This window comes from Oryctolagus cuniculus, chromosome 3 (assembly GCF_964237555.1).
Source record: "Oryctolagus cuniculus chromosome 3, mOryCun1.1, whole genome shotgun sequence".
In the NCBI taxonomy this organism is placed as follows: Eukaryota; Metazoa; Chordata; class Mammalia; order Lagomorpha; family Leporidae; genus Oryctolagus; species Oryctolagus cuniculus.
The window spans coordinates 17,019,556-17,307,913 of record NC_091434.1 but is presented as its reverse complement, the minus strand read 5'-3'; the positions used below and the strand labels follow the sequence as shown (position 1 = coordinate 17,307,913).

General features: G+C 41.7%; 3 protein-coding genes and 2 pseudogenes across 5 annotated transcripts; 3 read left to right on the top strand and 2 right to left on the bottom strand.

Moving 5' to 3' along the window:
• Positions 1 to 61,043: 61,043 nt before the first annotated feature.
• On the top strand, positions 61,044 to 62,049 carry LOC100342648 (prothymosin alpha-like). The gene has a single exon (XM_017347381.3). It carries the CDS (start codon positions 61,167 to 61,169, stop codon positions 61,497 to 61,499), a length of 333 nt encoding a protein of 110 aa, XP_017202870.2. The 5' UTR covers positions 61,044 to 61,166; the 3' UTR covers positions 61,500 to 62,049.
• Positions 62,050 to 88,633: 26,584 nt separating this feature from the next.
• LOC127491835 (activated RNA polymerase II transcriptional coactivator p15 pseudogene) lies at positions 88,634 to 89,355 on the top strand (annotated as a pseudogene).
• Positions 89,356 to 120,871: 31,516 nt separating this feature from the next.
• LOC100353168 (SIN3-HDAC complex-associated factor pseudogene) lies at positions 120,872 to 121,600 on the top strand (annotated as a pseudogene).
• Positions 121,601 to 143,988: 22,388 nt separating this feature from the next.
• On the bottom strand, positions 143,989 to 248,785 carry PAX3 (paired box 3). Of its 3 annotated transcripts, XM_002712497.5 has the most exons (10): positions 248,236 to 248,785; positions 246,836 to 247,071; positions 245,428 to 245,557; positions 244,225 to 244,359; positions 177,338 to 177,543; positions 166,018 to 166,183; positions 164,962 to 165,176; positions 145,990 to 146,236; positions 145,466 to 145,496; positions 145,224 to 145,310 (listed from the first exon to the last, which is right to left on the bottom strand). In XM_002712497.5, the coding sequence occupies exons 1-10, from the start codon at positions 248,318 to 248,320 to the stop codon at positions 145,244 to 145,246; spliced, it is 1,518 nt and encodes a 505-aa protein (XP_002712543.1). In that variant the 5' UTR covers positions 248,321 to 248,785; the 3' UTR covers positions 145,224 to 145,243. The 3 variants fall into 3 exon arrangements, with proteins under 3 accessions (XP_017198643.1, XP_017198644.1, XP_002712543.1); XM_017343154.3 differs by having other exon boundaries at positions 143,989 to 145,496; XM_017343155.3 differs by having other exon boundaries at positions 143,989 to 145,496; positions 245,428 to 245,554; positions 248,236 to 248,778.
• Positions 248,786 to 266,959: 18,174 nt separating this feature from the next.
• On the bottom strand, positions 266,960 to 270,568 carry RNF228 (ring finger protein 228). The gene is made up of 2 exons (XM_051849124.2): positions 270,228 to 270,568; positions 266,960 to 269,769 (listed from the first exon to the last, which is right to left on the bottom strand). Exon 2 carries the CDS (start codon positions 269,652 to 269,654, stop codon positions 268,647 to 268,649), a length of 1,008 nt encoding a protein of 335 aa, XP_051705084.2. The 5' UTR covers positions 269,655 to 269,769; positions 270,228 to 270,568; the 3' UTR covers positions 266,960 to 268,646.
• Between the last annotated feature and the right edge of the window lie 17,790 nt (positions 270,569 to 288,358).

The following is a 288,358-nucleotide window of genomic DNA, read 5'->3' as shown; positions in this document are numbered from 1 at the left end:
ACAATTATAAAGAAGGTTAAGACACTTGAACAAAATCAGATACTTGAAAATATTGCACTTCTAATCCCCAAATCGTTCCAAATGAACAGAAATCAGGCTTCCTTAGATTGGTTTAAACTTTTATAGATAAGGTTGCTTCTATAGGTCCTCATCAGCTGACGTTTTTCCTTAGGGATCAAGAACAATAAACATAACATTACTAAAGTAAAATAGGATCTTCGGAAGTTTTTTTTTTTTTTACCTATAAAAGTCAAACAAAAATTACTACATGTTACAAGTCATTCTGGAAGAATATGACAGAATGCATGGCTCAACCAGCTGGCCATTCAAGGGGGCCCTTGATTGCCGGCACCCCACCACTGCCCACAGGAACAACACCAATCTCTTCCCACTAAATTTTGACATCCAAAGTTCTTCCCATACCCCCAATCATTGTGTTCTCTCTTTCTTTCCCCAGAACCACTCTGTGCAACATCTCTTTTCATGTTTGTTTTGAAAGCTAAAATTTTGTTTCTTACATTCTGCATTTCCCACACAGAGTGCGTGTGGTATAATGTGTAATTGGAAATTTTCAACTAATCCCTGCTGTTGCACAGGTGTGTAAAAAATCAGAAACTGATTACTGGAAATATGCAGCCCAAAAGGACATGTGTTTATGTACTTCAACATTTTTTGAAAATTGAGGTTGGGTCATTATTCCCATTGCCATTTTCAGTGGAGAGGATTGAATCATTCCATCCTGATGATTTTTGTATTGCTAAGTAAACTTCCACAGTGTCATTGCTATTTGTCTAAATTAGTTCTGAAAGGTTAATCTAGTTTCTATCTGCAAAGAATTTCTGGAAGTTTCTAGCAGTTCATGAAATGTTCTTAAAAGTGGAACAGAAAACACCATAGGTCTCCAAACTGAAAGACATTCCCAAGAGGTGAGGCCAATGGAAGGATCCCTTCAGAGTTTAACAAAAATTGAGAGAATGACACAGAAACCAGACACTAGGAGATCAACATATCTGTTCTACTACTTATAAAGAAGTAAAAGGGAGCAAAGGTAAATGGGGGAGTATAGCTTTAACATTATGACTAAATGTGTTACTATTTCACTTTTGAATTTAAAAGGTTCACTCATTTGTCTGGTCGCTGTAGTTGGGCAAGTGGAAATCTCCTGGCCAACAGTAGGCGGAACTGCGCTGTCTCTACACTTCAGGGGACATGCAAATAGAGAGAGACACACACAAACAGACAGAGGGAATTATGTTCTTTTCCCCACACTAATTCTCTTCATTCCCTGGAGAAGAGTGAAAGTGGAGCCATGAGCGACAAGGGTCTTCCTCTAACCCATGTCCTCCACTGTCCAGAAATCAGAGGCAGTAGAAAAAGGAGTCTGCGTCCTGACACCTACAAACAAGCTCAAGATCACTGCAAGAGACTTTCCTTGTTCTCTTTTTTTTTTTTTTTTTTTTTTTTTCAGGCAGAGTGGACAGTGAGAGAGACAGAGAGAAAGGTCTTCCTTTGCCGTTGGTTCACCCTCTAATGGCACCGCGCTGATCCGATGGCAGGAGCCAGGTGCTTTTCCTGGTCTCCCATGGGGTGCAGGGCCCAAGCACTTGGGCCATCCTCCACTGCACTCCCTGGCCACAGCAGAGGGCTGGCCTGGAAGAGGGGCAACCGGGACAGAATCCGGCGCCCCGACTGGGACTAGAACCCGGTGTGCCGGCGCCGCTAGGCAGAGGATTAGCCTAGTGAGCCGTGGCGCCGGCCGAGACTTTCCTTGTTCTAAGATCTGAATACATCCAAAATGTCACCAAAGCTGGTAGCAGATTGACCTTCAGAAATTGCCATAAAACAGAAAAACTCCAGGAACAGTAAAACAAAATTGCAAACAAAATAAAAACAAAAGAACTGGAATAATTCCTTGGTGTCCTCTATAAAACAATGTATTCCACAATCTACCTTCCCACCTGTGTACTCAACCTCCGTGTCTCAGACAGGAAGGTATGATATTCATTCAGAGGAAGCCCAGAGGATGCTGATGCTGGGGGATACTGATTCATTCTCTCTCTCTCTCTCTCTCTCTCTCTCTCTCACACACACACACACACACACACCCTGAGGATGTAAAAACACAAATGCAGTTGCTGAGAAAGTGCGAGACATGGAAGTAATCAAGAGGATGAGGGAGACTCATAGATCAAGGCAGGAGCACTGGCATCTCAAACACAGGAGTCCTTCCCTTTACATGGCTAATTAGACTTGGAGAGGCCAAGTCAGGAAAGCAGACTCCGGATTCCGTAGAACAGACCAACCTTGATGGCAATTAACTCTCATAGATTAAAATCCCATTTTCCTTCAACAGGAACTCACTAAGAAGGCCATGTGGCCCCAATTTGAAAGAAATAGGAAAAGTAAACCAACCCCTTTCCCATTGAGAGCTGGAGGAACAGGCTATCCAAAGAGCACAAGAGATGGCTATGCATTCTACTCTTAAATTTCTGTAAGCCTTAGTGTGGGAGTGAAAATAGTGAAATAATAATTTGAAATTTTTTGCTTTCTGATTTTAAAAAATGTGATACTGAATTACAAAAATACAAGGCATTTGTCGATAATTAATGGCTTAATTTTTTTCATTTTCTTAGCCTTCTAGTCATTTAAGGGTAAAATCACTTGAAACTAATTTTGGTATAAAAAAATGCAGGATCGTAGAGCATTCAGAGCTCAAAAGCTGCAGTCAGAGGAGGAAGTTGAGGTCCCAATAGAAGATATTACTTGTATAATTTCACGTAGCTCCTGGGTACAGCGTCTGGCTGCTACTCAAGCCCACCCCCTCCCACAGCAGTGCTATCTCTGCTGTACAGCCTCAGAAGAGCACCCACACAGTCACTTTTATGGGCACACACCCTCTGTGAGTCCCTGTGCATAAAAGTACAATTGCTTTTAAGCACTATTGAAAAGTATGGCATCCAGATTATCCAAGTCAGAGACCACACACTGACCCTTTCCATGTGCCTATGAAGAAATCCTTGTGAGGGAAAGCAGAGAACTGACTTAATTATCTGGCTCTTTATTCATTTCCTTTTTTCCTAACGAATTTGTTTTGAGCTATTGAGTTTTCTCCAGTGTAGGGCACAAGATACTGAGATCAGTTTCTAAAAGTCACATAGGAAAGGCAACATCAGGATCTCGCCTGCCTGACATTTACAGAAAGTCTAATGGAAGTCAGAACAGGTGGACTTTTCTTGACAGCTTCAGAAGCAGCCTTTCAGAGGCAGTGTGCCAAGTTCCACTTCTACATTCCATAAATATGCATACATCAGTGTTCAAGGGTTCCCTGCATGAATCAGGGATTATTCTATTCTGAAGCACATAAAATTTCATGTGAATTCCATCTTTTTGTGTGTCTTGAAATATATCATTCATTGACATTACATTTTTCATCTGATATCCACAGTGGAATTTATTTAGCATTTAACAATGTCATTATGATGGACTCTTTAGAACTATTATATTTCAGATGGTTGTAAATCAGAAGACTAGACTTTAGAAGAGCTATCCAAAAACTGAGCCAGAATCCGCTAAGACTATACATTTCTCTTCTTATTAATTTTGACTCTTGTAGCTGGTATGTTAAAAATTTGAGGAGCACTTCAAAGCAAGACGTGTCAGTTTTCTAGTTTTGAATAACGATAAACATTTCAAGCCTCAACATATCCTTTTAGCTCCATGCATTTAGTACATATCAAATGTTCAACATTCAGTACTTTCTGTGTACAAAACTGGAATATATCTGCAGAACATTGGAGAAATTAGTCCCTGAGATTTCTGAACATCTGAACAGACAGCCGTCGGTTTGTGAAGTAGATTACATGTCACTGTTATTTCTCAGGGTGTTGTTATGTTTCCTTTAAGAAACGGAAAAATAAAAGCCTTGTGGCACACCAGGTTAGGCATCACTTTGAGACACCCACATCGCATATCTGAGTGTCTGTTATTGAGTCCTATCTCCACTTCCAATCCAGCTTTCCACTCATGTGCATGCTGGGAGGCAGCAAATGAAAGCTCAATTCATTGAGTTCCTGCTACCCATGTGGGAGATCTGGAATGAGTTCCTGGTTCCTGGCATCAGATTGACCCAGTTCTGGTTGTTGCTGGTATTTGGGGAAGGAAATAGTGAATGGGGAATGCTCGCTCTCTCTCTCTTTCTCATTCTCTCTCTCTCATCTTCAGCTAAATAAAAATAAATAAATAAACTGATCAATTCAACAGGAGGATGTAACTATTATAAATGTATATGCACATAATTACAGGGCACCGGTTTATTTAAAAGATATGTTAAGGGACTTAAAGGGAGACTTAGACTCCAATACAGTAGTATTGGGGGACTTCAATACTCCACTTTCAGAAATAGACAGATCAACCACACAAAAGATTAACAAGGAAACAGCAGATTTAATCGACACTACAGCCCAAATGGATCTAACAGATATCTACACATACTAGGCCATAAAGCAAGTCCCAGCAAATTCAAAAGAATTGGAATTGGAATCATACCATGCAGCTTCTCAGACCACAGTGGAATGAAGCTGGAAATTAGCAACTCAGGAATCCCTAGAGCATATGCAAACACACAGAGACTGAACAACATGCTCCTGAATGAACACTGAGTCATAGCAGAAATCAAAAGAGAAATCAAAAGCTTTCTGGAAGTAAATGAGGATAACAACACAATATATCAAAACTTATGGGATACAGCAAAAGCAATGTTAAGAGGAAAGTTTATAGCATAGGTGCTTACATCAAGAAATTGGAAATGTACCAAATAAATGATCTTTCAATGCATCTCAAGGATCTAGGAAAACTGCAGCAAACCAGACCCAAATCTAGTAGAAGAGAAATAATTAAAATTAAAGAAGGAATCAACAGAATGGAATCAAAAAAAAAAAAACCATTAAAAAGATCAGCCAAACGAAGAGCTGGTTTTTTGAAAAAATAAACAAAATTGACACCCCATTAGCCCAACTAACTAAAAAAAGAAGAGAAAAGACCCAAATCAATAAAATCAGTGATGAAAAAGGAAATGTAACAACAGACACCACAGAAATAAAAAGAAACATCAGAAATTACTACAAGGACTTGTATGCCAGCAAACAGGGAAATCTATCAGAAATGGATAGATTCCTGGACACATGCAACCTACCTAAATTGAACCATGAAGACATAGAAAACCTAAACAGACCCATAACTAAGAAAGAAATTGAATCAGTAATAAAGTCCCTCCCAACAAAGAAAAGCCCAGGACTGGATGGATTCACTGCTGAATTCTACCAGACAATTAAAGAAAAACTAACTCCAATTCTTCTCAAACTATTCAGAACAATCAAAAAAGAGGAAATTCTCCCAAACTCTTTCTCTGAAGCCAGCTTCACCTTAATCCCTAAGCCGGAAAAAGATGCAGCATTGAAAGAAAATTACAAACCAATATCCTTGATGAACACAGACGCAAATTTCCTCAGTAAAATTCTGGCCAATAGAATGCAACAACACATAAGAAAGATCACCCACCCAGACCAAGTGGGATTTATCCCTGGTATGCAGGGATGGTTCAATATGTGCAAAACAATCAATGTGATACACCACATTAAAAAACTGCAGAAGAAAAACCATATGATTATCTCAATAGATGCAGAGAAAGCATTCGATAAAATACAACACCCTTTCATGATCAAAACTCTAAGCAAATTGGGTATAGAAAGAACATTCCTCAATACAATCAAAGCAATTTATGAAAAGCCCACAGCAAGCATCCTATTGAATGGGGAAAAGTTGGAAGCATTTCCACTGAGATCTGGCACCAGACAGTGGATGCCCACTCTCACCACTGCTACTAAATATAGTTCTGGAAGTTTTAGCCAAAGCCATTAGGCAAGAAAAAGAAATTAAAGGGATACAAATTGGGAAGGAAGAGGTCAAACTATTCCTCTTTGCAGATGATATGATTCTTTATTTAGGGGATCCAAAGAACTCTACTAAGAGACTATTGGAACTCATAGAAGATTTTGGCAAAGTAGCAGGGTATAAAATCAATGCACAAAAATCAATTGCCTTTCTATACACAGGCAATGCCATGGCAGAGAAAGAACTTCTAAGATCAATCCCATTCACAATAGCCACAAAAACAATCAAATACCTTGGAATAAACTTAACCAAGGACATTAAAGATTTCTACGATGAGAACTACAAAACCTTAAAGAAAGAAATAGAAGAGGATACAAAAATATGGAAAAATCTTCCATGTTCATGGATTGGAAAAATCAATATCATCAAATGTCCATTCTCCCAAAAGCAATTTATAGCTTCAATGCGATACCAATCAAAATACCAAAGACAGTCTCCTCAGATCTAGAAAAAATGATGCTGAAATTCATATGGAGACACAGGAGACCTCAAATAGCTAAAGCAATCTTGTACAACAAAAACAAAGCCGGAGGCATCACAATACCAGATTTCAGGACATACTACAGGGTAGTTGTAATCAAACCAGCATGGTACTGGTACAGAAACAGATGGATAGACCAATGGAACAGAATAGAAACACCAGAAATCAATCCAAACATCTACAGCCAACTCATATTTGATCAAGGATCCAAAACCAATCCCTGGAGTAAGGATAGTCTATTCAATAAATGGTGCTGGAAAAATTGGATTTCCACGTGCAGAATCATGAAGCAAGACTTACACCTTACACAAAAATCCACTCAACATGGATTAAAGATCTAAATCTATTACCCAACAACATCAAATTATTAGAGAACATTGGAGAAACCCTGCAAGAGATAGGCACAGGCAAAGACTTCTTGGAAAATACCCCAGAAACACAGGCAGTCAAAGCCAAAATTAATATTTGGGATTACATCAAATTGAGAAGTTTCTGTACTGCAAAAGAAACAGTCAGGAGAGTGGAGAGACAACCGACAGAATGGGAAAAAATATTTGCAAACTATGCAACAGATAAAGGGTTAATAACCAGAATCTACAAAGAGATCAAGAAACTCCACAAAAACAAAACAAACAACCCACTTAAGAGATGGGCCAAGGACCTCAATAGACATTTTTCAAAAGAGGAAATCCAAATGGCCAACAGGCACATGAAAAAATGTTCAAGGTCACTAGCAATCAGGGAAATGCAAATCAAAACCACAATGAGGTTTCACCTCACCCCAGTTAGAATGGCTCACATTCAGAAATCTACCAACAACAGATGCTGACGAGGATGTGGGGAAAATGGGACACTAACCCACTGTTGGTGGGAATGCAAACTGGTAAAGCCACTACGGAAGTGAGTTTGGAGATTCCTCAGAAACCTGAATGTAACCCTACCATTCAACCCAGCCATCCCACTCCTTGGAATTTACCCAAAGGAAATTAAATTGGTCAACAAAAAAAGCTGTCTGCACCTTAATGTTTATTGCAGCTCAATTCACAGTAGCTAAGACCTGGAATCAACCTAAGTGCCCATCAACAGTAGACTGGATAAAAAATTATGGGACATGTACTCTATAGAATACTATACAGCAGTAAAAAATAATGAAATCCGGTCATTTGCAACAAGATGGAGGAATCTGGAAAACATTATGCTGAGTGAATTAAGCCAGTCCCAAAGGGACAAATTTCGTATGTTCTCCCTGATCAGTGACAACTAACCGAGCACCAAAAAGGAAACCTGTTGAAGTGAAATGGACACTATGAGAAAGAGTGACTTGATCAGCCCTTGTCCTGACTGTCAAGGAACAACATAATACTTTATCCCTTTTAGCATTTTTTTTTGTTCCACTTAATACTATTGGTTGAACTCTTTAATTAACACACAATTATTCTTAGGTGTTTATATTTAACTGAAAAGTGATCCCTGTTAAATATAAGAGTGGGAATAAGAGAGGGAGGAGATGTACAGTTCAGCACCTGCTCAATCGGACTTGCCCCAAACGGTAGAGTTACAAACGTGCCGGGGGACCCCAATTCAATCCCATCAAGGTGGCATGTACCAATGCCATCACGATAGTCAAAGTGATCAGTTTCAGTTCATAATTGATCATAATGATAGGATTAAGAGTCAAAGGGATCACATAAACAAGACTAGTGTCTGCTAATATTAACTGATAGAATTAAAAAAGAAAGAACAATCCAACATGAGAAGCGGGATACACAGCAGACTCATAGAATGGCAGATGTCCTAAACAGCACTCTGGCTTCAGAATCAGCCCTTAAGGCATTCGGGTCCAGCTAAAGAGCTCATAAGAGTTTTTCAGGCATGGAAAGCCAAGACACTGTGACAAAAAAAAAAAAAAAATCTGAATGAAAGATCTCTGTGAGTGAGATCCCAGTGGAAAGAACGGGCCATCAAAGAAGGAAGTACCTTTCTCTGAAGGGAGGAGAGAACTTTCACTTTGACTATGACCTTGTCTAAATAAGATCAGAGTTGGTGAACTCAAAAGGCTTCCATAGCCTTGGCAGCTCATGACAAGAGCCTCGGGTGATTACTGATCCCATAAACAAGATTGTCAATTGTTAAATCAACAACAGGAGTCACTGTGCACTTACTCCCCATGTAGGATTTCTGTCCTTAATGTGTTGTACTATGTGAATTAATGGTATAACTAATACTAAAACAGTACTTCATATTTTGTGTGTTTGTGTGGGTGCAAACTGTTGAAATCTTTACTTAGTATATACTAAGTTGATCTTCTGTATAGAAAGATAATTGAAAAGGAATCTTGATGTGAATGGGATGGGAGAGGCAGCAGGAGATGGGAGGGTTGTGGGTGGGAAGGAGGTTATGGGTGGGGAAGCCACTGTAATCCAAAAGCTGTACTTTGGAAATTTATATTTATTAAATAAAATTTAAAAAAAGAAACAAAAGACCTATATTATAATATATTTTGGTAAACACTGTGTTAAACAATGTTAAGGAGTAAACATTTCTTTATTACAGAACTTCTTAGAAATACTTATGCATGTATGTGTGTTGGGTATTGCCAAAGGAATATTTGGAATGCAATTCTCAAAAGTATCGAAAATTTTTCCTCTTATCGTACTCTTTTTGTAAATCTATTATCACTCATTTCCATGAAAACTCCACATAGAAAACTGACATTTTGAAATCAATCTTCGAGTTAGCTCTGGTGTTATTTACTATGCCTCACTGATCAATGATAAACTCCAAGAAGTTCTTTTTCTATTCTTTATTTTTTACAGGCAGAATTAGACAGTGAGAGAGAGAGAGAAAGGTCTTCTTTCCGTTGGTTCATCCCCAAAATGGCCACTACAGCCGGCATGCTGCGCCGATCTGAAGCCAGGAGCCAGGTGCTTCCTCCTGGTCTCCCATTGGGGTGCAGGGCCCAAGCACTTGGGTCATCCTCCACTGCCTTCCCGGGCCACAGCAGAGAGCTGGACTGGAAGAGGAGCAACCAGAACAGAATCCAGGGCCCCAACTGGGACTAGAACCCGGGGTGATGGCTCTGCAGGCGGAGGATTAGCCAAATGAGCCGCGGCGCTGGCCCTCTAAGAAGTTCTAACCACACTGTGGCTCTGAATGCCTCTCCAACCTTATGTGTCCCCTCCTCCCTCCACTTCACTGGCTGTACACTGCACTCAGCCCTATTCAAGCTCACTGAGCCTACTCCTGCCTTGGGTTTTTGCACTTCTCATTCACACACTTTATACTCTCTTCCCAGAGGTGCATCCATGACTACGGTCCTTCTTTCATCTTTTTCTTTTCCCATTGACGTGTTTTTTTTTTTTTTAATTTGACAGGTACAGTTATAGACGGTGAGAGAGAGAGAGACAGAGAGAAAGGTCTTCCTTCGTTGGTTCACTCCCCAAATGGCCACTACGGCCAGCGCTGCGCCGATCCAAAGCCAAGAGCCAGGTGCTTCTTCCTGGTTTCCTATGCGGGTGCAGGGCTCAAGCACTTGGGCCATCCTCCACTGCCCTCTTGGGCCACAGCAGAGAGCTGGACTGGAAGAGGAGCAACCAGGACTAGAACCCAGCACTCATATGGGATGCTGGAGCCACAAGGTGGAGGATTAACCATGTGAGGCACGGCACCGGCCCCCAGTGTGTTTTATTCTTTGTGGTGTTTAACATGATTTAGCATTGTATTCTCCATCTATTTATCTGTGCATTGTCTCTATTTTCACATTCACTGCATGGAACTAGAAGCTCCGCAGACTATGCTTTATTCACTGCTGTACTCCTAGCTTCTGGAATATTGCCTAATACATATCTATAAATAAATAATTATTTATGAAAGGAATACATTAAAGAAATCCTGCAAAGAAAAGAAGTCTGAGAATGTTGTTCAAGGCTCAGTTTTTGACTATCGCAATCAGTTCCATTAAAGGAAAGCCTGTAGTCTACCACTTGGATGTGAAGGAGAGGAGATCTTTTGGAAGACCTTGTGAGCCACCAGACGTCTAGAATTGACCACATATTTATAATCCTCACCTCTTTTCTTTTGATTGTAGATAGATGCTGGTGGCAAACAAAAACGAACACTGAATAAAGAGAACCAAGACAGATACAAGAAAACTATGTTCTTTGCCCTAACATTGTCTCTAACTCAAATGAATAATTGAGCTTATTTGGCCTCCTTTTCCATTGTTCATCTGGTAACTGGATTCATAGAAAAAACAGTTGGGGAAAAATTTTGCTTTGGAAATGTATTACTAGTACCTTTATTAATTAATTGCTGATGTGATTTATGCTAAGTAAGTTTAAGAGATGTTGAGTTTAGGAGATAACAAGTTCTTACTGCAGAACAAGGAAGGATAGAGTATGCTCAGTTTTCCAAGATTCTTTAAACAGGGAACCCTATTTAACATTTTCTAAAACATTCTCCATGAAACACCAGCTTAGGAAATGCTGGAGATGACCTCAGAACCACTTAATGTGTTGCCATTATCTAACTGTGACACTATCACCAAAGGGACAGTTCTGATATTACAGAAAAGAAAAACCACAAACAAAAGATATTTTAAAATATCATGGCCCTTAAAACTTAACAAGGATACAATCCAATAACAACGTGTGTTTGAACAGATATAAAAGACATTTTACCAAAAATGATACACAAATGGCCAATTAGCACATGAAAAGATGCTCAACTTCATTAGTCATAAATTAAATGCAAATTAAAACCACAATGAGATATTGCTATATAGCTATTGTAATAACTATAAATGTTTTGGTTTTTAAAAATTTTTTAAATATTTATTTATTTATTTGAAAGGTGGCATTACAGAGATGGAGAGGTGCAGGCAGAGAGAGAGAGAAAGTCTTCCATCCACTGGTTCACTCCCCAAATAGCCCCAACAGCCAGGCCGAAGCCAGGAGCCAGGAGTTTCATCTGGGTATCCCACGTGGCTGCAGGGACCCAAGCACTTGAGCCATCTTCTCCATCTTCTGCTGCTTTCCCAGATGCATTAGCAGGGAACTGGATCAGAAGTGGAGCATCCAGGACTCAAATCGGCATTCATATGAGATGCTGGCACCCCAGGTGGCAGTTTAACCTGTTATGCCACAGTGCTGGTCCCCGTTGGAATAAGAATAATCAAATAAAAAGATAACAGTTCCAAGTGTTGCTGAAGATATGGAGAAATTCAAGCACCCATATGTTGCTGGTGCAAATGTAAAATGATACAGCCATTTTGGAAAACAGCTATCTATTAAGAAAAATGAGGGGCCAGTGCTGTGGTGTAGTAGGTTAAACCTCTGCCTGCAACACCAGCATCCCATATGAGCACCAGTTCATGTCCTGGCTGCTCCACTTCCAATTCAGCTCTCTGACACTGGCCTGGGAAAGCAGCAGAAGACAGCCCACGTGCTTGGGTCCTTGCACCCGTGTGGGAGACCTGGAAGAAATTCCTGATTCCCAGCTTCAGATCGGCCCAGCTCTGGCTATTGCAACAATATGGGGAATGAATCAGTGGATGGAAGACCTCTCTCTTTGTCTCTTCCTCTCTCTATCACTCTGTGACTCTGCCTCTTGAATAAATAAATATGTTTTAAAAAACTTTTGAAAAGAGAATTGAAAATATACACCTACAGAAAAATTATTTAAATTGTTATGACAACATTATTCATAATAACTAAAACCTGGAAACATTCCAATTACCTATCAACTGGTCATTGGATAAAAATGCGGTCTGTCCATACAATAAAATGTAACAAGCCATGGACACATGTGACGACGTGGGTGAACCTTAAAGCATTATGCTAAGTGAAATAAATCAGACATAAAGCACTATCATAACATTCAAGGTATAATACATTTATAGAAAAGTCAAAATTACAGAGATACAAAGTAGATCAATGATTACCTGGGGCTGGAGGTGTAGATGGGAATAGACTGAAAATAGGAATGAGGACATTTACAGGGTGGTAGAAATGTGCAAAACGTGTGTTTGAGGATGAGTACACTGTATTAAAATGTGTGAATTGCACAGAACATAAATTGTACCTCAATAAAGCTGTTTGAAAGGGAAAGTTCACAGATGTCTTGTATGTGAGAAAAAAAAAAAAAAAAAAAAAAAAAACAAGAAATGCGGTAGAGGATGCCAGTGAAAGGCTTGTACATTATTCTCAAGTTAGATCATTCCTCCTATAGACACAAAACCCATGCACAAGACTCTGATGTGGTCCCCCTGGTCGAAACAACAAGCTTTTATTAGTGCTGATGACACCAGGAGAGAGATGTTACTCAAGAACAAATTTACAATAAATCCAATAAATTCACTTCCTGTGAACAATAAATAGTTAAATAGCTTCTACACATATAAAAGTGTGTATGTTTGACCTCTCTGTATGTATCCTTCCTCAAGACAAAGCAACAAAACTAGAGGGACCCATCAAAGACCCACAGCCCAGCTTTAGTAGCAATCTGATTTGTTGTATTCCTATTTTCTGCCAGAAACCTACTCTAAGCAGGTAACATTTAAGCTGAGATTTAAGGAGTCAGTGATGGAAAGATCCAGAAGAAAAGTATTCTGAGCTGAGGGGAGAGCAAGCACCAAGGGTCTCCGATAGGAAGAAGCTTAGAGGTTGGAGGAATTGAAAGGAGGCCATGATGGTATAGCTAAAGCATAAAGGGCCATGAAACCGTGAGCAATTGAAATTGAAGAGGTCTTGAGGGCCAGATAAGCTGGGACTTGTAGACTTTGGCATGGGTTTCATATTTTATTCCAACTGCAATGATAAAAGACAATGGAGAGACACAAACCACTCTAGGGGGCTGGTATTGTGGCCCAGTGGGTTAAGCCGCCACCTGTACCACCAGCACCCCAAATGGGTGCCGGTTCGAGTACCACCTCTGATTCAGCTCCCTGCTAATATGCGTGGGAGAGCAGCAGAGAATGGCCCACGTGTTTAGGCCCCCGCACCCATATGAGAGACACGGAAAAAGCTCCAGATTCATGGCTTCAGCTTGTCTCAGACCTAGCCATTGTGGCCATTTGGAGAGTGAATCAGAAGATGGAAGATCTCTCTATATCTCTCTGTCTCTTCCTCTCTCTGTAACTCTGCCTTTCAAATAAATAATTATATATTTAAAAAGCAAAACACTCTGTTCCATGGGACACCAGAGTGACATTGGGGAAACCACTGCAGGAATCTGGATAAGATATCATAGTGACAGGATAACTGTTTGGGCACAGAAGAATAGTAAATCAAAAGACTTACAGAATCAAAAGGATGCAGTAGCTTCACATCCCAGCTCTGCTACTTCCTGTCTGAATGGCTTTCTAACCCTCTGTGAGATCCGCTTCCCTCAATGATCACATTGATCACGTGATTGTTATGATGGTTCACATTAAGACTACATACAAAGGGCCAGCGCTGTGGCATAGCTGGTAAAGCCTTCACCTGCAGCGCCAGCATCACGTATGGGTGCCGGTTCTAATCCTGGCTGCTCCATTTCCAATCCAGGTTTCTGCTATGGCCTGCAAAGCAGTAGAGGATGGCCCAGGTCCTTGGGCCCCTACAACTATGTAGGAGAACTGGAAGAAGCTCCTGACTCCAGGCTTCTTGCTTCAGATTGGCATAGCTCTGGTCGTTACAGCCATATGGGGAGTGAACCAGCGGATCAAAGGCCTCTCTCTCCGTCTCTGCCTCTACCTCTATGTAACTCTGCCTTTAAAATAAATAAACAAATCTTTAAAAAAAACTACATACAAAGCACTTGTAATATAGTAAGAGCCCAATAAATAATAGTAGTTGTGACAATTCAAAATTTCCTTCTACTATTTTTGCTATCAACAATGTAGCAGAGGCCATCAGTGCCTCAGACTACATTGAACTGCCTGAGCCAACCAGCCAGTTTAGTGGACAGTTTCTAGCACACTCAACTTTCCACCTTATGCTTTAACATCTCTTTTTTGGGTGGGGGCAGTAGGAGGAGAGCATTTCTCTGGCATCTAAAGGCTTGTTCACCATGATCAGAAGTTAGCTGCCAAGTCAAAGGCAGCTATCAACCAAGTTAGTGGACATATTGACCACTCTCTTTTTCATCACTGGAAGCCTGGTGTATGTTCTATGTAGTTTTTGGGAGAGTCTTCAGTGTGGTTGAGCCTCATTTGCTTAAAAGGTAACTCACTCACCCTTAATGTGTTTCATCCTCTCCCTGCCACTTTGCCCAAGTGCTTCCTGATATCACCTCCCTAACGAGCTATTCATTATCTGTTCTGACACAATCTTAAACCAAGGCACATTAGCCCTGTGTGCTTAGACAACTTCAGCAGACCCTCTACTTATAGAATAAGGTGAAAAAAAAATGCACAGATGACTTCCATGGCTCTACTCAGCCTACTTACTTTTATCTGTATTTCCATCTAACCATGATAAGTGCAATCTATATTTTTAGAGCTCAGTAATTAAAGTGAATGCTTAAATCTGCTAAAACATCTTTTCTTTGTACAAATAATGAAGGATGTTTTCTTATTTTACAACAGGACATGACATGCTGTCTGTTATCCTGTGATAACAGGACATGGTGTCATAACCTGGACATAGTTTGTAAGGGCTGTTGAAATCAGGAGGTGCTAAGCTCCCTTAGGTATCAAGAATGTGCAGATTATATTTTTCTATAGATCATTACAATGCCTCTCATCTCCCACATGTCTTTTTGCAACAGGACATCACAATTCCTCCATCAGTAGGGAGAACCTTGTTGCCTCACCTAGGATTTGTGTGAGTCATGTGACTGTTTTGTCCAATAGATACAATGGAAGTGATGCTCTGCCAGTTTTAGGGGAAGTATTAAACAACCTAGCAAGGTCCACTTCCTGTCTTTTGGAAGACAAGTGGCCAGGAAGAGTGACTTCCCTGAGATTCCCATGCTGTGTGGAGCCCAAGCCACATAGAGAGGTCATTTATGAAGAGAATGGCATCAAAGGGATAGAAGATGACATCTTGGAAGCAGGTCCTAAGTTCCCGCTGCCCAGCTGTTGCCAGATGGAGCAGAGACACACAGCCTACTGAGCCCTCCGCAGATTCCTGCCTCACAGAACTGTGAACAAAGTCAATGGCTGTTTTGATTTGCTGAGTGCTGGGATAATTCAGTAATAATTCATTACAAAACAAAATAGAGAATGGAAAGAAATTGTTTTAAAGAATAGTTGAAAATTAAGAACTTGAAAATTCATAAAACATTGTTTCCTAGGTTTACATTGTCTGCAGAAAAAGATTACAGATATGGTTTCAGAAAAAGTGATGGAGGTCCTTTTGGGAAAATAGAAACAATAAAAGCAGAATCCTATTTGAAGTCTCACTTTTTTCATTAGCTGCAGAGTAATGAAAAACAGCCACTCTGAATATCCAATTTCCTGCAATACTTTAATTCTTTTCTTAGGCTGGAAGTTTTAACAATTCATCCTTTACTACAAGTTGAAAAAATACATAATGATTTTTTAAACTTTTTCATATCTGGGCAGCAGATTTTGAAGGTGAAGCTTTAATCACGCGCTAGTCTTATAATCACTGCTAGTTTTCAACTAACGTATTACAAATTGGGCTTTGGTTCAATTTAAACTGCATGGGCCAAATCCTCCTCTTGGTTATTATGGGCAACTCCCACTGAAATCATTAGTAGTTGTACATGTGTAACTGAGGAGATAATTCATCCACATGTGCTTTTGTCTCCATGTGTCTACACAAACACAGGCACAGAGGCCGAGCTGCACAGGGAAACATCTTGTGCTATTTGGAATAAGTTATCTTTTTGCCATACTATGTTCATGTCAGCATGATGAAAAGAAAATGCAAATGCTAGAACAAGCAGTACTTTCCCCCATAGCTTTCTGTTTTCATTATTTATTTGAAAGGCAGAGTTACATAGTGAGAGAGAGAGAGAGAAATATTCCATCATCTGGATCACTCCCCAAATGGCTGCACAGCCCAAGCTGAACTGATCCGAAGCTTGGAGTTTCTTCCAGGTCTCCCATGTGGGTGCAGGGTCCCAAATACTTGGGCCATCCTCCACTCCTTTCCCAGGTGCATTAGCCTGGAGCTGGATTGGAAGTGGAGTAGCTGGGACTCAAACCAGCATTCACATGGAATGCTGGTACTGCAGGCCCAGGCTTTAACACACTGCACCACAGTGCCGGCCTTTCCCACAGCTTTCAACATCCTGATGGCTCCTGGCAGCAGATGTCAGGCTTTTAGTCCCACTGGCAACCATAAGCAGGGTCTTCTTTCCCCTGTCACCAGCATCCCTCCTGTGAGACCCTGCTCTATTTACAGCAGGTTGGAGGGGCAGTGTCTCAACATCAATTCTTAGTTCCATTCTTTTATGGACAACTATCTTTCCTGGCAGAGTTCACTCTGGACCAAGGGTCCAATGCACATGCAGTGCACACCGTATTTTTTACAGAAATGATAATTTTACAGAAATTCCTGAGGAAATATAACAAACATTTAGAGGCTTCTAGGGCAGTAACTTTCAATATTTAGGTTCAAAGTCATCATCAAGGCCTGTTGAAATTCAGAGTGCTGAGCCCCACTCTGAGTTTCAGATTCAATAGGACTGGAAAAGAGGCAAAGAATGTTTATCTCTAACAAGTTCCCAGATAATGATAATACTGCTGATTCAAGGATCACACCTTGAGAACCACGGATCTAGAATTAAGATAACACTGCAGGCATCGCAGGTCAAGAATGTACAAAGTTTAACACACAGTGAGGAAGATATGAGGACAAATCAACAACTAGGAGATGGTGAGGGAATAGCATATAACATGTAATGATTTAAGAAAACAACTGTAGTGAACATCAGTTGTTTCTGTTTCTTGGTATCCTTTTTTCCTTGTATTGTCAAAAAAAAAAAAACAAAACACCTCTTTTCCTTTTTGGAACTGATCTTCCCTGGCTTACAGAGGTCTTGCCAGCATCAGTTGCCAATCTTATGACCCTGAATTGCTGCAATTGAGTGAGCATGTGGCCCAGGCTGGCCACGCACAGTCTTTTTCTTGAGATTAACAACACTGGAAGAGAGAGTCTTTATTTTCTGAGATCCCAGGCAACAAGGACCACGTCTACCTGGAGCTTCTGCCAATCATCTTTGCCACCAAATGCACAGAGACAGGTTGAGGATAAACTGTGGCTAACTCTATTTTGCAAAGACCACCAAATATCTATCTCACATATTCTTGACAGACTTCCTATGAAGAAAGGGGAAGGGACAGGCCTACCCAGACAACTTTATTGGAAACTCCTAGATCAAGCCTTGCCTAAAGTAAGATTCACCTGACCACAGGCATCCCAGTTTTATAAACTAATAAATTCCAAATTTTGCCCAAGTTATTTTGGAGATTCTGTCACTTCCAACTTAAACAATCTGAGCACAACTATCTTTAAATATCAGGCAGCCAAGGAAAAGAAAGAAAGGAGAAATGAGGAAACATTAAACAATGAGACAACCTTGGTCTCTGACACCCCTCAAGATGAATTCAAGAGGCTTCCATAGCCTTGGCAGCTCATGACAAGAGCCTCAGGTGATTACTGATGTCGTAAATAAGAGTGCCAATTGTTAAATCAACAACAGGAGTCACTGAGCACCTGCTCCCCATGTAGGATTTCTGTCCTTAATGTGTTGTACTAGGTGAATTAACAGTAAAATTACTACTCAAACAGTACTTTATACTTTGTTTATCTATGTGGGTACAAACTGTTGAAATCTTTTTTTAAAAGTTGAAAGGCAGGGTTACAGAAACACAGAGGCAGAGAGAGAGAGAAGTCTTCCTTCAGCTGATTACTCCTCAAATGGCTTCAATGGCCAGAGCTGGGCCATCCAAAGCCAGGAGCCAGGAACTTCCAGGTCTCCCATGTGGGTGTAGGGGCCCAAGCACTTGGGCCATTTTCCACTGTTTTCCCAGGCCATAGCAGAGAGCTGGGTCAGAAGTGGAGCAGCTGGGACTTGAACTAGTGCCTATATGAGATGTGGGCACTGCAAGTGGTAGATTTACCAGCTATGCCACAGTGTAGGCCCCTATTTATATATGCTAAAGGCAGAGTGACAGGGAGACAGGGAGAGGCAGAGAAATCTTTTTTTTAACTTTTATTTAATGAATATAAATTTCCAAAGTACAGCTTATGGATTACAATGGCTTTTTCCCCCACCATAACTTCCCTCCAACCCACAACCCTCCCCTCTCCCGCTCTCTCTCCTATTCCATTCACATCCAGATTCATTTCATTTATCTTTATATACAGAAGATCAATTCAGCATATATTAAGTAAAGCTTTCAACAGTTTGCACCCACACAGAAACACAAAGTGAAAAATACTGTTTGAGTACTAGTTACAGCATTAAATCACAATGTACAGCACATTAAGGACAGAGATCCTACATGAGGAGTAAGTGCACAGTGACTCCAGTTGTTGACTTAACAAATTGACAGTCTTGTTGAAATCTTTACTTAGTATATACTAAGTTGATCTTCTGTATAGAAAGATAATTGAAAATAAATCTTGATGAAGAATGGGATGGGAGAGAGAGTGGGAGATGGAATGGTTTGCGGGTAGGAGGGTGGTTATGGGGTGGAAGAACTGCTATAATACAAAAGTTGTACTTTGGAAATTTATATTTATTATAAAAGTTGAAAAAAAAAACAAAAAAAATTTATGCTGAGTTAAGTAAAAAAACTTTGAAAAATGAAGGCAAGATAAAGAAATGAATATGGATATGAATAAAATCAATGAATGAATAATAAATGAGAATGGCTATGAAAAAAAAGATACTATCAAAGATGTTGTAAACGTAATTAAAGTCCTCTTGGAAAGGAAAACCACTCCAACAAAGGAAAATAAATATTGGAATCAAGAAAATGGCAGGTACATCTGCACACCTGACTGGCTCCCCTCAGTAGGAGCCTGGACACGATTCCAGGATGCTCAGCTCCTTGTCTCAGAACCACTTCACATGGCCAAGTCACATCACTTGGGGAGTGTTTTGTACCTCAAACTGTTGAACGGTCAATCTACAAAGGATTGAGATTGGGATTTCTTCTGAGAAAGAGATTTTGAAGATCTAGAAAGAAATTTTGTGATGAAAAAAGAGATACAGTAATGAAATTATTAACTGAATGGATTTCAAAGCAGGAATTTGACACAATTGTGAGCATTCTCTAACTTCTGAGAGGGGATTACAAACCGTGGACACATCTTTACATGATTTGCTTCCTACAGGTGCTAAGAATCCCCAAAAATTAGTAACTTTTTTTCTTTTGAGTGTGATTATTTATTCTTGACTACATCAACTATGAAAAAGTATGCTCAAATGAGAAAAATGAAAGATTTTTTATGTATTTCAGACTTAGGGTATCATTATAACATTCTTCTACAGGTGCCTTAAGAAGTAAGCAAGGAAATGATTTTGAAAGTTTACAAATGTACACAGAAGACCCACCATGGTTATTTTTCCTGTATTTTGGAAAACATAAAGTTGAGTCAGTCTTCTTAAACATACTGTGTTAATTATAATGATTAGTCAAAGGAAAATGCTCTGTAACACAGTAAATCAGGCAAAGGACTGGCTGCATTGGTCTCTGCAAGTATGGGGTTACAGAAAGAACACTAAACTTAAACCGTGGTTTCTCCTTTCAGTAGATATTTTACTTTGTACAAATCACTTGACTTCTGAGGCAAATTTTTTCATCTACAGAATTCCTCATCCCGCCCATAAGGATGCTATGATTTTCAAAACAAGTAATGTGAAAGTTTCTTACCAAGTGGAGTTCTAAACTCTATGAAGGGTTACTTAGGTTCAAGTTACACAAGGAAAGCTTATGCTAGGTGAATTTTTTAAATGTATTTAAGGTATACAAATTTCATGTATTTCATATATATGGATTTAGGAACACAATGATACTTCCCATCCAAAGCTCCCTCCTGCCAACACTCCCATCCTTCTTCCTCCTTTCTTCCCTATTCCCACTCTTAATTTTTACAAAGATCTATTTTCAGTTTACTTTATACTCATAAGATTAATCCTACACTAGATAAAGAGTTCAACAAACAATATGAAGAAACAAAACTGTTCCTCAACAGTTGAGAGAAGGGCTGTAAACAATCATGGAATCTCAAAATGCCAATTTCACCCCTATGCATAGTTCAAGAAAAACATATCATATTTGTGTTTTGGGGACTAGCTTATTTCACTGATGACTGGATACAGAAACTATGGTATATATACACTATGGAATACTACTCAACAGTAAAAAAAAAAAAAAAAAAAAAAAAAAAAAAAAAAAAAAAAAAACCACAAAGAAAACCTGTCCTTTGCAATAAAATTGATGCAGCTGGAAATCATTTACTTGGTGAAACTATATGATCTTAATATTTCCCTTGTCTGTATAATTGCTAAACTTCATGAAAGAGAGAAGTATTTTGAGATTAAGTATTACAGAGGTTCATATACCCAAAAGTCATTCTTAACATAAGTTCTAAAATAAGCATCTAGAATCTTTGCTTCATGGTATCCTAACAACATGGGAAGCACCTGGTCCAAGGTTGGAGCGCTCATCAAATGTTACAAGTCAAGACAGCTACTGGGAAAAGTATTACATGCTAGAAGAACCCTCTAATGGGCAATTTAAACCAATCTCATCTGCAAACTATAGACGTCATTGAAAATCTTTCTTTAAGGCTACATGCCCACAAATGAATAGTAAAATAACTTAATGGCATAATGGGAGTTAGTTTATTGACAAGCAGTTTCAATGTGGACCTTTCTCCTAAAACACACTTGCCTTAGCTAAGAAAGGAGTGCTCTAAATGGAAAGACCCACAGGTTAGTGGTATAGCAACTGGATATACAGGAAAACAGAGGGTGGGCTGAGAGCACGGCTGCTTCCTTTTCCACCCTGGGGATGACACATCACATTTACTCCATAGGTGGCACAGGAGTCTGTGACAGCTCCCTTGTGCTGTGTTGCTTTTTCTGGGCCCACCCAAGGACAGAGCTGTATCTTAGTCAAAAACCTAGGGGACAAGGTTCAAAATCACCATTTCCTGCAAAAGAGATGTTTAGAAGTTAAATACCTTTCTTAACTCTCCATCTATCTTGCAAAATAAAGTGTTAATATTCAAGAAGCTGACATTTCATAAAACTATAAGCTTCAGTAAAACATCCATATGTCACATAACCTATCTACTACAGGTTGAACAGTGCCCTCAAACATTCATATCTTGAAGTGCTAGTACCCAAGTACCTCTCAATGTGACTATAATTGGAGACAGGGTTCTTAAAGAGATAATTAAGTGAAAAGAAAGTCACCAGAGTGGGCCCTGATCCAGTATTACTGGTGTCCATAGAAGAGGGGAAACTGGGACAGAAACCACAGGAAAGACTCAGGGAGAAGATGCCCATCCACAGGCGAGTGGCCTCAGAAGAAACCGATCCTGCTAACACCTTGATCTCAGACTCTGAGCCTCCAGAATTGGAGAAAATGGATGCATTTTGTTTAAGCTGCCTAGTATGAGGCACTCCAACACAGGAGCCCTAGCAAACAATCTGCTTTTAGCCAAACCATGATCTAACATCTCAGCTGCTTTATAGACATCTACAGTTAAAAACCCTACTTTGTTCTATAATCAACACTTCTTCGAGCCCTAGTCTAGTTTCTGGGTTCACATAGACAAAATCAGGTGGGTTCTTCTATTGTCACCAAGTTATCTGGCTCAAGGTAGAAACTCAATATATTCTCAAACCTACATCCAAGTACTCTTTCACTTTTCTCCTTATTTCAGCTCAGGAAGTATTGCTTGGTGTCATTTTCAAACAGTTAAACTGTTTCCCCCATCTATGTGTGTTTCCTTGTGAGTGAAAACTTAAACTCTAAGTGTGTTAGTATCCAATACATGTTCTCTGCCTGAAAGGAATTCTAAGATCAAGTTTAGTTTTATCTCTCAATTTGGCTTTTCAATCTAACTCCATAACCCCAGTAGATTCAGTATTGTACATAAACATCTTATTCAAGACAAGAAAATCATTTCCATCCTGATCTTCACCATCCTGTTCCATTTGTCTTCCACAGGCTACTGAGAAAAAGGTCCTTCCTCCATTCATTCTGAGGAGATAAATGAATTTTCCATCATGTAGATGGGCATAGGTTTATGGTTTTCTGACTTAGGAGTCACAGACAAAAAACAGACTGAGGATATTGTAAACAGTTGTGAGTATGGGCTATTTAGAGGTTTAGGAAATGGCCTTTAATTTTGTTGTTCATCTGCATCAAGCAGGGAAAATCAGAAATTATATTTGTAATAATATCATATTTACCTCAGAAGGATTTATTAGATTGCCATTCAATGAATTTTGTTCTTTAATTGCAATTAAATTACCTCCAATTGCAATCAAGGACAAGTAAGATTTTCTGTTTTCAGTATCCTGGTGGCAGGTGTCTTCACTGTTGACTATTCCATGGATTTTAATGATGAATTGGATTAAATCATCAGTCACTGCTCTAAATTTATTTTATCTTTCATTGTGGAAGTAAAGTCATCAACATCTTTTTGCATCCTAATACCAAGTCCTTTGTTTCCCTGCTTACTTTGTGGAATGTGGTGTTTGTTATTAGCAACTTGTATTTTAAATACTTGGTTCAGCCTTTAGAATGTTACAAAGAAAAAGCAATGCCTATAATCCGTTGAAGAATCCATTTCTAACAAACACCACCATTGCATCAAAGAAATTTGCTACATTTGTTTGCATAAGTTCTAACTTCGATGCAGTGATCTTTTTTGACAAGAAGTCAGAAAACATTGATAGTTATAAACATTGATACTTATTAAGCAAAAGCAGACAGTGAGAGGTCTATGGGGTACTCAGGGAACAATTTCCTCTTTGTGTGTTTTTGTTTATTACTGACCATGGAGTAAATGATTCAATGCTTCTCCACACTGTTGCAGAGTTAATACATACTTATTCCCAGAAAGATAAATCTGCACCATGTTTAGTTCTAGGTATAATGTATCTGTTGAGAATTAAAAATATGTTGGCACTCTTTCGGGAGAAACAAAGAAGGAGTGTTTACTGTGACTTTTAGCCTCATATTTCCTTTTGCCAATTGCCAACTGGGTCATTCTTTCATTGCATCTCCTGGCTAAGATTGAAAGCTTTATAGAGATACCCTTTCCTAAGTTAACAGCCTTACTCTTCTCTTTCTTCCAGCATTTTTCCTTAGTATGCATCAATCAGGGCTCTTCTCATCACTGGCTGCTTTCTGGTGAAAGCTACTGCCATATGACCCCTCTTAAATTTGTAAAGGGTGGTTTAGAAGTTCATAAAGTACTGAAATCTTCAGAAAAAAGAGAGATTAATGTTAGAATTTTTACTACTGCCTTGCCCAGCAGCTGCTGCCCTTGAGGAAATTTATGACTGCAATAGCTTCTACTGTGTTGAAAGCAATCCATAAATGGGTCTTAACTTTACATGATGCCAGACACTAGCATTAATCAAAATTGTGATAGTCTGTTATCAACAAAACATGTGTATCATCAAAAGTATAGCCAAGTGAAAGGTTAGCCATCATTTCTCCATGACTTAAGGTAAATTACTATTCCTCCATAGAGCTCTATATCTTAATTTCTTCAAAGTTCATTTCCAGCACAGAATGATAACATGTTATGCCCTATAGAAGAACTTCAAATTTCTGTATATAAACATCAATGTTAGAATTTTAATTCTGAACTTGATCGTCTCTTTACTTGCAAGGTGGTACAAGTAGATCTGATCAAAATTAGTCACTGCCTCAGAACAAAGAAACAACCAGATGTTTAGCAGGGTCTGCCCTGCCAGAGTTCTTAAACAGAGACTTTATAACCAAAGGCAATCCTTAGAATTGCTCAATGCACATACCATACGCATAAGCATATAACCAAAATTTACCAAGCATTCAAATTAAGCATATACAACTCATTACAAATCTCTTATACAACCATATCTACAAATAAACTATGCATATGTGAGTTTCATTTAGATTACCCATACTTCCCCCAACTCAGAATTAGAAACAGAGTTGATATGGGTCTTTGTTCCACTCTGTTGTGCTCACAGGAGTTGCGCTCAACTGAATGTCAAGTTCAGTCACTGAACACTTTGAGCTTAAAACACAAGCAAAATGAGTCTTTCAAACCAATGAACAGATACACGAATTAAGAGAACCACAAACAACAATTAAGTGGACATGAGCTATCATTTATAAAAACGTTTGATACTTGAGACATCCACAACACTTATATTTGGAAAATACAGGTAGTTCTCATAGGCACAAATTAGAGAATAGCCTGAACTTTCGTTAGTATGTGTTTTGCAATACCCTCCGTCGACTGCTTTCATTTCAGCGCTTTCTGTAATCCTCAGCTTTCAAACACCGTGAAAGAGAAAGAAGCTTTTCAATCTTCCTTGGAGCTTCAGGTGTTCCTTCTAGTAGGAAAAGTCTGTCCAATAAAATGATTTCCCTGGAACTAAGTCTGCCGTCATCAGCATTTTCCGGTTCCTAGCAACAGTCCCTTCTAATTAGCTCTTTTAAGCCTAAATATTGAGTACACTGCTAGAGCTTGACCCATAACTGACACAGCCCACCCTGGAGGTCACCAGCAGTTTGACAGACACTTCCTGCACCTGCTGACAGCTTTTTACCTCAAGCACCTGTGAGCTTCTGTCAGTGGACTTTATGTGACCAAAGGGGAGTGGCACAGGGCAGACCAGAAATGTCCAGAATCTGGGCCGGCACTGTGGCGTAGTGGGTAAAGCTGCCACCTGCAGTGTCAGCATCTTATATGGGAGCCGGTTTGAGTCCTGGCTGCTCCACTTCCGCTCCAGCTCTCTGTTATGGCATGGGAAAGCAGCAGCAGATGGTCCAAGTACTTGGGCCCCAGTACTACATGGGAGACACTAAGAAGATTCTGGCTCTTGGCTTCAGCCTGGCTCAGCCCCAGCCATCACAGCCATTTGGGGGAGTGAACCAGCGGATGGAAGATATATATATTTATTCTCTCTCTCTCTCTCTCCCTCCCTCCCTCCCTCCCTCTGTAACTCTGCCTTTCAAATATTCAAATAAATAAATAAATCTTTAGAAAAATGTCTGAATTAATATCTAGCTCAGAATATGAAGGATTATTGACAGATATATACCCCAACCTTTACATTTTATTCCTGAATAATACTAAGGTAATTTCTCCATAGTCTCACATAGACCATCCCTCAACATACACACACACACACACACACACACACACTCAGGTGCAGGTTGGGTCTGTTTCCCATAGTAGCAACACAAGCATTAACACACTCTTTTTTTATTTCCTTCTCTTCCCTATCTGCCTTCTCTACTCTCTCCCTGCGGCTCCTGAGATCTCTCTTAACTTTTGCAGACAAATTTTTTTCTCAGACATGCATTGGGGTAACTCAAGATAAGCAAAGGGCAATGGTAAAACTTCGATTGGTGGGGCTGGCGCTGTGGCACAGCAGATTAAAGCCCCAGTCTGAAGCATCGGCATTCCATATGGAAGCTGGTTCGAGTCCCGGCTGCTACACTTCCAATCCCGCTCTCTGCTGTGGCCTAGGAAAGCAGTGGAAGATGGCTCTAGTCCTTGGGCCCCTGTATCCATGTAGGAGACTCAGAGGAGGCTCCTGGCTCCTGACTTTGGATCAGCTCAGCTCTGGCCATTGTGGCCATTTGGGGAGTGAACCAGTGGATAGAAGACCTCTTTCTCTCTCTCTCTCTCTCTCCCTCTCCCCTCTCTTTCTGCCTCTTTCTGTAACTCTGTCTTTCAAATAAAACTTTGATTGGTTATGGACTTAACAAAATCCAAGCCAGAAGGAAGGAGGAAAAAGAAGACGGGATCTGCTTCAGGTATCTAACTCCTCAGGTAAGACAGGTGAAACTAGTGTCTGGCACGGAATTGGTCCAGGATAGAGATGTGAGCACCAATCAATGAAAGAGATGGACCTTTCTACCAGTTAGATGGTCAAAGTTCAAGACTGAAAGATTAGAAGCAATCACAGAAGTTTAGTCAACAGAATAAGTGAGCTGGCGGGTCAGACAGGAAAATAATGGAGGCAGGGGCTATTTGAGGCAGATGGATTTTAGACAGACTAGTTTACATGCCATCAATTGATGATACTTCCAGGAAACTACAATAAAATCTCAGTGATGGTGGCATCAGGAAAATGAAGCTGTACCAGAGAAACTTGGTGGTTCATTCTGTTTTGTCAATAAGACAAATAGGACATGGTTACTTCTGGGCTTAACTTAAAATACCTAAAATCTAAATGTTGATCTCCTGAGTAAGACATTTTGTTAACCTACCAGCAAATACCTGGTACTTTAAAATAAAAACACACATACATGTCATATCCTAGGTAACTAGGTAACTAGGCAATCCAGTGATTGGATGAAATTAAATTAAAAACAAAGAGCACTAGTGTTATTTTTCAAGTATCTTTGTTCACATAAAAAAATTTAATTTTTGCTGCTAAAAGACTACTCTTTTTTTAAGACTACTCTTATGTTTCTGTTATTGTTGAGTTTAGAAGATAATAAAATAAAGATCCTAATTCCACAAGGGTGGAATCAACACATCAACTCTGCCGATTACATCATGAGTTTATTCCATCTTCCCAAGGCTTGCATTCTTTCTATTGAGTTTGATGTGCCAGGTCCCAAAATTGGGAATTGCATCAAGACAAATATTTTTTAAATAAAGTAAGTATTGTTGGTTTCAAGTATGATTGTCTCAAATATAAACAACTACACAAATTTGAAACATGTTGGGTGAAATGGTAGAAGGAAAACAGAGGAAGAAACAAAGTAAAAATAGAAGTCATATATATATAAGGGCATAGTGTGTGAGGCAAAAGATTTATTCTGGAATTATATGAAGCCACTGGAAAAGATACCATTTGGAACATAGTATTGTGCAATTCTAGTCAATGTAAGAGGCAATCAAAATGTTTCAAGGGGGGATGAAATGTTTGAAACATGAGGACAAGTATTGGCCCATTCAATACCTTAGAGAAAAGAAAACTATGGGAAAATTTTTTACCAAGAGTATATGCATGAGCCAAATTCTTCACTCACATACTTGTACATGGGACCTAATTCTGTACTTGGATATTTGTGGCAGCTCTGCATTCTGCAGACTTAGTGCTTGTGTGAAACAGGAGTTAAGCATATGGCAAACTTTAGCTTGCATGGAAATGAAGCTTCTGTTAGCATTAAACTGCTCATTAGTATGCAATGGAACTTTTTAAAAGGAAAACAACATTAATGACTATAAGCCATTTGTAAGCTATTTTAAAAGTTGGAATTTAAAATAAGAGAGAAGAGCATAAAGCAAATATGGGCATGATTCCCCAACCCATCCATCAAGTCCCTCAACTCGAGCAGATGATGCAGCCAACCCAGTTTAATCTAAGAAAGCATAAACCCAATTTAGCATCCTGGGTTATGTTTCTGAGAGGCACACCGGAGACACATGGGGAGACCTGATGACTCATGACTCTATATCATCAGCTGCCCTGCAGGTGGAGAGAGAAAGAGTGGCTGCCCGGGTGGGTGGTGCAGTGAGCTCCCTGCACCTCCCAGGGAGTAAGTGACTCCCAACCATTAGGAAAACAAATTCTAGTGCTGCAAATCATGCTGCCTTCCTCATGTCAACATGGCCACTGTCTTCAAACTACAGAACACAAAAACAAGTTCTGGCTTTTCAAAAGGTTTTGGGTTTTTTTGTTTGTTTGTTTTAAGGATTTATTTTTTATTTATTTGAAAGATGGAGTTACAGAGAGAGGTAGAGACAGAGAGAGAAGTCTTCCATCCATTGGTTCACTCCCCAATGGCTGCAACCACCAGATCTGTGCCAATCTGAAGCCAGGAGCCAGGAGCCAGGAGCTTCTGCCAGGTCTCCCACGTGGATGCAGGGGCCCAAAGACTTGGGCCATCTTCTACTGTGTTCCCAGGCCATAGCAGAGAGCTGGATCGGAAGTGGAGCAGCTGGGACTAGAACCGGCACCCATATGGATGCCGGCACCTCAGGCCAGGGCTTCAACCTGCTACGCCACAGCACCGGCCCCAAAAGGTTTTGAAAAGGAAGCAAATCACCTCTATGAAGAGAAGGGCAGGCAGTCACTATGGTTGCCGTATCACTGCTTCTCAAGTAGTGAATGTGCTGTTTTAAGCTATTACACAACCAGATCTTCTTCATATGTTTGTTTATTTGACATTAACTTATAAAGATACATGTGTCTGCTTGTGGGAGTTTCTTGGATCTTTCAGTTCTGTTCTTCCTTGGGTAGGAATTTAATTTGACAGCTATGGAGTGCTCAGCAAGTGCTTCACAGAACAACTTAAAAGGAAAGCAATTACTTTTATCTCAAGCTCATTCAGGGTGGTATGGGACACATGAGTTAAAACGAATGCTAAGAGGTCTTTGGGCCCTGCACCCACATGGGAGACCAAGAGGAAGCACCTGGCTCCTGGCTTCGGATCGGCGCAGCACGCCGGCCACAACGCACCTGCCGCAACGCGCCAGCCATAGTGGCCACCTGTGGGATGAACCAACAGAAAAAGGAAGACCTTTCTCTCTGTCTCTCTGTCTCTCACTAACTCTGCCTGTCAAAAATAAATAAATAAAAGCTAAAAAAAATAATGCTAAGAGGGAAAGGAAGAGGGGAAAGAAGTAGTTAGATTTGAAATTCAAACTAAAGACATAACTGAACTATATTAAGGATGAAGATCTTCAGTTTTCTTCAGTTTTGCTTGTTTATCAGCAAATATAAGAGCAGAGATCATGATGCCATGCACCGGGGCATAGCCCACCCAGAGTGTACCAAGGGAATCACTTTAATTGGCTGATACATTGTCTGACTGTAGGAGTACAGAGTATGAAATCGGAACAGAAGCCCAGATTAAGCTGCTCCAGAGGAGTAGACAGAGGAGAGAGGTTTGTTCACTGGAGCACAATAAAACAAATACCCTTAAATTCAGAAACTAAAAGAGGAAAGCATACATGCTAGGAACATGGTCAACAGAACCCCATAGTCACAAGAAAAAAAAATTTCCAAAGGAGTGCTAAGCTGCTACGCAAGCCACAGAAAAGCTAGATTATTTACTCAAGAGAAAGAGCTGAAGAGGGTCCGTGAAAAAGGCAGTGGGAACAAAGACACTCAGTCATTTAACATGCCAAGAGAAATAAGTAGTAGCAACAACATTTTAAAACCCTAATTTATGGGGGAAAGAAGAAAATTATCAATCTCAGCCAAGAAAAATAATAGCTCCACATATCTTCAGCTCTTGGATTTTTGCATTCCTAAGAACATGTCTGTGGTCTGTGATTCCCAAGTTGTTTTGTGAGCATGAAAACTGACCTCCTTAAGCTTCTCACTGAGCCACTTTTCTACTACCAAAATATGGATGAAGTATTTATTGTTATGCTCCAGCTGGTGCACTCAATCATGCAATAGTATCATTGTTGATTATGAGGATCTTAAAGCCCTCTGATAGCTCAGTGGGCATTTGCCTTATTGCAAATAAACCAGTCCTTTGGATTCTTGGGCAGAGGTAAGAGGATGATGGTAAGGAATGAAGTGAAATATTTGTCCACTCTTTGATCAGAATAACAGAAGAAAACCTGTAAATAAAATGAGAGCTCCAAAGGATATGTTTCAACTTTGTCTGAAGCACGTTGTTTTCCTTCTCTTTTTGTGAATAAAAATTAGTTAAAAATAAAATAAGATTGGGAGACCAGGAAAAGCACCTGGCTCCTGGCTCCTGCCATCGGATCAGCGCAGTGCGCCGGCCACAGCGCGCCAACCGCGGCGGCCATTGGAGGGTGAACCAACGGCAAAGGAAGACCTTTCTCTCTGTCTCTCTCTCTCACTGTCCACTCTGCCTGTCAAAAAAAAAAAAAATAATAAGATTAATGCGAGACTGTATGGTACAAAGTTTTACAAAGAATGTTTCTGGGCTCTTCCACTAAGGCTTACCAAGTTTAGAAAATCTTCTGTATATTAAGATAATCGAAAATGAATCTTGATGTGAATGGAAGGGGAGAGGGAGTGGGAAAGGGGAGGGCTGTGGGTGGGAGGGACGGTATGGGGTGAAGCCATTGTAACCCATAAATCGTACTTTGGAAATTTATATTCATTAAATAAAAGTTAAAAAATAAATAAATAAATAAATAAAAAAGAAAATAAGTTTAGGGGCCAGCACTGTGGTATAGTGGGTAAAGCCACTGCCTGCAGTGCTGGCATCCTATATGGGCGCTGGTTCGAGTCCTGGCTGCTCCACTTCTGATCCAACTCTCTACTATAGCCTGGGAAGGCAGTGTGAGATGGCCCAAGTTCTTGGGGGCCCCTGTGCCCGCGTGGGAGACCGGAGGAGGCTCCTGACTCCTGGCTTCAAATCGAAGCAGCTCTGGCCATTGTGGCCATCTTCAGAGTGAACCAGTGGATGGAAGATCTCTCTCTTGCTGCCTCTCCTTCTCTCTGTGTGTAGCTCTGACTTTCAGGTAAATAAATAAATCTTTAAAAAAAAAAAAGAAAATAAGTTTATATCCTTAGAATTGTATCTACAAATCACATTGCATCTGTTAAAAACTAATTAATTTTTTTAAAAAAAGTAAACTAAATGCAAGAGTTTCAGAATTGCCTGTCCTATGATATGAAGGGTTTGATACCCAGCTACAAATTACCATCATGTGAGAACAGTTTTTATAAAATACTGATCTTGTTCAAGTCTTACCCCAGGCCAATTAAAGATAGGAATCAGCAAATATAGGGCACAAATATCTCAATTTTAACAGCTTCTCTGATGATTCTAATGTGTAACCAAAGTTGAGAATAACTCATAATCTTAGAATATTGTGCTCTTCCAACCTATAATGAAATAAGAGATCATGTAAGAGAAAGAGTACAGTGTCAAAAACTAGGAGATCTGGACACTGGATATAATTTTATTACAAGCCAAGTAATCATAAACTGTTCTCTTTTGCACCATTATAATGAAATACCTCAGGCTGGCTTCTTAAGAAGAAAAGAGCTCATTTGGCTTACAGGAAGTTCACGGGCGTGTAATCTGTGTCAGCTCAGCTTTGGTAAGGCCTCTTTCATCTGCATCACATCTTGACAATTGTCAATATCGTAAGTGTGTGCAGCAGTGAGTAATCATGTCTCCAAACAGGAGGCCAGCAAGAGCCTAGGTGGACCCATGCTCCAGATATGTAACAATCCCTTGGCAAGAACTAATCAGACTCCCAGGAGAAATACCTTAATCCCTTTCAAGAGCACACCCACAAATGACCTAAGTACCTCCCAATACCGCTATCCCAGAGACCAGACTCACAACACATAACACATGAATCTTTGGGGAGGACAAGCAACATCCAAACCATAGAAAATCCATTTAATCTCTTTGGAATCAATTTCTCTTTCCTGGAAAATGAAAGTACTATACTAGATAAATAAAAAAAGCTTGTTCCTTATTCCAGGATTCTATTAGTTAAGGATAAAAAGAAAGCAATTCAGCACTGATGTGTTAATTGAAAGTGTCTTCTACAGTATTTTCAATAAAACAATAGAGCTGCATTTCCTCATTTCAGCTAACTTATATTCAGCATGCTTATGAAATATTCTTGCATACAACTAATGCTGGAGGATTCCTTTAGGCCACGTTGGAAGAGGAGATTCCATCTTTTCATTATCAGAAACCAATGGTATGCATCAGCCATGGGAAAAGGTTCCTAACTGCCTAGTGGAATTGCTTCCACTCTGTTAGGTAAAGATAGATCTTGTATTTACAAATGACACAAATGACAACAGTGAAGAGGGACCATATAAAAGAGGTATTATATAATATAAAAAAGATTATATATTATGTAGATGGACTATAAAGTAGCTACTATCTCAGCAAATGACTTTAGAAAAATATTAAGGTCTTTGGATTTAGTCTTCAACAAACAACCCTCTCCACTCCCTCACAACCCAAATTTCTTTCCCAACCCCAAACCTCGCATCTCCATGAAAATAACAAGCTTACCTATATGTGCCCTTTGTGTATCTTAAAGTCACAGAAGTAAAGCAGTCTATGGCAAACTGATCAATAGCATTAGAGAAAAGGGAAAATGCTTCAATGCTTCCATCTTTCAAATACCTAATTGTGGTAAGAGGCTTGGCAGGGGCGGGGGGGGGGGGTCAGGTTACTAACTCAAAGGAAAAAAATAATACCTGAAGAGCACACATAGTCAACACTATGGTATCCTGTGATATGACCTAGAACAAATGATTTAGCACCAGGGGTCGAGAAAGATAAACTGAAACCCTGAGAGCTAGAACCAAACAATGGAGGTAAGAGAAAGCATGCAACCAGGCCAAGGCATGTTTTCTACAGTTGAAGACAAGAGGTAAGCAGTCTACTTACAAGCTTGTACCAAAACCAACCAATCCTTAAATTCTCCAAGAACAAAGTGAAACTCTTGTCATACAAGGCCTGGAGAACTGGGTAGAGTTTGGGAATACAGCAATGACAACTGAGATGCATGACCCAGAACTTCCTGGGAGGACTCAAGAATAAGGCAAAGAGAAGTCCAGCTACACGCCCAGCATCACAAAGCTGGAGCAGGTCTAGCAGCAAGATGACCTGCTCCCCATCCGCCTGGATGTAGATTCAGGACCACAAATTTGTCCTCTGAGATGATCACTGGATTTCAGGACCAAGATGAGAGTTTTGGTTAAGATGTCTCTCCTATGGAAAGGATAATAGAGAGGGGCTGCAAACTAACCTAGGTATTACTAAAAGCAACCAAGAATTAACTTTAATAACTTCTCCGATGCCGAGAAAAAGGATAAAAAAATTGAGCCAATAATTCCATGCCACAACAGTACTATTTAATAAATATTGATTTAAAAATAAGATATATTTAGGGACTATGAAACATCCAAAAGATTAGAAAGAATTAAAGATACAGAAAAACACAGGGAGAGTGGGAAACTCTGGAGGAAAACAAGAAAGAACAAGACATAGAGGGGCCAAAAAGCCCTACCCAGACAACTTTGAGTCTCTGAAACATTGCCCTCCCTGTGTTCTCCTGGCTTCAGTTATAGTGCTCTTTGTTTCTTCCTAAAGATTCACTTATTTATTTAAAAGTCAGAGTTACAGAGAGAGGAGGACACACTCATACACACAAACACATACAGAGAGAGAGAGAGAGAGAGAGAGAGAGAGAGGATCTTCCAATCACTGGTTCATTCCCTAAATGGCTGTCATGGCCAGGGCTGATCCAGGTAGAAGCCAGGTACCAGGATTTCTTCCACGTCTCCCACATGGGTTGCAGGGGCCCAAACCCTTGGGCCACCTTCTGCTGCTTTTTCCAGGCCATTAGCAGGGAACTGGATCTGAAGTGGAGCAACCAGAAATTGAACCAGCTCCCATATGAAATGACAGCATTGCAGGCAGCGACTTTACCAGCTACACCACAACGTTGTTCCTTAGAATGCTGTTCTTTCAACCTTCCCTGCTGACTGGACAGAAAAAGATATTTTTCAGATGGATCTACTGGAATTTCTCTCATTGTCACCCTTCCCCTCCACATTTACAGTCACTCATTCCATAAATATTTCCCAAATTAGTTTCTTCTCCTTCGGATCACTTCAAGTTCTTATCTTTCCATCCTCCTCCTGTTGGTCCCTTGTGCAAGAACCCTTGTGCATATGGCTGCTCCGCACCTCGTGCATCCCGAGACTTTGCCCACCTCCACTGCTCATCATGGCAGCTCGGGCAGTGGCGGCCTCTGCATTGCCACCACCTTGGAAGATATGTCGGCTCCAGACAATGAATGGACCTAGCTCCCAGGCTACATATAGGAGGAACACTTTCTATGTTCTGCCACTGAAGGACAACCTTAGGGGCAAACGTTGTGATGTAGCATGTTAAACTGCTGCTTGCAACATCAGCATCACATATTGGAGTGCCAGTTTGAGTCCCAAGTACTCCACTTCCAATCCAGGTTTCTGCTCATACACCTGGGAAGTAACAGATTATTACCCAAGTATTTGGGCCCCTGCTACTTACATGGGGGATCTGGATGGAGCTCCTGGTTCCTGGTTTTGGCTGGGCCTAACCTTGGCTATTGGGGCCATTTGGGAAGTTAACCAGCAGATGGAAGATCTCTGTCCTCCTGTCTTTGTCTGTACTGCTCACTCTCTATTACTCTGCCTTTCAAATAAATAAATCTTTAAAAATAAAAAGAACAACATGTTATCGGTTGTTTTACATTTACATCTTTCAGTTACATAGAGCAGATTTTGCAGTAAATTACTGCCTTCTGCTTTGGTAAAGACTGTAACAGTTCTGGCTTTGAGAGAGCAAAGCCATGTGGTTTACAGCAGTAGGATTTATTGTGGGAGCCCTGGTTAAGATCTCAAAGAAGGGTGAAGAAGAGGCATAACAAGCACTCGTAGACTACGACCAGCTGCAACCTTTCCTCAGCTATCTGAATATAGATGCAGAATTGATGATCTGAGGTTACATGGTCTTTTCATGACCTTTGGTCATTATGAACACTTATATAACCCTTGTCTTTGGTTCAGCACTTTAGCGTACCCCACTCTTATCAAGACCCAAGACAATTACGTGAAAGTCAGAAAGACTATGAATTCTCCATATTTTAACTTATTTACAGAGATTCTAATTTTCTATAAGTTTGGGTAGTATCAGTTGATAAAAGTATTACTTGACCATAGTCAGAACATTTGGGGAGAAAGAATTCAACTCTAAAATCTCATCACTATAAGCTGTATTTTCCTGGAATGCAAACTTGAAATATGACAGAGACTCCCTTAACTCTGAATCATGGTTTTGCTTTCCCTCCCCCCTTCTCTGTGAATAAGTCATCCTTCCTTGAGCAACACTGAAAATGTACTCAAGTTTACACGGTATCTTTGCTGCCCTTCCTTAGTAGAGATTAAGTGTGTTAACCTTTATTCCCTTGTTCTTTCTCCCCAGAATAGGGGAATACTCTCTTGTGGAAGAGAGGATGCAGCTTTTCCTTACTAAACTTAATCAGAATTCCCTAAGAGATGCATGTTTTCATTGTACATCTCCATGGTTACTTATCTCCAGAATTTTATCTTATGAAAATAAAATAAAATAAAATAAAATAAAATTGGTGTAAATCTGTGGACACTACATTTTAGAAAAAAATTAAAGACATCAAATAGAATAGAGTTGCATTTACACCCAATTTAAAAAAATTCTCTAATCCTGGGACTAGCGAGATGGCATTGGTACATGCCACCTTGATGGGATTGAATTGGAATCCCCTGGTATGTTTCTAACTCTACCGTTTGAGGTAAGTCAGCTTGAGCATGTCCCGAATTGCACATCTCCTAAAAACTTTCTAGTATTTCAATAAAATCTAAAAAACAAAACATCAATAGAAAAAAATGTATTTGAATACACATACACTAGATAAATGGTACAAAAGACAAACGATAAACAGAAAACGACAAGACTTCTCAACCTGTTCACAGGATTTTAAAAACTCAATATAAATGAAGCTTGTATTCTTTAAATAAAAGGTTTCTTTGGGGGGGGGGAACCTCAGTATAAAAAGAATGACTAGCCCAATAGAAAAATGAACAAACACTATTAATGGATAGTTCATAAAAAATTAAGCACAAATAGCCAATAAGTATATGAAAAGATACTTAATTTGACACATAATTAAATATATGCCAATCAAATAATGAGTCTTTTGTTTTCATTATAAAATGAAAATATTTGAAAGTTTAATCAAAATCTGATTCTTGATGACACTGTAGTAACAGACTTTCTCATTGATATTTGGTGCTCAAACAAAACCGTGCAACATATTTTGAGGGCTGTTTGGAAATATTTGTCAAATTTTTAAGTATATAATCATTTGCTCCAACAAATCCAACAGATACTGTTGGCTCAATAAATAGATATGTACATAACAAAAAGCTACAAAAAAGATTATATCTCCATAGTTGAATACTGAGCAGTTTGTTGAAGAGATTAATTAGGCTTATATGTGATATTTTAGAATAATCTCCTAAAATCAAAGAGGAAAAAAGCAATGCACAAGAGATAGATATTCCATGATCCCATCTGTGGAAACAAAGGATAGAACAGATATACAGAGATATATAGTTGGAAGCATAGATATAATTATGAATATTCATATGCGTGTCATAAACCTTTCCCAGAAGATCAAGCAAAGAACAGTTGAGGGTTACAGGACTCAGTCCACTTAAGCCACTGAATTTTCCTTTTTTTTAACTTTTATTTAATGAATATAAATTTCCGAAGTACAGCTTATGGATTACACCCTCCCCTTTCCCACTCCCTCTCCCCTTCCATTCACATCAAGATTCATTTTCTTTTTTTTTTAACTTTTATTTAATGGATATAAATTTCCAAAGTACAGCTTATGGATTACAACGGCTACCCCCCCCCATAACGTCCCTCCCACCCGCAACTCTCCCCTTTCCCACTACCTCTCCCCTTCCATTCACATCAAGAGTCATTTTCGATTCTCTTTATATACAGAAGATCAGTTTAGCATATATTAAGTAAAGATTTCAACAGTTTGCTCCCACACAGAAACATAAAGTGAAAAATACTGTTTGAGTACTAGTTATAGCATTAAATCACAATGTATAGCACACTAAGGACAGAGATCCTACATGAGGAGTAAGTGCACAGTGACTCCTGTTGTTGACTTTACCAATTGACACTCTTGTTTATGGCATCAGTAATCACCCTAGGCTCTTGTCATGAGCTGCCAAGGCTATGGAAGCCCCCCGAGTTCACTGACTCTGATCATATTTATACAGGCCATGGTCAAAGTGGAGGTTCTCTCCTCCCTTCAGAGAAAGGTACCTCCTTCTTTGATAACCCGTTCTTTCCACTGGGATCTCACTCGCGGAGATCTTTTATTTAGTTTTTTTTTTTTTTTTCCCCAGAGTGTCTTGGCTTTTCATGCCTGAAATACTCTCATGGGCATTTCAGCCGGATCCACATGCCTTAAGGGCTGATTCTGAGGCCAGAGTGCTGTTTAGGACATCTGCCATTCTATGGGTCTGCTATATATCTCACTTCCCATGTTGGATCATTCTCTCCCTTTTTTATTCTATCAGCTAGTATTTGCAGACACTATTCTTGTTTATATGATCCCTTTGGTTCTTAGTCCTATCATTACGATCAATTGTGAACAGAAATTGATCACCGGGACTAGTGAGATGGCATTGGTACATGCCACCTTGATGGGATTGAATTGGAATCCCCTGGTATGTTTCTAACTCTACCATTTGAGGTAAGTCAGCTTGAGCATGTCCCGAATTGCACATCTCTTCCCTCTCTTCTTCCCACTCTTATATTTAACAGCGATCACTTTTCAGTTAAGTTTCAGCATTTAAGAAGAATTGTGTATTGATTACAGTATTCAACCAAAAGTATTAAGTAGAACAAACAAAAAAAAATACTAAGAGGGATAAGATATTAAGTTGCTCATCAACAGTCAGGGTGAGGGCTGATCAAGTCACCGCTTCTCATAGTATTCATTTCACTTTAACAGGTTTCCTTTTTGGTGCTCAGTTAGTTGTCACCGATCAGGGAGAACATATGGTCAGCACTCTGGACTCTGAATTTTCCTTTTGTATCTGGCCAGCTCTGGATAAAGGAAGGCTTCCTCTGGCTTTTCTGACAGAGATGGAGGAAGGTAGACAGAGCCCTAACACTTTCATCATTTTTGTGCATTGCCAAGAAAGAAACCCTGTAGTTTACAGAAGTCATCTTTCTGGTGTCCCTGTATAGGGTTGTTTCCATTATAATCAACTGTTTCATAGGCTATGAAGTACTCATATATCAGTGTCGCCCACTAATCCCAAAAGATCTAGTAACTTCTGTTGTGAGGGCAGGAAGAGATGCTCCTCCAGTAACCTAGAATTCAAAAGCAGAGGCAGGGGTATTACCAGACGTCCTAGACATGACCTTGTCAGGCCTGTATGGAGTCACAGAACCACAAGGAAACCCTGTCACTGGTATAAATCATTTTGAAATCTTAGCCTCTGAGAGAGCTACTAAACACAGACAGGCTACAGAAGCCCCATTTCATGAACATTTAGAAGTCCTGCTGTGAATGTGGATTGCTTTCTTTCTCCTGACTGGTAACACACTTATCATTCATCACTTTCTATCCCATATCATTTCCTTTAGCCCATAACCTCCTCCTTTTTATTTTAAGAAAAATGTTCTGGGCCCAGTATTGTGGCATACTAGGCTAAGGTGCCTGCAGCACTGGCTTCCCAAATGGGCTCCGTTTCATGTTCTGGCTGCTCCTCTTCTGATCCAGCTCTCTGCTAATGGCTTGGGAAAGCAGTGGAAGATGGCCCAAGTGCTTGGGCCCCTGCACCCATGGGGGAGATCTGAAAGAAGCTCCTGGCTCCTGGCTTTAGACAGGCCCAGCTCTGGCTATTGCGGAAATCTGGGGAATGAACCAGCAGATGGAAGAACTTTTTCTGTGTCTCTGTCTCTCTCTGTCTGTAACTCTATGTAAAAAAAAAAATTTAACATTCACAAAAAAGAAATGTTCTTTCTTTGTCTTTATGCATTGATGAAAAGTCATTGGTCTTTGGTGAATTTAATGAATGTCCAGATACAGTACTTTATGCAGTTGCTTTATCCATTTTTTTGAAAAAATAGGTTTACATAGTGTTACAGCATTATTTTCACTCCTAGTCTCTGTTAATTTCCCTTTCAATGGTGTGGGAAAATAATAAGAGTTGTTACATGCATTTTAATTTATGCCTTGTAAAAACACAAATAGATAAAGAATTTTCCGAATTGGAATGGTGATGACTGAGTTGGATTTTTTTAAGAGGATTGTTTTCCAAAGAGTTTACTGAGAAACATTCCTTAAAGGACTGAGGATTTTACACAGCATTAATTTCATTGCACAAGGCTATTTTGAGTACACATTGTCAACAGATCCTAGTGGCTAGTTTATTTCAAATGCACAGTTAGCATACTTCACATACTAGGAAATAATGCCAAGAGAAATCATAGGCAAGTATCTAGGACTTGAAGAAGCAAAGTTAGAATGCAGATGCAGCAAGCTGGGATTGAATACACATGATCATAGGAGTCTAGAATTCCAGCCTCTAGTCACAACCTTTCCCCTAAGCTCTTATGAGACCAGGGATGACGAATTAAACACTTCAAGCCTCATCTGCACCATAAAATAGTGGGCTTAATGATTTTGGAGATCTCTTCCAGACTTTCAGATTTGTAAATATGAGCAGAGATGTCCTTACTAAAACTCCATTTTCCACTGGGACCTTTTTTTCAGAAAGTTGCCCTTCCCTTGCCTAGCAGGTGAAAAACACTTTCTTTGGAAGAGTTGAGTCTGTGTATAGAAATGATACATCCAACAGTTTCAGACAAATTCTGCTTCAGCCAGATCTGGCTGCTCTCCACCTTCGATGTGCGGAGATTATGTCATTCTCCTTCTCTAATCGATTTTCTTCATGAACTCTCGGCAATCTGGCTAGTGAAGGAATTCTATTTTAGTTCTGATTCAAAAGTTAGATCTGATTCAGTAATTTAAACCTTCTCTTCAAGTAACTCTCCAGCTCCCTCAGTTATTGCATTCATCCTTGTGTGGTTTTGTTCCCTCTCCTGAATCTCTCCAAAAGAATTGCCACAGCTCAGAGCTGTTTCCGGGGGCTAGTTGCAGCTGGTACTATGGGATTTTGAGTCAATAGATGGGCACACACTGTGGGGAGCAACTCGGACTAGACTGAGTTACTGGAATTAAGACTTATTCTATGCATCTGCTGTCCCACAATATGGCGCTGAGAAGGGAGTAACAGCTTCTACTCAGCTGCCTCCAGTTCAACCAATAAACTGTAGGACCTGCTCCTGATTGGAGGAGAGCAGCGTACTCGGCGTGTGGGTAGCAGAGTTGGGATTGGTGGAAGAGGACTATAAAGGAGGAGAGAGACAACATGCACCAGGAACATCTAAGGGGAACATCTGAAGGAACACCTGTGCAGCCCCCGAGAGAGCCGGTCTGCGGTGTGCCGCTCCCCCGCGGAAGTGGGGAATGTGGCAGGAGGAACCGCCCTTCCACGGAGGTGGAAGGGACGGTAGCCAACCCGGGAAGAACCAGCAGCAAACCCGGGGAGGGCCGAGCAGACAAAAGAACAGCGCAGGGTCCTGTGTCATTCCTCCATGAAGACGGGGAGCGACACACACCACACTATCCATGGTAGAGATCACTTCTCACAGTCCTGATATAGCACTGCTTAGCTGGTACCAGGGCTTTGGTCATCCTCTGATCACTCAGCAACTTTGCACACCTTGTCACACAAGCCGGGCCCCCTCCCATGGATACTGCTGGCCAATATCCAGGGTCCCCTTGGAAGTGGGTCTTTTAGGAAAGAGTACCACTAGGCCCATTAGCCTTAAGCTTTTTTCCATATGCCACTGGGAGCTTATTTTCTTTTTTCTAAATTATTTTATGCTTTAAATATTTTCATTTTTCTAATGTTAATTTTAATTAGTTTTTAACAGATTCAATGTGATTTGTAGATACAATCCTAAGAGCATAATGATATTCCTTGCCTCCTTCCCTCCCTCTCACCCTCTCCCTCCTACCCTTTTTCCTTCTGTTCTCTGTGATGTCTTGCTCTTTATGAGGGTTTTCTGTTTTATTTTTAATAACTAAGTAGGACTATAAATGTAGATGTGTGTCAGTAAAGAGTTCTTTTCTCAAATCCCCAAATTTCTAGTTTCCATTCAAGCCTTTTACTCTATTTGCTGAGTATCAAAGGACTCTTATTTTCCATTTTTCCTGTATACATACAAAGTAAGAACACTGCCATCCAATTGACTGTATTGCATACCTTTTTGCTGAAAACCTTTTCTGTAAACAACAATTGTCTTGTTCAGTTTCGTTGTAAACTGACTTATAATAAGATGCACTGTTGATATACTTTCTGATGTGTTTGATAAGAGTGATTAAAAAAGCTTAAAAATAGAAAATATTTGGTTTAGCTGATATGCAAGATATCATTTGGTGGCTTGTTGCTTTGGCTTTGATTCTAGGTGAGCCTAAGAGTATAATCTCAGAGTGATTTCTTTTGCCTTAATCAGTGTCAGCTGTATCTATAAGTGACACAGTAGACTAGTCTACTGCAATTCATAGAAGTATTAATTTGAGGTGAAAAATTATTTCATTGAGTGTGTATCTTTGGTGCAAAGAGTTCAGTGTCAATCTCCTTGGTGAATGTGATATCCAGGCCTTGTTCCTGGAGCTGAGGGAGACAAGCGTGGCTGCCCCCGTGTCCTTCTGGCAAGCCTGAGTGATGCTGGGGCTCACGGCACCAATTGCTTGTGGCTCTAGCACTATATGATATGGGTGGACCCTTTCCTCAGATCCTGCCAGGAAACTCTAACCGGTGCTGTAGCTCATAACACCAGCAGGCCTAGTCCTAGGACTAGGGGGTGTGAACTGAACCCCATTCCAATCCTACAGGGTGACTACAAGGTATACACGGGATTTTACTGTGGAAGGTATGAGTCAAGAGAGGTGGAATGCAGGTAGATTCTGCCCCATGTCCACCAGGTAGATTCTAGTGGCACTGAGAAAGTCAGAATGAGTGGTTCCAGTCCTGCTGTTGCAGGATATAATGGTGTCCTTACCCAGATCTCCCAGGGTGGGAGTGAATTTTTTTAATGGTCTGCTTTTGGTGTAGCACCCAGAAGCTAAGGTGAGTTCCCCTTACTTACATAAAGAGTACAGCTCTGGTGCTAATGTCCCAAAACTCCGATACTTGCAGGATGTAGAGGATCTGTCCTTTGCCCCACACATTGCCCTGACTCTGACTATGATGCTGATGAGAGGAGAACACTGGCATGCTGCATGACTTTCCACTGCCGATGATGGTGCCCTGCAGGTGTAGAGGTAGGGAAGGACGCAAGGCAGCTTCCTGCTCCAAGTCCAGCAGTTGCTCAGAGGCCAGCCAGCTCTCCAGCCTGAAGCAAAAGTCAGTGGGTGACTGCAGAATTCCCTCTCAGCTAAAACTGCGAGCAGCAGGGTACATGGTGATTTCTCCCTACCTTGGCATGGTAAGATCGTGGCTCTCAGCAGGCAGCTGGCTGCACTGGGAAAGGCTGGTGGCAATGATGTCTCTGTCTTCTCTCCACTTGCCCCACAGAGTCTTTATTGGTTTTCTTTCACTTCTTTGCGGAAAATTTCCATCATTCAGACCCATGAAAACATAGTCCTTCCTTTGTTCTTTTTATAACCCAGAGCAGATGAAGTTAATGTGGCTATTCAATTATCTTGGACCCTGTTTAAAATTTTTGATTAACATGTGATGTTTGTACATTTTTATGGGGTACAGTGCAATAGTTCAACATATATGCACAGTATAAACTGATCTTTTCCATTTCTTTATTTTTGTCTATGTTTGGAGCCTACCTGATCCTCTCTTCCAGTTCTTTACGCAGTATATAATACATTACTGACGACCATAGTCATCCCACTGTGCTACGGAACACTAGAATCTGTTATTTCTATTTGTGCTTTGGTATCCATTATCAAACCTCTCTCAATCACTTCCTCTATCCCCCTGCCTCTGTCAATACCTATTTGAAGCTCAGATCTATTTTTTTTTTTCTGTAACCAGGAACCTCTGAAGCCCATTCCCCTTGAACTTAAGCCTCAAGTGAGGGTCATGAAGGAAGAGAATGTGATCAACTGATTATTTTGGAATCTAAACTATTTGCTCTACCACTGTCTTTCTTCTCAATTTTCATAGGCCAGCATGGTTGGTCTTATGCTTTCCTCTTCCTCTAAGCCTTCCTTTCCTTCTCCCCCAGAGCAGCAAAGCTAAAGCCAAGACATCACAGAAAGAGCAGAAAAAGAGTGTCTGTGCTGAACCAGGGAAGACACTGAATCCTGGATCTACAATCTGAGGCTTCCAGGGTTGGTCCTGCTATGTTCACAGGAGTTAAAAGAATTTAGAAAATTGTTTCTCCACAGACCAAGGTTAGATTTCAAGATTATTGGCTTGCTAAAAAAGCCAATTTGTATCTTTGTCTTTGCATTCCTCCTTAGTAATCCTAAATATCCCAAGGCAAATAAATTGGCATGTCTGAAGAATAAGGGAAGAGCACAGAAAAGAATGCAAAAGGGAGAAGCACATTAGTTTACTGCACAATTTTTTTTCTTTCTCTCCTTGTCTGTCATTCTGCACTTCAATTACATAAATAAATCATTTTTAAAAGAAAGGGTGTATGGCACAGTGGGTTAAGACACCACTTACAACATTGGAGTGCCATGTTGGAGTGCCAGTTTTCTTTTCCCACAAGCAGAGTGGACAGTGGGAGAGAGACAGAGAAAAAGGTCTTCCTTTTCTGTTGGTTCATCCCACAATGGCCGCTGTGGCCGGCGTGCTGCAGCCGGCACACCGCGCTGATCCAAAGCCAGGAGCCAGGAGCATCTCCTGGTCTCCCATGCAGGTACAGGGCCCAAGCACTTGGGCCATCCTCCACTGCACTCCAGGGCCACAGCAGAGAGCTGGACTGGAAGAGGAGCAACTGGGACAGAATCCAGTGCCCCGACTGGGACTAGAACCCAGTGTGCTGGAGCTGCAGGTGGAGGATTAGCCTATTGAGCTGCGGCACCGGCCGGAGTGCCAATTTAATCCTAGCTACTCTGCTTCCAATCTAGCTCCCTGCTAATACATCTGGGAAGAGAGCAGAAGATAACTCAAATAATTAGACCTCTGTCACCCATGTGGGAGATCCAAATGAAGTTCCTGACTTGGCTCCAACCTAGTCCAGCCCTGGCCATTGTGGCCATCTGGGGAGTGAATAATGGATAGTGGGGGCCAGCATTGTGTCATAGCTGTTTAAGCTGCCACCTGCCACCCCAGCTTCCCATAGAGACACTGGTTCTAGTCCCAGTTGCTCCACTTCTGATTCAGCTTCCTGCTGATGGCCTGAGAATAGCATGGAGGATGATCCAGGCACTTGGGCCCCTGTCACCCAAGTGGGACACCCAGAAGCTCCTGGCTTCAACCTAGCACAGCTCTGGCCATTGCGACCATCTGGGAGTAAACCAGCAAATAGAAAATCAATATATGTCTCTCTCCCTCTTCTCTCTCTCTCTCTCTCTCCTGCCTTCTCTCTGTGTAGCTCTGACTTTCAAATAAATACATAAAACTTTTTTAAAAATAGTGGATAGTAGATTATCTCTCTCTCTCTCTACCCTTCAAATAAATAAATTTCAGGGAGTACCAATAATTTTAATGTAATTTATTGAAATATAACAAACCTACTAAAAATAAAAGATATCCTAAATATATGACTCTAGGTAGATAGAGTCCTCTACCCTATGTACTCATGTATGTCTGTCTTCCTTCATTCAACATTGTGAGATTCATTCATGCTATGGAATATAATTACAGCTCATTATTTCTCATTGCTATAAATTATCTCATTGTGTTCATTTATTTATTTACTTATTCCACTGTAGATAGATCATTGCTTTTTTTCTAATTTGTTTCTATGAAAATTTTGGCACATGTCTTTTGGTAAACCTATGTACATATTGCTGTTGTATTTATATCTAGAATTGAAAGGACACAGAAGCAAATATTTAGCTTGAGTAGACTCTGCAAATAGTTTTCCAAGGTGGTAAAAGAAATTCACACACTCATCTGCAGTAGAGTTCCAGGTGATTAATGTTCTCACCCACACTTGACCTTGACTTTCTCATTTTAGCCATTCTGGTGGGTATCTAGTGGTATTGAACTATGATTCTAAGTTGCAATTGGTGAAATACAATTGGTGTGTGTGTGTGTGTGTGTGTGTGTTTGCATTCAATGCTTTGGCACAAGGCTGAAGGAGTGTTTAGATCCCAACTCTACCTCCTGTGTAAAGTTCATTTTTTTATCTGTTAAGTGAGATAGTACTTGAAAAGAACAATGCACAGCAATACTCAGCACTAGTTAACAACTAATATAACATATATGAAACTATACATAATATATATATGTGAAACCACTTTAATATATATATGTACTCATAGACACAGACACATATATAGAAATACAAAGTAGATAAATACATGATAAATAGATAGATAGATAGATAGATACTTAGTATATTTCAGCCTATAATACAAAATACCATAAATTGGGAACTTATATGCAACAGAAATTTATTTCTCACAGTTCTAGAGACTAAGAGCCATTTCCTGGTTTATAGATGGAAAAAAGTGGAAGGAGCCAGCCAACTCTCTGGGATCTCTGCTTTAAGGATACTAATACCATTCATGAGAATTCTGCCTTTGCAACCTAATTTCATATAGCTTAGGACCTCCCTCAGAGAACATAATCCTCTGAAATAGTGCTCATTTTAGACTAGCGTGCAAGAGGATGTCCACACCCTTTGGAGAAATGAAATAATGGTAGAGGATTAGATACAGTATGTTATGTTATATTATAATGGTCCCTAAAAATATGATCTTGGGGGAAGGGGGAAAGAGGTATCACATGTACCCAAATACATGGAAATCACAAGATCCAAAGTTGTCCATAATTCTGATCCAACCACATGGAAATCTTTGAATTTACAGAATACATGACAAATTTCAAGGAAATTTTTAAATCTATTGCTTATTTTTCCAATCCATGAATCACAATGTTAAAGAATTTACTGGGCCTCAATCATTCTGAACTTGAGAATGCTACATCCTGCTTTAGGATCTGGACTTTTAGAAGAGGCCAGACCCAGGTCACACCTGCAAAAGGAGATGTCTTGGCTCACTGGCCTTCATGTGGGAGAGTATCAGTTCTGATCACTAAGCCTTTCAAATATTACCTGTTCACTCTAGTCCCAAAGTCCTTGCCAACTCGCCATAAAAAAGTTGAAAATTTGAGTTTCCTTTTCCTTCTAAAGCAGAGATGGTCTCATGGGAGCCCATCCATGTCTAGAGGCAATGAGAGGTTCCACTATGTCTCCTGTATGCATTTTCTGGGTGTACTCTGTTTACCTGTTCTATTTCTCAAACATCATTACATTGTCTCAGGAGGGAGTGCTCACAACTCAGATGCAAACATTCATGCCCAATGTGTTTCTGCATCACAGACAGCTTGCCACACCTGAAAATCCCGAGTATCACAAGGCAGAAAATCCATCTCCTGGAAAATGCCTAAGTCTTTGCCTATTTGTTGGCTCATCTCATTTCTCCACTATATTATGGCTGACTTCATATCAGAACTAAAGTTGGGGGAAGGGACATGTCTCCAACACTTGAATATATCCACATCTTTCTGTGTATAAGAGCAGATGCTTTGCAGCCAAGAAGAACTAGATTAGGACTCTGCCTCTGGCACTTGTTTGTTGTAGAACCTGAGGCTGGTTACCCTGGCCTCAGTTTTATCATCTGTAAACATGGAGAAAGTAGGTTTGCTATGAAGTTTAAATAAGATAATTAAGATAAACGGCTTATCATAGTCCTCAATAAATGTTATTCATTATTGCTGCCAATTGTATCCATTTCCCCACAACAGACTAGCATATTTTCTGTTAGACCCTTTCCATATCTGGGTCCTTTCTGCTTCATTGCACATTGGCCTGACTTCCAACTGCCCAGGGCTGCTTTCTCTTGCTACCATAGCCTGCTTTGACTGTTCAGCAGCAAATATGCAGTGACTGGAATTTGTGACTCCTTCCTGAGAACAATCCTGAAAAAAAGGACAAATGGGGGTAGGCATAGAAATACATCCACTTCCTATTCCTTGTAGGGTAACTCCAAAGTACATACTCTATCTATCCAGGGCTCACAGAAATGCTGTTTGCTTAAGGTTTGAAGGCTCAACACAGAAGAGAGCATAAAAGTCCATCCTTTGTTGGCTGAGTCCCCCGCCCTTCTCCCACTTCCTTCCCAGTATTTCATGCATCTCCCAGATCAACCACTTACATTGAATCCTATATCAAGGACCAATTTGTCTCCACTGTATGTTCTTTAAAAGTAAAGAGACTGGCGGGCACCACGGCTCAATAGGCTAACCTGCAGGGCACTGGGTTCCGTCCCAGTTGCCCCTCTTCCAGTCCAGCTCTCTGCTGTGGCCCCGGAGTGCAGTGGAGGATGGCCTAGGTCCTTGGGCCCTGCACCCGCATGGGAGACCAGGAGAAGCACCTGGCTCCTGGCTTCGGATCAGCGCGGTGTGCCGGCTGCAGTGGCCATTGTGGGATGAACCAATGGAAAAGGAAGACCTCTCTCTCTGTCTCTCTCTCTCCCTGTCCACTCTGCCTGTCAAAAAAAAAAAAAAAGTAAAGAGACCATCATATTTTCTCAGCAAGGGCTAGCGCCAGACACCAGCTCTGGCACATCACATCAAACATCCTAACAAAAATTTGAAATCTGCGCACTTTGCATTCCAAAAATATGCAAATGTTTGATACTAGATGCTTGACTATTTCTGAAGTTATTGGTTTTTTCATGAATATTACATAACATGGAATAGGTAACAAGTATCAAATTGTGTAAGACATCACAACATTTCATGGTCCATGAGAGAGTGGAGACTCTTTTTTTTTCAACTTTTATTTAATAAATATAAATTTCCAAAGTACAACTTTTGAATTATAGTGACTTTTCCCCTCATAACCTCCCTCCTACCCGCAACCTTAAGAACTGCAACCCACTCTGGGCCAAATTCAGCTGCAATGAAATTTTTTTTCTGGGATTTCTTAGATTAAAATAGTTGGTGTTCTTGGAACCCATGAAACCTTATCAAAAGTGCTGCTACTTACCAGAGCACTGTGTTAAATGAAGATGCAGGTGTCCACCATTAAGAAACCCACCTACCTCTTTTTCCTTGAGATTCTTCATCCCTTCCTTTGAACATTCCAAATGCAAAAATCTCCACACTTTCTTGGGGCAAAAAATAATTTTTACATATGATAAATCCCTTATTATTTTCTTAACACTGCTAAAAGGGAAAGATACCTCTCTTGTGTTAAAGATGAATTAATAGCAAAAATTAGAGCTGTTCATTTTTCCAAGATTATTATTCTCCATGTATATAGCTTTGCTCATTACATCACAATTCTTTTTTTTTTTTTTTTTTTTTTTTTTTTTTTGACAGGCAGAGTGGACAGTGAGAGAGAGAGACAGAGAGAAAGGTCTTCCTTTTGCCGTTGGTTCACCCTCCAATGGCCATCGCGGCCGGCACGCTGCGGCCGGCGCACCGCGCTGATCCGATGGCAGGAGCCAGGAGCCAGGTGCTTATCCTGGTCTCCCATGGGGTGCAGGGCCCAAGCACCTGGGCCATCCTCCACTGCACTCGCTGGCCACAGCAGAGAGCTGGCCTGGAAGAGGGGCAACCGGGACAGAATCCGGCGCCCCGACCGGGACTAGAACCCGGTGTGCCGGCGCCGCTAGGCGGAGGATTAGCCTAGTGAGCCGCGGCGCCGGCTTACATCACAATTCTATTTCCTCTCTAATGGCAATGTGTGGATTGATGGAGACAGATACTGATGTTGGCTGTGAAGAATTAACTCATAAACAGTTACTCAACTTATTTACCCAGTTTACTTAGACATGATATATCAAACATGACTTGGTTGCAACAGGATCTTGTTATTGCAAGCAAAAAATATCACTATAAAGATATTAATTATACCAAGTTATCAAAAGATCCGAAGGCCCAAGTTAGCAAATAAAGAAGGAAATATAAATACTTGAAAATTAGAATCATAAAGAAAATTTGGCAACAAGAACTGTCTGGCTCATACAGTGTTCTATTGATATGACTAACCCTCCTAAGTTTCTCCACATCTTTATATCTCTCCCTCAGAGCCCAAGTTCCCAGAGACAGAAACTAACTGGCCAACCAAGGGTAGTTTGTCTTTCTTTGGCTACATAGAGAGGGAATGAAACTCTTCCCCAAAAGCATTATCCACAAGGAAGGATTTCCTCAAAATGGCAATGAGGAAGTCGATGTGAAAGGGGAGGTTCAGTGATGGACAAAATTCTACTATTGACACTCAACAATTACTGATCTTTAACACTAGGTCTCTTCTTTTCTTGGTAGAAGTTTCATCCTTTATTTTTTTCCACTTAAAAATACTTTTTAATCTTAAAATTTTGGTTAGCATGTGATAACTAAAAATTAGAAAGTCTTCCCCATTCTTCTCCCATCATTGTAAGTAAACTGTGTTAAGCATTTTTGTATCTCTTTCCAGAAATTTCATATACCTAAACATGTAAGCATATAATTTGTTTGTTTTTGTTTGTTTTGTTTTATGAGAATATCACATTGTACATATTGTTTTTCAGCTTGCTTTTACTAACCGACTATATGCCATCAAGTTCGCTCCATGTTAGTGCATAAAAATTGACCTCTTTATTTCTAACCAAAGAACAGAATTCTCCAATAGAGCTAAACCATACATTAACTCATTCCTTAATGATAGGCTTTTAGGTTATTACTAAAATTGCTATTAGAAGTTGCTGCAAATCTGATATTTTGTGAATTTATCTTTGAACTTTATACAAGTATTTCTGCATATACTTTTCCTACAAGTCAAGTGAAGCATGCGTGTTTAAATTGTCATAAGTACTATTCCATAGTTCTTCCCCAGTGCTTCACAACTGACTGAGGGAGAGCTGCTGTTGCTCTCTGCATTGCCTGGGAAACTTGTGGAAATGATCTGTGCTCACAACCCCTGGGCCACTCTGACATGCCCACCTGCACCAGGACCTGGGGCACAGGGAGAGCAGGAGAAGTGATTTGTGGAATTCCCTGAGTAGTTATGTTCCATATCTTCCTCTAAGGAATGATTGCTTTTGCTCTTCTAATTAAGAATTTGATGAGTTAATTCACTTCTCACTGGAAAGAGTTAGGTTGGCTGTGATCCCTGGTGGATGTGGAGAAAGGGTTGGTCTTTCACGACACCCATCCCTCCTGGATGATTGGCTCTACAGTGATTCTCAACCCTGCACAGCTGCATCCAGGCTGGTATCTGATGGCACTATACAACATTGCCTTATTTTCTTGATTACATAATCTCATCATCTTTTGTAAAGAAGATTATTGTTTGAGAGGCAGAGTAATAGAGAGAGGGAGAGACAGAGAGAAAGATCTTCCATCCTCTGGTTCCCACCCCAAATGGCTGCAACAACTGGGGCTGGGCTGATCCAAAGCCAGGAGCTAAGAACTTCTTCATCATCTTGGAAGTGGGTGCAGGGATCCAAGCACTTGAACCACCCTCCACTGCTTTCCCAGGCTGTTTGCAGAAAGCTGGATCAGAAGAGGAGTGCCGGGACATGAACTGGCACTCGTACGGGATGCCAGCGCTGCAGGCAGAGGCTTAACCTACTATGCCACAGTACTGGCCCCTAATCTCATCATCTTTAAATGAGAAAGTTAGACTCATTAACACTTAAGATCATTTTGAGCCTTAAAGAGTTTATCACCTGCTGACTCACTTCTTCCTGTGATAGTTGGTTGCATACCTGAGGGCCAACATTAAAGAAAGCTTACACATTAGTATCATCTAACCAGAGCCAACACAAAAAACATGTCAAGTGGGATATGCTCATCAGGAGGAAATGGTCTGACATTCCACTCATGCGTCTCTCTGGTTATCTATATATTCTCAAGAACCACCATTGATTGAGTTCAATCACAAGGGACAATGGTCCATTTCTAGCCTCCTTTCAAATGAGTTTCTTGAAGCTGCTTCTGCTCTTGGGTTCCTTTTAGACCCAAAATATTTGCTTTGCTGTACCTAAGTCTAAGCTTATCTCCAATTGTCTTCTCAACATTATGCACTTAAATTATCAATATAACCGAATCTAAAAAATCCATAATTTATTTACTAAACTACAATGCAGTTTTCTGTGTAATTTCTGCATTAAGGAGCTACATTGATTGCTCAAAATCAATTGTTTCAGCGATTTTTTTTTCTTTTTCTTTTTGACAGGCAGAGTGGACAGTGAGAGAGAGAAACAGAGTAAGGTCTTCCTTTGTCATTGGTTCACCCTCCAATGGCCGCCGCGGCCGGCGCACTGCGGCTGGCGCACCACGCTGACCCGAAGTCAGGAGCCAGGTGCTTCTCCTGGTCTCCCATGTGGGTGCAGGGCCCAAGGACTTGGGCCATCCTCCACTGCACTCCTGGGCAATAGCAGAGAGCTGGCCTGGAAGAGGGGCAACCAGGACAGAATACGGCGCCCCAACCGGGACTAGAACCCGGTGCGCCGGCGCCACAAGGCGGAGGATTAGCCTAGTGAGCCACGGCGCCTGATCTGTTTCAGCTATTTTAGGTTTTGTTCTCTTGAGCATGTCTTTTTGCTTTGTTTTTAATTTCTCTTTTATTCTGCACAGATTTGCTTTACCAATCCTTCCCCCAACCACTACCAATGGCTGAAAATTACCAATTTCGGTAGTTTCTGTCCATTTCCTTAAGAAGGGCTTTTGATAATTCTCACACTCACATCTCTGCTGCCCAGCCCTCTCCAGCTCCCCTATCATTTTGATTTAGAAAACAGGACAATTGCTCTTTAATAACCTTCTGTCTCTCAGACGCCTCACAGCTCTCCTTGCATTCCCGTGTGTTATGCACATTCTATTTTTGTTAAGTCCTTCATTCTTCTTTTTCAGAAGGCCTGAGGTTCTTTGAGCTTTAATTATGGTGTTTTAAAAGATTCTTCAGCTGCTTTCATGCTTGTGAATTTTATACTTCCTCTTATTGCACGTTATTCACCAGATTTCTCAATTCCCCAAAATTTGCTTTCTTGAAATTGAACACCTTTGTATAGCTTCATTGTTTGAACCTACATCTTATTGTTCTCAATGTGAGCCATTTGTGAAATGGAGACCCTTTCGCCTGCCAGTCAGCTATCTTCAAATATGAGTATTTATTTCCCTCTACTTCGCTGCAAAAAAGTATCTATTATTATCTCTTCTTAGCAATTTAAAATCTCTAAGGGTAATCAAAATTTTGACCTATCAACAAACTAAGATTTTTTCAATTTATAATCAATATGCTGTAATTCTCACCTTTCAGTTAATCCCTCAATATAATGAACACCTTTCTTTAGTAGGATCAGGCCAGAATTACCTAGCACAGTGCCAGTCTTGGTTTTCAGTGATCAATAATCAATTTCTTAATAAGACACATTGCATTCTAGTAGAAGTATTGTCTATGATCCTATCACCTTAATTAATTAAAAGGAATTATGAAGAAGGCTAGGATTCCAGACAAGTTGGAAATATAGATTTTAAATGTACAAGTATCTACCTTTTGAAAACAGCAAGTTACAGATAAATACAGAAATTGGACATAGAAGAATGAAGGCTAAAACCACTTCCTGGAACAAACTTAGTTCTTGGAATTCTTTTGGCTCACATGCAGGGTTATTATCGTAAAAGTCGTCATGTACTGCAACCCTTTACCAACTTCAAAGTGAAGCATCAACAAAGACGATGGCTCTTAGACATGAGAAAGGGTATCTGCAAGGAGGCAAAGCCAATAGCATGAATTCTGCTTGCTTTGAGAAGAAAGAGAACTAGTAATTGAGAAAAAGAGTTTAACCAAAAGGATTTGAGTTCGTTTGATTAAAAGTATTTTTTAAAGTCTCACATAAGCATCCCTGAATATTAGAGTTTCTGAGGTTTATCCATCACTAGTCATTTTCCAATTAACTGTACATCCTAATACCCCCTGATCCTAGTTCAATGGCTTCAGTGACTGATAATTTTGCTTCTTTACAGAACAGACATTTAATGCTGAAACCTTAGGACTTTGATTACTATCATTTTGTGGATTTGAGTTTGCAATCCTGATAATTCTGAGATCTTTTATTTCTCCCAGGTCATCATTTTGGCATCAGATAACTTCTACCAGGTAAACTGGAGTACAGCTCTGTAGATCTACTGATTGTTTTTTGCTTGTTTGTTTTAAAAACATATAATTCAATCTGATATAGTTCAGTTAATTCCTTCCTGTAATAATAGGTATAAGCATGCATGTGAAACAATTACCAGCTCCTGAATTTGCATCTCTATGTACACACAATATTTAACAACAAAAATTTAAAACTGCAGAAAATATATTATGGATGAGCCTTGTGGAATAATGTTCAGAGAAACAAAATAATGAGGAATATTCCATCTAAGAGGCAGGAGGATGTGTTTATTACAAACCAATGTAGAGAGAGGATGAAAGAATACTCCAGATGAAAGGAAGCTTAAAAGACATGACAACTAAATGCAATAATTAACCCTTGATTGGGTTCCCTACTACAGTGGAACCCTTCACTGCAATGAGAATATACTATAAAGGCTAATTGGGTCAACTAAAAATAATGAGTTGTGGACAGTAGGTTGCAGTGATTCAACATAAGTTTATGAAGTTGATAACTCTACTGTGATTATATGAGAACATCCCTATTAGGAAATACACATTAAATTATTTGTGGATCAAGTGTGATGTTGTATGATACTTATTCTCAAATAGTTGAAAATTATCATGTATACAAGAGGAGACAGAGTGAACAAAAGGTAAGCAAGTGAGAAAAATGTTAACAATTGATAAATCTGGGTAAAAGATAAATGACTGTTCCTTGTATTATTTTACTTGTGATTTTTTTTTAGATTTCAAACTATTCTAAAATAAAAATTTTTGAAATAATGTAAAGTTGATCAAAGTAAATCAAACTGAACAGAATACATTCTATGGTATTTCATTTAGATAAGGTTCAAAACTAGGCAACATTAAACTATGTTCTTTAAGCCTTCATAAGCAGGTTAGAAAACTGTGAAGGATAGCGAAGAAATGAACTCTGTATTAGGTACGTGAGCAACATTATCTCATCATAGTATATAATAATAGGATGCTGATATCTCTGATACAGAGGGAAGAAATTGATAAGAGGATGCTAGGGATGTGGAGTGCTAGCCATGTTCCATTTTGCATCCTAAGTTTTGTAGTTATTAAATTGAACTTTTATATTTTATGAACTTCTCAGTGTGTATTATTTTAAAGGAAGAATAAAGGGAAAGGCAGACGGGAAGAGTATGGAAGGGAGTGATAAAGAAAGAGAGGAAGGGAAAGAGAAGAGGAAAGGAAAATAGGAAGGAGGGAGGGAAAACAGCAACTTACAACCAACAGTAACCAAAGTCAGTACTCCTACCTCTTAACTCTTTAGATCACTCTTTTCATGTGCCGTGACTTGCATGCACTTGTGGGCATGTTGGTGGCTCTAAGATGCTTTCAACATGTCCAGGAGGTTGTGTGGGTATCTTCCCAGCTGCAGGTCCATTCCCCTACCCCGCTGCAGGCTCCAACTACACAATGTCCCTTGGTACCTGGATTCGGTTCTATGCTCTTTTCTGGTCTCCTCCCGACTGTGCATATTACAGGTCTCACTAAGTTTACCTCTCCAAGAAGCCTCCATTAACTCCCCTGTCTAAACCAAGAAACTTTGTACTGGTCTTTCATGGCCTTCTATTCTTAGTCCTCATAGCAAATATCACAGTTTATAACTCTACTTGTGTATTTTTCTGTGGGGCTATTTACTTTATTGAGTGCTGACCATCACATGTTTGCTGAGAGTCATTTTCCCACTTTCTAGCACGTATCTGAAATGTAGCAGTCGCATGTGCTATGAATGCTGAATACACAAATGAAAGACCATGTGTCAATCAGTTTCTCTTTCAGTTCCCATCATCTATCCCAACACAGAGCAAAACGACCAAATAATTGTTTATATAACATCATTACATGTATGTCTTCAGTAACCTTGATAGATTTTCAATAACATTAGCAGATTCAAATATGAATATGTTTGTAAAAGTGTTTTGTATATAAAAGGAAGTTGTTCATTTCTTCTCAAAAATTTTCCCAAATAATTTTATTTGATTGCAGTTACAGGGTACAAAGTATTGTGTTATACTTCTTTCATATAATATTGTTCAAAAATTTTCCCCACATTTAAAAAAAATTTAAGATGTATTTATCTGCATGAAAGGTAGAGTGACAAAGAGAGGGGGAGAGACAGAGAGCGAACCATCCTCTGGTTCACTCCCTAAATGGCCACAATGGCCCGAGGCTGGGCCAGGACCAAGCCAGGAGGCAGGAGCTTCCTCTAGGTCCCCACATGGGGCAGAGGCTCAAGCACTTGGCCTGTCTTCCACTGCTTTCCCAGGCACATCAGTAGAGAGTGGATCAGAAGTAGAGCAGCTGGAACACAAACTGACCCCCATATGGGATGCCGGCATCTACTACGCCACAACGCTGACCCTTAATTTTTTAACAGATTCAATGTAGTTCATGGATAAAATTCTAAAAACATGATATTCCCTCCTTCCTTCTTCTATCACTTCCACCTCCCTTTCCTTTCTCTCTTCATTTCTTTCTTTCATTTTTGAGATAATACAGTTTTAACTCTTATCTGATGCTTTGAAGTTCCATAGAAGAGAGAGGCAGGCTCATTTTTCCTTCACTTGATAACGCATTCAACCAAATCACATACATGCTGGGTGAAAAATTCATCTCTATTATTAACAATTTAATTTTTGAACTGATTGCATTTTTAAAACAATATTTTAACACATGTGAATATAAAAGAAATTATATAGAAAAACTGAGGTAGAGAAAATGACTAAACCAAATCATCAAAGAACAATCTCCAGGTCTCAAGCACTCTGACAAGGGGAAATAATAGACAGCCAGGAGATAACTGGTGCAAAACTGGGAGACCAGACCTCCTTTTTACTACAAATTAAGCCAATTGGAGATGCTTGCCTGGATCCATTATTTAGCTGTTGTAAAAGTTTTATTGTGAAATCAATAACTTCTTTAAAAGCTGTTAAAATATGAGATTTAGATATTTGAACTAAGAGTTACCTTTTCTATTCAAAAGATTCGAGGTAAGAATCATTTCTTCAGTGTTGTGATGGGACACCTACCTTTATCCAAGAAAATTTGGCTCACTGCTCTTCAGTATTAAAGAATCCAGTGGAAATATTTCTTATGATTTTGCAAATTCGGACATACAGTACTGTCACTGGAGCAAAATAATAGAGGCATTAGTCCTATCACATGGACACACACAAAATAAAGGAATTCAACTATAAGATTACAGTGGAGAGAAGAAACTGGATTATTTGTGAAAGCTGCTGTCTGACCAACTCTGCAAATAGAACTAATTGAAGAAAGGGTTCAAACAAATCAAATCAGAATTTATTTTTTAATTTGTGCAAATGTGTATAGAAACCATGCAATTAATCTGTTCTGCATTGGGTCGTACCCAAGTCCCTAAAATGTTAAGTAATATATGGTCACTACTTCTTCAAAGTACATGAACACAACAAACAGTTGGAAGACAGGTGTTTTGCTTACTGGCTAGTATGGAAATATTTCCTGCCCTCAGTTTAAAACAACAATTACAGACTTTTCAAAGATGCATTCTTCCTACAAAAAGGGCGACATGTGTTTTCTGACCCTAAAATACACCCATGTGCCGTCAAACCAACAGCAGAGTGATGTTTAATAATATTCTATTCTCATTTGAACGCCATCCCCAGTTTCCTTGAAGCTCTCTGATTAGGGCATTCAGAAACCAACACATTTTTTACACTGGAATGGTTCATTTGGCCACCACTTAACAAAATCTCTTTTTCTTTAATATTTATTTTATTTATTTGAAATACAGAATGACAGAGAAGGAAAGACAGACAAAAAGGGATCTTCCATCCACTGGTTCATTCCTCAAATGATTTCAACAGCCAACGCTGCACCAGGCTGAAGCCAGGAGTCTGGAACTCCACCCAGGTCTCTCACATGGGTGGTAGGGGCCCAATTATTTGGGCCACCTTCTGCTACTTTTCCAGGTGTATTAGCAAGGGCCTAAATAAGGAGTGAAGCAGCTGGAATGTGAGCAGGTACTCTGATAAGGGATGCTGGTGTTGCAGGCGGCGGCTTGACCTGTCGTCCCACAGTGCTTGTCCTTATTTAACAAATCTTAAAAAGCAGTTTAGAAAAACATCCCATTAAGATTTATGTCTTAGGTGTGTATGTTCCTAATGTGCAACATTCTAGAATGTTTGAAGAAAACTCTAGCTAGTGAGCTGTGATTGAGAATCCAAAATGAGAAAACAAAGAGGAGGCTTTGCAAAGAAATGATGTATCTGCAATTGTTTGTCCATCCTAAACAGATCCACAGGGTTTGAACTGTTCTTCCTCCTTACATGGTAACCCCAAAACTCAGAACACAGAAGTCCAAATCCCACCAATACCTTAATGAAATTGAGCCCCAGAACATTTGCAGGTAAAAGCCTTACTCCAAGTGTGGCCCATCTGTTTGTCTAATTCTTTTAATGGACAGTCCTTTAACACCTACAATTTGTAAAGCAGTGGACTGGATATGAGGTTTGAAGAACAGGGTAATTGTGCACATCTGGGGAGGCACACACACGTGTGTGTGTGTGTGGAGGTAGTTTCCTTATAAGTTTGTTTGCAAATATAATTTTTATATTTTTTTGACTTTTATTTGGTAAATATAAATTTCCAAAGTATAGCTTATGGATTACAACAGCTTTTCTCCCTATAACTTCCCTCCCACCTGCAACCCTCCCAACTCCTGCTCCCTCTCCCATTCCATTCACATCAAGATTCATTTTCAATTATCTTTATATACAGAAGATCAATTTATTATATATTAAGTAAAGATTTCAACAGTTTGCATCCACACAGAACATAAAGTGTAAAATACTGTTTGAGTACTAGTTATAGCATTAATTCACATTGAACAATACATCAAGGACAGAGATCCCACATGAGGAGTAAGTGTACAGTGACTCCTGTTGTTGACTTAACAAATTGACATTCTTGTTTATGGCATCAGTAATCTCCCTAGGCTCTTGTCACCTATTTTAGATCAGAAAGACACCTTATCTAATTCGAATCATCTGATGTAGCAAGATTCAGGATGAAAGATCAAAAGCGTGGATTACAAAGATCACACCTGAAAAATAAAATTGCATGCCTCCTTAAAAGATTTCTGAAATTCTGTGGCTCCTAATTAAAATGTGTCCAGGAATTTCAAAGATCCAGGTGCACAGTTAGGTCATATTTACCTGAGAACACTGTCTCTATAAGGGATTGCCTCCAGCTAACACAGGGCCATCGGTCTTGTACCCCAACACCAGTATTTCAAAGGGAGCTTCAGAGGGGCACAGGCCTTTAAAGACTCATTGCCTTGAGTGGCAAAGTATTGAGGTCAGTTCCCTGGAGGGACAGTTTCAGTTTCACCCCTAACGTTCTGAGTTGCCATAGGAGCTTGCTTACTCTCTCAGGGTATCGGTTTTCCAATGGCTAGAGAGGCTATAATTACAGTCACCTGATTCTATCATAGATACTCTAAAGTCGGCTGTAAACTTGTCACAAAACTTATTACATCAATTGAGGTATCTTCTGATTTCATTTTTAATGTAAATATATGGTACATTTATCAACTACTACAAATAGCAGTTTAATAATATCAAACTTCTAATATTTCGATCAGAAAGCTAGGTGCTTTTATACTCATTTATATATTTTTACTTAATTCAAAATCACAGAGAAAGAGAGAGCAAGAGAGAGAAATCTTACATTCACTAGTTTACTCCTTCAAGTGGCCACAATAGCCAGTAGTGGGCCAGACTGATGCACTGAGCCAGGAGCTCCATCCAGGTCTCCCACATGGGTGGCAGAGACTTGAGCCATCACCTGCTGCCTCCCAGAGTAGGCATTAGCAAGAATTGTAAGCAGAGGTGACACACAAACACAGGCACTCTGATGTGGGATGCAGGTGTCCAAAGTGGTGCTTCAACCCACTGTGCCACAATGTCCACCCCAGGTGCTTTTAAAACACCTACTAGCTGGTTGAATCTTCTCAACTGTTTCGTTAACATATCATTACTATCTACTTTTTACTTATGAGAACCAAAGATTCAAAATTATCTAGCAACTTACACAAGACCATACCACTGCTCATGGCATAAACTCAATTCAAACTCAGATCTACAAGACAAAAATTATAGTTATTTCCACTATGTAACTATTACTAAGAGATTCCAATGCAATTACAATGTCAAAGGCACTTTCATAAAAGTTCAGGAATGAGTGTTTAGCCTAGGTGTTAAAGTGCTGGTTAACATGCCCATGTCCCATATCACAATGCTTGGGTAATTAGCCAGCTTCTGGCTAATGCAGACTCTGTGATGGGCTCCTGCCACCTACATGGGAGGCGTGGATTTATTTTATAGCTTCTGGCTTCAGCTGTGGCCCAGCCCTGTCTACCATGAGCACTTGAAGTCAACCAGTGGATGGCAGCTCTGTCTCTTTCTCTTTGTGTGTCTCTCCACCCTTCAAATAATAAAAAAGGTCAGAAAGATAAAATTACTGGGTTATCCACCACATGAAATCAATAATTAAAAGTAATGAAATCAGTGCTGTAGTTGGTATTGCAGCCAAGTTCACATGGAGAGTATTTATAAAGTGTAAAAAGATTTTAAAGCTGACTATGCTTATCGAAGAATTGATTTCATACAGGCAAATTGGACAATACCATTTAAAAAGCCAATTTTTTTATTTTGATTTTAAAGTTTTTAAATCAAAGACACAAATTTAATTTTTTACTGCATCTATATATGGATAAAGACTTAAAAGGCATTTGAAGTCAGGGGTCAGATCTTTCTTGTTCTCAAAGGTAGCAATGTCATGGGATGATGTGGGGGAGTGGAAAAGTCTTAAGATCATTTTAGATTTCAAAGACTCTAACATATCAAGTATGTCTTGCAGATAAGGTAGAACAGACTAACTAACCACATCCCTAAGCTTTGGACCAGAATGACTTTAACTCAATGCAATAGTACTGATGATCTCATCCTGATCAGAAAGACTGATTGGGAGTTGCATGTGTCTTTGGTTAGCAAAAACGCTTTTCAAAACATAATGATTACTTAATGTCATAAAGGTAGACAAGTCAGGATGTTTATGCTTGTTGCACTACTGCTGCTATGCTACATAAACAATGAGGAAAAAGTTAAAGGCCCAGGAATAAAGATTCAATTAAATAAATTATATCTTATTCATGCAAAAGAATACTATGCAACTATAAAAAAGAAAGGACAGGACAGCTGCACTGCAAAATACAGAATTTAAAGGCAGGCCACTTAACAACATGTATTGTCTCTGGCCTCAGAATCAGCCCTTAAGGCACTCGTAAAAGGCAGGCCACTTAACAACATGTATTGTCTCTGGCCTCAGAATCAGCCCTTAAGGCACTCAGATCTGGCTGAAAAGCCCATAAGAGTATTTCAGGCATGGAAAGCCAAGACACTCTGGCAAAAAAAAAACCCCACTGGCTGCTCTGAAAAGCCATCTTTGCATTGTTCCCGGGCCCGACTCCCCGCTCGCCGCAGCCGCCTCCCCCGCCGCGGCCGCGGACTCCGGCAGCTTTGTCGCCAGAGCCCCCGAACGCCCGCTTTCTCTCGAGTCCGCTGCCTCGGATCCCCGGCGTGCCCCACCATGTCCGACGCGGCCGTGAACACCAGCTCCGAGATCACCACCAAGGACTTGAAGGAGAAGAAGGAAGTGGTGGAGGAGGCGGAGAATGGGAGAGACGCCCCCGCCAACGGCAACGCCAATGAGGAGAACGGGGAGCAGGAGGCAGACAACGAGGTAGACGAGGAAGAGGAGGAAGGTGGCGAGGAGGAAGAGGAGGAGGAAGAGGGCGATGGTGAGGAAGAGGACGGAGACGAAGACGAGGAGGCCGAGGCGGCTACAGGCAAGCAGGCAGCTGAGGATGACGAGGAGGACGACGTGGACACCAAGAAGCAGAAGACCGACGAAGATGACTAGACCGCAAGGCAGAAGGCACCCGTGAACCCCAGGCCACCGTGACCTTCCACTCTCACTCCCGACTCCCCCAACGTGGTCACCTCCGAGTAGAGGCTGCCCGAGCCTCTGCGGACGCAGCGCTCACGCCCACAAACCCAGTGAATTCGCAACAGGGGAGGGACAGCACCAAACTCCAGGCCCTGCTTTCTTTCTTAAAAGTACTTTAAAAAGGAAAAATTGTTTGTATTTTTTATTTACATTTTATATTTTTGTACATATTGTTAGGGGTCAGCCATTTTTAATGATCTCAGATGACCAGACCAGCCTTCGAGCGTCCTCTGTCCTACTTCTGACTTTACTTGTGGTGTGACCATGTTCAGTCTAATCTCAAAGGAGAAAAAAAACCTTGTAAAAAAGGCAAAAACGACAACAAAAAAACAATCTTATTCCGAGCATTCCAGTAACTTTTTTTGTGTATGTACTTAGCTGTACTATAAGTAGTTGGTTTGTATGAGATGGTTAAAAAGGCCAAAGATAAAAGGTTTCTTTTTTTCCTTTTTTTGTCTATGAAGTTGCTGTTTATTTTTTTTGGCCTGTTTGATGTATGTGTGAAACAATGTTGTTCAACAATAAACCGGAATTTTATTTTGCTGAGTTGTTCTAAAAAAAAAAAACACACCACCTAAATGAAAGATCTCCACGAGTGAGATCCCAGTGGAAAGAACAGGTCATCAAAGAAGGAGGTACCTTTCTCTTAAGGGAGGAGAGAACTTCCACTTTGACTATGGCCTTGTCTAAATATGATCAGAGTCGGTGAACTCAAAAGGCTTCCATAGCCTTGGAAACTCATGACTAGAGCCTAGGGAGATTACTGCTGCCATAAACAAGAGTGTCAAACTGTTAACAACAGGAGTCACTGTGCACTTACTCCTCATGTAGGATCTCTGTCCTTAATGTGCTGTACATTGTGATTTAATGCTATAACTAGTACTCAAACAGTGTTTTTCACTTTGTGTTTCTATGTGGGTGCAAACTGTTGAAATCTTTACTTAATATATACTAAACTGATCTTCTGTGTATAAAGAGAATTGAAAATGAATCTTGATGTGAATGGAAGAGGAGAGGGAGCGGGAAAGGGGAGGGTTGCGGGTGGGAGGGAAGTTATGGCACCAGCTTGAGTCCAGGATGCTCCATTTCCAATCCAGCTCCCTGCTAATGGCCTTGAAAAAAAAGTGGAAGATGGCCCAGGTGTTTGGGCCCTGCCATCCATGTGGGAAACCTGAATGAAGCCCCAGGCTCCTGGCACCTGGCTCCTGGCTTCAGTGTGTCGCAGCACTGACCACTGCAGCCATCTGTTGAGTCAATCAGCCTATGGCAGGTCTCTCTCTCTCTCTCTCTCTCTCTCTCTCTCTCTCTTATTCTGTAACTCTGACTTTTAAATAAATAAATACATATTTTTAAAAATATGCATTTTCTCTATATACCTTCTAGATAAACCAATAGAAAAGAAAGTGGAAAGAAAGAAAGAACCTGAACTGAACATAGCTGCTACTGCTGTGAAGATAAGAAGATGAGGACAACAGGATCTGCTATTTTTTACTCTAAACTTTTATATGTCTCAAATATGAAAACAATCATAAACTATTTAATAATTTTCTAAATTCCTTAATAAATGCAAAAACTTTTTTATTTGCCAAACTTGCCCAAAAGTGGACTCAAATGGAAACAAAAAGAAAAATAAAGGGGTTCCTTGGTGGTGACCTGGGAGAACTGCTGGTTAGACATAACTTTCCAGTATACAATTACAATACACATATCTTCCCTGAGACATCAGTTTGTGAAGCATTTATAAAAAGAGCTCTGTGTATCATTGCCAGAAATCTGCACCAGGCAATGTCTCTTTTCTGCAACCTTGAAAATATTGCAAGCTGGTAGCTGAGCAGTATAAACTACTTGGAAGACCAGCATGAAGATTGTTCAGAACCCTGGCACCTTCCTGAGACTTGGAAGTAGTATTGCTCCTAATTGAAAACAGACATAACTAAAAGGAGAGCTGCTGTGTAAGTCTACCCTGTGAGGAACCAAATCATCTATGCCATGCCCACTAAAGGGAACATGGATAGGGCCCTGCTCCATCAGCTGTGGCATCAACAGCTTGCTGTCTGCCCAGATCCACTCTCTGGAACAACAGCTCAGCCCATCATGTGAACCAGGAAGCCCATAATTCATGATTCTGTGTGTGCTGAGAGTACCCAGAAAGCTTTGCTAAGCATTGACAGTCTCCCCCTTGAAGATGACACCTGGTCTTCATAAAGCCTTGTAAATAAGTATTTCTCTGGATATTCCAGTGTGACTATGTTCAAAGTAGGTCTTGGACAGCATAGTCAGTATCAAGAGAGAAGAGGCAGGCATATCAGAGCCCATATCTCCCTTGTCTCACATTCAACCCAAGTCTTATTCCAAGTATCTCTGTCTCGCTATCCATCCATGTATTTTTGTAAATTCAGACTAAGGTTTTCTGGGAACTAGACAAGTATGATCTATCCCCATGTTGAAGAATCAGTTGGAGAGTGAAGACACCATCAAATAAAGGGGCATGAAGAATGGAGAGAGGACAAACTGGGTGAGGAGGTAAGAAGTATAGCATTAACTGGAAGCAAAACTTCTTGACAGTTTTGTTGAGACACGCCTCCCTGTTTATGGTGAGGGGACTGAGGAATAAGATATACCTGGTCCTCTCAGATGAGGTAGGGATGATGAGCCCAAAAAGGTAGGTATTGAAGGAGCAGGTAAATGTGAAATCAGCCAAACACATGGAATCCACAAAAGAAGAGAAGCAGTCAGTTGAAACTCTTCTAAGGGAAAGAAAGAAAGCTGAGAAGCAAAGCAGTGCAAGAAAAAGGTAATACAGTGGAGCTGAGTATTTTTAAAAGCATAAACAGGGGCCAGTGCTGTGGTGCAGTAGGTTAGATCACTGCTTGTGACACTGGTATCCCATATCAAAGTGCCAGTTCAAGTCCTGGCTGCCCATTTCCAATTCAGCCCCTGCTCATGCACCTGGAAAGGCAGCAGAAGATAGCTCAAATACTTGGACCCTGTCACTCACGTGGGAGATATGGATGGAGCTCCTGGATCCGGCTTTAGCCTGGCCCAACCCAAGCTGTAGGCAGCCATCTGGGGAGTGAAATAGAAGATGAAAGATCTCTCTCTCTCTCTCTCCCTCTCTCAGGGCCAGCACTGGGGCATGGTAGGCTAAGCCTTCACCTGTGGGTGTCAGTATCCCATATGGACACTGGTTCATATCCTGGCTACCCCTCTTCTGATCCAGCTCTCTGCTGTTGGCCTGGGAAGGCAGTGAAGGATGGCCCAAGTGCTTTGGCCCCTGTACTCACGCTGGGGACTTGGAGGAAGCTCCTGGCTCCTGGCTTTGGATGGGCCCAGCTCTGGCCATTGGGGCCATTTGGGTAGTGAACTGGCAGATGGAAAATGTCTTTCTCTGTCTCTTCCTCTCTCTGTAACCCTACCTCTCAAATAAATAAAATAAAATCTAAAATAAAGTTATCTCTGTGTCTCTGTCTCTCCTACTCTCTACCACTCTGCCTTTCAAATAAATAAATAAATAGAATATTTAAAATAATAAATTAATGCATAAACCAAATGACATATGATAATGGGCCTTTTCAGCATCCTAAATTCTAGATACAATGAAACAGCCTTTTTAAAAGCTTTGCACACAAAAGGAAGGCACACTTCCAGCAGCCTTTGCATATTCTTTGGAAATCATCCAGCTGAGATAACAACAGGTTGTCTCTTCTCTAAGAGCAGGTGTTTTGGCAGGCGGATGATGGAGATTGGTGGGGACCACAACAGACTGTTGTGGGCTTAATAAAAGTGTCTGTCCATAGTGGCTCTTTTTTTTTTTTTTTTTTTTTTTTTTTTTTTTTTTTTGACAGGCAGAGTGGACAGTGGGGGAGAGAGAGAGACAGAGAGAAAGGTCTTCCTTTGCCGTTGGTTCACCCTCCAATGGCCGCCACGGCCGGCGCACCACGCTGATCCGATGGCAGGAGCCGGGAGCCAGGTGCTTTTCCTGATCTCCCATGGGGTGCAGGGCCCAAGCACTTGGGCCATCCTCCACTGCACTCCCGGGCCACAGCAGAGAGCTGGCCTGGAAGAGGGGCAACCGGGACAGAATCCGGCGCCCTGACCGGGACTAGAACCCGGTGTGCCGGCGCCGCTAAGCGGAGGATTAGCCTAGTGAGCCGCGGCGCCGGCCAACAGTGGCTCTTTCTTTCCTCATTCCAACACCCTTGGCTCCAGATCAGTCTTAGATCATACCCACCTGATTCAACCTCCAATAGCATTAGTTTCCCATGAATATCCATCACTGTTTCCTGTTTCTTGTCATTTCCCTGAAGTTTGGACTATCATATCTTCCCCCACTGAAACTGAAACTGTTCCCTGGAATATACTCATTCCCTTTAGCCTGCTATAGCTCACCTATGTTTTCACTACCACTTCTCAGCTGCTGACTTCAAGGGCCCAGCTTCAACACTGAATTACCATGGTTCAAAAGCTCATGCAACACATCCATTATCCTGAAATAATTATTTGTATGACTCTTACCCATGTGGACATGAGTTTAGTTTTATCATTCACAGATTATTATTATCTGACCCTTGCATTGGGAGGCAAGGTTGGTGTCAATAGTTTGTCCTGGAGATTTCCATATTGTTAATGCACAGAGATGTGCTACACAAAGCTGTAACAAATACACAGCTATACTAGGTATTTGTAAGTAGCTCCTCTGAATTAGATGATGTAATATTTGAAAATGAATGTCAAAGACTTCATAAAAATAAAAGAATGTGTCTCATTAAAATATTTTTAAGAGCCAATGCTGTGTTATAGTGGGTAAAGCCACTGGCTGCAACACCAGCATCCAATGAGCACTGGGATTCATGTCCCAACTGCTCCACTTCTAATCCAGCTCCCTGTGGATATCCTGGGAAAGCAGTATAAGATGGCCCAAGTGCTTGGGCCCCTACTACCTACATGGAAGACTCAAATGCAGCTCCTGGCTCTTGGCTTCCACCTGGCCCAACCATGGCCATTGTGGCCATCTGAGAAATAAATCAGAAGATGCAAGCTCTCTCTCTCTCTCTCTCTCTCAATCTTTCTCTCTTTCTCTCTTTTTCAGTTTGTATGTGTGTGTGTAACTCTGACTTTCAAATAAATTTTAAAAATATATATTTGTCAATTATTTGCAGAAATCATATAATCAATAAATCACTGTCATGGTCAAATAGGATATGACTCCTGAAATCATGCAGATATGTAAAGTTTAGAATCCAAAGTCTTATGTACTGAGAAGGATGAAAATTTAATTAAATTATGGTGTTTGGGAGGTAGGCCTAGTGGGGAGTCCTTGGATTGCTGCAAGTCTGCTCTTAGGAGGAGTTTTCCCAAGAGGTTTGGTTGTACAAGCTAGGCTGAATTAGCCACCCTTCCTGCTTCCTGGCTTTCCATGTTGTTGCTGCTCTACATGCACTCTGCCATTGCCATCCACTGCTCTCTTACCAAAGACTGCACCAATTATCAGATCTTAGACTATCAATCGCAAAAGCTCTGAGATAAAGTAAACCTCCTTCCTTCACAAGTTGCTTGGCATAAGTCCTTCATTGTCATAATGAAAAGCTAACTGACAGAGTCAGGTTAAATGTTGCTCAAATCAATCTTACCTCTTTTTATTTATTTTTTTAATAAGGCTGACAGAAAACTTAAAATTATATATGTATCACGCATTCTGCTTCTGTTGGGCAGCATTATCCTAGATATTTTTCTTGACATATTATCAGTGTCAAATGTTTATGGTATTGAGTTCTCCAGAGAAACAAAACCAACAAAATAAGTGACAGGAGATTGATTAAAGAATCAACTCACACAATTACCAGAAATGAGAGGCCCAATACTAGGTTGTTTACAAACTGAAGAACCAGAGAAGTCTGGTAGCATGGCTCAGTTCAAATCCCAGAGCCTTAGAACCAGAGAAGTCAATGACATAACCCCTAGGCTGAAGCCAAAAGCCTGAGAAACCTCAGGTGGATACTCAAAGTCCTGTGTCTGAATAACCCAGAGTTCTGATGTTCAAAGTCAGGAGGAGAAGGATATCCTACTCTGTGAGGAAGAATGTTAAGAGCACACAAGTCCTCTTGCTCTTACTAAATAAATGAACACATACACACCGATAAAAGTAGTATGGCTCCTTGGTCTCAGTGTTCAAGATGGCTAACTCGCTTTTTATTTTCATTCTTCAGCATGAAGAAAAATATTACATGACACATGTTGTGAAGATGAAATTAGATAGTCATATCCAATGGTTACAATACAAGTATTACTCAAAAATATGCTATTTTTCTATAAAGTTTATTGAATGCTTGAAGAGTGAGAAATGTAGTGTAATTGAATGATCTTCTAATTATTAAGACAGTCCTGTTATCATAACATGCAAACATTGAAAATAACTACTGTGAGATGAGATTAAGTCTCTGAAATCACACATATCATTAATCTTACATACTTAGAAAGCCATCTTCAGCAAATAACAAAGTATTTACCAAAATCATAATGGAGAAATAGATTTCTTTGACAGATTAGTGAAAATGTAGATACTTAATTGTTTTCTGTTATAGATGTAGGCTTTGGTAGGGTATTTTTTCCCTTGCGGGTAATTAACCATTAAGTTTAAAGAAGTACATTTTACATGTCAAGCAGAAAATGGCTTAAAATGGAAAAATAAGTGAAAGAAATTAACTTAGGGAGAAACAAACCAGCTGAGGAAAATTACAGCATTTTGACCTATGTGTCTCTAAGTGTCTGTCAACAACAACTGTATTCTCAAGTCTGTTAACTAACGCAGTTGGAATATACGATTTGGTAGGGAACACAGAACCATTTGTCACAGATCAGCTTATTCAAATGTAAGTCATTAAAATGGATAAAATTTTCCTTAATTTTCAATCTAGTGAAGAACATAAAAAGTTCAGGAACAAGTAGCTATTGAGCTTGTTTCATGCTCCAAATTTAATCAAATGTGACCCTTCTTAACCACTGACACATTTGGTCTTCTTTAAAATGTGCCTTCTAATAAGAAGTCTGGGTTTTGTTGTAGAGATAGAAATCTTTGTTCTTTTTTCTCTTTTGGTCATTAGATGTTTATAATATACTAGATTTGCCCCCCCAGGGGACTTTTGGCAATGTGTGGAAACATTTCAGTTGTCCTGTGGAGGGAGAGTGCAACTAGTATGTATAGAATATAGAGAGCAGAGGCTAGAGATGCTGCAAGAATGCACAAGGCAGCCCCTAGTAACAAAGAAATTATCCAAAAGGTCAATTGTGCCACTGTTGAGAAATCCTGTACTAAAAGAACAAGCACTTATAAGATGTTTCAGGAAATTTATATAGCACTTCAATTATCAAGGCTGAAGAAGCTGGGCATACCCTTGATGGCCTAAGGTTTAGGTCAAGTACATGACTATATGATCAAGGAAGCATAACTCTTCCCTTAAAGCAAGTAACTCATTATAGAAAACAGAGGAAAACCAGTAACTTTTTAACAAGAATTGATCATGGAAAAGAGTAATGTTCAGTTTAGTAAACCAAGGCAAAGTGTATAAGGTTGTAACACCTTCTTTGGTATGCTTTATTCAATATCTGTCAACTTATTGGGTCTCTGGAATCTAAAAGAGCTATATTAGAGATTTGGGGAGATATGAAAGCAGGAAATTCCATTGTTACCACCAACAAACTTAACATAGACGAAAGTCAAGAAAGACCTTCAAACAATATCTCTAGAATTAAAATCTGAGAGTTATTGCACCACAGAAAATAAGAAACCCAACCATGGAATCATCAAAAGACAAACCAAGATTTGACTGAAGACTTGGGCCTCGTAGTTCTTGGAGCCTCAGATTTCTTGTTTATAAAGTGGGGATGATAACAATCATGGATGGAAGACCTCTGTCTCTCCTTCTCTCTCTCTCTCTCTCTCTCTCTCTCTCTCTCTCTGCCTCACATTCTCTCTCTGTTTAACACTGACTTCTGAAATAAGAGAGGGAAGAGATGTACAATTTGGGACATGCTCAAGCTGACTTGCCCCAAACAGTAGAGTTAGAAACATACCAGGGGGTTCCAATTCAATCCCATCAAGGTGGCATGTACCAATGCCATCTCACTAGTCCAAGTGATCAATTTCTGTTCACAATTGATCATAATGATAGGACTAAGAGTCAAAGGGATCACATAAACAAGACTAGTGTCTGCAAATACTAACCGATAGAATAAAAAAAGGGAGAGAACGATCCAACATGGGAAGTGGGATACTCAGCAGACTCATAGAATGGCAAATGTCCTAAACAGCACTCTGGCCTCAGAATCAGCCCTTAAGGCATTCAGATCAGGCTGAAAAGCCCATGAAAGTATTTCAGGCATGGAAAGCCAAGACACTCTGGCAAAAAAAAAATGACCTAAATGAAAGATCTCTGTGAGTGAGATCCCAGTGGAAAGAACGGGTCATCAAAGAAGGAGGTACCTTTCTCTGAAGGGAGGAGAGAACTTCCACTTTGACTATGGCCTTGTCTAAATATGATCAGAGTCGGTGAACTCAAAAGGTTTCTATAGCCTTGGCAACTCATGACTAGAGCCTAGGGTGATTACTGATGCCATGAACAAGAGTGTCAATTTGTTAAGTCAACAACAGGAGTCACTGTGCACTTACTCCTCATGTAGGATCTCTGTCCTTAATGTGCTGTACATTGTGATTTAATGCTATGACTAGTACTCAAACAGTATTTTTCACTTTGTGTTTCTATGTGGGTGCAAACTGTTGAAATCTTTACTTAATATATACTAAACTGATCCTCTATATATAAAGAGAATCGAAAATGAATCTTGATGTGAATGGAAGGGGAGAGGGAGAGAGAAAGGGGAGGGTTGCAGGTGGGAGGGAAATTATGGAGGGGGTAGCCATTGTAATCCATAAGCTGTACTTTGGAAATTTATATTCATTAAATAAAAGTTAAAAAAAAACACTGACTTTCAAATAAATAAATAAATATTAAAAATTTAGATTTACAAAATTAGTTTTGAATTGGACATATTTAAAAACTTTCTACAGAAACATTTATTAACTTCATTTGTTCTGTCATCAACTACAGATCTGTGGTCGTCAACATTTTTCAGGTATTTTCATAATCATGTTTTAAATTTTTGTCACCATCCTATAAGGTAAATAGAACAAGTATTAATATTCTCATCTTGTTGGTGATCTTGTAAGGATTATGAGTTTAACTAATTTGGGAGTCTTCACTACAAATTGATGGCAAAAAATGGATCTAATGTCCTGACTCTCTTCAGCCTTTTTCTCACATAGCTTGTCACAAGCCTAGTGCAATCTAATAAGTATTCTTGAGTATATGGTCAACAAAGACAAATAATTCACAGTTTGTCTCAAATCTGTATAGCCTAGTAAGTACATAATTATAAGATGGGAGTGGCATAAGACACATGTGAAGTGAAAGGAGAGGAAGATCATTTCAGGTAGGCAGAAAAGAAGCAGGGAGTACTCCAAGTGAGTGTAGATATGTGCGTGGAACTATGGGAAAGAAAGAGAACAGCCAAGAGATCATACAGGGAAAATTCAATTGGCACATAGGGTAGCACACATACAGAAGTGGGAGGTTAACTTGGGAAGTTTGATCCCTTATTATAATAGAAGCATTTGATGCACGGGTGGGTTTGTATTTCATTGTGTAAATGCTGACATAACTATAAAACAGTGAAATTAGCTTGAATGTCTATAGTACTCAGTAGCAGAACAGCCCTGCCTCCATCTCTTGTTGAATTATGAGTATTGTTTTTTTTATATTCTTCACTCATTCTAGTACCTAAACTCTTCAAAAATAAAAATAGAGTATCTATCTTCTTTAAATTTTAGTGGTAAGATTACTCTGCAAATCACCCAGTGAGCGCACCATAAAAGTTTGTAGAATATGCAAGTAAATATCAGTGTCCTAATTAAAGAATACTTGACCTAAGGAGGAGATCATAAAAAAGGAAGGTATACAGGGCCGACATTGTGGGGTAGCAGGTGAAGCCACTGCCTGCAGTGCTGGCATCCCATACGGGCACTAGTTCAAGTCCCAGCTTCTCCGCTTTTGATCTAGTTCCCTACCAATGGTGTGGGAAAAGTTGAAAATGACCCAAGTGTTTGGACTTCTGCCACCCACCCCCATGGGAGATCCAGATGGAGCTATGGGCTCCTGGCTTTGGCCTTGCTCAGCCTTGGCTGTTGCAGCCATCTAGGGAGTAAATTAGTGGATGGAATATCTCTTTCTGACTCTGTGTGTGTGTGTGTGATTCTGACTTTCAAATCAATTTTTAAAAAGAAAGGAATGGTATACATATAGGAAACAATGGGAAAGAAAACCAACAGTGTTTGGTCCAGATTGACTGGATAGGAAACCATGGAGGAGGAATAACAAGCATGACTTTGAGGCTTTGTGGCAGGATAACTGGGAGGATGGTAGAAAACGAAAGAAGAGGAGGTAGGCGATAGAGCTGATTTGGGGTAGGTGGTGACAAGGGTAGCGAGAACATTCACAGACTTCCATAAAGCCAGTTGAGAAATCCCAGCTGCATTTCCACATTATGGTGAAGATGCAATCCTGATTGAAGGCTTTGGCAAAACAGTCTGGGGTATATTGTCTATTCTCTCAATGGAGGAAAAATGTGGCTATCTAAAAATTTTATTTTGATAAAAGTGGAGGTTTTAAATATCATGATAATTAATTATCTGTAACAATAGTGGAATGTTGAGAAGAACAGTAGATATCACTTTACTGACTCAGGAAGTCAGTAACATTCATTTGTGTATAATCCCAACACTTGATGAGTGCTGAGGCTAGCAGAGGGAGCCAGTGCACAAAAGGCACTCCTCTATGTGAGAAGTACTGTAAAAGAGGCAGAATCACCTACCATGAGCACAGCACCTCAAACCCACTCAAGAGGTGATTTTCAGTACTTGAATGAATTAATATATGAATGAATGAAAAAATGTGGGCTCAGGTATTGTAGCATACCAGGTAAGGCTGCCTATGATGTAAGCATCCCATACGGGTTCAGCTTCTCCACTTCCTATCCAGCTCACTGCTAGTGTGCCTGGAAAAGCAGTGGTGGAGAGCCCATGTCCTTGGGCTCTTGCACCCACATGGGAGACCCGGAAAAGACTCCTGGCTCCTAGTTTCGGTCCAGCACAGCCCTGGCCATTATGGCTATTTGGGGAGTGAACCAGAAAATGGAAGATCTCTCTCAATATCTCTCCCTCTGCTTCTGTAATTGTGCCTTTCAAATAAGTAAAATAGATCTTAAAAAAAAAAAAAGAAAAATATGGGCTCAGCAAAGCCTACAGAATGCAAAAATATTTTTTCTGTGCATTTGCTATATTTCTTATTAGACATATTTCTTAAAAATATTTTCAGATAATTGGGATGGATATATAATATAAGTGTTCATTCATTTCCAGGCATGCTGAGTTATTTCACTTTATGATGATAGATGTGGGCAACCTGCTTCCCCCAACAAAGGAAATTAATCCAATGAAACATCCCTGGGCTTCTGATCTTATTTTGTACTGTAAGGAATAGAAAAGTTGGTCTCCAGGTTCCATTCCATGATCCCAGGGTGCTGCCCTGTGTCATCCTTAGTGGGAAATATCTAGTCCTAAATGGTCATGTGACTTAAGGAAGGGTCCTTTGGTCCATAAAAGAGGCTGCCCACCCTCACCATTTTATTTGCTAACATTTGGAATTTTCATGAAATGTCTAATCAAGGAGACACCAGCTGTCATAGCCTCTTAATTGCTGTAGATAATCATCAAGAACTCACAGGCATTCTGTGTGCTTGTGAAACACTTGCTGGGGGCCTGGTTCCCAGATAAGAACATGGAAACAGCTGTCCCCTTGAGTTTAAATTCTTATGGCTAGTCCAGTGTGCTATAGCCAAATCCTATCAGATGAATTAACTTTCAAAATAAAAAATATTTTCCTGCAGTTATACAAAGTAAATACTTAATTTTATTCAATCCAAAGGCTGGGGACAGAAAATTTCACTCAAAGTGTGTATCTGTGTGTGTGAGAGAGAGACAGCGGAAAGAAGTGTGGTGGGGGTGGGGGGCGGTAGCCCGAGAGAGAGAGAGAGAGAGAGAGAGAGAGAGAGAAATGTGTCTATGCCTGTATTTTATGAGCTGGGGGAAATACAGAAAAGTCCCAAGGCCAATCATTATTTTTCTATTTTTCTCTTTATTGTTGGTATTAAGCAATGTGATTCTGATGATTAATGCAATTTTCCTTGTGTTCTTTATGCTTGGAATTTGTCAATCTTTTTATGTCTGTGAATTTATAGTTTTTATCATATATGGAAATTTTTCAGTCATTATTTCTTCAAATGTATTTTCCTGTCTCCCTCATCTCATATCCTTTCCCATGGGCACAGCGATCACAACTGTGTTCTTCCAGTTGAAATGGTCCCACAGCTCATGGTATTCCCATCCTTATTTTTTTTTTTTTTGTCTTTTTTATTGTGCATCATTCTGTATACTTTTTACTGCTATGTCTTCAAACTCCACCTTTTCTTCTGCAGTGTCAAACATGGTTAATCTCATCCAGTGTATTTTTCATCTCAGATGCCATATTTTTAATTCTGGACATTTTATTTGTGGCACTCATATATTTCCTGTGTGTCTACTTGATTTTTTTTCAGTCTTATAGTTTCTTAAATATGTGGACTATGGCAATAATAACTATTTTAATGATTTTGGCTACTCATTATAACATTCGTGTCCTTTCTGAATCTGTTCAATTTATTGATTTTTCTCATCATTATATTTAGTTTTTGCCTGTGTCTTTGCATGCCTGGGAATAGTTTACTAGACACAGATATTTAAAATTTGGCCTTGTTATTTTCTTATGAATATTCTTTAGTTTTATTCTATCACATACTTGAATTACTTTTAGACTTAGGTAGATAGAACTACAGCAATATTTACTCTCGATTTTATTGTCCCTGCTACTGCAGCAGGACCTTTATTAGTACTCAGCAGATACCCTTATAAATTAAGAGGTTTTTTATTTTAATTTTATATCTTAAAGATTTATTTTATTTATTTGAAAGGCAAAATGTCAGAGACAGAGGCAGAAACAGAGAAAGCCTATCTTCTTTTTTTTCTTTAATTTATTTTATTTATTTGAAAGATAGTGTTACAGAGAGAGGTAGAGACAGAAAGAGAAGTCTTCAATCTGTTGGTTCACTCCCCAGATGGCCACAACAGCTGGAGCTGCACTGATCTGAAGCCAGGAGCAAGGAGCTTCTTCCAGGTCTCCCACGTGGGTGCAGGGGCCTAAGGACTTGGGACATCTTCTACTGCTATTCCTGGTCATAGCAGAGAGCTGGATCAGACGTGGAGCAGCTGGGACTAGAACTAGTGCCCATGTGGGATGCCGGTGCTTCAGGCCAGGGCTTTAATCCACTACACCACAGCGCCAGCCCCAAAGCCTATCTTCTTGTTCACTTTCAAATTTGCCACGATGGTCAGGGTTACCCCAGCCCAAAGCCAGGAGCCAAGGACCCCAACCAGGTCTCCAACATGGGCCATCCACCACTACCTTCCAGTGCACATTAGCAAGTAGCTCAATTGGCAGCCATAACTAGAACCAGCACTCCCAATATGAGATGCTGGGGTTGTGGGTGGTGGCTTAACCTACTACACTACCATGTCATACCTGAATTAGGAGGTTTCCACTCTGATTTTTGGGAATAGGCACTATTCTAGCTCCAGTGTAACCTTCTGGCACTAGTCCCTTCAGTCTTTGTGAGTGATTCATTTCCCAACTTACAGTAGTTTCCTCACACACATATGCTGGTCACTGCTTGACTGACTCTTCCAAGGAGACTTTCTGTGTATCTCTGGAGTTCTCACTTTTGTACAGCTCTCTTCCATTGGTGAATTTCTGCCCTGTCAACTCCTATAACTATTCTTCTCATATTGTCTCCTCAACTCAGAAACTGGGTGCATCTTTCTGTATTTCCCTCTTTGTGCTATAGTCTAAAGGAAGTAATCTGGAGCGGTCTAAGGATCACCTCATTTGTTTTTCTATCAGGACTCTCTGGCCTTGGTTGCCACGCATATAATACATATCTTGAATATTATTGTTTCATTGTCTAGTGCTTGGTTTATTTCAGGTGAGAAGATAAATCCAGTCCTTTGGACTTCATCTTGACTGGAAATAGAAGTCCTCATTCCAATCATTACAAACCCTTAAGTAGCATATAATATTTATTACATATATTATACTATATTAAATAAATATACTATTTAATAATAATATATTCAATAGTATATTCAAAGCAACAAATATCCAGGCAGAATGTCACTTTGCAGGTGATATTCATAAGAAAAAAAGAAATAAAAATAGAAAAAGTGAAGTGAGAAATCTAAATCTTCTAAACTTTTTTTGTCATTCACAAATATTTGTGTGAATAAAAATATAGGGGGCTGGCACTGTGGTATAGCTGGTAACGCCACTGCCTGAAGTGCCAGCATCCCATATGGGTGCCGGTTTGAGTCCCCGGTGCTCCAATTCCAATCCAGCTCTCCACTATGGCCTGGGAAAGCCATGGAGGATTGCTCAAGTTCTTGGGACCCTGCACCTGCGTGGGCGACCGGGAAGAAGCTTCTGGCTCCTGGCTTCAGATTGACACAGCACAGGCTGTTGCGGCCATCTGGAGAGTGAACCATCGGATGGAAGATTCTCTCTCTACCTCTGCCTCTCTGTTATTCTGCCTTTCAAACAAATAAATGAATCTTTAAAAAAAAAAAATACAAATGGGGATGGTGTTTTGGTGCACATCGGCATCCCATATGGGAGCTAGCTTGTGTCCTTATTATTCCATTTTTAATCTTGCTCCCTACTAATGGCCTAGGAAAGCATGAAAGATGGCCCACATGGTTTCACCCCTATCACCCATGTGGGAGAACTGGAAGGAACTCCTGGCTCCTGGCTTATCCCTGGTCCAGCCCTGACTATTGTGGACATTTGGGGAGTGAACAAGTGGGTGGAAGTTCTCTCTATGTTTTTCTCTTTCTGTAATTCTGTTTCTCAAATAAATATTTGAGAAATTTTTTAATAATATAAGCAAACAAACTTAGAGGTGGATCCTCTGACAATTATGTGAGAGATTTGCTTCAGGTCATAATAATCTTAAATTCTAAGCATTGAAATAAAAAAGAAAACATGTTCATGAAAATTTGCTCTTCTAATTATGGGTACATTCTTACACTTAAGAGTAATGAACAGCCGGCGCCGCGGCTCAATAGGCTAATCCTCCACCTGTGGCGCCGGCACACCGGGTTCTAGTCCTGGTCGGGGCACCGGATTCTGTCCCGGTTGCTCCTCTTCCAGGCCAGCTCTCTGCTGTGTCCAGGGAGTGCAGTGGAGGATGGCCCAAGTGCTTGGGCCCTGCACCCGCATGGGAGACCAGGAGAAGCACCTGGCTCCTGCCTTCGGATCAGCACGGTGCGCTGGCCGCAGTGTGCCAGCCGTGGCGGCCATTGGAGGGTGAACCAACGGTAAAGGAAGACCTTTCTCTCTGTCTCTCTCTCTTTCACTGTCCACTCTGCCTGTAAAAAAAATAATAAAATAAAATGAAATAGAGTAATGAAAAGATAGAATCATGTCTGCTACAATGCCTAATATATACACAGTGAATGTTCATGGAGTGGATAATGATTACTATAAAAGAATATAAAAAAGAATGATTAATATAACAACATAAAATAGTGTGAGGTTATTATGACACATTACCAAATTATTGGAATACAAAGGGGCTTCAAAAAGTTCATGGAAAATTTATATTGGCTTTTAACTTCATTTTCCCAAAAGCTTTCTGAAATTCATTATTCATTATGACTGATATAATATGCATACTTAATGTATATGCCCTATCTGTGTGTCTTTATGCATGAGTATATATATTTAAAGATTATATGATAACATTTTGCTTATAGGGCCCTTACATGGTTGGTTTTTTGGCCTGAACAGGGATTATGCAAGTATTCATTTTACCTCAAACTGTTCAATTGTACCTTTATATTTTATGCACTTTTCTGTATTGTATTATAGTGCACAATTATAAAAGGCTTTTTTAAGATTGTATAAGAAACCACATGACAGTTGGTTCAGTTGTCCTTCAGTTGTTCAGTTGTTGGTTCAGCTTGGAAATGAAAACCTGGATGATTATATTCTTCATAAGAATTTATCACAATACATCAGGTTTATGTACAAGTATAAATAAAAATTGAAAAGTTTTTTGAGAAATGACTTTCATGTACACTATTTTAGTATCACCCCAAGGAACAGATATAATGATTTATCTCTATTTTGCAAATACAGAGACTGACGCATGGGAGACTAAATTATGTGTCCCAGATCACATAGTAAGGAACTGTTGAAACCACACTGTAGCCACTGTACTACAATCCTGTATTTTTGTCAATTTGTTACAGTAAGTGAGGGGAGTACAGCTGACACTGTTGGTTGTCTCTGAGCAGCCGTTCTCCACTTTTTCCTTATTAACTGAAGGCGCTCCTCAAAAGGTTAGTGGAGCATCAAATTAAATCGTAAGCTTATTTTTCAAAAACATCTTTGAAATCCATGTACAGGTTTTTTATAAAACAAATTTTCCATGAACTTTTGGAAGGCTCCTTGTAGAATCTAAATTTTGATCAATAATCTGGCAGCCATTTCCTGGAAAGCAATGGGGAACTTTCCCTAGCCCCAGAAGGTAAGAGCAAGCTAATTTAACCCAATAGTAGCAGTCCCATTCCCTTTCCATTGAATGGTTTATGAAATGAGCCTATGGTATACCTTGACCAGTGAAACATAGGGGAAAATCTGTGCAGTTGACTGCGTAAGGACATAATGTTCAAAGCTGCCCAGACACCTTAACTGTGGGTGATCCTGCACCTAGCTGCAAGACTGCCTGCCTAGCCCATGCAGGAGCTTAAGAGGGCATGACATACCATGCCTCCTGGGAAAGACCCTAGCTGGGGGCTCAAAACACTGAGACCCACATATGACCTAAGTGCTGGCAGGCAGCAGTGGCCCCAGACACATTTTTGCAACCCCATTTCCTATTGAGGGGCCTTGTATAGTTCCCAGGTGTGGTCCAGACCCGTAAGACCACCTGAAAGGTTATGTAGGCTATATGACCTTCAAGCTGATTAGAGAAACATAGAGGCATCAGTATCAGCTTCATCCTATAGAGATGTTACCCTGAACTAGGTACTCCCCTTTGCATGCCCTATAAAAGCTTGTGCCCAACTGCTAATAAACAGACATGTTCACCAAAACTGTCTCTGTTGCTTCTTGTCAAAGAACGCTGTCACCCCACCATCCAGACAGTGTGGGCCTCACAGGACAAGCCCACACTTAACTAGCCTGAGGATCAAGGAAGCCTGGTGAGAAAGGCTAAGCAGAAAGATGAAAGAAAAAATAAAACAACCCAAATCTCAGATGATTCTTCCTATTAGTCAAACCCTAAAATATCCCAACCTCCAAACCTCTTATTATGTGGCGTAACAAACCTCTCTGTTGTTTAAGCTTTGTTGCCTTAATTCATTCTATTACCTGCAACCGAGAGCATTCCCACTAATATACTCAGTCCTGAACTGATTTTTCTTTTTGTGTTATTTTATTTAATTCTCATCAAAACTTCTGCGGAACAATATTACTGCCATTTTTCAGAAGAGTGTATACAACTTACATAGAAGTCAATAGGGACCAGGGTTGTGGCCTAGAGGGTAAAGCTACCACTTGAAGCATTAACATCCCAAATGAACACGGGTTTGTGTCCTGGATGCTCTACTTCTGATACAACTCTCTCCTAATGGCCAGGGAAAACAATGGAAGATAGCACAAGTGTTTGGGCCCTTGCCACCCATGTGGGAGACACAGATGAAGCTCCTGGCTCCTGGCTTCCACTTGGCTCAGCCCTGGCCATTGCAGCCATTTGGGGGATAAACCGGTGGATGGAAGATTTTTTTCTCTCTCTCTCTTTCTCTTTGTCTCTCCCTTTCTTTCTCTGTAATTCTTTCAAGTAAATATATCTTGAAAAAAGAAGTCAGTAACTTACGTAAGTTTATAAAATTAGAAGTAGTTGAACTAGAATTCAAATCCATTATACCTAACTCCAGTGCCCAGTATGTCACATGCTAAACACTTAAACAGAATATTCTTCAAAAGATGATGACTCTGTCACATGGGATCATTAAAAGCTGTTCTGTTGCCACTGTTTTAGCTGGAGCTACAATGAGAATCAATGGCTTTTTCTTTTCTCCAGTCCTCAGACAGAGCCCTTCAGGGCAAAATTCTTGCCTCTGGTACTCAGCAATTCATCTACCATAAAGACTTTCTAAAAGCTAAGGGAGACAAATATTTCTCACTCTATGGAAGTGCTTTATAACAGTAAGATGGTTACCAAAAAAAAAAAAAGATAAACAGATTGTTCCAGGATTTGTCAGTTCCCTCTTATAGGGACTTTAAACTGAATTAAGATGGGGCATTAATCTAACAGGTAGCTGGGCAAAAGAGTCAAATTTTAATCCACAAGGTTAAGATTTCATGGAACTCACAAGTTTTCTATTATGGAATAATTTAATTTATTTCTACTCATTCTGTTTGCCATCTTTCTCTTTTACTATGTCATCTCTCAAAAGATTTTAAGGATTCATGAGGCAAAAATCCCTTTCTCTAGGAAAAAAGTTTCGAAAGTTTTAGTATAAATGTGGATATTTTATAGCCTATCATTTCTTCCAATCTATGCATATTAAGTTCCTGTTGTGTGCATATCCCTTCTTATATTTTCTAAATACAATAAAGTATAATACATATTCTTTCCCTTGAAGAATTTTAAACAGCTTACTTAATCAGAAACATATGCATAAAAAGTTAAGCCATAATATAAGACAACTCAAGTGATGCTATATGATAGAAAAAAATTATAGTTAAAAGAAGTAAATTTTAGTGGACTAGGTCTTTAAAAAAGTAATCTAGGCCAGCACCCCAGCTCACTAGGCAATATCCACCTGCGGCACCAGCACTCCGGGTTCTAGTCCTGGTTGCTCCTCTTCCAGTCCAGCTCTCTGTTGTGGCTGGGGAAGGCAGTGGAGGTTGCCCAAGTCCTTGGGCCCTGCACCCACATGGAAGACCAGGAGGAAGCACCTGGCTCCTGGCTTTGGATCAGCGCAGCACACCAGCCATGGAGGCCATTTTGGGGGTGAACCAATGGAAGGAAAACCTTTCTTTCTCTGTCTCTCTCTCTCACTGTCATAACTCTGCCAGTCAAAAGAAAAGAAAAGAAATCTTTCTTGCACTTTTAAGAAAGAACCTCAAGCCAAACAAATAAATTATTTTCCAGTTATTTTGTTTTTTAGATTCATTTATTTATTTGAAAGAGTTAGAGAGAAAGAGAGATATGAGAAAGATCTTTCATCTCCTGGTTTGCTCTCCAAGCCAGGGCTGGGCCAAGCTGAAGCCAGGAGCCAAGAATTTCATCTGAGTCTCCCACCTAAATGCAGGAGCCCGAACACTGGGGCCATCTTCCAATATTTTTCCCAGGCCATTTGCTGGGAGCTGGCTAGGAAGTAGAGCAGCTGAGACTTGAACTGGTACCCACATGGGACGATGGCATCACAGGCAGCAGTTTTACTCACTATACCACAACACCAATACCTATTTGGTTTGTTTTGATCTCCTTGAAGTTAATACCTACATGGTAAGTACTGCTCACTCACTAAGATGACTGAAATATTGGGAAAAATCTCGACCAAAGACAAGCATGTGGAACATTACACCTGTGGCCATGATCTTATGTTTTGCATTTAGATAAGGGCGCTCTCATCTGGGGTCTACAAATTCCTAAAGGGTCCTTGAATAGATCTTGGAAAAATCAGTGAAGTTTAATGGAGATAAATTATATCTTCACTAACTTTATTTGAAATCTGTCACTTCAATAAATCACAATAATTTTAGCAGTTTATGTGGCATTGCCACCAATAGAAATCATATACTTTCAAACCACATTAATAGCTTCACAGATATTTCTATACATTGGTATTCATCCCACTTCAAAATGAGTCATTCTCAAGCCTCTTTCTAGTTCTTGTTTCTTAATGCATTAATAAAAACACAACCACTGCTATACCCCAAACTTGATTCTTTTTGACCAGCCTTGTATTTCAGAGTAACTGGCTTTCTTTGTAATCCTTCGTATTTTGTTTTACTTATTTAGAATACTAACCAGCCTGCCCTTGCAGGGCTTCATGGCAGGAGAAAACTGAAGCATCCCTGATCAGCTATCTTCACTTCTACTTGGATTTACTGAACGTTTGCTTTTGGCTGCACAGTTCTTCACCAGTGAACGATTTCTCCGTTTGTCTCCCATTTGAGTTTCAGGTTCTCAGTGTTTGAAAGGTTGGATATGTAAGTGGAGATCATTAGTATTAAACACAAGAGATGCTTAAATTATGTTTCAGATTTGTCTTTCACAAATACTTTGACCACGTTAATTCCTCTTTAATAAATGAAAGATTATTAGTCCCAAGTCTTTCCCTACTACAGAAGTGTCCAAATATGATGCATGAACTCATCAAGTCTTGGGTCTGGAACGGATTTTATGGGTTTCAGGAGTCTCTACCCTGGAAATGAGTTTCTTCCTGCCATAAGGAGAGGTATAATCTCCTTTTTCTTTTTACCTTAAACTCCCTGAGCACAATTTAACCTCAATGAACCCAGGTTTTAAAGATCAGATGCTTGCTCTTTGAAGATTCTATATTTCTTATATATACAAAGCAAAGTAATTCATTTCATATAAACACCCTTTAAAACATACATGTAAAACTTTGTCAAAGCATACAAATTTGCATTACATCTTTTGACTATGTTTGTTTTAAAACTAAAAGTGAGGTGCATTTTGTTTCAAAGAAGTAAACATCAAAAGATCATTGCTAGCCATTTAAACTCAGATGGCCATTTTATTTTGTCCTATTCATGTTACCAAGTACTCATGTAGAGATCAATAAAAATTTAAATGTAAGAAGGAATATTAAGGAGATGGCATTCATATTGCCTTATTTTGTGTGATTTTTGGAAAAAGTATTTTAAGATGACACATTCAGAAAGAATTTTTGTATATGTGGGTGTTTTTTAAGTGTATGAATTTCTTAGAATTCTCCCATCACAAATAGCCTCTGGGTGTATGTATGCATTGAAGAAAGAAAAACAAGAAACTGACCATGAACAGCAGCCTCATAGGAAGTCATGGTCCAACCATGACATTTCAGGCCAAAAACTTGGTCTACAGACTGCTAATTCCCATGGAATTCAGAATTGAACTATTTCTATGTATGTTGATTTGCCCCTCTAGCCATGTGAAAACTTGGCTTTTAAGAAATAATTAAGGAATGGAAGTTCCCCAACAAAAGTCATCTCTATCCCTTTTGCTTCTCATGTGATAAGTCACATGAACCATAACACAGAGACCCAGTACTATGTCAAGTACTTAATTTTTACAATAAATAGGGTTTGTTTAAGCCTCAAGCAAATTTCTCAGCAGATATGTCTTGAAATAGTTGCCCCAGTCAGATCCATTTTTATGGTTCACACAGTTTCCCACTTATAAGTAGATAACATTCTGTTTTTTCAAAAACTTACACCTCCCCCAAGTATTAGGCTTTTAAATCAAAAAGACCCTTGCAGTTGATCTGGCATGGGAATTAGGATGAATCAAATGACTCAAGTTTTCAAGATACATTCATGATACTGACTTTGGTCTCTCCTTCATGCTTTCAAACACAAACACAAATACATACGTGTTAGTTTCCATTTTTAAACCCTACTGAGCTTTCTAAGAAGATTCTGATGATGAGATTGTTTTTAATGGCGTGGTGCTCCATCTAAAAGCAAAAACACAGGGTTTACCCTGAAGTCCCCTGGGCCTGGGTGGAGGTGTGCCTCATCCAGGATTAAGGAAGATTGTGACATCTGATATGCTAATGACACAGCCATAATGGAAGGTGCACAATGAGTGGAGCTTCGTGGCTGCAGTAATTCATGCACACTTAATTTATCTGGAATGTGGCTGTGGTTATTACCATGAAATTCTCCGAGGATGAGTAATTTCCACAACAACACTCTCAGAGCTTTCAAATGATTTCTTATTTCGAGGAGGTAGGAAAAGATAGAGAAATAGGAATATTTTCTTTCAAATAAGAACTGAATTACTTATACTGAGAAAAAAGTGGAATAAGTGGCAGACTTTTGGGGAGAAAAAAACGGCAAATCTTTTTCATAAGACTCTTGCAGCATGAAAAATGATTCTATCAAGAAACACAGACTCAGAGACAGAAAGAAATTGTTCGCACTTGCCTTTGGAAGAGCCAATTGAACATGTTCTGGTGTGGAGGTCCTCAGAAATAAAACTGCCCAGTGGGCCTCTGCAAACCACTGTCCAGCCACACTGCATCCACACATTAAAATAGAGATACACTTTTTAAGGATTTATTTTATTTATTTGAAAGATAGGTAAAGAGGTATACAAAGAGAGGTAGAGACAGAGAGAGGACTTCCAACTGCTGGTTCACTCCCCAGATGGCTGCAATGGCCAGAGCTACGATGATCTGAAGCCAGGAGCTGAAGCCAGGAGCTACTTTCAGGTCTCCTACGTGGGTGCAGGGGCCCAAGAGCGTGGGCCATCTTCTACTGCTTTCCCAGGCCATAGCAGAGAGCTGGATCAGAAAAGGAGAAGCCGGTACTCGAACCAGCGCCCATATGGGATGCTGGCACTTCAGGCCAGGGCTTTAACCCACTGCACCACAGGGCCAGCCCCAAATAAGGATAAATTTTAATTTTCCCACGTGAGAAAACTATTCACTATATAACCAAGACTAAATTTAAATACGTCCTTTAAAAATTATGTGACTGATTTTCATAAATACATAAAAATATTAAGTTAAAGTAGGCCAAATATAATCCAGGTAGCCTATATAGGACATGATATGTGAAACTTGGCCTGAATACAGGGAAAAACCTTAAAGAACTTTTCAAAACAATGACTTCAAGAAGACTTACATTTTTAGAAAACAGATTTTCAAAACAATTTTAAAAAGTCTTACTATTACATTCCTCACAAATTAAGTAATCTCATTAGTTATAAACACACTAAAATACAAGCTCTGGAAAGTAGATCAGAATTAAAATTTCAGTGTAACTCTGAGAAAGTTACTTAACCATTTTACCTGCCTCCTGGGGTTGAGAATTAAATAAGGCAGTGCCTATGAAGAGCTTGGCAAAAGAATGATCACCTAAGCACTCAGTAAAAGCATCTATAATTCTAATAAGGCCATCTGATTGCTATTTGATTCAAGGTCTCTTAAAAATGTACATGAAACATGGCATGCAATAAATATACAACTAGACCAGTACAGAAGAAACATAAGGGGAGGTAAATTAACATTAGACCACCAAAAAGGCAAATACAAAAGAGGTGCAGGGCTTATTCTCTCACGCATTCATTCAGCACATTTACTGAATGCTGGCTGTGTGCTGAGAATTGTACATGTGATCCAAAATCTGTGGACTGTGCCATCCTACACAACTGCAAAATGAGAGCATGAAAATATTCATCAGCATTAAAGGCATTTTCGCCACATTTTGGATATATTATTTTGAATCTGCAGATCTATCAAAATGTTGAAATCCTTACTTAATGTATACTAAGCTGATCTTCTGTATATTAAGATAATTGAAAATGAATCTTGATGTGAATGGAAGGGGAGAGGGAGTGGGAAAGGGGAGGGTTGTGGGTGGGAGGGACGGTATGGGGGGGGAAGCCATTGTAATCCATAAGTCATACTTTGGAAATTTATATTCATTAAATAAAAGTTAAAAAAATAAATTATCTGGGCAAATTTTCTTAACTGAGGAATTTATAACAAATTTACAATGCTATAAGAAATATAGAACACAGGGCTTCCTCTGCCAGCATGATTAAGATGATGAATGTTTGCATACACACACACACACACACACACACAGCTGATGTGAAGATGGCACAGAATGCTTTGTATTTTCAGCATTCTGTCCAGTTATGGACCTGCAACTGTCTGTCTCACCACAGGAGTGCTGTCTCCAGTTATCTTCTAAAAGGTGTCTCTAGATGCCCAAAGTGATTGCTGGGGTGGAGGAAAACAATTTTGGACATTCCACATTTAATTTGTAATAATTTAGAGGATCAGTTATGCTTCACTAAAACAAAGGTTGATGCTAGCACCCTCACTCAGCCAATGTGCCCTGTGAAGTGTGACAAGGTCCTGGGGCAACCTGGGACAAGAGCAGAAGCTCCCACCGCAGTGGGCACAACAGCAGCCTCTGCCTTCCTCCATTTCTTGCATTCACATACAGCATATTGGGAAATCCTGCCTTTTACAGGTGCCAGACAGCATGTTAGAGGATGCATTGTATGGTTCTAACTGAACCAGGTAACAAAATGGACAGATGAATTTAAAAGACTGTGGGAGGGGCCAGCGCCATGGCTAGTGGGCTAAGCCTCCACCTGCAGTGCCAGCACCCGATATGGGTGCCAGTTCTAGTCCTGGCTGCTCCTCTTCCAATCCAGCTCTCTGCTAATACCTTGGGAAAGCAGTAGAAGATGGCCCAAGTGCTTGGGCCCTTGCACCCACCTGGAAGATTCTGAAGAAGCTCCTGACTCCTGGCATTGGATTGGCCCAGCTCTGGCCATTGCAGCTATTTGGGGAGTGAACCAGCAGTTGGAAGATCTCTCTCTCTCTCTCTCTCTGCCTCTCCCTCTCCTTCCCCTCTCCCTCTCCCTTTCTCTCTCCACCTCTCTGTAACTCTACCTTTCAAATAAATAAATAACCCTTTAAAAAAAAAGAAGAAGATGGCCTGAGTGCTTGGGTCCCTGCACTCTCATGGGAGACCAGAAGAAGCTCCTGGCTCCTGGCTTCGGATCAGCTCAGCTCCTACCATTGCGACCATTTGGGGAATGAACCAGCAGATGAAAGAACTTTCTCTCTGAATCTCCCTCTCTCTATCTGCAACTCTACCTGTCAAATAATTAAATTAAATATTTAAAAAAATTTTAAAAAGAAAACAGGCATTAAAAATAATAGAAATAATGGAATCACAACCTTTTTTTTAAGATTTATGTACTTATTTGAAAGAGAATGATGGAAGTCAAGAGAGAGAAAGAGAGACAGAGACACAGAGAGAGAGAGAGAGAGATCTTCCATCTGCTGGTTCACACCCCAGGTGGCCACAACAGCCAGCACTGGGACAAGCTGAAGCCAGAAGCCTCCTCCAATTCTCCTATGTGGGTGGCAGAGGCCCAGGCACTTCCACTTCTTTTCCCAGGCCATTAGCAAGGAGCTGAATTGGAAATGGAGTAGTCGAGACACAAACTAGTGCCCACATGAGATGCTGGCATCGCAGGTGGTAGCTTTACCCACTAAGCCACAACACCAATCCCTAAATAATTTTTTAAAGGCAGAGCTAATATTTTTGTCCCCAGTAGAAGAAGCCTTTTGGAGTCACATCAGTGAAAACAAAGATAATATAATAATATCTGACCACAGGACAGACCTCCAAATTAGACTGTATGAAAACTCTTCAAAGTATTTGACTTTATCCATTATTCCAAACCATCTGAAGGGTATGATGTGCACCGAGATATTTAATGATAGATTTCAATCATCATGATTAGCAAGATATTTAAAACCTAAGCATCAAGTATATGAAATTCAAACTAAGGAGGTTTTGTTTTTTTTTTTTTTAGCAGTTTTAAAGTCATATAATAGGCAGGACTTTACAGAATTTCTCTGAACCTTAATGGAAAATATTCTGAAATCACTTTGCAGATTTCTTGCATAATAATGAAAGACAAAAAAATCTTTGTCTGGGACAAACAATTGTAAGCTAAGATTACAGGATATCATTGCCTTTGAAACTCATATCCTGCTTCACTTTGAGCTATTGCAATGAAGAAGCAAGAGCCAGAAGAGCACAGTGTTCCTCGGGATGCCACTGAAGGCTTACTTTTCCAAAAATAGCACTTTGGGGATAGCAGAATGCACGGATGCTCTGCACTGAGCTGGGAGTAATCACGAAAAACTTCGGTACCGCAGAAATTCCCTGATCATCCTGTAATCAAGTAATTTCAAGTTTCCCAACTTGAAAGAAAGTTACATGTTTTTGTTTTACAACACAAGTGTTCCAGGTTTGCCTGTGATAACTAGTAGCTCCCTCTGTTATTAGCAGATCTATAAATATCTGTATATATCCATATCTCTAGCTACCTTTCTATTTAAATTTCATCAGACCCTTCAAAGGAAAGATGATGATTTAACAATCACAGAAAAATTATACTACTAATGGAGAGTAATTCAAGATAATGCATTTGAAAATGAAAATTAAAAATATTGTCATCATTCCATGGCTTGTGGAAGGAAAAAATGTATTTTGCTAGAAAATTTCAGATTTGTGCACTCAAACCTGGAAAAGAACTTTCCAATCTGTTTAAATTTTAAAGATATTTATTTATTTGAAAGGTAAAGTTATAGAGAAAGGGGGATAGACAGAGAAAGAGATCTTCCATCCACCAGTTCACTTTCCCAATGGCCGCTGCCAAGCTGGGGTAGGCCAAAAGCCTGGAGTCTGGAACCCCATTCCAGTTTCCCACATGGGCGACTGGGGTCCAGGCACTTGGGACAGCTTGCCCTGCCTTCCCAGCTACATCAGCAGGGAGCTGGATCAGAAATGGACCAGCCAGAACTCTGAACCTGAGTTCATATGGAACGCCGGCATCACAGGGTGTAGCTTAACCTGCTGCACCACAACATGAACCCCTCTAACCCATTTTGAAATCTCCCAGATGCAGAGCTCAGGTTAAACTAAATAAATAAATAAATAAACTTAAAAACACAAAATTCCAGGTCTGAGTAAGCAGGAAGGAACAGCTTCAGGAACAGTTCAATGCTTAAGTCAAGGGAACTTGTTTCTTCAAGTTCATCTGGCAGGGACTCTGACAGCGATAATGATAAGAAGTTAAAGAGGGGCCGGCGCCGCGGCTCAATAGACTAATCCTCCACCTGTGGCACCAGCACCCCGGGGTTCTAGTCCCGGCTGGGGCACTGGATTCTGTCCTGGTTGCTCCTCTTCCAGGCCAGCTCTCTGCTGTGACCCAGGAGTGCAGTGGAGGATGGCCCAAGTGCTTGGGCCCTGCACCCGCATGGGAGACCAGGAGAAGCACCTGGCTCCTGACTTTGGATCAACGTGGTGCGCCGGCCGTAGCGGCCATTGGAGGGTGAACCAACGGAAAAAAGACCTTTCTCTCTGTCTCTCTCTTTCTCTCACTGTCCACTCTGCCTGTCAAAAAAAAAAAAAAAGAATAAGAAGAAGTTAAAGAGGAAAATGCAAGTTGTCCAGAAAAACCTGTAAAGAAACAAAAGACTGATGAGATTCGGAGAGCTCTATCATCTCCCAGAGCAGTAGCAAAAGGGATGCTGTCATAGTTCAGATTGGGAAGGTACATCAGAGCTCTGGACTCCGAAGAGAAAGTTCTAACTGACATTCAAGAATTCTGGGTGGATCCAGAACCTGAAATGGAAACCAGGGAGATAAAACATTTAATTTCTTCAGTGGAGCCCACTGAGGAAACAGATTTCTGAATTGATGATGCAGTAAGAAAACCATAAAATCAAAGCCTCAAATACCTGTAATGTGCTGGTTGTATTACGCTGTCTTTTTACTTGACTTTTATTTTCTAAATGTTGTTTTCCAAGCTATAGTGTATTTGGATTGCAGAACAATTTGTAAGATGAATAATCTTTTAGCGTGTATTATTAAAAGTATTTTGAGTGAAGCTTAATGTCACCTTTATTAAGTGAAAAATAGTCAAGTAATTATGATCTTAAAAAAATCCAGTATATTAATAATTTAATTTGGGGGGAAAAGCCAAATGACATCAGAGAATAAACCAGCCAAATTTCAATAAAAATGTTACATGATTGGTGGTTGGAATTTAAAAATGAGTATCAGAGACAGCAGGTGTTTGGCACAGCTGTTAAGATAACACTTGAAACACCCACGTGACATATCACAGTGCCTGGATTCAAGTAGCAGCTCCACTCTCCAGTCTAAATTCCTGTTAATGGACACCCTTCGAGGTTGCAGCAATGGCTGAAGAAATTGGGTCCCTTCTATACCAAGTGAAACACGTGGCTTCAGTTCCTGACTCCCCTCATTGGCCCACACCTAGCTATTGCAGGCATGAAGAGAATGAACCAGCAGATGTAGATCTCTCTATCATCCTCTCTTTCTCTATGATACATATGACATATATATATATATATCATAGTTTAGAAAACACAGCCACACATGAGCATCTTTCATTTGAATTAATGCACCTTTGAAAAGTATATTTTTTCAGTAATGAAACTCTTACAACCATGTATCAAAATAAACAAATTTTGAGTCAGATCTTCAAATCTCATTTTGCAATATGTATTTAACTGATATCTTAAAAATAATGGAGCAGGTTTTAGTACATTCTCCTATTAAAATATAATTAGGGGCCAGCACTGTGGCGTAGTGTGTAAAGCCACCGCCTGCAGTACCGCCATCCCATATGGGTGCCGGTTCAAGTCCCAGCTGCTCCACTTCCAATACAGCTCTCTGTTATGGCCTGGGAAAGCAGTAGAAGATGGCCCAAATCCTTGGGCCCCTGTACTCATGTGGGAGACCCAGAAGAAGCTCCTAGCTCCTGGCTTCAGATCAGTGCAGCTCCGGCTGTTGCAGCCCTCTGGGGTGTGAACTAGTGGATGGAAGACCTCTCTCTCTCTCTCTCCCTCTCCTTAGCTCTCTATGTAACTCTGACTTTCAAGTAAATAAAGAAATCTTTAAAATATATATATATATAATGAATAAAGCTAAAAGAGTAGATTACATTAATATTTTAATGAAAGCAAAAAAGTATAATAATGAATAAAACAGTTATAATATTTCTAAAATATTACTTGTTTCTTGTTAAGAGCATCTTAAAATGTTAATTTCTATTTTATGTATGTTCAGCAATGTACAAAATATGTGCATGTATAAAAAGTAAATTAAGTATAGAATTTTAAATAAGTGATGGGAGTGAGTGTATGAACAATTACTAAGGGGTCTTTAGGTAAATTAAGGGAGTGATGTGGATAACACTGCTTTTAGTGGGTATTTCTTAAAATGCAGTTTATAGAAGCATCTGCCCTTGGATTCTTGGTGAAAAATTGAAAATTCTTGAGTTGCACCAAAAAATTACTGATCCCAAATCTCTGGACTTTTGCAATTTTAGCAAGCTGTTCAGGTGATTCTTACACATGATACAGTTTGAAAATCAAGAGCCTTTAGTCAAGAAAACTATGGCCTAGTCCAAGTTCCATGTGTACTCCCTATTCAAAAGACCAAGGAATTGATTCCTTGGTTTGTCACAGTAGCCCATACTCAGACCCAAATGAGCAATTGTTGGAAAAGGTAGCAGCTCTGTTGCCAAGAGAAAGAAAATGCATTGCACTTCCCCACCTGATAGAGGAAAGAATTGGATTTATTGAGAATGCTTTTAATATTGATTGTTTGTTTGATTTCCTTCTTCTTGAAAAGCAGAGTGGGGTGTGGGAAGCTGGGGAAGGGAGACTATCTACTGGTTACTCCCCAAATTCCCCACAACCAAGGGTGGGCCAAGCTGAAGCCAGGAGCCTGGAACTCCAACTGGGTATCCTACATGGGTAGCAGGAGCCCAAGTACTTGAGCCATTACCTACTGCCTCTCCCAGGGTACATCAGCAGAAAGTTGGGTTAGAAATGGAGTAGTCAGGACTCAAGGCAGGCACTCTGATATGGGATGCTGGTGTCCCAAAGCAGCGGCTAAACCCACTGTGACACATATTAAGAAACCTTTTAGGCCAGCGCCGCGGCTCACTAGGCTAATCCTCCACCTACCACGCCAGCACACCAGGTTCTAGTCCCTGTCAGGGCGCCAGATTCTGTCCTTGTTGCTCCTCTTCCAGTCCAGCTCTCTGCTGTGGCCTGGGAGTGCAGTGGAGGATGGCCCAAGTGCTTGGGCCCTGCACCTGCATGGGAGACCAGGAGAAGCACCTGGCTCCTGGCTTCAGATCAATGCTGTGCGCCGGCCGCAGCGGCTATTGGGGGGTGAACCAACAGCAAAGGAAGACCTTTCTCTCTGTCTCTCTTTCTCACTGTCCACTTTCCTTGTAAAAAAAAAAAAAAAAAAAAAAAAAAAGAAAGAAAGAAAGAAACCTTTTAAAATGTTTAGAAATCTATATTCTATAGCTCATGGTAGTTTATGGATATTAACTTCTGTAACCACACAAACTCATGAAATAGGGGGCTGAGATTATGACATTCTGAATATAAAACAAAATAGACCAGTAAAGAACAACACATATTTAAATATGCATTTTAAATCAAGTACGAGTCCACCTTCAAGTAAAACTAATCAGAAAAGAGAACTTGTAAATATTTGTTTTTCCCATTTTAAAGATAAATAGGACTGTGCATCAGTAACACCAAAGCAAGCACAGCAATTCTGCTGCTTCCTGAGTCCTTCCCTGGCCTTATAACCACAAAGTCACATGCTCTTTGGATCTTACCTTACAATTTGAGGGACCATCTCAGCTTTCCTCCTCAAACAAAAGCGTTCTGCCTTTCTTAGTCCTGTTCTGTGTCATCTGCCTGTCAAGAGAGCAGTTGCTTGTTTGATTGTTAATTGCCCTTGTTTTTTATTATAAAATGCATTCAAATTTTAGTAACATGTTCTTCTTTGTAATTAGATATAGTAGTTAAAATATCTTTCAATTCACCATGCCATTTTCCTTTAATCAGTACATCAGCCCAGGCTTTACGACGAGGGTAGAACCATATCTGTATTTTTACCACAGCAGCACTGCTCAAAGAAAACTGCTACAAATACATTCTGCAAGTGAAATGAAATTCAAAGGTAGGGGTGCTTTTATTCTGCAGGCCTGAGTTGTGCTAACTAAATCAAAGTAAAATACGGATGTTTCAATCATTTGTGTCACCAAGACTCAAAGCTCTGCTGCAGGTCTTAGGACATCTACAGCTATAATTGCACAGTGACCACCTTTGGAGTGCCCATCAGAGGACACATCAGAGTTCTCCAGATTCTGCCCTGCAGGCGAGACGGACAGGCTGGAACTCAGGCAAGAGATGATGCAGCAAAATTTCTTCTTCTCTGGAAACTTTCCTTTTTGCTCTTAAGACATTCAAGAGACTGGATGAAACCCACCCACATTATCAGGGGACTCTCCTTTACTCAAAGTCAACTCCACCTCTTCACCAGATCTAGACAATTTCTTCACCTAGGTTACCATTTGATTGAGTCATCAGGTACTGTAGCCTAGCCAGTTGCTACCCACCAAGCATCAGAGAAAGCAAGAATGTTTTCAGTGCTTCCTCGTTAAATCTCCCTCAAGGGAGTTTTTTTTTTTTAATAAAACATCTCTTTTTTATTTATTTATTTTTTATTTGACAGGTAGAGTTACAGACAGTGAGAGGGAAAGACAGAGAGAAAGGTCTTCCTTCTGTTGGTTCACTCCCCAAATGGCCGCTACAGCCAGCGCGTTGTGCCGATCTGAAGACAGGTGTTTCTTCCTGGTCTCCCATGCGGGTGCAGGAGATCAAGCACCTGGGGCATCCTCCACTGCCCTCCCGGGCCACAGCAGAGAGCTGGACTGGAGGAGGGGCAGCCGGGACTAGAACCCAGCGCCCTTATGGAATCCCAGCGCCGCAGGCGGAGGATTAACCAAGTGAGCCACGGCACCAGTCCCCTTCAAGGGAGTTTTATTAGCTCCATTTTACAGAAAAAGACAATGAGGATTGGAGAAGGTAAGTGGTTTAACTTAGATCAGATTTTCCAAGATCAGGAAATAAGATCAGCCAAACTCTCTAAAGTGCAGGCTCTTTCCGCAGAGAACATCCTGTGTGAGCTTCCCTCTCCAGTGGGGATCAGGAAGCTGTGTAAGAACAAGGCCCGTCATCCCCACCTGCTGTGTTCACCTCTGGGTGAGCTAGCCCTCTTCATCTTCCCTTACCTTAGAGCCAACTCAATCACGACTGCTGGGCCAATGCCAGAGAAGGCAGAGGATGGGAGACCATCAGGTACAGGCAGTGTCTGAAAGAGGTCTGGGCCTGCACCGCAACTCACTAGACTAATCCTCTGCCTGCAGCGCCGGCAACCCGGGTCCTAGTCTCAGTCCGGGCGCCGGATTCTGTCCCGGGAGCTCCTCTTCCAGTCTAGCTCTCTGCTGTGGCCCAGGAGGGCAGTGGAGGATGCCCCAAGTCCTTGGGCCCTGCATCAGGCGTAGCAGCCATTTGGGGGTGAACCAACGGAAGGAAGACCTTTTTCTCTGTCTCTCTCTCACTGCCTAACTCTTCCTGTCAAAAATAAATACATAAATAAAAGAGATCTGGATTCAGACTTCTGAGTTCAAAGCTAGGTTTTGCCATTTAGTACCTGTATGCTTTTGGAGAAGTTATGTCTAAGACTTAAAAACAAAAATAATGTGAGGTAACTGGGCCCTGGGTTTGAACTCTAGCCCTCTCTCTTACTCACTGAACAACTCTTGACAAGTTGCGTTTGTCTTTGTGCCTCGGTTTTTATTTATATAAAATAAGGACAATGGTACCAATCATGTTAGAGTGGGGGGTTAGAAGAGAAAAATTAAACAAATCACTCAGAGCCAAGTTTTTTTTTTTTTTTTTTTTTTTTTTTTTTTTGACAGGCAGAGTGGATAGTGAGAGAGAGAGAGACAGAGAGAAAGGTCTTCCTTTGCCGTTGGTTCACCCTCCAATGGCCGCTGCGGCCAGTGCGCTGCGGCTGGCACACCATGGTGATCCGAAGGCAGGAACCAGGTGCTTCTCCTGGTCTCCCATGCAGGTGCAGGGCCCAAGCACTTGGGCCATCCTCCACTGCACTCCCGGGCCACAGCAGAGAGCTGGCCTGGAAGAGGGGCAACCAGGACAGAATCTGGCACCCCAACCTGGACTAGAACCCGGTGTGCTGGCGCCGCAGGCGGAGGATTAGTCTATTGAGCCACGGTGCCGGCCAGAGCCAAGTCTTACACATCATATGTATCCAATTATCCGTGACTATTACTCTATTTCCCATGGGTAAAGGGGGACAAAAATAGGACATCAAGTGGTTATTGCAGGAACTAAATATGATGATGAGAATGGAGTTCCTCATGCTCCCCATTCAAAGTCAAGTTCATAGAGTGGAACGTGTCACCCTTCCTAGCATTGTACCTTAGTGCCTGGCATGCTGCCATTAGTTTGAAGGTTGACAAAAGCTCTTACTCATACATATAGGCCATCCCTGGAAAAATAGTGTCTTGGGAATGACAGTCTCACTGGAAAAGAAAAGGAACTAAAATCTATTGCTGTGAGCATCCACAGAGAGATCTATACTACATAAATTTAAATCAAAAATTGGAGGTCAGCTACTACTTTACTTCATACACATACGTGTCCAAGTATATACATGTCTCTACAATTATTACATGTCCTCAGGCAGCAGAAATAATCCACGGTACAGAACCCAGAGTGGTGGCAGGAAGAGATCTCTCAGTGGAGAGCCCATGGACCCAAGGCAGTCAGCCTCCTGGCTGTGTATGTGAAGTCCCCAGCTAAGGATGTCTTCAACAGATGAACACTGACAATTCACTTCATGATGGGGAACACTGACTTGAAGCCCCAGTGAAGTGAAACATCATCTGCCTCTCCCCACCATTCTTCTCATAAGCAAACGGGTGCTATAAATGTTGTACATAATGACTATTATCATTATGTGTGAGTTGCTATTATCATTATGTGTGAGTTCTTATGTAATAGCCTGCCTCTTATATTAAATGGCTTAAAATATTTATTCTCTAGCCCATTACAGAATAAAGTCTACCATTCCTTGTCTTCTAGTATCTACTTGTTATTTTTCAGCCCCAACAGCTGGTTGCAAGAAACTAACTACCAACTCTTCACTGATGAGGACATCTGCCTTGCAAAGCAAGAGAATATTGTATCTCAGAGGACTTCTTTTTTTTTTTTTTTTTTTTTTTTTTTGACAGGCAGAGTGGACAGTGAGAGAGAGAGACAGAGAGAAAGGTCTTCCTTTGCCGTTGGTTCACCCTCCAATGGCCGCCGCAGCTGGCGCGCTGGACTAGAACCCGGTGTGCCGGCGCCGCTAGGCGGAGGATTAGCAGAGGACTTCTTAAACCACAGGAGAGCCAGCGCCGCGGCTTACTAGGCTAATCCTCTGCCTTGCAGCACCGGCACACCGGCTTCTAGTCCCGGTCGGGGCACCGGATTCTGTCCCGGTTGCCCCTCTTCCAGGCCAGCTCTCTGCTGTGGCCGGGGAGTGCAGTGGAGGATGGCCCAAGTGCTTGGGCCCTGCACCCGCATGGGAGACCAGGAGAAGCACCTGGCTCCTGGCTTCGGATCAGCGCAATGCGCCTGCCGCAGCGCGCCAGCCACAGCGGCCATTGGAGGGTGAACCAACGGCAAAGGAAGACCTTTCTCTCTGTCTCTCTCTCTCACTGTCCACTCTGCCTGTCAAAAAAAAAAAAAAAAAAAAAAAAAGCCACAGGAGAAAACAAGTTCTACGCCTTGGCAGTTTTAAACTATGAAAATTCTATCTACTGCATTCTAGTCCCACACAGTTAGCTGTGAAATATATTCATAAAACCATGTGATCAGAAAGATTGCATAATGTTTTCTGTTCATGGGAAACAGGACCATTTTGTTGCCTAAACAGACCCATTATTTGGGAAGTCGTTATTTCACATCACATGATTGAAAGTTAATTCTAGGAACCACTGTTGGGTTCTGCAAGCTACCATTTTCTAATTTATTTCACTTATTTACTTGTTTAAGTGACTTATTTTTTTTCCAAGAGCCCTTAGAAGTACTGTAGCTCAGCTTCACACTGGATTAAGATATTTTGTGTTCTTGACATGTCTTAAATGATGACAGCTCATAATTTCAACTAGGTGCAAGCATTAAACATCTATTAAAGAAAACATGAGCTTTTCCCTTAAAGGGAAGGCAGCTCTTGCTCAACTGCAGAGGAGTCAATACTCTAGATTTACAAAGCAACATAAAAATAAAACAACAGAGACAATGTCCTTTATAAAGGACCTTTGGATTCCAACAAGAATCTTCTCTGGAAATTCAAAAGTCAGGATTTGGATCAAGTGGAAAAGGAACAGAATTGTGAGAAGTGAGTTAGAAATCTTAAGCAGTCTCCAGTCAATAGTGTGTGTGTGAGAGAGTGTGTATTTGTTGATAGAGAAATAAATGTGTCAGAACATGAAAGAAATAGGGATGCAGAAAGAGAAAGACAACAACTAATAGGAAAATGCGGTTGCACAGCCATCATGACATCCCTTGGTGTCGGATCCACAGATAACTAGAGAACATGGCAAAAGCTGCTGTCCCAAAATAGATTCTCTGCATTTATAGAAGCCATAGGTTGTGACCTCCTGGGTTTAGGTCTCTTTATGTACTAGTCATTGCTAAAATTATCCTCCACTGTCTGCCTGCAGGGGCCATGCAAGGGAAGGAAACAAAGGGGTTTTGACAACTCTTTAAAAGTAGAAAAAGGAAAGAAGCAATGTCTCTCCTGTTCTTTCCTTTTCACCCATTTGCACAGGGAACATTAGATCTCATACTCAGAAAGCCATAGCTAAAATATTAGAACACCCAAATATTAAAACAGTGGGGGGATTAGAATGGCCCAAGCATTCATACAACATCTCCTTTAGAAACTAAATATGGATAATTTCTGACCATAAAAATTCAAAATAAATACTTGGATTAATAACATAAACTGTCAAAAGACCAATAGTGCTGTACTTGAGGTGTCATTAACTTGCAGCTCTGGTTAAATGGTCTATTCAATGCCATCGTGTCAGGGGCAGTCATTTGGCCTAGAGATGAAATCACTGGTTGCAAAACTCACATCCTATATAGGAAGAGTGTTTGGGTTCAGTGCCTGCCTCCAACACCTAACTCCAGCTTCCTGAAAATATAATGTATATTTTGAAAAGCAACAGTTGATGGCTTAAGTATTTGGGTCTCTACCTCTCAAGTAAGACACCTGTATTGAGCTCCCAGCTCCCCTCTTTGGCCTGACACAGCCCCAGCCATCACAGACATTTGAGAAGTGAATCAGTGGATGGAAATGCCGTCTCTCAAATAATTATAAAAGTTTAACTGTCATATCTGTAGCAGGTTTTACTAAAGAAAGAAAAATATCTAAACAAAATCACAGAACCACAAATCTTAAAGTTGAAATTGACTTTGAAGGGCCATTGTTATGGCATAACAGGTTAAGCCACTGCCTACCATGCCCATATAGGCAGCAATTCGTTTCCTGGTTGCTCCACTTTTGACCCAGTTCTCCGCTAATGTGCCTGGAAAAGCAAAAGAGGATGTTTCAAGTGCTTGGGTTCCTGCACCCACAATGGGGATGGATGAAGCTCCTGAACCAGCCCTAGCCATTGCAGCCATTTGTGGAATGAACCAGAGAATGACAGAATGGAAGATTCTCTCTCTCTCTCTCTCTCTCTCTTTCTCTCTCCCCCTCCTCTTTTTCTCTGTAACTCTGACTTTCAAATAAATAAATAAATCTTAAAAACAACCAGAAATTGACTTTGATCAGTTAATTAGCCCAATGCTTAGCTGCTCCTGCTGCCTCCACCCTATCCCACAGCACAACCCAAAGAATGTCTTTAATTTTAAGCTATAAAATACAAGACACAGCACATTTCCAAAGTAAGTAATTGACCCGTAATGATCTAATGACCTCTGCATGTAAATGACCACTTCTTGCCCCTTTTGATTTCATACTCACTAGTACCAGGGCTAGCTGTGCTATAGCTTCTTAAGGAAGTCCTCTGTCCCCACTACTCTCCTACCCCTCTCCTTCCTGAGATGATACAGATCCTACACATCATCCCAGCCATAAATATACCAAATATCCTAGAAGTGTCTTCCAGTAGGAAGGGTTCCTCAGATCCAATTCCCAATTCCAATTCTGCCTTGCCTTGTCCTCAAGCATACCTAACAACAAACCATATTCCAAGTTTGTCTAAACAGACAAAAAATATGATAGGAAAAGCACTAAAATTAAAAGGCATGTATTGGGGCCAGCACTGTGGCACAACTGGTTAATGCCCTGGCGTGCCATCCCATATGGGCACCAGTTCAAAATCTGGCTACTCCACTTCCGATCCAGCTCTCTGCTATGGCCTGGGATAGCAGTAGAAGATGGCCCAAGCCCTTGGGCCCCTGCACCCACGTGGGAGACCTGGAAGAAGCTCCTGGCTCCTGGCTTCAGGTCGGCACAGCTTTGGCTATTGTGGCCATCTGGGGAGTGAACCATCGGATGGAAGACCTCTCTCTCTCTGCCTCTCCTCTCTCTGTATGACTCTGACTTTCAAATAAATAAATCTTTTTTTAAAAAGGCATGTATTTAAAAGTGCATAAATATATAATATGCACACATTGCAAATATACCTGTAAGAGCAGATATGAATGCATAGCTGTACCTGCATACCTGTATGTGTGCTGGAGGTACACAAAATTTATACATAAAAATATACATGTGCATAAGGAAGGACAATACTAAAGATGCAAAGCCAGAAGGGAGCATGGCTAGGTGTCTCAACCAGATTTGTGTCACTGAACTGGTTGTCACCCTAGTTGAAAAGTGCTTGCCAGTAGCTCAAAGCTGATCTCTGCTCCTGAGAATCCCCCTTTGCCAAAGGAGACGCACTGTCTAAAATGCTCTGTCATTAGCATCTTGTACAAAGGGCCTGCCCCCTTTCATTAAAGCAAGATAACTCCTGGGGTCATCCATGTCCCAGAGTTCCATGTGGGAGAAGATGTAGACTAGACTTCAACAAAAACAACATTCTGCCTGGCTTCTGTCTTACTCTGCTACTTTCCCTCCTTTATGGTCTTTTTCTGAACGTGTTGTCTCAATAAATCACTTGCTCAAGAATTGCTGTCACAGACTCAGTGTATAAGGAGCAATCTAAGCCAGGTAGCAGCAGAAGAAATGACCAAATCCAAAAACAAGAGAAAAGATGTAAGATGTCATACATATACCAAGTCATCTATTGTGTTAAGAGTTTGTTAAATGATATTTTGACTAAAGAATGACACACTGAAATGTACTCCTGATGTTATTCCTGAAAACAAACTGGTCCTAGTGTAGACCCATAGAGGAAAGTATCAGAATGGGAAGAGGGGTGGCCCTGGCATGCTTAGCAGCAAAGAACAGGAGTCCATCCAAGCCAGTTCAAGTTAATAGAAAGGGTGGGAGTAAGAACATAGATCTTGTGGCATTCAAGGAAAAGCTTAGCAACCAGCTTCCAGAAGAGGAGAGCATCAGGACCTCAGCAGGAAGTATAGATATTTCCGTCCTTGTGCCATCAGATGCTCTTGGATGTGAAGTGCCACATTAACTTCTCAAGTAGGATTCTGCCAGGATGGCTGATGTGGTGACAGTAGGTGTTGGGTCTTCTTGAATCACAAAAACTAACCAAGCAATGAGGGAGGAAAACCCAAAGACCACAGACAACATTGACAGAAAAACTAAGTAACAAGAATGAATGAATGAATAAGCCATAATTCATATTCTCTCTCTCTCTCTCTCTTTCTCTCTCTTTCTCCCCCCCCACACACAAACACTGGTATATTATCATTCAGCCCCAGAAAATAAGTACAAATACATGTTTTCCAAAGTGGGTAAACCTTGACAACACTCTGCTACATGAAAGAAACCAGACACAAAAGGTCACACATTGTATGATTTCATTTCATTTGAAGTGCCCAAAATAGGTAAATCTGTAGATACAGAAGATCAACAGGAGGTTGGCAGAGGCTGGAGTCAAAGGAGAGCAAGGAGTGACTCCTTAATGACTGCAGGGTTTTTCTTCGAGAGTGGTGAGATATCCTGTATCTAGACACAACAGTTGCACAACATTGTGAGATTGTGAGTGTATACTAAACAACACTGAATTGTGCACTTTACAGAAGTTAATCTTAGGCTATGGAAAATACCTTCATTTCAAAACATAAACCTGTAGGTAGTATTATGAAGCCTCAAACATAACCAGGGCCAAGTCATCAACTGCCTCCAGACCTGTATGTTGCTGGCATCCTTATGGACGAAAGAAAAGGGAAGCAATAGATCATCTGACACACTTGAAAGAAGAAAACCCCAAGAGAGTAGTTAAACGTTTCCTGGATCATATGCAGGGTCCATTTGAAACCAAGTTACCTATACTAGCAGACAGTAAAGTGAGAGGTTGGTAAAGAAGCTATGAAGACTCTGGGCAGAGGGCCCCACTGAGCATTCAGAGCTGTCCCCTAGGCTTCCTTGGAGGGCAGAGTCCCACACAAAAGAGAAACTGCAGAGGCAAAATGGGACAGAACAGGGATAACAAGAATAAAAGAAAGAGAATGTTCAGATAGAAGGGTTGGAAATCTTGAGAAAATGGCTGCTAATATAGTTAATGTGTGAAAACTAAAAGACAGGAACTTCCATGAAGCTGAAATACTCTCTGAACCCAGCTTTTGCCTAAAATGTCAGGAAAACAAAATCCACACAGAAATGAATAGCTGGAAAGCATGAAAGTCAAACCCCACACAACAGTGCCGCAAGAAGAAAGAGGAAAAGAGCCCAGTCACATCCAGAGAAAGGAAAGTTCTGCTCAAAAACAGATCAAAACAGGACATGAGAGACCATCATGAATCAGCATTAGCAAAACTCAAAAATTCTATCTTATAATTCAAGAAAGAATCTAACCAAGGAGGTGAAATATCTCTACAATAAAAATTACAAAGCATTAAAGAAATAAATAGAAGACACCAAAAAAATTGAAAAATCTTCCATGTTTGTAGATTGGAAGAATTAATATCATCAAAGTGTCCATCCTAGTCAATTTACAGATTCAATAACATTCCAATCAAAATACCAATGACGTTCTTCTCAGATCTAGAAAAAATAATGCTAAAATTCATATGGAAGCACAAGAGACCACGAATAGCTAAAGCAATCTTAAACAACAAAAACAAAGTGGGAGACATTACAATACCAGATTTCAAGACATTCTACAGGGCAGTTATAATCAAAACAGCCTGATATTGGCACAAAAAATAGACATGTAGACCAATGGAACAGAATAGAAACCTCAGAAATCAATCCATGCATCTACAACCAACTAATCTTTGACAAATGAGCTAAAATCAATCCCTGGAGGAAGGACAGTTCTTCAATAAATGGTGCTGGGAAAATTGGATCTCCTCATGCAGAAATATGAAACAAGAGCCCCACCTTACAACTTACACAAAAATTAACTCAAAATGGATCAAAGATCTAAATCTACAACTTGATACCATCAAATTACTAGAGGAGAACATTGGGGAAACTCTGAAAGACATTGGCATAAGCAAAGACTTCTTGGAAAAGAACCCAGAAGCACAGGCAATCAAAGCCAAAATACACAAATGGGATTACATCAAGCTGAGAAGCTTCTGTACTGCAAAGGAAATGCTCAGTAAAGTGAAGAGGCAATTGACAGATGGGAGAAAATATTTGAAAACTACGAAGCTGATAAAGGATTAAAATACAGAATCTATAAAGATTTCAAGAAACTCAACAACAACAAAACAATCCAGTAAAGAAACAAAGGACTTGAACAAATACTCTTCAAGAGAAGAAATTCAAATGGCCAACAGACACTTGAAAAAATGATGAGGATCACTAGCCATCAAGGAAATGCAAATCAAAACCACAATGAGGTTTCACCTCACCCCAGTTAGAATGGCTTTCATTTAGAAATCAACAAACAATAAATGGTGGTGAGGACTGAGAGGGAAAAAGTATCCTAACCCACTGTTAATGGGAATGTAATGCAGCCATTGTGGAAGACAATATGGAGATATCTCAGAAAGCTGAAAGTAGATGTACCACATGACCTAGCAATCCCACTCCTGGGAATTTACCCAAGGGAAATGAAATCAGCATATAAGAGAGTTATCTGTACCCCTATGTTCATTGTAGCTCAATTTAAAATAGCTAAGATTTGGAGTCAACCCAGACATCCATCAGTTGATGACTAGATAAAGAAATATATGTATATATATGTGTGTGTGTGTGTGTAGAGAGAGAGGGAGAAAGAGAGAGAGAGATGGTATGGAATACTATTCAGCCATAAAAAGCAACAAAATCCTGTCTTTTGCAACAAAATGGATATAAGTGGAAATCATCATACTTAGTGAAATAAGCCAGTCCCACAAAGACAAATACCATATGTTTTCCCTGATCTGTAGTAACTAGTAGAGTATCAAAAATGTGATGAATAGGAGTGAAAGTCACATTTTGAGATTCAATGATTGTTTATAGCCCTTGTCTCTACTGTTGAGGAAAATTGTTTTTTTTTTTTTTTCTTACTATTTGCTGAACTTTTTACTTAGTGTAGGGTTAACCTTATGAGTATAAAGTAAACTGAAACTAGAACATTGTAAAAATTTAGAGGGAATAAGAGAGGAAGGAGAAGGAAAGGTTGAAGCATGGGCAGGAGGTAAGGTATGCTAGGAAATATCACTATGTTCCTAAATCTGTATGTATGAAATACTGGAAATTTATTTACTTTAATTAAATAAAAAAAAAAAAAGGATTTGAGTTTAGGGGGAAAAAAGTTGGTGGAAAAAAAATCTATGCATGAATTTCAAAAAATTGTTGGACCAAAGTAAACTTATCTTTCAATTGCATCTTCCAAAAAGTTTTTTGAAGTACTCTTTTATATCCCTGCCTCAACCCCTGAGTCAGGAAGAATTCAAGGACTATAACACAATAGCCCAAGTTTTGTCAACATTATCATTCATTAGACATTCTCTTAACCCATACTAAGCTTGCTATCTCTGTAAGAAAGTCCTCACAAGCAAGGCAGAAAGACTTAACTAAATTTTTTTTTAAAAAATCAAGCTTTGGAGTCAAACAGATGTGAGTTCTAAATCCAGTCAGCTTCTTCTCACTATCTGTCTAACATTGAGCCAGTTTATTAACCTCTCCTTGACTTGCTGAAATTAGTGATAATATCTGCCTCCTAGAGTTTTATCACAAATAAAACAATGCAAGAAACATTTGACAGCAGTTTGCTTTGAATATTACTTTTTCATGAATTTTATCTATACTACAAAACTGTGTCATCATGCTGCAGTTTTGGAGGGTGACCACCCCTCTACACATCGCTAGCTGAAGATTGTGGCATGCTGGTCTGCAGTGACAATGACACAATTCCTTGATTGGGAACTTTTCTCCTGAATAGGCACTTGACAATTTATCCATCCTTCCTTATCTTTGTTTTATTCACCTGTCTTCTGTCTTCTCTGAATGCATTCTCCCCATCTGAAAAAAAAATTTAATTGTAATATGCCGAAGATCCAACCCATTATATTCCATTGCACTGAATGATTAATAGTAATTTCATAATCTGAAAGATATTTCTCATTAATTTAGATAATTTGACATCTTAACTATGTAGAGCTCATGTTCCACTAAAGTTGAACAAAACTGAATTCTGGATTATGAACAGAACTGAGACAGAAAGTAATGACTAAGCAGAATTGTATTGGGTCATTCGGAGCCTGTGCACAACCTGCCACAGTTTAACGCACAGACGTGGGTCTAAAACACCATCATTTCTCACCTACACCATTTCAGTAATTTCCTAACTCATTTCCCTGATCCCACAATTGTCTCTCTAGAAGTCTATCTTCACACAACAGCCAGTGAAATCTTGGGAAAATAAAACTCAAAACACTTCAGCACCTTCCTTTCATGCTGAGAATAAAGTCCATATTCTGACTGTCCAAGCAGAACTTGCATGACCTGGATCCTCTGGATTTTCCAAACTCATATCCCACCATTGTCTCCTTTTCTCTCCTCCTGGCTGCCTTTATCAACCAGTATGCCACACTTTACCACTTTGCATTGACTTCACAGTCCATGGTGTCTTCCCAGAATTTTCATCCCCTAGATCATAACATAGCTAAGTCCTTTTTCTGGAATAGTCTTCAAAAATCACCCACCTGGATACACAGGTCTAATCACCCCATTGAGAATAGCATTCCTAAAACTTACCACTTGTCCTGCTTTATTTTTCCTCTTCTGTTACACTTGACCTGGTATTTATTTCCTGTATACCCCTTCCATGATAAGGTGAGCTCCAAGAGCATTAGCATTTTGTCTATTTTGCAAATCCCAAATTCAGAAGAGTGTCAGTCATTCTGTAAACACTCAATTAGCGAATGTTTAGGACAAAGGTGAAAGTTGGCCATGCAACAATAAGTGGGGTGTTTTCACAGACGATAAGAACCATCTTTATTTATTAATAATGTTTGTAATGTAATATTTGCTAAATATAGATACTGTTGTTATCATTCTTATAACCTCTTCAAGAGTACCCCAAAATTCTGATGTTCAAGGCAAGCACAGAAGTTCTTCAAAATTCATCTATAATCATTGTCTTAGTCCATTCTGGTTTCTATAACAAAGTACCATAAATCGGGTGGTTTATAAACAGCAAACACTTCTTACAGTTCTGGAGGATGCAAAGTCCAATATCAAGGTACAAACGGATTGAATGTCTGATGAGGACCCACTTCCTGGGTGATAGACAGCCGTGTTCTTGCTGTGGAGACAGGGAGCTCTTTGGGATCTCTTTTGTAAGGGCACTAATCCCATTCATGAAGACCCTGCCCTAATGGCCTAAAAACCTCTCCACAGTCCCACTTCCTAATCCTATCACCTTGGGGGTCAGGATTTCAATGTGTGAATTTTGAGGGTTACAAAATATTTAGTTATTGCCATCATTGACAAAAAGAGACTAGATCACTGAAAATAAACATTAAATATACTACACCTTTGTCTTAACTGAATCCCTATTTTTTGAACTTAATCCCTATTAAAATACACTTTTTTTTTACATTCACAAGAGTAATGTGTGGAATTAAATGACCATTAATGATCACTAGTGAAAATCAGGAGAACACTTGTATTATGAGATTTTTGAGTGTTGCTAAATTATTTCTAAAAGAAAAATGTCAGCCTTCAACGCATAGCTTTTCAGTCAAAGGATATAAAGCAGCACTGTAATTATGTTCTGCAGATGCTGTGCTAATGCAATTGGCAAGGCTGGGGGCATGCAAGGAGGGAATTGATATATTTCTATATTCAGCTGTATTAGTTTGTAAGGAAGGTTAAAGCGTATTTTGCTATATCACAGATACAGTTAATTTCCAATGAAAGCAAAAACTCATGGTCTTTATAAGTCATACAATACCTTAAATGACAAATTCCTTCAAAACCCTTCAAAGTATTCACACTCTTGATTTAAACTGTTTTTCTTCTTTTTTCTGCCTATAATTTAAAGAACACAATCCAAAAAAATATATTACTGATGGTTCACATTAAATAAGTAGGCATGTTATTACTAAGTCAGTCTTCTGTGACTTAGAAAAAGAGCAGAAATGGTCCATCAGTCGTGCTGCTTCTTGAAAGGTCTTTGCAAAGAGATTGATGTTTTAGAAAGCTGGTCTTTCTTTTGCTTCGAACATCACCTGTGTTTAGGCTATGATTTTGCCTTATCAAGCTGGACCCAGCCGAATCAGATGACTGCATCCACCTCTGAGATAGGAACTCTGTACAAGTATTTAGCAGCCTCCTTGTTTCAGCTTTCAAAGAACACTTTCGTCTTCAAAGTAATACTTCTCCTCCATGCACGGGTCACATTCTTGTTCAATGCTTACTCTCATTGAACTCCTGGTAAAGATCTTTCTTTGAAATGGTTTTCTTGGAGCAACTATAACCCAAAAAGACAGTCAATGCCAGGAAAGAGTAAAACAACATGACAAAGAAAACGAATAAATAGACATTGTCATATGGTTTGGATTTTGAATTTTTTGTTCTGTAGCATTTTTTACTTCTCTTTCCAGTTTTCCTTCCAGTAGTTTAAAAACACTGAGAGATGCAAACATCTAGTTTTCTTGAGTCGTGCCATAGTTTTTCTCAAGAATCAAAAAGGATAACTTCATAACATAAGTGACAAATTCCTTTAAGCTATTCACACTCTTGATTTGAACTAATTTCTAAGGACCCAGAGTCTTTTTTTGTAAGTCAATCTTCCCTACTCACTGAACCCAACTGTTCAATAATGGACCACCTTGTCCTAAAACCTGAAGCAAACTCGATTCCAAAACTGAAAGTAAACTGCACTTGCAGACTGAACACAAACATGAATGATCACTGCAGCTTTGATTAAAGCAAATTTAATATTGGAGTGATGTTCAGCTTGATTTCACACATTATTCCAGAAAAAAAAATAGAATGAAATTATAAAAGACTGTTTGGTTTTGTACATGTTATTTTCAAGTAAAAATCTGAATTATACTTCAATTCATGTATTTCCCTTTAGAAAAAAAGGGAGGTAGAACAAGCATATTCTAAAATCTTCAGTATGAACTTAAATTTAATATTTTTATTTCAGTTCTTAAACAAAAACACATAGGAGATGGATAAAAACATATATACTAACTTCACTCTCAAGAAAAGGAACCCTTTTCATTAGTTTCTTGAAAACAAACTTCTTAACAATCCCTGTTAGACGACAACATGGAGAAAAATCCTTTTTATGGTGTGTGTGTGTGTAATTAGTCCTGAATCAGTCCCCTTCCTTGACACTAGGCACCTGGGCACCTACGGATTCTAGCCTCCCATTGTGTTTTACCAGCAAAGTTATTCTAAAAGTAAATTGTTGTTTTACAAAGTAGTGAAACCCTACCTCCGCTACAAACGGGCTCAAACACACACAAACCCTCCTTCCACAGAGCAAACGACAATTCCAGCTGTTTCTGCCTGTGATCGGAATCCTCGTGGCCAGGCATGCCCCCTTTGAAGTGGAGAGCACCTCTGGCGACCTGCATTTTGCTAAGTTTGCACTGTTTCTCTAAGCCTGACCCCTGAACTGATTGTCTGATGACTAATTCACATGCGCAAAGCAAGGTATATCAGTGTCACCTGCCTGCCTGCCTTTGTCATTAAGGGTTTGTAGTAAAAAGAAAGATGAAAGAGAAAGGTGTAATATTAGACCAGCAGCCAAACATCTTATGAGTGTGATTTGAAAATGTTACTCAGAAGTAGGAAATTCATTTTAAAGTCTTTCAAATTATGTAAAAGGAATATATGTGCATGTGTGTGCATGAAATGTAGAACTTCCCTCACTTTCATTTCTTTCTTTCTTTCTTTCTTTCCAAACTATGAGCTACTGTTAAAAGCCTACCTTGTACATGAACAAGGTCACTGCTATGTGATTTTTCAAAATGGTGTAAAAGGGATGTAAAGATTAGTTCTTGAACAGTGCCTGCTTCTGAAACTAACCTGTCCTTTCCTTACCATTCCCACCACTGAAGTCTTCTAACATAAATAAAGAGAAGTGTGTATGTGGATGTTTCTGATTGAAAAGGTTAAATGATTTGTTAAATCAATGCCAGGTTTTTTTTTTTCAGTTAATATAAGCTTTTATTTTACACATATAAGTAGAGGGTTAAAAATCAATACCTTTATTTCTCATTGCAAAGAATAATTTCATTAAGTATTATTTTGCTGATAAGATTCATGTTCTGTTAATGTTGTGAAAGATAGCCTATAGGAACATCTTGAAAAAATGCTGCAATGACATTCTTAAAAGAAATAGTGAGGCCTCCAAATGTGGATAATGGTCCTTTGAACAGACTCTAAACACCCATTTCCATAGACTGGACCAATTCTTTTAAAGAAATACATAATGAGAAGTCAAATAAAAGGGGTGGGGCAAAATGAGAAGATTAAAAAGAGAGTAAAAGATTAAAAGAGAAAAAGAATATAAGGAAAACTCAAAAGGAAAAAAAGATCAAAAAGGGGATTAGCCATGTTACTTGTTGTTTTTCAGAAATTAAAAAAGTATGGTGGATAAGGAATTTGTTTCCTTTTGGCCCAAGAAAAATGCCAATTATGGTAGCTAAACTGCCCGGATCACATATCAGCATGCTTTGGAAATGTGAGAAATGGATGGGAAATATAAACACAGAGCAATAGCTTACAGTTATGTTATGAATTAAGCCAGAAAAATATCAAGATTTAGTCACTGAATAACCTGCCAAGGTTAATTTTCCCTGATGAACTTGAGCAAGATCAGAATAGAAGCGATAGTACTGGAGTTGCATGTTTTGTGCAACACTCCCACTGCTTTCTAGAATCAAATTCTTCATTTTCTCATGGAAAAAAACTCAGACTAAGAGAACATAGTCAACAGTAATGAACTCATGAAATTCCCTTTCATTTCTTGACTTTTTTTGATCAATGCCCGAGGTTCTGAGTTTATATCTCTGATGTAGCAAAACCAACCCTGCCATCAAGAGTGATGTAGTGATGGTCTTTTATATCACTGCCTTTTGCCTTTTGTAATTGTACCATTTTGATGTCAGAAATCAGTTATTTAAATTCACTTTGTGATCAAGAAAAGTGTTTCAGGGGTCTTTCAATCAATGAAACAAGATTAATTTTGTACATCTTAAAATGAATATACATTTTTATTATTGAACATGTGTATGTGTCAGTCTGTTTTGTTTATTTTATCCCTGGTGAAGTTATAACAGTTTCTTCTTCATGTTTTTTCTGTCCACGTATTTTCTTTGGGGTAAACATTGTTACCTTTGCTAATCTAAAACTGAAATTTTTTAATTATGAATCTTTTCATTGTCAAATATTTGTTGTTTGAAAAAATAATAAAGTCAAGTAAATTAAAAGTGCTAAAAGATTAAGCAAACAAACACTAAACCATGGAAGAGAAGCTTGAATAAAAGGGGAAAAAATGAAAAAGTTGTACTATGAATGCCAAAACAAATTCAAATAAAAACTCACATTTAAATTCTAATTTACCTGGTGGAATTCTATAAAAAAAAAAAGTTGTCTGTGCCAATTATGTACTCTGATAATATATTTAATTCATTCTGTCGAACACTCAGGGATATGCAAGCATGCACCAGCAGTGCAATTGCATAGGACTTGGAATAGCATTTAGCAGCATGTCATTTTTGCATTCTACGATCTATTGAAAACTTTTCCTAACTCCTAGATTAGTTTAATTTTCTTCAAATTTCTCTTAAAGAAAGAGAGCACAGATTATAACAAAAACATGAATTTTATATTAATCACCCCTTTGTCAGCAGTCAAAAGGAGCAGGCTGTCTGCTTCTGAGGCTGGGTCACTATAAACAAACAACTTGGGTCAAGAGCCACAGTAGCCACTTCACCTCCTGCTGTCCCTATCTTGCCTGCACTTTGGCGGTATGGTAGGGGGTAGGAGCCAATGTGGTCCAATGGTGAGGGAAGAAAGATGATAGGTTACTGAAGCGGGTGGGAAGTCCACTGAAAATAGCATTGCTTACCATAGCCATCTCACTGCTGGGAATCTCTCCAAGGAGAATAAAAGCACTAACATGTAAAAAGAGAGATACAAAAAGTGAACTGCAGTATATTTATGTCCATCCATCAGGAAAGGTGCAATGAATTACATCAGATCCACCTGCTGCAATATTTTCCTATAAGAATGTCCATGATCTACTGACAAGTGAAAAAACAAAGCACAGAGTAATGTGCTTTGAAAAAAAATTCTCCATATATGCAAACATATGCTTCTATCTGTTTATATGAGCAAAAGGACTAGGTGGAAGGCTATAATTAATTTTGAGAGTTCATAGAGAGAGGTACAGATTCTTAGCTTTTTCATGTGCCTCTCTTGGATTTAGTAAAAGCAATATAAGTCAACTTGATAAATATAAGTCTTCTATCCTTTTTTTTTGGGGGGGGGGTGCTCATGTTTTGAGCCAAACTTCAGGACATCTGAAGATGACAAAGAGAACTGGGAGGAAGGTCTCCAAGTAGGCTAAAGAAACTTAAGTTGCAGAAAATCTGGAGGGTGAATGTTCCAAAAAGAACAATTATAGAGAGCAAAGGCTTTGGAGCAAAGGGTGCTTGGAGTATAAACAAATAACAAGGACGGGGTGACTATGGTGGCACCATGGGTTAAGCCACTATTGTGATACTGGCATCTCATATCAGAGTGCCAGTTAGGGTCCCAAGTGCCAATCCAGCATCCTGCTAACGACCATATGGCTTGTTTTGATCAATAAAGCATGAATAGAAGTGAAATGTGCCGCTCTGGAAGATGTAAATTTCGGTGATGTCACTGCCTACATGGCCAGCTAGTGAAGTCACTGAACAAAATGACACTTTTAGGGAAGATTTTTCAAACTGTGAATCTTAATTCATTTAATGGGTTGTGAAATTAATGTAGGGGTTTCGACCAGAATTTATTTAATGAAATGAAATGGATAGGATAGGCTAGGATAGAAAACATCAAAGGAAACCATATTGGTGAACCATTTGGTGAAACACTGTAGCCTGTTATGATGAAGTAGGTGAAATAAAGTAAGGAAGGTGTGGTAGATGAATGTGTGTACTGACAAATGTATTTGAGCTTTTGCTTGTCTATTCTCATTTGACTTTACATTAGGTAATGTTTTACCAATACAGGATGATATTGTACATATTTTCAGCTAGTACATAGGAAGTGAAAGTAAATGGATAGAGGAAAACCCTATCATAAGGTCACATCATAGGGCTAGACCTTCTCCTCTGACCCTTTTATGCCCCTTTCTCCTTCTTTAGAATGGGATACATAACAAATGGGATACATAAGGTTGATTTTGCATGTACTCAAGGATCTTCTTAATGGTATTATTTTGTATGTTTATTTCCAAGCCTATGGCCATATTCGTATGACTCAGTAAGTTAAGGTCATAAAATTCATGAATCCAAATTTTTTTCTTCTTCATAATTCAGATTTTATTTGTGAGAATAGAAGAAAGAAACTTCATGGCTTCTGTACATTTGGCTATGTACTCTTATCACCTGTTGTTAAAAGTAAGATGTGCCGTGGCTCAATAGGCTAATCCTGAGCCTTGTGGTGCCGGCACACAGGGTTCAAGTCCCAGTCGGGGCGCCAGATTCTGTCCCAGTTGCCCCTCTTCCAGGCCAGCTCTCTGCTGTGGCCCGGGAAGACAGTGGAGGATGGCCCAAGTGCTTGGGCCCTGCACCCCATGGGAGACCAGGAGAAGCACCTGGCTCCTGCCTTCGGATCAGCGCGGTGCGCAGGCCACAGCGCACCGGCTGCGGCAGCCATTGGAGGGTGAACCAACAGCAAAGGAAGACCTTTCTCTCTGTCTCTCTCTCTCTCTCACTGTCTACTCTGCCTGTCAAAAATAAATAAATCAATAAATAAAAATAAAAAAGTAAGATGCATATGAACAAGTCCTTATACTTAAGTTCAATGACTTGAAGCATTCACTCAACAAATATTTATTGAACTGTCATTACTTTTCATGAAAATTATCTCATTTAATTTTGATGACAATCTGGGAGGAATGAATTAATATACCCTTTCTACGGTAGAGAAAATCTAGACTCATGAAGTTTAATGAATTGCATATTCCTTCAATCTGTGGGATTTGACTTTGCAAATTAGACCTTGGTGCTGTTGGCAGTGTTCATCCAAGGAAGAGGTTGGAAGCACCAGCCTTCTCTTCAAAAATGCAGTACTTAAGCAAATTATGGTATCCTTGATAACCAAACACTTATACAGGAGAACCATATGACATAATGTAGAAATGTCTCCAACATATAGAAATAAAGCAATGAAACAATCCAATAGCCAGAGAATGAGATAGATATGTGTTTGTGGAATATTTTTATTTGAGAAGCAAAAAAACATACATATGTCCACATATGTTTACATATAAAGGAACATTTGGAGCACAGTATACCACAGCCTGTTAACAGAGGCCATCCATTGACAAGACTGGAGGTCTAGGGTAAAAAAATTACTTTTTTTGTTTACCAAGCGTTCCCTTAATCTATGATAGTCATGAGTGCTTTATTTTAAATAATTCTAGATCTCTCCCCAGGCACAAAGTGGGAATTTTCTCCATCCTTTTTAGGGTTAGTCTATGTAGCTTGCTTTGGTTAATAAAATATGAACAGATGTGAAATATATCATGCCTGGATCAAAGTTTTAAAAGTCATTGTCCAACTCACCACATTTTCTTCTCCTGTCCCAGGCATCCTGAGAGCATGCGTAGAAATAAAACCTTTATAAGTCTGGGTTCCTGAGTGACTACAATAAGCAAAGCTCTCTTGCCAACTCACATTGGACATGTAGAGAAGGGGAGAAATAACCCTTTGCTGCTTGAACCTCTATGATTTGAGATTGTCTGCTATGGGAACATCACCTGGCTTCTCCTGGTTGACAGAATATAGAACAGAAATACTGAGTGCAGAGAGAAACATAAACCTAGCAATTTCAGTACAACTGTTTCATGGTCCATAATGTCAGGAGATAGGAGGAACACAAATAATAAATTAGTTTATTCAGTCATTAAGCAAATACCCATTGAGCACCAAATATGTCCCAGGCAACTGTAGGCATAAGAGAAGAAATCCATTAAGTGAGACAGACAAGATCTTCACTCTCACAATTAACATAAACAAATAAATGAACAAGGAGATATTGGGTAATGATGCATGCTCTGACGTAAATAAAGTCTCTTGACATTATTAAGAGGGATCACATGACTAGTTTGGGTGATCAGAGAGGCTCTCTGGAAAAAAAAACCACTTCACTTGATGGCACAATTTCGATAGTAGTTCTAAAACCATAAAGAAATTTCTCTGAGATTTTAGTCTCCAGATTTTCACAAGTAGGTCTATACTTCATTTCAAATCAGAATAAAACCATTGAATAAATAAATATGAATGGGTACAATGGTGAGGTAATAGAGTCCTCAGAAAATTGAGGAGGCACAGCCTTCAACCAGAAAGTGAAGGACCATATTCAGTTACACCTGCAGATGGAACCGATAGAGTCCTAAGTGGATACAGAAGCAAATGCTGGCACCTCTCTAAGTAGGGGAGGCCACCAACTGAAAATTTATCCCATAAAACATCCATCAAGATAGCAGTAAAAGGGGTGAAATGTGTACACACGTAAAAACAATTGAAAACATATTTGCCTAATTATACAGACAAAGATATCACAATGAGTGCTGAAAGGGGATGAAAAACTAGGAGATGCGGGATCTCTGCTCTAATGGAACCCAACTCCAGGGCTAGTAATATGGCCCCAGGGACAAATGCCATCAATTATAAAAACACCAAAGAGTTAATAAAGCCTGTGAAGTGTTTCCAAAGAGATGAGGATCTGAAAGAAGGAAGCCACAATTCTGCTTTTATCAGCAACTACTCTTTCATATTTTTGTATCAAGCTAACTTTATTAAATCATTCTGCAAAGGTCAAGTGGGATGTGCCTTTCCTGGACTACTTTCATATTTCATGACACAGACTGGATAACTGGATAACATACACTGTACTTCCAAAGACTGAAAGACATTCACGCCCAGTGTGAATTTCCTGTGGTGTGATATTAGTCACTTAGACAATGGGGTTTTATATGAAGCTGTGCATGTATGGTCTCTCAACCAATTCCTTCAGTGAATTGAAGGCTTCAATTACCAGCTGTCAGAAACACACTTTAGCTGCTTATCATTAAAATAAGAAACCAGTTTCAGTTTATCTAAATAGCAATAGAGCAGGGTACCTTCAGAATTCCATAGTTAACACTTTTCTTCAATTAAATCATTTTTTCAAAAGATATAAAATCTAAGAGCTTCTACAATAATTTTTGAGCTACCAAAATTCTCATAGTCAAGAAATCTTCCTTTACCTCGTATTAGGGCAATATTTGAGATTCTAAATGGTTAATCAATCCCAAAAGAAGATCCCAGTATTTCAATGTTAATTGCATCACTGTTGTGATCATTTTGAAAGTTGCAATGGAAGCAAGACACAATACCTCTGCAGGATCTTTTACCAAAAAATTAGGAAACTTTGCAAACTACCTCATTTGGGGGCAGCATTGTAGTGTTGAGGATAAAATTGCCACCTGCAATACGGGTGTCCCATATGGGCACTGTTTCACGTCCTGGCTATGTCACTTCCAATCCAGCTCCTTGCTAATAGCCTGGGTAAAGAAGCAAAAGATGATTCAAGTACTTGGGCCCCTGCTACCTGCGAGAAGCTCCTGGCTCCTGGCTTCAGCCTGGCCAAGGCTCAGTTGTGTGGCCATCTGGGGAGTGAATGAGTGAATGGAAGAGCTCTCTCTTTCTGTGTCTCTCCCTCTTTCTCTCTGTATCTCTGACTTTCAAATAAATAAATAAATCTTTTTTAAAAATGCTTCATTTGTCTCTTAACAAGGAAAAAAAAAATGCTGCCAGTGGTTGTATTTGGATTGTGGCTCTGCAGATGAGTTCTTTTACATCTTTCAACTTGTCTGTTTTCCAATGCTTTCCTCAATGAGCTTTTTATCATTTTTACACTGAAAACAGAATTTTGACGTTTTGAAGTAAATTCCAACAGATATCGCTACCGCCATTACACATACTCTGGTGCAAAGATTAATGTGTTTTCTGTCTTAATTGTCACCAAAGCATTGACCTCTATGCCACATATTCTTCCTCACAGAGAGGCAGAGTATCTAGCCCTTTGTCTATACCCAGAGGAGAAAGAAAAGAAATCAATGTTTTTGGAAGCTTACTATATGTTCCTGAACTACTTTAAAGCACATAAAATTAACCAAGAAAATCTCACCATCCTGTGAGCTAAGTATTACTCAATTTTCTGTCTTTTTTTAAAGATTTATTTATTCATCTGAAAGTCACACAGAGAGACAAATGAAAGGCAAGAGAGAGAGAGAGAGAGAGAGAGAGAGAGAGAGAGAGAAGTCTTCCATCCTCTGGTTCACTCTCCAATTGGCCGCAATGGCCGAAGCTGTGCCAATCTGAAGCCGGGAACCAGAAGCTTCTGGGTCCTCCCACATGGGTACAGGGGCCCAAGGACTTGAGCCATCTTCCACTGTTTTCCCAGACCATAGCAGAGAGTTGGATCGGAAGTGGAGCAGCTGGGACTTGAACCGGCACCCACATGGGATACCATCATTGCAGGCGACTGCTTTACCAGCTTCTCCACAGTGCTAGCCCTCAATTTTCTCTTGATAGATTTGAAGACAGCAAGTCAGAGAAGCTGAGCGCATAGGCCAACTAATAATAAGAGATTAAATCAGGATACAAATGTGTGTCTGATTTTAAAGAAATACTCCTTTGAGTACTATAAGTGCAGGCCAAGTGTCATGATACCAACTTCCCAGCAGGTTCGAGGGAGGATGGACATCCAATGGGCTATTACACATGCTGTTTCTTCCATCTGGAAAATCTCTCTATGTCTTTCTCAGGGATCTTCTGAGTCCTTGTAAGACCTTCGCTGACCATGCCCATCATTCTTTTTGCATCTTATTCTTTTTCTTCCTAACATTTATCATAATATCTAACTACAAGCTTACTTCTTTATTTATGTCTACATATATCTATCTTCCCCACTTGAGCTTCAGAAGCTGGGAACCAAGTATTTTTTTGACAAAGACATTAATTTCAAAATTAGATCTCAGGTCTCAGACTCCCAGCTCACATTCTAATTGTTAATACAACTTTGTAGTGCTCATTCAGAAGGTAATTTGGGGGCAGGTGCTGTGTCACAGAGGGTTAAATCATGGCTCGGAAAGACCACATGCCTTAACAAGGTGCTTGATTCAGGTCCTGGCTCTTCCACCTCTATTCCAGCTTCCTGCTACTGCATACCCTGTAAGGCACCAAATGACAGCTCAAATGCTTGGATTCCTGCCACCCACATAGTAGTATGGGTGAAATTTTAGGCTCCTGGCTTTAGCCTGACACAGCCCTGGGGAATGAGCCAGCAGACGGAAGATCTCTCTCTCTCCATTAAATAAAAGAGCTTTTAAACCTCCCTCAATTGTGCCATAATTTAGTAGTTGACTCACTCATCTGCAAGAGTTTGTCAATGGTCTCTTTGGAACACAACTCCTCCACCTTTCTCTGCTCTTTCCAGATATTCCCCTGAGCCTATCCGACATATGGCTGCCACATATCTGAACAAAATTAAGATTCTCTTAGCAAATATGAAAATAAAAATGACCTGACCTGAGTAGTCAAACAGTAAACTATTTCTCATCCCATACCCTGAAGTTAAATGGACACAGACTTTAGCCTGTGAAAATCTACTCAGAATTTTCACCTCTCACAGTTCTAGAATCTGGGAGTCTGAAATCAAGGTGGCTGCAGGGTGAGTTCCGTTGAGTCCTCTGAGAGAGAGTCTGTTCCATGCCTCTTAATCCCTGACAGCTCTATTTTTTTAAGATTTATTTTATTTATTTGAAAGAGAAAGGGAGGTAGAGAGTCTTCAGTCCTCTGCTTCACTCCCCAAATGGCTGTAATATCCAGAGCTGAGCTAATATGAAGCCAGGAGCCAGGAGCTTCTTCTAGGTCTCCTATGTGGGTGCAGGGGCCATCTCCCTCTGCTTTCCCAAGCCATTAACAGAGAGCTGGATCAGAAGTAGATCAGGGACTCGAACCAGCACCCATATGGGATGCCAGCACTGCAGGTCAGGGCTTTAACCCATTGTGCCACAGCGCTGGCCCCTCCTTGACACCTCTTGTCACTGCAGCAGTTCAGTATCTGCCCCCATCATCACATACATTCTCCCCTCCTGTGCTGTGTGTGTGTGTGTGTGTCTTCTCTTTTAGGAAAGACTCTGCTCATATTGGATTTAAGAGTCCACCTTTCTCTAGTATGGCCTCATCTTGACTTACACATTAATTATATCCACAAAAGCCTTACTCCCAAATAAGGACACATTCACAGGGATCAGGGATTAGGACTTGAACATATCTTTTTGGAAGGCACAATTCAAACCACAACAACCTCCCTTGTTTTAACCTATTCCTTTACATCTATAATCAAGAATCAATTGCTCCCATTTCACTAAAAAGCAAATACCTAGTTTTCCCAGTCATCTATGACTCCCAAATACCTTTATCCAGACATCACTGCCCAACTTCCGATTTATATATCCAGGCAATAACTACCCAGCTTCCTTTAGGGATTCCAGAGTTGCTTGCTGATCTTGGCCATGCTTAAAAGAAACACATTAACTTCCCCACATGGCTCTTCCTATTTCCCTGTCTTGGTAAGTAGAACCACTAGCAAGCCCATCCCTCAAGTGAGAATACTAGAAAAAATCCTAGATTCCTCTCTGTTCTTCACCCATGCAACAAGTCTATCCACAGACCTATCAGAAATTTGCATACCTCCCAAGTCCATTTCCTTGCTCCATGGCACTGGTCTGAGTCCTCTTCATCTTTCTTTAAACTTTGGCAGCAGCTTCTTAACTGGACTTCCTGCCTCTGTCAAGCTTATTCAGTCTCTGCTCCACGATACTCTCAGATAACACATTAAAGACGATTACATCCCATAGACCAGCAAGCACAACACTAACTTGGGGGCTTTGAAACTTACTCTGTGTTTGTTATTTTTGTTAAGAACCATAATGATGAGGAGGAAGAAAAACAAATTCAAAGAGAGCATGAATGTGTATCTTTGATGCCGCACGGAAAGTGGGAGAGCCGGTAAGATTTCATCTCCCTGGGCAGCAAAGCTTGCTAGCTGACTTTTGGACAGTTACTTAAACTGTGAATATTGGATAATTTTACCACCTTGCTGGGTTGTCAAGAGGATTTTCATTTAGGTAATACACAAAGTCCCTTTCACAACTCTGAGAAAGCCATTTTTTTTCAAACCTGGTCAAATATAACTATTAGAATTGTACAGTAGTTTTCTAGAGTGCTAATCTAAGTTGTCAGTCTTCTGGCATCCCTTTACCTTGAAAATAAAATAGAAATGTGTCAATAAGATACACTGCAAGGAAGTCTGTGACTGGGCCCTGGCTATCTTTCCAGGTTCATCTTTCCCTGCTTCTTGACAATCTCACTTCAACGCAGATCCCAAAGCATGTCCAGCTCTTTCCATGACACACTCACTCCCTCACATCCTAACCAACCAAAGCTTCTACACCTGGTTGTTTTCTTTATATCAATGTCCCCTCTCCTAGACCTTCTTGAATCATGCTGCCCTGGTGGTTTAGGAGCCTCCCCTCTGTGTCCAGCCATTACCAGTTGAGATATAAATATTAATTCACTCACGGTTTCCTAATTCTGGAATGCACTTCTGCAGGTGAAGGAAGTGATGGCTGATGCCCATCAAGGGACTCTTAAGGTTTGCACAATGGAATAAGAAACCAAGTGATATTGGAATTCCAAGAAAGAGTCATTTATGTTACAGACTGGGAAATGGTATGTGACTGAGACAGTGACAGTGCTGAGGAATGCTTTGCTATAAGGGGTAGGTGATTAAGTTTGCCAAGTATCTCTATTGGACCTCCTTTTCTGTTATCTTGTCACATGGTCAGTTGATTTTATATTTACCAATAAGATTGAAATGCAGCTTAGACCCCTTTTATCCCATCACTGTTGCTTCTCTTTACTCCCCATCTGTTCTAGAACTGTCAATATACTAAGGATTGAGCCATCAGGCAATGTCTGTCTTATATTAGAGGAACAAACAATGATTCATGTGCCTTATAAAACTCAAAAGAGGATTAAAGCTGACTTGCCCCAAATGGTAGAGTTAGAAACATACCAGGGGGTTCCAATTCAATCCCATCAAGGTGGCATGTACCAATGCCATCTCACTATTCCAAGTGATCAATTTCAGTTCACAATTGATCATAATGAAAGGACTAAGAGTCAAAGGGAGCACATAAACAAGTCTAGTACCTGCTAACACTAACCGATAGAATAAATAAAAGGGAGAGTGATCCAACATGGGAAGTGAGATACTCAGCAGACTCATAGAATGGCAGATGTCCTAAATAGCACTCTGGCCTCAGAATCAGCCCTAAAGCCATTCAGATCTGGCTGAAAAGCCCATGAGAGTATTTCAGGCATGGAAAGCCAAGGCACTCTGGCAAAAGATCTCTGTGAGTGAGATCCCAGTGGAAAGAACAGGTCTTCAAAGAAGGAGGTACCTTTCTCTGAAGGGAGGAGAGAACCTCCACTTTGACTATGACCTTGTCTAAACAAGATAAGAGTCGGAGAACTCAGAGGGCTTCCATAGCCTTGGAAACTCATGACTGGAGCATAGGGAGATTACTGATGCCATAGACAGGAGTGTCAATTGGTAAAGTCAACAACAGGAGTCACTGTGCACTTACTCCTCATGTAGGATCTCTGTCCTTAATGTGCTGTGCATTGAGATTTAATGCTATAACAAGTACTCAAACAATATATTTCACTTTGTGTTTCTATGGGGGTGCAAACTGTTGAAATCTTTACTTAATGCATACTAAACTGATCCTCTGTAAAAAAAAAAAAAAAAAAAGAAAGAAAGAAAAGAAAGAAAAAAAAAAAAAAAGAAATTATCAACTCCCAACTTGACTCTCACTGGGATTATACATGACAATAGGTCTGATCTGATTTCATCATCATTTAAAAAAAAATCATCTATTATTTTTCACTTTATGTTTCTGTGTGGGAGCAAACTGTTGAAATCCTTACTTAATGTATACTAAGCTGATCTTCTGTATATTAAGATAATCGAAAATGAATCTTGATGTGAATGGAAGGGGAGAGGGAGTGGGAAAGGGGAGGGTTGTGGGTGGGAGGGACGGTATGTGGGGGAAGCCATTGTAATCCATAAATCGTACTTTGGAAATTTATATTCATTAAATAAAAGTTAAAAAAAATAAAAAAAATAAAAAAAAAATTAAAAAAAAACTCAAAAGACCAGTTTCTCTTATAAGTCAAAATAATGTGCACAGAAGTCAAACAGAGAATAACAGTAAGCATGTATTCAAGAACCCACTGAGAAAACTGCAGGAGACAACCTTTCTAGACAAGGTGCAGGAGGAGGAGGGAGCACCTGGAGGGAGCTGGCCTGCATGTACAAGGCACCTCAGGGAGCCTGAAAACAGTGTGGATCAGCTGCCCTGGGAAGACCTGACCAGAAGAGAAAATGTTTGGTTCTCACAAGCCAAAGATGTACAAAGGATAGAGGGCTGCTGCATTTGCAGAGCCAAGTCCTGCAGTTCTTGATTCACAGACAGTAAAAGCTATAAGAAGGAATTCCAGAGCTGTTTTGGGTTGTAATCCCTGCATCCTGCTTGTGAAAAGATGGAAAAAGTAGTTGCAAGGGCAGGACCCAGTCTAAAGACTACATTGAAACCAAAGAAAGTGAAGAGTCTGTCTGAAAACTGGAAGAAAAGCAACCAGATCAGCAAACTGCAGAAGGAATTTACACGTCACAACTCTGATGCCACCTCCAGTGGCACCCCAGCTCAGTCTCCTTGTTGTCAGTAACCAGTCCCATGATGGCTCACATATGGAGATGGATTCTGGCTCTAATGAAACACCAGTTTGGTTTTTTTCTGTTTGTTTGTTTTTTCCTTTTTAGACCTCACATGCTGGAAAGGGTAGAAGATATGTTGTGGGATCCTATACAGAGGGTGTTTGAGGGAAGTCCGTGTCTACACACACCACTTCAAGCAACAGCAAATAGGCCGCCATTGAGCCACCGGTGCCCCAAGAGCCCGATCCGCTGCCCATGGCCACTCAGGAGTGGGGATCGCTGCTCACGGGGAAGGGCAGCAAAGCAATGGAAATTCTGAAAAGACCACAAAACGGCAAACTGACCCTCTTAGGTTTCATGTGGATACCTGCTATTTTGCCAAAAGACAATTTCTAGAATAGTTTTGAATGGGTTATTTCCTCCCCCGTTCGACACATTCTGAAGCCAGTGTCTGGCTTACTGAAACAGTAAAGGGATATAATATTTAAGATGGGAAACCTGAACGCTGCTGTCAAGTGCTCTTTACGTCTTTTTTTTTTTTTTTTTTTTTTTTTTTTTACTTCCCTTCCAATGAATGGAATTGGGAGAATTTCAGGGGCCAGAGATGGGATCTGTTTTGTGTGATAACTCTATGTAGTTTTAGTCTTTCTGGAGCAGTTTTTATTTTTCTTATTTTTTGACAGGCAGAGTGGACAGTGAGAGAGAGAGACAGAGAGAAAGGTCTTCCTTTGCCATTGGTTCACTCTCCAATGGCCGCCGCGGCCAGCGCGCTGCAGCCGGCACACCGCGCTGATCCGATGGCAGGAGCCAGGTGCTTTTCCTGGTCTCCCATGGGGTGCAGGGCCCAAGCACCTGGGCCATCCTCCACTGCACTCCCTGGCCACAGCAGAGAGCTGGCCTGGAAGAGGGGCAACCGGGACAGAATCCGGCGCCCCAACTGGGACTAGAACCCAGTGTGCCGGCGCCGCAAGGCGGAGGATTAGCCTAGTGAGCCGCGGCGCCGGCCCTCTGGAGCAGTTTTTAAGATGGCTAGTGATTCTTGGTTTCCCTCCCAGTAATAAACTGGTCGTAACTCAGTTACAAGACTGGCCCCTAGCATTGGAATCCTGAGGTCTGGCCCAGGTTCTGAGGGCTCAACCTGTGCTACTGATGATGAAGTAGGACAGACAGCCTGAGGGAGCACATCCCAGGAAGGAGATGGGACTTTTTTTTTTTTTTTTAAGATTTATTATTTACACACAGAGAGAAGGAGAGGCAGAGAGAGAGAGAGAGAGAGAGAGAGAGAGAGAGAGAGGTCTTCCCTCTGCTGGTTCACTCTCCAATTAGCTTCAACGGCCAGAGCTGTGCCAATCCAAAGCAAGGAGCCGGAAGCTTCTTCCGGGTCTCCCATGTGGGTGCAGGGGCCCAAGGACTTGGGCCATCCTCCACTGCTTTTCCGGGCCATAGCAGAGAGTTGGATCTGAAGTGGAGTAGCAGGAACTTAAAGCAGCGCCCATATGGGATGCCGGCACTGCAGGTGGCAGATTTACCCACTATGCCACAGTGCCGGCCCCAGGAGGCAGGACTTTTTCTGCAGAGAGGTCACTTAGCTGTATATGTTGCATCCTGCATCACCTCTCTCATATTGATATTTGATAAAGTTTTAATGTATGTGCGATTTCATAGCAGACTCAGAGCCCTTCCTGGGGGGATGTGGATCCCATGCAAACACACATGAGGGGCACCCTGCGTTAAAAATGCTAAACCAGCTGGAACACAGAACATTCAAGTCTGCAGGAAGGCACAAAACAAGGGGTCCTGCTTTGCGGGCACACTCTCAGAGGGCTTGCGGGGTGTGTACATCACCGGCTTGTGATCGGCACTGTTGGGTGGCATCACTGATAATCTGCACCATTCCGTTTTAGCCCTGGCTTATCTTCTTGGACCTTTGTGAAGGTTTTATCTGTGTTGAGCTGTCATTTGACTTGTTTTATTGGACTATGGCTTTTCAAGGTTTTTAAGCTACCTTTAAAGTAAATTGGCTAAAAGAAAAGAGGTGTGTTCATGCTAAGAGGATTGGTTTTGCTTTGACTTGGCAGTCTGGCTTTCCAAGGATATCCTAGCCATAGGGCTCTTCACTTAGAAAATCCTCATTTTAAAAGCTGCTTACTTGAATCCAAACCAGAGCACTTTCATTGCCTCTTTTTCTAGAAGTTTAGGAAAAACTAACAAAGAAAATCTGTTCAGACGTCTCAGCCGGGAGGAGGAGCACCCGCTTGCCTTTCAGTACTGGGACCCAGTGCTTATTTTTTAAACTGGAGTTTAGGAGGGCAGCACGATGTCGTAGTAGGCTAAGCCTCCACCTGCATCACTGGCATCCCGTATGGGCACAAGTTTGTGTCCTGGCTGCTTCTCTTCCTATCCAGCTCTCTGCTAATGGCCTGAGAAAGCATGGGAGATGGCCCAAGTGCTTGGGCTCCTCCATGTTCTTGGGACACCCAGAAGAAGCCCCTGGCTCCTGGCTTCAGATTGGCCCAGCTACGGCTATTTTAGCCATTTGGGGAGTGAAACAGCAGGTGGAAGACCTCTCAGTCTCTCCCTCTGTTTCTCTTCCTCTCAAATAAATAAAAAATCTTAAAAAAAGGAGCTTAAAATTTTGGGGTGTAACTTGGGAGTGAGCCACTTTTTATGGGTGCCCTGTAGTTGTGTAGTTCTTATCTGAACTTAACATGTTGCATTTCTTCCTTGAGAGCAAAAAAGTCTGCCTGCTCCCGGCTCCCCTACACACCAACGCCCCGGCCTTTGAGGGGACCACAGGAATGGTCACTGGTGGTTATCGTCCTCCATCCTGAGTTACCGCAGAACGGCTTTGTTGTTTTTCTTTTTGTATATTTTGGCTGCAGTACTGGTGGTAGCATATACTATAATGTGGGTCATCTCTATTTCTGTATTTATTTATTTGTTGCTATACCTCAGCCACCATCCTCTCCCCCCAACCTTTGCCTGTAGGACATACAGTATGTAGTCATGCACTTGGGATCAATATATTAGACAGCTACAGATCTGTTTTGTACTTTTTATACTGTTGGATACTTATAATCAAAACTTTTACTAGGGTATTGGATAACTCTACTCATATTAGAAAATTTTAAAAAAATTGAGAACAGACTGTAATAGAAACATGGTGTTGTGGAAAGACTATTAACTGAGAAGTAGAAAACTTGAATTGCAGTCTTGACTCTTACTAGTAATTTCCATTAGTGTGAAATTTTGGACAATCATTTGATTTTTCTACTGCATAGCATTCTTGTAAAGTGAGGATCTTGAGCTGCCTTGCTCATAAAGATGTTGAGAACATAATGCATTTGAGTATTTCTTAAAATTGCAAGGTGTGGTGTATACTCTCACAGTCACATAATGCTACTGCTCAAGTTTTCTTTCATGTTTACAATTAAATTTAAAATCTCCAAATATAGAGATACATATGTAGGTATTTCCTTTAGTCAATTATTAAGATAACTTTTATTTTGAATAAGGAAAAAAGAGGAGAATTAAACAAAATGAAATGGGGAGAGAAAACAAATAAAAATATGTGCTTAGATTTTGAAAACAAAGCAAATCAGATTTAAGATATCTATTATTAATTCTTCCCTTATTGTACAATGTAGGTAGAGTGTTAAGTCTAAGCAGAGGATATAGAATACATAAAAAACCTAATTTAGATAAAATTATGAGAGTAACCAAAATTTTCCCAAATTATAGTGGATATTTGGAGAAATTAAATGATTATGTATGGGTAGGCACAAGTCATAATTTTTTCTCAAAATATTGAAAGTAATTGAATTATTATAAAAGTTCACAGTATATTTGGCTAAAGATTACAAGAGAATATGCAAAACTAAAAATATTTTTCATGTTGGTGGAATAATATATTTGTTATAAAATTGGAATATTGTCCTTTTTAATATTTTAAAAATTATATTTGACAGGTGGAAAGACAGAGAGGGAGAGAGAGAAAGAGAGCTCTCATCTACTCGGTCACTCCACATATACCCAAAATAGCTGCTGAAGGGGAGCCAAAACTGAGCGCAGGGACTCAGTCCAGGTCTCCCATGTGGGAGACAGGAACCCAAGTATTCAAGCCATCACTGCTGCCTCCCATGATCTGTACTTGCAGGAAGATGGCATCAGGGGCCAGAGCTGGAAATTGAACCCCAGTACTCTGGTGTGGGATGCAAGCATCCTAAATGGCCTCTGAACTGTTAGGCCCAACTCCTGCCCTTGTCTTTATTTTTAAGATTGAAATGTCATTGAGTTAATAGAACTTTTTTACTAAAATAAGTTTTATCATTATCAAATATATAGAGTAACCTTAAGCTATCAACTAATGGAGCGTTGCCAAGTATAAATTTCTTTAAATTCTATAAAATGCATTCTCCCTTGAATTATAAAATTCACATACCTTTACTAACACATAAGTGATTCTTTTTGTGACCTTAAAGGCCTGATGTTATTAACTAGGCCTATTACTACCAGTATAATCATGCTAATAACACATTTTTCTCAGCTAATCCTTTCTTCACATCTAATAGAAAAGTAGACAAAAACTTAGATTTCATCAAATGGTCTTTTAAGCTATGTTATAAACTCATCCATAAATCAGAACTTCTTGAATGTAGGAATCATTGTTTGCTTTGACTTTTTACCCTTCCAACACCTGGGGCCTAGAGCAGATACAATAGATTCACTGAAGTCCTAGTCTATAATTTTTTTCTAATTGTAAAGGATCATCTATGCACAATATCAAAAAACCATAAAGACTAAAATACTATTACATAATTTAATATCAAAATCAACCATAGGGGCTGGTGCTATAGAGCAGCAGCCTAAGTCTCTCCTGTGGCCTCAGCATCCCATGTGGCTACCCACTTGAATCCTGGCTTCTCTACTTCTGATCCAGCTCTCTGCTAATGACCTGGAAAAGCATCAGAGGATGGTCCAAGTACTTGGGCCCCTGCACCCACATGTGAGACCCAGAAGAAGCTCCTGGCTCCTGGTTTCAAATCGGCCTGGCTCCAGCCTTTGTGGCCATTTGAGGAGTGAAACCAGCAGATAGAAGATCTCTCAGTCTCTGTCTCTCCCTCTCTCTGCTTTTCAAATAAAGTAAACAAACCCTTTTTTAAGATTTATTTGTTTATTTCAAAGAGTTACACAGAGAGAGAAGGAGAGGCAGAGAGAGAGGTCTTCCATCTGGTGGTTTGTGGGGAGCAACCCGGACTAGACTGTTACTGGAATTAAGACTTATTCTAAGAGAGGGAAGAGATATATAATTTGGGACATGCTCAAGCTGACTTGCCCCAAATGGTAGAGTTAGAAACATACCAGGGGACTCCAATTTAATCCCATCAAGGTGGCATGTACCAATGCCATCTCACTAGTCCAAGTGATCAATTTCAGTTCGCAATTGATCATAATGAAAGGACTAAGAGTCAAAGGGAGCACATAAGCAAGTCCAGTACCTGCTAACACTAACCGATAGAATAAATAAAGGGGAGAGTGATCCAACATGGGAAGTGAGATACTCAGCAGACTCATAGAATGGCAGATGCCCTAAATAGCACTCTGGCCTCAGAATCAGCCCTAAAGGCATTCAGATCTGGCTGAAAAGCCCATGAGAGTATTTCAGGCATGGAAAGCCAAGACACTCTGGCAAAAGATCTCTGTGAGTGAGATCTCAGTGAAAAGAACAGGTCTTCAAAGAAGGAGGTACCTTTCTCTGAAGGGAGGAGAGAACCTCCACTTTGACTATGACCTTGTCTAAACAAGATAAGAGTCGGAGAACTCAAGGGGCTTCCATAGCCTTGGAAACTCATGACTGGAGCATAGGGAGATTACTGATGCCATAGACAGGAGTGTCAATTGGTAAAGTCAACAACAGGAGTCACTGTGCACTTACTCCTCATGTAGGATCTCTGTCCTTAATGTGCTGTGCATTGAGATTTAATGCTATAACGAGTACTCAAACAATATATTTCACTTTGTGTTTCTATGGGGGTGCAAACTGTTGAAATCTTTACTTAATGCATACTAAACTGATCCTCTGTAAAAAAAAAAAAAAAAAAAAAAAGAAAAGAATAGAAACTATCAACTCCCAACTTGACTCTCACTGGGATTAAACATGACAATAGGTCTGATCTGATTTCATCATCATTAAAAAAAATCATCTATTATTTTTCACTTTATGTTTCTGTGTGGGAGCAAACTGTTGAAATCCTTACTTAATGTATACTAAGCTGATCTTCTGTATATTAAGATAATCGAAAATGAATCTTGATGTGAATGGAAGGGGAGAGGGAGTGGGAAAGGGGAGGGTTGTGGGTGGGAGGGACGGTATGGGGGGGAAGCCATAGTAATCCATTATTCGTACTTTGGAAACGTATATTCATTAAATAAAAGTTAAAAAAAAAAAAAAGACTTATTCTATGCATCTGCTCTCCCACAATATGGCGCTGGGAGAGGAGAAAACAGTTTCTACACAGCTGCCTGCAGTTCAGCCAATAAACAGCAGGACCTGCTCCTGATTGGAGGAGAGCAGCGTACTTGGCGTGTGGGCAGCCGAGTTAGGATTGGCAGAGGAGGACTATAAAGGAGGAGAGAGACGGCATGCACCAGGAACATCTAAGAGGAACATCTAAGAGGAACACCTGTGCAGCCCCCGAGAGAGCCGGCCGGCGGTGTGCCGCTCCCCTGCGGAAGTGGGGAATGTGGCCAGGGGGAACCGCCCTTCCACGGAGGTGGAAGGGACAGTAGCCAACCCGGGAAGAACCAGCAGCAAACCCGGGGAGGGCCGAGCAGACGAAAGAACAGCGCAGGGTCCTGTGTCGTTCCTCCATGAAGAGGGGGAGTGACAGTGGTTCACTCCCCATTCGGCCACAACGGCCAATCCAAAGCCAGGAGCCAAGAGCCAGGAACCTCCTTCGGGTCTCCCATGCAGGTACAGGGGCCTAAGGACTTGGGCCATCTTCCACCACTTTCCCAGGCCATACCAGAGAGCTGGATCGGAAGTGGAGCAGCCAGGACTCGAATCAGTGCGCATATGGGATGCTGGCACTGCAGGCAGCAGCTTTACCTGCTACGCCACAGTGCCAGCCCCAGTAAACCTTTAAAAAATCAAATTGCAGTTGAAAACAAGTTAATCTGCATAAAGTGTAAAGAACTATTTGTGTGCTGCCTAATTACCCAGCATATATGGTAAGCAACAATTAACTTCATCAATAAACAGGAAAAGCAGGTTGACAGTACACAAAATAAAATGGAAATGCAAAGATGACCTTACCCTGTAGAAATTCAAACTATTTTCCCCAAAAATTATTTATTTAATGAGTATAAATTTCATAAGTACAACTTTAGGAATAGAGTGATTCTTCCTATCATACCTGCCCTCCCACCCATACTCCCACCCCACCTCCTCCTCCATCTGCAATCCCCAGTCCCATTCTCCATTAAGAAAAAAAAAATACTCCTCCTCGACAGTCAAGAAAAGGGCTGTTCAAGTCATTGCTACTCAAAGTGTCAATTTCACTTCCACGGATTTCCTTTTAGGTGCTCTGTTAGTTATCACAGATCAGGGAGAACATATGCTATTTATCCCTTTGGGATTGGCATATTCCACTAAGTATGATGTTTTCCAGATTCATCCACTTTGCTGCAAATGACTGGATTTCATTTTTGTAACCGCTGTGTAGTGTTCCATAGAGTCATATCCCGTAATTTCTTTATCCAGTCTTCAGCTGATGAACCTTTAGGTTTATTCCATGTCTTAGCTATTGTGAATTGAGTTGCTATAAACATGGGGGTGCAGATAACTCTTTTATTTGCTGATTTCATTTCCCTTGGGTAAATTCCCAAGAGTGGGATGGCTGGGTCTATATGGTAGATCTATATTCAGATTTCTGAGGTATTTCCAAACTGGTTTCCATAGTGGTTTTACCAGTTTACATTCCCACTGACAGTGGGTTAGGGTACCTTTTTCCCCATATCCTCACCAGAATTTCTTGTTTGTTGATTTCTGCGTGAAAGCCATTCTAACTGGGGTGAGGTGAAACCTCATTGTGGTTTTGATTTGTGTTTCCCTAATGGCTAGTGATCCTGAGCATTTTTTCACATGTCTGTTGACCATTTGGATTTCCTCTTTTTTTTTTTTTTTTAATGAATATAAATTTCCAAAGTACGACTTATGGATTACAATGGCTTCCCCCCCATACCGTCCTTCCCACCCACAACCCTCCCCTTTCCCACTCCCTCTCCCCTTCCATTCACATCAAGATTCATTTTCGATTATCTTAATATACAGAAGATCAGCTTAGTATACATTAAGTATGGATTTCAACAGTTTGCTCCCACACAGAAACATAAAGTGAAAAATAATAGATGATTTTTTTTTAAATGATGATGAAATCAGAGCAGACCTATTGTCATGTTTAATCCCAGTGAGAGTCAAGTTGGGAATTGATAATTTCTTTCTTTTTTTTTTTTTTACAGAGGATCAGTTTAGTATGCATTAAGTAAAGATTTCAACAGTTTGCACCCCCATAGAAACACAAAGTGAAATATATTGTTTGAGTACTCGTTATAGCATTAAATCTCAATGTACAGCACATTAAGGATAGAGATCCTACATGAGGAGTAAGTGCACAGTGACTCCTGTTGTTGACTTAACAAATTGACACTCTTGTTTATGGCCTGGATTTCCTCTTTTGAAAAATATCTGTTTAAGTCCTTGGCCCATTTCTTGACTGGGTTTTTGTTTTGTTGTGGAGTTTCTTGATCTCTTTATATATTCTTGTTATTAATCATTTATCAGCTGCATTGTTTGAAAATAATTTCTCTCATCTGTCAGTTGCCTCTTCACTTTCCTGAGTGTTTCTTTTGCCCTACAGAAGCTTCTCAATTTGATGTAATCCCATGTGTTGATCTTGGCTTTGATTGCCTGTGCCTCTGGGGACTTTTCCAAGAACTCTTTGCCTATGCCAATGTCTTGAAGAGTTTCCCCAATGTTCTCTAGTAATTTGATGGCATCAGGTCATAGATTTAGGTCTTTAATCCATTTTAAGTGGATTTTCATCTAAGGTGTGAGGTAGGGGTCCTGCTTCATACTCTCCCACAAGTGGAAATACAATTTTCCCAGCACCATTTGTTGAAGAGACTGTCCTTGCTCCAGGGATTGGTTTTAACTCCTTAGTCAAATATAAGTTGGCTGTAGATGCTTGGATTGATTTATGGCATTTATATTCTGTTTCATTCATTTATCTGTCTTTTTTGTACAAGTACCAGGCCTTTTTTGATTATAACTGCCTTGTAGTATGTTTTTAAACCTGGTATTGTGATGCCTCCAGCTTTGTTTTTGTTCTATGAGATTGCTTTAGCTATTCGAGGTCTCCTGTGCTTTCATATGAATTTCAGCATCATTTTTTCTAGATCTGAGAAAAATGTCTTTGGTATTTCGATTGGTATTGCGTTGAGTCTGTAAATTGCTTTTGGAAGAATGGACATTTTGATATTAATTCTTCCAATCCATGAACATGGAGATTTTTTCCACCTTTTTGTGTTTTCTTCTATTTTTTTCTTTAATGTTTGTAATTCTCATCATAGAGATCTTTGACATCTTTGGTTAAATTTATTAAAAGGTATTTGATTTTTTTATAGCTATTGTGAATGGGATCAATCTCAGAAGTTCTTTTTCAGCTAAGATATTGTCTGTGAATACAAAGGCTATTGATTTTTGTGTATTGATTTTATATCCTGCTACTTTACAAAACTCTTTTATGAGTTCCAATAGTCTCTTAGTGGATTCTTTTGAATCCCCTAAATATAAAATCATTTCATCTGCAAATAGGGATAGTTTGATTTCCTCATTCCCAATTTGAATCTCTTTGATTTCTTTTTTTGTTTAATTGCTCTGGCTAAAACTTTAAGGACTATATTGAAAAGCAATGGTGAATCAAGGTGGCATGTACCAATGCCATCTCACTAGTCCCAGTGATCAATTTCCATTCACAATTGACCATAATGATAGGACTAAGAATCAAAGAGATCACATAATCAAAACTAGTGTATGAAAATACTAACTGATAGAACAAAAAAGGGAGAGAATGATCCAACATGGGAAGTAGGTTACACAGCAGACTCATAGAATGGCAAATGTCCTAAACAGCACTCTGGCCTCAGAATCAGCCCTAAAGGCATGTGGATCTGGCTGAAAAGCCCATGAGAGTATTTCAGGCATGGAAAGCCAAGACACTCTGGCAAAAAAAATGACATAAATGAAAGATCTCTGTGAGATCCCAGTGGAACAAGCCATCAAAGAAGGAGGTACCTTTCTCTGAAGGGAGGAGAGAACTTCCACTTTGACTATGACCTTGTCTAAATATGATCAGAGTCAGTGAACTCAAAAGGCTTCCATAGCCTTGGAAACTCATGACTGGAGCATAGGGAGATTACTGATGCCATAAACAAGAGTGTCAATTTGTTAAGTCAACAACAGGAGTCACTGTGCACTTACTCCTCATGTAGGATCTCTGTCTTTAATGTGCTGTACATTGTGATTTAATGCTATAACTAGTACTCAAACAGTATTTTTCACTTTATGTTTCTATGTGGGTGCAAACTGTTGAAATCTTTACTTAATATATACTAAATTGATCTTCTGTATATAAAGATAATTGAAAATGAATCTTGATGTGAATGGAAGGGGAGAGGGAGAGGGAAAGGGGAGGGTTGTGGGTGGGAGGGAAGTTATTGGGGGAAGCCACTGTAATCCATAAGATGTACTTTGAAAATTTATATTCATTAAATAAAAGTTAAAAAAAAAAAAAAAGAGCCAGCGGGGGTGGGGAGGGGGAAGCAATGGTGAAAATGGGCATCCTTTCCTGGTTCCAGATCTCAGTGGAAGTGCTTCCAACTTGTCCCCATTCAATAGGATGCTGGCCATGGGTTTGTTATAAATTGCCTTGATTGTGTTGTGGAATGTTCCAGTTTCTTAGAGTTTTCATCATGAAAGGGTGTTGTATTTTATCAAATGCTTTCTCTGCATTTACAGAGATAATCATATGGTTTTTGTTTTTCAGTTGGTTAATGTGAGGTATCACATTGATTTGTGAATGTTGAACCATCCTTGCAAACCAGGGATAAAGCCCACTTCGCCCAGTAAAGGACCTTTTGGATATGTTGTTGGATTCGATTGGCTAGAATTTTCTTGAGGATTTTTGCAACTATGTTCATCAAGGAAATTAGTCTGTAATTCTCTTTCTCTGTTGTATTTTTTCAGGTTTAGGAATTAAAGTGTTGCTGGCTTCATAAAAGGAGTATAAGAGGCTTCTCTCCCTTTCAATTGTTTTTAATAACTTGAGAAAAAGTAGAGTTACTTCTTTAAATATCTGGTAGAATTCAGCAGTGAAGCCATCTGGTCCTGGGCTTTTCTTTGTTGGGAAGGCTTTATTACTGATTCAATTTCTGTCTTGGTAATGGGTCTGTTTAGGTTTTTTATGTCTTCACAGCTCAATTTAGATAGATTGTATGTGTCCAAGAATCTATCCATTTCTTCTAGGCTTCCCAGTTTGTTGGCATAGAGTTCTCTGTAGTAATTTCTGATGATTCTTTTTATTTTTGTAGTGCCTGTTGTTACATTTACTTTTTCATCTCTAATTTTATTGATTTGGGTCTTCTCTCTTTCCTTTTTTTGGTTAATTGGGCCCATGGTGTGTCAATTTTGTTTATTTTTTCAAAACACTAGCTTTTCATTCTGCTGATCTCTTGTATTTTTTATTCAATTTTATTGATTTCTTCTCTAAGTTTAATTATTTCTTTTCTCCTACTAGTTCTGGGTTTGGATTGCCATTGTTTTTCTAGATCCTTGAGATGCATTGATAGCTCATTTATTTGATGCCTTTCCAAATAATTGATGTTGGCACCAATTGCTACAAATATTCCTCTTTACACTGCTTTTGCTGTATCCCATAAGTTTTGATATGTGGTGTTGTCATCTTCATTTGTTTCCAGAAATTTTTTGATTGCTCTTTTGATTTCTTCTATGACCCACTGTTCATTCAGGAGCATGTCCTTCAGTCTCCAAGAGTTTGCATATATTCTAGGGATTCCTGGGTTGCTGATTTCCAGCTTCATTGCATTGTGGTAAAAGAAGATGCATGGTATGGTTTTGATTTTTTTGAATTTGCTGAGACTTGTTTTATGGTCTAAAACCTTCTAAAGAAGGTTCCAGGCACAGTTCAGAAGAATGTATATTCTGCAACTGTAGGATGAAATGTTCCGTAGATATCTGTTAGGCCTATTTGGTGTATAGTGTTGATTAACGATGTTCTTCCCTTGCTGATTTTCTTTCTGGTTGATCTGTTCATTGCTAAAAGTGGGGTATTGAAATCCCCCCTTACTATTGTATGTGAGTCTATGTCTCCTTTTGGATCCCTTAACATTTCTTTTAAATAGTCAGATGCCCTGTAACTGGGTTCATTTACATTTATAATAGTCACAGCTTCCTGTTGCATTGATCCTTTAATCATTACATAGTGTCCTTCTTTGTCTCTTTTAATAGTTTTTGTGATAAAGTCTATTTTGTCTTATATTAGGATGGCTATATCAGCTCTTTTTTTGGTTTCTGTTAGCATGGAATATCTTTTTCCATCCTTTCACTTTCAGTCTGCATGCATCTTTATTAGTGAGATGTGTTTCTTGTAGGCAGCAAATAGATGGGTTTTGTTTTTTAATCCATTCAGCCAGTCTGTGTCTTTTAACTGGAAAGTTAAGGCCATTTACATTCAAGTTGACTATTGATAAGTAATGACTTTGACCTGCCATCTTTCCATAAATATTCCTGGTTTTTTTATTTTGGGTTTCCTTTGTACTTTTACTGAGAGATTTCCTCCCTTTACTTTCTTCTGTAGTAATGACCATGTTTCTGTGTTTCTGTGTGCAGCATACCCTTTAGTGTCTTCTGCAGGGTTGGAGCAGTGGTGACATATTCTTTCAGTTTCTGTTTGTCCTGGAAGGTCTTTGTTTCACCTTCATTCTTAAATGGGAGCTTTACAGGGTATATTATTCTGGGTTGACAGTTTTTATCTCTTAACTCTTGGAATATATCTCACCATTCTCTCCTAGTTTGTAGGATTTCTGATGAGAAGTCTGCTGTGAGTCTAGTTGGAGATCCTCTGAAAATAATCTGGCATTTCTCTCATGCACATTTTAGAATCTTTTCTTTATGTTTTACTGAGGAGAGTTTTATTACCATATGTCATGGTGAAGATCTTTTCTGATCATGTCTATTAGGATTTTTATGTGCTTCCTGTACTTAGATCTCCCTTTCTTTCTCCAAATTGGGGAAATTTCTATTATTATTTTACTAAAAAGGCCTTCTAATCCTTTCTCTCTTTCTATACCTTCAGGAACTCCTAGAACCTGTATGTTGAATTGTTTGATAGTAGCCTGTAGATTATCAACAGTGTTTTTTAGTTTTCTAACATCTTCTCTTTTTTAAAAAATCTTTTATTTAATAAATATAAACTTCATAGGTACAACTTTTGAAATAGAGTGGTTCTTCCCTCATACCCACCCTCCCACCCCCACTCCCGTCCCACCTCCTACTACCTTTCCCATCCCATTCTTCATTAAGATTCATTTTTAATTATCTTTATATACAGAAGATCAACTCTGTATTAAGTAAAAATTCCAACAGTTTGCACCCACACAGACATACAAGTATAAGGTACTGTTTGGAGATAAGTTTTATCATTAATTCTCATATTACAACTCATTAAGGACAAAGGTCCTACATTGGGAGCAAGTGCACAGTGACTCCTGTTGTTAATTTAACAACTGACACTCTCATTAATGATATCAGTGATTACCCAAGGCTCTTGTCATAAGCTGCAAAGGCTATGGAAGCCTTTTGAGTTCACAAAACTCTGTCATTATTTAGACAGGGCCATAAGCAAAGTGGGAGTTCTCTCCTCGCTTCAGAGAAAGGTACCTCCTTCTTTGATGGCACCTTCTTTCCACTGGGATCTCACTCATAGAGATCTTTCATATAGGACATTTTTTGCCACAGTGTCCTGGCTTTCCACGCTTGAAATGCTCTCATGGGCTTTTTAGCCAGATCCAAATGCCTTAAGGGATGATTCTGAGGCTAGAGTGCAGTTTAGGGTACTTGCCATTCTGAGTCTGCTGTGTGGTCTGCTTCCCATGTTAGATCATACTCTCTCTTCTTCTTGTGTTTGGTCTGACTATAATTCCCTGTGCTTTATCTTCTAAGTCATATATTCTTTCTTCTGCTTCACCAATTCTGTTGTTAAGGCTCTCCACTGTATTTTTTATTTGTTCTATTGAATTCTTCATTTCCAAGATTTCATTTTCTCTTTAAGATCTCAATTTTGTGGGAGAAATTTTCTTTCATGTCATGTATGGATTTCATCAGTTTGTGCATTTGCTTCTGATTACTTCTAAGTAATCCTATGATCAATTTTTTGAATTACATTTCTTGCATTTCTTCAATCTCATAATCTTCACAATCTAGTATTGAGGTGTTGCATTCTTTTGGGGTTGTCATGTTGCCTTCCTTGTTCTTGTTTCTTGGATTGGTGTGTTTGCTATTTGGCATTTGTGGTGATACTTGTTGGTTTCTTCTTTCATTTTGTGCTTTGGTGGCTTTTATCTTTGGACTATGTCTGATTGGATTAGTGGGAAGTCTGCTTTCAGGGAATACCTAGAGGCATGTGGTAGAAGTGGCCAGGGAGCTCTGTTCATTCCTCCAGGATGAAGGGCATGTCTGAGGTGACAAACCCACATTTGGCCTGGTAAATCTTTCTCTCTTTTTTTTTAATCACTGAGGAGGCTACTTCTTGTCTGTTGGTGTAGACTCAGCTGAGCTCCTCTCCTCAAAGGAGATCAGTGCCTGGGCACTGGCCCCAGTGAGTATATTATTCATCCACTCTGCCACAAAGACCACAAAAATTATCTGTGCAATCTTCAGTATAAGCTCAGATTCCCCAGCAATGTCTCTTGCCAGGTAACCAGGGAGCTCTGATTGTGTGGAGCCTCCCACGGTGACTGCTCAGTGTCCCAGCCATACCTGAGTCCTCCCATGCAGCCTCAGTGCTTTCACAGTCCCAGCCTCAAGCTTCCCATAGTCACAAGTACCCAGTCCCCTGTGTGTTCTCTCCACCAGACTCAGGAGGCTGAAGGTGTGGACATGAGCTAGCACAGTAGTTACATGTGTCCAAAATGGTGCCTGCTCGCTGTCAGCTTGTTACTGTATGCCTTTGAGGGATGACTGGGGAGAGGGAATGCATACCCCCACTTTGTTTTTTCTCCTCTAAGTTGGCAGGTACACTATCCCCCACAGGGCTCCAAGGTAGATTCCCTCTAGGCTCTTCCTGCAGCTTTTTTGCCAGTGGCTTGGTCTGGTCTCATCTTGCTCTCCAACGCTGGTGTGGAGGCTCTTGACTGGTGAAGTACTAAGTTGTGCGTGTCTTCGCCCTCAGTGTAGATCCACTGTGTTCCTCCAGTTTATGTAGTTTCCTCTGCTGTTTTCTCCCTAACTCTTCCCTGAGACTGTACTCTTTCCACTTTTTTTAAACTGTCTTCTCCTACACTCAAGCAGCAAGCTCACTCCCTACTCCGCTATCTTAATCCATACCCCAAAACTATTTAAAAGATAGGCATATCAGAAATATGTCTGAAGTTGTTTTTTGGGATTGGCCTAATGTCCTGGGTTTCTTGGTATGGTCACCAAAAAGTAATATTCTCATTTTCTTTTTTAAACCAAGTTCTTATAGTGCTTAACCACAAGAAGTACAATCATTGATCCGAATCCTCTCCCACAGACATCTCTGGGAATTCCTGGAAAATGACTGTGCTTGTCATCTCAGTCAATCATATGCCTTTGGATGGCTGCTGGGCATGACACCTACTTCACCACTGCAAATCAGCCTTCTTCAAGCAGCATCTGCTAATGTGGCACCAAACTTTCCCCACCATGGGCATGGACCCTTATTTTAATTCCTCAGGATGATAGCTAAGGCTGTCTAACACCTTTCAAAATGGGAACAAGACAAAGTCCATTTGGTCTGCTACAACAGACTGCTACAAACTGTATGGGTTTATAAACCACAAAAATTTATTACTCACAATTCTGTGGGCTGGGAAGTTCAAGATCAAGGTGCTGGCTGCTTCAGTGTCTGGTGAGAGCCCACTTCGTGCTTCAAGATAACAACTTCTTGCTGTGTCCTCATGTGGCAGTGAGATGAAGCAAGCTCTCTCATTTCTCTCATAAGGACACTAATATTCAATGAGAGATGTATCCTCATGATGTCACCTAGTCCTAATTATCTCTCAAAAACCCAGCCTCTTAGTACCATCACTGCACGCAGCTAGGATTTCAGCATATGAACTGGAGGAAAGGGAGGTACACAAACATTCAGACCACAGAAGAAAGCAAAACAGAAACTTTGAACCTAGACACAAGTTGCACCCCCACACCCCCAGCTCTGTCTCCACTCTTCTTAACCGTGCTCTTTCTCTGTGCTGTAAGGATTGCTGTGTGGACCACACGCTTGGCTTCTGTGCCTTCTGATTTTAACTTGTTTCAAACAATGGGAGACAGGACTTATTAGAGAGGAGAAAGATGAGTTCAGTATATTTGTCCCCTGGGTTACTTCCTTTGAAGTTTCTTCTGAGGTTTGCATTCTTTAATCAGAGGTTGCTCTCAGAGCCACTTGCTCTGCTAGGTTCTCATTTTCCAGATTCCACTAAGCTCATCCTTCCCACTCATAGAAGCTCTTCTGCTATCACCATATTTTTTTTTTTTTTTTTTTTTTTGACAGGCAGAGTGGACAGTGAGAGAGAGAGACAGAGAGAGAAAGGTCTTCCTTTTGCCGTTGGTTCACTCTCCAATGGCCGCCGCTGCAGCCGGCGCACCGCGCTGATCCTGGCAGGAGCCAGGAGCCAGGTGCTTTTTCCTGGTCTCCCATGGGGTGCAGGGCCCAAGCACCTGGGCCATCCTCCACTGCACTCCCTGGCCATAGCAGAGAGCTGGCCTGGAAGAGGGGCAACCGGGACAGAATCCGGCGCCCCAACCGGGACTAGAACCCGGTGTGCCGGCGCCGCAAGGTGGAGGATTAGCCTATTGAGCCACGGCGAATCACCATATTTTTTTAAAGATACATTTATTTATTTGAAAGGCAGAGTTACAGAGAGGGAAAAACTAAGAGAGAGATAGATCTTCCATTCACTGGTTCATGCTCCAAATGTCTACAATGACCAAGTCTGGAACAGACTGAAGCCAGGAACCTGGAGCTCCAAATTGGTCTCCTACATGGAGGCAAAGGACAAGCACTTGGACCATCTTCTGCTGCTTTCTCAAGTACATTAGCAGGGAGATGGATTGGAAGCGAATCAGCAAGACTTGAATCAGTGCTCATATAGGATGCTGGTGTCACAGGCTGCAGCTTAACTCACTGTGACACAACACCTGCCTATGTTACTATCTTTCTAAACAGTCTTTTGTGATTTCCTTACACCACTTCAAATTTTTAAAATAATTTATTTATTAAAAACCTTTCTCTAAATGTCCAATTCAATTGTGGCATCTGTTTTCTGTTGGGGCCCTTATTCAAGCCACAATTGCCTGAAAAGACAGCTCTCTCAGACCCAAACACTTCTCCAGGAGCTCACACTCTGCCTCCATTTCTGTTTTTTTTTTAAGATTTATTTATTTTACTTTATTTTACACAAAGAGAGAAGGTGAGGCAGAGAGAGAGGTCTTCCATCTGCTGGTTCACTCCCTAGTGGGCTGCAACGGTCATAGCTGCGCCAATCCAAAGCAAAGAGCCAGGAGCTTCTTCTGGGTCTCCCATGTGGGTACAGGAGCCCAAGGACTTGGGCCATCTTCTACTGATTTCCCAGGCCATAGCAGAGAGCTGGATAGGAAGTGGAACAGCTGGGACTTGAACTGGTGCCCATATGGGATGCCGGCACTGCAGGCGGCAGCTTACCTGCTACGCCACAGTGCGGGCCTCATCTGCCTCCATTTCTGCAAATAGTTTACTGCCCTTGAACAGGTCTCTACTTTTTCAAGTCCAGAAAGAAGCAATTGGTTTTCTACAAGTAATTTAATCTGAAAATGAAACTCTACCTACAAAGACAGCCTTTGACACCCTTACACAAGCTGCTTAGCTTCTCATCATCTCTGTGTATATATGTCTACATATACTTGACTCTCCATCCTAGATTAAGATATTTTCTTTCCTTTTTCACAACCAAAATACTCTCCATAGTGTTTGGAAAGGGGGAGGAACATAGCTTGCTCCAAAGAAGAATCTAAACTTGGAGCTTAAACAGGGAGAGAAAAGAAATAGTGTAGGAAAGAAGTTTTTGTAATTTTACAAAATAGATAGTTTGAGCAAAGAGGCCTTGGAACCGTCTTCAGCAGACACCCAATTACTGGAAAGAATGATCAGCCCAGTTGGCATGGGGCAATGAGTAGAGGTAAGCGAAACCATTGAAATTTTACAGGCAAATGCCAGGGGCCAGCATGCAGCAGTTTCCAGATCTAGAATAAAAACTCCTCCACTAAAAGTTGGTGTTACACCCCCACCAGCTGAAAGTCAGCTTAGGAAGGTAATAATTATGGCAGCTATATGTTCCTTCTCCTATACATTTCTTAACTGGCCCTTGAGATTGAGACTCTTTCAATACGCTTTTAGGAAAGAAAAGAATTGCCCCATCTTCTGCTAGACTGTAACGTCTTGAGAGTCCCAGAATAGTCTGGATGTAGACACTTCTTACAAGAAAATCTGAAAGGCCCAGCCCTGTCTGACTTCCCTGATTCCTTTGTCTGGCAACCCAACAGCTGCATCACATACAAGTGGAGCTGGCATACCCTTTGCCACTTCCTATTAATCTGTAGAGATTCATCTCTAGGACCACTTCCTCTGAGAAGTGTTCCAGTGCTCATGGAGTTACGTCCTCTCCACCCATGCTAACTTCTGTTCACATAGCAGGTTGGGTTCCAACTCTGTTTATTGATTCAACTTGTTCCCCTGTCATGGTCTTCTCACAGAAGGAACATGGTGTTATTCACCATTATAGACCCACTGCCCAGTCTACTATAAGAGCCCAATAAGGAACAATATGTAAATCAATTCACTTGGAAATGAAAATCCTTGTCCATCTCCCCACCCTACAAGAGGTGAAAATAGCCAGCACTGGTGGAGGTTCAGGAACTATATGAATGCTTAGCTTCATCAAGAGGGGAAAGCCAGAAAAAGAGAATGTGAGGGCAGTTACTTTTTAATTCCTAGAAACTCCACCAAATGCCACAGAATCACAAGAGCCTGGGGAACAAGTTGTCGCCATGCCTCTTAGGGAAAAGCCCAAGCACGCTCATTTCTGCTTGGCAGGGCTTTGAAGGCTCCAGCTGGAGACATGACAGGATCACACATGACACCAACCCCTGGCACTTCCTCCCAATTCCACGACCCCTGCTCTTACAGCATTGCTGGAACTGTTGCGTGTCCACATCTTACTCTCTGGCTAAAGAAGGGATGGTGAGGACAGGGGAAAGACAAGGCTAAAGAGTCTGTACATTCCAAAATGGCTTCTTCCCCTCAGGTGTGCTGTGCTGAATGACCATGACCACTGCTTCAAACCCCAGAGAACTTACCTGGTCAGGTGTGGCCATGGCTTCTCCCCAGCAAAATCTTCTCCCTGTAAGAGCTTTGTCCACCCTTGCTGGACCTACCTCTGTGAATTCTGAATCCAGTGGTCTGGGTGAACCCAGTCACTGATCTCTTTTTTTAAATCCTGAAGATTCCTATACATATGGGCTAACAGCAACTTTTTCAAGCAATCCTAAAACCTTCAATTCCCTTTTCTGTTCTAATCTTCCACCTAGTGAATCCAACTAATCACCACCTTGTGACCTCTGCATCATCTGGAAACACAAGGAATTTTTTTTTCAGTGCTTTGTTAAGTTCCTTGCATCCTTCTCCTTCCCTAAGGCCTTGTACTAAGCCAACTTTGAGACGATCCGTGTGCTTTGGTCTTGAATGAGCCAAATGTCTCCTTGTTCAGAAGATCATATGAGGAAAGTATAAAATAATCAAGCTTTATTTATTTATTTATTTATTCAATAGGAAAGTACTGAGTACTCATATATTTCAGACCTGGTGTTGGGCACTTGAGATCTAATGGTCTGTAATACCCAAGGGAGTCTCTATGAAAAAGGTAGAGCTAGCTTATGTCACTGGTATTTGGTGAGAAGCCCTGTCTTCACTCTCTTTCCTTCTTTACTCTTATTCTTCAATTTAATATTGACTTCCAGACCCATGAGTGTTTGGCCAAGGCTGAGCTGGATCATGTGGCTCTTATATTTTTTAAGATTTTATTTATTTATTTGAAAGGCAGAGGGGCAGAGGGGCAGAGGAAGAGAGAGAGAGAAAAGTCTTCTATCCACTGGTTCACTCCTCAAATGGCCACCATGGCTGGAGCTGGACTTATCCAAAGCCAGAAGCCAGGAGCTTCTTCCAGGTCTCCCACTCCAGCGTAGGGGCCCAAGGAGTTGGACCATCTTCTACTGCTTTTCTCACATCAGAGACCCAGAAGCTCTAGGTTCCTGGCTTTGTATTGGCTCAACTCCAGCTGTGGTGGCCATTTGGAGAGTAAATCAGAAATTGAAAGATCTCTCTATATCTCTCTGTGTCTATTCCTCTCTCTCTGTAACTCTTTCAAATAAGTAAAATAAATCTTTTTTAAAAGGTGTCTGTTTCTATCACAGATGTAAACTATGATATGTATGCCTAGGAAAATTGTTGCTATGGAATAGCCGTAGTACACCCACAACTTGATGATTTTGAATTCTGTTTTCCACTTTTTATTTTGAATTTTTCAGATGGAATAGAATAACTATATGGACAAGGAGGAATCCTCCACACACACTCAGGTTCAAACCTGGTTGAATATCAAGGGTTCAACGCCCTTATGGCTGAATGTCCCAGAGAAAGAGAGTAGGGATTCCGACTTGGCATGTCAGATCCCCATTTCCACAGGGAAAAAAAAGTCAGGAGGAGAAAAGAGCTGCAGAGACTTCTTTCAACATGAGAAATCTGAGCGGAGCAAGCAATTTCAGTGACATGCAGAAATAAGAGAAGGGCATACAGCAATATATCAAAAAGAGATATAAACCACACAGGGCAAGGTCTGAGATCAGGAGACAAAAAAGAAAGTGACAAGCTACGATCAGTGTCTGTTGTAGAAGTGGAATACTAGTAGCATTTCCCTCATATCTTGGGAATAAATGATTTCTTTAAATGCCAGTTTTCAACTTGAGGTTAGCATGAGGATGGGTTGACGCAATAAAGTGGGTATTGCATGCAGCATTTGAAGGGGTAACATAGAATAGCTGCTAGCTCCACGCTGGGCAAGCAAAGCCTGTCCCCATTCCTGGCTATGGGTGATGGTGGTCTCACAGCTTAACACCTCTGCACCTCAGTCCACTCATCTGTAAATGGGGGCAAATCACGCCTACCTCTCCGGGTTCTGTGAAGATTAAACAATATAGCAAAATAAGTGTTCAGTGATGATTACCTTCCTTCCTCGTCTTACACTGTTTTCAGAATAGATAATTGTCAAAGAGCAACAGACTTGATCAGAAGGGAAGTCTGTGAGCTAAAAAGAGTCAAAGCATTTTAAAAATTTGGAAAATTTACCAAGTCCTTGGGTCAGCAATGATGCTATGGAATGTTTACGGCAACACCTCCACAGAGAGCAGCTTCTGGCCCCAGGTGGCCGTGGCACATTTGATATGTGGCTGGTGAAACCTTAAGTTTTTAATTGTATTTGCTTTTAATTACTGTAAATGTAAATAGTCATGCATGGCTAGCTACTGAATTGGACAGGGTCCCTTTAGATTTTCATGGCTGTAAGGTTCTCCCACACCAATATAGACTTAAGAATCCGAGTTTAAGCACCAAGGCAATGAAACCTGACTGCCTCAGTTCATCCCAGCTCTGCTACAAGCTTGATCCCAGATAAGCTCCTTGTGCCTCAGTTTTATCATCCATAAAAGAATGCTAGTGACATCATCTGCCTCACATGAGACATTGGGAGGAATGAGCAAGTCCAGGAAAGAGTTTCAAAGGGTTTTACGATTATTTCCCTGTAACAGCAGTGTTCACACTTGTTGGCACTATGCATTCACTCTGCTTGACCTACTAGGCTATGTGCACTGGGATAACTTCAGTGTTAAGCATCATGCCTAGCACATTTAGATTTTATCAAATAAGTGTGGAGAAAAAGGAGGAAGTGAGAGTGAGAGAATGGAGAAAAAGAATGAATGAAGCAGGCAGTAATATTTTTCATGAAGAGTGAAATCTTCGAAATAAATATGGAGGGTTTAAATAAAAGTTTCACTGAAGATGACTCTTGGAAAGGAATACAGAGCCTGTTACTCTGGGGAAAACACATTTCCAGGTGAGATTTAACAGCTATGGGAGAAAAAGAAGAGAGGGTGGATGGTAGATGGAAAGGTTTGTTCTAGATTCCACACCTGGAAAAACACAAACTCCAATCAAGCTTTGCAAGAGAATACAATTGTTGGTTGTGTAACTGTATTTGTCCAGGGTATATTCCCATCCAAAACATATCATTAGAAGTGACACCTTATGTTTTACTGAGCTTCCCATATCCAAGATTTTATATATATTACATTTGTCAGGCTCTCCCCCCCTAAAAAAGCAGTATTTAGCAAGTTTTCATAACTGTTTATTCATTATAAATAGTAAATATTTACTGCACTTTTTACATGAAAGACATTTTTACAACACATTGTTGTTGGCTGAGGCTGCAACACAAAGATAGCACTTCTGTTCCATCACCCTCTAAGACCAATGCATGAACTAAACTTGGTACTATGTCTAGTCTCACTAACTCACTACATCATAGATCTTAATGCTACAAGGAATGTATCTGTGCCTAACTCATTCATGGTTCCAAGAATAGAAAGAAATAAATAACACTGCCTTCCACCTTCTTGTTCCTCTTAACATTTTAAAAAACGAATTTATTGACATTCTAAAATGTCATCACACAAATGTCTGTAAACCTCAGTTCCCATAATCTTTTAATATTGGATATCATTGTATAATTTAAAAGCACATGAGAGCCACGTGGACATTTATGTTCTTGCCCTGTCTTTCATAGGAAAGAGAAGAATGTAAACGTAATCATTTAAAAAGTATTCTTCTCTGACGGTCTCTAGCCAAAAGGAGCATGCCAAGTGTTTGTTGTCCAGCAAATGGCAAACATCACTGCATTCTACTGTAATGAGTTATGGGCTGTAAAAACAAAAGCACCTGCAAAAAATATAGTTCTGATTTAGTTTATATCACCTTGGCCATGCCAAAGCATCTGTGAGGTACACAGTATTGCACACTGATAAGCAGATATGTGAATTCATGTCACTTCTTCTCCACCAGGCCCTCACTGCCACCCAGATTGGCTTCCAAGTGAATGTGGTTGGGGAAAATGCCACACACCTCTCCCAACAATGGAAAAGAAGACAAACTTTCCTTCCTGGGATCCCATATCTTCTCTGGGACGTTTATTGACAACTAGATTACAAATGAGCATATAATAACAAATAATTTATTTAGGAGGTCCTTTATATCTAATCTAGCTTCCTAAAAATGGTGCCATTTATTTTTATATCAATTTCCAGTGTGTACAAGTTAAGGAGTCCTCCATTCTTGCTTCATTAGGGAGCAGTTTTGAAGTTGTAGAAGCATCAGGCTTGGACATCAAACATGTGAGAGGGTGTTGTCCTTCTACAGTTTAAAAGTCAAGGTAAATCTCAGACACACACACACACACACACGCACGCACGCACATACATGTGTGGGTGCATGCAAATGGAATGTTTAGCTCCTTGATCATCAGCACTAAAGAGTTGGGATATTTTGACACATAGCCATTGCAATAAAATGTTGCATTTGTCTTTTATTGCTCCACCTCTTCCTCTTCTCCATTGCTTTTGTCCAACACGTTTGAGAGAACTCGAAACCAACTACTGGAGAAAGAAAATCGGTCACTCTTCTTTGTCTCCTGTTGGGACTGCCCTCTCCCCAAAGGGTTGATTTTTTTTTTCTGAGATTCTTCATGTCTAAGCTGTGGAGACCAGAAACAGGGCCAGTTTTCGCTCCAAGTGGACAGTTCACTTATGCAATATCTGGCTTGAGATAATGAAAGGCACCTGTAAGGAAACACATGCAGCTTTTTAGGTCAAGCTGGGACAATTCACAGTAAGGGGCAATATCAGCTACAGGCTGACAATGTCATATTTAATACCATAGTATCAAAGGATTGAGACTAATATTTTTATTCCCGAGACAAGTTTGACACAAGTCTGTGTCCCTGGGATTACACTCCATATGATCCTTGAGCTGACCTCATTAAGAACATGTGTTTCCAATGCCAGGGGTTATTGCATTTTGGCCAGCCCCTGTGTTTTACCTCGTGGCAATCAGGTTTCACGTCTCAGCAATTAATAACCGCAAGATGTTGTTGACATCAGCTAAGAAAATAATTATACAAGGGAGGCCTTGCTGGAACAGTCGGCTGGCTTTGCCACAGGAACGATCTTGGGAGGTAAGGCTTAATCATGCCTACAGTTCCCCTTGCTGAAGCATGAGTTGAATTTATTTTCCCTCCAGGAGAAGTCACCCCCTAGAAAGTGCAAGGCTTACTTTGTCCATACTGCCCGTATTGGTAGCCTGTGACGGGGTCCATACTGTAGCCCGTGGTGCTATAGGTGGGTGGACAATAAGACTGAGATGTTGGCAGACTGTCCAAGCTCTTCATGTGGTCTAGTCTCTGACTGCAGCTGGCTGACACCGTGGTGGTAGGTTCCAGGCCCCCAGTGAGAGGGGAGAGGGCGTAATCCGTCTGAGGTTGATGAGGTACCCCACCGTGGTTGGTCAGAAGTCCCATTACCTAAAACAAACAGGCCAATGAGGAAGAAGTTAAAATTCAGGGAGGAACACAGAGTAGCCCGTAGTTGAATGAATAACTGCACAGTCCATTTACTGTTTCTCTGGAAATCCGTTAAGAGTTTTCGGAAAGACTGTGACCTCGATGCAAAGCGGCAGAGCTATTACATCATGCCCAGAGATAACATCTGACTGCAGTTTCAGAGAAAGGAAAAGGGGAGGGAGAAGCGAGGGAAAGGAGAGGAAGGAAGGAGAGGGGAAGAGAGAGAGAGAGATTACACCATGTCTCCAGTGATAAAATCAGACTGGAATTTCAAAGAAGCAGAAAGAAGGGATGGAGAGGGAGAGAAATTTTATCTCCACATATAGAAAAAAAAATGTTTAATCGTGTCTTCCATCTGGGAGTTTTGCATGTGATTTTAAACAGGCATTTGCTTACATATTTAAAAAGTTAAATAGATACAAAAGCAAGCTCTTTTTCCGTGGATCCTGAGACCCCTGTGTCTTTTTTCATGGTGTCCTGTCTCCTTATCTTGACCATCCTTCAGTAATTAGAAAGAGTTAGTCCCACGCGCTTTTCTCGCCCTTCTCACTGTGGAATCGTTATTTCTGTCTCCTCTTTTGACTTGCGTGAACTTGGAGAGGAGTAACTTCGTATCCCAGTACCTAACACAGTAGTTGGCACAGATTTCATGCCAAATGAATGAAAGCTAAACAATCTCCAAGTGACTGCCATTATTATTTATTCTTTCTTTTCTTCTCTAAAACAACAGTTTGTATAGAGAAGTGTTAAACAGAAAGACAAGCCTGAAATGCAAACATGTTCTCAAAAGTTCAGTTTCATAAATAACTCTGGAGAGTAAAACAACTTAAAAAAAAAAAAAAAAAAGAGTGTTAACAGAACAACTTTCCGATCAGCGTGGTGAATGTTTTGCAAACTCAAGCTCACTGACCCGTCCAACACCCAGTGATGGAAGTAAGTGGGTGATTGATGTAGCAGCTGGAAAACTGCCACATAAGAGAGAAAGTGATTTTTCTCTACTTTGTACATGTCCATGGCAGGGCTCAAAAACCTTTGCGGGAAAAACTCACTGCTGGGTGAAGTCTCCACAAAGCACTCCTACTTACAAAGTATTTAAATTCTCTGTTTAAATATTTAAATATTTACTCAGTAAGTATCCTACTTTAGAAGTATTTAAATGCACAATGTTTCCAGAACAGTCCTGATTTATTTGAGGAAGTTTAAAGCCAATGGAGCAAGAAGAGAGGGCAGAAGTAAAAATCAAGCCCTGACTATGGGCCTTGGTGCTAATGGCAAAGCAGGTCTCACTCAAGGGTAATCTCAGACCAGAGAATCCTGGATGTAAGGATTCCAGCAAGGTGGGAGCATTGTGGGTGGGCACAAGGAACTGGCCTGTATCCTCATATTCCAAAACCAAGGAATCTTGAACTAACGCTTTCAACTGATGCATCATCAGTTAGCTGAGAGACAGAGGGCAAGACAGTTCATCATTTTTTCCTCAGTATTCCTCTCATTATCTCCCTTTACTTGGAGCAGCTGTGTGTGTGTGTGTTTGTGTGTGCGTGCAAAGTCGGGCCAGTGTAGGTGAAGCAACACTGTAATGCCCAACTTCCCTATCAAGTTTACCAATTTGAAAGGCAGAGTCACAGAGAGAGGGAGAGACAGAGAGGTCTTCCATCTACTGGTTCACTCCCCAGATGGCCACAATGGCCAGGACTGAGCCAGGAGCCAGGCAAGAGCTTCCTCTGGGTCTCTCACAGGGGTGGCAGGGGTCCAAACACTCAGGACATCTTCTGCTGCTTTTCCCAGGCCATTAGCAGGGAGCTGGATTGGAAGTGGAGCAGCCAGGACTCAAACCAATGCCTATATGGAATGCTGGAGCTACAGGCAGCAGCTTCACCCACTGCACCACAGCGCTGGCCCCAGCAATGCCCAAATTTTGAAAGGTCCCAGGGATCTAAATTTCCTTGTGATATGTGGCGAAATATATTTTTTTAACTCTCTGAAAATGAGTTAAATTCTAAGAGAATCAAGATTTGTCATATAACATGGTTTTGTTTATTGGGGATTTGGAGAAAGTGAAAGTCAAAAATAAAGAATCAATAGAACTCCAAACTCCAGGAAGATGGAGTGTTGCCAGAATATGGGTTCTATGCTGTTTATAGTAAGATGATTTCTTCTCCTCCTCATTTTAAAAACTTGAACATAGCTAAGAAGGCATGGAAATATTTCCTGGATGTTCTTCCACCTATGTGGATTTTTATTCTTCTTCACCTTTCTTTGAGTTTATGTCGATGATTTTAAAATGTAAACTTGGAAAATCCATAGACTTCAATTGACAGACTAATCTACTGAGTATTTTACTTCACCCCAAATTAGTCATAGGCATTAGAGAAAAGTCTTTAAAGGGGAAGTTGTTTGGTGTGAAGCACACACCTTTTAAATCAAGAGTACATTTTTGTGCTCCAGTCTGACGAGCAAGAATGGACAGGCAAAATAAAGGTACAAAAATGTGACTTTTTCATGAAAGCAGATACAGAGAAAGTCTCTTACTAGAAATATGTTGTGTTAACTAAAAAACAAACAAGCCCTTAGAAAAAGCACATTTTGCAACGGCACCAGTTCAGAGAAGAAAGAGAGCCAGTGATAATGGATAAAAAAGAACATATATTTTTAATTATTAAAGTCCTTCATGATGTTCCTTACTTGAGACTCAGTTAATGGCATGGCATTGTAAGGGAATATTCTATGCACAGCTAACAGTTGAAATGCTCAGAGCAGAATTTTATTCAAAACATGCTCATTTTCCATGAACTATGTGTATATTTTTGCAATAAACTTTTTTAAAATCCCTGGCCATAACTTACTTGTATGCATAATTTTGAAGCCAGGAATAACTTGTCTGTGAGAAGGGTAGGGGCAGGGACAGAGGCAGGGGACCCAGGAAGATCCTAAAGAAGAAAAAAAGTCCTTGCCATATGCAAACATCAGCTTATAATGTTCAGGCAGCAACATTTTGCAGTCACTGCCTCAGCAAACTTTTAGGACAGGATTTAACGCCACAACCTTGAAATATATCCCTAGAGGATGGAGGACACACAGTACTGCCTGCAGGCTCATGTTCTAGCACAAGAGAGAGGTAAATTCTCAAAGACTGTAGACCAGAATGCCTTTTAGATCTCCCAGAAAGTGCCCCAACTAAGGGCTCCTGCATTAGCCTTAGTCCACACAGCTCAGTGCCCAACACGCTCAGTGGCTGCTGTGAGGCAACAGAGAGGGCCAGGGACCAGTTATCTGTGGTGGCTTTTACTTCCCTGATAGAGCCAGGAGGCAGGCTTTCTTCCACAAGTTCTTGTGTCCACATATTAGAATCATGATCTCAAGACCTAAACAGGGAGGATGGGGGAGATGAGGCACTAACATTTTCCTACATTTGGTTGAAACTGAGATTGGTAAATATAACATCATTTATGTCAAAAATGCACATTGAGAAAACTTGAAAAATGTATGCTTTTAATAACTTGTCATTTAAAACATTTTTTTAAAATGTGTGTTGAGGGGGAAAAGTGAGTATATTGATAGAAAATGCATTACTTTCCGCTAACATAGTTTAAAACCTCAAATCTCTGTGGAAGAGTCGCATGACACTTTTATGCACGTTCCTTTAAAAGCTGTTCTGTGCTTCATGTGGTTCCATGGTAGCTATGGAAATTGCTTTTGGTGCACAAAGAAGTAGGTAAACAAACAGAACTCCCTCCATAAGGACACGGGCTGTCTTCCAATCATATTTTCTTCTCAAGAATATGTCAAGATTCCTCTTCTACATGCTTTTCCCATAGCAAGTTATTATTCAAAGCCTAGAAGAAAATCTTCATTTGTTGTAAAATGGATTTTTCCCCTTCTTAAACCACGAGAAAACTATTTCTAGTACGGGGATGAATTCTGTACCCTATCACCTTTCTTTTAATTTGGGAATGGGGTGGGGGAGCACAATCCGTTGGTTTTCACCAATTTCCCAGTAAAAGAAAGAAATTCAAGGCTACTCAGCTACATCTCCTGAATGCTCACACATTTTCATTAAATGCCGGGTAAATCCAAGAGATGCAGTAAGTTTTTCTTGAAGAAAGTTCTCTGGTTTGTCCCATTGCTTAAAGAAAGGGAGATGAGCACTACTTTTTTACTTCTAGTTGTGTACAATTCTTAGGTGACACATCTGGAAAAAAAATCTATTGAGCAGATTGTAAATTGTCGCCTCCAAAATGTTTCCCAAACACCATTTCTAAATTGCTTTACAGAAAAACTTTAAGAACACATTCAGAGCCTCAGAATCTCATGCCCACACTTCTTTGGCATTATTAGAGACATTTGCTGAAGATCTCTTTTAGCTCATTCTCGAGTTTCAGAATTCCAAATAGGTTGTTTATATCTTGATTGAAGATTATATGGTTCAGGAAAAACTAACTCTTTACAATTGCTTCATGCCATATTTCTCTTGAATTAATTTTCCTATTGTAAGATTAAATATAAAAGATAAAAACCATCGGCCAAATTAAGATTTACATTTAAAATGATGTGTCTGGAAAATATTTGTCTTGGCACAAGCATTATGGTTTTGCTGTCAGTTGAAAGTTCTTTGAGCTTATCAGAAATCTAAAATGATTTAGCAAATTACGATGTATATCCAGGAGCTTCTTTTTTCCTTAGGAGAAATGCTGGTTCCTGTCTTTATTTTCTTCTCTGTTCTTAAGTAAGTTCTTCTGACTTAACATTTAATAACACACATTTAGTTGCTTTTTAAAAAATGAATTACGGTTTTATATGAAAGGGTTTTGTTTTAAGCCCTGCAACCTTCCCTCCAAAAGTCAACTGACTGCCTATTTTTTATTTAGATATATTTTATTTCTAAAACCAAAAAAAAATATTCAAATGTTTATCAAATGTCTTTTGTCAATATCAGCTTACTGTTGTCAGCTAATGGTTAAATTTCAAGGACTGCCTCTTTGAGGCTGAAAAGCCTCAAACAGCAAGACTTGCCTGAAAATGTCTTCAGATTCAAATGCCGTAGGAATTATCCTGCAGTTGATTAGCATCTAAATAATTAGATTTGGGGGCCTGTCTGTTTGAAAGCTGTAAGGGGGAAGTTGCCTGCAGGCAGAAGTTTCTCTTAAGGTCTGTAGAGTGACCTTCTCACCCATCCTGAGAGTTATGGAAAGGGCATGGCTGACCTTTACCTAACCAGAGAGAAAACTAATGCATGTAAAATGTCCTGCTGAATATGTCTTGTGTTGCATTCTAATCCTAAGCTTATATTTTGTAGGTAGCTATGCTTAATGCACGTTGAAAGAGTATGCATGCCAAACAAGTGTGGTTCATATGCGTATGAGTACAGTAAGTATTGTCTCAGTTAAACTCTAAAATCTACATATGCTTTCATCTACAATCCTGTGACCAACTACAGAAGTAACATTTTATTACTTCTATAGACCATTTATTATTTCTCAGTAGAGCTAAACTGTTAAACTGATAATGATATTCTTTAGGGCCTGATGTCGAAAATATAAATCTAGGCAAAGAATTAGCATAAAAATGGCTTGCAAGAGGTATATGTAGAGATAGTTTACTGTTAGCCAATGATGAGCAATAGTGTTCCATGTCCATCTATTATTAATAAAATAAGCCCATTAAGAAAAATGAAAAAGTATGCCAGTTAATATAGTTGGTATTTGACTGTTAGACCCATCATGGGCGTAATAAAATTCTCATATGTTTTAATTCATATACGCATGCCTGCATTTAGTATGCTTTGTGACCATGTCTATAATTAATATGATTTATGAGAAAAGAACATGTGTAATATTAAGGGGTATAGCATACATGGTTCTTTCTTCTATGAATGAAAAATATAACAAAACATTTCAAGGAATATTGCTGGCTGTTAGCATATTAAGATGGACTGACAGAGCCCTGAGTAAACTTGGGGGAGTTAATGATATCCTCTTATCTGACCCTGACACATTTGCAGCATGTAATTTACAGAAGCTCTGTCCAGGGAATCTTGACAAATGCTCCTAACGATGTCAGGGCAATGTTCCATTCTAATGAAAAACAGATGTGGGTCAGATACCCTCATTCATCACTTAACACAGAGAGTCTCAAACTCTTTAGGGGAGGAATGGCATTACCTGCTGTTAACTCTTCTTGTTTCAGGAAATTTCTCATAACCACAGTAGTCATCTAAACAGTGTGCACTCAGACATATCACCCTTTCAGAAACCTGTCTGAAAACATGACTGTGAAAAATCAAACATATATCTTGGTTTCATTTCTTGACTACTTCAGGACACGTTCACTAAATACTAATTGACCCTTGGGGACTTCGGATTCTAAATATAGAAAGGGAAAAACTCTAGGTTTCAGCATCCTACAATACTCCAATGAGACAGCATTTTAAAATTTCTAATTTTAAGGTAACCCAAGATGAGTTAACCCTAATAACCGTTTATAAATGCAAACCTTGCTGAGCCCTGATGTACATCTCTGTCTAACATTCACACTAACTTACAACAAACTAAACATGCACATCATCTTTTAACAAGAAGAACTTCAACTCCGCCGCTGCCAAGCAGAGTGATACTGGACTTCCCTGAAGATTTTCCACTCCACTCAACATTCTAACAACCTGGAAGGCAGCCATTCTGATCGGTATACTAAAGAAGATCATGTGATGAAGGCAAATATTTCTGTGGATGCCCAAAAGCAATATCGTAAGACCCTTCTACCAAATGCTTGAAAACTATAGAAGAACAGTGTTCTTCCGCCTTCATGCAAAGTAAGGTCTGTCCTTAGAAAAAGACAAAGCTGGAAAGATCAAGGGATACTGATTTCAATGTAACACTGATGAGTAGGTACCAGAAAAATACCTGTGTTAATCATGGGAAGGTATAGGATAGTCTTGCAGAAATCTAAGGATGAACCCACTCCTTAGGAAATTCTGGTCTGTTTCACAGGCTTTGTGGTAAAGTAGAATAAACATTAATTTAAGATGTATGAGCAACTCTACAAACAGAAGCCAATCTGAGAACACAGAACCTACAACACCACTAAGCTAAAATCCTATCCACTTCAATTCCCTTGCTTATCCTACCCCGGGGACTGTGTACCAAGAATGATGCTAAATTCACTTTTCCATAGGGAAGCTTACTGGTGTTCTGATCATTAATTGTGCAGTAGCAATGTCTCCTGTTGCACAGGAGACTTGATGAAGACTGGCAACACACAGAGCCCACAGTGACGTGACAGCCATAGTTCTTTGATCTGTGGAAATTAACTCTGATTCTGCAGATTTTAACAAAATAAAGTCCTTATTATCTAGTGATTAAAAGGATGTTCTTCATTTGGTTGACTCAAAATTAGTGTCCCTCATTTTCAAAATCTTTCCATTACACCTTTTGTTTCTACCTTTATCCTTTGCTAGTGAGAGTGCATCAGATTCCTCTACTTTGAGGTAAGCACAATGCTTCCAATTTATCCAGTATCTAGCATTGTAGAAAACTATATTTTTAAACGCATTCATGTTCATAAAATAAATAAATAATTTGTTTTAAAGAAAAGGGGGCTGGCATGTGACACAACTCTTCGGTCACTACTTAGGAGCCCACATCCAATACTGGAGTGCCTGTTTTGAGTACCAACTACCCTGCTTCTGATTATGCATTTCTGCTAATGCACATTCCGGGATGCAGCAGGTGATGTTCAAGTATTTGAATCCCTGCCACCCACACAGGATACCTGGATGGAGATTCAGGATCCTGGCTTTTGCCTGGCCCTGCCTTGGCTATTGTGAACATTTGGGGAAATGGACCAGCAGATGGAGGATCTCACGGCTTCTGCCTGCCTCTCTCTCTCTCTCTCTATTTCTCGCTCTCTGTCTCCTTTCTCTGACCCCACCCCTATCTTTCAAGTGAAATGAAAATAAATAACTAAATCATTTTTAAGTGTGTTCATATTGATATTATATTTCAATAAGTCAAAAAAATAAGAAAACAGTAGGACAACCATTTACCCTCTCCATTCTTAACCTCATGGAATGAAAGATGATTGCTTCTTGTTTTCTGTTATAGTTGATTTTCCTGTTATTATGATACAAATTACTCAAGACCAATTTCAGCACATTATATTTTTGGGGACTATCTTATCCAGACATATTAAAATTACTGCATCCTGAAAGGTAATCAGTATAAGTCCTTATTTCTTTAAATTGTCTAAGTGGAATATCTGAAAATACCCCAATCCACCAAGAAACAGCCTTTCCTTTGATGTCATCCACTTTCCACATTGGCTTTATTTGTCAAGAAAGAGCAAACATATATTTTTGTCAGAGGTTCATATGCTATTTAAAAAACAAAAAGAGGGGTTGGTGCTGTGGTGCAGCAGGTAAAGCCACCGCCTGTCATGCCAGCATCCCATTTGGGCACTGAGGATCAATTAGCAATTCAATAAAAAGTTTTATGTTAAAAAAATAATGAAAGCCATTGCAATAATATTCTTACTTTTGTAAAAGCAGTTAAATTTCCTATGGACCAGGTTCCTTGACAGAGCTCAAGAAGACCCTTCTTTTCTTAGATCTTGCAAGTTTGAGAAGAAGGTAAAACAGAAGACAGTTTCAACAACTTATCTGAAGACACACAGCTAGTAGGGTCTGAAGTCTCACCACCTAGTCCTTTTGACCTTGGGCTGTCTTTGGACTGGTGAGTTACATACGCATCACAATCAACCCACTAAACAGGAATTTTCTTTCTTTCCTTACTCCCTTATTTGCCTTATTTAAACATCGTTAAGCAATTTGGAACCTCTTCTTTAAAATTAAAAACTTCCATACAAGCCAAGTTTCTATATAGAGGATTGACAATGCGTTGATGTAGAAGATAACAGCAGACATTAATTAGAAGGGTTCTCCTGGGAGGGGCAGGGGCTGGGAACCATTTCAGAAGAGGATGGATAACAACTTAGATCTCCACCTATGTTTTCTGTCATCCAGTACTTGCTAGGAAATGTTCTCAAAATTTGATAGCTTGGTATTCAACAAAGGGGCTCCACGGTCAATGGGAGAACACTGAGTTAAATGCACTTAAGTATGTTTCCAAGACTTGTCAGAGCCTCTGGAAGCATAATGTGCAAGGAGGCACTGAAAGATATCTATATCTAATCTTGATCTTTAGATATGGATATTTATTATCTTTTACCAAATCACTCATTTAGGATGTTTTTCCATAAATTATTGTTCCAACAAGCTCATTTTGGGGAACAAATTTTATTATGAGGCTCAGTTTAATTTCTGGGTATTCAAGATGATTAAAGCACAATACCGTTGCTTCCAAAGCCGATAGTCAAAGAGAAAATAAGTGGACATATTATAATAGAGTGTAGTATAGTGTGGTATGTGAACTTAACAAGGTGTAAATACAGTAATGTGGCATCTACAGAGGCTAAATCAAGAAATTCTGCCTAAAAGAGTCATGGAAGCATTGACATTGAGCTAGAATTTTTCTCAGGGAGTCAGACAGAGGATCAGCTCTACAGGGGATATTTGTAAATCTCAGAACAGTTGCAATAGTTTAACTAGATTTTTGCTGCCCAAAATGAGACATCAATAGATCATGGTGGAGAATAAGGATAACTATTTCTTTAATGCTTGCCTCCTTCGTAAGTTTAGTGCTGAGGATTGGCCTCACAGTCATCTCACAGCTAAAAAACACTCCTTTCAATGCAGAAATACTACTCTGTGGTTCTGCAAAGTGCACTGTCTCAAAAGGTCCCCCAATTTGCCATCTTTTTCATTGATCAACAAGGACAATGCAATCACTAATCTCAGAAATTCTAGTTTACTGACCTCCAGCTAAATGTCAAGGGTAGTTTTAAAATATTATACTATACATGGAAAAATATACACCTCTGATGAAACCCAGACTGTTCAGCAAAGACAGATTCTTTAGGAAAAATGAAACAAAAAACAAAAAAATATATAGTACACAACTAATAACTGAATCCAGTCTTCTGTGCCTGCAGTACAAAGCGCACATTCAGCCCCTAATTGAATAAATATGCAAGTATTCAGATTTCTGTAGATATTGCCATTTTTGCAAATGCAGTAATAAATTAAAAGCTTTACATTGCATTCCAACCACATATAAAGGGTTGATTCAGACCATTGACCTTACACTAGAATTTAGCACGACTTTCCCGTGTACTGCTGACTATAAAGAAAAACATTTTATTCTAACAGTTTACTCTGAGATGAAGCAATCACACTCAATTTTTCTTCCCCTTAATGGCTGGAGAAATTCAAATGGCCTAAAAACCTAGAGGTTGTTGCATTTGATTTGTCCAACATTCTGGAGAACATAGTTGACAGAGTTTCTATTTAAAACATTTCAGAAATCACAAAAAAATTTAATTCAACAGGAAAGGTTTTTTTTTTTTTTTTTTTTTTTTTTTTTTGTGGATCATTTCAGTGACACACAAAATTCAGTCATTGGTTGCTGCTTCCCTTCTTTCTTTAAAAAGGAGATTTTGGCCAAGTAGTTGTTTCTCCCACAATTATCCAAATTTAACTAATTCACAAGGCTATGGCTGGAGTTGAAATAAACCAGGGCTCTCCTCGTTTTCTTTACGGGTAGCAACCACAGTCTTGAGAAAGAAACCAAAGGCACCAGGTCAATCAGAGCCTACACTGATTGAACAAATGGATTCACAGCAATACTGTCACCACGAAGCAGAACATCTCAAAAGCCCAATATGGCAGAACACAAACTCACAAATCTCCATGGTTCTTCCTGTGTAGCTGAAATTGGCTCGTGCATGATCACAAACATGCTTGAGCCTTCGTAAACATACGAGATTTCCGCAACCCTGCTAATGAGCTCATGAACTGCTTCAGAAAAGAAACAGGAAGACGTGCGAGCTCCTGAGAGGCTGTCACTTGTATATGGAATGTCTCTCTGTCCCAGCTTTGTTTGACACCCAACAAATCACTTTAATCAGAATCACTCCTTTTTCTTCCACAGATGAATTTCTGCAACATGTAAAGGGAAGGAAACACACCCTGTGGGAATGGGTTGGTGGCTGGCCACCTGCTGGTCTGGTTCTTCACTGTGATGAAAGTGGACTAGGCCAGCGCCGCGGCTCACTAGGCTAATCCTCCGCCTGCAGCGCTGGTACCCCGGGTTCTAGTCCCAGTCGGGGCACCAGATTCTGTCCCGGTTGCCCCTCTTCCAGGCCAGCTCTCTGCTGTGGCCAGGGAGTGCAGTGGAGGATGGCCCAAGTGCTTGGGCCCTGCACCCCATGGGAGACCAGGAGATGCACCTGGCTCCTGGCTTAGGATCAGCGCAGTGCGCTGGCTGCAGCGCACTGGCTGCAGTGCGCCAGCCACAGCGGCCATTAGAGGGTGAACCAATGGCAAAAGAAGATCTTTCTCTCTGTCTCTCTCTCTCACCGTCCACTCTGCCTGTCAAAAAATTAAAAAAAAAAAAAAAAGAAAGAAAGTGGACTAAAGACACAGATTTGCAACCTGTGTGTGAAATGGACAAGACAAATGGCATATCAGCAAGACTAGCATCAAGTATATTTCAGACATGTGCCTGAAAATGTCCAGAAAACTCAATCTCTTCCAATATGAGCTGGCTATACCATCAGAGTAAATCTTATGGTCCAAAAGAAGGGAAAGGAATTACCATGCTATGGTGAAAAATATTTTCATCATAACAGGTGAAATAGAAAAGTGCCCATCACAACCATTTTTAACAACTCCCACACACACATACCAATCAGATTTCTAGTAAATCCTTAGACCTTGGATGAACAAACAACTCTCATGTCTTGCAGCTAAAGAATCTGAAATCACTGTTAACAATATGGTCCCAAAAATGACAAGCAAAATCAAAAGCAGCCTTGAATTTTGTGTACACATATTAACACTTAAATGCTTTTCCCTAATAAGTTTCAGGATTAACAAATGTTTGTCAAAAGAAACTGTGCTGAGCAATTGAAATCTAATTTGAAATGGAACCATGATAGTCTAATACATATATGCATGAAATGGAGACGCTGCCTAATAAGCGTAGCTGACACCAAATATGCAATTTACATACATTACACACTAATAATCTCAATTTTAATATTATTCTTTAAAAGCAACTGGGTGGGTGGTTGAGTTAAAGGTCTTCTTTTGTAAGATGTGAATAAGAACAAAAGTTGATCCTGGCGTCTTATGCTATTAACCACAATCTTGTTAAGTATAAAGATCTGTCCACTCTTTCTGAGTCTCTTTCAGAAGTGGTACTTCATCATCAGAAGGTTGTGATGATTCAGCCAGACTTAACAGATGAACGGTGGATCAACTTGATGAGATCTGCAGACCAACTCTTTGTTCCTGAAGTGCTGAATGGTGAGCAAACATGCAAGCATTTCCAAGTCGGGTACACAAATCTTTATGAGAATTTTTTCCTTTCCTCAGTAGATTATCCATGAAATAGGACAGGTGTACTGGTTATTCAATTACATCTTACCCAAGACCTGAACCAAACTTGCAATAAGGCCTCTGAGCATAGCTCTTACCATGGGTTTTATTAATAACAGTTAAACATTCTCTACAACAAAACTTTTTTTTGTAATTTAAGCCTATTTTCTTATTTTGTCATTGGTTTCACTCATAAACTAGAAACCAAAATCTGCCCATCTGCTCTAAACATAAAATGTGTTCATAATAATCCAGATTTATACCAAATGTATTTGTAAGTATTGCTGAATTGAGAGGTACTCAAAATTTATGACCCCTGAGGTTGCAAACAGGACTTCCTCTTTTTAAGAAGGAAAATGTTCAAAATGAACATAGGAAAGGCTCAGAAAGCTTCTTGGATATCAAATGGCTCCATAGGAAAAAAAAAAAGTCAGTGATATAAGAGTAAATGAATCAAAACCATATGGATCAAATTTTCCCTAAAATACACAGTTTGAAAAATTAAGGAGGAAAAGTGCTTGGCAAAAATGTGTTTTAGGTTTTACCAAACCCAAAACATTTGAAGAATCATTTGCAATGGTTGATGAACCCTAAATGCAGCCAAGTTGGCCCATTTTTGTACATTGCAGAACAATAGAAAATCTCCCTGGAAGCCATGTTGCCCACTGATACTGAATTTCACTCAAGAAATCATTAGAAGCTGTCACCCAAGAATTGTGGAGCTTGTAGAAGTGGGGTCAGGGTGGAGCATGCAATGATAAAAGGGCCTTAATTTAATTGGTCTTGTTTGCAGGGAGAGGAGGCTGGCTATGTATGTTTTGGGAGTGGGGAGCAGGAAAGTATTATTTTTTGTGAAGGAAAGTTAATTGGAAGAACATGAGCCAAATGTTAATTACTCTCACGTCTTGAACATATGGTAATATTTCCTTGGCGCTTCATATTCCAAGTCAGCATTCCTTTTCCCTCCTGCACATGCAGGAAGGTGCTGGTCACAGAGTGTCTGTGATGGAAAGGAAATAAATGGTCAGTATTTCCCCTTGTTTCACACTGCTCTCCGCAGGAAGAAAACAAAACTCTTCCAAGAGCGTCAGCTATTGCAGGGGAAAGCTCACTGGAGCGAGCTGGAGGGCTTTCTTCTCAGCATACAGACACTGCCCCGTAAAAGGGGTGTTCAGGTTGGCAGCCACTCAGAAAAGAGAGAAATGTTGAAGTCGTTAGCTTATACCCCTTCTAACCCATCACTGAGACTCTTGCTTCAAGTTCTCTGACAGACCCAGCCTTCAGTGGAATGGGAAGCCAGCCCTCCATTTCTGAAGCCATTCCACCATGCCTGCAGGAAAGTCAGGTCTAATATTCAACCAGAGCCCACTGAAAACTCCCTAGCACAATATGTTCCTCTGGCAGATACCAGCTACTGAAATGTGTTATTTGTGTTCATAAAAGAATCAGTAACAACTCAAGTGAGAGATTTGGTTCTTCTCCCTAATAGTGATTCACTTTATTACAGCTGCTTGGGCCAGCACTATGATATAGTGGGCTAAGCCTCTCTGCTTATGGCCTGAGAAAGCAATGGAAGATGGCCCAAATGCTTGGGCCCCTGCACCCTCATGGGAGACCCGGAAGAAGCTCCTGGCTCCTGGCTTCAGATTGACTCAGCTCCGGCTATTGTGGCCATTTGGGGAGTGAACAAGCAGATGGAAGATCTTTCTCTGTCTCTAACTCTTTCTGTCTGTAACTCTACCCCTCAAATAAATAAATAAAATCTAAAAAGAAGAAGAAGCTGGTGCTACCTTGGTATCAAGTTTTTCCACAAGTAAAATGGGATTATCCCAATATAGGTGTTCATTCCCTCAGAACAAGCAAAACGTACTATTTGGTAGTCCATCAATTCATTTCAATGACCCACGGAAGGATATGATCAATGCTGTTAAAAGGGTTTTGTAGGTATTTCGAGTTTAAAATTGTCATAAATGGCCGGCGCCGCGGCTTACTAGGCTAATCCTCCGCCTAGCGGCGCCGGCACACCGGATTCTAGTCCCGGTCGGGGTGCCGGATTCTGTCCCAGTTGCCCCTCTTCCAGGCCAGCTCTCTGCTGTGGCCAGGGAGTGCAGTGGAGGATGGCACAGGTGCTTGGGCCCTGCACCCCATGGGAGACCAGGAAAAGCACCTGGCTCCTGGCTCCTGCCATCGGATCAGCGCGGTGTGCCGGCCGCGGCGGCCATTGGAGGGTGAACCAACGGCAAAGGAAGACCTTTCTCTCTGTCTCTCTCTCTCACTGTCCACTCTGCCTGTCAAAAAATAAATAAATAAATAAAATAAAATTGTCATAAATACACATGAGCCTACTGCTATGCTGTCTGACCTCCTGGATGGGCATTACCCTTCTGAGTCACTGTTTCACGCCCACCCTTGGGCTAAGGAAAGCACCAAGGGCATCTTCAAAGCCCTACTTGTCCAATGACATTGATTCAAACGAAGACAGACAAATACAGAGCAGTGATTTTCCTCTCCTTGTGGTTGCCTATTAATTCCTTTCCTAGACCAGAAACTAGAAAGCACATTCTACACTGTTTCACACACATTCTAGTATGTGCTTCTCAAGTTTGAATGGTAAACAACACATTCATTTCAATGACACTAGGGGGAAAAGTCAAATAAAATGCAAAAATATATTTAGCATGGCAAATAGCCTCCACTGAAGAGATGTACAAGGTTTTAACCATAATGACTCAATTTATCCAATCCAGCTTAAACCAGCTTTGATTCTTCAGTAGGAAAAGGCCAGGGACAACAAGTACAGGTAGAGAAAGGGCCAAGTACAAAGTAATACCCACCACTACCCCAATTATGTTGTTCAAAAAGGCGTGATACAAAAAGAGCTAGAAGACAATATACAAAAAAATATTAATAGTGGTTCTCTTAAAGGAATTTTTTTCCTATTCTAAAGATACTTTTTTTAAATGTGCCTTTTTCTACAATAAACATGCAGTACTTTGATTATTAGAAAAGAAAAATGGAAAGGTTAAGCAAAAAGAATGCAAGTTAATCTAACCCCAAAAGTTCAGAAAACTGGTTTCTACTAAATCATTTGAAAATATGACTACAACTTTCCACCTCTCTTTTGTCATGTCAACAGTGTGTTAAGTGGACAAGACCATAGAGCAGGAATCAAGAGTCCTAGGTGCTAGACCCTGTTCCCTCCAATCAGTTGCTTGGTTTGCATCAGGTCATAATCTCTTTGGGCCTCAACTGATTTTCCTGCAAATTAGATGACCATACAGAGGTGGAGGATGGAGGTGAGGATGCAGAGAGGAAGAGGAGAAATGATAATCACAACATTAGTTCTGCTGCTAGTATTATATGACCCAATATATTAATAAGCACTTCTGTAGAATAAGCAATGACTAAAAGATCACTATCCTTTCTTTGGTCTTTTCTACAGTTAACAGGTAAATCACATTGTTAGACATGAGCCCTTTGACTTAAATTTTTCTTTACGGAATTCTTTATAATGTTACTAAAAGTACTGCAGACATCTCTTACCTAAATAGGGGCATTCTTAAGCAGTAGTCAATTCCAAAGGCTTTTGAAATCTGAGATCTGATTCCAATTCTCCTACTCCATTGTTTTGTAAATAAGTCCTACAAAAAAACTGATCTACTCCTGTCTTCTAGTCTCTCACTTTGCCTAGGAAATATTATTATACGTCTCTTTGCTAACTCATGGGGAGGCTACAAGAACTAATGCAAGCCGGCGCCGTGGCTCAATAGGCTAATCCTCCACCTTGCGGCGCCGGCACACCGGGTTCTAGACCCGGTTGGGGCACCGGATTCTGTCCCGGTTGCCCCTCTTCCAGGCCAGCTCTCTGCTATGGCCAGGGAGTGCAGTGGAGGATGGCCCAGGTGCTTGGGCCCTGCACCCCATGGGAGACCAGGAAAAGCACCTGGATCCTGGCTCCTGCCATCGGATCAGCGCGGTGCGCCGGCTGCAGCGGCGGCCATTGGAGGGTGAACCAACGGCAAAGGAAGACCTTTCTCTCTGTCTCTCTCTCTCACTGTCCACTCTGCCTGTCAAAAATTAAAAAAAAAAAAAAAAAAAAAAAAAGAACTAATGCAACATGGATTGTCAGTGGAGGTTTGAGGCAGAAATGTATAAAAGCAATGCAAAAGATTCTGGATATTTACAATGTATTAAGTAAGGAATTAACATAATATGTAAAATAGAATAAAGAAAAACAGGGAGAATTGTCTGTGGAATTTTCCATTGCTTGATATTGGTATGATTTCCGCCCTACCACCAACTCTGGAACCATAGCCAGGTTCCTTAAAGTCAAGGATTAGCACTTTGAAGATCAAGTGCCAGTGAATCCATTTATGTAATACTTATATAATACACTTATACAAGATCATACACTTAAAATTTGAGAAACTTGCAGTTTCACTTACAGAACCGGGGTTCATATTATGATTTTTATAATGATGGAATAAAATAAGGTACTAAGAAATGCTGATGGAATCCTAGACTTTGCCTGACAGAACTGGCTAAGATTGAAGTTTACTTTTATTAAAACTTGTGACTGAATCATGTTCATAAAGAGCTTTTTTCTATGACCTCAAAATGCTAATGTTAAAAACCTCAACAACTACTTCAGATGTTATTTGTAGACTGTGGAATAACTTTATAGGCTATGAACTTGGGTATTTTAAATATGACTCTATTGATATAAGTCCACAATTTTCATGCGAAATCACACCCACAAATGCCAGTACTTGGAAACTAACTGCACTCAAGTCCTACAGGAAGCACTTTCATTGTTTTCATGTTATTTTTCGGTTGAGGTTTAAAGCCACCTCTTATTTTTTTTTTTTTAATCCCAGGATGTGCTATAGGAATCTATGAAACTTAATTACATTTACTGTTACAAAAAAGGATTTATGAACTTTTGCCTTTAGGCAGAAATGTTTATTTCATTGCCTTTGCCATCCATTCTTTTCAACTCCAGCGGCTTTGAACTTTTCAGCTGCTCAGAGTTATCACCATTGCGCAGAGCCCAGGAGCTTCTCTCCCAAGACACACACCACAAGTTGAAGAAAACGAAGAAGGCAAAGATATATGAGTCGTTATTTTGGCCACCCTTTGTGCCATTAAAATCTCATTTTCTGCCTATTAGAATGCCCTCTTGGTGCTTAGGCAGTGGTGATAGTCAGTGATTAGTGTGTAATTGAGTATAATTGTCTTTTCACTTTTCATTTGTGTCATTCTGAGCTTCTCTCTGTTTTTCTAACCACCAAGAGGAAAAAGGAGGTAGAGAAAAGATAAAGCTGTTAAAACTCTCACTCTCAGCCCTGAAGAGATTCCTGATTGCAATTATAGATTGCAACCCCTTTATGACATTTCTCCAAATTTAGTGGGCAGCTCTTCTCACCACCTGGGCCAAGTGCTCCCTAATAAAATCAAGCGATCTGTATTTAAACAACCGCTAATAATGTCAACCTGAGACAGATGCCACGTGTAGGAAATTTAACCAACCCTCTGACATGCAATTATCAAGGCCATTTATTAATATGATCTCCCAAGAAAACCTCACAGTCCAATGCAAATTAGAAAAACAATTACAACATTCAAATATTTATATATTCCCAAAGAGCAGTCATTTTTCTAATTTGTGCCTTTATAACTCATTTATTCCAGAGTTCTGTGGTCATCAGCTGTGTCTCTCTCCACACGACTTGTTTGCTTCCTCTCCAATTTTTTTGCCAAACCTTTCATGTTTTCATACAAGGTGATTTTGCCCACAACCCTACCAGCTGACCAAATAACATTTGAAGCAAAAACCATACACACACACACACACACACACATACACACAACCTGCCAACGTTTGTGAACATTAGTCAAAGCCCAGAACCAGGATTGGAGAAGACAACACATGACAAACGCCTTGACAACCAAGTCTAAACAGAGTCTCTGTGATTACATTGGAAATCATTTGGATGTTAAACCTAAGCTACAACTTTTGATGCAGCCAGTAGGAAGGGTGGAGAGAAAGGAAACTAGAAAACTGAAATCATGTGGCTTGTATAAAGAATACATTATGGTTTAAATCTAGCAATTCATTATACTACTGCCTCGGGGAATTGACTATTTGGTTCTGGTATACAGCAAGTCATCTGTCTAGAAACACAAGACTGACCTGAGGTGAAAGGCCATTGCCAATGGCGGGGTTCATGGGGTTGGAGGGCCCCGACGGAGGCACAAAGCTGTCTGTATAGCTGGAAAATCCATGCCTGGTGCTTGGGAGGCAGTAGGCAGAGCTGCTGTCCGGGTTCGAAGGAATAGTGCTTTGGTGTACAGTGCTCGGAGGAAGTGGCTGAGGTCTATGAACGGTGCTGCTGGGATCCGACACAGCTGAAATGAAAAAAGATTGTCAGCCATTAAGTTCTGTGCAGGCGGCCACAGACAGCACGGTGCACTAAGCCATCAGTACTACACATTCATCAGATCCAATGTTCATGTCAAAGGTGTCTCTTAATATGTAGGTTTAGAATCATTCCTAGCAAATAGTCACACACCCTCTCTGCACCTATTTCTAGACACATAATTTAGGTATGTACTCTCATAGCACACTTGCCCAGAGTATGGATGCAGAAATCACACTGACAATGCTAACAAGCCTATTTGGGTAGTGAATGTGATTAATCGATACAAGAATTAGCCAATAAAGGAACCACAAGTTTCAAATTTCTTATCAAATACGTTTTTAAAGCATTTAGTTGGAATGCTATCTTTCATAACTCAAAATAATTGAGGCTTAGTATTTAATATCATCCCATTGATCTCTATGTGCTTCTAACAAATAGTAACTTTACCAAAGAGCTTTCCTCTGTGACTACTGCAGTTGGTAGCCATCACAGAACTTCAGTTATTTGCAAACTGGAGTACAAATGTAGTGGTAAAATTTTAACAAAAGAAAAGCAAATCCCAGGTTTGTTTAGGAAAGTTGTTTTGTTTTAAAATACTGCAGTGGTATTATGTTACCACATAGTTTATCTAGAGAGATTCAGACATGTCAGACAACAAACTATGTTTCTGAAATGTGACAGGTACATTCAGGACAACCTGATGTAATATAATTGATTTGCAAACAAGCATCAATGTCAACATTGCAGAAGGATCTCAGTGTATAAAATATCCACCAGAGAAAGCAATTGGAAGTTACATTTTAATCTCTTTTACTCTTCCTCTGTACCTTGTGGAATAGACGTGGGCTGGTAAGAGGTCTCTGACAGCTGGTATGTTGGCAGAGTCGGCATGGCAGTGGGAGGGAATCCCCCCGGAATGAGATGGTTGAAAGCCATCAGTTGATTGGCCCCAGCTTGCTTCCTCCATCTTGCACGACGGTTGCTAAACCAGACCTATGGATACAATGTAAAATTTGAGGATTTCACTGATGAATTAATAGCACATTCTTGATGAATTTTGCATGCTAAAACAGATGAAAGTCTCTTTACTGCCAGGGCAAATAGATGCAAGTGCCTCTGCCTTCTATGTTGTCTGGTATACCGTCAGGGGTGAAAGCAGAGTTAAGTGCCAGGAGTGGAGTCAGTAGAAGGGATTCAAGGATCCTCCAGGGTCCTGCAGTAGCCCCCAAAAATCTTGTGGTGGTCGTGGAGAGGGACCGCCAAGCAGAAGTACAACAGGAACTCTCCAGCACTGCCATCAACACCCACCCACCCACCTTCATGTGTTGGAACCTTTGACCCTTACACAGCATATGTCTTAAATTTGTCCTTGCCCATTACACAAAGTCTAGTATTTTATATTCTTATCAGTCTATCTCTGAATTTCTATGGTCATTATGGGTATTGCACCTGGACAGTCTTATAAATTGAATAGGAGAATAATTTTGAGACACTGAACTGATCTCAGTGGAAATAAATCCCAAAGAGGTGAGGCTTTCATGAAAGGAAAGCATTTTTTAATCTAAAACAATTAGTTCTGTGCTTTCATTAACAACTTCCAACTCAATCCCATCAAGGTGGCATGTACCAATGCCATCTCACTATTCCAAGTGATCAATTTCAGTTCACAATTGATCATAATGAAAGGACTAAGAGTCAAAGGGAGCACATAAACAAGTCTAGTACCTGCTAACACTAACCGATGGAATTAATAAAGGGGAGAGTGATCCAACATGGGAAGTGAGATACTCAGCAGACTCATAGAATGGCAGATGTCCTAAATAGCACTCTGGCCTCAGAATCAGCCCTAAAGCCATTCGGATCTGGCTGAAAAGCCCATGAGAGTATTTCAGGCATGGAAAGCCAAGACACTCTGGCAAAAGATCTCTGTGAGTGAGATCCCAGTGGAAAGAACAGGTCTTCAAAGAAGGAGGTACCTTTCTCTGAAGGGAGAAGAGAACCTCCACTTTGACTATGACCGTGTCTAAACAAGATAAGAGTCGGAGAACTCAGAGGGCTTCCATAGCCTTGGAAACTCATGACTGGTGCATAGGGAGATTACTGATGCCATAGACAGGAGTGTCAATTGGTAAAGTCAACAACAGGAGTCACTGTGCACTTACTCCTCATGTAGGATCTCTGTCCTTAATGTGCTGTGCATTGAGATTTAATGCTATAACGAGTACTCAAACAATATATTTCACTTTGTGTTTCTATGGGGGTGCAAACTGTTGAAATCTTTACTTAATGTATACTAAACTGATCTTCTGTAAAAAAAAAAAAAAAAAAAAAAGAAATTATCAACTCCCAACTTGACTCTCACTGGGATTAAACAAGACAATAGGTCTGATCTGATTTCATCATCATTTAAAAAAAATCATCTATTATTTTTCACTTTATGTTTCTGTGTGGGAGCAAACTGTTGAAATCCTTACTTAATGTATACTAAGCTGATCTTCTGTATATTAAGATAATCGAAAATGAGTCTTGATGTGAATGGAAGGGGAGAGGGAGTGGGAAAGGGGAGGGTTGTGGGTGGGAGGGACGGTATGGGGGGGAAGCCATTGTAATCCATAAGTCGTACTTTGGAAATTTATATTCATTCAATAAAAGTTAAAAAAAAATAACAACTTTAACATCTATTAACACCCTGTCAGGAATTATGGTAAGAAGGTACATTAAGAAAATCTGGTGTAATTGAATAAAATGCCTTCAAGAAATTCAAAACTCAAATATTTTGTATGAGTCAATAAAGTAAAGGGCAAAAATAGCAGCAAGAAATGTAACAGAGCATCTAAAATGGTGAGAAATTGTGACATAAGGCCTTTAATGGACCCATAATCTTGCCCTTACATATTACGTCTATAGAATTTATTTACTTATTTATTTGACAGGTAGAGTTATAGACAGCTAGAGAGAGAGACAGAGAGAAAGGTCTTCCTTCCATTGCTTCACCCCCCAAATGACTGCAATAGCTGGAACTGGGGTGATCCAAAGCCAGGAGCCAGGTGCTTCCTCCTGGTCTCCCATGAGGGGTGCAGGGCCCAAGCACTTGGGCCATCCTCCACTGCCTTCCCAGGCCACAGCAGAGAGCTGGACTGTAAGAGGAGCAGCCGAGGTCCATATGGGATGCCAGCGCCGCAGGTGGAGGATTAACCAAGTGAGCCAAGGTGCCAGCCCCCATCTATAGAATTTAAGTGTAGAACATGGAGTGACTTTTTTTTTCAAAGTGCACACGTATATTCCTTAAAATGAAAAAAGATTTCTACCAATTAAAGATACTCTAATTCCTAAATTAAAAGCTTTTTGAAACGTAATGTGGAGAAAGCACTCTTGATTGGAGATGGAGAGATAAGTGAGGAACAAGGTAGGGTCCCCGCACGCACATAGCCTACAGCCTTGTCCTCATAGAGTTCACAGAGACAAGGAGACCAAAACAATTGTTCACTAGAGGTGTGGGCTCTGTGTTTGAATGTGCATAGGATCAGGATTCAAAGTTTCAGTTCATTTTAAGTTTGGATATGATTTTGAGGAGAGATCACTATAGATGGAGGTGACAGACTAGAATAGAAATACTAGTCTTGTTCCAGAATATCAGTCGAAGAAAAATGTGAGACTTGATTAACTAAGGGAACAAGGTTAATAATAATACAACTTCATTGTGATTTTTAAAGTCATATAATTTAAAAGACAGAAAGATTTCTCCCTTCTGAAGCAGGAAAGCCCAATTTAGCAAATATTTTGCTAAGACATCTATTCAAATTTTTATTACTCACCCAAGTATTTTAAAAGTCTTTTATTTTGCAAGACGCTAATATGAAAAGATGTTGGAACTTCCTCAAAATATTAACATATAATACTTTTTTATGTTTCCAACCAGAAGAGAAGATAAATGAATATTTTCTGACCATTTGTCTGAAAAGAGTTTTGTCTTCCCTAACCATTGTTGCAAGGTACTGGTAAGAAAAGCTGTTTGAATTTCCTCAACATATTAACATGTAAAACTCCTTAAGTTACCAACAGGAAAAGAAGGTAAGTCAATATTTTCCCATGTTGATACATAATTGAATTAGAATTTTACTTAACTTAATAAATTGCCACCTGGGATAATAGAACCGTGAACAGCACTCGAGTTCAGGCTGTACCAATTGTGTCTTCTCACTGTAAGTCTAAGTGCCTGTTACTATGACTTCCAGAGGATTCAGGATAAGAAAACTATTTTCAAGAAAGTGTTTGGAACAATCTGTGTTAGCCTAAGGAGGTTGTGGGTTGGAATTTTGGGTGATATTTATCCCTATGTTTACTGTGTGCAGCACCATACACCATAATCATGTTTTACATTATAAAACCTCAAGGTTCAAGAGGTACTCCTGACCCAGGTGAAGTGCTCTTCCACATCTGTCTAGACCAACTATGTGCAGTGCACCTTCAGCTTTATGTATGAGGCTAGGAAGAGAGTTGAACTCCAACAAGTCCTGATACGACTTCACTCATACAGACTCACAAACCTCAATTCCACTGATGAGATGCTTTGTGAAGAACTCAAAAACTGACACTTGGGTTGTTCTCAGAGCATGTTGCCAGTCTCTCTGTGCCAACTTCCTTCTGTAACCTTTAGATAAGTAAATCAAGATTGACTTGCCCAGGGGGTGGCTATGCCTGAACTCTGTATTACTCTCAACCTACTGTTGATTCAAGGTTCATTCCAATTCCACCATGACCCAATTTTTAAATTAAAAAAAAATCTTTGTCTAACAATAAAGAAGAAACATCATAACTTCCTATAAATGCCTTTGAAAGATGGAATTCAAACAGACTAGAGGTATAGGGATTTTTGGTTTTGTTTTCATTCTTTCCAAAATGATACAAATAACTATTGAAGATATTGAGGAAACACACCAGGAGTTGGATTTTAAAATTTTTATATTTATGATATAGTATGCATGATATCTACAACAAAAAAGATAAAGAGAAATAGTTGGGAAGCAAATTTTTACTGAAAAACAAACCTTCAGCAGGAGGTTCAAGAGTTTCTTAAAGGAAGGAATTTAAATGTTTAAATTTAGACCAAATAAATCCAGAGAGAACCAGCAACCAGCATTTCTGAGTACTGATCTGCCTGTCTTGGGCCATTTATCCAGATTTTTAAAACCATCTTACCATTGCCAACCTTCTGTACTTCCTAAAACCAGCTGAGTCTGCCACAAAGAAGATTAAAGGGAAAATACACTGAAGTCACAAATTGAGATGTGGTCCTTGCCTTTGTTATTCTGAAACTCAGAAAAGACATACCCTCTACTTTGAGTAGGAAAGAAAAAACAGGTGCCCTTGAAATAACCTTCATTCTAAATGCCCAAACAGAATAAGCACAGAGACCCTGGAATACTGTTAGCATCCTATATTTAATTAAAAGAAATGTTCTTAATACTCAGAAGTCTTAGATAACTTTTTCAATATTGAATCACTAATTTCTAACAGTCAGTGAATAATCTAGAGTGACCCAGATGAGTGTGTAAGACTGAATAAGTTCATCTAAAATAGACAAAGCACTTTTATGACTCAATGGTTAAAATTACCAGAAGTTTCTCCTTCTTTTGAAAAAAAAAATCACTAACAGAGACAATTTGGACTTTAATTGATGATCCAGGAGAGAACATAAGTTTTCAACCAATCACTTTTTTGGTGGGGCAGAAAGAACAAATTTTACAGAGTTGGCTATGTACCTGTTAATGTCACTGTAATCTATAATTCACTGTAATTTCATTGTCCCCACACATTACCTGACTTTCCACATCACTCAGCATATTAAGGAAGTGAGGACAAGAGAAACAGATTAGTTAGTGACCTAGTATTAGAGTATTTAATTGCATGTAAAATCTCACAATGTTAAAACTTCCTCAAAGTTTTTGTTTCATTTGATGAACTGCAGCCTTGTTTAATTTCATCTGACTCTGTCAATTTCTGTTATGTGCAGGTCTCTCTACTGACCCTTTCTATAATAGTATATTCTTACCTTTTGGAAAATGATCTTTAAGTGTGTTCCTGAAGTATAATGATGCCCAATTTTTTTTAAGCAAAATTTTTTAAATTGTTATGTATTTTCATTTTATTTGAAAGAGAAACAGGAGAAAGAGAGAGGGAGAGGGAGAGGAAGAGAGAGAGAGAAGGGAAAGAAAGAAAGAAAGAAAGAAAGAGAGAAAGAAAAGAGAGAGAGGGCGGGAGGAAGGAAATTTTCCATCTACTGATTCTCTGCCCAGATGCCTATAACAGGGCTGTGCAAAGCCAAAGCCAGGAGCCTGGATTTAAGCTGACTCTTCCATGGGCTAGAAGGTTACCAACCACTTGAACCATCAGCTGCTGCCTCCCAGAGTCTGCAGAAGCAGGAGATTGGAATTGGAAGTCCAGCTGGGATTCAAATTCAGGCACTGTGATGTGAAATGTAAGCACCTCAAGCAGCGACTTAACTGCTGCTCCAAACAGCCACCCCAATGCAAAATTTAAACTTAAAAGGCCCTCTAAATAAGCATAACTAGTAAGAAAAAAAAACAATGCATGGCACAAGAATAAGATTTTCATAAATTTTAAAGTAAGTAATCAAGTGTTCCAACTCTCAACAATATTAAGTTGAGAAAAACTTCATACGTTCCACTGTAAAGACAGAATAATTCTTTTAACTCACATAATTGCAGTGCAGACCCAGCAAAAGTTGGGCCTCAGCTTCCCTGCCTACTAAGTTTATGACCTTAAACAATTTTATTAATACTTGTGGGCCTCTATTCTCTCTTCTGGTAAATGGGAAATACAAAAAACTATGTTGCAATTAAAAACAGCAGTACAATCAAAGCACTTAAAAGAAAACCAGGAGATATTAAGTGTTCAATAAATGTCAGCTATTAAATAAGTCTCACATTGGCACTTCTGTCTAAGAAAACAAAGAATTAAAGCCTTGCTTTGTCTCCTTTGCTCTTGGGTCTGCAGCTAAAGCTTTTTTGTGCCAATGAGTAACCAGGAAGTGCCCAAAGAACACCTCAAGAACTGAAAGTCAGTTTGACTTGAATGGAGGCTTAGGTCAAACTTGCTTCCCAGTTTCATGAATTGCTGCTTGTTGTCCCATGGTATAAACCTAATTTTGCCATCAATAAATTAATGGTTAAGGGCAGGTGCTTGGCATACAGATCAACTTACCACATGAGACACCTATATTCCATATCAGATAGCTTGGTTTGAGTCCAGCTGCTCTACTTCTGATCTAGATTGCTGTTAATGCCCGTCCTGGGAAGCAGCAAGTGATGACTCAAGTACCTGGGTCCCTGCCACCCATGTGAAAGACTTGGATTGTATTCCCAGCTAGCTCCTGTCTTCATCCTGGCCCAACATTGACCGTTGCAGGTGCGCAGGGTATGAATCAGCGAATGAAAAATCAATTTCTCTCTCTCGCTCTCTCTTCCTCTCCCTCTCCCTCTCTTCCTCTCCCTCTCCCTCTCTCAAATAAAATGAAAATAAATACATAGAATTTTTTTAATTACTGATTCACATTACTGCTATCCTCCTCAAAATAACCTGCATTATTCCAGATGGGTTGTTTCAAATTTTTTTTTAAGATTTTATTTATTTGAAAGGTAAGGTTACAGACACAGAGAGGGAGAGACACAGAGAAAGGTCTTTCATCTATCTGCCGGTTCACTCCCCAAATGGTGGCAACAGCCAGAGCTGAGCCAATCTGAAGCCAGGAGCCAGGAGCTTCTTCTGGGTCTCCCCCACGGGTACAGGGGCCCAAGCACTTGGGCCATCTTCTACTGCTTTCCCAGGCCATAGCAGAGAGCTGGATCAGAAGAGGAGCAGTTGGGACTAGAACTGGCACCCATATGGGATGCTGCTGCCGCAGTTAGAAGCTTAGCCCACCATGCCACATGACCTGCCCCTCAAATAAATTTGATAATAGGCAGAGGATATAATAATGAGTCTTTATACAGAAAATTCACAAGATCATAAGATGCTTGATTAAACATTGGACACTAATGCTGCCATGCAAGTATAGTACTGTCCAGGTAGGCAAATTTGGGACAGCTGCTCTTTCTGTGGACCTTGTCTCATTTACCCTCATCCCCTTTCCCTTTCTATGCCATGCTCTCCATAGCCCTCCTACCATTGCTGCTATCTAGCTTTGGCCACCGTATAAAGAGCAGGTGAGAAAGGGGGTGAGTAAAGTTGACAAAAAGGGATGTCATGTTCTCAGGCATGTCAAAGGACATGCGCATGGTCAAAGGACCAGTGACACACACTAAAGCATATTCAACTAGACCTTGAGACACCCAAAAGCAATCCCTGAAGAGTGCTGCAGGATGGCCAGCTTCTTGCTTCACTGCAGAGTTCATAATTTTTACTTCTATTTTTACTTTTGAACTATACGACTGTTTTTACTTCTGAACTATACAAATCTGTTAGGTGGCTTTATGTCAGCATTGGGCTTCCCTGAGAATCTCAAGTTACTCATGCTATAAGGATTCTGTGAAATCATGCACCCAGTAGCCTTTAATTTGGGGGTGAGAGAAAGATGGTGTTTGAGAAGATGAAAGACAAAGGCCCATTTTGCAGTTATATTTGTGTACACACACATACACACACACACACATGCATATAGGCATAAAGTTCTGTGTACAAGTCTTGAGTCTCCCAGATCCCAAGGCTAACCTGGCTGTGGACCCAGGCTGAGATCATCTGATGTAACCTACCTCATATTTGTAAATTAAAAAAAAAAAAGAAAAAGAAAGTCCAGAAAGATTAAGCAACTTGGTCACCAAAACACATTTGGCAAGCTAGCACCAAATCCCACATCATCTGACTCCCAGTTTCATGCTATTTCCACAAGTAGTTTCCTTTCCTGTTTTCCATTATCTTGGTGGTAAAACAGAATGATACTTGCCTACTTAGTGGAATTCTTAAATGGAATATTTACTAAAACTTTTGCACACTATATTTGCAATAATTCTTTCACTCAAAACATAAATGCTTGCCATTCTTTGCCTGTTAACAGCTACCCTGATAAATTCAGTAAAAAGTCTTTTTTTTTAACTTGCAGTGTTATTATTAGGCACATAATCTTTGGTGTACAACAATTTTTGTGTGTTGAGATTTGGCTATGATAAACACAACATAGCTATTATCCAAATGAATTTTATGAACACAAATGCCTGAGTTATAACTTTAATCTCATCTCTATCCAGAAAAGCCCAGAAATATTTTATAAATATTTTTCCTTGGGAAAAAATGTGGAATAAAGACATGGTTTGGGGTTTGAGGCAGGGGGTAGAAATTGGTGTTTGGCTCTCTCAGGTGCCCTGAATTAAACTAACTCATACTTTCTCACTGTCACTCAAATGAGGTTGGTTTTGCTACTGCTTTCCCAGATCCCTCTAAAAACTAAGGATTTTCTTCTGGCATTTTAATCAGTGATTAACTACTCCCTTCTTTTCCCTGCTGGGTTAGCTAAAAGATCCATATGCTGGGTGTTCTAGGGAATTTGTTAGGCTGTAGATCATAGCTGTGGAGCAAGACATGATGTGTCTCAAGGGAACTAAGGAAGCCATAAGGAATGTAAAGAGTCACCGGGTTAAAGCCACATTAAGACAGCTGTTACGTTAATGAGGGCCCTGTTTGGGAGAGGAGGTCACTGCATAGAAAAATATGAACCACTCTTTATTGGTTTGATCCCATGTCCTCTGAAAGTTAATGAGCCATTATTATTATCCTTGAATACTATACACGCTACATGAGCTTGGAATTTATTCTGCCCCATCCTCTTTTTTGACAAAGGCAGAAATGAGGGCTAGCAGCACAGAACTCTCTGTTCAGTTTTCCATTCTCCTCTTTGTCTGATCTCTTTAAAATAAATGTTTACTTTTTTACTCAACCTGAGTTCAGGGCTAACATTTGATCTAAAGAGCAGCCCCAACATGGGAGTTTGGCCAGCCACACAGTGCAGAAACCAATCCTGGAATATGGTGGACACTCAATAGACAAATGATTGGACTTTGATTCACATTTAAACCAAGTAATCACAGAACAATGATGAAAGCAAAATAGATTTGACACATACATATTTTATAACACTCATATGTAATGTTGAATTCTAGCCACTTCACTGGGTAAAGAGCGTGTTCCCCACTGCACAGTTCATAGCTACTCCCACTGCCACTACCTAGTCCATGACATAGCCCCCACTGCCTGTCACATCAAGTGAGCTCTTGAACCTGAAACGTTATCCTTCCACGAGATGTCCTCAACCTAGCTACCCAATCATATTCCTTCCACCACTCCACAACTCCATATACTCTAATCAAATTCGACAATCATTCTTCCTTTATACAACTACAGTAAAAATGAAAGGTCATCTTATATGTAACCCACACACTTCAAAATCTGTCTTTTTTTTTTTTTTTTTTTTTTTTGGACAGGCAGAGTGGACAGTGAGAGAGAGAGACAGAGAGAATGGTCTTCCTTTTGCCGTTGGTTCACCCTCCAATGGGTGCAGCCGGCGCATCGCGCTGATCCGAAGCCAGGAGCCAGGTGCTTTTCCTGGTCTCCCATGCGGGTGCAGGGCCCAAGCACTTGGGCCATCCTCCACTGCACTCCCGGGCCATAGCAGAGAGCTGGCCTGGAAGAGGGGCAACCGGGAAAGAATCCGGCGCCCCGACCGGGACTAGAACCTGGTGTGCCGGCGCCACAAGGTGGAGGATTAGCCTATTGAGCCACGGCACCGACCAAAATCTGTGTCTTAGTCATATAATTTTGTATTACCACTGTAGTCTCCTCACCCTTCCTGCCCAATGGATATCCACCTAGCCAAGAAAGCCCACCACAAATCTGTCTACTTTATGCACATTTAATTTTCTCCAATATCTCATTCTTTCTTCTTCTCAATTCAATTGCACTTTCTTCTCCCTCTTTCAACACACAACACATATGCTTTGCTTTTAAATTATTTTTATTTTACTTTGTTGCCCCTATTAGATGGCAGTTTCTTGAGAGGAAATATCTTAATTCATATTAGTTTTCCTCAACTTTCCTGGCACTATGATGATCATATGGAAAGTTAAATAAAACAACTGCTCTGACAAGGCTTTGCAGCCTAGAAGAGGCTGTTTCTGTAAATATCCTTAATAGGAGAATTAACGCTCCACATATGTGAGAGCATTGGTCAGTGTAGGGACCATGTCAACTGTTTGTTCACTCCTGCATCTCTAGCCTGACTTTGACTATAAAAGTCAAGTATCCAGGAATAACGCACAACTTTTCCAGATAAAGTAATTTAACTTCTGGGGCAGTAACAAGTTCCAAAATACACTAAGACATTTGTATTCTTTAAAACACTGCTTTACCAGCTTAAGGGGAAAGTCATCATTAATGATTAAAACACTATTCTATACTCAATAGAAACCTGTTCCATGTAAGAAGCCTTTTCCAAAAGGTTTAGAGAGCAATTTCAAGAGTTCAAAAGATAATTAAAAGATGTTATTTCTCCAAATAACATGAATACTTGAAGTATTTCTAGACCATAAAATCCTTAAAGGAAGGAACTTTATATGATATACTTTTGAATATTTTCCTAATGGAAAGGCCACAAAGAGGAAGCATATGGAACCTCTATACTAACTATACAGCTAGATGACTGTGGGTGTTTATCTTACATAGTCTTAGTCTCAGTGTCTTCATCTATAAAATGGGGTTAGTCATAGATCCAACCTAAGGGTTTGGTAGTGATGCAATGGGTTCATTCATGTACAGCACTTAAAAGAGTACCTTGCAGAGTAACTACTCAAAATATGATGGCTGTTACCTGTGTTCACCCCCAAAGTCCATGCATGTAGTGCCTAGTGCATAATAAGCATTCCTAAAATGATGAGGAACATGAAATAACATATTTCTAAGAGTCTTAAATGATATAGCCCATTCTCTTATTAATAGTAACCAAACTCCAAAGATGTGGGTCCACATGAAATGCCATTCTTCATATACTTATTTTCTTGGTTTAAAATATGTGTCAGAGGGGAAGATGGCTTTGGTTCCTATCTGGATTTAAGTAGGATGTGAATGTCTGGAGAGCAGTACCTGTACTCGGGCCTCAGTAAGCTTTGCCCTCTGAGCCAGCTCCTCCCTGGTATAAATATCAGGGTAGTGGGTTCTCTCGAAAGCACGCTCCAGTTCTTCAAGCTGTTCTGCCGTGAAGGTGGTTCGGCTCCTGCGCTGTTTCCTCTTTAGTGGTAAGTCTGGTTCAGAGTCAATGTCAGAGCCTTCATCTGATTGAGGTGCTGAGGCTAAAAGCACAGAGAAAAAAATGGATAAAATGTGCATCAAAAAACAACACTGACCAAATCATAATGATTCAAATCTCAGTCTGAAATTCATTTTCTATATTTTACTGTGGACACCAAGCCCTTCCAAGTAGTACCTAATAATCAAATGATATTTAATTTCCTCTACTACCTTATATCTATCTCTCCTTTCTCCCCAGACAGAAGTGTTTGCAATGGAAATATGCCATTCTAGACCAATTATGAGAACTTCAGAAACCGGGACAGGCCTTATTACATTCTTATGGCCTAGACTTAGTGCTTAAATGGGTACTCCATTCATGTCTAATGAGTGAGTCACATTTAATTTGGTTCCCTATAGATTTTCATCAGCCTTTATATTGGGAAATCTGTCAACAGATATTGAAAATACATATTTTAGGCCGGCGCCGCAGCTCAACAGGTTAATCCTCCGCCTAGCGGCGCTGGCACACCAGGTTCTAGTCCTGGTCGGGGCGCCGGATTCTGTCCCGGTTGCCCCTCTTCCAGGCCAGCTCTCTGCTGTGGCCCGGGAGTACAGTGGAGGATGGCCCAAGTGCTTGGGCCCTGCACCCCATGGGAGACTAGGAGAAGCACCTGGCTCCTGCCTTCGGATCAGCGCGGTGCACTGGCTGCAGCATGCCGGCCGCAGCAGCCATTGGAGGGTGAAGCAATGGCAAAGGAAGACCTTTCTCTCTGCCTTTCTCTCACTGTCCACTCTGTCTGTCAAAAAAATACATATTTAAAAAATATATTTCAAAATTGAACTCAAATTTAAGGGCCAATAATGGTAACTTAATGTAGCATTCCTATATATTTGTAGATTCTACTGCTTCTATTGGAAAAATCATTCTTAGATTTAATCTTATCTACCAGACATTTGGAAATACTTTAAGGAATTTATACATTATTAGCGTACACCTCAAGAACTGAACCAAAAAGAAGAGGCCATTGTCTAATGAACTGGCCCTAAATTGAACTTCAGATTCTGGGTCTCTGCTAAGTGGATGGACTACTGTCCAGGACAGCTCATTTGTTTTAGGAGCCTTGTGAAAATAATAATAATAATAATAATAAGTGAAGACCTTGTCCATAAATTATTAGGAATTCCAAGACACCAACAACAGAGCATTGGTTCAGGCCTGGGTCCCTTCCCAGCATGGGGCTCTGGAGTGCTGCATAGGATGAATGCCGCTGAAGCTGGCCCTGCTGCCGCCCCTCCCAACAAAACTTGTATTTACACCTGTTCACCTGAGGAAAGGATCTCCAAAACGTAGCATGAAAGTGCCTAGGAAAGAGAAGAGGAGCTGAGAGATGAGGCAGAAATTGTGTTAATGATGCGATATGGTGTCTGCTGCAGTCAGATCCCTGAATCCTTACAGGAAGAGTCAGACTGGCAAAGCTGGGGCACAAGTAGCAACATTTTCAGAACAGGACTTGAGGGGAACAGGGTGGAGAAGGATTCCACTTGTTGCCACTAGGAATATGTGTGGGCTCCCACAACCAGGTGAGTTGTGCCAGTAATAGAGCACCTGTTGGCCTATGCAGAGTTACCTGGTTTGAGAATGCATTGGATCAAAGCTCCAGCGACCCCATACCAGGACAGAGGCCAGAGGGCTAGAGAGCTATCATTGTCAGAACGAAAGGGTGGAGGAGCAGCAAGCACCTCTAAATGCACTCTGAACCCCCCACCAAATTCCTGGGGACCCTTTAGAGAAGTGGCCGGCATGTGTGATCACCAAACAGGGAAGAAGAGCTGGAAAACTGTACATTATTAATGTCAATGTCAAGGTAACTTATCTGTACCCTCTGGTTGGGTAGGACTTGGAGGAAATGCAGGTGGCACTAGAAGAAATGCAATATGTCCTATATGTCTATCTTATCTTACACTCAGACTTAACTTTTCTCTACAGGAATGTAAAATTTTATTCTACCTCTGTATAAGTTATTAGCTGCCCAAAAAGGTATGTATCAAAATTATTTCATAAAAAATATTTTGTTTTCTAATAGTTTAATGTTATTACATCTTATTCACATTTAAACACTGTCAAACAAGGAGGCAATAGAGCAAATTAGTAGTATAAATGACAAATTAAAGAAGATATGCACCTATAAAGTACATGAAATCTATCCTCTTTATATTAATAAAAAAATTTAAGAAAAGAAAATATGGGGCCTGGTGTTGTGACACAATAGGTTATGCCACCACCTGTGATGAGAGCATCCCATATGATCACTAGTCAAATCCCAGCTGTTCCACTTCCAATCCAGCTCCCTACTAATAGTCTTGGGAAAGCAGCAGCAGATGTCTCAAGTACGTGGCCCTTGCATGCAGATGGGAGAACAGATGAAGTTCCAATCTCCTGGCTTTGGCCTAGCCCAGCCCTAGCCACCGTGGCTATCTAGGGAGTGACCCAGTGAATGGAAGATACCTCTCTCTGTAACTCCATTTCTCTGTAAATCTGCCTTTCAAAATAAATAAATAAAAAGAAACTGTACCTAACAACAAACACTTGCACATAAGAACAAAAGAAAATTATAATATACAATTCATCTACTGTGTATTCAATATTGTGCTTAGCTTTTCAGTTATGTTAATTCAGTATAAATGGTCTTTAGTATTAAACAAAGAAAAACAGACTTTAAATAAGAGAATACTTTATTTTTTATTTGAAATTCAGGGGGAGAGAGAGATGGAGAGATGAAGAGGGGAAGAGAGAGAGAGAGAGAGAAACACAAGCACTCTCGTCCACTGGTTCACCCCCCAAATGTCCACAAAAGCCAGGACTGAGCCAGATGGAAGCTGAAAGCTGGGAACTCAATTCAAGTTTTCCATGTGAGTGGCAGGGATACAATCACTTGAGCCATCACCTGTTGTCCCTGAGTCTGCTTTAGCGGGAAGCTGGAATCTGGAGCCAGAGCCAAGAACTAAACCCAGACACTGACATGTCATTACCACTAAGCCAAATGCCCGCCCTTAACTATGGAGATATTTTAAAGAATTGTTAACCTGCTAAGAAATATGCCATGCCTTGCATTACAAACTTAAAACCTGTCAATCAGACCAGGGCTCCAGAAACCCCATATCAGGACAGAGACCAGAGGGCTAGAGTGCTATCATTGACAGACCATAAGAGTGGAGGAGCAGCAAACACATCTAAATGCACTCTGAAAACTTGTAGGGAGTATTAAACCTGTTTGTATGTCTGAGGAATGTGAGCCAAATGAAACTAGCAATCATTTGTGCATAGTTGCCAACTTCATTTCAGGAGCATCAGACTTGTCCACAGCCCTTGGTAAAACATAGATTGGCACCCCTCTCCACGGTTTCAGATTCAGTAGACCTGGGGTATACTTGGAGAATTTGCATTAATTTGTTTTCTGACACATGTGCTGATGCTATTGATGCTATTGATGTACAGTACTTGGAGGAATACCTCTATGGAATATTCTATATTAATACTTCTTCCCTCTCTAAATTCCCAAGTATATCAAATACTTCTTGCCATAATTTACCGAAAGTCTCTCTCTCTCTCTCTCTCTCACACACACACACACATATATGTATATTTAAATTATAAACAATTTGCTTCCAAGGAAATGAATTACTTATTCCCTTATGATCAAAATGTACTTCCACAAAATGTTTTCCTTACATGTTTCCAGTTTCTGATGCCCTTACCTGTCTCTCCAAAGTGAATTCAGGTGAAAAACCCAACAGAGTTTCAGGAGTGACCAAAAGCTTTCTCTGCCTTGGAGAGCCTTAAATCTTTGCTTGCACATTCTCTTACTGTGATCCCATTAGGATAACAGTATGTGGAAATTTTCATGTTTCCTTTGGGAGTCTCTAGGGTTATTAAATTCTCCCAAGTAAATATGATGTGCCATGCACTGTCAGGTCAATTAATCAAAATCTTCTCTGGTTTCTGAAGAAAATGACCAGTTAGATTTACAAGCACCAGAGAGAATTAATCCAGAGGGTCAAGACCACTGTGTTTCACTTTAACAATCATCTCCCAGAATATAAGCCTTTCAGCTCAGTCTCCTCTCCACCTCCTTCACTCCAGAAACCTGACCTTAGGTGCTCAATAAGTACATGTTAGATGAATGCAAGTGCATGACAAAATGTCAGTTTTGCTCTAACACTAATTTTCACTGCTATTATTTTATATGTTTAAAATGGAAACTCTGCTCTTATGGAATCCTAACATTCACTTAGATGCACTTTGTGAACCTTCAAAAATTATTTAAAAATTTTTCCAATTATTTACACACTTGCATTTTTTCCAGAGAATAATGAGAAACTTTTTTCAAAGAGGATTGTAATTTTGTTAAGTTGAAGAACTACCAACAGCTAGTGATTAAAAAAAAAAAAAAGACATAACTTTTGAGGTCAATAGGATAGACTTTACCATCAAAAATAATTTTTTCTTTAACAAGCTAACAAATCACTGTTTTTATTTCTAGAGTGTTTATTCAAAAGCAATGGGAAGGCTACATCGAACCAGGAAAACCTCCATATAACATCATTTCAAAAGATATTGAGGAAATGATTTGCCTGACTTTTCTACTGGAAGATTATTTGAACCAACCTTTCATTTTTGGCAATGTGAAGCCACAATCTTACAAGTTAATTCTAACTTTTCCCCATCTGTAAACCCCAAAAGGATGTGGGCTTTAAAATATGTAAAGTCAGCAACCCACAATTAATCTACCAGCTAGGAAAAACCAGCTATTTCTAAAGATGGAAATACTGCTATTCATATAATCACGCAATAGAAATAAAATCCATTATTTGCACAGAAACTCATTCACAACAATCACCTGAATTTGAATCACCCAATTTTTACCAAGAAAAAATCTAAAAGTTGAATTCCATTTTAAGGGAACACAGGAGACCTTTGTTTGAGTTCTACTTTACATACTCAGCTTTCCTCAAACAACTAAAATAAACTAAATAATAGATACAAAGTATCTGATCCTAAATATTATACAAAGTAAAACATCTCTCATGTAGCTTAAGAAAATTATGTATTTTCTTCTGTACAGAGTAGCTAATGCTATGACTTTGAAACTGCAGGCAATGTTAGCAAGACTGTTGTCTAAATCAGTTACTAAACTGCCAAAAGATAGCAACTAGATTAAATAAACTCTCTTGGGACTATAATTACTGCACAGCCTTAATATTAATGGAAGATTTTCAATTACATTAAAGTTGCTCAATCATATTCCTTGGATGCCTTTACAAACAAAATTTGCTTTATTATTCATTTAAAAGAAATTGTCCCCCAATTTGAAATTCCAGAATAGTTGTTATAAAAAATGCATGTTATCAATATATAACACATACCCTTCCAAATGTATTGCCTTAAAATGCATAACAACACCTTGAAAATTTTATCCCAATCCATATGCTGTTAGGAGATTTGGAAAGTGTTGACTCTATCATCACAACCCCTTCACAATCCAATCTATGACTTTCATATCATTTTAACTCCATATCACCAATGACCTTAAGCCTTTCCAGGGAGAAGGAGATTCCTCTCCTCTTCCCGTGTAACTACACAACCAGCTTAGGAAATAAGTACTCACCCACTTCAGAGAAAAAGAAACTGAGACTCCAAGAGGTTAGTCCGGACACACAGCTAAGGAAATCAGGACTTGACTCAGGTCAATGGGATTCCGGAGGATATGCCTTCTCTCTCTTTTAGCTCAGAATATCATAAAGAGGTATTGGTTCCTTTAACACACACACACACACACACACACATTCTTTTGAAGAAGAATAACAGAGAGGACCCAAAATCAGAATTCAGATGTCAATCATGTAGCTGATCATGTTGCTACCATTTGTCCCTAATTTTCAAAAACTACCTAGAATCAAATGATATTCATAAAAATACTACAATGGGATCAATATTATATCCAAATCAGAACATTTTCCAATGGAATTCAGTGAACACTATTGACTCTTTTATAGATTCAATGTACAGATTATAAACAATAAAGCTCTAAGAAATCAATTTTGCCAAGATATTGAATGAATTTGAGAAATCAAAATAGTCAGTCTGATCATTTGCAGTGCCCAGTAGGAACCATCAGAGACCACTGGTTTTAAAATGTAGGATCAGTCTGAAATCTGGAACTACAAATGGTGGAACTAATTTACTAATCTTATATATTTGTTAAATTTTTCTTTTTGGTTACTTTTTATTAAAATGTCATCAAGAGCTGTAATTTATTTTTAAACAAAAGTACAGGAATAAATAACTTCAAACATATCATGGTATCCATAGGTCATTGAGCAGAAGCCCCCGTGGGATTACAGGGAAGTGTCACCCCCTCACCAGAGACCTGAGTGCTTTAACTCTGTGCTTTCTATGAAAGGTCATCACATCTTTTTGCTAGCTAAAGCTTATTCTAAATTTTAGGAGTCAAATTTTTGATTACTCCAAAAATTTCACATTTATTGCCCAGATTAAACTTGAGAAAATTGATTTTTTTGTTAAAAAGAAAGGAAGGAAGCAGCATTAGGCAACTGTCATACCCCACAGGATTACAAATTCTTCATTTAGAAACAAATCAAACTGCGAAGAACAGGCAAAAGTATTCCCACTAGTAGACTAACCATGAAGCTTAATTAAAGAAGGAATTACAGAATTAGAGAGAATGTCTTTGTCCGTTAGCCCCTTGCGACCTGCTCTGTAGCCTTGGGAAATATTTCATCCTCGTTAACACTATTATACATGAAATCTTGCCTCAATTTTATAGGGATTTAGTCACGTGGAATTCTGTAATTATTGGTTTCCAGACAAATATAATTCAGAATTGGGAGACAGGCAAAAAATGGAGACACAAAATAATTCACAAGCATGAATTTGGCACATTGTCTTTCTGCTCAGCAAGACCTTTCATTTGAATAATTAAAGAATCAAAACATGACAACCATTTAGACTCTGTGTTTGCCCCAGATATAACACAATGCGATTTACAGACACAGGGAGGTGGGACATGGCTGGAGGTGGGACTTCGCAGTCATCTTCCATTTGCACTGGGATTGCCTCACACCAAATCCCAGAATCTTTTTATCTGTTTTCATATTTTTGAGCGGGACCTGTCTGCATTTTCATTCCTGGCTGTGTTTCGCTGGCCACAGGACAAGATAAAAATAAGAACCCTTCCTGGTAGTTCCATGAAGTTGTTCACACCACATCTGACCACGAAAAATATTTCAAAAAGTATATCCCATGAGGCCTTTGACAGGTCAACTCAACGCTTGATGCACCTACTTGGCTAATTGCAGAATGTCCCTGTGTCTGTGAGCTTTGCCATTCAACATGAAGGGTACAATGGGACAACGCAGTGTTTTCTGATCTGAAGCAGCCCTTTTACACTGAGAGAGATGTGAATGACCTCTCTCGTGTTTCCTCGGGTGAAAGTCAGGAGGAGTGAAGCAAGACTGATATTCCTCACAGGCCCAGAGTAAATGACAAATGACATTTTCCCTTTGTGATCTTCAGGATTTTTGTTGACTTATTTGGAGGCTTTTGTTGGATCCCAAGAAATGGCCTGTGGCTGAGGCCTATTCTACCGATTTCCACGCTCCATCTGTGGAATCCATCAACGGGGCATTTACCCTCATTCAGTGCTCTGACACCTGCCTGGCAGGGCGCAGGAGACACAAAGGCAGCCAGAGTGGATGAGAAAGGGGAGGTTGGATTTTTTTTTTTCCAGAGAAGGGAGGAGGGGGTGGTTGAAATGGATGCACAGTAGGGGTTAATCCAAGCCAGTCTAGGGACTTCAGCACCTGGAAGCTTCTCTTCCACATTAATTCACAAGAAGTAATAAGCATCATTATTTTCAAAGTTTTTAAATATATATATTATATACATACCCATACATATATAGAATATGGAGAGGGCACTGAAAGCAACAAACCAAATATTTATAACAAAATTCTAGAATGCAGCCAGAAATTGTATGTCACCTAACAAGACTATCAAGCAATAAATTGAACTTTCCTGAATTCTTCATTCAGAGCTAGGATTCTGGTGACTGTTCTTTTGTTAGCTGATCATCTAGGGGACAAACTCATCAGTGGCCTATGGGGGTGAAGGGTGTACAGTGATCTTCCTTTATTTTTAATTCCCTCTATGACTCCCCCCCTCCAAATATGCCAGCAAAAGACTCTTTAGCAAGTGCAGAAAAAAAAAAAAAAAAAAAAGCAATTTTTGGCAAGGATCTGCCGGGCTTTTTCGAGAAGAGGTTCTTTCAAGAACACGAAATTTGATTAGAATCCTCTAGCCATTTACCTACTCCTGCTCCCGCCAGCAGTCCCCCAGTTTTTGGCTGGGGAAATGGAACGGTACTCCCCTCCCCTCTGACCTAAGTCCTTTCCCTCCGTAGCGGCCGTCTCACAGCACGAGGTCATTAGAAGGAAAATAAGCTCATGCCAGGTTGGGGCTAATCAAAATAGCACAAATAAACCCTGACACTCAACAACTCCCCGAGTGCCGGCTGCCCTGGGAGGAGAGTACAGATTGGTTATGAATACGGCGGGCGCGGGCGCGGGCGCAGTCCAGGAGTCGTTCTGCGCACCCCGCGCACCGGTGGGTGTTTGTTTAAGATAAGTGTTGACAAGCAGAGGCCGGCGGAAAGGCTCGGCTGCTCAGAGGTGTGGAGCTGCGCGGCCCCAAGGACCGTGCCTCCCAGGGCTGCGGCCACTGTGGATTGCAGGTGCGAGGCGCCTTTGCGCCCACATCACCTGGAGAGACCTTTCTCCACGCGTAGTTCCGTTCCAGCGGCCCCCACCTGACCCTGAGTCATTTCAAAGGCCCCCTTTGTGACAACGCAGCTAGGAAGAAAGCCTTGTTTCTCCTTCGTTCATCGATGCAGCCCTGCGAGGGATTATTTTTAGTAGCTGCATTCACCGGTATATTTAAGTAAAAACATGCGTGTGCCCTTCTTCATCCCCTGATGCAAGCAGCATTTTGCTCCCGGGAGCCACAAAGCCCAACGAGCGGTACCTGTTTAAGCCCCTTCTTTCAAAGACTGAAGTGGTGGAGGGATCTGTTCTGGCTTAGGCATCCTGACATGGACCCAAATTAACCCACTCGCTCCTTAAACCTTCGTGTTGAGGTCTCTCTCTCTCTCTCTCTCTCTGTGTATGTGTGTGTGTGTGTGTGTTCGCACATCCTGAATCTCTCAACAAGCCAGAATGCCACAGATCACCCTTCCCACACCCATGCTGGCAAACAGCTTCTACAAGTATTTGCATTTTTTTGTTTGTTTGTTTTGGAAAAATAAAAAGGCATTTTAAACTCCATGGTAACCACCACCAGAGGATTTCAAAGGGGGGGGGGGGAGCCTTAAAGCCCCCAAGTAAATATGTTGCTATTCAATTAGGAAAACTGATTAGTTAACTAATTAATCAGCTAACAGCTTTCCAAGAATAGACTCCCACGATAAGAATTTCCCTGCCTCAAGAGCTTAAAAGCCAGTCATAATTAAAATGAAGGGTGAGGATGCCTCTCCATATTAAGGTACCAAGCCTGTAAAAACGGTAAGCTAAGGTCTAGTTGGCAGGGATCACATTGCATGGAGCAGAAAAAGGTAATTTGCACACTGAAGAGGACCAGGACAACAGTAGTTCTTGCAAAAGGAAAAGGGCCAAGTGACTTTTATTTACAATTGCCAAGAGAGGAGGCCATTACTGACCATATGTGCCAGAATTGCCCTCTTATCACGGGCTGGCCATCATGTCCTGTGGGAGCTGTTAATGAACTGGGTAATTGAGCTGCTGACATGTGTTACCAAAACAAAACAATAGGAAGAAGAGACAAATGAACATTTTATTTGCCAATCAGAGTAGGTTCGGCCTTTCACAGGGCTGCAGCTAAGTAACTGGCTGAATACATAAAACAGTGCATTGAAAGCAAGCAGATGCAGACACAATAATGGTTAACTGACAGCTTAGGGCCCATCTGCGCTGAACATTTTGTTAAAGAAATTACTTGACTTGCTAAAGAGACAAATCATACAGCTGCCTCGAGTGCTGCATTATAAGAGATAAATCATTAGCTAAACTGTTTCATGCTTAAAATGACAATGCTTATTAACAGTTATGTTGGGACATTTTGTCAGCACAGCTTGACACAGTTATTACTTACCAAAAATGTGACAACTCATAGATATTCAATGGAATTGAGTTAGGAAAAAAAACATAGGACACTGCAAACAATGGGAGGAATAATGGGTGTGATTTAATCTCTTACAAATAAATAAATTTCTAAGATATTACAGTGAAAAAACAAACTGCAAGATAAAACATAAAATCATGTCCTATGTGGTGATGATATTTCTTCCATTTACATCTTATTCAAAACTACAGAATATTAGAAATGCTCAGAGTTGATTCTGGGCTAATTATCAGTAATTTAATCTATGATCAGGTGAAAAATGGATAGGTTAGAATAATTGTGGATACTTCACTTGTCCAAATATACCTTCTTCCTTTGGAACAAAAACACATTTCTTTAATAGGAAAAGAAAAACTACATGAGAGGGATTTAGCTTACATTTTTGTAACTGAATATGAATTGAAACCACATTTTTTGACCCAAGCATGTTTCATCCTTTGCCATGCAGAACAAATGGGTGGAAACTACTTATCTAAAGGCAGAAGCTGGATCTCTCAAAGCCTTTCTTATGATGGTTTTTTGACTATTGTGGGCAAAGTTAGCAACAGTAATAGCAGTAACAATGGTATAGGAAAAGCTGCTATTTAACGGACCTCCTAGCTACTAACTATACCCACCCCCTGCTCCCTGTTTAGGTCCCTTGTGTGCACTTTCTTTCTTTATCAAAATCCTATTTGTAGGGGTATGGTCATCCCATCTTGCAGATGAGAAAAAAATGAGGTCTCAAGTGATCTAACCTACCTGATTCATGACAACTCAGAGAGGCTACCCTAAAATAAGATCTCAATAGCATTGTCATTTCAGGTGTAGGATTCGTGTGGGTTGGAAGACAAATTGTAGTCAATATCTTTGCTTTTCTTCTTCCTAGTCTACTGAGACAGGACTCAGATATCAAAGTCTACTCTGCAAACCAGTTGTGAAAACATGAGTATAAAAGGAGAGTAATATTTTCACTGGTGGTTGGATATGTGAAAATTATGTTTTGTACAGTTACTAAGAAAGGACTCTGACTATGAATCCTAAACCTTAGTTTTATTTACAGAGCTTTAAATAAGACACAATGTGTTCAATAAAGCTTGTGACATAACTGACAAAGACAAAGAAGTACCTTGCCTTCATCTTGACTTTTCATATTTGCTATTGTGTGTATAAGTTGTTCTAAAGTCAACAAATAAACTGAGGCTCAATATATAAAAGAAGTAACAAGTTACACAGAGTGCCTTTCAGGGGGCAGAAAATGGAAGTATACTTTCCCCACCCGCATTAAGACATAACTACCCAAAGACACACAAAACCTAAGCAGCTTTATACACAGCTTAACTCTGCTAGGATTAGCATGACACGAGATGTTTGGAAATTATAAGAAAGGTACATTTAAGAAGAAAGATAAATACTACCATAAATCTATGTAAAGAGGTAAGACGATAAATGACCATGAACTGAAATGCCAAGACAAAGCATTTACAAAATTACAGAATCATTGGAAGAAAGTGCAGGCCAAACTCTTCATTTTATAGATGAAGCCCCAATATAGCAAGTAGGGTTATCCTAAATCACACATACTTCAACAAACCTTTATTAAGTGCTTTTAAGCAGTGGCTGAGGCTGTCCTTGTCACCAGACATGCAAGTATAAATCATGCATGGAGCCTAAACTCAAGAAGTAAAATTCTCACTGCAGTACTCTTTCTGGCAAGGCAGAGGAAAGTGTCAGTTTATAAAAGAGACAATCCAGCTATGCCCTGTGGCATCAGAAAGATTAAATAGCCTCTGAAGGCTGAAAAACCTAGATACAGTATTAACTGAATTAACAGAATCATAGATTCTGTGAGCCTATGATCTTTCATACAGAGATCACAATAATACATAAATGCTTTAACACTTCCCATATGGCATTTCAAGATTGTTTTTTGCTTGCTTTTTTCTATTGGGTTCTATAAGGAAGAAAAGGGATAGCACAGGAAGCCTGTTTTGAAAATCCAAATCTTATCTGGGTCAATTATTGCTTGTTAGAAGATAGGAAAAAAAGGTAATAACTGAACATAAATGAAAGAGGGGACACTCTTCCTGGAGGCAACAGAGATGGCTGAGCTTAATCCTCTCTGGCAAACAAATTAGTAGCAACATCAAGGTCAATATCAGAAATCAGGCATAGGACACCTACTGTGTGAGAAGTACTTCCCCAGAGGTTGGGAGGAAGGGGATAATGAAAAAGAAAAGACTGTGTTTCCTCCCCCTTGGTCCTGCAAAAATGTGAGGCTCCACCTATAAAGTGGGTTTTCAGATTAGTGTCACATCCCACCCTGGGACCTAGGAGGAATTGGCAAACCAATCAAAAAGGAACAGCTGCCCTTTGAAATTTTTTTCTTTCTTTTTGTGTTTATGCAATTCTTGCCATTGAACTCAGAGGAAGTGATACCAAAGGTTTGGGCAAAAGATGTGTAATGTGTTAGTGGAAGACATAGTTTTTTATATCTCTGGACCAGTTTTCTCATCATTGAAATGAGGTTTAAAACACCTGCTTCTGAGGTTGACTTAAACAAATGGAAATAGTTTGTAAAACACAACACAGTCTCTGACACACAGTACACCCTGTAATCTCCTCTTTCCTTCTCTGAGCACTACCAGGATAAAAGGAGTAGTAAGAGAGAAATGTACTCTATATTATAGTATCTTGAAGGGAAAAAATGACCACCCAAACTGGAAAGAGATTTGTAGAAGTTCAGCTTTAAGAAATGAGAACCATCCAACTTTACATCGGGTTCCTCTTCCAAAGATCCTTCTCATGATTGGCCAGTATATGTACCCACCAAAAAAGTTGCTCAGCTCTTGCTCCATATATATTTCCCTTAAAAGTCCAAACTGGAGGCCAAGTGCACTGATTGGCCCAGGACTCATGTCTGAGCTTTGGCATCAATGGTCATGAGAGTGGATAAAGTCATTGCTCCCATACACGTTGGGGCCTAAACAAGAAGTCTAAGCTTAACACAAATCAGGTGACCTGCCTCAAATAAATTAAATAGATGGGGTGTATTTTGGTTTTCTTGAGAAGGAACTTGGAATTTGCTTGGAGTTTGATTGGAGGCAGTTCTTAGCTTCTGTCTACTAATACAAATCTATATAGGTAAAAAGAAGTACAGTTTTGAGCAATTGACTGCTTGACCATTTTGAATTCTGCACACAGTGAATGTGGATAGGTCAGGTACCCAATTCCAGAAAAATGCATCAGGAATGTCTACAGTAGTATGCTTCTACATGAATTGTCAGATAATTCCCTTTTCTTTTCACATTGCTTTTTCAGAAACAACCTTTTGCAACTAGAGGGAAATTAATAAGGAAGTGTGATGTAGGAAAATGTAAAGATGGGGACAAGAAAGGCAAAAGGACCAGAAGAGAAGAGGGCAGAGAGAAGAGAGTCAGCTTTCCTTTCCAGCAAAGAAGAATAATAAGGCAATAAGTCATTAAAGTCACTAGGCTGAACACCACTACTCTTTTTTGCAAAAAATCTCTGATGATAAGTCTTTTTTTTTTTTTTTATATGAGAGGTAGAGTTACAGACAGTGAGAGGGAGAGACAGAGAGATCTTCCTTCCATTGGTTCAATCACCAATTGGCCGCAACAGCCAGATCTGGGCCAATCCGAAGCCAGGAGCCAGGAGCTTCCTCTGGGTCTCCCACATGGGTATAGGGGCCAAGGACCTGGGCCATCCTCCACTGCTTTCCCAGGCATAGCAGAGAGCTGGATTGGAAGTGGAGCAGCTGGGACTAGAACCGGCACCCATATGGGATGCCAGCGCCACAGGCAGAGGACTAATCTGCATCATGGTCACCACAGTGCCAGCCCCAGTGTCTTTTCTTTTAAAGATTTTATTTATTTATTTGAAATTCAGAGTTACACACAAAGAGAAGGAGAGGCAGAGAGAGAAAGCTCTTCCATCCACTTTTTCATTCCCCAATTGGCCGCAAAGGCTGGATCTGCGCCAATCCAAAGCCAGGAGCCAGGAGTTTCTTCCAGGTCTCTCTCTTGTGGGTAGGGGCCCAAGGGCCTGAGCAATCTTCCACTGCTTTTCCAGGCCATCACAGAGAGCTGGATAAGAAGTGGAGCAGCCAGGACTTGAACCAGCACCCATATGGGATGCCAGCACTGCAGGCAGCAGCTTTACCCACTATGCCACAGCGTTGGCCCCAGTAAGTCTTTGTCAGTTAGGAAATCCCTCCCTGAGGATCTACAGTTGGGAATGAGGGTCTGAAATGTGTTCTGATCCCTGGCAGCTTTGAACAAATTGAGAACTCTCCTGGGTAGACTAAAGGAAGTCCAACTCATCCTGCCCACCCAAACCAGCTGATGATTTTTAACCAGAAATCATCTATCAATATGATAAAACAAATGTTAACATTTAAATAAACTATTGCAAATGCAATTGAAACTCAAGCTCTATTCTTCACCACCCAACTACATATTCATTGCACCTATGAAAATTTTTCTGCATAAAACATATTATGTTTTCTTATTTAATTACACTGTTGGTGATCATATTATAAAAATATAGTATATTACAGGGCCCGGCACTGCAGCATAGTGTGCAAAAATCCCATATGGGTACCCAGTTCAAGTCCTGGCTGCTCCACTTCCAATCCAGCTCTTTGCTATGGACTGGGAAAGCAGTAGAAGATGGCACAAATCCTTGGGCCCCTGCACCCACATGGGAGACCAGGAAGAAGCTCCCAGCTTCAGATAGCCCAGCTCCGGGCATTTCAGCCATTTGCAGAGTGAGCCAGTAAATGAAAGATCTATCTCTCACTCTCTCTCTTTCTCTCTCTGTCTCTCTGTCTCTCTGCCTCTGCCTCTCTGTAACTCTGCCTTTCAAATAAATAAATAAATCTTTAAAAAAAATTTTAAGTCTATTATATTACAAAATAAAATGTTGGCAAGATCTAAAAATAAGAAACAATGACTTCCAGAATCCAAAACAATCACTATTGATTTTGAACTAGAGAATTAGAATAGATGGATGGCTAGATAATAGTTTTTTTGCATTTTTTTTATTTCACAGATAGAGTTAGACAGAGAGAGAGAGAGAGAGAGAGAGAGAGAGAGAAAGGTCTTCCTTCCATTGGTTCACCCCACAAATGGCCACTATGGCTGGAGCTACGCCGATCTGAAGCCAGGAGCCAGGTGCTTTGTCCTGGTCTCCCATGCAGGTTCAGGTGCCCAAGCACTTGGGCCATCCTCCACTGCCCTCCCGGGCCACAGCAGAGAGCTGGACTGGAAGAGGAGTAGCCAGGACTAGAACCCAGTGCACATATAGGATGCCAGCACCACAGGCGGAGAATTAGCCAAGTGAGCCTAGATAATAGATTAATAGATAGATAGATAGATAGATAGATAGAGAGGGACCAAACTCCTTTACTCTCTTTTCTTTCCACACTTTTATTTTTTGTATATCATTAACAAAATATCAATTTCAAGAACTTCTTAACTAGCTAAACATGGGCGCCAGATTTTAGTCCAGGTAGCTCCTCTTCCAGTCCAGCTCTCTACTGTGGCCTGGAAGGGCAGTGGAGGATGGCCCAAGTGCCTGGGCCCCTGCCCCCACATGGGAGACCAGGAAGAAGCACCTGGCTCCTGGCTTCAGATTGGCGCAGCGCTGGCCGTAGCAGCCATTTGAGGCGTGAACCAATGGAAGGAAGACCTTTCTCTCTCTCTCACTAACTCTACCTGTCAAACAACAACAACAAAAAAAAATTCTTTCCTCCACCAACTATTTGAATAAATTAATCCTGCTATTGAAAAATAACAAAAAAGTGTTTGATAGTATTCTTAATAGTCGAAATTTTAACTTGAGATCTGAGACTATGTAGCACTGATCCTTATTTCCTCAGATACATCTGTACATGCAAGGGAATCATAAATACCTGCCCATCTCTCTACAAGGGCCAAGGTAAATGTACTTATATTCCCATTGTCTTCATGTTATACATTCAAGCACATATTGATCCCAGTCTCAAGTCTTTCTACTCTCATAATAAATAGGCCATGCTTTTAAGAAAGTTTACCGGGGCCAGCGCTGTGGCACAGTGGGTTAATGCCCTGGCCTGAAGCGCCGGCATCCAATATGGCCACCGGTTCGAGACCTGGCTGCTTCACTTCTGATCCAGCTCTCTGCTATGGCCTAGGAAATCAGTAGAAGATGACCCAAGTCCTTGGGCCCCTGCACCCGCGTGGGAGACCCAGAAGAAGCTCCTGGCTCCTGGCTTCAGATCGGCGTGGCTCCAGCCCTTGTGCCCAATTGGGAAGTGAACCATCGGATGGAAACATCTCACTCTGCCTCTCCTCTCTCTGTGTAATTCTGACTTTCAAATAAATAAATAAATCTTTTAAAAAAAAGAAAGAAAGAAAGTTTACCAAAGGCCTGGGTCACCCATAAGTTGTCCTGACTTGGTGTCCTTACTGACCATCCCTTCCAGTCCTCATCCTACTTCTACCTGGTCAGCAAGTGGGAGTAAGCTGTTAACAGGCTTTCTTCTTCTTCAGAAAAGCGGTCAGAACAGTTTAGGTATGTAATTATTGGGTGTAAGCCTGTGCACAGAATAGCTAGAGAAGAGAACCAACTGAATCCTAGAAAGACTGAATCTCAGGCAATTAACAGTGTGATTAAATTGCAGGTGAAAAATTAGGAATATATCACTGTTCAACATTTTTTTCACCACTTGCTAGAGATGTTCATGTTTTATGCTAAATGTGCTGTTTATCATAGGATTTTAAAGCTGCAAAGCACTTTAAAGATCATCTAACAACTCTTTACTGTCTAAATTAAAAAAAAAAAAAACCTACATTTTGGATGGACACTGTTACCTGGCTTGTTAGTAGCAGTTAAATCTCAACCCTAGAATGTCATCATATGCATTCTTTGTGCAACCTTGCCAGAAGCATGAGAAGAAGCAGCCAATTGGTGCCATGAACTGCTTAGAGTTTTCTAAGAAGTTCTCAGAGAGGTGAAAGACCATGTCTGCTAAAGAGAAGGGCAAATGTGAAGACACAGCAAAGGCAGACAGACTCATTATGAAAGAGAAAGGAAAAACTAGATCCCTCCTAATGGGGAGATGGAGAAGTTCAAGGCTTCCAATGCACCCAAGAGGCCTCCTGCAGCCTTTTTCTTATTCTGTCCTGAGTATTGCCCCAAAAATCAAAGGAGAACATTCTGGCCTATCTATTGGTGATGTTGCAAAGAAACTAGGACAGATATGCAATAGCACTGTTGCAGATGGCAAGCAGCCTGATGGAAAGCTAAGCTGAAGGAAAAATAGGGAAAGGGTATTGCTGTATTCCAAGCTTCAGGAAAACCTGATGCAGCAAACCAGGAGTCATCCAGGCTGGACAGAGCAAGAGAAAGAAGGAAGAGCAGGAAGATGAAGATGAAGAAGAAGATGATGAATAAGTGAGTTCTAGCACAGCTTTTGTATGTGTGTGTCTATAAAGTTTTAACCTTACAAATCAAAACTCACTGCTTATAAAGAGAAAAATTGAAATGTACAGCTGTGTAAGAGTTATTTTTAAATTGGACAGTGTGCTTTTTTGTATAGCTAAACCCTACCGAATGTGTCTTTAGATAGCCCTGTCCTGGTGGTATTTTCAATAGCCACTGACCTGGCCTGGTACAGTGTGGGGGTTGTACATTGGTGTGGAAATGTAGAGCAGGTTCTTGCTGATGCACAGCACAAATTAGTTATGTTTGGGGGTGGTAGTTCTTTCATCTTCAGCTGTCTCTGATGCAGCTTGTATGAAATAATTAATCTGTGAACTGAATACCACTTTGTAATTGCAAAGAAAAAAAAGTTGTTGCTGTTTTGTTGACATTCAAAATACTTCTAAGTAAATACAATCTTAATTAAATTTTTTAAAGAGAAAAAGAGAAAACTAATAACTGATATGACATTTGGATATGTACACAAAACTCCAATAAAAATTCACTTAGTGGAATCTAAACTTTTCACTGAACTGGAACAAACCTACTTTCCAAAATTGCATGCATTTGCCAAAATGGCCCAAGGCTTGGTCATAATTGGCTTTCCCACTGTACCTCACTGACTACTGCTCTATCCAAAATGCCTTTCTGCCCAGCTTTGCCAAGTGTCATACATAAGTCCCAAAACCCAGTTCCACAATCTCCCAGGCATAAATGCTCCTCCCATCTCTGCACTGCAAGAGCATTTTGTACTACCCATTCATTCAGCACCTCCCCTTCATAATTCAACTACTGACTAAAACTCACAGGTCACCGCTGGCTGCAGCCACACTTATGTCCCTGACGGACCACTTCCTTGACTTTGTATCAGCATAGCTGTGTCTCCCAGCGGTACTTTTTCATTTTAAAAGGTCAAAGAGTCAGAGGTCAGCAAAGCAACTAGTAAGTTCACAGCGACAATCAAATGAATGCAAGCACTGCGTACTAACGGGCAGGTTTTGAGGGAGCTCAGTTCTTTGCTTACCCATTGAATAGTTTTGCACGTGAAAAAATTACTAGCCATTCTAAGAAAAATGGCTTCACTTGTCAAAGTTCAATGATTACCTTGACTGTTTGCACAACACAGGGGACACTAAACTGCTGATACCATAAAGAATTATCTCAAAATAAGGAAAGCAACTGAGGTGTATGAGGTCCACTCTACTCCAGTCTTTCACAGGATTCCAGTTCATTTTAAAGGCACCCACAGGCCATAGAGAAAGAGACCCTTTCCTGGATCTAACAGTTACCAACTAGAGAAAATATGTAAAGGCACTTAGTAAGCTGTTACACACATGTTATCACCATCATTCAAGCCAGCAGATGGCTGTTATAGTTAGAGCAAAAATTCAGCAACAATGAAACAAACTTTATTAGCCAGTATTAAACTGAAGAGACAGTCTGTCAAGCCCTTCACTTTCTACAGAACATAGAAACATGAGGGGGTGAAGTCCTTTCTGATGACCTAAAGATACTTGCTCCTCCTTTTTCTCAAATTCTTTAGATCGTTATTTTCTTAGTATACAGGAAAACACCAACAGTAACATTCTTCCCTCAGCTATGTTTGAGCAAATCTTTCTCTTTCCTCTCTTCGTCTTCAATAATAGGCCTTACTCTTCAACTTCCAGAATCCTACATACTTGTCAACAAAGATGTTTTTAAAAATAAGTCCCAACCCAAAAATGCCACCAAAAGCAGATCTATGTTTGGCAGGACCTGAAGCTTTTACAATCTGAAGAATTCCTCCTTTAGAATACAAAACTAGGGGCCAGCACTGTGGTGTAGCAGGTTAAGCCTCCACTATATGGGCACTGGTTAGCGACCTGGCTGCTCTACTTCCAATCCAGCTCCCTGCAAATGCACCTGGGAGAGCAGCAGAGGATGTCTCAAGTGCATGAACCCTTGAACCCATGTGGGAGACCTGGAAAAAGCTCCTGGCTCCTGGTTTTTGTGGTCATTTGAGGAGTGAACTGGAAGATAGAAGATCTCTCTTTCTTTCTGTCTCCTCCTCCCTCTGTAACTCTGCCTTTCAAATAAATAAAAAAGAAATCTTAAAAAAGAGCAACATAAAACTAGCCTCCTTTGGTGTATTTTACAAAATCACATGATCAAATACAACAGGATAGAGACAACATGTCAACCAACACTTACAAACTATCTAGTCTTTGATGAGAAAATTGGAGTGTTTCCCAGTTTATCAAAGGTCAAGCTGGAGAGGTAGCCACTATGTCAGCTATTTTGTTTTGATTTCTAAACTTAAAGAAATATATTGGGAACCTGTAGCTGGAGACAACCTCCATGAGCCTGGTTCCTCCACATGTGTGTTACTTACATTTAGTAGACCTCCAAAGAAATGCAGTTGAAATGATCTGTGAAATTCCATGTTAAATATTTTTTTCTGTACTGAGCACTATTACTTTGTAATAGTGAAAATAATTCCACTATTGGGAAGAACCCCAACCACAGAACTTGTATTTTCATATGTGAAAACAAATGAGTCAATTTAACCTAGCCAGCATGTGTAATCTTTTTGTATCTTAAAGATGATTCTGCAAGCACCCTCCTACACTTGAAAAAAAAAAACAGAATAACAATAATATATACTATTAAAAGTTCTATGCATGTTAACTAACTTTGTAACATCCTACCTGCACATATTTGTACCCCAGAAACTTGGAAAAATTATCATGAGAAGGAGAACATATATCAGACATAGACTAGTATAAGGCCCTAGAAACTGAAGTAGAGGAAATGTGACAATTAGAAGGTTACAAGAAAAAACAATGGTTTTGATTAAATTGGCTGGCCACTTCAGGCACGGGGGCTTTAGAGTTTCATTTACCTAAATATTACCTTATATTTCTTCTCTACTTATATCTGAAAATGTGGCTTTATTTTCATCTGCGAATTCTTAAATTCTGCATATGATGCAGGACCTCACACAGCTTTGCCCCAAATGACTCATTAGGAAGTAAATCTCTCTACATTGCTTCACACTTTTAAATAAGCTAAATACTAATATTCACTTATCTCAGCAGTTCTAACACTTTACCATTTGGGGAAGATTTATTAAACAGGGAAATTTCTAGCTGACTGCCAAGAGTCCTGGATTAAAAACAAAATTGAAACTGCACATTTGCATTTAAAGGACCACCTGCCCCAACACTCCCATTATCCTCTAGAAATGTAGCATTTTGTGGTAAAACCAACCTGAGGTGATTGAAGAAGACTGTCAACACCCTATCAGGATTTCACAGTGGATTTTTCAGATTGCTTTGCTATATAACAAGGGGTTACCAAAAGAACTTTAATAAGGATCACCACGGACACAAGAGTGGTGCTAGCAAAGAAAATAATACCTCCAAATCAATGTCATGCAGGTTATACCAGGGTCAGCCAAATGCACCCCTGTACCTCCCTCTTTTTGTGTGTCCTGTGAGCTAAAGATGGTTTTACATTTTTAAGTGGTTGAACAAAGAGGTGCATTGACAGGGGCCCATGTTGTCGTGTAGCGAATAAAGCCATCATCTGCCCTGCCAGCCTCTCATGTGGGTGCCGGGTTTAAGTCCTGGCTGCTCCACTTCCCATCCAGCTCCCTGTTAATACACCTGGGAAAGCAGTAGAAAATGTCCCAAGTGTTTGGGCCCCTGCACCCATGTGTGAGACCCAGAAGAAGCTCCTGACTCCTGGCTTCAGCCTGGCCAAGTCCTGGCCATTGCAACCCTTTGGGGAGGGAACAAGCAGGTGGAAAATCTTCTGTCTCTGTATCTCCCTCTCTCTCTGTAATTCTGCCTTTCAAATAAAATAAAATAAAGAGATCTTAATAAAAAGAACATTGATAATGAAATTATATAAAATCAGTATTCACAAAGAAAGTTTATTGGAACATAGATATACTAATTCATTTGTATATTTTTTCATAGCTATGTGTTAACACAGTAGAGCTAAACACTTATGACAGAATAATATCCCCCAAAGCCAAAAACATTTGCTATATGGATCTTCACAGGAGACATTCACCTGGTCTGTGTTATAGTCAACATTGTTTTAAGATTTTTTTTTTATTTATTTGAAAAGCAGAGTGACAGCAAGAGGGAGAGAAAGAGAGAGAGAAACAAAAACAAACAAACAAAAAATCTATCTGCTTGTTCATTCCCCAAATGGCTGCAACAGCCGAGGCTGGGCCAGGCTGAAGTCAAGAGCTTGGAACTGCAGGCGCCGCGGCTCACTAGGCTAATCCTCCGCCTTGCGGCGCCGGTACACCGGGTTCTAGTCCCGGTCGGGGCGCCGGATTCTGTCCCGGTTGCCCCTCTTCCAGGCCAGCTCTCTGCTGTGGCCAGGGAGTGCAGTGGAGGATGGCCCAGGTGCTTGGGCCCTGCACCCCATGGGAGACCAGGAAAAGCACCTGGCTCCTGGCTCCTGGCTCCTGCCATTGGATCAGCGCGGTGCGCCGGCCGCAGCGCGCTGGCCGCGGCGGCCATTGGAGGGTGAACCAGCGGCAAAAGAAGACCTTTCTCTCTGTCTCTCTCTCTCACTGTCCACTCTGCCTGTCAAAAAAAAAAAAAAAAAAAAAAGAGCTTGGAACTTCATCCAGGTCTCTCATGTGGGTAGCAGGGCCCAATACTTGGGCCATCTTCTGCTGACTCAAACCAGTGCTTACAGCAGCCTAACCCTCTGTGCCACAACACCAGCCCCAATAGTCAACATTTTTTAAGTGCTGACTATGAATCTTTACTTGCTTTCTTTCATCTACCCTTCAAATCAATTTTTTATTCCCCATTTTACAGAAGCAAAAAAAATGAGGCTCAGAGAATTTTTTTAACTAGCATGTGATTAAGTTGAGAACAGACATTAAATTTCTCTTGTAGATCCTGGTGTTTATGAATTCTGTGCCAAACTTCATCCCCACATTCCCTGCCACCCCCAAAGCCCATCACCATGCCAATCACCTAGGAATAGGGAAAATGTAGACTCATAACTCCTATTTTGTGAAGCAGGAGGCACATCCTGGTCCCTATGAAGGCATACCTTGCTCCATCTCCTGCTGCTACTGTTCTCCAAAGCCCAGGCTTGAACGAACCTAGGGCTTTTTACCCACAAAGGCTGAGGCCCCTGTGATGTCACATAACTTTATAGGCCAGTTGCCACACTTAATTCATGAGTTAATTATGCCCAAGGACCACACTATTGCTCTGTCCACAAAAGATAAAAGGAAACAGGAAACTGCTCTCAATGGAGAACCATTTTCTGATGGTTTGGAGTCTTGGTGCTTTGCTTAGTCCAATGTGGACCTTTGCTTTAACTCTAGTCCCTTGTCTTAGACCTCAATGCCTTGGAATTCAGTGACCTCTGATGTGAACCACGGAGTACACACCTAGGAATATTAGATCCACAGTAGTCACCTCATTTCCCAGTCCTGTGCCCTCATGCTCCATAAGCTGCTTCCATCATTTCTGTCTAAATGGCCATGGCCAAGCAGCAAGTTTACCTGTTTGATAAGAAAGAAAACCAGCAGGAGCATGAAATAAAGAACCATTTTTTCTCCCAGTATTCTATTCTGAACTTGACAGTCAATTGGGCAAGTTGCCTTAACCGAGTGGCTCTCAACCTCCCATCTGTAAAGGAACAAGGACAACCCAAAGGTAGCTGCGAGGAGAAAAAACTTACAAGGGTATGAGTGGACCTTGGAAAATACAGAGTACTAGAGAATGTCAAATAAAAGTAAATTACAGCATTGAAGTAGAAATGTACACCCTGGTTTGACATTAATATGCCAACTTTGTCAAATCCTAAAGACATTTTAGGGTGTGATTCAAATTCAAAACTCCATGTTAACCAAGACTCTGTACGTGAATAAACCCAGGTGATGTACCACAATAAATGGCAATAAAACAAGTTGTCAAAGATATAAGCAGAGTCCAGATAACAGGACAAAACTACCTATATCAGACTTAAGTTTAGACAAATGTTTTCCTTCCGAGAGGGGAAAAGGAGGGAATAAAGGTTTCAGAAACTTCAACACATTCATGTATTGATCAAACGCTTACCTAATGCTTATTATAATGCCCAGCTCTTTGCACAGCAGTGCACACAGAAAGCTGAGCAGAAGACAGCTCACGGTCTAGGAAATGTACAAATCCTGACATTCAATATCCAGGAAATGCCAATTGCAAATGCTCTTTTTTAAATGGAGAGTTTCACTTTAAGTTTTCAGTTGGACATGTTAGATGCTTAGTCAGATAATAGTTGGGCTTCTAATCCCATTTTGTGTTCAGTGGATATGTGATTTGCCTGAAGGGTAGGCAGCATAACTGTCACAGTCTTTTCTCACCTTACATGTAGATTGGTTTTGTTGTACTGAAATATGCTTGTCTGGTCTGACATGCTTCCTCTTGCAATAAGCATTGTCCAACGCTCCAGGCATATAAGGTTACCCTGAGGGTCTGAAATGCAGGGCTTTTTGATGACCAGAAAGATCTTGGAAAATCTAGGTTTCCCATTGGAACTAAGTATCATTTTATCGAAAATGCATCTCTCAAGCCCATCTCTGGATCTGCTTCTAAACTGATGTCTCCACTGATGTCAAAAGTACTTGGGAAGCAAGAAAACACTGAGGCTAGTTAGGACTAAGATCTCCTAGAGAGAGTTGGTGAACACTGATTGTCTATTTTTATTGATTTATTGATTTATTTAAAAGGCAGATTCTCAGAGAGGGGGAGAGACAGAGAGAGATATCTTCCATCCACTAGTTCATTCCCCAAGATTGGGCCAGGCTGAAGTCAGGAACCAGGAGCCTCCTCCAGGTCTCTCACATGGGTGGCAGGGGCCCAGGAACATGGGCCATCTTCCACTGCTTTCCCAGCCACATTATCAGGGAGCTGGATTAGAAGAGGGGCAGCCAGGATGCAAACCTGTGCCTACATGGGATGCCAGCACTGCAGGCCACAACTTAATCCACTGCACCCCAGCACTCACCCTGCACTTATTCTCTATAATGTGATATTCCTAATGACATGCTCCAGTACAACCATGTTATAAGTCTCAATAACAACTTGGAGGGCAGGGAGAAGGAGTTGTGGCACAGTGGGTTACACCACCACTTGGGACACCCATATCCCATATCAGAGTGCTTGCTTTGAATCTGAGCTACTGTACTTCCATTCCAGCTTCCTGCTAATGTACCTGGGAGGTAGTGAATGATGACCCAAGTGTTTGGGTCCCTGCCACCTACCTGAGAAACCCCCATAGAGTTCTTAGTTCCCGGCTTCAGCCTGGCTTTGCACTTTCTGCTACAGGCATTTGGAAAGAGAACCCAATGGAGAAATCTCCTCTTTCCCTCTCTCTCTCTCTCTTTCTCTCTCTCTCTCTCTCCTTCCCTCTCCCTCTCTCTCTCCCTCCCTCTCCCTCTCCCTCTCTCTCTACCTTTCAAGTAAGTAAATACATAATACGGCAACACAACATTTATATACTCTCTCTCATGTTAAAAGCTTACTATTAAGCTTTCCATTCTTAGAGAGTCAGTTGGCAAATTGCAACATCAACAGAAATTGAGATTTTTGTTGGGTTCCATAGCCAGACCCCTAGACAGATTTTACTTGGGAAGGAAGGAATGTGTAGCCTTCAAAAATATGAGTCATGGGATCTGACTTTGACACTGAGATTAACTGAGGTTGCTCCACCATTGAGAAGTGGGGCAGAAACTGTCTCCTTGCCTATATATCGTTAAGGCATCAAAAACACGGGGTAAAGTGCATTGAAAACACTCAGCCACAGGGTCTCCATTAAGAGTCATTGTGGAAATCATCTCCTAACACCTGCACAGGAATCACCAGAGTTTGTTGTTGTTTAAAATTATGATTTCAGGGCCCCACTCTAGACCTGTAAATATTAAAATGACTTAAAGTTGGTCCCAGAATATTATTTTAAACCAAGACCTCCTAAATCAATCTCAATAATATCAACCTATCCAGCAGCTTATAGTGTCAACCAATGCTCAGAGCTCTTTACATGCACAAACTCAGGTTCTCCCACGTGCGGCTCTTACCTTACCTGAAATGAGGGAAGCCCTGGCCTACCTAGACGTTGGAGTAAGACGCACAGAGTCAAATCCTGGGACTGTTGTTTCCTAGCTGTGTGGCCATAGATAATGCATGTTATCCTACAGTAGATGCTTATGTACATCAAAAAAAACACCCACTAGGGCCTGCATTGTGGTGGCCACCTGAGATACCAGCATCCCATAAGGGTGCTGCTTCCAGTTCTGGGTGCTCCATTTCAATGCAGCTCCCTGCTAATGGTCTGGGGAAAACAGGAAGACGGCCCAAGTGCTTGGATCCTTGCCATCCATGTGGGAGACCCGGATGAAGCTCTTGGCTACTGGCTTCTGCCTGGCCATTGAGGCCATCTGGGGAGTGAAGAAGAGGATGGAAGATGGATCTCTCTCTCTCCTTCCCTCCTTACCCCCCTCATTCTTCCCCCCTCTTCTCTTACTGTCTCCTCTCTCTCTGTAGCTCCCTTTCAAGTAAATAACTTTTTTAAAAAAGATAAGAAAGAAAAAGATAAGAAAGAAAAAGAAAGAAAGAAAGAAAGAAAAGAAAAGAAAAGAAAAGAAAAGAAAAGAAAAGAAAAGAAAAGAAAAGAAAAGAAAAGAAAAGAGAAAAGAAAAGAAAGAAGGCAGGCAGACACATTATATAACAGTAATGACATGTATAATTCTATTCTTTACTCCTGGTTGTTAGCACCTTCACTGAGGAGGGTTCACTTCTTTTTGGCTACTACCAGACCCTGCCCTTAGAAACCTAAGCACCCAGGGCTTACAGCACTCTTCCTCTGCTATTTGGAATATGCCAGAATCAATCACATTCCAAGGAAGCAAACTGGCTGGCCAATAGATCCTTTCAGGCATTTTCAAAGTTTGCACGAAGTACTCTCTCTGTTCAGAGAAAACCATTTTTCCCTCCAGCCAGCCCTTCAGACAGACTGCACACACAATTCCCTGATGCTCTCATCCACCCAACTAATGCCATCCCTCCCTCTGGGAGACCCCTGCGGTCCTCCCAGATCTCGGGCTCACACTGAGCCCGGCACTTCCTGACCCTTCTCTCTCCCTCTCCACTCCCACTGAGACAATCCCCCAGGCACAAAGACCCCCTAACCTCCTCCAAGTCCTATAGCCCAAGAGACTTGGAAACTGCTCTTTGATTTCTCTACTGCAAAGAATTAACTTCCCTTTATTAGTAGCCTGGAAGTCTCATTTTCTCATGAATAAAAAATTAAGCACTGTATATAACCGTCATGTTTAAACTAATAGTCTTATTTCCTTTTCCTAAAAAATCATAAAGTAAAACTAATATGGTATTTTTAATGCTCTCCTTCCACTAAACAACTTATTTTAGGGAAAGTAATCTGACTTCATCTCAGAAAGCAGTTGCTTCATTTGAAATCTGACAGACAAGCTCCAAGACCTATTCTACCTCTAAAAGTAAAGAGAGGGCCACCCAATGCTACCTTCAGCTACCTTCAACTTGGCCACCCATAGCTACTGTCAACGTGGGCTCAATCTGCATCACTGAAACAGACCTTGTAATTGTGTGATAGTTTTGTTTAATAAGGCTAACTTGAGATAGTAAATATAATCAGTATGTTGCTACAAGCTGCAAATTATTCACAGAATGGTCACACATGGGCACATCATGCCATAGGCTCTCTTGTGGTTAGGATAGACAGTAGTAAGGGAAAGGGGGATAGTTTCACATCTTAAACTGCCTATCCTTTGTTTAATCATCTCTAGGTGCCTTACTAGTTATAGGGACACAATAAACATTTGCTAAATAAATGGATCAGCATATTTTCCCCTTGCTTCTGTCTCTAATCCTTCACTCTCACCATTGAAGCTTACTACTGAACTTTTCATGCCATAACAACTCAAGATGTATTTTATTTCCCTTTTCTTTGAACTCATAGAGCCAAATATAGTCAACTGATAATACACTATTATGTATTAAGCACAGTACTGTATGGCAATAACTATTTTTCTGCCTTAACAGCTACCAAACTCCATAGATTGCACATGTTTTTAAAAATTATTATTTGAGGCTTTATCATGATTCAAATGGACACTCCTATTCTCAATAACTTTCACTTCTTCTAAAAGATTGCCAGTTTTTCAGACATTGCTTCCCCTCTCCCAAAAAAAATGCTTCATTTTGTGTAGAAGTCATCAAATTAACTACCTATCTCAATCCACCTTTCTAAATGGCATTGAAAATGCCTGTGATGGCCAGTGCTTTCCCATCCACCATAAGATTTCCTTGAAAATGGGAGGGAGACACAGGAAGTTTGGAGGTCCCTGTGTATCTGAGAGCTAAAGTAAGAAGTCAGAGCCTCCTAGGCTCAAGGACTGCAAAGCCCCATAGGAAAAGGGCCGTTCTGTGCCCAAAGGAGCCTCCCTGTGGTCACCATTTGCACCGCTGACCACTGCCCTGGTCCCGGCTGCAGCATTCCCACACAGACACTGTGGGAACCTCCAGGCGAGGGAACAGAGGAGCTTTGTGACAGCAAAGGACAGCAAACCCTCAAGGGGAAACGGAGAAGAAAGGAATTGCTTCAAAGAGGATTATCAGAGATACCTTTCCATCCTAAAATGGACCTGATTGTCCAGAATGCTCTCAAGCATATTTATATTTCACAGGAAATCAAATCACACCATCCAGTTTATTTTTTGGTGTGAGGGTGGGTGCTACATTGGTGTAAAGAAGTGTTTATTTGTCAACTCTCCCAGTCACTTGAGAAGAGAAAATTGTTTCTGGGCCTCAATTATTTCATCTGCAAAATGGGAATGATATTTACCTCATAGCATCATTGCGGGATTAAATTATACAATGTATAGGAAACTTGATTTTTATTACAATTTTATCCCTTATTAGATAACTAGAAGTGAGAGTAATTTTCTGATTCCATCATTAAATAATATGTAAGAAAATTAATAGAGTTACTTGTCTAAAAAATCTGAATACTTGCTACAAATTTATTTTAGATACAAACCCTACATTCAGAGTTCAAATGAAGACTCCCCTCCTTTTTCATTGACCTACAGATAAACTTTGACCTGTTGTTTGATAGTCACACTTTTTCTGAAGATGCTTTGTTCCCTTTAGGAACAACAGCTTGACCCCAGAATCTGGAAACTGACAGGCATCAGTATACCTCTCCCCGCCCGCCCTGCCTCGCCAGCAGGAACCTTTAACCTCTGGACTTAATTTCTCAACCTTGCATATTTGTCATTACAGAAGATTTGGGGCATATGGAGAATTTTTTTATCTGAGTTTTATTAGGTGCCGACTCTATTTTTCAAACATGTACATCTGAAATTCAGCTCTTTTAAGAAAAATTCTCTTACTAGTAATGCTGAATCTTTTCTTCCTGAGTCTTATTCTCTAAAACCCGAGCTGGGATTGACTGCATGGCACTGATTTAGCACCCGCCATAAAAATCTCAAGCCCCTAGGCACACTGTGAAGTGAGCCGATAAACTGGCCTCAACCAGAAAAGCAGAATCAAGAAACTCCTTCCTCAGGATTTATACCTCTGTGGCTTCTGGCCTTATTTTTCTAATGAATCTTAAAATGTCAAGTTTCCTAAACTATATGTATTTTATATTTTACCCCATCTACAGCAGCTGAGATGTACCATCCAAGAGTGATTTCTTAGGAAAGGAAAAAACCTATTCTTGCAGTTTTGAAATAAATATGAGGGTACTTCAAAAAGTTCATGGAAAGTGGTATTAAAAGATAAATTTATTTAAGGCAAAAAAAATTGAAATCCTTATGTACATTTTTCATAACACACCAAAATAAACTTATCTTTTGTTCCATTTTCCATGAAACTTTTGAAGTCCCCTCATAGATGCATTTTCTCACATCCACATATAAATACATACATCACACATATGCATACACATGCTCACAGACACACACATACACTTGGAAGCAAAAAATGTCACTTACCCAAGAGACCATTATTCTTTGAATAAGCCCATTTCTCACCTCCTGCTACATTCTAAGATGGGAATTCCTAATCCCTGGAATCATATTACACTAAAAGCAGGAATCACATTACTGCTGCCTGTTTTATATTTAGATCAAAATGTAGGACAGGGGTGGGTTGTCCAGTCTAGTGGGTACGACACCTGCTAGCATGCCCACACCCCATATAGGAATGCTCAGATTCTTGATTCAAGCTTCCTGATAATGCAGACCCTGGGAGGCCATGGCCATGGTTCTGGTGCTTGGGTTCCTGCCACTTACAAGGGAGACCTAGATTGTGTTCCCAGCTCCTGGTTTCCATCTGACCTAAACTCAGCTGTTTCAGGCATTTGAGGAATGAAATAGATGCGAACTTGCTCTTTCTGCTTCTAAAATAAAGGTTTTTTTTTTTTTTAATTAATGTATTGGAGTGAAATGGACATTCTGAGCTTCAATGATTGTTTAGCCCTTGTCTCTTCTGTTGAGGAAAGGTGGTCTTTTTCTTCCTATTATTTGTTGAACTCTTTTACTTAGTGTAGGGTTTACCTTACAATCATTAAGTAAACTGAAAGCAGATCTTTGTAAAAATTAAGAGTAGGAATGGGAGAGGCAAGAGGAAGAAGGGTTGGGGCATGGGTGGGAGGGAGGGTAGGATGGGAAGTATCACTATGTTCCTAAATCTGTATATATGAAATACATGAAGTTCGTATAACTTAAATAAATTTTTTTAAAGGAAAAAAAAGGTAAGATCAAGAGATTACTCAAAGTGAATCAGCATTTTGCAGGGTATACACACACACACACACACACACACACACACACATTGTAAGGACCAGGCATAGCATTGTACCAATCAACAAAATTAAGAGCATCAAAATAAAAGAGGTAGTGCTACAGGAAATTGTATGGGGAAATAGCACTGATTTTGTTTAGAGAAAGAAAAAGGTAAGTGCCCATATTTGAAAAAAAAAAAATACAGTTCAAAGTTGATGCTACAGAAGTGAGGGTTATTTCTTTTTTTAATACAAAAAAAAAAAAAAAAAAAAAAACACAAACCCTATGTAATACATTTTGTCTTAGAATCAGAAGTCTGATACTTTGAGGTCATTCTTTCTCTTCACAGATACAAGGAAGGAACTTGCTTTACCTAAAGGTAAAGTGCTATCTAAGACTAGCCTCAGGAGAATGAGGTTATCGGCTTGGTTCTGTGACTTCCTAGCTCCATGGCCTTAGGCCACCACTTAACTCCTCTGATCCTCACTTTCTTAATCTTTAATATGGAGAAAGCAATGCAGGACATCAACACAGAAGGGGCAAATACAAGCTACATGTAAAAGAACTACAGAGAGATAAGCATTATTATTATCAGTGCTGGGTTGCAATAATTTTAATGAAGTATTTTTCCATTCTATAAGAAGTCAACTACCTTTCACTTACATGTATCTACATTTCAACACATATGGTCATGATAGAAGAATAAAAAGAAAACTTTCTGGTAACACAACATTTAAAAATTAATGTTTTCCTTGGAACCACTGAACAATCACCTAGAGTCATTAAATTAAATGGACTCAAATTGTAGCCAGAAACATTTAGCACCACACACTTTCATTGTAGTGAAGAACTCTTAAATTCATTTCATGGAGCTGACGTTGTAGCGCAGCGGGTAAAGCTACCACCTGCAGTGCAGGCATCCCATATGGACACCGGTTCGAGTCCTGACTGCTCCACTTCCGAAACAGCTCTCTGCTGTGGCCTGGAAAAGCAGCAAAAGACGGCCCAAGTCCTTGGACCTCTGCACCTGTGTGGGAGACCTGGAGGAGGCTCCTGGCTCCTGGCTTCAGATCAGTGCAGCTCTGACCATTGAGGCTAATTGGGGAGTGAACCAGTGGATGGAAGACCTCTCTCTCTCTCTGCCTCTGCCACTCTGCAACTCTGCCTTTCAAATTAATAAATAAATCTTTTTAAAAATTCATTCCTGATGAACTTTAAGCTTATGGATTTCAGTTTACAGTTTTTAAGGAGTCACTTGAAATACAGATTTTATCTAACCCAAAGCTTCCAAAATTAGAGCCATAACCATTTTGCCAGAATAGTTTGTGCGGTGTGTACACGGGGTGGGGGCAGCCAGGATGGCCGCAGCAGCTCACCAAAAGCACCCTCCCTCAAAAAGCTAAGAGTTTCACAAGCAGTCTCTGCCAAACTTGAGACTCACTTGCTGAATCCTTAATTATATTTTAAGCTCATTTTCACAATACTCACACTGACTTTGTAAGTGTTAAATTTCGATCCTATTCAAAATGATAGAAAAAAAAAAAACATTGACTAGAAAAAATAAACCAAATACCTAGCATGCATGTCAATTTGCATAGAACATGAGGACGCAGCATTCCAAGTTCATGGAAACCTCACCATGAAATCTTAGACTAGGAGAGGATGTTAGGATTGTAACGTCTCTCTCACTGTCCCCTTCTGAAGCACAGAAGAGGCTAGATTTCCTTCTTCACTTAAGAGGAAAAATAAAGGAAAACTTCTTACCTTCTGCTTCCCCTCCTGAGTTCCTGATATTCTGGTTTTTAATTCATGAGCCAGAACATTGGCCCGGAAGCCCTGTAACACTGCACATTTGCAAATGCTTTTGAGAAGACTCAAATGCTTAAAACTATATAAATTGAATAAATGATATAAAAGCCATGAGCAGGCTGACCTGTTCTTTATGAATGTCCATTTAATGTTTTATGTATGCCTTCCTTGTTCTTGGAGAGCGACTTTGAGTGTTGCATGACAAATGAGTAAAGCAGGTTAAACATGCGTGGCAATCCAAAGTATTTTTCTGGTGTAGATATCACGACTCTGCTCAACCTCTCTGACTTACAGCCAACCATTTTACTAAAACTGAGCACTCATACAGAGGGAAAAATTGTAATAGAATGACATCCCCAATTTGGTAGATAATTTTATTAATTTCGATTGAATAAAATGAGATTCGTTTTATCATCTCTCTCTGATTTCCAAAAACTCTTCAGAACCAAAACAAATTGAACTGTTTCCAGAGAGATTTCTTGAAGGTATAATATATGGAAAATGTATATGGAACAGCAAAGGAATAAGAAAACATAACAATTTTGACCAAGAATGAAGTTAGAGAATAACATGTTAAGATTTTAAGGATCACTGTGGCACAGTAGTTTAATCCTCTGCCTGAAGCACTGGCATCCCATATGGGCACCGGTTCTAATCTTGGCTGCTCCTCTTCTTATCCAGCTCTCTGCTATGGCCTGGGAAAGCAGCAGAGGATGGCCCAAGTCCTTGAGCCCCTGCACTCACATGGCAGACCCAGAAGAAGCTCCTGGCCCCTGGCTTCAGATCAGCTCAGCTCCAGCTGTTGCAGCCATTTGGGGAGTGAACCAGTGAATGGAAAACTTTTCTCTCTGTCTCTCCCTCTCACTGTCTATAACTCTGCCTCTCAAATAAATAAATAAAATCTTTATTTTAAAAAAAAGGACAGATAGTATAGCAAAGGGATATACATGCGTAAGTCAGCAACAGACCCACATAAATATAGGCAATTGATATTTGACAAAAATGTAAATGCAATTCAGTGAGGAAGGACAGTCTTTTCAACAAATGGTGCCAGTACAATTGGACATCATACGAAAGAAAGAAACTTTGCCCTAAACCTGAGGCCACATAAAAAAATTAACTGAAAATGAATCTCAGACATAAATGTAAAATCCAGAGACATAAATGTAAAATCTACTGTGTAAAATCCAGAGACATAAATGTAAAATCTGTTGTGGCATAGCAGGTAAAGCTACCGCCTTCAATGCTGGCCTTCCATAGGAGCACCAATTGGCATCCTAGCTGCTCCACTTCCAATTCAGCTCCCCATTAATGGCCTAGGAAAAGCAGCAGAAGATGGACCAAGTGCTTGGGCCCCTGCCACCCATGTGGGAGATCTGGATAAAACTGGTTCCTGGCTTCAGTCTGGCCCACTCCTGGCCATTGCTGCCATCTGGGGAGTGAATCAGCAGATGGAAGATTTCTCTCTCTCTCTCTCTCTCTCACTGTATGTGTGTGTGTGTATGTGTGAGTGTGTGTGTGTGTCTCTCTTTCTCTCAGTAACTCTGGCTCTCAAGTAAATAAATAAATTTTAATAAATAAATATAAAACCCATATTTTATAGGAGAATATCTTCATGACCAAGGCCAGGTGAGAAACTGGACTTCATCAAAATAAAACTTTTGTTCTATAAAAGACACTGTTAAAAGAATGAAAAAACATGGGAGGGACTGAGAGAAAATATTTACAAATCACATAAGGAACTTTAAATGAGGGGGGAAAAGTAAACCATTAAAAACGAGCAAGAGTTTAATAGAAGGAAACGTCACCAAAAACAATATGAGGATGGCCAATAAGAACATGGGAGAGCTGGCACTGTGGTACAGTAAGTTAAGCCTCTGCCTGTGGTGCTGAAATCCCATATGGGCACTGGTTCAAGTCCCATCTGCTCCACTTCCAATATACCTCCCTACTAATGCATCTAGGAAAGCAACAGAAGATGGCCCAATTGCTTGGGCCCCTGCACCCATATGAGAGACCCATAAGAAGCTCCTGGCTCCTGGTTTAGGATACGTCCACCTCCAACCAGTGTGGGCATTTGGGGAGTGAACCAGCAGATGGAAGACCTGCCTCTCTGTCTGTAACACTGCCTATTGAATAAATAAAAATAAATTATTTTTAAAAGGAACATGGGAAAGTGTACAAGACCACTGGTCATTAGGGAAACTAATTAAAACTAAGATTAGATACAATTACGCATATCCTAGGATAGCTAAAATAAAATTTAAAAAATGGCAATACCAGACATTCCACTGACATTGAATACCTAGAATTTTCACACACTGTGACTGGAATGCAGAATTTTATAGCTCACTTGGGAAACATTTAGCAGTTTCTTGTAAAGTTAAACATATACAGTTAACACTGGGGTCAGAAATCCCACTCCTAGGGATTTAGAGGAATGAATATTTGGGTTTGCACCAAACTTCTATACAAATATTTATAACAATTTTATTCATAATGGCCCAAAGTGGAAAGTAACCAAAAAATTCCATAACAATTGAATGAATAAATAAACTTTGGCATATCCATTCAATGGAATACCACTTAGCAATAAAAAGGAATAAAAATGACATGAGCAATGCAATGATTTGGATGAATCTCAAAGTAGTTATACTGATGAAAGAACCCAGTGTTGGAAAGTTGCATGCTATATGAGTACACTTACACAATATTTTTAAAAGAATAAAATTATATTGATGGAAAACAGATCCAATGGCCCAGAGTAGGAAAAGGATGCAATTTCAAAGGTGGTTTTGGGACTGGTGCTGTGGGTTAGCAGGTGAAGCCACTGCCTGCAGTGTCAGCATCCCATATGAGCGCCGGTTCAAGTCCTGGCTGCTCCACTTCCGAAGGAGCTCTCTGCTATGCCCTGAGAAAGCAGTAGAAGATGGCCCAAGTCCTTGGGCCCCTGCACTGATGTGGGAAGAACCAGAGGAAGCTCCTGGATCCTGGATCCTGGCTACTGGCTACTGGCTCCGATCTGCACAGCTCCAGCCATTGTGGCCAATTAGGGAGTGAACTAGTGGATGGAAGACATCCTCCCCCCCTTTCTGCCTCTCCTTCTTTCAAATAAGTAAATAAATCTTTAAGAAAAAAAAAAGTGGGGGGGGGGGGTTTCTGGAGTTAAGGGACTCTTCTCTATCCTGACTGTGATAGCGGCTACAGGAATTAACATTTATACATGTACATGTACACACATATTCACAGAAGCATGATTCATAATAGCCAACATGTAGAAATAGCTTAAATGACCACTAATGAATGAATGGATAAACAAAGTAGGGGACAGAAATACCAGGAAATATTATTTAGCCATAAAAAGTAATAAACCTCTAAAATATAATACGTAAAAGGAGACAGACATAGAGAGCACATACTGCATGATTATATTTCGATTACATAACTAGACTTGTTAAATACATAGAGAGAGAATGTAGACTGGTGGTTGGCAGGGAATAGATGACAGATTGGGGAACAATTGCTTAATGGGTATAGGGTTTCCATTTGAGAATGTTTTAGAACTACATAGAACTCATAGAACTGGTGCCGACTATACTACATTGTGATTTTGCCAGTCACCACTGAATTACCACTTTAAAATGCCTTATTTTGTTATATGAATTCCACTTCAATAAAAAATAATCCAAAACAGTTTCACTGTACTAACTCCAAAAACTAATTCAAGGGCCAACACTGTGGTGTAGCAGGTAAAGCCTCCACCTGCAGTGCCCACATCCCATATGGGCACCAGTTCGAGTCCCAGCTGCTCCACTTCTGCTCTAGCTGTCTGCTATGGCCTGGGAAAACAGTAGAAGATGGTCCAAGTTTTGGGTCCCTGCAGCCACATGGGAGACCCAGAGGAAGCTCCTGGCTTCGGATTGGTTCAGCTCTGGCAGTTGTGGCCATCTGGGGAGTGAACCAGTGGAAGATTCTCTCTCTCTCTCCCTCCCTCCCTCCCTCTTACTGCCTCTGCCTCTGCCTCTCTGTAACTCTACCTTTCAAATAAATAAATAAATCTTTTTAAAAAAACTAATTTAAAGCTTCAAAAAGAAGGAAATTAGAAAAAATTAATAATAGCTTATAACTCTACACTTGGAATAACTCTTCAAATAAAGCAAGAAGGAAGGGTTAAAGTTAAGTTGGTAAATATGAGAGGACTTCACATGTCTGAGCATCAGACTCTGTTCTTCCCCAAATATTTCAGCAACATCATCTCCACATAGTGGGAAAATTCCTCTTCCCAATCAATAAAAAAAAACAAGCACATGGAATTTCATTTTCTTTGCTTGATTGCAAATACTTAAAGTTACCTACCTAGTAGTTTGAAAATGTGGTTGTGTTTTAAAACATATCATGAAACAAAAAAAAAAAAAATCAAAAAGGGGCCTATGCTTTCTTTAAAGACTAAAAAACCGGTCACAGTACCCTTTGTTGTCTTCAGCTTTTAGCCATTCCCACACACACTGTGTGTTTGCCTGCTCCTTGCCTTTGCCTGTATGATTCCTTCTACCTGTAATGTCTTTCCTCCTTAGTCCTTGTGATGGTTAACTCTGAGTCGTCCTCTAACACTCAGTTCTGAGAGCTTCTCTTCCAGGGAAACATTCCCTGAACCAAGGGACAACCAGAGGATCCTCCCTTACACCAAACACATGATTGGCTCAGGCAAGTGTCTACCCCTCCAAGCTATGGACTTTGAGAAAGAAGAGGACACAGCTTTTCCATCACTGTTGAATAACTATCATATGAGCATAGCTGGCTTATGTGGATTTTGTTGTACACTTACAAAACATTCTGAACATTTTTATGGACAAAGCCTAATCTCTCCTACATTTACACAGGTAGTGTTATCCTTGATTTAAAATAAATTCTGATTCCTTGGGTTCTTTGCTTTCTGACAAATTCTCTAAGTTAGACTCCCATGGATACTTTATACTTGAAGCATGAGTTTTCTTCCAACTCCTTCAGGATATTGAGAGAACAGGTAGCAAGCCAGGAGCAGGTGTTGAGGCTGATGGCTAAAATGCCCATATCTCACATCAGAGTGCCTGGGTTTGACTGCTAGCTCCAATGCCTGACTCCAGTTTCATGCTAACACAGATCCTAATCCATAGCTGTGATAGGTCAAGTAATCTGGCTTCTGCCACCTACATGGGAAACCTGGTCCTTGTGGAAGCCCCAGCCTCGCCCCAGTGATTGTCAACATTTGATGAGTGAACCAGCAGATTGGCAGTGCTTATCTGTCTCTGTCCCTCCAATTAATTAATTTTTTTTTCAATAAGGATACTTAGCAAGCCAGACTTCTATCAATTCCAGAAGAGGAGGGTGTTCACTCCCCAAATGGCCTCAATGGCTGGAGCTGAGCCGATCTGAAGCCAGGAGCCAGGAGCTTCTTCCAGGTCTCCCGTGTGGGTGCAGGGGCCCAAGGACTTGGGCCATCTTCACCTGCTTTCCCAGGCCATAACAGAGAACTGGATCAGAAGTGGGGCAGCCGGGACTTGAACCACTGCCCAGATGGGATGCCAGCACTGCAGGTGGCAGCTTTACCTGCTATGCCACAGTACTGGCCCCGGGAGTATCTTACAGGCAGACCTCTGCCCTCCCTCTGAGAGACAGGTGGGAAGGAGAAACCAATGTGCAGCAAGGTGTACTTCTGTGTAAACATTCCAAGTAAATTGTCTCAGGATTTACACACAGAAGGGGAGCTCAGCATTGGTTGAGCCGGGTTCTGGCACAAGGTAGAAAGTAGGTTACTTTACTCATGGTTTGGTAGAGGGTTTGATTCATTCACAGTCATCAACTGAGAATTCTGGCTCTACTGTCAAGTTCATGTGTGTGAACTGAAGAAGTCAAAATCACCCCCTCCTCAGTCTTTGAATGGCACTTGTTTTCCTCAATGCCACAAACCTGTTACCTAGAGTGGCAGAGAAGAATCCAACTTCTGTCGTCAAGCAAACCAACATTCTCGGTCCAACTCTGCCCTTAGCTGGCTGAGTGACTCAGCCTCTCGACATCTCTGTATCCCCAGCAACAGAATACGAAGCACATGGCCGGCGCCGTGGCTCACTAGGCTAATCCTCCGCCTACTGCGCCGGCACACCGGGTTCTAGTCCCGGTTGGGGCGCCGGATTCTGTCCCGGTTGCCCCTCTTCCAGGCCAACTCTCTGCTGTGGCCAGGGAGTGCAGTGGAGGATGGCCCAAGTGCTTGGGCCCTGCACCTGCATGGGAGACCAGGAGAAGCACCTGGCTCCTGCCATCGGATCAGTGTGGTGCGCCGGCCACAGCACACCGGCCGCAGCGGCCATTGGAGGGTGAACCAACAGCAAAGGAAGACCTGTCTCTCTCTCTCACTGTCCACTCTGCCTGTCAAAAAAAAAAAAAAATTTTTTTTTTTTTTTAAATACAAAGCACAGGCAGGCATTTGGTGCAGTAATGAAGGAACTGCTTGGTACACCCAGATCCCATGTCAGAGAGCCTGGTTTTGAGTCTCAACTACACTTCTGATTCCAGTGTCCTACTAATGTACACCCTGAGAGGCAGCAGGTGATGGTTCTAGTACTTGGGTTCCTGCCACCCATGTGGCAGACCCAGATTGAGTTCCAGGTTCCTGGCTTCATAGCTTCTCTCTCTCTCTCTCTCTCTCTCTCCCTCTGCCTTTCAAATAAGTAAAACTAAATAAATAAACATCTGATAAAAAAAAGAAATACAACATTATTGCTGCTTTATGCTTATCTGTCTGTCCCTTGAAGGAATGCCTGTTAGATTCAAAAGGAAATGTATGAAGGGAAGTGGAAGATAGAGAACAAAATTGATTTGTTGCATTGGAAGCCTGTGAGAGCACATTGACCTTGTATGGAGCAGGAGCTACATGCGGTAAGTGTAAGTCTACTCTTCAAGCTAGATTTTGCTACTTACATCCAAATTCTCCAAAGTAAAGGTAAAACAAATGATAAATTTGTCTTAACCTATGATTCTAACCAACAGTTCAGGAAGGTGTACAAAGTTAAAATGATACCCAAAAAGGAACCCAAATTGTTCTTCTTAACCACTGTTCCATATCCTTCACTCTTTGGGAAAAAAGCGGGTGAGGGGAACTTGTGTGAATAAAGGGATATGAAAATAAGATTAGTAGGGTAAAAGTAGGTATTCCTAGAAGCAGTATAGGAAGGAGCAGCAGGCATAATTAAAAGCAAAATGCTGTACATCTTTCTTCTCATTTCTGATTGCATATGAAAAGTTTATCAATACTCTATGTTGATGGCTATTTCTTAACATTTCCAGATGTTATGATTTTTTAGCCACCTTTTTAAAAAGACAACAAGATGAGCTCTGTGTTTCTAAAACTAAAACAATTTTCCAAGTTACTGCAAGAAAAATAATGTACATTGTGGAAAATTTTCCTTAGTTACTGTTGATGACATTATCCTAGCTTATTGTGCATCTAGTTTCCTTTTGTTTAACAATTTACTGTTTAAATTTATTATTTGGGATATTTTGTGATGTTTTTCTCCCTAAAAAAAAAAAAAAAAAAAAAAAAAAAAAAAACACCCAAGCAAATCTACAATGTTGCAAAGATGCTTCTTATTTAGTAAGTAGCTACTCTGTTAATTCTTTCTATGGTGGCAATACCTGTAACCCCACTCCAGTTGTTCTGCTGTAGCATTAAACTGGACACCAGAGAGAATGGATTAGCTGTCCTACCCAATAGTTGGAGTTACTTTTTTTAAAAAATCATATCATTTTGGGAAGGTTTTGTGGTGCAGGTTAAGCTACCTCTTGGGAAACCCATATCCCATATCACAAAATGTGGGACAGAGTCCTGCCTCCACATCCAATCCAACTTTCTGCTAATAGACACCCTTGTATGTAGCAGATGATGACTCAAATACTTGAGTCCCTAATATCTATGTGGGAGACCAGGAGTTCCTGGCTCCTGGCTTCACCTGGTCCTGCCCTGGAAGTTGTAGGCATCTGGGGAGTGAACCAGCAGACAGAAGCGTCTTTCTATCCCTTGCTCTGCCTTTCAATTAAATGGTTTTTTTTAAATGTTTCAAGAACATTGTTAAAATCATATCATTTGTTTTTACAGTTTTATAAACAATTCACCCTGGGTGTCCCAAAATAGATGTTTCCTTTTAAGAAAAGGAAAATTTTCAAGCAGGAGCATACATGAGTGTGTGCTGCAATTCAGAGCAAACGAGTACTTTGCTGGGTAATGGACTTTTCACAAAGGCAGTAACTTTTATAATAGTTACATTCTGGAACAGTATGTCAAAAGCTGCCTAACAGACCCTTCAGATCTATAACTGTCTCTCCAAACAAAACCCATTATGCACAAATGCAACATCAAACAAAAATCTGTAACAGCGCATGTTGCAAGTAATCTGAACAGAGTCCGTAGGGGCCCTGGAAAGGCCGCCGGGCTTGGCACTTAGAGAGGCAGGTCCCACGAATCTGCAGACAGGGGTGTGGTGCACAGGCTTCCCCCCTCTCTTACCATGCACTCCCAAGGGCGTTTGGAAATCTTTTAAAAATCAGTTTACTCACACTTTCAAAGAAGTGCCGGGTTGATGCCCTTTTGTTTTTTATAATGACCAATGAAAGCAGAATCCCCATATACCCTTCCGAACCACACCAATAGAAAGCGATCAGTTGTCCAATCAGTCCCCTAGCCCTACCTCCTCCCCACCCACCCCTCCGCCCTGCTTCAGGTAACACAGGCGCTCTGGGCTGAGCAGCCGCAGTGGTTACCAAGGGGGACGATCTGGTGCCTCTCCCTAAGGGTGTCTGAATGGCCAGGCACAATGGGCCAAAGCAAAGAGCCCGGTTTCCACTCCCACTCGCTCTGAATCTCTTCTTTCCCGCGGGAGCAGAGAGGAGTGTTCACCAAATCCTTCATATTCTTTGAGTACAGCAACTTTTGCAGGCTGGGTTTTTTGGTTGTTGTGTTTTTTTTTTTTTTTTTTTTTTTTTTTCGGAAAAAAGAAAAAAAAACTTTCCTAGAATGGGCAAACGTGTTTGTCTTTAAGGGTTGTTCTAGGAGAGAGCATGCATATTTTAGCCAGCTCCAGATGAAACGAGTTAAGCGATTCTCCAGCACGCTAATGTTTGAAAATGCCATGTTTGTGCCATATTCCAGCCTTTTGCTAGGAACGCATCTTCAATGCAGCCCTGGTACCCCCCAGGCCCCCACCACCCCCCCATTCCTTTATGTATATATGTTGCATAATTATGGAGCAGTGAGTATTTATCACCTTTTCTGGGCAGTAAGCAGAAAGAAATACAATACCATTACTTCCAGTTACTGCCTTTCCCAAGATAATTAGGTAACACAGTGGAGGGAGCCTTGGTAAGCCTAATGCTGTTGAAGTTAAGTGATTGACATGGCTGTGTCTGGCTGCTCTATTAACTGTTTCATTTTGTTGCTATTTGCAGTTTGCTTGGCTAATACTCCGAACAAATACAGACTGTTTCTTTAGCCCCTTTTTTCTCTTTGACCTTCTCCTGCCCATTTTCTTTGACTCACTTCAGACTGCCTTGAAAAGGCCTGTTGAATGCGTACAGTCCATCAGAGGCCCAGGTTCCTCCCTAGCCTGGCCCTGAATGCCTTACTTCAAAGATGCACCGCATTCTTTAATTGCCCTTTGAATTAATATCAAAGGGTCACAATGCGAGTGCCAAAAGAGAAAGGGGCTTTAATGAAGCCAAGAGCTGCCATTCATTTGCAGATAACCACGTCTTTATGCCCCAGTGGTCACCGTAGCTAAAGGCTTCGTGAAGGGGAGGCTGGCCTGAGCGGACTTCTCCTTAAGTAGTGATTAGTTCAAACAAACAAGAGTAAACAAATAAAAAAAAAGTCTACAAACAGCGACAACATAAAATAAATAATAAGGCTAAATTCAAAAGCTATACTCTCACTTGCTCGCTCGCCTGCTTGCTCACTGTCTCACACACACACACATCCCTCACACTGCCATTTAAAAAGGAAAAAAGCTGCACTTCATTAGCAAATCCATTCACTATTTTTAATCCCATATTTCAACATTGAAATGCCAAAGACTGAGTTCAGCAACATGGCTGAGATAAAGCAGTTTCAGTCTGAAATTCTGCACCATGGATATCACAGAGGAAAAATGTTATTGACTTTAAAATGCAGCTTTCATTAAAAAAAAAAAAAAATCCCACTGCTTGAGATATAAATACTTTTACTTTTGATAGGAACATTGTGTGCTTCTTGAGTCTTGCCGAACACAGAATTTAGTTGGAGCCCCAGATAGTAACATTTTATATATCTGTATCTACATTTTGAGGCCATATCTTACATTTCTCCCAAAGAAATCACCAGTTAGCAACTACTGTCTTCATTGTCCCCAGTAACGCTGTAGCTGCAGCTATGAGAATAAGCAAGTCCACGGCCCCAGAGGTCAACGTAAGGTAAAATACAGCTCAAACCATCAATGATTACAGAGTGAAACCATAAGCCCCGCTTCCTCTAGCCATCATTCTCCTTTTGGAACAACTGATGACTAAAGAAAGCGTTCAGTCCTGGTGAATTATCATCTTAGCTAAAGCCCCAACTGGCAACCTTTGTGCCCTGCTACAAACTGGATGATGCGGCTTTTGGTTGATGCAACATGTGGACCATGGCCTGGACCGCTAGACTTCTATCTCTTCACTGGACACCCTGGTACACTGAGTTTATGGTACTCTCAGTGACACAGACAGAGGCTCTGGTTCAGATGCTTCACATAGTTGAGTTTTTATAAAATTGCCACTGCTATGCTAATAGAAAGAGAGGTCTCTGCTATCTTTGGGGAACTCAAAAGCATCGCCTGTCTCCTCACTGGCCTTATTTTCCGTGAGCTTATCCATCTGGTTCGGAGTTGCCAAAACGGAGTGAGAGAAGGGCAGCACATAAATGTCAGAGAGCCAGCCAAACTGCATAAATCTCCAGCTCCTTCCAGAGAAACTCCTTCCTGGCCTGCTGGGACTTCCAGTCTTGTGACGTGAGCCAACAGGCATCAGAACTACATGAAAATCAAAAGACCTATTTTGCCCAAATCCAAACCTTTAAGGGCAGTTTCTCTCACATGGGTTTTCCACTAGATACACACCACCATAGTGCTTTGCCATAAAACAATGTTATCCCAGCAACCAGGTCTTGTGTGGCCTGGAAGTACATTTATTTACTTCATATTTACAAAATTCTGGTCTAGAGTATATTTCCAACTGACCACAGGAAGAGCTGCTGAATCCCTGTTGCACCGTACTCTAAGGATGCATAAAAGAAAACCTATCAGCTGCCCAATCTTGTTTCACTGAGTACAGAAGCCAACAGTAGGTTGTAAGTAAATCACATTTTATATTTGGTCACAACGTTTACTGGGTTCATGGTCACTCACATATATTAACAAGTAGTGGAGCAAGTATTATCACCTCCGTTTCCAAGCAATCCAGCTCAAGACAGTGACTCATGGTCCCAAAGGTAGTCAAAGAGTGAACTGGGACAGAAACCAAAGTCTCTTAATCCCAAAACCTTTCATAAAGCCGTGGTTATTTCTGGTACAGACTTAGACTTCAGCATGCTGAACCCCGCGTGTTGTGGTTGCTTTACCAAAATCCACAAGTAGAATCAACATCAAGGCATGACAAATCCAGCTTACCAAAACACTAAAATAAAAAATGGTCTGGAGCATGTATTTCAGTCTTGCACAGGATGCTATGATTGTACGTATGCAGCAATTGATAAATTTAATCCCAAACACAGCAACATGGTGATGGGATTGATGACACGCTGGTGGAGGTAATGCTCGTGCTGACAGGTTGTGCTCCAATCTTGCGTTTGTCTATGGCTTTATACCTCTTCAAGAATGTTTCACACCCACTCCGTGATGTCATTGTATTTTTGAGTTGATATTTCTCACTTTCATTTCAAGTGCCAAGGAATAAGGTAATGTGCCTTATCATCAAGGAAAGTAAAGCAATTTGAAGTTTAAAAAACCTAAACAGCCTGGCTCATTGGAGCTACTCAAGCCATAGGTTTCCCATATAACTCTCAATAAAATGGAGGGGTGTTTAATAGCTGAGTAAAATTTATATTCCCATGAGATAAATCAACCCCTGATGGCGTTCTCTCGTCCAGCCAATTCTCATTTGCAACAGGAAAGAGGTGCTTCTGACCTTCAGCTCCATGGGAAAGACTCCCCTCCAAGACTTAACCTGCAAGCTGCAAAAATGTAACAAGGTGTTCCAAGATCACAAGGAGCATGTGCTTAAAGGATTTCCCCAAAAGGAAATGAGCACCTTGTCCAGATGTGGCTGGACCTCTCTCCTGAAGGTTCTCACTTTCTCTGTGTCCCCAAGTCAGGACCACAAAGCTGCCCGCATTGCCTGCAACTGTCCTACCAGACACCATTGACCTGAGACCTGATGAATATGTAGTAACACTGTGCAATAGCCGCCACTGTTTATGCCACTTAGAAATCAAGGGCACGCTGAGGAGAAGCTCTTGCTTTCAATGGGGGAGGAAAAAAAAAAGCAGAGCACATCGCCCTGAAATCTGCAGAGTTAGAAATGCTGTCTGAGCATTACTCCTTTAAAAGCGAAAGTGCACCTCTTCTAATCTTGGAGCCACTTCTCCCACGCACCAGCAAGTTGCCCAAGAATGGAGTCTTATGTCAACTAAAGAGGCTTAAAGGGGAAGAAAATGTGATCTAAACAAACCTCTAGGAGCAGACATCCTGCTGTAAGCTTCAGTGGGTAACATTTGCTATGAAGCAATAAGAATTTGCATAATTTTGGGGAAGACTTTGTTTTCAAAGTAATTCTCTTTTTCACCTGCTTAGGCCTTTACTGTGTATGGCTTTGGTTAAGTTTTGTTGATGGAGGCTCATGTTTAACCAACTGTTTTTAATTTACAAATTAAACTTGTCAGAAGTAGAAATCCTTCCCTTGGAACTCTTCCAATATGTCAAGAATTAATTCTAATGAAAACGGCATTGCCTAAATGCAGGATGGCCAGCCACTTATTTTATTTACACAAAGTCCTTCTCAGTTTCTTTGATAAAAGCAGCTAAATCTTTTTCCTCTTTCATGTTTTGTCAGCACTTGATTCCTTTTGTCCCTTGGCTATTTGCCTAGCTGTGGACAATAAGGCAGGAAGAATAGAAGCAGATTGTTGGAATGGCCCTCAATAAACCTAATTATGACATGTTGACTGCCCTCACCATGACACAGTCAGGGGACCCAGGCTTATTCAATTACCCTTGCCAGGTTTCTCTTTCAGACCTAAAGTTATCCTTTGACTGTTTGTATTTCTGAACAGTATTCATGTTCATTGTGAAAGAAAATCCCCTGGACTTTGAGGGGTTTTTAAGTTGATGCTGTTATTGTAGCTAATTTTTATTAACTGAATGATAACATGATAAAGAAATAGACTTTTGTTATATAATAAGAACAAATCAGTGTGTGCTTAAAGTTACACCTTGCTTTCCTTCTCCTCCAGCCTGCCTGGCAGCACGCGGAAGCTGAATTCATAAACAAAATAATTTCTTCAACCTGCATGTCTCTTCCAACATGGTACGTCTAGTGCCACAGAGCAGGACTTTTGCTTCATGGGGATTCCTCTCTTAGCTTAAAAAAAAATAATAATAATGATCACATGATTTTGAAGTGTGGGTTTTTTTTTTTTTTAACCACCAAGAACATTCTTTGCTCTATTAACACCAGAAAACATAAGCTTATTGGTACCTTTACGCCAACAGCTATTTCTGCAGCTGTTTGAGGTAGGCCGGATGGACAGTATTTAATTAAAACTCTGCCTGCTGGTTGGAGGAGCCCTTCGTTCCTCACACAGATTGTCCAGAGATCACGCCAGTAGTTCCCGCAAAGCCAGGGTATAAAAGCTGTGCGTCAAGTGAACAAAAGAATAGAAAAATGAAGGAATGCCAAAAATCAGCTCCTGGTCCATCCTAGCTTTTAAGTCAACTAGGTCTGACGGAATTAATATCGCATTGTATTCAAAGTCACACAAAGCTTAGCAGGGACGATTGCTTTGTACTTGCAGCATTTCTGGATAATTTCTTCTTTTTTTTTCCTTTTGAGAAAATAATTGTTCCCTCTAGGAATTTGACAGCTCTTAAGATTATAATTGAATAAAAATTAAAGTATGACATAACAGAGTAGGTGCTGTAATTTTTACTTCATTTCCTTCATTAGAAAATTCCCATCATTCTAATAAAAGCAGGTCTCAATTTTAATCTGCCCTGCTAGTGAATTTGGCGTTTGGTATTTATTTGGTTCCTGTGGAAATTACCTTTCAAAGCCTATATGTGAGAAATCAGCTTCATGAAGGACTTGCGAAATTAAACCTACAGAATCCTCAGTGTTTGAGGAGTATTTAGATTAAGTTCTTTCCACTTCCTTCTGCTGTCCTGGTCTCATCCTTTCCAAATAGCGACAGTTTCATTTTCTTCAAATCCCAATGGGATAGTTTTAATTCCAAACAGAAGTATATAACAAAACCTTTGAATTTAATTATTACTTATCAGTATAAACATTTTCAATGAAATGCATATTTGTTTTATTTTATAGAATGCAATTCCACAGTTTCACTTTAACATTTGTTAATTTTAATTTATTTAATGAGTATAAATTTATACTCACATTAACTTTAAAAATCTCTCTGAACAACTGCAAAAATGATCATAGTAGTATTTTGCCTATAAATAAAAAATACCTCTTTTCATAGCATGGAAAACAGTCAGTGTCTCACCACAGTAGAGTTCAAGTGTTCTAAAGTGTTCAAATTACTTTAATCAGCAAATGTAACCTTCTTTATAAAGGAAGTTTTTTTTAAAAGTCTGCTTTCGATACTTTAGAGTGGAAATGTTATTAAAATATCCAAGAAGTCTCAATATTTTAACCTGAAGCACATGTATTTTTGCATTCCCTAAAATGTTTTAATGTTTTTATATAGTTAAACAGAATAACAACTCTTCTTCGAATCTCAACTAGCACTTCCCTAAGAAAACATGGAAAAAAAATAAGTTGAGGAAATCAAATACGGAGATCAAGTACTGTTCACCACCCCAAACTTAGCAAAGCATTATAAATGCCTGCTGTTTTAAAAGTTATATGCTTATCTCACTATTCAAACTATATTAAACAAATTTATGCCCAAACTCTCACTAATGTAACATCTTAGACCTTTTTGGAACCCAATTCACATGGCAGCATCAGAGATTTGTTTATGAATTCAAAAAGGTTAGTCAAAAATTTGAATTGTTTTGATGCGTGTGGAATTACTCAACAAAAATTCTAATGTTGCCTAAAAGGAGCGAATATCAGATTTCTTCTCTAATCTGAAGGTCAAGTACTGACTGACTCTTATCAAACGAAAATTTTAATTTGCAATTGAAAGTTCAAGATTGAAACATACTTGATCTGAGTATAGGATAATCACTAAGAAAAATGGAAATAAATTCTTTCCTATGAGAAACAGTAGCATTTATTATTCTGAAAGTATAAAGAAATAGAGCTCCTCTTCCTAATGTTTTCATTCTATAATGCTTGGCCTCTCTTTTTAAAAGATTAGTAAGTGTTTTACAGCAATATTTGCTTATGTGTATTTCCATAATCATATATACATATATATATATTTCCATAAGATAAAGAAAACAGCAAAGCTAGAGAAAAGTTATTTGTGCAAATATTTGTTGGATATTTTATATGCACTAAAAAACTTCTCAAGCAAAGAAAACATTTTCAAAATGCATTTTATTTACTTTGTCAATTTCATCATTTACTCTCTGCAATTTACGGTTGCAGCATCTGAATGAATCATTGTCTGTTTTCAGAATTTATAGCTAAAAAGTCAATACATGGTAGATGTTGACTTTTGAAATAATTTCCCTCTGCACAAATAAAATGGTAAAAGGTGGGGGGAGGGGACACTCAGTAAAATCTCCTCTTGAAAGGCTATGACATTTGGCCTTGAATTGTCTGCAACCTAACAAGAATTATTTCTTACATTCTTTAAGTGCCTGATGGCCAAGTTTTTTAAAAAAAAATAAAAGTTTTTTTTTATTTCAAATGATCTCCTGTTTAATCCTTATTAATTTTCTCCCAAATTCTTTTTTGTCTGGAAATTTTTCATTGACTCAAATAACAATGTCTTATTAATGAGTGTATATGTGTGTATTTAACTCAGAGACAACATAAGAAAAAAATAATCTTGGTGCCCAGTGCTGTTTCTGACAACTACTAAGTGTGAGACACGAGGGAGCTCACTGAAGTCTAAGACACCACTGAGAATCAGCTGAAGTGGATACACCATTGTCCTACTGTCTCCTCAAGCCCAGATAGTTTCTAGCTTTGGCTTGTTCAGCAACCAGAAATCCCACGTGTCTCTTTGGCCCCAGAAAAAAACTGTCTATGCACACATTGTTTAAAAGACGGTACACAACCATCATGGCTAAGAAATTCTTAACTTTTTCTCAACAAAATCATGCAATCTCTTAAAAGGAAAGCTCCCTAAACAATACCCTCAGGCCATTCCCACTTCTATTGGAAGCCAGAGCTTTGACAGGAGGTGCAGGAGAACATGCATTCCCCAGCATGGATGGGCTACAGCCCACATGTGCACCTGCGCAGCCGCACAGAAACCCTGCCGTTTTGTTTCTACTTCTTTCCAGCACCAAAAACATCCTTTTTCCCAAAGTCAAGACAAAGTAGGAGCTGCTCACCTCCTAGGACATCAAAGGACCATGGACCTCTAGGCTTAACCTGCTTTCCTGGCTGCCTGGAGAGTTACCTGGAGCTTGTCAAGGTCTGCTGAGAGCAGGACATGGCCACAGCTCCCACAGGCTGCTAGTCCTAGGAGAAACCATAGCTTTCATCTGGGGCAGAGCTTCCATTCTGTACAGGAGGGGAGAATGAGGTCCAGAGACTGAAAGCAACCTTGTCACAACAACAGCTTCAAAGACCCACAAGAAGCACCTACATGTTGTCCAATATAATCTTTTTTTTTTTTTTTTTTTTTTTTTTTTGACAGGCAGTGGACAGTGAGAGAGAGAGACAGGGAGTAAGGTCTTCCTTTGCCGTTGGTTCACCCTCCAATGGCCGCTGTGGCCGGCGCGCTGTGGCCGGCGCACTGCGCTGATCCGAAGGCAGGAGCCTGGTGCTTCTCCTGGTCTCCCATGGGGTGCAGGGCCCAAGCACTTGGGCCATCCTCCACCGCACTCCCGGGCCACAGCAGAGAGCTGGCCTGGAAGAGGGGCAACCGGGACAGAATCCGGCGCCCCGACCAGGACTAGAACCCAGTGTGCCGGTGCCACAAGGCGGAGGATTAGCCTATTGAACCACGGCGCCGGCCCGATATAATCTTTATAGCCAAGGGAACTAAGAGTCCCCCACCCCAAATTAAGGGTTTTGTCCCCTGCCCTAATCCAGTGAGCGGATGCTTCTGTTGTGAGGAGCCCATCCAAGATCCCTCTAAGAGTCTCCCTGGGAGCGCAGGGTTGCTATGCCATGTAAGGACCACATGAGTGAATTGCCAGACCCACATATTGACTCCTTGAGTGAACAAGACAAGGTGTAAGGAATGGAGAAGCATCCTGGCAGCTCTGAAGTTCCAGACATGCAGGCATGAGAGTGCCTAAGCACTGGGGTCATTGTTTTACTCTTACACAGGGTTATGCCAGACTCACAGACTCACACTCTGCCCACAGGAATGAGCCATTGTGCCTCACCTCTGCTGACAAGGACAAGGGTAGATACTGTTTTGTGAGACCTGATGCTTTTCCAATTTAGGGGGATCTTCTTGAGAAATAAATACTAACTTCTCAATGTTGCGATGTTTATAAAAACTCAATGAAATTATCATTAAGGCCCCTCCTAGGGCCTGGATTTAAGGTCCCATAGGTTCATTAGCTCTATGGAGAAACTCCTTCCAACAGACTCCCTGCCTGGGGGAATGTAAGCTATTTCTAGGTGCTTGCATTCACTCTAATGACCTAATATATATAAAACACCTGTTAAGTTTGGAACACTAGGAACCCAAGATTATTTAAATAGTTCACAAACACAACCATTTCTACCACATGATTGGTGGGATAAATTCCAGCTCTTCCACTCAGACCCTACTGGCTTATGTGCTCCAAGAATTGGGGCCCAAGAATTGGAAGTCTAGGAGTCTCTGGGGACTTAAACCTCTGCCTTGCATTGCCAGAAGCCAGCTGGTGGGTCCATCGTGGACTCCCCTTGGACCCTAGCCCTCTTGAGGACGGGAGTCTCATTTCTTCAGAACTTTGACAACCATCCGGGAACCACTGGAAGTGTTAGAGCTCAGATCAGAGCTCTGCTTCCAGGGGTTACTGAGTAACCTCACCACTGTGTTTTCCTGTTCTAGGTCTCTAGGCCATATGACTTTGGGCTTCATCTTTGCCAAGGAGCCCAAAGGACACAAGCCAAGGCTCTTCCCTGGCACAAAGGAAGTGGGTAAACTTGCCTATGGTGGAGGATGCCCTTGGCCTAACCTGGCCTTGCAACCATCTGGCTAGTTCAGTGAAGCACCATGCCCTGGCAGGTCTTGCTCACCAGCAAGGAGCTGACTCATGGCAGAACTGATCCTATCTGCTCACAGCAAGACTAGACTCTTCTGGGGTGTGAAGTGAGGGGTATCAAAAAGCTATTCTCAGCAGTAAGTTAAGCCACTCCTTGGGACACCCACATCCTATATCCAAGTGCATGGTTCAAGTCCAGGCTAATTTGCATCTGATTGAGTTTCCTGCTAATGCACATATTAGGAGGTAGTAGATGATGGCTCGAGTGCTTGAGGCCCTGCCATCTATATGGGAGACCTAGGTGGAGGTCCAGGCTCCTAGCTTCAGCCTGGTTCAGACTCAGCTGTTGCAGGCATTTGGGAAGTGAACGAGAGAATGGAAGACATCTCTCTCTCTCTCTCTCTCTCTCTCTAACTCTGGCTTTCAAATAAATAAATAAATAAATCTTTTATTTTTTTAAAAAAGAGAGATTTATTTATTTGAAAATCAGAGAGAGAGAGAGAGAGAGAGGTCTTCCATCCTCTAGTTCACTCAGAAAATGGCTACAATGACTGGGATTTGACTAGGCTGAAGACAATAGCCTGGAGCTTCATCCAAGTCTCCCGTATGGGTGGCAGGGGCACTTGGGCCATCCTCTGCTTCCTTTCTAGGTACATCAGCAGGGAGCTGGATTGGAAATGGTATAGCCAGCTGGTGGAATTTGTGTACTCAAAAGGCTTCCATAGCCTTGGCAGCTCATGACAAGAGCCTCAGGTGATCGTTGACATCATAAGAGTGTCAATTGTTACATCAACAATAGGAGTCTCTGTGCAACTATTCCCCATGTAGGACCTCCGTCCTTAATGTGTTGTACTATGAGCATTAACAGTAAAACTTGTCTTCAAACAGTACTTTATACTTTGTGTGTCTGTGTGGGTGCAAACTGTTGACATTTTTATTTAGTATAAAGTTGGTCTTCTGTATATAAAGATAATTAAAAATTAATCTTAATTAAGAATGGGATGGGAGAGGGAATAGGAGATGGGATGATTTGTGGGTGGGAGGGTGGTTATGGGGGGAAGAACTGCTATATTCCAAAAGCTGTACCTATGAAATTTATATTTATTAAATAAAAGCTTTCTGGAAGGAAGGAAGGAAGGAAGGAAGGAAGGAAGGAAGGAAGGAAGGAAGGAAGGAAGGAAGGAAAGAAATGGTATACCCAGGCCTTGAACCAGTACTCTCATATGGGACATTGGCATCAAAAGCAGCAGCTCAACCCATGGTGGCAAAACTCTGCCTCATGAACCATTTTTTTTTTTTTTTGACAGGCAGAGTGGACAGTGAGAGAGAGAGACAGAGAGAAAGGTCTTCCTTTGCCGTTAGTTCACCCTCCAATGGCCTCCGTGGCCGGCGCACCGCGCTGATCCAATGGCAGGAGCCAGGTGCTTCTCCTGGTCTCCCATGGGGTGCAGGGCCCAAGCACTTGGGCCATCCTCCACTGCACTCCCTGGCCACAGCAGAGAGCTGGCCTGGAAGAGGGGCAACCGGGACAGAATCCGGCGCCCCGACTGGAGCTAGGACCCAGTGTGCCGGCGCCGCAAGGCAGAGGATTAGCCTAGTGAGCCGAGGCGCCGGCCTCATAAACCTTTTTAAAAGCTTTTCCTTACTCCTAGCAAGAGCTTTCCTCCATGAATAAAGTCCCACCACCAGGGATCCACTCCTCTATGCTAAGTTGTCTACTTCGAGGGTTGTTTGAAAAGTGCATACATCTCTGAGATTGGCAAGTGTCTCTGTAATGAGGCAGAACTAGATGGAAATACAATGGTGGTTGGGGGGTACTCATGTGTGCACATATGTCTGCCTATGCCTGCACAAATGTGTGTGTGTGTGGAGTGGTGTGCACAGCAGATGGAAACAAGGCTGGAAAGGAGAGGGAGCAGCCTTGAGCCTGACTTCTCCCTTTTCACCTAAGCTCAGCCCACAAGGTTTTCATGGAAAAATGGAGGAAAACATGTTCAAAGGGTTTGGGGAAGTAGAGTTAGGACACAGAGCAACTTCCAAACATGCCTGTGAAAAAGGCTAATCTTGGGCTGGTAACATCATCTCCTATAAATCACAGTCTGAGTGACAGCTCTGTTTTTCCTAAAGTTCTTCCAAAAGGAATTTCCAAGCACCAGAAACTTCAATGTGAAAGATAGTCATTGTCTTTCCTAATGAATTTAATTTGGATTTTCATTTAAAAAAATAGAAAGGATTCATTTCAGGGGAAAAATTGTTAGCTTAAACTAGTAACATTAAATTATAGTAATTCAATAAAATAATGAAGGTTAGCCAACAAGGATTCAGACCAAATTTGGTTGTCTATGTCAATTGTATTTTGTAATAAAGAAATTGTCTCTCTCCTTATCTGACCAATATATATACTCATTAGAAATAGAAACTTGTGCAATGACCTAGTCTAGTTCCAAGTTTTCTAAAAAGGACAGCCAGTATGAGGCAAAGCCATGCCAGATAGGGAGTATCTGCTCTGACCCCCGTGAGAGCTGCACTAACCTGCTCTCTCCTGACCACTAAGCCTGTACGAACACAAGGTGACCATCTCAGCTACCAACTCGTTCTGTGTTCCAGAATGTCCTAGAAAAGACCAGTTGAAAACTTCTGTAGGCTAGGAAAAGACACAGATAAGTTAAGGCCCAAAAATGTCACTGAAAAAAGCCCAGAAACTAAATGCCAAATAAAACAGGCCTTAAGCTCCCACCCTGTTTTTCTACCTGGAGCCAATCCCCTATGTAACAGGGACTGGCCCACCACCCAGGCATCCCCCTAGCCCTTGCCTTCTTAAGCCTGGCTCTTTGAAATTTCTGATCTGATGCTATGTCCCCAGTCTTACATTTGCCTTCTTTTAGACACAAATTCAACAAGTATTCAGAGCTTGGCAGAGCCAGTGACCGCAAGCAGACATTGGCTTCTAGTAAGAAACTATAGAAGTTGCTTTTCTACTGCCCTCTGATAAATGTGTGTTGCACACACACATGTGGCGGATGTGCCCCGTCTGCATGAAAACCAAGCGAATCTACCACCTGGAAAGTTTCCACACTGGATAGATTCCCAAATCATATTTTGCCCTGGTACATTGCTGCTCCGCCAACAGCACCGTGAGGAGACCACTATTTATTTTCTCAATGCCCTGAAATGGACTCTTAGCCTCCTTTAGAAATGGTCTGAGCAGAAAAGTTAGAAGGCCTCAAACTTTTCAAAATACAACCACCAATTGCAGACACTGAGATCCCGTCGACTTGACAGTCGTGAAATGGAAAATTGAAGCATTTCCCCCAGATGAATTCATGGGTCCCTTCCTATTTTGAGAGATTTCAGGTTTACACACTGGAGGTGAAGGGGCAGCTCCCTCAACAAAACGCTGCTGGCCAACTGTAAGCCAGCTTCCTGGAGAACAACTCTGCTTACCACTTCCTTTTACCTGTATAGATAATAACAATGTGATGCCCAATCACGAATCTAAAGTCTGCACACTCTGCCAGCGCAGGCAGCTTACTTTATTTATATGGCTTAAATGTCTGCGCAGAACACCACAATGACATGACAAACAAAACTCCTCCTCTTTGGGATTAACCCTCCCTAGCCTTCTTCCTACGTGGATTACTGCAGACTTGTACAGGTAGTAATCAGATGCCACAAATTACGGGCCTGATTCCTTCCAAATTATGCACAGAGCTGGGGGAGGGAAAGCTTTTTTTTTTTTTTTTTTTTTAATTCTTCTTAGCTATTTGCAGAAGCTGGTTAACGCCAGGCCTGTTTACATCCTCTGACTGACTTCTTTGGGTTTGCAGAAGTGGGTCCAGGGAGTGTAGGAAGGCTGCCACAGCACCCACCCAGCAGCCTCCCATCTCAGTACAAACCAAAGTCCCATCACAAAGGAAAAAGTTCCATCACCTCCCAGCCTCCCGCCTGGGACACAGTGAGCAGCATATTTTGGGTAAGAACGGTCCACAAAGAAGACTTGTTGTGTTGTTTGTCTGTTATTTTTATAAACCAAATCAAGATTTTGATTTTTCAAAATAAATTCGTAGTCCCTAACTTGGTCTCCGGTTTCTTCTGAAAGGCCCATTCCGAAGGGGGAATGGCTTGAAACCTTCACTGTTTCATATTGATTGGCATTTACCTCTGGAGTTTTCTCAGGAGAGTTTGGAGAGGGTTGTTTTTCTCATGTAGCTGGAGCAGTGCTTTCTGGCTCATTTCACAGACTCTGACTTCTAGCTTAGTAGGCCAGGTACCAGCAGCATCAACAACTGAACTCCCAAGCATCAGATTTAAGGGAAAATAGGCTGAAATGATTTGAGGGAGGCCAGGTATGTGAAAAAGCATAAAAAGTCTTTTGTGCATAGAAGGGAATGGATACCTCCTCCCCAAAATTCGTAAAATCGAAAATCAGCCCTTACAAAAATCGAGAAACCCCCAAAGCATCAGGTCAGCAGCTGCAGAGAGTGAGGAACAGCACAAGACCACTTTTGATTATTCAGACTCTGTTCCCTACTAGTTCAATACTCATTTGCGGATCTTGGAAGACAATTTCTCCTTTGTAACTGAACAATCAGAATGAGCTGCCTCTAAATTTGTTGTGAAATGATCCATAATTTTTCCAGCACAAAAAGAAAAACCAGTAAAGAGTTTTTAACATACAGAGGCTATTTTTGATGAGGTTTGTGAAATTAAATAGTAAACACCAAAAAAATTTTTAAGCAATCAGTAGGTACAAGGCAAAATTTTCCTTGAGTTTCTAGAGTTCTTCATTTGCAGGCAGAATAGAATATTGGAGGAATTTCCTGAGGGTGGTCACTGTCAGTGGAACAACTTTAAGCAGTGATTTCAATACCTGGTATATTTCAATATACCTCTATACTGGTATACAGTGATAGAGGAAACCGTCTCACTTTTCTACTGCAAGTGTTGCTTCATAGGCAAACAAACCCTTACTCTGCACTTTTTAAGAACTCTTCCACCATTTGTTCCCAAAGCAGAACCCAAATTCCACCAAAGCTATCAAATCACAAATGTCATTCCCTTATTTGACAAATAAACCCACACCACACACTTGCCAAATGGTGCTGTTAGATTGGCAAGAATCTGAATGTTGTTTAAAAATCATCATTTGCCAATCCAGTGGAATACTATGCAGATTTCCAAACAAGGTGGAGGCAAAACATCAGACACTGATGTTGAATAATTGCTGAGATATATTCTAATGTGAAAGGAAAAAAAAATCAAGGTACAGAATAGTTCACATGGTAGGGTATTGCTTCTGCACAATGTGGGGAGATAGTATTTAAATGAGAGAGCAATGTAATCATTTATGGAAACACTGACAAGGTATTAACAACTTGTGAACAGAAGTCGGAAGAAGATGTATCAATTTACATCCATTTCCAGGAAGATACTTCAAAAAGCTGACAGGAAATGAAATAAGAGGTAAGTGTATTTTGGTACAAAAAAAATTTGAAATCCATGTATAGTTCTCATAATACTCATTTTCCATGAACTCTCTGAAGATCTGTCATAGCTTTTGAATTTTGTATTAAGTGAATGTTTTACCCAGTCAAAAATAAATAACCATTTAAAAAAAATCTGACAACACATCCATTTCACGTGAGTGCTTCGATGGACAAGAATGCAATCCTCCAAATAAAAGAATGGTTCCCTTTGGAGCCTGATAGTTGGCCCACATAATCCAGGAGTCCCCTTGCATCTAAAAGCCTTGAGGGGGCCAGGACCATCCAGAAGGAAGGCTCCATAGATCCACAGCTCGCCAACGAATTTTTATCAGTTCACTGGGGGCCTGCCAGCCAAGGAACTCGGGCTGCCTGCTGTGACGCCTAAGCCGCAACAGCTGCATAAACTGGCTGTGCCCCAGCCTGACCTATTTCGGAGACAGGTCAGACCAGTGCAAGCGGGGATAAGAAAACAACTTTCCTTGCAGCCAGGGGCTGCACTGTCAAGCTGCTCCAAACGGGCGAAACATGGGGGGCAGGAGTTCTGAAGGCCCCAAGAGCCCTATAAGCCAGACTACTTTTTTTTCATTCTGTTATTGTACCCCAATAACACAGGAGCCCGCAACCTTTACTAAATGGAGGAAAATCAAATAGAAAGGCCATTGAAATGTATCCTCCCGTTTAAAGAATGACATTTCAGAAAATTTCCTTATGTCTGAACTCTGGTATAAAGGAGAAGAAATTAAGAATTACACGCACAAAGAAAGAAGAATTTACACAATCTCACACACACAGGGGCGAATATGTTTAAGAACAGCGAAACGAGCTGCAGAGGAGACTGAAAAAAAAACGATCCCACAAAATGAAAGTCAACAACAGAGTTTCAGAAGTAAAAACGTATGTATGAGACCCATTTTCACAAAACAACTTGCCTATCCATCTCTAATCCAGCGAAATGAACTTGCACACACACACACACAAAAAAAATAATAATAAAAAGAAAGAAAGAAAGAAAAGTTAGATTTGGAAGAGTTTTGAAAATCCAGATTAATCAAAGAAAGGAAAGTAAACTTGATAAACTGGGAAGAAAAGTAATTAAGAAATATCTTTTGACATCTCATTGAATGGTTTTACAACTGTAGATTTTTCATTTTTTATCCCTGTTAAATCAGTAAAGTCTCCTACATTAAATAAATACTTAGAAACAATGTTTTTGGTGTAGTGAAAGTGAACGTGTGTGTGTGTGTGTGTGTGTGTGTGTGTGTGTTTGATCTTCATTGTTGCTTCTAAGCCCTGAATTAAGCTTTTATCTGCCCTTGGGCAGAGCCCATCTGCTAACGTGTAGGCTGGTCAGTTTCTTCATGTCCAGTTTTTTCCCCCTAAGACTTGAGTTTTGCTACGATAGGTGTAATTTGCACATAACACAGATCTTCTCGTTTTATTCTCACAGAACCCCGAAGTGTTCGTATGATGATCAACATCTTACAGATGTTGAAACTGAAATTCAACAGGTCACACCTGAAATGTGCTAGATCTCAGAGTAAAACTGGTAACGCAAGAGCAAGCCACTTTTACCTAGGATACTGTGTTCTTATAAGGGACAAAAAGACACAACAAGTACTTTAGAGTGTGTCTAAATCAGAGCAGACAAGAAACATTCAATTGCTTTAGTGCCCCTCAATGGGGAAACTGGGCAAGTGGGGATTCAGAAAGAAGAAACCTATTGCTTTTCTTATAATAAAATGAATTGAACCAACTAATTTTCTTTAGTTCAGGTTAAGCTCAACCATGATAACTGAGACACATACATGCACATACCCTTTGGCCAAGGTGTTCCTATTTATGAAAATGTATTTAAATACTGGAAAAATTTAAAAATATGTGTTTGAGGAAAGAGTCTATGGGTCTATAATTACTTTAAAGTAAAATGTTAAAAAAGAATACAGAGCCTATAAAGGAAGTAATGAAGATATTAGTACCCACATGCAATGCCCAAATGCTTAACAGGGTAAATTATGCCTACACTAGGGTTTGCATAATTAATAGGGATATGGTTGGTGGCTATACTTTAGCATATCTGTGGACCTATTTTAAAAAATCACAAAATACAGATGTAGGTTTTCTGTTAAAAATGCAAATGTGTATGTGACAATATCAGTAATTACTATGAAAGTACACAACAAATAAGCTAATTAATTCCATGTTGTAACACAGAGCAATTAATTTTCCTTTATTACACCCTAACTTACTTATTCTGTTTAATGGCATAAGACCTGGGGTATTTCAGTTTGCACTTGTTTCCAGAAATAGGCCTACTATCCAATTATGAAAATTTTGAGACTATGTACTTTTGAATTTTCAACATAATTCTGTAAATTTTTACATGCTGAAAATCAGTAGTATTTCCTCTCCCTTAATACGGTGTTGATCAACCAACAAGAGTCTCCCATTTTTGTCACAAAGCATTTTGGTCAATTATTTTTAAATGTAATCTGTTGGACTGAGTCCAAGATGAGTGAGGAATTGACTCCTAGCATCCAGCATTGATATTTGTACACTATTTACTGGTTGATGCAATGTATCTGGCCAAATAAAAGTACAAAAGAAAATTCAGTCAAGAAATTACTGAGTGGGCTTAAGAAAACACACATACAACTATTTTTACATTGCTTGTCATGAGTTCTGGTCTGTTTTAACAGGGAAAGTCATCTTTCAATCACAGAAGTAAGAGGATATAAAAATTAAGACTACTTTGACCAAGTTGGTTTACCCCAAAGAAGTATTTTGTTTTTGCTTTATTTAAAATCCTGCAGGAAAAATTTTAAATACTATAAACTTTGCTATATTTTATGCAATGTGCATGGGAAAATACTTTCTCAAGTGTTTCCTTTCTCGGAGAAATGTAAATCAAATTCTAAATTTTACACTGCTATCTTTCACAAAAATGTAATTTTTAAAAAAGTGAAGTGACTGCTTCCACAGCAGAAATTATTTCGGTGTTAGTTTTTATCAGAAAGGAAGGAAGGAAAGAAGGCAGAAATCGAAGGTAAGAATTCCTAAAACCTATTATTTCTCAAATGTCCTGAACAACTACAATCCATGATTTTCATATCTGACTTGACAACAGTGAACATTCAAACTCATCTTGTTTGAATGGGGTTTTATAATATTAATGAGCATTTTTTAACTGTGCATGTCCCAACTAAAAACTGGAAACATATTTTTTTTTTTTCAGAACACAGTTACTTTGAGGGAAGCTTCCTTAGAAGAGAGGTGTTCTGATTCCAGTAAAAACTTACATGCCATGGGAACTCAGGGCTTGGTGTAACATCACAGGACTGAACTAAAAGCTGAGCTGTGTCTTGTTTTACTGAAGACCGGTATGAATGGGCAAAAAATATCTTTGTGTGTGTGTGTGTGTGTGTGTGTGTGTGTTTGGCCATAGGGAAATTCTGTTTCCAGTTGGCAGCCATCTTTAAGGATAATGGTAACATCTAAAACTCCCTTCACTTTCTCTGCACCCTTCCAGATCACAGCTCCCTAGCAAAAAGTAGTCAGTCCTTGGGCCAGCAATTTTATCTTGATGCTAAGAACAGGCCTAAATTGGAGCCGGATTCTGCTTGTTCTCCTGGCAGTACATAAACAGATGACCTAAAACCAGAGGCGGAAAAGTCACTTTAACTACAGGTGTATATGAAATATACATGTACACGTGAAACACGCAACAAAGAGCTCTCTAATGCTATCCCTGGATCCAAGACAGAAGAATCATAACAGATCTGAGCTCTTAACTTCTAGTTTAATCTATTTCAGGTGGTCTTTCTACACTGTAACCCCCCGTACTATGCATTTTGTAACAGAGTATCTGAGCAGAGATGGGTTATTAATTAATTGGGCTATTATAACACAATGTGTTAGAAAATATCCACTAATGAGTCTGCCATGTGTGTGAAGACTGATCTTGTTCAAGAGCAAACAAGAAAGAGTAACAAACAAAATCAAAATAAACTGTACGAGGACTATTATTTAGTACTGAAATGTAGAGAGAAGGGGATTCAAAACATTCTACGCTGAGAAAGATCCATGATACATAGTAATCTGGCACAAATTTTAGAACCTCGATTAGGATTATTTTTTGGATTTCACAAATCAAGCACACGGATGGTATTTCCAAAAGGCCCATGCAGGAATTTTCGCTTTCATAATAAAAGAAAAATGTATGTTAATATATCATACTCTTAAAAATAAGCAAACAATAGTTTAATATTTCATCTAAGTCAACAGCTAAAAAAAGAAAAGTCATAAGATGATTTAGAGTATGAATTGGTAGGCTGTGCTATTGCCTCATATTCTTCCGACTATAGAAAATGCAATCTACAGGACAAATAAACCTGTATTTAGTGCAATTGGATATAGTTCAGTGCCAAAATAATTCTTAGTGACCAACTTACATATAAACTCTAACGATGCACATACTGTACAAACACACAGATATCTGTTCCTATACTGTAGCATTTAAAAATCTACAGGCAAATCATCTAATCATCTATAAACAAAAAAATATGGAAACAATGCAGAAAGATGTTGTCAATAACTCCAAAGTTCCTGTGTATTTAATTACTACCCATCTAGTTTTACATAAAAATCTAACTTTTTTTTTCTTTACATCACTCCCAACTTGGAAGCAACCATAGTGGAACTTCCTTATTGAGAAATTTAGCAACAAGGAGGAGCATAGTCGCTTCCATGCCTCCCCTCCGAAAATGAGAATCAGTTTGATGATAAATTCACCATCTTAGCCGCAGCTCTAAACAAGAAATCACTATCGGATAATTAAAAACACCCCAAGAGTCTTCTGTACAAACCTACAACATGTAACTGCTTCCAGTTCCTATTTCTTAAAAGTCCTCCTGAGAGCCTTCAGAGGAAAAGGAGGATTTTCCAAGACAGATAAATTGAAATGATCCCGCTTTGATCTCAGTGGTTAAGAATCCCGCACAATGGAAGATGGCCACTGAGGGGCCGCTCTCCCGGCCTTTTAATGCGTAACAATGGTATCAACAAACAGCTACTTAATCAATATTTGGCCAGAGCTGCTGAAAACTTCCTTTTCAGATTTTAATTCCTGGTTGTAAAACAACTCCAGAGCAGCCAGGGAGATAAGACATTAAACTGACTGCTTAATTGCCTTTTAGTGTCTTGTTAGTTATAAATGTAAATTCCTAATGGTTCTTTAATCTTTATTTACCTGCATAAAGAAGTAGCTTGACTTAGAATCCCACTGAATTTAAACTTTCTCTACTCCCGGCCCAGGCCAAATTTCCTCCCCCTCTGTTTGTGACTGTTGTTGCAGCTTTTAACTTTAATTTATTTATGTACAACTTAAGCATTACATCTCACTAGCAGGGAAGATTTTTGTTTTGCCCTCAAAGTACATCTGTTAAGCCACCCTGGTTCAGAGGCAGTGGTCCCATGCACCTGATTGATTTCAGCCTATTCCACTCATCTGAACCGAGGTCCATGCAACTTGCCGGTTCCGCCTCACCGCCCCGGTGGGTTTTATTGCTCAGCCCTGGGGACTCTTAAATGACCCTTCAGTAATTATTACACACTTGGAGCCCCTACCTCCTGTTCGGGAGGAGTATCAACAATCAAATCAAACCCTAAAATAAACATACGATTTCAAGCATTAATTAGAAAATCTGCATGTTTTCAATAAGGCTAGAGAGTATGCATGCAGCAGTCAACCAAATAAACAAGAGAAAAAGAAAAGGCTACGGGCAGAACTCCCGTGTTCCCTTTCAAATTGGTCCAGCAGGAAAATCGTTACAGCCACGCTGGAGCAAAGAAGTACAGCATGATGCTCTAGTTTATTTCAAGTTGTGATAGTTCCAATCCTTAAGGAAAAAAAAAAAAAAAAAAAAAAAAAAAAAAAAAAAAAAAAAAAAAAAAAAACCTTTCCTTGAGTGCCTCAAGGACTTGAGAAGAGAGGAAATGTACTCTGAAGACTGGAGCCGAAGTGGAGGTCCAATTCCTGACCCTAATAAGTGGACCTGGAGAATGGGCTGGACTGTCCACTTTAATAAAAGTTCGGAGGACACAGCCTGTTCCCTGTTATTTTCATCTGTGGGAAAGTTGGGCCTTCGTTGCCCTCCCCACTCCAATGCAAAAATGTCCTTCTTTGCTAACTTGGGGGGGGGGGGTGTAGAGAAACGGCCCTGGGTTCCCTCCACAGCATCACTCCCTTGGTGATAAAACTGCTCTTTTCACCGTTCCACGGTAGACGAAATACTCCCAGGACTTTTAAAACTTTCTCTGCACTTTCAACTGCTTTATCTTCTGCCCACCCTAAAAGCTGAAGTCATTTGTCCTTGTGAATTCTAGAAAAGCTCATAAGCTTACAAACAAAATGGAGACACAAGCAAAATTTTGTCTCTTCTGCTTTCTCAAATAACAAGAACAAGAACAACAACAACAATAATACAGGCGGCACTCTTCCACAACCCTCAAGTTGGCAGGGAGGGAAGTTAAAGAAACAGAAGCCCCAGGCCGACCTTATGCTTGAGGTCTCTTACTTGAATCTTTGAAATTGTTGCAAACCTCCCACGCTCACTTTCTGATTTTAAAGGGGGGGGGGGTAAAGTCCTGTGAAAGTGTATCTCCAGTCCCAATCAAAACATCAGTTTGGCAATCTGGCCTCTCTCCCTTTGCACTCCCCAGTCGCCACTTCAAAGCCGCTACAACAAGTCAGTAATTGTAGCGTTGCATCTAAATGTTTAAGCGAGAGTCTTGCAGTCGCGTGTCCATTTACAGTCCTCATCTGTCCTCCAATTCCATTACGGCACAAAGCAAAAATGCTTCCCAAAACTCACAAACAGGAAAAGCGTCACCCTGCTGGAAGAAGAGGAGGAGGAGGAGGAGGAGGAGGAGGAGGAGGGAGTGAAGTAGGAGGAGGAGGAGGGAGTGAAGTAGGAGGAGGAGGAGATGACGATGAAGGAGCAGTTTCTATTGATTAGTCACCGCTTTTGTGTTAAGGGCTTTCTTTAAAATAAGAAAAAAAATGGGGGGGGGGGGAGGTTGCAGAAATTTCACTAATGTGAGCCTCGGGCAAGAGAGGGGGAAAAAAAAAAAGAGGAGAAGAAGGGGGGAGGCGGGCTGTGTCTAGATGAAAGTGAGAAGGACATAAAGGAGGCAATTGAGTCGGCTGCAGCCCGGCGAGCTAAGCTTCGAGCCGGCCGGAGCGCAGAAGAGGGGGCGGCGCGGCGCGGTGCTTTGGCGCTGGGCGCAGGAGAGGGGGCCCAGCCCATTGTGGCGGCGCCCGCGGGCCCGCTCCGCCGCGCCGGGGGAGGAACAGAGGCGCCCATTGAGCAGCCGCAGCGCAGGCTGTGCCCACAGCCCCCGAAGCCTCGGCCGGGGATTGGCTTCCCCCGCTGCTCCTGCAGTTGCTCCGATGTCAATGCGGGTCGGAGGCTGGGGAACAAGAAAACCGGACTTGGGTGTTCCCGGGCTGCCCAGCCTCCTTCATTCACCCCGGCAAGAGAGGGGCTGGTTTTCCAGTAGGAGCGCACAGCGCCGGGACGCACGGGCCAGAGCGCACCAGGCCAGCACGCTGCTCTTGGGTTGGGAGAGAATAAATAGGAAATTGGGGAGGTAAAGGGGGCCATCCAGCAGAAATGGCAAGGCCCTGGAGAGAAGAACAGGGGTGGTTCCGACCTCTTTCAGGGTGCCTAGCTCCCTGTGTATAGCGTAAGCAGACCCTGGGCCAAAGAAGATTCCCTTGGAAAGCCAGCCCTAGCAGCACCCGCCAGGCCCACCAGCGGGCACATCCGGCGAGGGCACGCTGCAGTGGTCAGGACACTCCAAAGTCCCTCCTCCGTCAGATTTCTCCTCCCCCTCCGCCGGGCGTTCTGAGCTGTTGATCAACATTCACCCCACAGTGCAAGCGGGGCAGCCTGCGACTTTGGATGCCTAAACAACGCAAAGGGAATTTTTGAGGTTTCTAGACTTCAAATTACATCTCACTGCGTCCTTTTCTCTGGACCACTCCTGCCCTGCAGGGCTCATCCGGAAAAGGAGCCAGAGGCACTGGAGAGATGCCGCTGTATCTTCCTTGACAACCCCAAATTAAATTAGGCTTCAGCCTTGGAGGTGTGTGTGTGTGTGTGTGTGTGTGTGTGTTTGTGTTTTCAAGGGTACAGCCCCCACTGGGGAGAATACTCTGATTTTAAAAATGGTAGCAATTGCCTTTGAATGGAAGCCAGCCCAGCTAGAGGGCCCAAAGACTAGAAACATTTTGTAGGTGAAATGGCCACTTTTTCCACGCTGGAGAGTCCATAAAACTTCCTGGCGCAGCAGCTATTGGGGCTCATTGAATAATTCATCCCTCATTGCAAGCCCATAATGTCTATTCTCAGCCCTTTGTGGGGCTGTTTTCTCTTCTTTTCTCCTTGAATTATAAAAAGGTTGCCTTCCTTTGTTCACATCAAGCTGCTCCGAGCTGGAGCTTTGTCTGGCCCAAGCTAAAGTGTGAGTTTCAATGGACTCTCCAGGCTTTGTCTCCCAAGTTCATCTCCAAGTGTAGATTGTGTAGAGAAGGCCTTCTTTGTAAAAGCTGGAAAAGTTGTACAAATGTTTGACCAGCTCATTTGGGACGTTTTGTCTCCTGGGCCTCTGTTGCCTGTGCTGTGAGGGAGCAGCCGATCAGCCCTGCCAGAGCCTCCAGTAACAAGTAGCAAAGCCGTGGGCCTCCTGAGCCCCTCTAAGCACTTCAGACTCCTCTCCTCACTGTCTGCAGGAGCCCAGGAGGGACTTGGAGTTGTACAGCTCCTTGTCTTCCTCCTTCCCCAACACCTCCCGGCTGCAGCTAAGGCTGGGCTAAAAGCTGGGGTATCTTCTTAGAGATGAGGAAAGAAACACAGCCCTCCAAAAGTGAGGGATTTGCACTGAGTCCCTGTGAAACGCCTGCCGTAAAGGGCCGAGGGGAGGGAAGGCAATAGCCTAACATTACCTCCCTGTGCAACCTGCTATGGTTTGGGGTGTCTTTCCTTGATTGTGTGCATGCCTTAACTAAGGCATTTGGATTTGTAGCATCCAAATATCAAAGTGCCTTTGAGGTTGTGCCCCTATTCTGTGTTGGTTGGTAAAGCAGCTGCTCCGGGGCTGGACAATGAAGGGGAAAGAAGCGCCAGCTGCTGGACCCACAGTCCCACTTGGACCCACAGTCACTCTGGTGAGGGGCTAGACCCAGCTGGTCACACTAGGTAACCCCTCCAAGCCCACCTGGAGAGACAAAATTCTACTGAGCGAAGCAAAGTCCACACTGCAGGTGAGGGAACTCCAGGTGTGGGTGGGGTGCTTGGCTCCTCCCAGTCATCGCACCTGTGAAGAGCTGTAACTCTGTCCAAGGCTGAACCTCTGTGAACAATCCTACTCTCCTTCAGCTGTGATCCCACGCTGACCCATCTCCCCCACATTTTCTTTCCCCACCCCTTTCTCTTTCTCAAGTTTGAAGATGACTCCCATCGGGTAAAAGGGGAGCACACTGCATTTCTGGTTCCCCTGAGGGGAAATTTTACTCTAAGAGCAAATAGGCCATAGCCAACATGGAGTGGGGGTGGTCTGCACCCTGGGGTACAGAAGGTGTCAGCACTATGAGGCTCGAACCCAGATCTCTTTGATTTGTAACCCAGAGCTTGGAGTCCCAGGAGCACACAGGTTAAACCCCATCACATCTGAAAACCAATTTAGAACAAATCAAAAACAGTCTGCAAACCTACATACACATATATAACACAGCAGAGATACGGGGCCACTTTGGGGGCCCACTGCCTAAAATTCTCTCTCTCTCTCTCTCTCTCTCTCTCCCTCGGAAATTGAATCTTTCCTGAGGGTACAGAAGCTACTTCAACCTCAGCAGGCTCAAATACTCTGATCCCCAGCCCCTCAGTGGCTCAGAGATATTCAGTCCCCTCCTATACCTAAGGGCAAAGGGGCAAAAGGGGCAGCCTCTCCACTTAGAGCATAATTCACCGTTCTAGGCTCCGCAGGGCTGCAAAGTAGTGCGGAAGAAAGATGTGCGAAGTAGAAATCAAACAGAATAGAGACTTTTGCTTTAATTCCGTGCGTCTCTCCGGTCTTTCCTTGAATGCCCTTAGCCAGACGCGGTGGCTGCGTGAGTGAAGAGGGCTGGGCCGCGATCCGGCCCCCAACGTCGGGGAGCTGATGCCTGCCAAGGCCTGGAGCGCGCGGCCCAACGCGCCGCCGCCGCCGCTTACCTCGCTCGCTCAGGATGCCGTCGATGCTGTGTTTGGCCTTCTTCTCGCTTTCCTCTGCCTCCTTCCTCTCTAGGTCGGCCTCCTCCTCTTCGCCTTTCCCGAATTTACTCCGCAGGATGCGGCTGATGGAACTCACTGGGGATGGGAGGGGCAAAGGAGAGCACAGGACTGAGACGCGGGGGTGTGTAGGAAGAAACCCTCAAACCCGCAGCCGGGGCGCGAGAATGGCTGCCCTGGACACCTCTCTTCTGTCTGATCCTGCACCACCTGTCCACCCTCCCGCTCAAACCCTTGCCACATCATCTTCATTTGGGTTCAGAACGGCGGAGCCTGAAAAGCCCCAAGGGCCAGAAAACACCTCTCTCCTCCTGGCAGAAGAGTTTTCCCTCCTGACTCCACAGATCCGGCGGACTGTAGGTCTCCAATCGCACCCCCACTGCGCCGGTGTGTGCCCTCTGCCTCTGCACCTGAGGCCCCGGCTCCGCGGGTCGCAACAAGGGAAGGAGACCCCAGCGGACCTGTTCCCTACAACCCAACTTCTTTGGAGGCTCTAAAAGGGTTTCAGTTTCAACAGCAGGATCGTTTCCTATTGTTAAAAAAAAAAAAAATCAAAAGGAAAAATGCACTCTCCCCCATTTATTTTTTCCAGATCCCAGTCTGGTAAACAAATCCAAGTTCTGAAATATATCGTTCTCGAAGAGGGAAAAAGGGAGTTTCCTTTTAATTAAAAACAAACTCGCCCGCGCGCCCGCGCGCTGGCCCTGCGCTCGCCGCCTTTTCCTTCCGCCTCCTCCAGGCTGCTGGGGGGCGCCGCATGATCCCGGGGACTCTCTGGGAAAATCGAGGCTGTTTACCGAAGCTTCCCTCCCGGGGCGCAAACGGCTCTGCCCCGTCTCCTTCGGTTGGGGCTACCAAAGCGGTTGCTTCTCTTTATAAGGAAACATCAATATTAATCAACGCTGTTGCCTCCTCAACAGAAACGCTCTTGGGGGAGATCGCAGCCTTCGCCCTCTGGGACAAGCAGCTCACCCCTCGCTGCAAAAAACGCCAAGGACGCCTGGTTTGTAACTATGTCAGGGCCTTGGCAGGGGCCACCTCTTCACGGCTTGGGTAGATAGTTGGGATGATAATGGCTCCGCGGACCCGCCGCGATTAAAGTGGACTGACGGTCACGCCTGGGGCAGAAGCTAACGGGCCTGGTACCTGAGGGCACGGTGTTCCGATCACAGACCGCGTCTTTGAGCAGTTTGTCTCGGATTTCCCAGCTGAACATGCCCGGGTTCTCTCTTTTGTATTCCTCGATTTTCTTCTCCACGTCAGGCGTTGTCACCTGCTTTAAGAGAACAGGCGGGCGTTGGTACCCGGTAGTCAGGGCCAGCCGCGCTCGGTCGCCTCCCCGCCTGTTGGAATGCTCATCCTGCATCCTCTGGGAAGGTTCCCCTTCGTTAACAAAAGGACCCCAACTCTCTGAGGCGCTAGACTTTAGAAAGGGCCAGACAGGAAAACACTCCAACCACCTCCCCTTCACCTCCCCACAGTTGGAGAATTAGGATAAATTAAGAATGATCATAACATCTTGGGTATGGAGATTGTACTGTCCCATCCTTGGAAATTAAGACAACGCCTTACAGAGAATCCGTAGGAAAACGAAACTAAAAAAGGAGTGCTTGAAAGGGAAACTGAAAAATCAAGTTAGGTCTGCAACTTGTGTCTCTCTAAAGGGGCGCAAGATTCTTAGCTCAAGTGAACAGCAGAATAAAATGTCAGAGCTAAGTATCTTTTGGGGAAAAAAAAAAAAGAGGATAACACGTGTGGATAATTTCAGAGATTTCTCCCTCCCCCAAAGAATTTCCAAAGACCTTTAGGGAGGTTGCGAGGGTGTCTCGGTAGGGAGGAGAAAAGGGGAGGGCGTTTGGAAACAGCAGGTTTACCAGAACCCTTTAGATTTTGCCCTGTGGCAATTAGAGAGTCACGTAGACCTTTCCCTAAATTCAGAAGAAAAGACAGACCCTATGCTGTCTCCTCCCATTCAACGGTGAGCCAGGGTTGACTTGGCTTTTTAAAAGGGAGCCAGAATAATTTAAGGGTAGCAAAAAACTGCTTTTTAAAAACGAAGTCATAGGTTCATCACCAAGAAAACTCCAGGAAAACGATTTGCACTCCCGGAGCCGAGGGCGGAAGTTGGGAGAGAAACTATCAGAAAACCAAAAGCGGGCTCCTCGGAATCCTTCGGAACAGGAGTGTGCGATGGGCCAGGGCTGGGAATACACTCTGAGAAGAAATACGCAACAGGTGGACGCATGCAGATTGCAGGCTTTAGGGGTTCGTCTGTTAGCATAATTTGATGAGGATTCCAAGGTTCCCGGGTAGTTTTAAAAATGCGTTCTCCCCTTTGCAGAAAGGCATTAGCGTGTGTCAAGGATTTTCGGGCTCTGGGAGCAACCGAATCCCCCGCACCCCCACCCCAATTCCTCACGCGTACGCACGGGCGCACACAGACGCCGCTCTACAGACTTGGAAAAAGAAAGCCCACAGAGCAACCCTTGCTCCCAGTCCGCTTTTCCCCAACGCAGGGGACCGGGAGGCGGCAGGGCCGGGCCCACGCCCTCACCTTGGGCTTGCTGCCACCGATGGCGCCCGGACGGATGGAGCCGGTCTCCTGGTACCTGCACAGGATCTTCGAGACGCAGCCGTGGGACACGCGCAGCTGGCGCGAGATGACGCAGGGCCGGATGCCGTGGTGGGCCATCTCCACGATTTTGTGGCGGATGTGGTTGGGCAGCGGCCTGCCGTTGATAAATACACCACCGAGCTGGTTGACTCGTCCCTGGCCCAGCGGGGTGGACACTGGGAGAAAAGAGAGGCAAAAAAATCATTCTGGGAGAAGAGGAGGCAGCCAGAAAGACAAACTCACTTCGTTTCTCACTCTCCCGGCCAATCCACACGTTACAGCCTGGCGCAGACTCCCAGCCTCAGACCTTCCTAAAATCACACGTGTTCAAATAATTAGGCAGAATCTTGTGTGAAGACAGCAATCGGGACAAGATAACTCCCCGGAGAACCTGTCTTTCCTTTGGGTCCAAGGGGTCTTGGCATTTTAGAGCAAGACCCCGAGGCTGCTAGGTGTCGATCCAGAAACCTCCGTGGCCGAGAGAGGCTCCTGCAGGCCCTAGCTTTGGTGGCCTCCGCTCCCTGAGGCACTGGGGCCCGCTGACAGCCCTTGGGGATTTCGGCTGCTGCAGCCCAGAGTCCCAGAGGGACTCCAGAGAGCGCAATCACCTGTTACGCCTTACCACAGAGACTGCGCCGGGCAGGCCTCCAGGCGCGCTCTGGGTGTGACCTGCTACTCTGGACCGAGGGCCAAGGGTACAGCCAGAATCCCCGCTCCGGCGCGCAAACCTCGGCAGCGCCTCGGAAGAGCTCCGACTTGCAAAGCTTTCTGCCCCTCCGCCCGCGAGTCCCAGAAATCCGCGGCCGACTGAAAGTTGGTTCCCAGTCAAGGGACAGAAACTTCACGATGCCACTTGGGATAAACCGAACTCTGACTGATTCGTGAATACTAAAAATGCCAGTGTCAACGGCCGGCAGAGCATTAGCCAATCCCAACTTTGCACGGCGAAGAAATTCTTCCCGCACTAACCAGAGTTTCACGAAAGCGGGTGCAGCCGGGACAATTTTGAGGCGACTCTGGCTGGACAGAAGGCATAGAAGTCGCTTCTAGGGCCCAGAAGCCGTTTCACTCCTTCCCCACCACGACATTTCCAAAACAACGCTGCAAAGTGGACCCGGCCTGGTGCAGGCCTGGCCGCCAAGCTCCGCAGGGCTTGGCCGAGGGCAGCCCCGCGCGGGGTTCGCAGAGAGAAAAGCGCCCGCAGTGCTACCACTTCTTGGGGTGGGGAGTGTCCGGGGCCCTGGCGCCCTGGGCGCGCCGCGGGGGCCGGTGGAGACCTAGAAGGGATGGAGCGGTCGATCCCAGGCCGGGATCCGGCCGGCGCACGGGCCCTCCCTTACCTTCCAGCGGGAACCCGCTGCGCGGGTAGTTCTGCCCCGGCCCGGGCCGCATCATCCTGGGCACAGCGCCGGCCAGTGTGGTCATCCTGGGGGCAGCTTCGCTCGGAAATTATATCCAGGTGAAGACGAAACAGCAAGGCGAGCGGAGCGCGGGTGACCCTCGGGAACTCTCCGCAGCGTGAAAAGCCCCTCCCCAAAAAAGGCTGGAGAGAGAGAGAGAGGGAGGGACGCGGGGAGGGGGGCGGCTGCTCGCTCTTGGTCCAGAGGCTCGGGATGGAACCCGGGAAAGGGGCGGGCGGCGAGGCCCCAGAGTCCAGGATCCCGAGCCCAGGGCGGAAAAGTTTGCTGAGAGTCAGGGCGAACGGCCCCGCGGCTGGGGGCGCTGGAAAGGGGGCTCAGAGCTCCACGAGGAGTCGGAGAGGGGTGGGGTGGGTGTGAGGCAGGAGCGCGGCCTGAGTCTCCTCCCGTCGTGACACCGAGTGCGGGGATTCGGGCTCGGGAGCATTTATTAGTTCTTTCACCCAAAGCTTGGTCAGGAGCCCTGAGCTGCGATTGGCCGACGGGGAGACCGTCCCGGGTGGCGGAGACACGCGCTGATTGGGCGACAGCGGCCACTTTCTCTTCCCATCCCTGGCGGTGCCGAGGCCTGCACCGGCCCGGAGAGGAACCTGCGCTGCGCCCCTTCCCCGGGAGAGAAGGGTGGACCCGTGCAAACCGGGAGAGGCAGCCCGAGGGTGACGGCAGTCTGGGCGGGTGGAGAGGGGATCTCTGTCCGCCTCCTTCTGCGAATGTCCCTCTCTCTCCTTGACTTGCTATTTATCGGTCTCTTTCCGTGTCTCTGCGTGTGTCTTTCTCTTACTCTACTCCTCATTCTGTCTCTGTGTCTGCCTTTCTCTCGCTCCCTCGTTTTTCATTTTCGTGGCTTGCAGCCGCTGGAGGAAACACAGTTCCAATGAGATGGCACCGGCTTTCCTTCCCGGGCTCAGCGTCCGGCAGCCTAGGCCGGTCACGGGTTCTCCCAGTGGGGTTCCTCTCAGGAGGAGTCCCGGGACTATTACTAACCTGCTTTTGTCTTCTTACTTTGAGGGCGGGTTGGCGCAGAGAACCAGGGGCTAGGCCCCAGGATGTGTTAGTTGAAGGTTAGGGATGGATTGGGGGGGGGGGGGGGGGGAGGCGGGGAGAAAATCGTTCTCCTCTCCCTGATTTGAAAACTGCTCTTGGAAGCCCGGGGCTCGCAATGCAGAGGTCTAGATCTCCGATGCAGAGATGCGCCTATATGTTAAAGTTTTGCCCGGCTGCAGCGTTTGTTCTCAGGAATTTATTATGGCATTCAGACGAAACTGCTGGAAAAATAAAAGGAGCGGGGGTCTTGGCTAGGAGCTGAAGTGTCCCCAGCAGGATGTGACGCCAGGAGTGTTGTAAAGACTGTCTGTCCTCAGAGAAGGTAGCATTGTGCATAGCCTTTTATTTATAACTTGGTAAGTGCCAGCGAACTGGCCTCCTTGACACCCCCGAGTGCCAGCCCCGCGCTCTGCACTGCGCTTTATTCGCTTGAGTCTATTCAGGGACTGTCACTCTGGGGCCGGGAGGTATTCAGGGCCTTAATCAATCAAAAGGATGAGAATCGGGCAGGTTTTTCCCTTTGAAATAAAGGAAACAATGACTTCTGGGCTTCAAGTTCCCCCTTTTGCGGAGTTCTCCACCCCTCTCTCTGTCCCTCCTTCCCCCGCCTCCCTTGACAGTTTTGACATGAACTCGGGCCCCCAACCCTACTTCTCCAACTCCTAATTAAGGCAAACTCAGAAGATGGTGTGTGTGTGTGTGTGCGCGCGCGCGCGCGGAGGAGGGGGGTGGGGAGAGTGGAACTGCTCAACAGGTCACACGTTAGTCATTTAAAAACCCTCTCCAAGTGGAGCAAACAGACCAGCGTTGGTCCGCTCCCCTGACGTCAAAAGGCTTGGTTGGCTCTCGAGCAGCTGAAACAGGCCCCTGGAGACTTCAGAAAATGCCTGAAACCTTCCCTCCCACCCATTGCTGGGGAGGGAGTGCAGAGAAGGGGGAGGCAATTCGCATTCATTGTACAAAGTCAAGAAGTTGCTTAAAATGAAGCTCTGTTTAACCTGGTTTTACATGAAATTATTCAACTGTCAAGGGGGAAAAAAGTTCTCATTTCCTTCCTGAGGACTGGGGATCACCAAATACAGCATTTTGGATGCTAGGCTTTTCCCAAGTTTTCTGCCTCCCAAGGGTTGAATGGAGCCCACAGAGCACTGGCTGGGGTTCCCAGTACTGTTGGGGAAGGGAGGTATTTCCAGAACTTGTTAAGAGGCAAATGTAGGCTTACCTCTCAGCTGAAAAGAACCCCAGACCTGCACGTGCCTGGGCAGTCGCTCAGTGTGTGTGTGTGTGTGTGTGTGTGTGTGTGTGTGAGTGGCTGAAGAACGTCTGGGGCTGAGTCTTATTTGTTCTTGAACCAAGGATGGGTATCCCGGAGCTTTCCCGCCAGCTCCTCTTTGCCTTGGAAGCCGGCAGATCTGGGAAGAGATGTGCTTACTGCAGACCACAGGCAGGAGAGCCGGCTGGACCCTGGAACGGAGATTCTACTGCTTGAGTTGTGTCTCCAGTGCCTATGAGTGCTGGTGCAGTAGCACTCACAAACTCGTGCCACTTGCTATGAAATGGTACAAATGTTGGCCACCAGCACCTTGGCAGCTTGGGAGCCTGAAGCTCCAAGGTCAGAAGGTGACCTATTTTTGTGTCTTTCCAGGGCCTCTCCACTGCCCAGTTCTCTGAGGTCTATATGGACTCCCAGACTCCAAGGAGAGACTGGTGGGCACCCTTGGGATCTGCACTGCTGGTCCATTTGCATTTCTAAATGCCCTGGGAGTTCAAGATCCCTGTGGCTGGTATCTCCTAAGTCCTACGTACACTGTTGGTCGAGGCTACCCATCAATAGCACCAACCCACTGACAGATCAAACCAGACCCCAGAGCCTGGGACTCTGAAGAACTACATGCAACAGATTGCCAGAGGATCAGCTAATTCCTGACTTCACAGACTGGTTTTGAAGGACGACACAGCCTGGTTCCACACTCTCAGCTGTCCCTTTGCCTCTGAGGCGTGCTCACCCACCCTTAATTCTCGCCAAAGTCTCTGAGGAAGCAGAAACCACTCTGCCTCCAATTCTCTGCAGCTGGAGGTCTCCACCCTGTCCACTTTTCCTGTCAGGAGCCTGAGTAACCCTTGAGGTCCTGCGCCGAATCTGGCTGCAATGCAGACACTAATTGGCAGCGACCATGCTTGCAAGGCAAGGGCCAGAGGCATGCAGCCCTAGACCCACGTTTGGGAGGAAGCGTGATTTCCACGGGCTGACAAATTACCCAGACAGCATCCCTGAAAGTCCCTAAGACAGTTTTTGTGAACCAGCAGGGCATCCACCTGCTTTATCGGTGGACATGCAAAATGAAACCGGAGCTTTGAGAGCAACAGACACTTTTGACAAAGGAAGGAAGGGAGGGAGGAAGGAAGGAATAAATAAATAAAGAAATTAAGAAATAAGGAAATTAAGATAAGAAAGAAAGAAGGAAAGAAAGAGAGAAAGAAAAAAGAGAGAGAGAAGAAAGGAAGGAAGGAAGGAAGGAAGGAAGGAAGGAAGGAAGGAAGGAAGGAAGGGAGGGAGGGAGGGAGGGAGGGAGGAAGGAAACTTGGTGCTGCCCCCTCTCCTCCTCTGCTCCCAGTTGCTGTGACATCTCAGGTAAACTAGATCACGATCTATCTGGCTATGCAGGCCTGGGTGGAGCACGCCTCGATGGAAGGCACGTCCTCCAGCTGGTTTCCACGTAAGCATCTGTAAACCCAGTTAGGTGGGCTTCTGCCAGAGTCCCACAACTCTGGCCAGCGCCTTTCATGGCCCCTGAGCTGATGGTGCCCCTGAGAAATGACCTCACTTCCAGCCAGACACTAGTCTTAAAAACAAACCATGATCCATGCAAAATAATGTCTCTGACCTTGTGTGTGTGTGTGTGTGTGTGTCTGTCTGTCTGTCTGTGTGTGGTGGGGAGAGGTGGTGGTGTCTGCCACCCAGGCCTTTCCCCCACCACCCCCGCAGGAAGGCCGAGCTCCGACAGGTTGGCGTGGTCGGGTATGGACTTGACACGGATGTAGTTAACTGCAGGTTGGGCAGCGCTGAGAACCCCACCATCCCACAACCAGGGTGCCTCGCTGGCGGGGAGGTTCCGGATCCCAAGCCTCCTGGCCGGAAGCGAGGATAACGGGTTGGTGAATGCGCGGGTTAAACCCGTGGCCCAGCGCAGCCAACGCCTCGGCGACCGTCACCAGGCCCCCCGCAGTTATTTGTCAAAAGCATTGGCGCCGCTATTCTCCCGGACGGAAAATCAGTCGGGATGAGCTCGGATTTGGGAGTGGATGAGGATCTGGACGCTGCATTGAAATGCGGTGCGGGTCAGCCTCAATGGGTTTGCCCCTGCCGTGCCCCTGTGACGGAGGCAGCCGCCAGGGAACGTGCGAGCCGGTTCCCAATAAAAAACATATGGTTTGTGGGAAGAAAGGAAGGAGGAAGAAAAAAGCAAAGGGAGAGAGAAGGGAGAGGAAGAAGAAAGATGTAAGAAAAAAATATTTGAAAGGCAGTGAGGGAGGGAGAGAACGAAATATAGAAACTTGCCTTCTGTGGATGTTTGTGTCTAAAAATCATTTGTAAGCAAACAAGGCAAGCAAGATGCCAGAGCCCGGTTCTGCAAGAGGAAAGACCTCTTTGAAAAATAGAATAAGTCCTCTATATTGTTAAAATAATGTTCTGGCTAACTCGGGAGGAATTTGATATTTGAAAGAGAAACCTGCATCTGCGGTGGCTGTGCGTACGCACGCACGTGCCTGGGCAGTCGCTCAGTATGTGTGTGTGTGTGTGTGTGTGTGTGCAGGTGGGCAAAGGTAAGGGGCCCTAGCCAGAGGACTGACTGGTCATGGAGCAGCTTGGCCTTTGGGGAGGTGGGAAAATTGATTTGTGCAAAGGCCGGAGCGTCTGAGATGGTGCGACAGCAGAGCTGGGGAACAGAATGAAGAAAGCGGAGAGGGGTCTGTTTATCCTGCGAGCAAAAGGTAGGCAAATAACCACTTCCCCAGGGAATCTGAGCACACGGAACCGGGACGGTGACTGCTTGGGCAGCCTCCCGGGGAAGCAGCGGGTTGCTGCGCCAACCGGTGTTCGGGTAGAATCAGCCCAGGCCTCTGCTGCGGCTCCACGGGGCCCTAGCGCCGGAGCCGCATAGTGCGTGCTGCCTGCGTTTCTCAGCCTGGATCCCTTCCCAGCCCCGCAGGAAGTTTCTTCCGGAGCTAGATTTCAGCAGGAGGGACTGGGGAGGGGGTTCCGCTAGGATCGAGAACAACTGGGAGACGAGGGTTCAAACTTAGGCTTTTCCCGCTGAGCTTGGAGCCGGGGCACCGTGGAGTCGCGCGAGCCCAAGGCGGCGGACGGCGAGTGAGCCCAGCATCCGCGGTCCTATTTAAAAGCGCGCCTGGAGCCAGAGGCTGCGCAGCCAACCGAGCGGAGTAAACGCAACAGGTGGAAGAGGCCGGGATTTCCAGGAGCCAAGCCAGGCGCGATCTGGCCGCAACCCTGGAGGGCGCGGGCGGGGGGCTGGAGGAAGACTTTAGGAGCCTTGGTGCGCCCACCTGCCCCCTGGAGACCTTGGTCCCTAGCAAGGCGGCCCGGAGAGCGCCTCACGCACAAACCGGGGAACAGGCAAGGGGCCCGACTTGGGACACATGCTCTCCTGACCCTTCACCCTTCTAAAAGCGGTGTGTGTGTGTGTGTGTGTGTGTGTGTGTGTTAGTGGGTGGAGTGGAGAAGAAAGAGAAAAAAGAAGGTGGGGGTGGGGGACGGGAGGCAAGATCTCAACCAAAACAGGACGCCTCAGCCCTTTGAATCTCTAGACACAACTGGCATTGAGTTCCCTCCTAGGAAGACCTTAAACTTTATTCTTTGTCTCCACCAGGAAATCAGTTGGTTAAATAGTTTCTTTTCCCCAGATGAACATATAAGCCAGTTGTAGGTTTTGGGGCGAGGGGATGACTTTGGTTTGGAAGCTTGGAAATGGCAGAATCGTGAGGAGAAACCTTAAAAACACGAAAAATTCTAGGACGCCGAAACCTATCTGAAGGAGCCGGCGAGGTACAGCGATGTGGTTGGAGGGAGCACCGGGCGGAAATGCCCTAACCGACCGCGGGCCCGGAGCAGTCTCGCCGAAAGCCCCTTGGACAGCCAGCGCACGGCGCAACCTTCGGTTCTCGCTCCTTTGCCCCGGAAGACCCCGTAAGGGGCATCCCCGCCCCCCAGGACCCCAGCACCCAGTCGGGGCCAGGAGTTAAGACAAGTAGCCCCAAGAGGAACGAGCTTCAGAGAGCCTTTCTTCTTTTCTAAACGAAATCTAATACTATCTGGCTGCAAAAATATATATCACCGGCCTTGAGTCTGAAAGATTAACATTTGGATATGCAGGAAACGTAATCTGCATGGCTAATTGATTCCCAGCGTATCAGTTTAAAGGATAAAGATCGATATCTGCATGATGGATATTGTATTAATAGGGACATAAATAAAGGCCAAAGAGTCGTTACCGAAACCTTTGAAGCCGCGGCCCGGTTCTCGGGCCCTCCACCGGGCCGCCCCCACCTCCCGACCACCAGCCCCTGCTGGGCCGGAGGCACTCGCTCTTCTCCTTGGTGGGGGAGTCTACGGTTGAAACTGGGGTCTATTTCAGTACCCCGCGGAGGCTCAACGGAGAGGTTGCGCTCCACTCCCCCCCACCACCCCGCCCCGACCTGGGCAGCAGGTGGACGGTGAGGCGGGAAGAGAGAGTGATGTTTTGTCAAAAAGGTACCACTCCCGGATATTCAGAAATACAGACATGAATGGGCCCGGGAGTAGATTTTCAGCCTTCTCGGAAGGTGCCTGGCCTTGTGGACTCAGAGCCTGCTATGCTTTTCATCTCCCCACGGGGCACGGACGGAAGCTCTGGCCAAACCCGGGATCGGTGATCTGGGCTCCTCCATAAGCGTCAACGGTTAGCAGAACCGGGGGGCGCAGGTGGAAGCGTGCGGGCTGGAGAGTGGACACCCGCCAGACCCAGAAGTATCCGTTGTGAGGAGAAGGCCCGCCGAGAGGGGTGGATGCAGGAGAGCTGGGGAGGGGATGAGCCTGGCAGACTGCGGGGCGAAGGAGCCGGGAGAGGTACATGTGAACCAAAGGAGAACGCAGCAGCCTGTGGATTGCCAATTAGTCTTGGGTCCCAGTGGCTGCCTCCACCGCGGAGCCCGAGATGCCGAGGGAATTTTCCAAATGCAAATAAATCACCATTCGCGCTCCCCCTCCTCCATTAATTAAGAAGGACGTTTCGACAAAACGGGCGTAATCTTTATTAATTACGCAGCCCTCAGTGCGGCGCCGTTCGCATCCATCACGCCCAAAGCGGAAAGTGCAAGGGCGGGGACTGGGGTGGGGGGGACGGGGGGCGCCTAATCTTTTCCCAGAGTGCGTTTGCAAAAGGAGCCAAGGTGCCGGCTTCTTTCTTTCTGGCTCTCGGTGTAGAGGCGGTCAGAGGAGACGCAGCTCGCGGGACTGCTCGTGGAGGCCTCTGCAGCGCGTCCTCCCGCCAGCGCTGAGAGCCTCTAACGCACCTGCAAATGTCCCCCCACTCACGCGATCCCCTATTTGGGCACGCGTGCGTTTACACACACACCCAGAGAGAGAGAGAGAGAGAGAAAGAGAGAGAGAAAGAGAGAAACTCGCACCCTGTGCGAACACATCCCACAGTGTATTCCCTCCGCTTGTCCCTCTCCGGCCCACACAGCTCCAGCCCCCTTGCTTCCCCTTGGAACGCTCCAAAGTGGAGGCTGACAAGACTCGATTGTCCGAGGCTCAAATCCCGGCTGAGCAGCCATCTGGGGAGATTGAATTTATCCCTGGGGCGAGGCGGCCGGCGGAGGCTGAAAACCTAGTCCAGTCGGCCGAGGACTACCCGGAAAACTGCCCAAAGGGTTCTGCGGTGCGGCAGATCTTAGAAGCTGTCCAGGCGGCCTCCTCCCAGTCGCCAACGGCACAGCGCACCAGCGCACTGCGCAGGTGCGTGTGTTGGGGGTCGGGGCACACGTTCAGTTTTGGGCGGAGAGCCTCGGTGTTGCGAGAGGGAAAGCTGCTGGAGGTAAGGGGGAGTGTAAATGCAGATTGCAGCGGGCACCCCCTCCGTCCTCTCATCTGCGGGAGGCAGGGACCCGGAGCAGATGTCCCAGGCACTACCCTTTCCAACCCGACAAGGTCTGGCCTCTCATCCTGAGCTTCCTCTCTACCCCTACCTCACTCACCCAAAATTACCCTGGCAGATCGTGGGTTCTCTGTGACCAGAGCCTGACCCATCTGAGAATCCTCCACTCGAACCCCTAAAGGATATTCTACCGGATTTAAGAAAGGCAAACAAAGTGGGGGGAGATGGGGGAAACTCATTTCAGGGCCCAAGCCCAACAGGGCAGTGCCGTCTCAGACCGTAGCAGAGCAGGTGGGAGCTGCGCAAGTGAGCGAGAATCAGATCCCGAAGGACACTGAGCCGCCTTCTGGCTGACTGTCCTGAATTTAAACGCAATTGTAATAGCGGAGTCAAGTCTGGCGTCGGAGGTTGCGTCCTCCGCCATCGCTGCCGTAAAGGACTGCCCCTTGCGTCTTGTGTGCGCTTGACTGGAGGGCCTATGGAGCGTCCCCAAGAGGCGGAAAGTCGAGTCTCGAAAGCTGAGCTCTCTCCAGAACTGCTGAGCCCTGTCGTGCAGCCTTGAAGACCCGGCGGCCTATGGAGAAGCCTGCGTTGCTGTGCTGCATTGGGCACAGAGCAGACAGGTGCGTGGGCTAGCCTGAAACCAACACCCTCAGGGCTCTGGCAGCGTCGGAAGCACCGCCCTCTTCCCTACCCTTCCCTGTTGCCACAGCTCAGCACACCCCAGTGCCCAGAGTTCTTCGTCAAGCATTCATTCATTCCTTCACCACCTCTCTAAGTTTTCATCAAGGGCTCAGGCTCATCTGCTCTCAGGTCACTTAACAAACGAGTCACCTGATTACTTTATCTAACTCCTCCTCCCCTGCTAGGTGGTCAGACTGACCTGTCTCCAGGCTTCTCCCCTAAGTCGACTGCAGTGCTGGCTCATGGTTTTTCATTCTGTCCACTGAAACGTATGGGCTTCGATTAAGTGCTATTCCAAGTGCTGCGGCTACATTGCTAAGTCAGTAAACCAAATAAACCATAGTGGCAGAAAACCATCCATCAATGATTGTTACCAGGAGAAGGGTTGTAGGACTTGGACTCAACTCTGGGTGGCAGTCAGAGGTGGACTGGTATGTATGGCTGCGGTATGGGTGAGGGCGTTCTTATTTAGCCAGGGAGGTGTGCCCAGGCTCTGCAGAGATAGTTTCTTGCAAAGAAGGGAGTGGAAAGCAGCATTCCCTAAAGGCAGGACAAGAGCAAAAGAAGGGAGTGAAGGAGCCAAGTTTCTCCGACACCTGCAACCCCTGTACTATGCACCCAGCAGCCTGAGGTGCTGGCAAATTGGGTGGGCCCTGGGTACCAAAACACACCGATATGTTTTGCATGGAAAGAGGTGGCTGCTGGGTCCTTTTGGGGCCAGATATTCCTCCCAAGATTCCTCCCTATCTTCCGCTCTGGCTAGTGGAGGGCAGACAGGAGTACTGAACACTCCTTCCAACAAACTTATGCTTTCTTGAGCTCTGTCCCTCCCTCAGCCTCCTGGAGTAAAGTAGATGTCATTGTTGGCCAGAGAGGCTTGAGGCTACCAAATTTCCTCCTTTCCTGTGGTTATAGCTTAAAAATCCAGGGCTGAAAATAGCATTTTTATTGGATAGAAAATGAAGGCTTGCCTTCAATCCATGTCCATCCTCTCCTGGATCTGCCTTGTTAGTCCCCAAAGGAGGAGACTCCCTCCAAGGCTGGGGAACTGTTGGGCAAGTTGAAGGCACTGTGTTTATTCCTTCTGGGTTATTCCTGACACCTGTTATCATGGGAGGTGGCAGAGTGAGGGGGACTCTTCCTCCCAGAGCATCCAGAAGTGCCCAAGATCCTGAAGAAACATCTTTCATTGGCTGGTGGTTTTGTGAGATAAATAGAAATGGAACCAGCAAGGACATTCAGGAGAGAATATCTTCACAAGTTATTGATATGAAGGCTTTGAGAATATGTTTGAATAACTTCAACATTTGGGACCAAGATATGGAATGGATGTAGAGGCAACAGATCACTATGCAGAAACACTGCTCAGCTAGAGAGTGATTGTTTCTTGTTTCAGAAACTGTTGATCAAACAAAGCCCCAACATACCTCAGAGCAGTTTAGGAGGGGATTGAAACAGAAAAGTGTAGCTATAGAAGAAGGGGAGAGGGTCTATATGGAAAGAAAATCACCATGACATCTCCAGACTCATGCTGTCTATCTCCAAAGCAGAAACCCCCTCCCCCACCGTGATAACAGACACCAGAGATCCACCTTTGAACAAGGTCTCATTTGTTGATCAGTGTGTGTATGCTCCACTTTTCAAGTTGTGGAAGAAGCCTCAATTTCAGAAGAGTGAATTGTGGTTTCTCTGGGGGAGGATAACAAGGAGGACAGGGACCAGACCCTGGGACACTGAGGAGCCAAGGAGCTAGTCACATTGATAGGCAGAAATTAAAGAAGTTTTCTGAGCTTAAAAAGGCAGGGAAATAGTCTCAGAATGTTTGGGTTTAGAGATAGAATAAGAAAAAAGAAAAAGAAAACTCAGAGAAAGGATTTCTCCAAACTGAAAAGGGACAGACTTCAAATACTAGAACACCCCTCTACGATATTTCTGATGACTTGAACCCTAACTGATGCCTCATAAATCAAGGTGAGTTGATACTGGGCAGCCTTGGGTGAGTCCTTTTGATTTGAAGAACACATTTGCACTGAGAGAAGAAATCTAAACTTTTTACTCTTCTAGAATATGTCAAGGAGATACTTGTATATTTGGAGGAAGCAAGAGCTAGGGTATTGAAATTAGGAAGAAGATATTAGATGGGAAAATACTATAGTTACAGTCCTACTATGTGCTAGACCCTTGTACCTCATATTGCCTTAAGAATAATTCTGTTTGGTTTGCTACCAAGGTTTTAAAATTTATTTATTTTAAAAATAATGTGGAGATTGGACCTTGCCAGCACAAACATTGTAGACAACAAAGTCATGAGAGTAAGTGTGGTTGTGAACAAAGTGAACACTTGAAAAAATCCTCTAAAAAAATAGAGGCTATGGACGTGTTAGGGCAGAAGGCTCGAAGAAAGGAGCACTCCCTTTGCACCAAGCTGCCAAACACTCTCACATGGCAGCTGTCCTGGTCTCTGTCCTGTGAATCAGACCATTCTATCTGACTTCATCAAGGTAGTCAATGTCCTAGAATTGGCACATTGAGAGCTCAGAGAGCCTGGTTTTCCTAGGTCCAGTGGTATGGGTTCTCCACCCAGCAAGCTGAACAAACTGTCTCAGGAGTCTTGTGGAAATTAGGATGTGGTGACAGTGCTTAACAATGGTGGTGAATTATACTACTAGTAGCATATATTTATTGAATGCTTAGTTCATGTTGGCACTGTTCTCAGTATATTATAAAGATTCACTTATTCCAACAACTGAGTTTTGAGAGTGAGAGAGGGCTCCCATTCACTGGTTCACTCTCCCAAACACCCACTAAGTCTCCCACCTCCAGCCAAGAACTAAATCCAGGTGTCCTAAGTGGGTGGCAGGGATTCAACTGCTAAGCCATCACCTGCTGCCTCCCAAGGTATACATGAACATGAAGCTGAAATCATGAGTTGAGGGAGATCAGAATTGAACCCTGGCACTCGGATATGGAAATAGGAGATGCAGTTGTCAATAGCAAGTATCACAGGGTCAAAGCCTGCCTCAGTGCTAGGATTTAAATTCAGGTCTAAGTCATGTTGTCAGTGGGTTCAGCAGAAAGCCCTAATTTTCATCATTGAGATCAGACCCAGTAGGAATAACATTTGAAACCTACCTAAATTCTCCACCTCTCACTGTTTGCCTTGTTCCAACTCTAAGTAAATTTCAACAGCACTTGGTTACCTTTAATTTTTCTGCTAGGCACCGACCTACCTTGTTCTGACAGAAAAGAATTTGGAATTGAATTCTGCCTCAATTCCCCTTTGAAACACATTCAATTATATAATCCTACTTTTAAATGTTTGTTTTTTGTTTTTCTCCCAGGGAGATTCATTGGTCTCTATTTTCCGGTTGAAGAACCTGAAACACTTTAGCATCATCCCTGATGCTAATTTGGGCGGGACAAGCCATGGTAGGCGGGGAATATTTGCAAAGAGAACTCCAGCTTCGCGTAGTCCCCTAGCTGTAGCGGTTACGCTCTAGGTCTGCAAGGCGGAATCCTCCCGGCGTCCCGAGGAACCTCTGTGGAGTGCGCCTGCCTCCTGGAGATGTCGTGGAAGGTCTAGGGTAAGGACAGAGCGACTGCGGAAGCCGGTTTTGGGACCCTGGGCGGGAGCATGCAAGCGCGGCTCTTTGGTACGAGCTGGGAGGAATTTACAAACGGAACCCCCAAGACTCCCAGGGTGTTTGCAATAGAAACCCCACGCTTGGTGGTGTCAGGGGCACACCGACTCGTCTGGCCCCTCCACACCTCCGGGAGCGGGGGAGGGGGGGTGGGGGGGTGGGCGGGGGGGATGGGGAATGGGAAACTCTGGGTTCAGGGAGCGTTTTAGGGAGCCGCTGGGGGCTGGGATTTGCGAATCCCTGCTGGGGGGCCCAAAGCTCGGGACACACCTCGGGGGCCTTGAACGCGACTGCCTGCGGCGTGCGTGCCGCTGCGGCCGCCGCGCTGCTCCTAACCTACTTATTTGGGGCATCTGTACCGCTTTTAACAGCAGACCGGAGCGCGAAGGTGGCAGGTGGGCGCTGGCAGCCGCCCGTGGGGCAGGCAGGGGTGTAAAATCACCATTTGGTCTAACATAACGCCCGTCACACCCTGAAATCAGGAGGATGAGGATCAGATTCCGTACAAAGACGAAACAAAAACAAATAAGCTAAGCAGAGATGTTGATCGGGTGGATACCGGGACTGCCTTTTCCCGCCCTGCGCACCAGCCAGGTGCGCTGCGGCCCGTGTCCTTGTCCTTAGATTTCTCCCTGCCTTTCTGGTCTCAAGCCCACAGTTAACTGGGCTGGGAAATGGGACGAAGGGGACAATCTAAGAGTCATCGGCCCAAGGGAGAGGAGATCGCTGAACATACCCTGGGTTGTGACCAGCGTGGAAGGCCGCGAGGTTGAGGGAGCCGGCGCCAACCCAGGCTGAGGGTTCCACGAAGCCGACCTCAGAGCCGCGCCCAGGGTTCCAGAGGCTGTCCTGCCCCCAGCCCCCGGCCGTCGTTGTGGTCCCATGAGCCCCGTGTTCCCCGCAGAATCCCTGAGCTCAGCGGACGCCACGCACCCGCGCCCAAACCGACAGAAATCCAGGCGAACTCCAGTCGCACACTCACCGCAGGCAGCTCCGCCTCCCAGCAAATCCATTGACACCTGGATCCGAGAGCATGGAATTAATTTGCACGCTGAACGGCTACTCCGAAGGGTCTTTTAAAAGCATTTAACGGCTCTCCTAGGGAGCGTTTGAGAACACGACAATGCGCGCTGGATCTGCTCTAGCGCGCGCACCTGTTGGCGACCTGCAAACTAGTTGGGAGTTCCTCTTCGGCTGCCAGGGGCGACCCTTTGTTCATTTAACCTCCAGACTTTCGTGGTTACTCACATGACTGCCAGCAAATCCCCACGTTGTCACCAGATTTTGATCAGATTCTTCGAACATGGAAAACACCTCTTTTGCAGGGGCTAGGAAAGCCCTCAGAAATGGCTTAGGATGGGGAAGGCGCAGCCTCACCCTGCCCATGACAGAAAAGATCACAGCTTGCCAAATGAGGTCAGACATACTGCATGCATGTATGGAAGATTACCCTGTACCCCGTGAACATGCACGATTATTAAATGGTAATAAAATAACTTTTTTAGTGGTTGAGGAAATAGAAAAGCTAACCTGGTTTGATCTTCCACACTGAGTATGTGTATTGAGTTATCACACTGTACCCCACAAATATGTACAATTAAAAATTTTCAAAAAAATTTAAAAAATTAAAGAGAGATACAAATAATTAGTTAACTTTCTGGGAATGCAAAAGCAATAGGAGTGTGAATGAGATAGAGAGACCCACCTTCCTTTGGTTTTCCAAAGTATGGCCACTTCCAAAATGGAAGCATTGTCACCGGATCTCCTAATGAGTTTCAGAGAAAACGCACCTGGCGGCATTTAGTTCATTAAACTGAGATTAGGGAGACATTCGTAGTTCAATAAAATGGTTGTGAAATATAATGGCCCTCATTTTAGTCACTCAGTAGAACAACCGAGGGTGCCTTTTAAAGACATGGATACACTTCTCCCTGGAGATGGAGCAATTAAATATGTGGTCTCTAGGGACAGGAGGGGTGCTTCCATATTTGTTTTTTTAAGCCTCTCGTTATCCTAACTTGTAACCCAGGCTAAGGACATCCTTGAGGCTCATGTCAGGAAACAAATTTGCTGTGTGTGAATTCTATAAGAAATGGCCTCTGAATACAAGTCATCGGCTTGCAGAGCTTGACTCCTCTCACTCCCAGTCTCTCCCAGGAAATAACTGATTCTTGCTGGGAGACCAAAACTATAGTGAGAAGCAACTTGCACTCTACAATTGGATTACAAAATATTTTTAAATGTGCACTGTAGATATAAAAGTATTTTTATATATTGGAGACCATACAGCAGACCATACATTACCAAGATTCTTTGAAATCATAGCTGTTAAAATAAAGGCATTCTATTCTTTCAGTAACAAAACACTTTCTCTTCTGTTCATTTCGTGGTGTATAATATTAAGAGCTGGAGAATTTTTTTTTTTTTTTTTGCATTTCTTCTCACTTCAACATCCACAAAAACCCCATGGAGATGTGGTCTTTCTTTCTTTTTTTCTTTTTAAGATTTATTGATTCATTAGAAAGGCAGAGGCAGAGAGAGAGAGAGAGAGGGAGAGAAAGAGAGAGAGAGAGAGGTCTTCCATCCGGTGGTTCACTCTCCAAATGGCCACAACAGCCAAAGTTGAGCTGATCTGAAGCTAGGAGCCAGGAGCTTCTTCTGGGTCTCCCAAGTAGGTGCAGGGGACCAAGGACATAAGCCATCTTCTACTGCTTTCCCAGGCCATAGTAAAGAGCTGGATTGGAAATGGAGCAGCCGGAACTCAAACCGATGCCTAAATGGGACTCTGGCACTGCAGGCAGTGGCTTTACTGTCACAGGGCCAGCCCCAGAGATGTGGTATTTCTAAACTATGGATGATCCAATTTTAAATGCAAGTACAACATTTTTTTCCCCTAAAGGAAGTGTACACATTATTCCTCAACTTCCTCTTGGAAACTGGACATTAAGCATTATTCCCCAAATATATCTTGTAATTAGCAATGATTGTGAATTTATCAGAGAAATTTTCTTCTCAGGCATATTTTAGGTTTTCATAAGAGAACAGAAGCCTTTGAATTAAATTGGCAGAAGCAATGCTAATATTTCATATTACAAAGTTTATCTTGTGGACAATCAGAAGAAATTTAGCAACAAGTAAATACAATCCTTTCCACTCTTTCTTCATTGCTCTAAGTTCAAACCAAATCCTAAAATTCATTTCAAAATAATTATTATGGTAAATATCAGCTCTTCCTAGGGAAAAAAAACCCCTTGGTGTGTAATATATGTACAATAACAGCACATGATTTCAAAGAGAAAAAAATACAAACACATATTAAGCAAGAATTCAATTCATTGCTCATGATACTCAATAATCTTTATATAGCAGCAGAAATGTAAAATATGAAAATTAGCTACTGGAAATTAAGAGAGGACATCAGTTGGGTCACAAGATAAAGAGATATTACTCAGCTATTGGGATCAACAAAATTATCAAATGTATGAAGAATGTTTTATTAAAATGAAAACATTGAAGAGTTGATACATCAGAGTGACAAAACTGAAAACAACTAATCTCATTCTTAATATGGGCAGTTCCATTGCAATAATGCTTTTCCAACTATGCTGCTACTGTCTTTGAAGTGGATAGTGCAGACATGTTTATAGAGATACTTTAGACTGTCACCATGCAACTCATGAACGGATGCATAACTTATGTTTGATGTGCACTCTGCTTGCAGTTGCATTTCTTGTTCAGCCATGTGTCTAGTCAAGGACTATCAGCTCTAGCATCATCTCCTGAAGAGGCCTTGCATCTAGACAAGGTTCTTTGCTTCTCTCAAGGAACATCCAGAAAGTGAGTAAGCCTTGTATAAACCAACTCTAATAAAGTTTTCTGTTTGCAGTCAAAAACCTTTTCTGTTACCATTAAAATGCATAAAAACCCAAAAAGCAATTACAATGCAGAAATGTTGACAATGGAAACCAAGTGTTCTTTACTCTTCCTAGAGTTCTCTCTCACTGACTATCATGCAGTAACTTTGATTTTTCTCAAAGTTCAAAGTGCTTGTCCTGGAAATTGTTTCTTCACCTTTTAAAAATCTTTATGAAATAGGGAAAACCACCATCCCCAGGGACTCAGGAGTTACTCAGTAGTAGTGTGAGTCTGGGGAGCCAAGTTCCCTAGGTTCCCAGGGTTTCCCTTTAACAGCTTCAACAGAGTATCCAGCACTTACTATGTGTGAGGAAAGGACAGAGTGGATGAGCAGGTTTCTGTCCTTATCTCCTTATGTACACACTCTGATTGCAGCTTGAAAGGAAGGAAGGAAGGAAGGAAGGAAGGAAGGAAGGAAGGAAGGAAGACCACTGCAGATAGCTGTGTTAAGAAGAAAGTAAAACTGAAATCTGTATCAACCAGGAACAGAGTGGTCAGGGCAGACTTCTCTGGGGAGGTGACATTAGACTCTTGGAGACCTGAATGAAAACAAGGCTATAGGCCTACATGGGGTTTTAATTCCCTAAGTACTTTTATCCAACCTCTTCTCAGATGTGCAATCCTGACATCAACTCCATGAGGTACATGAGGCTGAAACCTTTTCTCTCCATTTTATAAATGAGGAGCTGGAGGTTCAAAGAGGTTAAATGACTTCCCAAGTAGAGAAAGAGGCCAATATGCAGATTGGCATCTCCTGGCTGCAAATACCAGTAGTTAGATCCCAAACCCTGTGTGCTTTCTGCAAGTGAATGCTGTTACCTTTGGTCCTCACCTGCATAATGGCTGTCTTTCACCTGCAATTTAGACTGTAAAGAAGCATGATGATAATGTTTACCTGCAGCCCCAGAACCTAGGCAGAACCTGAGCTGGGAGACTCCGAGTTCTCCAGGCAGGTGGAACCAGTGACTTTACTGGTAGTTCTCACTCATAAGTTGGGATGTGTCCAGGATTGAATCAAGAGTTCCAAGAAGATGAAAATTGTCATGGGAAAGGAGAAAAGCACTCCACTGGAACTAGTAGCCCTCCAGACAACCTATTGATTATTTCAACAATTATGTCTTCTTCAATGCCTGCTTCATCTCAGGTGTTGGTATGCCAGGTCTTTCCACATTAAATAGGAGTTATTTAAGTCAAATCTGTAGAATGGGACACATGAATACTAGAGAACCATAAAAACCAGACATATGCATTTCATGGCTCCATCCTGCCACTCAATTCTTGGTAAGAAAGTCCAAAATTAGTGATAAAGCAAGGTCACCCAAGGTTGGGGGAACCTCTCCATGATTAGGTACTGAGCTATTACCTGCATCTATTTAATTTTTAAAGGATCCTAACAAATTTGTCATGGTAAGAAATTTGTGCAATACATGAAAGAAGCAAAATGTGACTTTTATGGTGAGTGTTAACAATTCAAAGATTTTTTCTCATTCATGAGGAATAATTTAGGTTGGTATACTTCTGTGGAAAATAGACTCTGTAAGAAGCAAGTTGGGTCCCAAGGAACTTTAGACAGACTTCTCGGTGGCCAGTTCAAGAAAATTAAATAATAAACATATGTGTGCACATGGTTACATACAAATGCCAAGTTCTGATATTATAATGCAATATATCATACATATTCTATATATTTACATATGTATAATATATACCCATATATATGTGTACATGCACTGTGCATTTAAATAGTTGTGTGAATGTAAACAAACACCAGCAATGGGGGTGAAAGAAAAGAGTGAGTAAAAGATAAAAATGAATATAGAAGTAACGCAAGATTTTGGAGTTTCAAACAAACAATCTCTGAAGCATAATTCTTAGTGTGAGGAATCCCAAAACATTTCATAGAAACCAAGAACAGAGTCTGACAACAGATTTTAGCTGTAGTGAGTATTCTAGTGGCAGTCACTTCTCCTTTCAGAATACCACAACAGCTCTTACCGGGTCTACAGGGACTCCTATTAAACACTACCAATAATTCCATGAAGTGATCCTCTTAGTAGTGGATGTTCCCATGTGTGAGATTTCTCTCAGCCCCACTCAAAATATGAAATTGGAACTTGGATGGAGATGTGTTTAAGGAACAGAAGTACTGTACAAATAACTGGAAACAATTTCACTATGAAATAAACATCAACAAAAAGGTTTTTCTATAAATAATTCCTTTTTATTATTAAGACAATGCAGACATATAGCACATCATATTGTAGTTCCTATATTAGCAGCCACACCACTTATCATGGGCCAATAAATTACTTCACTCCTAGGATAGATACAAATGCTCCATTCAAGTTCAGTTAATAGAATAGTGTCAAGATATCATGCAGCTGGCTTGCATAAATACACAAGGAATAACAACACACCCTCAGCATCTTCTGTGATGTTTAAGCATGAAAACTTTGTCTTATTCCAAGCTTCAAGATTGGAATAAAGAATGTTTTCATATAAAATACATTTGGAAGATATTTTTCTTTCTCTAAAAAAGGCATCTAATCCACCTGCCACACGCATTTGTGGTTCATCTTTTTAGTTACAAAATCATATCCTTTTTCATATCACATGACCAGATGCAAACATTTTGGTGATTCCAACAACATCACACACCTAAATTCAAGATAATATTTTTTTCTTGTAAATGTACACTATTATATCCTCATAGTCAAAGCAGACTTGTCAGTTTCGTCTTTGGGCACTATTTAATATTTTATCCTATAACTGAATACTGTGTAAAATCTTGAACAATTACCAACATACCATTATCTTCTACTCCTTGTTTCGAAATGCATTTGGACTGGAGGTATGGGAGAAACGTCATTGCTTATCAAACAACTCTTCTGGAAAACTCAATGCATAAGATTTTCTAGAATTAAATATTCGAAAATGGGCTATTTTAAATGAAACAAAAAAGTCGAGGAAAGCCTACGGTGGATATTCTGTGTGAATAGCTTTCAATATCTTCCAGGTGGGGGCAACAGTCAGTCAGTTTTGAGAAAAGGGAAAACAGGCTTTTCAAGCTCCCTGAGTCCAGTTACAGAAGATGAAATGACTTCCAAGCAGTGGCTTCGTGCATAAACCCGCCACCAGCTTCCAGGAGTTGGGACTTCTGGGCTCTGCTCACACAGCCGGCCCTGGGCGGGCGGCAGAATGCACCGACACGCTCGGGCCGCGCCCCTGCACCGCGCCGTGGCCGGCGGCCCCGACAAGCACGCGCGCTGCGCATCTGCCCAATCCCGCACAGATGCGGCCGGCGGCGCTTCCAGCCGCCGCGCCCTCACGGCCGCGCTGTGCCCGCGCCCAGCGTGCGTTGCTTTCAGTACCCAGGACTGGGTACTGGCACGGCGGGGAAGCAGGGAAAGGTTTCCCTCACGTGTAGGACTCGTGCATTCTTCCTCTGGGAGAGTCAAGTTCATTCACAACGGCGGCAGACGCGAGCGCGCGCGCACCTGAGCCCTAAAGGAAACTCCTAAATCCCAGCCCCTAGAAAACCAGTTTTCCGCAGGCGCAGCGGGAGTCCCACTGCCTTTTTTCTGCAAATCCTGGGACTCTGGGAAGGGATCGCCGCGCACTCTGGCGAGGATGGGAGTGGTGCATGACGCAGGGGCCGATCTCACACAGTTTGGGCGTCTCCTTGGTTTCCCTCTTTGGCCCAGGGCTGAGCAGGTCGAGTGTGGAGAACCCGAGGGGACGAAAAACCCGGGCTTCGCAGGGGTCGGGAGGGTGTGTGCGCCCTGAGGGGGCCCGCACGCAGACACGGAGAGGCTCTGGCGCACCCGGCCAGAGGCTCCCTTCTCTCGGGCCGTGCGGGCTCCAGGGGCAGGCGAGAGACCCGGGGCGCTGTCCGCTACGTGTCGCTCCTCCGCGCGCCGCCGGGAGCCGCCGCCGCCCGCGCCCTCGGGCCGCCGCTTCCCGCAGAGCCGGCGGCCGCGCCCTCGGGCCGGTACTTGAGCCAGCAGATGACCCAGGTGACAACGACTGAGAAGAGCGCCAGGATGCTGGCCACTGACAGACAAATGGGTCCCACGGGGGAGGGCGAGGGCGTCCCGGACGCCGGGCCCGTGCCAGGCGTCGTTCCTGCCCCGGGGGATCCCCCGCCGCCGCCGCCTCCCCCGCCGTAGTGGTTGACGAAGATGAGGCCGGTGAAGAGCAGCACCACCATGGAGAGGAAGGAGAAAACCACGCACACGCAGCCGGCGGTGAGCGCGGCTCGCTTGCAGTTCTGGCAGCTCTCGTAGGCGCCCGGGGCGCGCAGGCCAGTGCGGGCGCGAGGCTCGGGAGCCGCGTCCTCGGCGGGCGGCTCGGGCTGCGGGGCTGCGGCGGGCGGCGCGGCGGCGGCTGCGGGCGCGGGGCGGCGCGCAGGCAGCGGCGGCAGTCGGTCTTGGGGCAGCGGGTCTTGCGCGGCGCGCAGGGCCAGCGGGAAGGCCTCGGCGAGCTTGGTGTTGTTGGGCAGGCCGTGCACGCGGCTGTCGGGCAGCGGCGTGCGGTGACGGCACACAGGGCACGCGATGGCGCCGGGAGGGCCGTGCCAGGGTGGCGGGCGCGGTGGACGCTCAGGCGCAGCGCTGGCGGCGGCGGCGCGGAGCTGCAGCTGGCTCAGGCACTCCTGGCAGAAGGTGTGCAGGCACGCCAGCAGTTTGGGCGCGCGCCGGTCCGCGTCGAAGTAGTTGTAGCAGATTTTGCACTCGTAGTCTTCGAGCGGAGGGAGGCCGGGGGCCGTCGCGGCAGCTTGCCGGACTCCCTGGTCCCCGCCGTCCCGTACTCCCAGCGCGGTGCCCCCGGCTCCCGCCCGGCTCCCGGGGCTGCTGCTCGGGCTCTGTTCGCTGCCGCCGCTGTGGCTCGCCGGCGCTGCCATGGCATGATCCGCCCCTCATCGGGGGGCAAGGTGAGCGCCTTCCTCCCCCGGCGCAGCTGCCTCGGCTCCGGGCAGGGAGGAGGCGCTTCTGCCTCCCCCCTCCGACTGTTGTCGCCTGGCGGGGGAGGCACCGCTGGCTGGGCCGGGCGGGGGCGCAGTGGCGACCGCCTCCCACTCGCGTCCCCGCACCCCACCCTCCCCCGGCGCGGGAGCTTCGGTCCCTCCCAGTCCCCGGGCGTCTCTCCGCTGTCCCCCTCGGCCCCTTCCAGGTAGCTATCCTGGCAGCTTCGGATACTGGGTTTTGTTGGAGCCGGAATTGGGGTTGAGGGCGGCAGGGAGGCAGAGAGGCGGTGCGGACCCGGGGTTTGGGGCGCGGCTGCTTCGAGAGGTTACGTTTCGCCTGTGCAGCGTCCCCTCCCACGGGGTGGTGGTGGGAAACTGGGTCCTGCTTTCTCGAAACCCTTCCCTCTTTCTGCACACCACTCCCGCCCCGCGTTGTTGTTTATCCTGCTCTGTCCGGGGCCGGGTCCCCCGGCGGCGCGGCCTCGTCTCCCCCCACCAGCCAGAGCTCACCGGTGATGTAATGCGGGACCCGCGCAGGGAGAGGAGGTAGCGGCCTCAGCAGACTGGCAGCAGCGGCTCCTGCCCTTCGTGAAAACCGTGATCTCATTTCTCCGTCCGAGGGCGAAAGCCAATAATCACCAAGCAGTTTACGCTCTGCGCTTTTATTAGCAGATCCCAGGCAGCCCTGCAGCGCGCCTCTCGGGTGGAAGTGGAGAGGTGGCATTTTTCCCTTCAGCGTTTGGAGGAAATGTTGGAGTGGAGCTGAACAGTCCCCCTTTGCCCCCTCTGGCGTTCTGCTTCTTGAGATGTAAGGAGGCATGCCACACAGACTCGTGGCAGGTCTGGCTCTATTCCTGTCGCTGCCCACAGCGGACGAGCTAGCTGTTTCCCTGGAGGAGGCAAAGTTGTCAAACAGGTTCACAGAATTTCCAAAGTCCTACCTTAACCTCACCCCTGGCACCGCTTGTTTTCTTTGCCTAAACTCTGCTCCAAATGTAGGTAGCAGAAAACTCCGTAACAGAGGGCAGATCTGGATGTTATCAAAACTGGTGCAAAGTCAGCTGGGCGGGTTGGGGAAAAATAAAACTTCTTGGAGGGGCTGTTGGCAGGATGCAGGAGTGGGGAGTTGGGGCCCATCTGAGAGGCAGTTTTCACATATTCCTAACCAGAAACCCTGTTCCCTTGTTCTCCAGGTTTGGCTTCACCATATGAAGAGAGATGAACCCTCCCCCCACGAGAAAGGGGGAGAGGATGGCTTTAGAAGATTCTGGATTCCCTGGAGATGCAGATGTCTCACTCTGTGCAAAATCTCTGCAGATGGCAGCAGGATGCCCCAGGGAGTGTTTTTGAGAAGAACGAACAAAAGAGAAGCTAGCAGAAGGAAAAGGAAGATGGGAAGAAGGAAACCAGCCAACACATAAAGTACAGACAAGAGGTGGAGAGAGGACTTGTCATAAGTAACATACGTTCCTATGATATTTGAAATTAGATTTGTGTTACTTTATATGCATAGTGAATGTGATATGTGCCTTTTTTTTTTAATCTGCAGAGAGAGAGAGAGAGAAACTCTCACCTTCACTTGTTCACTCCCCAAATGCCCACAACGGCTAGGGCTGGGCCAGATGAAAGCCAGGAGCCAAGAACTCTGTATGAGCTTCCCATGGGTGGCAGGCACCCACACACTTGAGCCATAACCTACGGTTTCCCAGGGTATACATTAAGAGGAAGCTGAAATAAAAATGGGGAGCCTCCTCCTCCTCCTACCCCCACTCCTCCTCCTCCTCCTCCTCTTCTTCTTCTTCTTCTTTTATTTATTTATTTATTTGAAAGGCAGAGTTACAGAGAGGTAGAGGCAGAGAGACAAAGAGAGATCTTCCACATGCTGGTTCACTCCCAGGATGGCCACAATGGCCGGAGCTGCACCAATCTGAAGCCAGGAGCCAGGAGCTTCTTCCTGATCTCCCACGTGGGTGTAGGGGCCCAAGGACATGGGACATCTTCTACTGCTTTCCCAGGCCATAGCAGAGACTGGATCAGAAGTAGGACAGCCAGGACTTGAACCAGTGCCCATAGGGGATGCTGGCACTATAGGCTTTACCCGCTATGCCACAGTGCCTGCCCCAGGACCCAACTTCTTGAGTCATCACCATTGCCTCCTACATTCTACATTATCAGGAAACTGGAATCAGGAGCCAGAGCCAGGTATCGAATCCAGGCACTCTGATTTAGATCATGAGTTCCTAATGGGCATCTTAACTGCTAGGCCAAGTGCCCACCTCAACTATAGGAAAAATTTATCAACAGAGCTTTGGGGAAAAGAGAAGTTCAGATACTTGAGCACTAATGTGGTTCTTGTTCTTACCCACCCAGGTCCTAGGACACGAAGGGTCTTATCTATTTGGACATAGCATGTATTTGGGCAAAACACTTAAGATTTTGAAGTTTTGCTCTACGACACATTCTCACCATACACTGAGGTTTCTCAGCTTCAGCACTATTAACATTTTGAACTGGATAATTCTTTGTTCTGGGAGCTGTTCTGTGCATTGTCAGATGTTTAGCAGCCTCTTCCCAGATGTGACAACCAAAAATGTCTCCTGGGGACAAAATCATCCCTGGCTGAGGACCGTGGGGCTACATCAAAGTCACAGATTTGGTTAATGTGAAGTCGAAGCCAGAAACACCTTCAACATTCAACCAGTGCAAACAAGCACAGCATGGCCAAAGTAATTAGTTAGCAGCTATAGGCATTTCCCCTGTAACTCAGGGTATTTTAGATACTACTATGCTCTCCTTGGAAGGACTAAGTACAATTACTGATAATACATTCTGTTGATGGAATTGTAAACAGTTGCTAGAATTTGGTTAATGATGCTAGAATTTATTCTCTGCATTGCGTAGCTTTTGGTGGGGCCTAATGTCTTAAGTTATTTTATATCCTAGGTGTCTATATATAGAGGTGTCATGCGAGGGTTTCCATCAGTGCAATGAGGAGCTGAAGAGTCTGTGTGACACTGGCCACTAGCATCTGTCCTAATGGGCTGTGAGGCTCAGTGTCCACAGAGCTGCCTGCAGGAGTAAACAGGGGAGCTTGGTCGTTCATGTGGGAATTGGGGTTTCACTGAGGGAAAGATGTGCTGAAAGGGACCTCAAGTCAGAAATAAGAAGCTCAGTCATCATGTCCGTCTCTGAATGGGGTTTGTAAAAATTTTTTTAAAAATTAATTTATATGAGCCGGTGCCGCGGCTCACTAGGCTAATCCTCCACCTTGCGGTGCCGGCACACCGGGTTCTAGTCCCGGTAGGGGCGCCAGATTCTGTCCCGGTTGCCCCTCTTCCAGGCCAGCTCTCTGCTGTGGCCAGGGAGTGCAGTGGAGGATGGCCCAAGTGCTTGGGCCCTGCACCCCATGGGAGACCAGGAGAAGTACCTGGCTCCTGCCATCGGATCAGTGTGGTGCGCCGGCCACAGCGCGCCGGCCGTGGTGGCCATTGGAGGGTGAACCAACGGCAAAGGAAGACCTTTTTCTCTGTCTCTCTCTCTCACTGTCCACTCTGCCTGTCAAAAAAATTAATTTATGTTTTATTTATTTAATAAGTAGGGGATGGAGGTGAAAGTCTTTCATCTACTGGTTCACTCCCCAAATATCCACAACAGGTACGGTTGGGCCAGGCTGAAGACGGGAGACCGAACTCCTCCCAGTCTCCCAATAGGAGGCAGAGAGTAAAGTACTGGACTACCTGCTGCCTCCCAGAGTGCACATTACCAAGAAGCTGGAGAAATGGAGCCAGGCCTCAAACCCAGGCACTCCAGTATCTTAAGGGGTACCGAGTACTGCTACAAATGCGTACCACCATAAGACTTCTGTTCATGCCTTGTACATACGACACACTCAGCATTTGCTGAATTGTTCTGTTTTTGAGGACCTGAGTAAAGGTGAGACAGTCATGGCCTCGGGCTGTTCCTGTGTACTTCTCCTTCCTGGACCATCTAAGGGGGGAGAATGTTTTGGGAGAAGCTGTCTTACAAAGGACATCATAGGGAACAAGCACTCACATAGAGTGTAGGTTGACAGTCTTGAGTCCAGATCCTAAGTCTACGCCTCATCCTTTGTGTAGTATTAGACATGCTGCTTAGCTTCTCTGAGCCTCAGCCTCCCAAACTGTAAAATGGGGCTAAGGTCTCTTACGGCTTAGGTCTGTTGTGAGGATTGAACATGCTGTATGTGGAAATTCAAAGACCAGTCCTCAGCCCCTGCTAACCCTCATTACTATTGATGTAAGGGTTTTTTTCCACCTCATCTCAGTAATCCTCACAAATGCCCAGGGAGAGAGGCCCAGAGGTTTGTGTGAGCAGCCGTGGGTAATAGAGTGATTCTCACCCAACACTACTGCTGTTTCAGGGATATAGACACAGGTGGGATCTCAGTCAAAAAGACCAGGCGGGGGCCTGACCTGTGATTTTAACTATGCATTATTGATCTGCCAGTTTTAATAAATAAAGCTCTGCATAAAACATTAGGACAAAGCGAAATCCCACTGGCAGTATTGGAGGGCTAGATGTATAGGGAGATAATGCCACTCAGAAGCAAGTAAGAAATGATTCAATCAAGCAGTTGACATTTTAAAATAGAAACCAGGTCGATTCAATTCAATATTTATTGAGTCCTGTTTTAGAAGACATTGGTGCTGATGATGATACCTGGCCTCCAGGAATGAAGAATGTAATAGAGAAGCCTAAGGAGGAGGATGCTGAATGTGACGTGATATCCTGGATGGGATCCTGGGACAGAAAAAGGGCATTAGGGAAAAACTAAGGAATCTGAATAAGACATGGGATTTAATGAATAATTATATATCAATTTCAGTCCATTAGTTATGATAAGTATATTGTATTGATGAAAGATTGATAATAGAGGAAACTGAGTATAAAGTATTAATGGGAATACTAGAAATCTGCAAGTTTTCTGTAGATCTAAAACTATTCTAAAATTAAAAATGTTACTTGTATCTACTTATAGGGTACATGAAAATGTTTTGATAAACATGTTGTTTTTTTTTAAATGTACAGTTTATGAAGATTTGCACTCACCCAGCCATTTAAAATTCCTGAAGAATTTTAGATGAGGGTATATCTGCTCACTTCATTTGTATGATTGTTTAAAAAAGAATCCACTAAGCAGATTTGAAAAGCCTTCCAAGAGGAGCTGGTGCTGTGGGATAGTAAGTTAAGCCTCTGCCTGTGCCACTGACATCCCGTATGGGCACCAGTTTGGGTCCTGGTTGCTCCACTTCCAATCCAGCTCCCTGCTAATGTGCTTAGGAAAGCAATGGAAGATGGCCCAAGTAATGTGCCTGGGAAAGCAGTGGAGAATGGACCAAATGCTTGGACTCCCGCACCCACATGGGAGACCCAGAAGAAACTTCTGGCTCCTGGCTTCAGATAGGCTCAGCTCCTGCCATTGCAGCCATTTGGGGAGTGAACCAGTGGATGAAAGACCACCTGCGAATCTGTAACTCTGCCTCTCAAATAAATCTTAAAAAAACGAAAGAAAAGCCTTCCAAGGGAACATTTTCCTTAGAATTGATTGCAGTAGAATGCCATAAAACTTATAACTTTTCAAATAATTGTCATTTTAAAAAAGATTTATTTATTTGAAAGGTAGAATTAGAGAAGGAGAGAAGTACAGATAGAGATCTCCCCGCTGTTTCACTTCCTGATTGGCCATGGAGCCAGAAGCTTGGTACTCCATCCAGGTTTCCCATGTGAGAGGCAGGGGCCTAAGTACTTGGACCATTCTCCATTGCTTTTCCAGGTGCATTAGCAGAGAGCTGATCAGAAGCAGAGTAACTGGGACTCAGACTAGCACTCTGACATGGGATACAAGTGTTGCAAGAGGCTGTTTAACCTACTGTTACACATCCCTCTCCCAAAATAATAATAATTTTAAAAATGTATAGAAATAGTACAACTATCTAAAGAAAATTCAGAAGAGAATTTTAAAATTTAAAATCACCTGGATCTCATCACTTTAGCATAGCTATTGCCATCATTGAAGTTATTCTCATAGGCACATGTTTTTCTATAGTTATAACAATAATGCATATATCTTGCTTTAATTTGATTTTTTAATTCAAATTATTATTTATGGTGTGTACTATATGCTAGTTAGTGTTTTTAAGGTCAGGGATAGAAAAAGAGTTAACAAGATACGCAAAATGCTTATCCTCACGATAGCATGCATGTGTATGTGAAAGACAAAAAATTAATGAATATTTAACATGATAGGATGTAGAAAGTACCATGGAGAAAAATATGACAGGCTAGAGGGATGGGGGAACGTTGGTCTGTGGAGGGGATGGTTTGCTATTTTAAGTAAGGTGGCCAAGAATGCCCAGCTAATAAAGTGACATTTGAGCAAAGACCTTAAGGAAGTGAGGGACAGAACCATGTGGCTCTCTCTAAAGTAAAAGTGCCCCCAAGAGAAGGTCCTGAGGTCAGAGTGCCGTTTGCCAGAAGCAGCCAGGAGGCCAGTGGCAGAAGCATAGTCAATGAGTAGAGGGTACACAGATGAGGCCTCAGAGGATGCTGGGGCAGGGTGGATCTTTTTGGGATGTAGGAGCCATTTTAATGACCTTTGATCCTTTGATTAGAGTGAGATGAGAAGCCAGCCAAGGGTTTAAAGCAGAAAGGTACAGGATGTGATTCAGATTTCAAAAGAACCATCGCACCTGCTATGTGAGGAATAGACTGGAGAAGGCAAGTTTACAGTTAATCAGAGTTGTTGGCTTAGTTAACAAAGAAAGGAGGGCCCTTGGGCCAAGGGACAGCAGAGGTTAGAGAGAGAGAGACTGCCTGGATTCTGGACTTCATTTGAAGGTGAGACTGACAGGATTTGCTGATGTTGTGAGCAAGGGGAAGAGAGCAGTTTCCAAGGTTTTGTTTTGCTACCCAAAAACTTCAGGGTACATAATTTTTTTACTGAATAGGAATTGAGTTTTTCCCTTAAAATCATATTTGTAACCAGGGCCTCCTTTACATTGCTTAAATGTCACATCAATGAGGCTTTCCCTGACCATCCAATCTAAAAGTGCAACCCCTGCTCACTTCCTGTCCCTCTTACCTGCTATATTTTATTCCAGAACATAATTGGCTATGTCTGGTACAAATTAAAATGTGAGGCCTTGTTAAAAAGTTAAGGATTTCCAGGTTGCCAGCAGAGCCTTAAAGCAAGGATGAGGCCCTTCTGAGTCCAGGGCCCTGTCTCATGTCCAGGAAGCCAGCTCTGCCTATTATGGGTGTTACATATTTAACTAATTGACTTGCTGTCTGTCCCCACACACATACATGTGAACCACTGGAGGGTAGGAATTGACTTTAAAGATTTATTTATTTGAAAAACAGAGCAACAGAGTGAGGACAGATGAGAGACAGATCTTCCATCTGCTGGCGCACTCCCCCAAAGCCTGCAAACAACCAAGGCTAGACTTGGCTGAAGCAGGAACTCCGACTGGGTCTGGTGGGAAGGAAATGAACTTGGAAGTATTGGTCCCTTTAGTCCCTTTGAGGATAAATGGGTCCAGTGCAGTACAACGTAAGGGACAGTTGCCCCCACTAAAGATAAGGCTCATCTGGGCAGAGGCCAGCAAGGACACACTAGCCCTTCCAACCTCTTGTCTCTGCCTTCCTTGAGCCCAGATGCCATCCAGAGAGAGAAGAAAGTGAAGAAGAGGATCACATCCTGAACTGACTGAACAGTTATCCCCAAAAGGTGGTTTTTATGTTGGAAAGAAAGTTGGAGTTGTAGGCAAAATTAAGTTTACGCTTTTGCTGATAATTAAGTAAAATTGGAGTTTATCTAAGTATAAAATATTACACCTGCCGCAAGAATGTATTGCATTTTCTATTGATTATTTGAACTGTGGCCCATTTATTTAGCAGCATGGAAGTTGTCCTAGGGAACAATAGGCTCATTAGATAATGTGGAATAATACAAACATATTAAGCTGATGCACAAGGTGTCTTCAAAAAGTTCATGGAAAATGTGCATTAAGAAAAACTAAGTGGGGCCGGCACTGTGACATAGTGGGTAAAGTTGCCACCTGCATTGCTGGCATCCCATATGGGAACCGGTTCAAGTCCTGGCTGCTACACTTCCGATCCGGCTCTCTACTATGGTCTGGGAAAGTAGTAGAAGGTGGCCCAAGTCCTTGGGCCCCTGCACTCATGTGGGAAACCCAGAAGAAGCTCATATCTCCTGGCTTTGGATCGGCACAGGTCCAGCTGTTGCAGCCACCTGGGCACTGAACCAGCAGATGGAAGACCTCTCTATGTTTCTGCCTCTGACTCTCTGTGACTCTGCCTTTCTTTTGTCTAAAAGATTTATTTATTTACTTGAAAGGCAGAGTTACACATAGAGAGAAGGAGAGGCAGAGAGAAAGAGGGAGAGGTCTTAAATCCGCTGGTTCACTCCCCAGATGGCCACAATGGCCAGAGCTGTGCCGATCTAAAGCCAGGAGCCAGAAGCTTCTTCCCGGTCTCCCACATGGGTGCATGGGCCCAAGGAGTTGGGCCATCTTCTACTGCTTTCCCAGGCCATAGCAGAGAGCTGGATTGGAAGAGGAGTAGCCAGGACTAGAACCAGCACCCATATGGTATGCTGGCACTGCAGGCGGTGGCTTTACCTGCTATGCCAGAGTGCCGGCCCCAATAAATAAATCTTTAAAAAAAGAAAAAAGAAAACCTAAGCAGGGATGGAAATTTTTCTGCACCAAAAGAAACTTATCTTCTAATTACATTTTCTGTAAACTTTTTGAAGTATCCTTGTAGGTTCTGTTTGCCCATGCATGTGTGTGTGTGTGTTCACACACATGTCCCTCAAGTTCCTCTGAGTTGCTTTGCTCTTAGTACTTTGAAGAAAAGGGAAGCAAGTCTCACCTTGGAAAAAAGAACAGAGGTGTTTCCGTCTTAGTAGGAAGTGCTGTGAAGCTAGCTCCGTCTGGCAAAGGTCTGCAGGAAGGCGAGATAAGGAAAGGAAGGTATCAGAGAGGTGTGTTCTGACTTCTTTGGTCAATGAACCAGACAGGTGAAATGGAGCCCCAGGTATGTTATTTGGTGATATAAAAGAATTATTATTGATTTTTATAACAGCAGTGTGGTTACAAGAAAAGTTCTTATCTGAAATACTGAAGTATTTCAAGCAGAAAAAGTATGATATCTTGAACTTGTTTCAAATACTTCAGCCAAAATAAACACACTTAAAAAGTGAAAAGATAGAGGAAATTTGATTTTCACAATGTATCATGGTGTTTAAAGCTGTGATAGAAGTGCAGTCATTCATTATACAACTACTCTCTGTAATATTTTAAAATGTTCCTGTTAGTCATCAGTCTTAGAAAGAGACTCAAACTTGAGATCATTTTTATATAAAAAGCACTAATAATGCTTATGTTTTTGGAGACCTCACTAAGCACTTTGGTTCCTTTGTTCTTTACTTTTTTTCTTTATCTTTTTCTTCTTCTCCACATTCTTTAAGAAATCAAGGAAGTGCCAGTGAGCCCAGGTATCTCCTGTAGAAACAAGGAGGAAAAGCAAGGATTTCAGAGCTGACTGCCCAGTATAAGTCCTTGGACCCCTTCTCTCCTTCTTCCCCTCTCCTCAGGTCCAGCTCAGGCTGCAGAGCCCAGAGCCCAGACAGCAGTGATGTCATTGCTCAAAAACTTGAAATCAGTGGATCAGGGAGATGAGGAGGGAATGTAGGATCTCATCAATACTGTATGAGCAGAGTGGAAAAATGAGGCTTCCTCTCCAATGCACTTAAAGATTTATTTATTTGAAAGGCAGAGTTACAGAGAGGGGGAGGCAGAGGCAGAGAGAGAGAAGCCTTCCCTCCGCTGGTTCACTCCCCAAATGGCCTCAATGGCTGGAGCTGAGCCGATGGAAGCCAGGAGCCAGGAGCTTCTTCCAGGTCTCCCTTTTGGGTGCAGGGGCCCAAGGACTTAGGCCATCTTCCACTGCTTTCCCAGGCCATAGCAGAGAGCTGGATCAGAAGTGGAGCAGCCAGGTCTCGAACCAGTCCCCATATGGGATGCCGGCGTTGCAGATGGAGACTTAGCCCACTACGTGACAGCGCCGGCCCATCCAGTGCATTAAGTACCTGCTTCTCTTCCATACATAGTCTGTGAAGCTTTTTTGCTACTCAGAACTTTTTAAAGTTTTAAAGACATGTGGATCTAGGAGGCTTGGGTATATCCTAACCTAGAACCATTTGTGGGCTAAGACAGTTTAACTCGAATCTCTGGGAGCCATTCAAGAATGTATGCTTTATGGGCCAACCAGTCATAGGCATAATTTTAAAACAGCTTTCTCTTTATCATTTGGTGTCTTTTGTATGGCAAACGTAAGATCAGCTGGACATCTGTGCAGTGTTGTTTTTCTTAAAGAGCTTCCGCAGCCTGAGACCCTTTAAATCAAGTCTGTACTGTTGCAAGAAGCTTTTCTCCCTCATGTAAGTTGGCCCTTTAATTATATGCTGTAAAAACAATTAGGTAGAAAATGTGTGTTAAAGTTACAGAGGTTCTTTTATTTTTATTGTTTAAGATTTATTTATGTATTCAATTTGAGAAAGGGAGAGTGAGAGAGACAGAGGAAGACTGCTCCCATCTGCTGGTTCACTCCCCACCATAACTGGGACTGGCCCAGCCCAAAGTTAGGAGCCCAGGACTTGATATGGGTGTTCCATGTGGGTGGCAGGGATCCAACTGCTTAAGTTATCCCCTGCTGCCTTCCAGAGTGTGCATTAGCATGCAGCTGAAATTGGGAGTGGAGCCAGGACTTGAGCCCAGGCGCTCCTATAAGGAATGCCAGGATCCAAAGTGGCATCTTAGTCACTACGCCAAATGTCTGCCCCTTAATCTTCTTTTTGAAAGATAAAAAATAAGATATAACACTTTCAATAAAAACAAAAGCATCTTAGATGCCTCAGAGAGGAGTAAGGAAGCTGCAACTGTGTTGTGTTTCTTACCATTATTTGTTCTTATGCTTGTATTATAGCAATGAATCCTAAAATTCCAGAGGTTGCCTGAGAGCTGTGAAATATTAAAGGCATTCAAGTTGTGAACCTAACACCGGGGATTTTCTTGACCTCTAGGGAGACTATAAGCCAAGGATGGTGAAAGTCTAATCATGCAATATTTAATCATGTTCTTCTACAGAAAGGAGAGATATTGTGGGTTCTTGTGCACCGTGAGAGGCGAGGAAATGGTTCAGCTTCTGACACTCCAACTTCTTTGCTATTTTGCAAAGATCCAAGTGGTCAGAGACCTCACAGTCTGTACGGATGAGCAGGTCCTTATGTTTGATCTCCAATTGCGAAATTTGAAAGGGAAGGGATTTCAAATGAAAACATTTCAGGCCAGTTGTCAGTTCCTCACTGGTTTTATACACATATGCAGTCTACTTATAATCTCTTAAGTATTCTGGCTCCAAAGGAATTTTGTAAAAAGGACCCCTACATTTGATTAGAGCAAAGATTGTTATTTAGTGGAGCATTAAGCCTTTGACTATAAAGTAAACTATAATATGTTATCTCAAAAATCAAGAAAGAAAGAGAGGGAGGGAGGGAAGGGGGAGAGAGGAAGAGAATATCATTGTATTACAATTGTATCTATGAACTACATTGAATCTATTCTCTTTGTATTAATCTAACATTGATGTGAAAAAAGTATCAGATGTTTAAAAAAAGATAAACAGAAAAAGTACTAGAAAATCTAGATGAAATGACTTCAACTTGTCTGGGTGGCTCTAGGAATGTCACTATTCTTTTTATGTATGTCTGGTAAAAAACATATGATACAAAATATACCATCTTAACCATTTTTAAGTGTGTAGCTCAGTAGTGCTAAGAATATTCACATTGTCATGAAACAGATCTCCAGAACTTTTTCACCTTGCTGATCGCAACTGCATACCCACTAAACAACCCCTTTCCTGCCACCTCTCCCCAGCTCTTGGTAACCACCATTCTACTTTCTGTTTCTACGAACTCTAGCACTATACAAACCTCACAGATGTGAAATCATATGTTTTTTGCTTTTTGTGACACACTTATTTCACTCAATATAATGTTCTCAAGGTCCATCCATGTTGTAGCGTGTATTAGAATTTCTTTTCCTTTGAAGGCTGAATAATATTCCATTATGTAGACCACATTTTGTTCATTCATTCATTAAGTCATCAATGGACATTTTGGGTTGCTTCCATCTCTTAGGTATTGTGAATAGTGCTACTAGGAGTGCCAATATCATTTCGACTCCTTTGGATTTGTAACCAAAGGTGAAAATTACTGGATCACATGTTAGCTTGACTTTTTTTTTTAGCTTAAAAATTTTTTAAATTACTTCTATTTTTAATGTTTTCCATGGTGCTTGCTCCATTTTACCCTCTCACCAATAGTGCAAAATGGTTCCAGTTTCTCTGCATCCTCAACAACCCTTGGTATTTTCTGGTTTTGTGATAATTGTCATCCTAGTCTGAAGAAGTGATATCTCATTGTGGTTTTGATGGGCATTTCTCTATGGTTAGTGGCAGTAGACATCTTTTTATAGCTTGGTAGTCATTTGTACATCATCTTTGGGGAAATGCCTATAGAAGGTTTTGGCTTATTTTAAAAATGGGTTATTTGATCTTTTGCTTTTGAGTTGAGATAGTTACATAGAAAAGAATAATGAATCCAAGTGAGTCCTTTGATATGGTGGTCTTAATAATAATAGTGATAGCTATTTTATACTATAATTTGTTTATTTTTTATTTTATATAAAGTATTTATATTCTATTGTCTAATTTTATTGTGGTCCAAAGTAGTACTTCCCAAAATTACAGTATCTTAAATATGAGTTACTCACAAAATGGTTTTGTGATCAAATAATTTAGGAAGAATTCCAAAGTATATTCTATATTCTGTACTTACAGATTGATTACTAAAAGCTCTGAGAAGTACTATTGCAAATAAATAAGTTTAGGGATGCATGATTGGTGTAGTGGTTAAGCCACTGGTTGGAATTCCTGAATCCTATTTCAGAGTGCCTGGGTATGAGTCCTAGCTCCACTCCTGATTTCAGCTTCCTGCTGTCTCTGCCATACATGTGGGAGGCCTGGATTGAGTTCCCAGCTCTTGGCTTTGGCCTGGCCTAGTTCCAGCCCATTGTGGGCATTTAGGGTGTGAACCAGCAGAAAGGAGCTTTTTCTAACTCTCTCCATGTAGCTTTTTGCCACTCAAGTAAATACATTTTTTTTAAAAAAAGAAAGATTTATTGATTCATTTGAAAGGCAGAGAGAGAGGGAGAGAGAGAGAGAAACAGAAAGAGAAATCTTCCATCTGCTGGTTCACTCTCCAAATGACCATAATGGCCAGAGCTGAGCTGGTCCAAAGCCAGGAGCCAGGAGCTCCTTCTGGGTTTCCCACATAGGTGGCAGGGTCCCAGATGCTTGGGCCAACAGTGCTCCCTTCCCAGGCACATTAGCAGGGAGCTGAATCAGAAAGTGGAGCAGCCAGGACTCAAACCGGTGCTCACATGGGATGCCAGCTTTGCAGGTGGCGGCTTTACGTGTTACACCACAATGCTGGCCCCTAAAATTTGTAAAAATCTGTTTAATGTTGTATAAGCCAGTGTTGACAAAACTAGAATAGCCACACATTTTTTTTTAGTAAGAATTAAAAAAATCCAAGGTATGAATAGAGGTACTCAAAGCAGAGAATTTTAATTGAACAGCTTTTGTATGTGGCTTTGTGGAAGCAGAGATGGTTCAAAGTAGTGTATTAAATGGGGGATATGGGACCAAGGAGCACATCCATCAGCATAGGAATGGATTTCTCCTTTTGTCCCTGAAGGGGCTAGAGTGGGAGTGAGGTCTGGTGTGCACAGAGGCTGGGATGTGTTTACAATAAAGGAAGTGGGCAATTTCTTCCATATGCTGTTTGCGTCATCTGCACGAAGCTGTGTACCATCCTACTTGTAGCAGTCCCCTGGCTGAAAAGGAACAGATTCTGAGGGTGTGTTGAGCCATGCCAGACCAGCTCTGCTGGATGGAATCTGCTTAATTAACTCTTCACAAGATGATGGTTTTATAATATTTCCTATAGATGGAAATTAGAGATAAATTACCTTTCATCTATCATGGTTAGTCATAATTGGTTGTTTATATATTTTTGTTTTTAACCATGATGTCTCCTCCCTCTTAATCTCTTTTGTATTATTTTTTAAAATGGCATCTCTCAAAACATTGTAAGAGTTCAAAAACCTTTAAACAATGTATTATTTATCTTTCTGGCCACACAGATTCCTTCAGAGTCATTACAATCCATCAACTGTGCATTTGCTGACTTAATAATAAGCAGATTTGGTTTTCAGGCAAGTGAGGCAGCTGCAAAGGGCAGATCCATTAGGGTCTTTCCCATCCACTGTGAGGGTGCATGGACGAAGTTCTCACTTCAACCAGGGCAAGCCTGTGGTCTTGAAGCTTATATAGTTTTGGGGGTCCTTTTTAAGAAAAATAATTCCTATTACAAGTATGAAATTAAATATTCATTTAGAATTTTTTTAAAATCACCATCATAACAAAAATTTAAAGCTAAACAATTCTAGAGAAATGATCCAGAAAAAAATAATTATTAGTAATTAGCTATCTGACACACCCTTCAATAAAATAATTTGCCATTGGATTGCCTATTTATGCAACAGTGATTTTGCCATATTTTATGCAGGGAGACTGGAAGGAGAAATCAATTTTTCCTCTAGCATGATGGGACAAATTGTATTTCTTATTATTGATAGCATAGAAAGGTTTCTTATGGCTTCACAACTGAACATTGGTATGAACATGTCACTTTTAGGATTGTTATCAGTTTTAGAAAAACCTCTCTCACATGTTTTCAAAAATGAGCCGAAAGATTTCAAGGCATTTCAGGGGCTTCTGTGTTGCAGGGAGGAAACTTAAATACACATTCATTTACCAGTCTGTCTTTTGTGTCCCTAATGTTGTGGCATATTATTACACAAGGGTTATGTCAGAACTTGCACTTTCATTTCCCAAAATGGGGCATACAGGTAGAGTAGGTAGTCAGATTATTACAGAAACTTGTTCTTGACTCAGACAGTAGCACCAAGTAAGCTCTATAAGGAGGCTGTGAAACACATAAACATCCAAGTAAACCAATTATCTATCTATCTATAAACATATGTTTATATCTATATAGATAATACATATATTTAGATATATGTAGATTATGATATATATATATATATATATATCTTCAACTTCCTAAGTTACAGCCCAAAAATGTCCATAGCATCTCCCACAGAAACTGAAACACAGGGAAATAGAACTGAGGGCAACTGAAGTAGAGAGAGACTATAATCTCAGCTATTTGCAGGTAGAATTATGTATTCCTATAAATTTTATGAGAACATATGGCCATGAGAACATTTACAAATTCAAGTGAGGGGATTTGAAGTTTGAGCCTCATTAGTTTAATTTGTTTCCTTCCAGTTTACACTCAAATTTTCTTCCACTGGAACTGCTGTTGTTTCCTTGTTCATTTGCATCTTGAACTTGGGGGCCAGATTTGTACAGAATACACCTTAAGCAAAGGGGACACACTCATGACTGCCACACAGCTGGACATTTATTGAGTCCAGTCAAACAGTTACTTGGCATTATATGGATCAGTGCCTTTTAAATCTGGCAGGAGTTTAGGACTGTTCACATAGCTTTGAAAATACGCATTCCTTGGCTGCACACCCAGAAATTCTGATTCTGTGGATCTAGGGTGAGGCCCTGGAATCTTCGATGTTAAGGTATCCCAGTTAATTCTGATGTGCTGCCAAGTTTGAAAAGCACTGATACACAAAATATTTGGATGAATGCCTCTGCCCACTACAGCTCTGCAGGATACAATCAAGGGTGAATTTCCAAATAGAGAGCTTATTGGTTTTTTTGTTTGAAAGAAAGAGAAAGAGAGAGAGAGAGAGAGAGAGAGAGATCTTGGCCATCTACTAGTTCATTCTTAACAACTGAGGATAGACCAGGCTAAAGACAGGAGCTGGGAACTCAATCTGAGTCTCCCATGTGGGTGGCAGGAACCCACATAGTTCAGTCATCACTGCTGCCTTCCACAGTGCCCATTAACAGGTAGCTAGAATCAGGAGCAGAGGCAGGACTCAGAACAAGACACTCCGATAGCCCCAAGAGATATTATTTGACTTGGTGTAGAAAGAGTGGTATGGTCCCCATCTAATAGATGGAACTAGCTTTTGTAAGAATTTTTTATGTTTTTTATTTCTTTTTAGTAACTATTAAAGCAGTACTTGGTAAAATTTTGAGAGGGATATGTGTTAGTCTAGACTTTCTTGGGTGCACACAGAAGAAAATCACATTTCAGATCAGGTCAAGCATTGACAGTAGCTTACTGGCTTCTATGGCTAAAAATCCCCATGACAGGCAGGGCTTCATGGAGCCTTAAAATATCCTCACAAAGAGTATCTCTCATGAAAACAAAGCATGTCTTTCAATAACTCCTGATGGAAACATTAGAGTTTTATTTGCCCAGCTATGTCAGGTGCCCATTTCTAATCAACCATATGTCCAGATTGTCGGGACCCCATGACTACTCAGCAACACAGGAGTTGGGTCAGCCTTGCTGAACCACATGATTTGAAAAAGGTGTGAAAGTTCCTGTAAGGAAGACAGGTTGGCTTCCAGAGCTACTTCTAACTGAGGGTAGACTTGCTTTCTTTGAATTCTCTGACTTCTCCAGCTTCTGGTATTATGTAGGTTTGACACTCTGCTGTTGACAACTGGGGCAATGGAAAGGGTGCTATAAAACTTGCCTGGTAATCTGCATTTTCTACCTACGGTTTGGTTGAGGTTCCTGCAAGCAGTGTCCTAAGACTCATACCTCAGCCCATCTAACAGTCCAAAATCAGAATGTCAAACAGATGAGGCTAGGTAGAATGGTGGAGTTAAAAGCCAAGGCCATAGGAGATAGAACCGATAGAGGCTGATAAAAGAACGTTTCCAAGTACATCAAGGGCTGTGGATTCTGAAAGCTTCTGAACCGAGCCAGGGATGGCTGAAATTACCTGCAAAGCCATTTCTCACATGAGAAATGTGAGGCACAGCACATTTATCCGTGTGCTTAGCTTACTAAATATATTTCTCCCTCATGAGATATACCATATATGAGGTGTTTTCTGCATTTCAATTTCACAAATCAGTGGTGGGGTGCACACAGAGATGTGCTACCCAGATTCCCCTATGAGGGAGGGCTCACTGCTCAGCTCTGGGGAGGATGTTCAGTGCCCACATTCTGGAAGACAATGCCTTTGGGGCTCTACAGAGATTGTCTTTCCCAAGGCAGTCTGCATCGAAAGGCAGGGGATGAAGGCTCAGCCATTTGTAGTGCAAGGTAGGTCATTAGGCAATATGAGAGACCACAAAAAGTTCATGGAAGATGAACTTTTTAGGTTTATGGGGTAGGCATCTGACTCAGCAGTTAACTGGCCACTTGGGATGCTCGCATCCCATATTGGAACGTTAGTTTGAGTCCCAGCTCTTCCACTTCCAATATAGCTTCTTGTTTGTGTGCATTCTGGGAGGTAGCAGATGATGGCTTATGTACTTGGGGCCCTGTCACCTATGTGAGGAAGACCCAGATTAGTTAGATGCTCCTGGCTTCAGCCTAGCCAAGCCCTGGTTATTGGGGACATTTGGGGAGTGAACCAGCAGATGGATGATTTCTTTCTCTCTTTCACAAAAAGATGATAATAAATAAATTAAATTTTAAAGGGTTAAGTTTATTTTGCTGTAAAATTTTTTTGAAATCTATTCACAGGTTTTCTTCATAATGCACATTTTCCATGAATTTTCTGAAGACCTCTTGTTTTCACTCCAGAGCCTCACTGGTCCTACAGACCATACTGCAGTTCATCTTCTCCCTTCCTTGAATTTTGCTTCTTCCCACAACCTTTCACAAATACATCTTACACCTCAGACTTTGCTTCAGTGACTGCTTCTGGAAAACCCAAAGTATGATAAGTATCATAAGGTGGTATTATAATTGGCCTATTAATGTGAAAGGAAGTATTAGGAAGTATTAAATATGCAAACCATTTTTAATTAGCAAAAAGGGCTAAGCCATTCTAGAGTTTTTCCCCTTTTCTTAAAAAATAGAGTATCACATTAAAAATGTAAAATGTTTATTTGTAGAAGAATCAAATACAACAGAGGAATTGATTCTAAATGATACAGTTCTTTTTTTTTAATTTGACAGATAGAGTTAGACAGTGAGAGAGAGAGACAGAGAGAAAGGTCTTCCTTCCATTGGTTCACCCCTCAAATGGCCTTTATGGCTGGAGCTACGCCGATCCAAAGCCAGGAGCCAGGTGCTTTCTCCTGGTCTCCTATGTGGGTGCAAGGGCCCAAGAACTTGGGCCATCCTCCACTGCCCTCCTGGGCCACAGCAGAGAGCTGGACTGGAAGAGGAGCAACTGGACTAGAACCTGGTGCCCATATGGGATGCAGGTGCCGCAGGCGGAGGATTAACCAAGTGAGCCACGGTGCTGGCCCAATGATACGGTTCTTATACA

Coding starts and splice junctions, on each gene's coding strand:
- LOC100342648 (XM_017347381.3), top strand. CDS start 61,167: ATGTCCGACGCGGCCGTGAACACCAGCTCCGAGATCACCACCAAGGAC.
- PAX3 (XM_002712497.5), bottom strand. CDS start 248,320: ATGACCACACTGGCCGGCGCTGTGCCCAGGATGATGCGGCCCGGGCCG. Junction 245,558..246,835: donor TCGGTGGCAGCAAGCCCAAG/GTGAGGGCGTGG, acceptor GTTCTCTTAAAG/CAGGTGACAACGCCTGACGT. Junction 244,360..245,427: donor TCGGAACACCGTGCCCTCAG/GTACCAGGCCCG, acceptor TCCCATCCCCAG/TGAGTTCCATCAGCCGCATC.
- RNF228 (XM_051849124.2), bottom strand. CDS start 269,654: ATGGCAGCGCCGGCGAGCCACAGCGGCGGCAGCGAACAGAGCCCGAGC.